The 273,195-nt window shown below is 31.7% G+C and overlaps 4 protein-coding genes and 5 long non-coding RNA genes across 11 annotated transcripts; 3 read left to right on the top strand and 6 right to left on the bottom strand.

Moving 5' to 3' along the window:
- Window positions 1-14,842: 14,842 nt before the first annotated feature.
- LOC147803480 (uncharacterized) lies at window positions 14,843-24,567 on the bottom strand. Of its 2 annotated transcripts, none has more exons than XR_015428858.1 (3): window positions 24,391-24,567; window positions 20,879-20,974; window positions 14,843-15,789 (listed from the first exon to the last, which is right to left on the bottom strand). It is a non-coding gene; the product is annotated as an uncharacterized LOC147803480 (long non-coding RNA). The 2 variants fall into 2 exon arrangements; XR_015428859.1 differs by lacking the exon at window positions 24,391-24,567 and adding an exon at window positions 23,993-24,151.
- Window positions 24,568-39,241: 14,674 nt separating this feature from the next.
- On the bottom strand, window positions 39,242-39,850 carry LOC147803479 (uncharacterized). Its single transcript, XM_087151338.1, has one exon. It carries the CDS (start codon window positions 39,848-39,850, stop codon window positions 39,242-39,244), a length of 609 nt encoding a protein of 202 aa, XP_087007464.1.
- A 42,833-nt stretch (window positions 39,851-82,683) lies between these two features.
- On the top strand, window positions 82,684-83,895 carry LOC147803478 (uncharacterized protein F54H12.2-like). Its single transcript, XM_087151337.1, has one exon. It carries the CDS (start codon window positions 82,684-82,686, stop codon window positions 83,893-83,895), a length of 1,212 nt encoding a protein of 403 aa, XP_087007463.1.
- A 10,195-nt stretch (window positions 83,896-94,090) lies between these two features.
- LOC139426775 (uncharacterized) lies at window positions 94,091-241,144 on the bottom strand. Of its 2 annotated transcripts, XR_015429112.1 has the most exons (4): window positions 241,014-241,081; window positions 103,782-103,896; window positions 101,640-101,731; window positions 94,091-94,211 (listed from the first exon to the last, which is right to left on the bottom strand). It is a non-coding gene; the product is annotated as an uncharacterized LOC139426775 (long non-coding RNA). The 2 variants fall into 2 exon arrangements; XR_011637986.2 differs by lacking the exons at window positions 94,091-94,211; window positions 101,640-101,731; window positions 103,782-103,896 and adding exons at window positions 229,183-229,372; window positions 232,491-232,606 and having other exon boundaries at window positions 241,014-241,144.
- On the top strand, window positions 145,054-145,728 carry LOC139426877 (uncharacterized). Its single transcript, XM_071186998.1, has one exon. The coding sequence runs from the start codon at window positions 145,054-145,056 to the stop codon at window positions 145,726-145,728; it is 675 nt and encodes a 224-aa protein (XP_071043099.1).
- LOC139426706 (uncharacterized) lies at window positions 147,991-159,971 on the bottom strand. Its single transcript, XR_011637926.1, has 3 exons — window positions 159,817-159,971; window positions 158,253-158,344; window positions 147,991-148,118 (listed from the first exon to the last, which is right to left on the bottom strand). It is a non-coding gene; the product is annotated as an uncharacterized LOC139426706 (long non-coding RNA).
- Window positions 165,479-166,321, top strand: LOC122271391 (uncharacterized). Its single transcript, XM_043052420.1, has one exon. The coding sequence runs from the start codon at window positions 165,479-165,481 to the stop codon at window positions 166,319-166,321; it is 843 nt and encodes a 280-aa protein (XP_042908354.1).
- On the bottom strand, window positions 183,896-194,482 carry LOC147803477 (uncharacterized). The gene is made up of 4 exons (XR_015428857.1): window positions 194,279-194,482; window positions 190,300-190,368; window positions 185,841-185,927; window positions 183,896-184,010 (listed from the first exon to the last, which is right to left on the bottom strand). It is a non-coding gene; the product is annotated as an uncharacterized LOC147803477 (long non-coding RNA).
- A 6,181-nt stretch (window positions 241,145-247,325) lies between the features above and the next one.
- Window positions 247,326-251,909, bottom strand: LOC107454394 (uncharacterized). The gene is made up of 3 exons (XR_001585443.4): window positions 251,791-251,909; window positions 250,748-250,864; window positions 247,326-247,454 (listed from the first exon to the last, which is right to left on the bottom strand). It is a non-coding gene; the product is annotated as an uncharacterized LOC107454394 (long non-coding RNA).
- Window positions 251,910-273,195: the final 21,286 nt, after the last annotated feature.

Genomic DNA, 273,195 nt, shown 5'->3' with positions numbered 1-273,195 from the left:
GGTCGTTGTCTTGCTGGGAGACAAAGTTGTTCCCAAGTCCCAATTTTCGAACCGATGGAAGTAGATTGTCTTGCAAAATCTTCAGGTATTCAAATCGATTCATTATGCCATCGATAAACACTAAATTGCCAACTCCAGCGGCCGCCATTGCTCCCCAAACCATAACACTGCCTCCACCGTGTTTCACAGTTGGAGTCAAATTCCCGGGATTCATTTCTGTGTTTTTTTTCCTCCAGATTTTTCTGCGGCCATCACTCCCGAACACATTGAACTTACTCTCGTCTGTAAAAACAACTGTTTTCCAAAAATTAAAATCTTGGTCAATATGTGCAGAAGCAAAATCAAGTTTCTTTTGTTTGTTAGTAGATGAAATGAACGGCTTTCGTCTAGAAACTCTAACATTGTAGCCGGCTGATCGAAGAATTTTACGAACAGTTTCTGGATGCACTTTCTTTCCACTAGCTGTTGCAATTTGATTCGCTAATTTTGGAGCACTAATTTTCGGATTTTTCTTCACTTTTCTTGCTATGGTTCTTGCATCACGATCATTAAGCTTCCTTACACGACCACATCGATATTTGTTAAGCACTTTTCCACGCATAACATAATTTCTGTAGATTGTTTGAACAGTTGACCGACTTTTTTTTTACAATTTCTGCATAAGATTTCTTTTCACATTTCATTTTTACTATCATATTTCGAAGTTCTAAAGATATTTCCTTTCCCTGACTCATTTTGTTGAAGTTATAATGTCAAAAAATCTCGGGAAATGAAGATTAGAATAGATAACGAAACATGTAACCTCAAACTAAGACAATCTTCCAAAATAACTTCGTATGCAAATTTTTTTCCGTCCGCATATCAGCTGTATGCAGACTTTCGCGACTTGATAATTACTATACAAATCACAAAATTACCTAGAAATTATTATTTCTGAATATTTTTATTATGGAAAGCAAATTTTTTAGAAAAAACTGAAGGAGTGATATGATTTTTAAAATTGAAATTTAATTGCTTTTTGAGAAACCTTTATTTTGATCAGTGTATGTAGATTTTTGTGACTGACTGTATTTAGTATATGAGATGGATGATAGAGTGAGGTGTACTGTCAAGATTCTTAAGTGCATCGATGCAACTTTTAGAATCAGGGAAAATCAGCCATATTTTGTTCAGTTGCCCAGAAATAAACCGAAGAGCGAGTAAAATAGCGTTGCATTCAGAAGAAAAAGCAGAATGCAGCTTCTCTGAAATTACCTCTGAGTCACACACAGGCCATGACTGGAATCTAAAATCGGCCCGGGCATTTTAGAGATATCGGCCCTCTACTTCACATAAACACCGCGTGCGTGGCTCCTAATGTATCATTTTAAAGCATTTTTTACTTATAAATTCTCATGAACGGAAGTTAATTTATCGAAGCAGGAAAGTAGATAAAAATTTCTTAATAATCCTTTATAGAATATATTTCAGTTTAAAATACATAGTTCTTATGAGGAAACATAAGTTGATAAAATCAAAAAGAAGGTGAAAGATGAAGAGTAAATATAAATATTTATTATGCTACACATACATGAATGATTTATATAAACACTTTTTTAAAAATAGATTTAATGCTTCTTCAAAAGTCATTAAATTAAATAATGACTAATTTCATTTTTACTATCATATAATAATTTAATTTAATGACTTTTGAAGAAGCTCACTATTCTCAGCCACTTTATCGATTATGTCATTGCTTTCTAATTTCATTAATAGACCTTTTTCTATTGCCAATACCATGAGAGCATTCAAATTATCCGAAGATAAAGTACTCCTCATTCGATTTTTAATTACTTTTAATGTGGAGAATGATCTTTCACAAACCACCTAACTTATTGACAATGTTAGTAAAAATTTTAATGCTAGACCAATTAAATTGTAAGAATTGTTCAATAAATTGAATCTCTGTAATATCTTGTAGCAACAAATAACACAATTTTCGCACGCACTGCGAGAATTACTTCTTCATAGACTTACTTCTTCTTCTGTTTCCAAAGTCGTTATTATCTTCATTTGAATGATCTTCTCTGATTATTTTATAATCTTCTAAGTCTGATTTTTTCAGTTTTAAAGAAATTACGTTAAGTTTCAGGAAAATTTTAAAGAAAGTACAAGTTAAAAATATGATTTTTATGTATTTTAATACAGAATTCTAACAAAATTGAAAAGACTTTTATATTTCTCTTGTATAAAATAACAGAAATTTATCTTTAGCAGTTTATAAGATTAAAAGTCCATTAAGAATAGCTGTTTCATAAAAATTCCTTAATTTTTCAATCAAAATATGAAAAAATATTGCATAAATAAATACAATATGTACTAGTCAATTTGCTATGCAAACAAATATCAACTTTATTACTATTTTTACTAGAAGACAATGAAGTGTATAGCGTATTCAAATAATATTCAAATAGGTATGCTCTGAGGTTAAACCAGTTTTTACTCTTAATGTTTTAGTACGATACAAATTTGACAGTAGACCCCCGTAACCCCTTCGTCACTATAGACCCCCTTTAAAAGTCCTTTGACCGGTTGGGGGTCGATACCGATCCTGTAGAAAACCCCTGGAACTTAATACCTATATAATATAAAAATAGGTACTTACCAAATGGAATTTAAAAAACACACAAAAACAAATAATACATTATATTAAAAGTCTAGTGAAGAGTCACACACTGTAGAAAATTCTACTGGATAAAATAAAAGCTTACGTTTGTGCAATACTGGAAAAAATAAAGAAAGAGAATCTTACACAGCACTAAAGACTCACATTCGGACATTTATTTATTTGATTTTATTATGTGTCAACAACGACATCTAACATTAATCTCCAGGAACTAATTTAATATTAAGTTATAAAATACAGGGTGATTCAGACCATGCGTGCCACCCATTTTTTTCGAGAATGGTGCAAGTAAATGATTTGAAATAAAAAATCTAATAACTAAATCGACCCCAAGGAATTCAATAGTGATATTGTTAATTCCCGCAAGTACCGGAATTTGAGCACAACTTTGATTTTTTTAAATAGTAGCCTATATCTTATCTGGCATCATTGGAGAGAGTTTTTGAAAAAAAAAACTTTTACTAAAAACATTTTTTAATATCTCTTACTATTTTCAAGATAATTACATTATCTTTGTAACATACATACTTATATTTTGGTCTGAAATTAAGCAATTGCGGAGAGGACAATTAAAGAGAGGAATTGAAAACGATCTACATAGCTTAAAAGATCCTTTTAAAAATAAAATAGTTAGATTATTATGAAATTTTCTATTTTTTTCTGATCTAACTACAATTTCTTAACTTTTTCATAATATTTGAACTGAAACGGCATATTAACAATTCAAATAAAAATATTTAGTTCAAAACGGTGTTCATTTTAAACTGAGTAAGCTCTAAACACCAAATATTTTTTTATTTAATTAAGTAAAATATTTATTTTAGTGTAAATTGTCAACTACTTTTCAGTTTTTTTTTGTTGAAAAAAGCGACTCTATTTCTTCCAATTCTCTCAAAAATGTTTTTTTTTTACATCACAATAAAGTTGCTTAATTCAATTAAATGCTGGAGAAAGTGGTGATGACATAGAAGATATTTTAGAAACACGTGAAGTTGGTTCTGATAGCAGTGAAACTGTTTATAATGACTCAGAACTTAATGATGATGCTAATAATTATGATTTGTATGTAGGAAGGGACAATAGTACTAAATATCTAGAACAGAAAACATATAAAACAGAGATGTATCTGATAGATACACCATGCCCGATGCCGTAAGTTTGAATACGCGCCCGACGGAATGTTAATTTTAAAAAGTCTTTTCTCCAAGAATTTTTTATTTCAGAAATGATATAAAAATTTAGTAATACTTAAAAGTAATTTTCATTTTTAAGGAAAACACTTAACACTTTTCGCTTAATGATGTTAGATTGTTTCATTTCTTATTGTTTTAGATCAGAGGTTTCCAACTGGCCCTCGAAGCCCTTTTTTGTGGCCCGCGAACTAAAATATATTAGTTTTCATAGCGGACAATTTTCGTAAAAAATCTGTAAGGGCTTAAAATACTTTTCTTCTTAAAAAAAAATAAAAAACCTAATTTTTTTGTCATCTGTGAAATTTAACATACCAACGGTTCAAAAAAATTTATTTTCAGGTTTTGCATCCAAGAAAATATTTATTCAAATACAAAAATAATCGTGTATGTTGCTTTCTTTTTTTATTTATTTATTTTTATTTTGTGAATATAATTTAGCATGTGAAACCACTCATTTTGAACGAAATTATTTACATTTGTAAATTTTAAAGTGCATAAAAGAGGGAATGAATATCATGTTTTGAATATCGCGTGAGCGGAAAAGAAAAAAAATTCATTTCAGATGCTCGAGAATTTTTTAGTTGTTGCTATAATTCCCAATAAGTCGAAAAAATGTTATTTTATCACAGAATTAAATTTGAAAGTAAAAAAAATCTTGTCACTAAGTTTCAGATTAAGAGAAGATTCAAAATGATACGTAACAAGCATTATTTGTAATGTTTGTTACTTTGTTTTTTTTATAATATTAAAAAAGCTTTTATGAAAATCTGGCAGCAATATTTAATGTTCCTTCAAACATAAAAGAGTCCTACCTAAAATTTTGATAAAGTTGTGGATCGTCATTTGACTGGTGTTTTTAATTGCGGCTCCCGGCCTCATGTAAGTTGGAAACCCCTGTTTTAGATAGATTTATGATCAAAACCGAATTTATTTCCTTTGGAAAAAAAATAAAACCCAACACAACTTTGGTCAGAAATAAAAATGTATTGAGATACCCCAAATAAATATTTATAGCACTCATTTTTTAAGTTTTCATATTTCGTGTTTTGTTTAATATTTTAATTATTATTATTTCGATAATAGTAATTTTCAGTTTACTTAATTCGAGATTTTAATTAAGAATAGAAAATATTACTGAAACAAAACAAGCACATAGAAATTTAAAATGTTCAAAGAGAAAACATTTATTGGATAGAATTTATTTCTCAATGAGATTTTACCGATTTCCATTTCAAGTTAAATCTCTTTTATATCTTTCGAATAAATAATGAGCTCTTTGACTCCCAGTCCGTAGCTCATTATTGTCCTCTTGAGGCAATTTTAATTACTCATTTTAAGCTAAGGCCACAAGCGAAACTAATCAAAATGAGCAAACTTTTAAAATAAAATCGGGAGTGTTTAAAAATTCAGAAAAAGAAACAACTTTGTAAGAAAGATCGAAATTGAAAAGCTGCACTTGGGCATAGTGATTACTTATAATAATTAACATTTCGAATAGATTTAGATTTTTTTCCTAACAGAAGCTGGCTTAAAATCGTAAGTGTTATTAGCCCAAAAATATTTTAATACTTTGAATAAAAGTAATACTAAGGAACATTTCCCCCTGAGTTTTATGTTGTATTATGCTTACGTAACTTAAATATTTTTGCGTCGCTTGTCGATATTGCAATCACCTTCTGTATAAAAGCTACAGTTTTAATGCAATTCAGTTATATATATTTTTAATAGGGATTTTTTTTAAAAACATAATTCACGTGAAAGTCTCTTGCTACTAGTATGAAAGGTGATCATACAACTACCTTTGCAAAATTAATCAATTAGGTTAAGGAAATGGGACACTATTTACGTCATTTCATAAAAGCTGAATTTTATATATGCTATTTGGGCAACTATTTTAAGATGTTTTCCAAGAAGCTGGACAGTTTGCTTGGGAAAACTAACTTGCCAAAAAAAATCACTCAGTTTCTATACTTGACAGTTTTGATTTTTTTCCCCACATCTTTCCAAACATCATTCAAGATCAACTGTATGAACAAGTGCTGCGGAAATATACCTATAGAAGAGTTATTAAGAGTATACCACTTTTTGGCGTGAAAATCAGCTTTACATAGCGGATATACAGTGGTGGCCAAAAGTGTGGACATTTTTTTAAAGTTTCATGTTTTTCAACTTTGTGTGCTTTGTAAAATATATTAATTTTCACCTAATTTCAAACGTTTATGTATAAAATTGAAGGTAATTTAATGTAGAATTTAGTAACAAAAACAGAATTTAAATATCTGTATTACAAAAAAAATTATGCTTATTTTAGTAGAACAAACAAACACAAATCGTTTTGAATAAGGACGTGTTTTGTAATAAAAGCGTACTAGCCAATCACAAACACTGTTCTGAGGACCAATCAAATGTCTGTAACTATAGTTTAGGTTATTTGGATGGTAAAAGAGTTATTGTTATGGAAATATTTTGTTGAATGATGCATGCAAGTACAATTAAATAGAGTATTGCTGTTTTTGAATATTTAAAGTCCTTTTTTTTAATTAAACTAATTTTAAACAATGTCATAAACAAGAAGAACTAATTGGACATCTACAAAAAGAAGCCGAACTGTCATATTGAGAGAAAATGGCCTCTCTTATGCTGAAATTGCAAGACAAGTTGGTGGTTCAGTGACTTGTTCTGGTGTACGAAAGTTCTGTTTACGTTATGAAAAAACGAAATCAGTGGAAAATAAAGCCAAATCAGACGGAAAAAAATGCACAAGTGCTACTGCAGATAGAAAAATTAAACGGCTATGCCTTCAAGACAGAAAAATTTCATCAGATGCCATTAGATGTGAAATGAATGGAGAGGGTATTGCAATAAGTTCAAGAACAATAAGATGGTTATCAGGATTTGGACTACAAGCTAGATTTTCAAGGAAAAAATCATATTTAAATCAAAAGCAACACGAAAAACGAGTTAAGCGAACAAAAGAACACATTAAATGGTCAGAAAATCAATGGAAGCAAGTAATCTGGAGCGATGAGAGTAAAATATCGCTCTTTGGTAGTGATGGTAGAAAATACGTGAGACGTAGAGTAGGTGAAGCACTTCATCCTGATTGCATTGAAACAACTACAAAAAACCCAACAAATGTCATGATTTGGGCATGTATGTCTGCAGATGGTGTGGGCCGAATTCAAGTGATTGATTGCATCCTGAATGCCAAAAAATGCATCGAAACTCCTGAAACCAAAATTGGGATCCTCCATCAGGGGATCTTTTCCCCAACAACGCACCTTTTATTTTTCAGCAGGATCCAGCTCCATGCCACAGAGTAAAAGTATGCAAAGCATGGTTTCAAAATAAAGGCATTGATATATTACCATGGCCAGGAAACAGCCCTGGTCTCAATCCAATTGAAAATTTGTGGCGAAGTTTGAAAATTCTTGTACAAAAAAACGTCCATCCAATAAAAGACAAATTACTGAAGCTATAATTGATTCCTGGCACCATGTGATTACGAAAGATGAACTCCAAACACTCGTTTACTCGATGAAAAGACGCCGTGAAGCTGTCTTAAAAAATAAGGGTTATCCTACTAAGTATTGATTGTGTAAGTAACACTTTACAAAAATGCTAAGATAGATCTTACTATTAGTTGCATAACTTTTTTTGTAATACAGATATTGCAATACTGTATTTATTATTAAGTTCTACATTAAATTACCTTCAATTTGATATATAAACGTTTGCATTTAAGTAAAAATTAATACATTCTATCAGCACACAAAGTTGAAAAACATGAAACTTTCATAAAATGTACACACTTTTGGCCACCACTGTAAGTCAAAGTTAAAAATTGCTACATAGTCATCAAGCAATTATTTCAAAATTGTTTTCACCACTAGAATCTTTCTTCTCTTTTTACTCCCTGGTAACTCTTACGAAACAATCCAGGTATAAATGAGGTATTTTTGAAAGGTATAAAGGAGGTTGTTATTTAAATACGTCGTTAGGTTGAAATGAATACCTCAAATATACCTTCAGAGGTACATATATACATCAACCTGAGATACATACATCATCTGAGTTGTTATCTTGAACAAAATAATTTATTTTGTGTTAACTTTTCATTTTAATTTAACAAACCTGCATATGTTCGTTAAATTTTAAAACACTGTTAATCGAGAGGAAAATCAAGAACTGTATGCTATCGACAATATTGTTAAAACAGCTGGAAATTTTAAAATCGTTCATCACATAATGAAGTGTTTCCCAAAGTGTACGCGTACCCCTAGGGGTACGGGTACGCGTTCTTATGTGAAATATCCTGCAACAAACGAAAATTTCAAAAAATTCTGAGAGTCATTCTGACTTTCTGAAAATTCTGACTTTTGAGACAACCTGTACACGATGACAAATACCTTAGTAATTTTTGCGAAAGATAAATTTTAACTTTTTTATAGTATCTTAGCGAAGTGCAATTTTCACTATTTAAATTTTTCCAGGTCATGACAATCAAGCTCATAGAAGTAAAAATAATATAATTTCAAATGGCTAAAAAAAGTCTTTATGCTTTCGTTTTTTTCTCATACAATCCATCATATCACATTAATGCCTGTCCATATATTTAGAGATAAATGTTTCAAATAATAATGGAATTTATTTTTTGCTGGTAAACATCTTCCATTCTTTTACCTGGAGCTGTCTTCTTCTATAAGAAGCATGACTTCAAACAATCTATAACGACAGCGGTGATGATAAATGGCGTTATTTAAAAAACCGTCGTCTGTAAAAATGGCTTCACTTTGCTTTAATCCTAAACGGCAGAATCCGGTTTGTTTTCAATATATTATAAGACTTTCACAACAACTTTTAAGGCATATATTCAATTCGTATAAAAAAATGTGGAAACGCTTCGATACCATATGAAAAAAAATTTTTTTTTTTTACCAGATGTACAGAATTCGGAAAATTTTACTTACATAGCTTTTTTTTTATATCTTAAAAGATCATGATCTTCTGTAGCGGCTTAAATAAACGGATGAATTAATAAGTTTTTTCCCTTTGTTTAAATTAAATTTTAAAGCATTTAACTAATACCACTCATTTTAGTCTATACAAATTGTGTATGGTTTGAAGTGGCGGAATTTCTAAAAGCCTTAATCATTGGTTTTGAAAATGTGCTAACAATGCTTTCATGTAAAATTTAACATTTCAATTAAATAAATTTCTGTTTTTATGGAACTATTATAGAGGCGTTTCAGTATTTTTCTTCATATCCCGTTTCCTGTAAATGTAGATAATTCGAAATTTTATTCACCCTATGCACATCGTTTTTACCGAAATAACTTCATTCAGCTTTTAATTATCATTATTTCAGATGTGCCTAATGCAACAAACTGTAAAAATATATAATGCGACATAAAACATTAGGTTTTGTCGACGACAATTTACAAAGAACTTCTAAAAAAAAAGGGAGCATTCTCAAAAGGAAAAATATAAATTTTTATTCAAAAAATTAATCAGTTAATTGAAATTTCCGTGTTTTTCAAAGATTTAAACATAATTTGAAAGCGAAATGACTCAAGTTGTTAGAATCTTTGCATTTATATATTGATCAATTTCATAAAAGAGAATAAAGCTATTTATACAAATAATAAAAGCTACAGATAATAACAGCCTTTGAAAACTCATACCACTGTTGTTTTTAAATTTTTTTCTCTCTGTTGGCGTTTATATCTACAGGGTGATTCAAAAAAGATGGGCAAAATTTTAGGAAGTGGTAGTACACACCCAAGCAAACAATTTTTATCAAAGAATGCATGGTCGAAAACAAAACGCAAAGGTGCTGGCGCATTTGGAAAGTTGTTTGATGCAAACGTGAAAGCTCCATTCCTGTTGCGAGTTACTGCGCTGCGTTACTTGTCGCCAAGCTTTCGGCCGCTGCAGGGAAAATTCATGATATGCCTGGTGTGTTTCAGAATGTTCGCCTATCTTTTCTTCGCCGTTGTACTGCGTGCATAGCCGCAGCCGGCCACTGTTTTGAACACTTATTGTAATCACATGCCGCTTTTATAGCTTAACTTCATCGTTCTTTGTGTGTTTGAGCCTCATATAAGAACATAAACTTTGACCCCCTCTAGCGGTTTTGCGTTTTGTTTTCGACCCTGCATTCTTTGATAAAAATTGTTTGCTTGGGTGTGTACTATCACTTCCTAAAATTTTGCCCATCTTTTTAGAATCACCCTGCATACATATATATATATATATATATATATATATATATATATATATATATATATATATATATATATATATATATAATGAAAGGAGTCTCGTATAGTCTAGGAATTTTAAACACTATCTAGATGACAAGGAAACTCCTAAAATCAAGTATTGGGAGAAATTTTGCCTTCGAGGATGACTTTTTGATAGAACTAACCCACATTTGCGTTAAATGGAGAGGAAAATCACGAAAACATCTCATGGTTAGCCTGACGGCTAGGGGACTCTAACCCATGATCCGTCTTCCACTGAGGATATTTTACTTCAGCACTGTGGTCAGGGCGAGCTGGGTCAATACCTCCTAGAAGAAAAAAGGCCTTAGCACGGGTTACCATCAAGAAATTTGATCCTTTAGTAGCCCAAACTTAATGACATCTTTCGTATTTTCCACCACTGCGCAACTTAGTAGCTCGAACGCAGTGACATCTTTCTTGATTTTCATCGACTGCGCAGTCCTATGTTCGTTACGTCGGACTACTAAATTGATCTGTGCTGAGACCTTCGTTCTTCTAGGAGGTGTTGGCTGGGTACGGAATTCAAATCATCCAGCCAACGCTGGGATCGAATCCGGGTCACCTCATTGGGAGACGAGTGCTCTATTCCCTGAAATGTATACTCTTTACTTGCCTTTCAAAAACTACTGATTGCACGCACAATGGTATTGGTGCAATTTTGTCTGAAAAATTTAAAAAATAATCTTAAATTAACGCACGCTTTATGTATCAATTTCGATTGGGTAATAGCTTTCTATTTTACATGTATTGAAAGATACTGCCGAAAAAAGTGAAATATCCGTCATTAGTTTATTTATAAAATTTAAATAAGTAGACTCAAACCCATATTTAAACATTCCCCCCCCCTCGACGGGTGAGTTCGGTCTGGACAGGAAGGCCCACTTAAGCTGGAACATTACTTTTGTAACAACCATAGGTTAGTAGTTGAACCATTGCGTTATTATATCATTTAAGTACCGATTAACATGCCCTTAATTATTGTATTAGGTGGACCGGAAAGTAATGTCGTTTCGGCGGATTAAATATTCGTTAGTCTTAAAAACCAATTCATTTTGGAAAGGTTGTTGTAGGTGAATACATTATTGATTTAAAAATAAAATCTTGACATCAAATGCACCGAAGCGGCATTACTTTCCGTTCCACCTAATACTTATAACATCAGACGCTTACATTTACGAACTTGTTTAGAACTGACATGGGCTAGAAATGTTAAAATTAAGGTGAATGAAAAATCATTTAAACAAATTCATACCTGCCAACTTTTGATCCGTTCCACTATGTTTTACCCCAATTATAGTGAAATAGAATTAAAATTTCAATTGTAAGCAAAAAAAATACGTTATATTTTAAAATGCTTCAGCTGACAACCATCATTGTAACTCAAATTAATCTATATGCTCAATTTTTTTAAGAATAGTGGTGATCAATATCATTTAAAAAAATAAGTTTATAAAAGAAAAAAAAATGGTATATATTTACTACCACTTTAAATATAAAATTTTTCAACAAATGCGTAAAAGTTTGCAGATATGCAAATTACACCAGCGTTTTTTTTTTTTTTTTGGAGGGGGGGGGGGTAATACTTGTCATACTTTACCTGATTATTCCAATCAAGAGGGTGCTTTCGAATCTTAAAAATTTGTTGTGAAAACAAATACAATTCTCAATCGCTTCAGGCATTCATGACAACCACTATTATGTTATTTTATTTAAAAAAATGTATCTGATGAAAAACCTTCGGAATTCTAAAAGCTGAAGTGTTATCTTAAAAAAATCCTACAATTATTGAATTTTGCTATGACTGTCTTGGTAATATTGATGTTATAAACGAAATAACGTAACACGAGAAATAAATGGGGAATACTTTTTCTTTAAAAAAGATAAAACAAAAATGTGAATCATTTTGCAAAAAAAGTGTGAATTTTATTCTTTTTTAGAATTAATGAAGATATAAAAAAAATAATAAAAAAAATCAATAAGTCAGGCCTTTGTAGTTATTTGTCGATATCGGAAAAAAAACCCGATGTCAAAAATTACAGTGTTGTCGGAAAAATAAAATATAAGTGGAAAGGGTTAATAAAATATAAACCAAGAAATAGAGAATGTTAAAGGATAGTAAATGACCTCATGAGTTAATACCCTTCAGAATATTTAAACTGATTTACCTTTTGTAGACTCCCCTAACTTAAATCGTTATTTATTTTACCTAATTATGGCAGTCAATTTTTATTCATTTGTTGTCGGTGCTCCTAACTTATACATGATGTACCGTAACGACCACCCCTAAAATTTATTTTTAGATTTCTAACCAAAAATGAAGTTAAGAAAAAGTATACACGTTAGTGAATGCAAATTTATTACTATTAAGAAAGTAAAAATGTCACTGTTACTTTTAAGGAACATTTTCTAAAAATTATATCTTAGCGCAAGAAATATTTCTAGCAATAAGAAAATATTTTAGCTAATTTGATTGAACTGTTTTAAAAATTAGAGATCAGAGATTGGACAAAAATTTCTCGAAAAAACTATTCTTCAAAATAGTATAGATTAAAACTTTTTAAATAAATGCATAACTGTTTGAGCAAAAATATTCGCTTACTTAGAGTAATATAAAGAATACATATACGCATCAATAATTAGATATATTGGAAAATATTAGTTTTAGAGAAAATAATAAAATGTTTTTTCTTAGACAACGGAAATTCTGTAGTATATATATAATTTTTAAATTTATGTGTGAGAAATCGCAAATCTGGAATGAAAGTCTTACATTTTTCAAAAAACTATTTTGAATCAAATTTTGTGCCTTTCACTTCACTAAATATTCATTTCACTTAAGTTCACAACGAACCTAAAGAACGCGAAATATTACTAGAAATTCTTTATTCATGGATATAACCAGAGTTTTGTGGCAACAAAAGCTTTCGTTTTTATAGGAAAGTATCGGACTTGGTTATTACTTGGTCGGATTTTTGTTACTTATTTTTGGGAAGGCAAGTATAATATAGTTTTAGTTGCAAGGAAGAAAGATATTTTATACATTTTGCAAACTTAGAAATATATTGGGTTTTCTGAAAGTCTTTTTTGAATTTTTTTTTAAAACAGATCAAGTAGTATAATAATTCTTATACTACATGAGATAAGAATTTTCTTTTTACACGAAATGGTAAAAATATGTTGAATGCTATTTGAAAAATCATTGGGAAGTCTAATTGATTTACAAGATTCGCCATCTAATTCGTATGTTGAAAAATGTAAAAAATTAAAATGTTTCGCAACTTTGCAGCGCATTAAATGCTGCGTCATTCGAATGAACTTGTAATTCTAAGGCTTTGTATCTACGAGGCGTTTTCGCAAAGTAATGACACAATGTTGCATACTTACTTGAAAAAGTTTTAATCTCTAAAATGTACATTACAAGATACTTACTGGTACAGACCTTAGTTGCTGGGTGCAAGGTCCGTGCTGTACGGCGAATGATCTAAAGTTTGGCATTTGAGACTTTTGAGTAGTGCTTTGGTTTGAAGCGTTTAGTGAGGACTAGCGTTGTCATGAAACAAACTCCACTTGTCAGCAATGCCCTGTATTTTGTATACCTTTCTTTTATATGTCTTTTGTATACCTTTTTCACGACCTTTTGCTGGAAGAAAACGCCTAACGGAACGCACTTTTACATCAGGTTGGATTCTGAATTGACGCAGACATTATAAAAACGCGTTGCTCAAACAAGCCTCATCATAACAAAGAATATAGAGGAAATAATACTCTTTGACCTTTGATGATTGACCTCTCGCGTAAAAAAGGAAACTCCCAAGGTTTCAGTCTTGTGTTGCCAACGGACTCATTGAAACATTTCCTTTGCTGCTATCGTTGAAGTATCTTTACCTTCCGAAAACGCTTCGTATTTAAATTTAAGCCATGCTTTCAAAGAGAGCTATTTTATGTTTTAAAAAATTACGATTTCCATGAAGGCAATAAAATATTTATGTTCAGTGTTTTGATTTAGAAGAGATTCTAAAATTTTATAAAGATGCTAATCGTAAACAATACTTAAAAATTCAATGACATACTGTACGATTTGGAAAAGTGAGGCTTAAAATAGTCCAAGTAATAGAGCTCAAAAAATGGTTTTAACCAGGAAAAAAATGTCGAGAGTTTTTAATTTTAATATATTTAAGTTCTTGAGGGTGCTGAACACGAATCCGCATTTTGCCACCAAACATTTTTTTACGGAATTTTATTTTTTTAAACATGAAAAATCTAGTTTTGCATATTATTTTTTATAGTTTAGATAAGAAATTTCTGATGGCATATTTGAAAACTTGAGAAAATTTCCCACCAATGTACAGAGTGATAAATCAAAGAATTAAAAGTAAAGGAATAATGACTATAGCATTGAAATGATTGCTTACAACCACTGTAAATTTTGCGTCGATAAAAAAACCTCACCCTAAAAGTTAAGATTGCGATCTTTTAATCTCTGCTAATAAAATAGTTTTTGCACGTTTAGTTTTTTAAACTATGGCAAACAAGGCTATTTGCATAGATAAAGTAATTTAAAAAAACTGATTGCATGATTCAATCCTTGGGTGTAAATTGATTTGAATATTCTATTCTATTAAAATACAACAAACTTAAAGTTCATCATTTTTGCATATCAATTCGTGACACTTCCAATTATCTATGAAATACAAAAATATTAAAGAAAGTTTTTATTTCCTATATGGTGCTTATAAATTCAAGTCTACAAGTTTTGTTTTTAAAATGATCTTGTATAGATATTCACTGCAGCATGAAGCATTGCATTTGTCCAAGAACTGGCAAATCTTGTCTTTGAACAGTTATGTCTTTGTTTGACTTCATGAACTGTAAAAATCTGGCATTCGAAAAAAGTACTACCCAGGAAAAAACTGCTAAAAATCCTCCTTATAGTAAGTGAGAATAAGTTGAGTGAGTTGGCGAGTCGAGTTTTGAGAGAAAGGATAAACAGAAGGCGAAACTTAAAAACTGCTGTCCAGGCAAACAAAGAATTGTTTTTGTGTATTTTTCACACTGAATCGTAACTGAGTTGATAAAATAGTTCAGAAAAAAAAGTTTAAATAAGTAAAAGTAAATAATGGTACTTTTTATACACAAAATTCCTTGATATGTTCGGACTATTGGTCCCATTACCTCATGTTAGTTTCGTTCAGTTCAATGTGACTAAATGCATAGGAAAAAGTGTATCATTTGTCCTGGGAGTGATGACAGATGAGTAAATAGGTACTGTTTGTTAAACCACTTTATGTTCGTAAAATCATTGTAACTTTTGAATTACTGGTTTTATATGATATTATTTGATTCAGCGTAAAAGAAAAATACGTTGGAACAATGATTTTTTTTGTCTAATTAGCAATATCTAAATTTCTCCCCCTATTCACCCTTTTTACTAGAAACCGATGCACGTGGTTCTGAAATTTTTTAACACTTACTATGAGGAAGATATTTTACAATTTGTGACTGGTTAGACAATTTTTTTTCCGGATGTCCGGGTTTTCATGCTTTTGAGCTATCTTTATTGTACTTTCTCACCAATAGGAAAAAAACCAGTTCATGAAATTCGTAAATTGCTGACCCATGTTAAGACCAGCTCCTATGTTTGAATCTGGAAAATAAAATTAAATACATTAGGTTTGGGAAAAACGTACAATTTAAAATCTTATGTGACGCCTATAATTACAAGCTTAAAATCTCAAGTCTCTGAACCTACTATTTGTAAAGGATATAAGGGACGACATTTATTAATACAACACCGTTAAAAGGATAGAAAATTATGAAACATCAATTAAGAAATGGCCATGCGTATAAAATTGCAATAAATATAAATCAGATAAACAAAAATCAATAAACATAAAAGACCTAGAAAAACTCCAAAATTAATATTAAACATTCAATGATGGCTCAAGATGTCAAGTGAAAGTACTGAATTAAAATCTCGAGATCTAATTACAAATAGTATTGAATAAATAAAAATCTTACAAATTACAAGTAAAATTTTTTAAACTATATTACTATTGTGGTGCGGATGTGCTGGGTATTGTAAAAATATTGATATAACAATTAATGGGAAAATAAAGCCGATCAAAAATGTATAGTGTTTACGGTACGCATTGTGTCGCAATATGCAACCCAGTAAAATTTAACAAAAAGCACAAAATCGAAAAGAAAAACAGGGATGAAAAAAAAGTTATTTACCTGAAGCAGAGATGAATTTACACAATAAAAAAATCTTCTAATACCTGGAGTTACCTTCTAGTAAATCTAGATGGACAAATCACTCAACACAGTGACTTTAAACCAAAAAGTTCTTTATTTATGAGGGTCCATAGAAAATTGTAAAAACAGTTTCAGACGCATCGTTATCGTGGATTATTGGGAGAAGTGGCTCAGGGAAAGTTAGCCGACATCAACGAAGTCACATTGTCGATCAGTATCTATTAATCTTTTAAAAGTCGTCTCGTCCATCATTTTGGCTTCAGATAACTGGACTATCACAGAAGCTAGGGCATCTTCGAAATCAAAACGACGGTTGAAGTACATCTCGGAATTCTCTCAGCTTACATGCAAAACAATGCTGTTTGAAAAATCGAAGATAACCATTCAAAATATTTCAGGTATGAAGTTTCATGTGAATGCCTATTGACTTAAAGTTTCTGATAAAATCAGAGAAAATTTTAAATTGCCCCAAAAATTCATAGCATCAATGAGTGAAGCCATAATGGGGACCCCATCACATAGTAATCTGCTGACAGCAACAAAGGCATGAGCATGAGTCATTGGGGCTTCATCCCAGATAATCAATTTGGTTTTAAGCAACCTTTCTGCCTCTTTACTCTTAGGTTTTACGTTGGAAGTAGCATTTAAAATGATAGGAATTTTAAAGACAGAATGTGCGGTTCTGCCACCACTCAAAAGAGTTGCAGCAATGCCTGTTGAAGCAACGGGTGTTGCCATGTCCCCTTTCCCTCGAATAGTATGCAAAAGAGTAGTGTAAAGAAACGTTTTGCCAGTTCCTGTAGATCCATCTAGAAAAAAACGCTTAGAGGAATCTTCATCATTACTGTAAGCAGCTGATAAGACTGTCTCAGAACTTCTCTCTGCTCGGTGTTAATTTTTTTAAACATATTTCTGCATTTTCTTGTTCTTGTAACGCATCATAGGATGATGGGCCAAACAGTGATAGTGAAACTGCAGGAAGTTTCACATTGTCCAAATTTAAATTGTATGATTGCAGCAATTTATCAATCTCTGATAAAGCATATTGTATGCCAGTACTCCCAGCATATATATGAAGAAAATCTTCAGAAAGAGCATCCTTGTGTGTTTCCCAAAGTTGAGGAATATCTTCAACTTCCCCGAATGCACATATTATGGCAAACAACATCCGCAACTGATTAGAAGATTGTGCTTCTGCAACCTCGCTTAATGTCTGGTTCCAATGTTCATCTCCTTCCAGAAGTCTTATCCTCCTACATGCTTCTTGAAAAGAAGTACACAGCATTCCGTCCGCAGTAAGGGTATCTTCAAAACCAACGATTCCTTTGCATCTGAGTAACAACATTCTTGAATAGAATCTTTCACTGTCCTGAACACTAACTACAGGCATTCTTCCAATCACCTGCTGTGATCCTCGCTGGCGCCTCTTCCATTTTATGATGGGGAAGTAGTGGGGGAGTAAATGTAGCTGTGAGCTGCATTATCCGTTTTATTTAATTAAAAAAAGCTGTCAAGGTTGTACACTTGATAACAGCTTGTTCAGCTGCTTGAGCTTCTTGCCCACTCATGAACACTATTTGCTGCTGGAGTGGTAAGTGAACTGCCAGACGCATGACTGTATGAGATCTCTCAGACATATTAAATTCACTTAAACGCCAAATTGCTTCAGGGGCACTTACATATCTACCATCTAAAAATGTTGTTATTTCATCATGGTCAAGTCTTCCGCTTTCAGTTGTGAGCCTGATAGAAGCAGCGTCATGACCTTTGTAGACATATTTGTAGAGGTACTTAACGCTTTTGACAGAAGCACATACTTCTACATTAATGTGTGCATTGAATTTCTTAGAAAGTCAGGGATTGTATGGGACAACCCATCTGTTGTCTATTTCATATTTTCCCACTTTGACAGGCTCTTTTTTGTCTACGCTGATATACAGGGTACCCGTTAACATTTTCTTCAGTACATTCATTGAATTTCTTAGGAAATTGCATTGAACACACCCCATCTCTCATGCACGGGGAATTAGGATTCAAAGGGCCACACGGCCCATGGATCATGCATTTTGTTAGCGTTGTTCAGTATTAGGATTTGGCAATTCAGCGCAAACAAATTTGTCAATATCATCTTTCGTGCGGATTTTCGATCTATCATCTAATGTCAACAATATATGAGCATGTGGTAAGCCCCGTTTCTGGAACTCTATCACATATATATAAGCTACAACAACACCAAACAGGTTTCGCTTTAAAATTTCATCTAAAAGTTCAGATAACTTCATTTTAAACACACGGACAACAACATCTGGTCTATCTTCTGACCTTTCCCCTACAGCATCACTTATTTCTGACCACTTGGGATTGCACGAAAATGTGAGAAATAGGCCAGGTCTACCAAACTTTCTCACAATTGACATGGCATCTTGGTAGTTTTGCTGCATTTGCCGAGGCTACCTTGAAATGAAGAAGAGAGAATAATCAATTTTCCAATTTGCTTTTGCTCATTTCTGGCCTAAGCTTGTAATGCATCCAGAAGGCCTTGTTACAATTCAATTCTCAAATTTTTTGGTTCTGCCTCAGATAATTAAGGCGAGAGCCTTCTGTTTTAACGTGAACATCTACAATGTATTGATGAAACAATTTTCCACTTGCATGCAACACGCTGAATCCATCACGCACAGCAAGGCGATATGCGTAGAACTGAAGCTAAGTCACTCGCGTTCTTCTAGACGTCTGCCTCTCTTCCACATGCTCTAAACTGCTGTTCCATCCGAATTCCCCTCTCGGAAATAGCAAAGGATGCACCATGGGATCAGCACACTGGTTAATAGGGGATATATTTTTGCAGCTACTTCCAGTTGGATAGATAATTATGTCCCGGTTTGCAGGGGGTTCCCCATCATCCCCAACAAAAAGAGCAGCAACCTCAGTTGTGGTTGTAGGTTTGTTATATCTCCACAGATCCAGGTTGCCATCCTCCATAAAAACCATCTTTACGGAACTGTTAGATTATTTTGAACAATTTGATGCATCTTGGTGAAAAAATCTGCAAAGGGATTTACTTGACGCAACATATCATCCAACTTTTTCATAACAATTTCTAAACACCCTTCATTTGTTCCCATTCTTCTCTCTGTAGCCTCGATCGAGTATATATATATATATAACTGTCCGTATCCAGAATTGTTTTCCCTGCCAGCATAAAGTGGCGACACCATATGGTAGATTTGGTCATGGATTCGAAAACAGTATGGCCCAGTTCCTGGAAGGGCCTTTATTTGGGCTCCCATAGAAGCAAGAGCAGTATTGTATTCCCTTATGTGAAATCGATAATTTTTTGAGTCTGATGAATTGCCGGTCAGATCTTGAAGTAGAACAGGAAGAGTGCCAAGATCTGGCAACTGTACTTTACCACCATGGCAACATTTCACATAACGTTTGCTAGAGTTTTCCTCCTTCTTCCAATACCGTGCAGAACAATATTGGCAAGTTTCAGTCATCGACTCGCAATCATGCTCCGTTAGTAACGCTATATCGCAAATGCCGATACCACGATCACGTGCTGCACGTGTCCGCCTCTATGCGATTGGCACGGCGATAGCTGGCTTCCTCGGGAGTTTCACTCTCTCTAAGAATTCTTCGACTATTGTTATTGCAATAATACTTCACAGCTCTTCTTAAATCCATCCTTAATTCTTAATCAGAAACACATCGTTAAAAGGCAGAATGCTTTGGTGTTTTCAAAACGTAAACAAAACAAAGCAAACGTTACCACCGGCGGAAAAGAAATACAGCCAAAATTTGGGAGCCACGTAAGAGAATTATATATATTAGATTTAATTTCTACTGCTTCTTCTCTGTTATGCCTGATTCGAAATTGAATTAATATAATCTTTGTGCTACGAGTATGTTTCATTTACAAACTAATTGTATTTTAAAAATTACCACCATTTTCGGTGTTGAGATAAATCAAAATTTTTTACTGGGGTTGACAAAATTTATATTCAACTCGAATTTTTTAAAGCAGAACCCGAAAGCCATATTTACGAAATGTTTTTATCTCAATAAATTGTTGATGTATTTATATGAGGAAGGATAAAAAGGGCGTGAGAGAAAGGTGTTCATCAAAGTAGTAGATCTGAAAATTTAAACTTGCTACCATTTTAGTTTTTGTTATTTTTGCACATTTTGTTTTGGATTTGTTGACTAGGATTCTAAAAATACACTAGTGCATTAAGGGCAGACTTTAAAGAACATCGTATTTGTTCTTATGACAAAATGATAAAGCTGGTTCATTACTTAGTTACTTTTACTCTCGGTCTTCTTTTTTTAAAAAATAACAATTACGGAGTATTTTCTAGTTTGAAATGCAGAATATATTTATTTCAATGTCACTGCTTATAATATTATAATGAGCATTAATTATATCAATATTATTTTTTTTTCACTATACGAAGCAAATTTTTTTGTATGCTTACCCATGTTACCTTTATTTGCCCTTTCATCATAATCTGGTTCTGGTTTGTCATAATATGGACCTTCAACATCACTTGTATCATAGTCTGCACCTACCTCTGAAAAAGAAACACGGTCATGTTTTTTTAAAGAGAATGATTTTAAAAAAATGACAAATACCAATCTTTGAGAAATTCAAAATGGGATTAAATTAAAATAATTTTTTTTGTTTATTACTACTAATAATAATAATTGAACTAACCTAATTCTTCACCAACGTTACAAGTTAAGGTATTTATTCAATTTAATATATATACAATTTAAAATTTGTAGAAAGAAGTTACGGCTTATTCCATTTTTCTTTTTAATAAATATAATAATAACAATTCAAGTTTATGAAAAATATATAGGAAATGGACATACTAATGATATTAAGGTATGAAAAGGAATTAAAGTTCAGATTGGGCACATATTTGTTGAGCAACTCCATCTATACTTTGACGAAGACCGTGCTATTTAAAAATAAGTTTAAATCAGCGCAATTGTTAGCTGATTTATTGTTGTAGGAATGTATAATATGGTGCCATATATGTATAATATTTTAATATGGTGTCAATCGGGATTTATAAGCAATTCGCAAAATAATAAGGTAAATGTTGAAAACACTGCAAATTTTAATGTATCATAATTAGGTGTGTGCTTATTTTGTAGTAAAATTATCGTGCAATTTTAATTACAAACACATTCAAAGTATAAAAGAAATATTTTTCAAGTAAAACATACAAGGAATAAGTTTAAATGTTTCAAAAAAAAATTCTGGTTTGAAATATAAACTTTTGCATTTAATGTGCTGCACTTAAATAACAAATTAAATTGGGAAAGGATAATAAGAATTTAATTGTGTGAATGAGTGGGATAGGTTTTCTTTTAATAAGGATTAAAGAGTAAATTAAGAAGTTTAAGCTTAGAATATGTTGGATATAAGCTAATTTGCAAACTTTCAAGTTCCACTTTCAATTATTAACTTGCAGACTTTCATTTATAAACTTTTATATTGTTGGATATAAGCTGTTAAGTGCAGCACTTAAACAACAAATTTAGGGGAGTAATTAGAATAGGTTTTCTATTAATTAGGGTTAGAGAGTATTTTGAGAAGTTTAAGCTTAGAAATATGTTAGCTATAAACTATCTTGCAGAATTTCAAGCTCAAATAGCTGATATATATGTGTGTCTATAGGTATTTAGCATAGTTTTATCTTTAGAATGTTTAATATTTTTGATCAGTGAAGATAAATAAAACAAACGATATGTCTTCCTGGTTTGCATCTCTAAACTTGCCTCCAGACTTGAAAGAGTTATCCGATCTTAACGCACGGTATGAGGTTTACGTTAAAATTCGTTTAAAAAGTAGTGACAAAACTATATCGTTTTCACTCTTTTTATCAAAGAAATATCCTATAACCACAAATATTAATGATTCCGAAGATTATAGAGTAATTTAGAAAGTTTAAGCTTAGAATATGTTGGATATAAGCTAACTTGCAGACTTTCAATTGCAAACTTTAACATTGTTGGATATAAGCAGCACTTTAACAACAAATTTAGGGGAGTTGGAATAGGTTTTCTAGCAATGAGGGTTATTAAATTATTTCTTTACCACTCTTTTTATCAAAGAAATATCCTATAACCACAAATATTAACCCCTTGGGCTCGGGTGATTCCTAAAAGCATTCGTAAAAAATCAGAATGTAAATAAATAAAAAACGGTAGCTTAAATGTATGCGTTGCTAATTTGACAGACTTACTTTGCTTTTACTTTAATTATTGTTAGTTTAATCATATATATATAATCAATGTTAGTTCAAAGTATAACTAAATAATTTTATTTTGAACTAAAGTAATGGTGTATTAAATAAATCAAACAATTATAACCCCGCCCACAAATAAACTGCTAAAGAACTACTTTTGTTACCAGTTTTATCTTTTTACCCTGATTGATACGGTTTTATGTTGGCACGTATATTCGGAGCGAAAGGGTTAATGATTCCAAAGATAAATGTTCAATGCTATTGTTCATGCCATCAGACATAAAAAGTATAAATAATTAAACTATCTGCCGTATAAATAATTAAATATTTTTAAAAGTGCAGAATCAAGTTTGCTTCAGATTTGATAAATTGTTGCGTTAATTTTTAATTGATTACAACCGCATTATATTTTTTTAGAAAATTGTTTCATAAGTTTCCAGCATGCAATGTGTTGAAGGGCCGTCCATAAATTATATCACAGGATTATTTTTAAAAAAAATTCATCCCCCTCCTCCATTTTATTACCACGTTTCACACTTCAACGCACTTCCTTAATGCCACTCTATATTATATGAACAAGTAGTTCAGAAACGAAACACTTAAATATCATATTTTATTTTTAAGCTTTATGTATTTTTATGACATTTCTAAAAAGCATAACAATAATAATAATTAGATTTTTTCTTGTCATATTGAAATTTATGAAACAAACAATGCAAAAATATTTATACTGCTGATTTTAAATATTTTTATTTTATCTGAAATGAGAGATGTATTCTTAATCACATATTCACAAATCCAACCCATTCCAAGCGTGACATCATTTATTAACGCGGCCCCTATTATAAATTATCCCATTAATAAGGTGGCATTAGTTGATTTTGTCAGTTATATTTAACCCTTTCGCGTCGACTGTCACAATTACGTGCCAGCATAAAACCGTATCAATCTTGGTAGAAAGATAAAACTGGTAACCAAAGTAGTTCTTTAGCAGTTTATTTGAGGGCGGGGTTATAATTGTTTGGTTTATTTAATTCACCATTACTTTAGTTCAAAATAAAATTATTTAGTTATACTTTGAACTAACATTGATTATATATATGATTAAACTAACAATAATTAAAGTAAAAGCAAAGTAAGTCTGTCAAATTAGCAACGTCTACATTTAAGCTACCGTTTTATTTATTTACATACTGATTTTGATTTTGTACGAATGCTTTTATGAATCACCCGTCCCCAAGGGGTTAAGGTAAAAAGAAAAGCAAATAATTAACTCCATTTTTTTAAAAAATTGGTAAATGAAAAAATTTAGTGATAATTGTTACTTACCAGTAAGAAAAGGAAACATAAAAACAAACGAAATATAAACAATTAAGAATAGATTGAAATTCATGTTGAAGAATGTACACGTGTACGTTTTTCTATCTTGAAAAAAGGAGTAGTATATACATATGACATAAGTAAAGAGTGATAGAGTAAAAAAAAAGAGAAAAGAAATGCTACGCGTAATAAGTATAATCACATATTATCACTATTTCACAAACTCAACCCATTCCAAGCGTGACATCATTTATTATCGCGGCCCCTAATATAAATTTTCCCATTAATAAGGTGGCGTGAATTGGTTTTGTCAGTTATATTTAAGGTAAAAAGAAAAGCAAATAATTAACTCCATTTTTTAAAAAAAAATTGGTCAATGAAAAAATTTAGTGATAATTATTACTTACCAGTGAGAAAAGGAAACATAAAAACAAACGAAATATAAACAATTAAGAGTAGAATGAAATTCATGTTGAAGAATGTACACGTGTACGTTTTTCTATCTTGAAAAAAGGAGTAGTATACACATATGACATAAGTAAATAGTAAAGAGTGATAGAGTAAAAAGAAAGAGAAAAGAAATGCTACGCGTAATAAGTATAGCGTCACGGTCTTTTTTTTTTTTTACAATTTATCCTTCTAAAGAAATAAGGTATAGCTTATCATGATCTTAAAGTTATTTCCAGATCACGTTTGGTTTTTTTTCCTTCAAAAAATTTTAGTAAAGGATGTTAAAAAAATTATTTTAAAAACATTTTTAGAGTTTTTAGAATCTATTACTAATCCGGGTAAAAATAAAACAGGGAGTAATAATATCTCCCATTTATCTGTTATTGAGAAGACATAAATTATACAAGGCTACCTGTATAATTAAAAATTTATTCAATACTATATTTTCTGATGTTTGAATCTGTATTATGTTAGAATTCTGTAGTAATGTTGTATTTTATTTTACTTTATTCATTAAACATTTACTCTGTAAAATGTTTTGGAACTTGTATAAATAGAATTTTTTTTTCGATTTCTTCCAACTTATGTTGTGCTAAGTTGAACCATATTAAAGTGCAAATTAATCTTAATATATAAAAACTATGAAATTGCCATGAAACACGGTTCTATTTAACACCCTATGATGGTTGCAGCTTATTTGAACAATAATATGGTTTAGGTGCCAATAAGGTTGAACGTATATGCAAAACTTATAGTGTAACTGAAATGTAAACAGAATTAAATTTAACACGTTACAGAATATTTAAGCAATAACATGGTTAAGGTGCCGATAAGATTGAACTTGATTAAGCAAAAACTATAGTGGAACTTAAATGGAAACATGGCTCAATTTTTCAAGTTATTGTGGTTACAGCATATTTGTACAATATTATAGTTTCAGGAGCTGATACGGTTCAATTGTTTTTTCTGAAAGTGATGAACATTAATAATCAGCTCATAATCGTGCCAGTAAAAAAGAAAGAAATATAATGCTTGTAAAATTAATAAATTATTCCTTTTCTTTATCTTCATAAAACAATCGGTAACGATAACACAATGAAATAAGTAAGAATAAAAAATTAAATAGTTGAAACAAATAACTTACTTAACTAAATTACCAGTAGATACAAACAGTTTTTGGATCATTTATCCTTTTGAACTGCTTATTCAGCTATATTTATTTTCTCATCTGTTATAAATCTAATTACTTGATGGGGGAAATATCGGCAATCATTTCTGTGTTAATTGAAGAAGAAATTATTTAATTATTAGCTTTAACAGGATTATCTATGAGAGAAAATACAGAAGTTGTGTACTTTATCTACTATTTTTTTAAAGGTTTTACTTCATCGTTAATTGCATATTGTATGAAATAAATACGATTAATTGATATCTAAACATAGAAAAAAGAACATTTTTTAATAAAATTATTTTTACTTTTAATCCTTTTGTTAAACAAGATTAATTTTTCTGAAAACTAAAACATAAACTTTTTTCTGACGTTTAAGAAAAGCGATATTTTTTTTAATTAACATACATTTTAATTATTTTTAGTTATTTAAAGTTTTATTTTTCTAAAGGGTTGTATTTAATTATCTCAAAAAAAAACTTTATATTTATTTTTTCAGAAATAAATATCAAGTAATTGCAAAAGAAGTGTGCTCGATTTAAGCAGATTTTTATTAAAAAATATTTATTTATCAATAATGTATTTTTTATCTATTTACTATTAATGTCTTTCAATTTAGAACTACTCATGGATTCATTGATTAAAAACTTTATTTGTTTCACAAATAATACGAATTGGAACAGTTGACATATTACCAGCGCTCAAAAATAGGCGCTCATTTTCAAGACTTGCCAGTATTTATTTAACTACTTATTATGTTACGAATTATGTATTAATTCCCGGTACTTAAGTTGCCTCGCAATTTGCTTTCAATTATAGAGCGAATAGACATTAATTAAAAAATTAATATTATTTTGACGTATATGACATATTAACTCGTTTTATTTCAGCTTTGAACTGACAGAAAAAGCAGCTTTACAAAAAAAGTATTGTGATATATGTATCCGAAAAATAAGATATTTTCTACCACTTTATTTCATTTTTTTTACCAATCAACTCTAGGGTGCCTAAATCATACATGAATTATGGGGGGTGAGGATCTTTTGATTCTCCTAGAGAAATGATGATTTTGAAACAGTAGTCATATCACAAGATTTGTTTTTAAAAATAGTAACTGTCCTATAAATAGGACACTGGGCGCTACCCGGGATTAAATTATTATCTGATCAGCCTCTAGATGCTTCATTATTATATCTATTTCTTTTTTACACTTATTCCTCTCTGAGTCATGATTGAATTCTCCCAATTTGGAGCAGCCTCTAGATGCTTCATTATTATATCTATTTCTTTTTCACATGTATCCCTCTCTGAATCATGATTGAATTCTCCCGATTTGCAGCAGCCTCTAGATGCTTCATTATTATATTTATTTCTTTTTCAGACTTATTCCTCTCTGAATCAGGATTGAATTTTCCCAATTTCGAGGCAATGTATCGATCAAACGCCTCATGTCCATGTGGCAGAGAATGTTTATTGTGTGCAGATGAGCTAATATTATTAAGAGTTTTGCAAGCTGTCATTAAAAGCTTCTCATCTGCACGTCTCACTTTTTGCTTTTTATTACTTTTTCTAAATGCTTGTAATGGGCTAAATTTTTTCTTTATTTAGCCGATCTGAGAATGATGCGTTGAAAAGTCAGTTCCAGTCCCATAAACTACATTAGTGTCAGGAAATGGGTTTGGAGTAGTGGATGCAGAGATTGCCAGTTGCCAATTTTTTGACGGCAGAAATAGTCATAGTTGAAGGAGGATCATCCGTATTATGATTTGGTGAAGGATGTGTATTAGAAATCTCTGAATATTGGCGATCTGAAAAAAATGACAATGAGTGCTCTTCTTGTACCATGCCCACTTCTTTCATAAGCTCACTGATGTTACCGTTCAAATCGTTTATTGCAGAAGTGACTTCATGCATTTTTTGCCTATAAACACAACAAAATGTTTACTTAATAATTACGTTAAGGACAGATAATGTATAACAGATCTTGAACACAAAAAATTATATAATAAAAAAAATCGAAATTCTTTTTGTTCAATTCATTAACTAATCATTAGTCAGTGGAATGAAAAATTTTATTTCTAAATTTTTATTAACTGCAAGAAATGTAAAAAAAATTAACTAATATTCTTTCATTTGTCATTAATTTGTTTTATTCGAAATAAAAAAAATCATGATATTTTTTGAAGTGACGAGAAATAATTTTAAATTTAATTTATAACTGTATGAAAATCATTGTTATGCACAAAAGTTAAAGCTGATTGCAGGCTCAACAAACCAGATACGGATTATTAAAATACAGAGCAAATATAAATTCTTAAAGAATGTTATTTAAGATCAGTCTACTATTCACAATATGCATAGACTACATACCATTCTATCATCTCAAGTAGTTTTGCTAATAAAACACTCTCCTTTTGAAATTCTAAACTTTTAAAATATATGCTCGGCAATGTATAACCCTCACAGCCACTCTTCAATTTGCCCAATTTTTGTAGATTTGCTTTGTAGATTGTCCTTACAGACCTGAATTTCTTCGTTAACGTGTCTAAAATGACACAGAAAAGATACAGTTAAAAACGAAAAATAATGAATCAAATAATTGTATTGAAGCTATTAAAAATCAAACCATATACTCAGAAAAATTATTAAACTATTAACATTACATGTCTATGAATATATCATAAGCAATTGTTTTTACTAAATAAATTTCTTACAAAAGAAATAGAAAACATTTTCCTTATTTACTTATATATTTTTTTTTAAATTATCAAACATGTTTATATAATCAGCAAAATATTTTTATCCAATCTGTAGCACGTGCTACAGAAGGTGGTACCACTTTCATAAATCTAAATGCGATCAAGTAGAGTCGTTAATATTATAAAAATTATGCTTATCAAAATTTATGGCAAAATTTGATTTTGAATATACAACAAATTTAAATTAGATTAGCAATTTATATAATAGTGTTTAAATGAAAAATTAAGTAAAACTTTAATTAAATCATATAAGCAACCAAATAGATAAAAAAAAATTGTATTATATTCTTAATTTAGGCAACAAATGTTTGTAAAAATATATCCCTCCAGATAAAACAGCAGTCAAATTTCTTTGCAGCACTAGACGTATGTTGCACCTACCTTATTTGTTTTGGGTGTTAGATGTCAAAAGAGGGAGAAATCATTTCTTTTAACATCCATCAATGAGAATAGAAAAGAAAGAAAAAAAAGTTTTCTCTTTTACCAGATCTGTATTTTATTCGATAATTTTCTTTAAAAATGGTAATAAAATGAATGTGGCGCTGGTAATTTATTATATTTATTAAAATCTGAAATAATAAAAAATGACCTGCATATGGTGTGATATCTACAGCACCCGATTATGTGTTAATGTTTCTGTTACCGGAATCAATAGAAATAAAAAAGGTTTTTATCCATTTTTTATTTCTTTTGACGGAGCAAATAAATTCAGCTATTTTTATTAGTTTGTTTATTTTATTATTTATTTATTCAAGTGAAAAAAAGAAACAGTTGAGTTTACTGTTTTATTTATTGGCGACATTATCGCTTGAGCTGACGAAATTGATAAGTGCTTAAAAATTATCTAAAAGAAGTAAAATAAAAACAAAGGTTTACATTTTACATGTAAGAAAGTTTCTTGATAATTATTTTGTAAGAAAGCTTCTGGTTAGAAGAAACTATTACCTATATTAAACTGGCTTTGAAATTTATTAGTTCTTAAAAAATATCTAATAATATGAGCCACAATTTAAAAAACCTTAAACTCAAAACAATTCCTTAATTTTTTAATTATACATACAAATTTGATAAAAAAATGATCTTAATTATAAAACGAACAGACAGCTGCACTATTTAAAGAATAAACTAAATTTTTGGTTTTAAAAAATCATCAATTTGGCGATAGCTTTTATCCTCTTGCTAATCATTAAAAATAATGAATATTTCTCGATATTTGCATTTCTTTGTGAGTAACATTTGGAGTATGAAAATAAGATACTAAAATATAAAAATATTCTTTTGAGTTTTATTTTCAAGCATTGAAAACAATTTCATCACAAACTCTATTCTTTTTCTCAAAATTATAACCTATTAACATTTTGCATCATTTTTATAATTAGCGCTGAGAGCTCTGGTAAAAAATGGAAAACTATAACCTATCAGTTTTCAATAACTGTTACAGTCTGACAATAGTTGCAAAAAAAGCATATTATTTGTCATCATTATTCCAAGAAATGACTAAATCTTCGTAGAACAAATTTTGGAACAGAAAATTTTGCCATTTTGTGATAATTTCGAACTATTTTGCTTTAATATAAATCTTAATTACAGCATTAACTTATATTTCTTTAAAAAATAAAATTTCCAGTAAACTATAAATGCATTAAAAATCTAAGATAAAGTGTTAACTGCACTTACCTCCATTAAAATAGCATGCATGTTGAGGGAACATCAATTGCATTTTATTTGAAATTTCATCGTATGATACCCTCTTCAAAGTTCGAATCTTGTAAAATGGTGATTTAATATTCCATAAATGATCTTTCAATTTTATTTCATTTATAAAAAAATCTGTCATATCATTATTCCATTCGAATTCTCTGTTAGTCGCCATATTTTGTTTACAAATGAAAATGAAATGAAACGTCATAAGCTGCAGTGGTTCAAGTGAGAAATTGCCTGAACAGTTGCTGATATTTCGGGCAACCGTGATTTCTATATCACATGAGGAGATTTCGAGCAATTTTTGGAGTAATTGCCTTTAGAGTTGCGGATAGAGTGGAGGTTACACTTACGGTTGCTCTTATTTTCTCTTGTGTGATAGGCGCATAAGACTTCTTACAATCAAAGTAACATAGTAGGCGAATGTTTCATTAGCTAATTGGAGTAGTGTTAGTTTTTTCAAAATAGGAATGATTTATGTAACAAATGTATAGTGGTAATTTCGGTAAATATATTTTTTCTTATAGGAAGTATAAAATAAAATGTTCTTACTAACAGTTTCTCATATTTTGTGATGGATAGGTAGCAACATGAAATCAACAGTGTGATAAAGGGAGAATAAATTCTCTTTTGAATATTTATGAAAGAGCATAGTTCTGAAGTTCTTCGCCAAACTTTTAGGGAATGAAACTGGTTTCAAATTATAGAACTACGGAGAGAATTATCTTACTTAATCAAAGCTCAACAAAAAACCTTTTTAAATCGTAATATTTATCTGTACTGATCACTTTCATTTCGGCGACAAACACTTTGACAGATCGTTTCATCAAAAGATCATTTCACTGTTTAGGCCGTTTTGTCTACAGGGTTGTTTTGAGGACGTGTGTAATTATGCGATACAGATAATATACGAGCTGTTTTTAGGGGAGAATTGTTCCATTTGCCTTCTTTTATGCATTTCATTTATTTTAACAAAGTGTCGGAATTTTTCAGTTTCAACCAAAAGCAAAATTCGCACACTATGCTATCAGAAAAGTAGCCTTTTTTTTTAAATTTGAAACCTACAATTACACCATCTACTCCATTTGCTGTACATCACGTTGCCAAAAGAGAAGGTGATATAGAACATCACTGTGTTGTGGCTTATACTCCAGATGCCTGACGAAGTCAGGCAAGGTGCAAAAGATCGTTGACCCTAAGAAAATCGAGGACCAGAAGGGATGATGAGTATATGTTCTCTCTGGAAAGTCCCAAACAGTCCAGAATGTGTTCGGGAGAAGCCCGCTCAGTTTGACTTTTGGAGCAGACCTCGTTGTATTTTATACGGATTTTATACCTGACTGTTGTATTTTATACGTGTGGCTGGGTGGCGCAGTTGGTTTGTCGTCGGCCTTCTGAGCCCAAGTCTGCGAGTTCGATCCCCGGCCCAGACACCGGATTTTCGGGATGCAGAAAATCCTCAGCGGCCATGTCGTATGATTATGCGGCATGTAAAAGATCCCTGGAGTGCCTTATTGGCTCTTGGCATTTCCGGCAAAATTAAATTCCAAGTGCACTTTAGCATCCAAATAGAGTCTCGGTGCTGCCATCTAGTGTGGCAGAAACTAGACGTCCAAATTAACATGACCAACGGTATCTCACCCATTGTGGTGGTCCTGAAAGAGTGGATACCACCTCTGGAGAACGCACTAGGTCTGCTCATCGGCAAGACCGATTGTGCAGTTCATTGGAAATATGTATTTTATACGTACTTATTTATAAGATTGTATGTTAACTTTTAATTTTGAAAAAAATATAATAGTAGGTTCACCTTGTGAAGGTAATAGCTACTGTGTAAGTTTCTTGATATAGATAAAGAATAAAGCGAGAAAAGAATAAGGAAGGGAAAAAAAGAAATGAATTAATGAAAAAGCGAATCTGCGTCACAAAGAGTTAAATACTAAAGAATCTTGAAAAAATTTTTAGAACTAAAAATTGTGATTGTGTTTCGACTTGTTAAATAAGTGGTTTGGGAGCGCAATGAGAAGACCGGTTCATATGCTATTACGAACTGCTAATTTTAAATTAAATTTAAATTGTAATAATGCATGTCTCAGGAATGCTCCAGTATTGTTTTCGGATTATCTCTGATGAAGATTACCAGACCGCTTTTAGTTACTTAATTAATCTTATTCTGAATTAAAGTTAATCTCGAATACGCATTTCCTGTTGTTCATTTTCTTAAATACGCAGAGCTGTGCCTGCTTCCTTGAATACGCATTTCCATCTGAGTCCATTTTCTTAAACACGCAAACAAGAGTTCATTGACGATATTTTATCAAATATTATGTGTCAGCCATGGTGGCTCAGGGGATGGAGTGTTCGCCTTCGAAAGAGGTAAACCGGGTTCTAATCACAGTAAAGGCTGGTCGATTCGAATTCTGCACCCAGCTCGCACTGACCACAGTGCTGACGCAAAATGTCCTTAGTAGTAGACGGATCATGAGTTACAGTTCCTTTGCCGTTAGGCTAACCGTGGGAGGTTTTCGTTGTTTTCCTCTCCATGTAACGCAAATGCGGCTTAGTTCCAGCAGAAAGTCCACAACGAAGCCAAATTTCTCCCAATACTGGATCCTGGGGTTCCCTTTTCTTCTGGATCGAGTTCAAAACTGCAAGGTTACGGAGTTGAACATTAGTAATCGTAAACCCCAAAAATTGGTCGGCAGTTTAACTACGGTTATAAAATAAAATTAAATATTATGTGTATCACATAGAAATACGTTTTCGATAACGCATAATGTGTAGATCCAGAGATGCCAAATTGCTACATTTGTAAAAAGTTATTTCCAACTGCAACGAAATTAATTTTTTTTACTAGTATTTTTCATTATAAGTAATTTTTACGCACCACTACATATCAAAAATTCAAAACATCGTATGAAATTCAACTTTATTTTTGTTATCTCGTAATGCCAAAAAGTGTTTTACAACTGCATGTAGTATTTAGGCCCCCGTGTCTTCGAGGGTCTATTGAACGTTATGCATAAAGAAAGAAATATCATTCATACATAAATTAAATTTATTAACTAAAAACAAGAACACAAACATCTGATCTGACGGCCGAGAATGAAAAGGTAAAGCTGAAAAAATGAAAAACCAAATTACAACTACAGTTGACAACCGAACGTTGCCAACGGTGTTATATAAACTTAAAGCTTTAAATAAAGTTAGGTGAGGCTAGATCTATAGTTAACCATAGTACTCCCCCTCCAGTGAGGTCCACGAACGTTACCAAAAATAAACTGCGCAAATGTCTATTGCGGGTAACGAACAGGTACTTGAACTTTTCTTCCTCTCATTGTAGTTTTAGTTAAAGATCGAGGAGAGTTTTCAAATTTAACCTTATGCTGTTTCGGTTTGGAAGGTGTAAGATTCGTTGATTGTTGTGAAGATTCCATTCTGTTCTTTAGAATCGATTTATATGGAGGATTTGTGGGGAGATTTTCAACTCTTGGATGCACATTGGACGTATTGTCTGTGAAACATGGTTTAAGTCTATCAATGGTTATTGTTGATTCTTTATTTCCGATTTTTAAGGTGAACACTTTGTCGTTGCGTTTCACAACTTTATGTGGGCCGTGATACGGTGGTTCGAGGCGTGCACGTTTTCAAGTCTTGATGCATAAAAATATTGTGCTGTCCGTGCCGTGGTACTTGAGTAGGAAGCAACGTCGACATGAACTCACGAAGTCTTTGTAGAAAAACCGGGACATTGCGGGATTCTTTGCCAGTACTAAAAGGTCGGAAAATATCTCCAGGCAATCGAAGTGTTGTGCCATAGAGCATCTCTGCACTTGAAAAGGTGAGGTCTTCTTTAATAGAAGTTCTCATTCCTAAAAACTGCTATTAAAGAAGCAGTCCTAAAAACTGCTTCCGCGACAGGGATCTGATGATACGCTCGAACAAAATCTAACTTTGAATAAATTTTTGAGTCATTTAGGCTATAAGCGAAATCATGAATGTGTGGGAGAGGGTATCTGTCTGGTATTGTAATAGAATTTAACCGTCTGTAATCACCGCATATTCTCCAAGTGCCGTTTGACTTCGGCACCATATGAATAGGATTTGCACATGGGCTACTTGAAGGCCTGCATAAGCCCGTTTTTAACATATAATCAAATTATTTTTTAGCGGCTGCAAGTTTATACGGTGGCAAACGTCTAGCCTTTGCAAACACCGGAGGACCTGTAGTTTGAATATGATGCTAAACATCATGAGTTGAAGTGTTGAAAGCTAAGTTACTCGTACATATGCGAGGGTACTGCAATAATAATTTTCGATAAACAGCATCTTCTGCAATAGTTGTTAAACCCAAAGAGAAAGTAGGAAATGTTTCCCCTTTAATACCAGTGTAAGTTAAGGAATAAATTTTTTTTTAAATCAACCAGCAATTTAAAATGGGTAAGAAAATCCGCTCCTAAAATTGGTTGAGTAACGTCAGCGACAAGAAATTTCCATTGAAATCGCCTGGAAATTCCAAAATCTAAAGTACATGTTGTCTGACCGTAAACTGCAATTTTTGAACCATTAGCAGCATAAATATCAAAAGATTTATTAGAAATCAATTTTTCCTGCAAATGTGTTTTTGGAATAACTGAAACAGAAGCCCCGGTGTCTATAAGAAACTGGCGGTTGGTGAGCCTGTCGTATACAAATTAAGCAACTTTGACTGGGACCGATAACTGCCGTCGCATGAACAGAGGGTCCAATTAGTTTTCCGAATTTTGAGCGTAATTGCAAGAAGGAATGCATTTGTTAGCTTTAGTACCGAATTTATAGTGATACCAGCATATAGGTCTCGCCACAGTGCGCTGCGTCGACCTTGAACGAGAACCTTGTCTACGAGTGCTAAATTAATTTTTATTCCGATAATGTTGTCTAGACAAACATGTAACGGTCTCGGAAAGTTTACGAATTTCACCCTTATGAAAAAATCGAGGTATAAATGAGGTATAAACGAGGTATATTTTAAAAGGTATAAAGGAGGTTGTTGTTTAAATACGTCGTAAAGGTTGAAAAGGGTGCAAATGAATACCTCAAAATCAACCTCAAATATACCTTAAATATACCTCCAGAGATATATATGTTTCAGCCTGAAGTATATTTTTTTACATTTGTGGAAGTATTTATTCAACAACCTAAGTTGTGTCATTTTACACTTCAGGTTATTATAAATCAACCTCAGGTGTATTTTGTTCGACTTCAGGTAATTATTTTTCAACCTCAGGTATCTAATTTTATGCTTGTAGAGTTAGATATTTTTCAACCTATGGTGTGTCATTTTACACTTCAGCTTATTATAAATCTACCTCAGGTGTATTTTGTTCGACTTCAGGTAATTGTTTTTCAACCTCAGGTATATAATTTTATGCTTGTAGAGGTATATATTTATCAACCTGCGGTGTGTCGTTTTACACTTCTGGTTGTTATAAATCAACCTCAAATGTATTTTGTTCTACCTCAGGTAATTATTCTTCAACTTCAGGTATATAATTTTATGCTGGTAGAGGTATATATTTTTCAACCTAAGGTGGGCCATTTTACACTTCTGGTTGTTATAAATCAACCTGAAGTGTATTTTCAACAATTGGAAAGGTTATTTTTAATTAGCGTCATGTGTTCCATGTTCTACCTTAAGTTATTATTTCGTAACCTCAAGTATATATTTTTGTATTTTTATAAGTATTAATTTATCAACCAAAGATGTTTTTTTAGCACTTACGAAGGTGAGGTGTTATACGGACCACCTAGTTTATTAATTTTTAGACTCACTATATAAAAAATAAAATATATATATATAAAGATATAATATATATTATATGAAGAATAATGTACATTAAATTTTTTTCACTAGCAGAGATCATTTATCAACCTGAAATTTTTAATATTAAACCTTCGGCAGTAATTGCTTCTTTTGTTAAGCTATAAAAGAAAGTTTCAAATGCATAATTCTTCTATAAGTTTAATAGATTGATTTAAATCATCTTAAAATAACACTTATCCAAATTCTACAGTTAGTAAAAATTATTTATGGGAACTCATACTCGTATATTTAGAAGATAGTTGTCTAAGGTGCTTGAATTTTTAAAGCTATAAAACTACAAATTTAAATAATTAGTCAGCTGAAATTCAAAATACTTTTATTTAAAACTAAAATTTCACTTTTTTTACAAACCAACAAAATTATTTTAAATACTGTTTCCGTCTACATGTTGAAACTTGTAATTATTGGAACCTAAAAGGAAAAAAAAATATAAATTAGTAAGAAAGTCATATTTACAATAATAGTGGCAGGTCTTAAAATATTAGAAAGTATTTTTTTTTATCATTTAAATTAACTGGATGAAATTAATTTTCCTTTTCAGATAAATATCTTCTGCCATTTCTATTCAATCCTCGTAGCTAAAAAGCATGACATGTATCACAGCCACAAAATAAAATACACTGAAGACAGTATTACCATTAACAACATTTACAGAAATTCAAATATACAGGGTGTTTATAAAGTCTCGGACCCATTTTGATGTTTAATAACTCATAAAATAATAATGATAGATTAAAATTAACAACATAATGGTTAGATAGACTCAAAAACTTTCATGAACCATGTCAATGAACTTCCACGTGTGCCCCCTTCGTCGCACGGAGAATATCAAGTCGATAGTCAATTTCACGCCAGGTAGCGACAAGCATGTCAGCATCCACAGAGGCTATTGCGGTTGTAATTCTGGCTTTTAGGCCATCAATGTTCGACACGATCCTCCTGTAAACATTGTCCTTTATAAATCCCCAAAGAAAAAAGTCAAGCGGCGTTATATCAGGTGATCTGGGTGGCCAAGGAATTGAATCTCCTCGCCCAATCCATCTTCCTGTAAAATGGTCATTCAAAGAACTACGAACGATGATACCCCAATGAGGTGGTGCACCATCTTGTTGCAAAAAGACATGTGGTTGAAGCTCTTCTAGTTGTGGAAATACGAAGTTTTCCAACATATCTAAGTATACGACTAATGAGATTGTCTTTTATGTCAAAAAGAAAGCTACCTCTTGTGAAATTGACTATCGACTTGATATTCTCCGTGCGACGAAGGGGTCACACGTGGAAGTTCATTGACAAGGGTCATGAAACTTTTTGAGTCTATCTAACCATTAATGTTGTTAATTTTAATCTATCTTTATTATTTTATGAGTTATTAAACATCAAAATGGGTCCGGGATTTTATAAACACCCTGTATAATTCCAATCTTATTATGCAATTTTAACACTTTTTATTTTTCTATACATCTGTAACATTATGGTTCTTGTAAGTTTAATAATTAGATTTCCTTCCCTTTCTTTCTTAAAAATCTTTAAACTCAATAAACCTAGTCTATACTTTTCAACTTTTTGTCAGACTTCATGAAACTAGCAGCTTTTTTTTAAATTTTTGACGCTGATTCTGAAAAGGACTTATGTTATTGTCAATCACATCAGAGTTTCTTAAAAAATAGTTACTTTAATATTTTTTAATCAATGTAATCAAGAATCTACAATCGTTTAATAAATTAAAATTTTAAAGTTATGTACCAATTTTTATTCTTTTTTTACACTCAATCGAATAGAACAAATTACAAGCTGATAAGGAGCATTTATTTTAAAGTTGCGAGTAATTTTATGTGAGGAAAATGTATAAGAGAGAATGATTTGAAATAATACTTTTAAAATAAGTTGAGTATAATATCTCCTATATAACTTATAATACCGAGCAGAATAAAACTAATAGTTAGTTGTTACAAACACTTGTTTAAATATAAATACACATCCAATAGGATGAAACTCAAAATAATGCATATTACTTTCAACAATAAATGTTTTTATTTGCAATTGATTTTATTCAATTCAGGATTAAAATTGCATACTATACTGACTTATTTCTAAAATATTTAAGATTTCCGACAAATATCCAAACGATAAGCATACAGCTATAGTAGAATTTCAAAGCAAAATTGCTATTTTAAAAATCTTTCAATTTTCAATGATTTATTTATGAGAGAAATTGTTAACATTTTTCTCAATTAATCAGCGTGCATACTGCTACGCTAAAACATATACATTTAAGCAAAATAAAAAGAATAGTTATATTTGACTGAACTACAAACAATAAAATATACTGTGCATAACCTGCTGTAACGATTCACCAGTAATGTTACCTAAAACAGTGACGAGAAATATTTCGGTTATTCTCTCTTATTGCTAAGCCTACAACGATAGCCTCTAAGAATAACTTCCAACTTAAATTATTTAAGATCAGGACGTGTCTTTAAAACAAAAATAATAAAATTTAAGTTTGAAAATCGAAGCATATTTGATTAAAAGTGATAAAACTAAATTAATAAATGTCAAGCACACTTACAGAATTTTGAATAGACTTTCGATTGTCAACACACACGCCATTTGCCGGCTCGCATGGAACTCTGGGAAGTGAGCTAGTTAATATGAAGTGTACTTTAAGCAACCTTAAAACAAGCTTAGGTATAAATAAAATGACTTCAACACCTCAATAAATACCTCACTCTCTTTAGTTGAAATAAGGTATATTTTTTTATACCTCATAAATACCTCAATATCGTTAGTAGAAAAAATGTGTATTTTTTATACCTCGTAATTACCTCACTCTCGTTAGTTGAAATAAGGTTGATTTTTTTATACCTCATAAATACCTCTTTTGTTACAAGTGTAAGAGAAACAACCTCGTATACCTTAAAAATCATCTTATCAGTCTGGATGATTTGAAGTGAATTTAAAACAACCTCAAAATAAGCTTAGGTATAAATAAAATGACTTCATATACCTCAATAAATACCTTTTTATCGTTAGTTGAAATAAGGTAAAAATTTTTATACCTCAAAAATACCTCTTTTGTTACTAGTGTAAGAAAATAAACCTGGTATACCTTAAAAATCTCCTTATCAGTCTGGTTGATTTGAAGTGAATTTTAAACAACCTCAAAACAAGCTGAAGTATATATAAATCAACCTCGTACACCTTAATTACAACCTTTACGAGGTATAATTTTTATTGCTGTTTTCTCTGCAACCTTAAATATACCTCAAAACAACCTTAATACCTCAAAAATACCTCAAATCAACCTTAAATATACCTTAAATTTTCATAAGGGCATCCTCCAATTTTTGAAAACGCGAATTGTCATCTGTCACATTTATAGAATTTACTGTCAATGAATTTTGAGTTACTTCCAAAATTTTATCGGCTTTTTCGGCTAGGAGAGATAAATTTTGCTCGCCTTTTTCCATGCAAACTGAGAGAATTTGTTGCACGGACACCGGTAAACGCTGAAGAAAAAGTGAACGTAAAATTTCTGAGCTTATAGAATTACCAGCGAGATCTTGCATGGAGCGTAATAAATGCGAAGGTCGTTTATCTCCCAATTCTAAGTCTTTAAGAAGCATTTTCAAACGAGCAGTTTCGGAATCTGCATAGTTTTCAATTATTCTATTTTTAATTGTTTCATATTTATTATCAGCAGGTGGCTGCCGAATAATATCCGAAATTAAGGTTAGAACGTCTCCATCTAGAGCAGACACAACGCAGTGATATTTTGTGTCGTTGGCGCTTATCCCAGATACGACAAACTGAGATTCCAATTGAATAAACCACACTTCTGAATTAGCGCGCCAAAACGGGGGTGCTTTAAAAGCGACGCGAGCAACATCTGCCACGCTTTCAGAAGCAGTAATTTCGTCAGGCATTTTGTTTATATGAGCGAGTCAGAGAGCAAAAAGTAAAAGGCATGCACAATAAATCACAAATTAAAATTTCTAAACGAAGTATATCAAACATAAGTTAATAAATGCATTTTGAGAAAGAATGCAAAATACAGTTGAAGAATACTTCATTTTAAGTTAAAATTATTGTAAGTGATAAAGTTGAAACTAATTAATTGTATTTCTTATACTCTAATTAAAAATTCATTGCTTTTTGCACATTGTAATTGAAATTTATAGTAAATTAAGATTAAAGTAACAAAGTTTACGAAATTGAAAAGTAGCTATTAAATGTCAAATATAATAACAGAATATTTTAAAAAGTTAAATTAACTTTATAGAATTATTAAAAAATTTACATTACTCTAAGCATTTATAAATTTAAATTTCATCTAATATTTGAAATAAATGACCATATTTACGTCTTAGAATAAGCTTACTAAACGCCAGTTGACACCACCATGAAAAAAACATTCTATTTGCAGACTGTACGTGTTCTATGTCCAATCGGGTCACCACTTTTAGGCCCCCGTGTCTTCGAGGGTCTATTGAACGTTATGCATAAAGAAAGAAATATCATTCATACATAAACTAAATTTATTAACTAAAAACAAAAACACAACCATCTGATCTGACGGCCGAGAATGAAAAGGTAAAGCTGAAAAAATGAAAAACCAAATTACAACTACAGTTGTCAACCGAACGTTGCCAACGGTGTTAAATAAACTTAAAGCTTTAAATAAAGTTAGGTGAGGCTAGATCTTTAGCTCACCATAGAGTATACTGCTTTACGAGTTCAGTATGATTTGAAACAGCGTGAAATTTCTTTCAGCTGTGTTTATTGGACTTTATTACAGTTGTTTATAACCTCAATTTTGATAAGAGTTTTTCTAGAACATTATTGTGTTAAATTTTCAAGTGTTAAAATGTACTGTTAAACTTCTAAAACAGTTATGTTGGCGTCTTATCTATGCTCCTCACATCGGTTGACGTTCTTGAGTCGTTTTTCAACTTAAAATGTTTTTTGACTTTAACAGAGAAAGTGAGCTTTTTATTTTAGATATTTATATATATTTTCATTACTTTATTGTAATTATATCAACAAATTTCATGATGAATTGATTAAGGGCTGATTATGGTCTCAGGAATCCAGATAATAAATTCACCTTTTTTTGCAAGTATGGCGTAATTATCCTTACTATACAAGTTTCATTTTTTTAAATTTTACCAGTTTGTAAAAAATTTAGCAGAAAGCGGATTTGTCTGCAACTCCGCATAAATGTATATATATTTATTTATGCAATCAATCAAAAAATTGTAAAGTGGTACCAAAACTATTTTGTATTCACATTTTAATCTATAACAACGGAATTATATTATTTGAAAAAATTTCCATTTACGATGCGTTAAAATAAAACTTTGTTTTTTAACTTCACATAAATTTCATTTAGTGGAATGCTTTTCAAATTTAATTATTTTAGAAAGAATCAGTCTTTAAAAAACTTAATATTTATCTCTTTAAAAATAAATTAATAATAAACTAATTATAAAAATTTTTAGGTACAGAACTTACCTCGAACTTTTGTTTCACAAAGTATTTTCCAGCAAATAAATTGAATTTCACAAGCAATGCTTTTCGATCGATTTCAGAATAAATAAAAGAAGAATCGAGACGAGGAAATTGGAAGAATCAACAAAGAATATTTGTGTTTCTCTTTCTAACGAAGTTTAAATCCACTTTATTAAGTCCGTTAGGTTCATTCATTATAGATTTGATGGGGCTTTACAGGAAAAAAAGGAGGTAAATCTTTATTTTAAAGAAAGATATTAAAACAGCGGTAAAATTTAGAAATAAAAAACATTTTATTTCTATAAGGAATAAAAATCGATCTATAATAAAATTTTGCTTATATTTCTCCTTATCATAACTTGCTTCACTTTGCGAAAAAAATGTTTTTAGTGGCAGTTATGTTTTAATTCTATCTAAAGCCGTGGTAAGTATATTTACTACCAACTTTAAACGTCCATACTTAATTATTTTATGTCCCACAGTGGACTGATCGTTAAGGCACGGTTCCCAGCAGATCACCGAAATCAGGCATCACTGGCTGCGGTCAGTGGGTGACCACTTGGATCGGTCTGCATAGGGACCGAGGGTAAGCAGTATTGGTCCTCGTTAAACTGTGCTACCGTAAAGTGCTCGACTTCGCGTGCAGGTCATCGGGTTACCGAAGCGGGGGTGCCATTCCCTCTGCAAAGTTTGAATAAAATTAAGAACCGTATGCAATCAGTTTTGCAAAATATTTAATGAGTTATATATAATTCGTTTTGCAGGATAATCGATTCAATTGTAAAATAAATGATAGAAGTAAGTTCCGTACTTTTATTATCACATCTAAACGATAAACATATTCATCAACTAGAAAAAAATGGGATTAAATTTAAATTTTATTAAATAAGTTAACTTAATTTGTTTCTTATATCAATTTCAAGTCAAAAAATATTTTAGTTTACCCTTACTAGAAACAAATGGCCTTTTGAATGATTAAAGTATGATTCTATGCACAGTAAATTTCGTATCTACTTATATTGTTTATCACCTATAGTTTTAAAATTCATATAACACATTTAAAGTAAGTTCGTAATTCAAAGTGGAGAGCCACTCTGTTCCATTTTGCTCGTGATTGGAAAAAATCAAACAGAATTATTCATATTTTGGTCCTTGACCTGTTCAGGATCGCGAACGCTATTACTTGCCCTTATGAAAAAATCGAGGTATAAATGAGGTATAAACGAGGTATATTTTAAAGGTGGAAAGGAGGTTGTTATTTAAATACGTCGTTGAGGTTAAAAAGGGTGCAAATGAATACCTCAAAACCAACCTCAAATATACCTTAAATATACTTCCAGAAGTATATATGTTTCAACTTGAGATGTTTAATTTTACATCTGGGGAGAGGTAGATATTTACGACTTTAAAGTGTTTCATTTTCAATCTTAGGTTATTACTTATCAGCCTGAAGTATATTTTTTTACACTTGTGGAAGTATTTATTCAACAACCTAAGGTGTGTCATTTTACACTTCAGGTTATTATAAATCAACCTCAGGTGTATTTTGTTCGACTTCAGGTAATTGTTTTTCAACCTCAGGTATATAATTCTATGCTTGTAGAGGTATATATTTATCAACCTGTGGTGTGTCGTTTTACACTTCTGGTAGTTATAAATCAGCCTCAAATGTATTTTGTTCTACCTCAGGTAATTATTTTTCAACCTCAGGCATATAATTTTATGCTTGTAGAGGTATATATTTTTCAACCTAAGGTGGGCCATTTTACACTTCTGGTTGTTATAAATCAACCTGAAGTGTATTTTCAACACTTGGAAAGGTTATTTTTTATTAGCGCCATGTGTTCCATGTTCTACCTTAAGTTATTATTTCGTAACCTCAAGTATATATTTTTCTATTTTTAGAAGTATTAATTTATCAGCAAAAGATGCGACATTTTACACTTCAGGCTTATGTAGCTCAACTTAAATCTGTTTTTTTTAGCACTTACGAAGGTGAGGTGTTATACGGACCACCTAGTTTGTTAATTTTTAGACTCACTATATAAAAAATATTATATATATAAAGATATTATTTATATTATATGAAGAATAATGTATATCATTATATTTTTTTCACTAGTAGAGATCATTTATCAACCTGAAATTTTTGATATTAGACCTTCGGCAATAATTGTTTCTTTTGTTTAGCTATAAAAGAAAGTTTTAAATGCATAATTCTTCTATAATTTTAATAGATTGATTTAAATCATCTTAAAATAACACTTATCCAAATTCTACAGTCAGTAAAAATTATTTATGGGAACTCATACTCGTATTTTTAGAAGATAGTTGTCTAAGGTGCTTGAATTTTTAAAGCTATAAAACTACAAATTTGAATAATTAGTCAGCTGAAATTCAAAGTACAACTTTTATTTAAAACTAAAATGTCATTTATTTGCAAACCAACAAAATTATTTTAATTACTGTTTCTGTCTACATGTTGAAACTTGTAATTATTGGAACCTAAAAGAAAAAAAAAATATGAATTAGTAAGAAAGTCATATTTACAATAATAGTGGCAGATTTTAAAATATTAGAAATTGTTTTTTTTATGATTTAAATTAACTGGATAAAATTAATTTTCTTTTTCAGATAAATAGTATTACTCTTCTGCCATTTCTATTCAATCCTCGTAGCTAAAAAGCATGATATGTATCACAGCCACATATACTGATTAAATACATTGAAGACAGTATTACCATTAACAACATTTACAGAAATTCAAATATACAGAGTGTTTATAAAGTCCCGGACCCATTTTGATGTTTAATAACTCATAAAATAATAAAGATAGATTAAAATTAATAACATAAATATTTAGATAGACTCAAGAAGTTTCATGACCCTTGTCAATGAACTCCCACGTGTGCCCCCTTTGTCGCATGGAGAATATCATGTCGATAGTCAATTTCACGCCAGGTAGCGGCAAGCATGTCGGCATCCACAGAAGGTATTGCGGTTGTAATTCTGGCTTTTAGGTCATCAATGTTCGACACGATCCTCCTGTAAACATTTTTCTTTATAAATCCCCAAAGAAAAAAGTCCAATGGCGTTATATCAAGTGATCTGGGTGGCCAAGGGATTGGACCTCCTCGCTCAATCCATCTTCCTGGAAAATGGTCATTCAAAGAACTACGAACGATGATAGCCCAATGAGGTGGTGCACCATCTTGTTGCAAAAAGACATGTGGCTGAAGCTGTTCTAGTTGTGGAAATACGAAATTTTCCAACATGTCTAAGTATACGACTGATGAGACCGTCTTTTCGGTAAAAAAGAAAGCTACCTGGCTTGAAATTGACTGTCGACTTGATATTCTCCGTGCGACGAAGGGGGCAAACGTGGAAGTTCATTGACAAGGGTCATGAAACTTTTTGAGTCTATCTAACCATTTATGTTATTAATTTTAATCAATCTTTATTATTTAATGAGTTATTAAACATCAAAATGGGTCCGGGACTTTATAAACACCCTGTATAATTCCAATCTTATTATGCAATTTAAACACTTTTTATTGTTCTATACATCTGTAACATTCTGGTACTTGTAAGTTTAATGATTAGATTTTTTTAAAAAAATCTTTAAACTCAATAAACCTAGTCTATATTTTTAAACTTTTAGTCAGACTTCATGAAACTAATAGCTTTTTTTAAAATTTTTGACGTTGATTCTGAAAAGGACTTACGTTATTGTCAATCACATCAGAGTTTCTTAAAAAATAGTTATTTTAATATTTTTTAATCTATGTAATCAAGAATCAACAATCGTTTAATAAATTAAAATTTTAAAGTTATGTACGAATTTTTATTCTCTTTTTACACTCAATCGAATAGAACAAATTACAAGCTGATAAGGAGCATTTATTTTAAAGTTGTGAGTAATTTTATGTGAGGAAAATGTCTAAGAGAGAATGATTTGAAATAATACTTTTAAAATAAGTTGAGTATAATATCCCCTATATAACTTATAATACCGAGAAGAATAAAACCAATAGTTAGTTGTTACAAACACTTGTTTAAATATAAATACCCATCCCATAGGATGAAATTCAAAACAATGCATATTACTTTCAACCATAAATGTTTTTATTTGCAATTGATTTTATTCAATTCAGGATCAAAATTGCATACTATACTGACTTATTTCTAAAAAATTTAAGATTTCCGAAATTCGCACATTTTTGAAGTAGTGAACCATAAACAGCTGCATGAAAATGCTCATAACCTTGAAACAAATTGTCATATAAACTTGAAATCGGATTTAATCTAATTCTGCTCAATATTCTAATAAGTAATAACAATCTGCTTAGTAAATAATTAACGTGGGTAAAATGCGAGAAAATAACATGTCGTGAAAATAGCAGTTTTGTGATCAAACATGAAGAAGTTAGCTAGTACAGTTACTAGTTTTCAATTATCAAATATCTAGCAAGCTATTGTTATCAACAATTACATAAATTCTGTAGTTTATTAGGAGAGATTACTTTTTCTTTTAGGTATAAATTCAGAACTATTTCCTAGGGGAAGGCTGAGCAGCTTGCTAGTCTCTTCTTCTGCGCCGCTGCGCATGTGCTATTTACAACCTAGGTCATCTCAGCAATATCAGGGAACTGTGGATAAGCTCTGTAAATATATATATATATATATACATACAGTGGCATACACAGAATTTTTTCAAGGGGGGTGTTCATAATTTTCTGAAACTACTAAAAGAAATTCGAGTATGTAATAAAGCACAATTATTTCCCTAATTTAGACAGCTAGACAATTTTTACTTTTTATTTAGACAGCATTGTTTAGTTAAATTTTGATTTGATTTTTTAAGTTTAAGAACATAATGAAATATCTTCTCGCATGTAATATCATCTGAAAAATGTCCAATGTCATATGGGTGGGAAGTAGCACTTTGAGGGCCACTTTCTCATTCATCAGAGTTTGTTATGCTAGAAGCGTTTTCTTCAACGGAAGTATGACATTTCTGTTCAACAGAAAAACTTTCATTGGTTCTAGATGCTGTCACCTAACTAATTTCAGGTCATGATTTTTTATCAAAATAATTCAAAATTGTTACATTCTAACGAACCAGCCCGTTACAGTATGACGTGAATTTGGTTTCAAAAGTACAACCCTTTTATAGTAAATGTTTTTTCAGTATTCTGAGAAATACCATGAAAAATAAAAGTAGGCATAAGGCAAATAAAAATATATAGTCTTAAAAAATAATAGCCCGCATAACTTCTACCAAAATTTTTATTTTTGCCATTTTGTCTGAGCTCAAGGGGGGAGTTTAAACCCCTAAACCCCTCCCTTGCGTACTCCCCTGTATATATATATATATATATATATATATATATATATATATATATATATATATATATATATATATATATAAACTTTGCAACAAATATCCAAACTATAAGCATACAGCTATAGTAGAATTTCAAAGCAAAATTGCTATTTTAAAATTCTTTCAATTTTCAATGACTTATTTATGAGAGAAATTATGAACATTTTTCTCAATTAATCAGCGTGCATACTGCTACGTTAAAACATATGCATTTAAGCAAAATAAAGAGAATAGTTCTATTTGAATAAATTACAAACAATAAAATATACTGTGCATAACCTGCTGTAACGATTCACCAGTAACGTTACCCTAAACAGCAACGAAAAATATTTCAGTTATTCTCTCTTATTGCTAAGCCTACAACGATAGCCTCTAAGAATATCCTCCAACTTAAATTATTTAAGATCAGGACGCGTGATTAAAACAAAAATAATGAAATTTAAGATTGAAAATTGAAACACATTTGATTAAAAGTGATAAAACTAAATTAATAAATGTCAAGCACACTTACCGAATTTCAAATAGACTTTCGATTGTCAACACACACGCCATTTACCGGTTCGCATGGAACTCTGGGAAGTGAGCTAGTTAATATGAAGTGTACTTTAAACAACCTTAAAACAAGCTTAGGTATAAAACAAATTACTTCATACACCTCAATAAATACCTCACTCTCTTTAGTTGAAATAAAGTATATTTTTTTATACCTCATAAATACCTCACTATCGTTAGTAGAAAAAGGGTATATTTTTTATGCCTCGTAAATACCTCACTCTCGTTAGTTGAAATAAGGTTGATTTTTTTATACCTCATAAATACCTCTTTTGTTACAAGGGTAAAAAAAAACAACCTCGTATACCTTAAAAATCACCTTATCAGTCTGGATGATTTGAAGTGAATTTAAAACAACCTTAAAATAAGCTTAGGTATAAATGAAATGACTTCATATACCTCAATAAATACCTCACTCTCGTTAGTTGAAATAAGGTAAAAAATTTTATACCTAAAAAATACCTCTTTTGATACAAGTGTAAGAAAATAAACCTGGTATACCTCAAAAATCACCTTATCAGTCTGGATGATTTGAAGTGAATTTTAAGCAACCTCAAAACAAGCTGAAGTATATGTAAATCAACCTCGTACACCTTAATTACAACCTTTACAAGGTATAATTTTTATTGCTGTTTTTTCTGCAACCTTAAATATACCTCAAAACAACCTTAATACCTCAAAAATACCTCAAATCAACTTTAAATATACCTTAAATTTTCGTAAGGGTGATCACACGATTTCCCCTTCACTGAATTTGGCATCATTTATAAGAACGCGAACACTCTTACTTGATCTCGCGATTTTCCCTTCACTCAATTTGGCATCATTTATAAGAACGCGAACACTCTTACTTGATCTCGCGATTTTCCCTTCACTAAATTTGGCATCATTTATAAGAAGAGTCTTTCTGACTCTAGCGGAACTGGAGAAACGTTACTTTCACTGTTCCATGGTTATGAACGGGTTCATTCTCTATCATTTTTAATAAATAATTTTGCCGAAATCGGTGCAGTTAGCATTCTAGCTTAAACTAACCCTTTGTTGTGTTTTTACATGCATGACTCCCTTTTTTCAAAAATCACTAAATATTAGATAATTTTGATTTCATTATTTTTATAATAGAAAATTTTTGAAATTATGCGAACTTGATATGACTGACAGATTAAAATCGTCTTCCACCATCTTTTTCCTCTGTTGCTTTTTGTTTTGTTTTGTTTTTCGTCTTTATTTATTTTCCATTTTTAAATTTCTGTTTTCCTTTTAAAAATCTGTTGTATTTATTTTCGCATTCACATTTTTTATGGGTGCCATTGTTTTGAGCATTGGATTACTTCAGAAATTTACCACTTATAAAATATTTAAAACTAATGTGTAGTTTTTTTATTAGCAAGCAGAGAGTTACATATCATTAAAGTTATTAATATAAATGAATAATTTAAATAATAATTAAAAGCTGAGTTGAGTTTCAAAAGTAATGATTATGTTTTCAGTTTTTAAAATTGTATAGATCGCTAAATTTTGCCAAAAAAGTGACGTAGTCATTATTATACGATAAATGTAAATATGTTATATTACTATTAAGAATATTTCATATTTTTTTATTCATATTGTTTCTAAAATATTGATAGATCTACATAAATAAAATAAGATTTATATATTTTTTAGTCGTGTATACACCACTAGAGGTTCATATAAAAACATTTATACGAATCTAATTTTTCATTTGCATGTCAATACTTAAATGGTTACTTAAAATCTAGATTTAATGATATTTCCTAAAATAGCAGATTTGTTCCAACTAAATGAAGTTTCCATAATAAATATTTCATAAAAGTTATGGCTTTGAACGTTAAACAATAATGTAAGTATAATTTTTCTTTTGCTTTCTTTACATACATCAAAATACAAATATGTATTCAATATATCAATATAAAAATACCTTATAATTGATATGATATTTGTCGACCATGATTTTCGCATACATTATCCACTGTACTCTAGAGACATATTTGGTTTAAAATTTTAAATAATGAAAAAAAAATCAGTTTTTAAGAACTTTATTTCAATATACGATTGTTCTAATTGATAATTTAGTTTTGTTGAACTACAATGTTCTTGGAAGACATGGTTAAATATTCAGGCCAAGCAGCTCGAAAAACTGTAAAATAAAAATGTTTTTTAAATATCCAATTTAAAAAAAGGTTAATTCATTTTATTATTACAAAGCAATTTGTATATATATATATATATATATATATATATATATATATATATATATATATATATATATATATAAGGTTGACTCCGCCTTCCATCTTTTCAGTGGGTCGATAAATGAGTACCAAGCATGGAACGGGAACTACACACTGGGGGTTCCGCATTCGGCTGACCACCTAACCGAAAACATCTGTTCTTGCACTCCAAAGCCCAAGGTCAAGAAAACTCAGATGGGCACAGTAGGCCTTGGCCCTCTATGTGCTTTCGTGCCACTGAGTTTAGTTTTGTTTATACACATATATAAAGCCTTTTTTTTTCCTTTTATTTTGTTCTAAGAGTCAAACTTTTTATAATCAACCGCTGGTATAAACATTTTAAATGTTGTTTTATTAACAATCATAACATAGCCTCACATATCTGTATTTTCAATAGAATATAAATTTAAATTTTCATTAAAAAAAACTTATGACATGTACTTTATTTCAAACTTGGGAAATCTGTACAATGCTAATATAAAATAACTGCTTCCGAAAGTCTCAGCAATAACTAAATTTTAAGAAAGTAATTTATTTTAATAGCAGATTATTATTTGCCGAAAAATAAATCATACAATTTATTAGAAAAAATAATAAGTGCGCTTTTTAGAGCAAAGAAGTGTAACTGGTAATATTAAAAATCTAAATTGAATTGATAATGTCGGTGAATGAAATGAGTATTCGGGAGATGTCGGTGATATGAACACCTCCCATCCTACATGACTTGGATCTATTATCATTTTAAAGACGACATGCTAAACATCCTTTTTTGAATAAAAATATGAGTAAAGTACTACTTTACTTTTTAGTGTTCAAAGAATTTTATTATTTTTTCTTAAAGTATTAAACTTATTTGAGATATTTTTCTTAATTTAATTCATTAACTTCAATACAATTATTTGTTAAATGAAAAATTATAATGGCTAGATACGAGTCAATAATATAAATAGTTAGGAAAAATGTAAAAAAGTCAAGCTAGGAATTAATTTTCCTAAATTTTAAAATTTATTCAACAATTGAATTATTATTTATTTCGACTCTTATTTAACCGTATTTTATTCAGTATGAAAAGTGCATTAAAAAAAATTTATTTCTCTGGTCATTGTTGTTAGATACTCAATACTTCATTGTCATTAGATACTCAAATTTGTAAAAGTCAAACATTGTCTTTTTTTGCATAATAGCATTATAAACATCTAGGCCAGTGATTCTCAACCACTGTGCAGCGGCACTTGTGTGTGCCGCCAAATATTGGAAATGATACAATAAAAATTATAATGCTTTTTTTACGAAGTTTAGTGTTATATATATAAAAAGTGTTATATATATATATATATATATATATATATATATATATATATATATATATATATATATATATATATATATATATATATATATATATATATATATATATATATATATATAAATAAGAAGAAGGAAGTGTTTAAATTGTTTTTGGCAATTATAAAAAAAATGTTGAAATTATAGTTAGGAAATTTAATGACTATTAAAATTATTAATTAACAGAGGAAAGCAAACTAAATATTAACTTTTAAACGGAAATAAAAACTTATCATTAAAGTAAGCTATGCAATAAATAGTTATAAAAACAAATTAACAAAGGATAACTAACAAAAAATAAGCTAACAATTAATAATTAGTAAAAATACTAGTTTACAGGAAATCACAAAATAATAAGAATTAATGTAAAAAAACCAACAGATGTAGGAAACAAGCTAACAATTAATAACTAGCAAAAAAATAAATAATTGTTACTAGCTAACAAAAAATTAGATATAATTAATCCCGTAATAAACGTGCTTTTGTAGTACATATTATTTTATTTCACATTCAAAATTATTATCACAAACTATTTAACACAGTGTATTATAGGTAAGTAAACAACTTTTAAACTAATTTTTTTTCATTTTGTGACGTCAAATTTCAAAATCTTTAAAAGTGTGCCGCCATAAAAAAAAAGCTTGAGAATCACTGATCCAGGCTATTGGTCTTATTGAAATTGAAATTTCTCATTCAACTCTGCGTAAAAAAAAAAAAAAAAAAAAAACATTGGAAACATCAGTTTAAGTGTCTAGACATATTTAAATTCTCAACCCATTTTTTCTCTTTTACCTCATTCTGCAAAAACCGACACCAAAGACGTGTAATTTTCTACCTCTTACTAAGAGGAGGGTATTTATTTAACAGTTTGTCACTCGGTAGAGCATTCTTTTCGTCTCAAATTCATGTGCTTTCTTTACAGTTAAGTAGAACAAAGTTAATCAGCTTTTTTTTCAATGTTATAGCCGTGTGGTAGAAAATAATCTTTAATATTTAAATTGCTTCATCTACAAAACGAAAGTTTGAATTTCGCTATAATTTCAGAAACAAAACATTGTTTGAAACTAGCTTCAAACTAACCTAATATTTGTTATAATCAAAATAGATCAAAACACGAATATTTTATACACTATTAGAAATGATACTAAACACTCTTATATAGAAATCGAATTTTTCCAAAAGTATTTCCTGGAATGCAAATGATTCTTTCAGATCAAAAAACTATTTATTCTACAATCCGTTTGAATTCAATACAAACTGTGAAAGTATAACCGTCCATCTTTTTCTTTTTGGATGCGTGCAAACTTTGGCGATTTTTATTCTACTTTTAGCGCCACAACTGATTTCATCCACCAGAACCGTTTGTATTCTTTAAAAAAAAACTTTCTTTTCGCAATTAAAGATTCACTGCAACAAACACACTATGTGGCACCCAATATATCGCACAAAACAACAGTCTGGATAACTTTATACGTTTTCTGAGTGAATCTTTAATTTCTCTTTCAGAACGCGAATTGGTAGGTTTGGTTGTTTAGCCGAAATTAATTTTCATTTCAACGCTACCACCAAACAGAAGCAATATTTTTTTAAGACATCATCTTTTGATTATCAGGCATTGATTGTATCGCAGAGCATCATCCTGAAAAATATTCATTTTTTAAGTTAGTTCTAATTCAATGCCCATTTCATAAAAGTCTTAAAAAGTGGCACGCTTATTATGCAACTATGTAAGAACAACTGTTGATTTGCAATAGAAAAATCCCAATATGTTTATAAACAACTTGCATACGATTACCTTGTTTATGAAAAATATTATTTGTGACAAACATGAAATATGAAAATATGGTTATGATACCTTGTTTAATGCATTGTTCATAAATTTTTCCAAATCCTCTTTGGTGTATTTTATCGTAGTATTGGTGTGTATATCTCCCCAAATACCTGCACCAGCACCATAACCAGCACCTCGATCACTACCTAGACGTAAACTTAGATCTACACCTCAATTTACTTCTAAAAAGAGAAATTTTAAATGTAATTACTGAAAACTAAAAATCTTACAAAATTACAAATATCGATTTAATCTTAAAAACTGAACAAATTACTAATGTGTTCTTGCGTTCTTTAGCTTTAACCATAATATCACAAAATATATCCTATATTCAACCCTGAATTTTCTAGCCGAATATATATATATATATATATATATATATATATATATATATATATATATATATATATATATATATATATATATATATATATATATATATATATATATATATATATGGGTCATTCTCACAAAAACTGTCATTTTTCAGTTCATAAAATCCCAAAAAAATAAAATGAATAAAAAGCTCTGAAACTTTTTATATTAATAGAAATATGTAATGGCATCATAAAGAAAATATATATCCTTTAAATTATACTTAATATTTAAATTAATTTCACTATTTGAAAAGTGAGGGAATGACACTAATAGTGAGGGAATGATATTTTATTTCAATACATGTTTTTCTCTTAGTTACAGCTGCCTCAAGTTTGAAAATGATAACATACTAGGTATATCTATTATTTATTATAATTTAGTTTTATATATTTAAGAGTTTTTACTGGTTTGGGAAATAAAATTGGCTGGCACGATTGTCACATGGAATGGGTGGTAGAATTTTTTTTTTTTTTATGTCTGTGTATTTATGTATGTCTTTTGGAAAGGGCCATTTTTATTTTCCTACATTTGTGGGAGCCATTACATCAATTGTTAAATTTTTCTAATGTAAGATCTTTACTTCTGTGGTATTTTAATTTTACATGTTACAAACAAACTTAATTAATGATTTACTGTTTTTTTCTCTTTGTATAAAATGCCTTAGATTCTATGTACTCAAATTTAAAAATATAAGATTGGTAGATTTTTATGTTAATCTTTAACATCTGTACTATGTACTTTAACAAGATTTATTAAAATATTTGAAGCTGGAAAATGTATTTATGTGTGAAAGTGATACCTTATTTTTCTTGATGAAGTTTGACAAAGTAAAATTTTATTTCATAAGGGCTAGAAAAAAATATCTTATGCAAAATATATATTTTTGAAAGTTCTTTATAGTTACTACTTTTTGATTTAAAAAAAAACTGTCTGGTTATTTTTTGCGCAAAGTTTTTAAATTTTGGACTCCTTGGATTTCTTCTTCTGATCTCTGTTTGAACCCTGCCTATTTTGTAAGTTCCCAAATTATAATGTTCGCACAAAATTGATGCATCACATGCAAAACACGAAAGAGAGCGAAAATTCAATATGTTATTCCTTGCACTGTATGCAACTTGGTGAACTTTCATTGTGCCAGTGAAACGTTTAATTTTTACCTCAATTAATTTATCACATTTTTTTATATCCTCAATTGCAACTTCAAATAAAGTTACTGAGCAATTTTCTTTTAATACAGAAACAAGTGTTTCGTAATTATGCACATCTTTTCCTTCTGCCACTCTCCGATCTGCTGTTCTTTTCATAACAGCTCCAATTCCGTCGGGAGCTCCTTTTCCATGTCCGGATTCATTATAGTTCCAAGTAAAGTTTAGAATACCAGGAGTAAGCTGTTTTATATGTTGGGATATCAGATGAAACATTTTTCTGTTTCTGTATTGAGCTGATGGCCCATCACTTAGCATATGAACATGTTTTACTTCACTTGTACTCATAATCCACTTAAAATTGGTTTGAGATGGGCCCATATTGCTGCTGCATCATGTCGAAGTGAGGGACTTATTGTAGCAAAAGAGTTGGAAACTACTTTATCACCTTCTTTTTTGTAATAAACTCCTGTATGTATAGTTACCTGTTGCCTACCACTTCCAAAATGCACCGACTGAATCTCTTCACTATATTTGCAACTATAATTTTCGCTAAAATCAATGTGTACTAGTATTGAATCTGTTGATAATTGTTTTTTCAGTTCATTCATAATTTTATACTGATGAACTATATTTGCAATATGGATCATATATTTTGGTAGTTGCCCTCTAGCTCTTTAATTAAATTGGATGTACTAACTTTATATTCAATCTTAATTGGTTTATTAGAAATCTTTTCTTGATTTTTAACAATATATTTATTTTTTTCTAATACCCACTTTTTGTACTTGATTACTACCTTATCATTAAACTCTGTATAAATTGTCATTTTATCTTTACAATTAGGACATTTTCTGAACAAACAATTTTCACAGCTGGAATCACAAGTTATTGCTTTTATTAAACATGCTGATGATTTATATTCAGCAATATTAATCTCATAAAGTTTTGAGATAATCATTTCCATATTAGCATGTACTATACATTTACATGTATCTCTATCGTTAATTGTTGGCTGTTTTACCCAAAATGGACGCATTCGACAAAAAGTAGGATAACTGATTCGACGATTTGGGTTTTCACTTAAATATTTTTTATGTAGATTTCTTAGTGTATCAAGAAGCACTCTCTTTTGCTTCTTTATCTTTTTTCTTGTGACGCATTCCTTTTTACCTGAGCACAATCTAGATACATCATCAGATTCAAAAAAGGCAACAAAGCTTTCTGAAGTTTCATAAGATATGTTATTTTTATTAAATTTTGATTTTACCGATTCTTTATGTTTTCTATATTTCAGAAATCGCTTTGAAAAGCATAATGCTCTGTACTTTTTCAGAATTTTTCCGCTTAAAAGTTTATGAAATAACTTTTTTTCTCTGTGAGTCTTTGCTAAAGTTTTAAAATTAGTTCTTACTTGCAAACATAGTGCTTCACTAAAAACCAACTGCTTGCGAACTGATGGTGATACCCTTTCCTTGCCCAGAAGTTTATTTACACGACTTCTTGGTGTCATTTTGTTTTGGTCTTGATTCTTAATTCTATGTAATTGCTTTTTGTAACGTTCAGCTCGAGTTTTTTGAACAGATACTTCATGTTCAAGTTCATTTATCTGTTTTTTCAAATTTGCTCTATTTCTTGCACGTAACTTTATATATCTAACTTTTATTGAACTAAGATTATTATGCTCAGAAATTCTTAATGTGTTTAGTTCGCTGGAAGGTCCCGGAGCATTATTATTCAAAGATGGCACATTTATACTGGATTCTGTTAGAGCTTGTTTTCTCAATCTGTAGTTGTTGGAGTTTTTCTTCCATTGTTTCCTTTTCACTCTTAAGTTACGACTAGTCATTTGTGAGGCAGGTTTCACTCGTTCTCTTTCCTTTTTTTTCAGGTATTTAATTCGTTCTTTCTGTTTTAAAATTAAAGAGGAATCTGAATTTGACTTCATTCGTTCTCTTCTTTTTCGATCATATTCTTTTTTCTTTAAACGAGCTTCTTCTTTCGTTAAGCTATCCATAGTTTAGCTATCTGGAAAATATAGATTCCAATATTTCTTAGATTGTTCTTAAAACAGGGATTCTGTATTTATTAAAATGCCTAAACTAATTAATTCAAGATCATAATTGTATTATAACTGCTGTCTTATTTCATGCTGTGTAGAATTCACGAATAAACTTAAATTTGGCATTTAAATAAAATTCATCAAATTATAAAATTATAATTGTAAGTTCTCCAACAAAAGTAACATATATTTATATAGCATATAATTTATAAGTTATAACATATAATTTTAATAGAAATTAATCAGGTTAATTAATTTTTTCATTCAAAACTATTTTTAGGAATATGATAATTTCATCAACATTATATTTTAAATAAAGTTAAATTAAGAATGGGCTAGACTTTAGAATTAGACTTAATACAATATATTCCGCAATTTTTAATTCTATTTTTATTAAAAAAAAAGAAAAACCAAGAACAAACAAAAGCAAAATTTAACAATATACTCATCTTGAATCATTCCCTCACTTTATACATTAGTGAGGGAATGACAAATTTAATAAAATTTCAAAATAACAGTTAGGCCTAATTGATTTCTGAAATCAATCATATACAATTATATTCATACAAGAAAGCAAAATATAATTATCCACTTTTTCGATGAATTTGTATTTTATTTTATTTTAAAAAACGACATGAGGGAATGACAAATGTAAAAAATTTTAACTGGTTTGATTCATTAAAATTTATTCTACAGCAAAGCTTCTTTAAGTTGAAAATGGAAACATACTGGAATTTTGTTCTATGATGCCAGTTGTTAACTGTTAAAGTTTTTATTAAAATATTTTTATTCTAAGAAGTTTGCAGACGATAAAAACATTCTTGTGAGGGAATGACGCGAAACGCTGGGGACAAAGTTTAAAATAGTGCTGTGGTAATATTTTTATCAGAAATTAAATTTAAAATTGATTTTCTGAATTCTATATTTCAATATTCTGAAATAAAAAACACGAATTTGTAAATTTATTTTTTTTACTTCAGAAAAAAACAATTTCTTTTTTTAAATCAGCAGTGGGGACAAGTGAGGGAATGACATATTGGTATATTTTAATTACCTAAAATAAATAAAAAATAAAAATTGATAATTTTATTTTTATTCCTTAGTTAGCCTGCATTCTGAAAGACACTTTCCCTGAATTTTTTTTTATCATAAGTTGTAAAACAAACATAAATTATACTGGGGACATGAAAATGACTGTTTTTGTGAGAATGACCCATATATATATATATATATATATATATATATATATATATATATATATATATATATATATACTAAGTGGCTTGTAAAGTGCTAATTAGCTAGAATTTGTCACGAAAATTTAAAATTATTTTTATTGTAATTTAATTTAATTTGAAACAAAATCATGCAAGTATTTTTCGAACAAAAATTAATAGATCTCACAAAATGAACGAATTGCACTAAAATTTAACTATTGAATCGAAAAGTTTTTATTCATGATATTGTTATAAACCGATCGAACAATTAATTAAGAAACAATTATTGTATTTTCCAATCATATGCAAAGTTCCTTTTTTGAAAGAAACAGTAAATATTCAAAATAAATTTAAAAAAAAACATATACAACGAATTACAAAGAAAAAAAAAGTTTTTTTTAACACTTTTAAATAAATTAAAGCTAATTTTTCTGCTCTCTTTCTCTGGCTTCTCTTGGCTATTGCTTAGGTTCGGCCCTGCACTGGCTCGGACACATGGCAAAAAACTGCGGCCACACAGAAACGTGCTCAAAATGCGACGAAGCAGGCCATCATGCAAAAACAAACCAAAGTGCGAGAATTGTCACGAGACGAATAAAAGGTACGGCTCCAACCCGAGAACCGACCATAGTGCCTTAAGCAGAAACTGCACGTCGCAGAAAAGAGCAATTCAGAGACTCAAGAAAACCATCGACTACAGGGGCTAGGGCAATGTTGCCATTTTTTGTCTCAATCTGCTGCGATTTTGATTTTTTGCTTTGTAGTACTTTGTTTTAATACTTTTGTGTGTTTTTGTAAATAAAGTAAAGGGTTTGAAACCTTCCAGACCTAAGACCCTCGATGGATCGCGGGGTGGCGGCGGTCTTCCTGCTGTCGACCCAATTTTGGCTTCGTCTGCGGAGGGTTTGGCACTGCCGCTCTTCAGGTTTTGGACCAGTTGGGCATCCTTTGCTCTCGATCATGACTATGGTGCTCCAATTCTTGCGTGACTCGGGGCCTTGCCCGGTGTCCGCATATTGCTTGGTCCTCGTGCCGAGCTGGATTTCAAGTCGACGACGAGGCATCTTACATTTGGCGTATGGGCATATTTGCCTGGGTCGCCGTAACTAAATTCCTTAGGTTCGGCCCTGCATACTATTATATATATATAATTTGTGAAAAAGTAAATAAAACAAGGACCACATTTTTTTTCAGCAAAAACGATTAAAGGAGCCATTTTTTAAAGCTTGACATAGTAAAAAAAAATTAGCATAAACATAGAAGCAGGTTAAAAATTAAGGAAAATGTATGATACATTTATTAACTCATTGGTTACATTCTTGCCGTTTCATGGAACTCACTGAACAAAAATATTGACTATATATTTTTTTAAAACTTAATTTTGTCCGAAACTGTATATGTTTTAATCAATGGTTTATTGAAAAAGTTAAATAATATGTTATTATAAAAAAAAATTCCACTGTGCTGAAGTTTAAAATTTAAGAATTTGCAATGAACATTAATCATTAGTAACTTTTTACCACACTGTTATACTCAATAAACAAAAGCATCCATTTTTTTCAAACCTTAGTACAGTGATTCTCAACCACTGTGCCGCGGCACTTTAGTGTGCTGCCAAATTCTTAAAATGTGCCGCCAAATATTAGAAATGGTACAATAAAAATTATAATGCTTTTTTTTTTATTATGAGAAAAGTTTAAATTAAAAAAAAGTGTCTATATATATACTTTTTATAATTTTTCCACGCTTTAACCGCGTGAACATCTTTGTCGGGTCTCTGACAATCTTAAAATAAGTTGGAAGTGCTTAAATTGTATATGACACACAATTTTAAAAAATGTTGTAAGAGCTAATCATTAAAGTAAGCTATGCAATTAATAAACAAATTAACAAAGGATAACTAAAAAAATAAATTAACAGAGGATAACTAACAAAAATTAAGCCAACAATTAACAGTTAGCAAAACGACTAGTTAAAAGAAATCACAAAAAAATAACAGTTAATAATTATAGAAAACAAGCTAACAATTAATAACTGTTACTAACTAATTAAAAATTGGTCGAAAGAAGTAATTAATCCCTTAATAAATGTGTTTTTGTAATACATAATATTTTATTTCACATTCAAAATTATTATCGCAAACTATTTAACATAGTGAAAAATAGGTAATTAAAAAACTTTTAATCTAGTTTTTTTCATTGTGTGCCGTCAAATTTCGAAATCGTTAAAAGTGTGGCGCAGCAAAGAAAAGGTTGAGAATCACTGCCTTAGTATCTTGCATCATCAGATATATCCGTCTTAACACGTTTTGATGAAGAAAATGATGAAGTAAAATCATAAGTTATATTGATAAATTTTTTTATTGTACTCTTTAGACATTAAAAAGAATTGATAAATTGCTCTATACTTACCATTAAGTAATGAAACAACAACAATAATAGTGACATAAGCGATACAGAGAATCTTATTTGCACGCATCCTGGCCTTCTGTATAGATCGGTGTTCTCTTCTTTCTTTAGTCTAAAACTATATAGAGGAATGAGGATAGATAAAAATCGTGTGATAGAAAAAATAGCGAGATTTACACACTAATGAACACCTGTTACTACTTAATGCATTTTTTCTATTATTTCGAGAATAACAATTCAGTGTGTTCTGAGCTTCGGATTAGACTATGTCTTATATATTTTTTTAAACATAAAAATAATCATAAAAACAAGTATTGTATATGAGCATATACAAAGCACCTTAAAGAACAAAACATTTATAATTAGAAACCATAAACAAATGCAATTATAAATTGGCATAATTTATTATAATGGCATAGTGAAAATAGTGACTTTAGTGATAGTAAAATTTGTATTTTAGTCCTTTCTAAAGTGGTAAGTATACTTACCACCAATTTAAAAAGTCCACAGTATATCATTTTACCACAATAGGGATTCCATTTGTTAAAAACTTTAATTCTGATAAAGAACGTTTTAATAAAATTGAGGACCATATGCCATTTCTAGAAAATGTTTAAAAAGTTATAAAATATTTCATTCCTTTTGCAGGTTGAAAAAAGTAAAACGATGGCGTTTAAAACATGGGCAAATGATTAAAATATTATGAATAGTCAATAAAACTTTACAAGTGTTGCATTGAGGAGGAGGCTCCCCAAACAGCAAATGTTGGTGGGTCAGCCGAGTGTGGCCGAATCAGAGACAGTTTAAATTTACATCTGCATGCCGCAGACTCAATACAGGATAAAGGTTAAAATCTGTTTTTACAGAGTGCAATTTGTTATAAATTTTAAGATCCCATTTTTGTTGCCATAAAGATGTGATGAACTGTCAAGCATAAGTTTTTGTGTCAGATAAAGGTACGAATAGAGTTAAAACAGAGGTAGCAGATCGTGCTGCCGAATGATCCAGGTCGTTCCCTGGAATACCGACGTGACTTGGTACCCAACAAAAAAAATATGAAATCTATTTTTGTGAAGGGTAATCAATAAGTGATTAATGAATCATAAAATCGGATGAGTATCATTGTTAAAATTTTCCAACTGCCTTAAAACACTCATACTGTCGGAGTATATGGAATACTTCCTGGTAGAGCGAGAATAGAAATCAGCCGCAATGACAAGAGGATGGCAACAGCTTCAGCAGTAAACACGGATCAAATATCTGGGATTTTGAAGCTATAGGTATCATCAGCGATGATGACACCACAGCATACATAACCCGCAGATTTTGATCCGTCAGTAAACACATGTACATACTCAGAATATTGGTGACGATGAGAAATTAATAGTTGTTGGTAGATGATGGGTGCAACGTTTGACATCAACTATACATCATAAAAGAAGAATAAAATTGATATGGCATAATGTTCCATGGAGGTATGAGAAAATGATATGCTGATTGCAATGGTGATTTTCAAATGTTAAAAGTTTGAATGAGTGAAAGCATGCGAGCATGAAATGGGTGGACATGAGAAGATCTAGCTGTATATAATCTCTCCAAGCTTGATGAAATTACATAATGCTTTAGTGGATGATATCTAGAGGACTTATACAAAAGTAATGGCTGAGAGATAACTTCATACGGTGTAAATCTAATGGAATTTTGATTGCATACAGCGTATAAACTTTCAACGGGGATGTAAGAAAAGCCCCGGAATAAATGCGAAGAGCTGAATTGTGTACTGTATCTAAGATATGTAGACTGGAGGTGGTTGCAGAGCCATAAACTGCACTCAAGTCGTGAAAGTATCAGCCCTTGAGATGCGTAGGAGGGCTAGGAGATGCGCTCCCCAAAATGTGTTACACAGTACACGCAAAATGTTCAGTTTTTCTTCGCATTGTTTACGCAATTGTCTGATTTGAGGTATGAGAGTTAGCTCATTGTCGAAAATGACACCTAAGAATTTCGTGTTAGGCTCGACTGGTAGTCGAATATCATGAATGGAGATTTCAGGGTCATTTTGAAGCGGGTTTACGACAGAAAAAGATGCAAGAGTGTGACCATTGTAATCACACAAGTCCAAAATCTTGTTCACTGCCAATTGCAGTTACCGCTCAATGACTCTCATGTCGGATGCTGAACACGAGATATGCAGATAATCAACATAGAGAGAGCCAGAGACAGTTGGGGGCAATAAGTTAAGATCATGTGGCATAAGTTTAAGATCAGAAAATGTAGATCCAAGTTTAACTCGAAAATAGCGCCTTTGCAAGAAATGTTTGATGAATATTGGCAAATAACCCCAGAGTCCAAAGTCAAAAAGTTTCTTGAGAGTTCCATAACGCTACGTCCGATCATATGCTTTCTCAATATCAAAGAAGACAGAGACAAGATGATTCCGCTGGACTAAGGCATTACGAATTCTATATTCCAGTTCATTATTACTGTCTACAGTTAACCGGCCCTTACGGAAGCCGCTTTGAAAATCTGGAATCCCTTATGAAAATTTAAGGTATATTTAAGGTTGATTTGAGGTATTTTTGAGGTATTAAGGTTGTTTTGAGGTATATTTAAGGTTGCAGAGAAAACAGCAATAAAAATTATACCTCGCAAAGGTTGTAATTAAGGTGTACGAGGTTGATTTATATATACTTCAGCTTGTTTTGAGGTTTTTTAAAATTCACTTCAAATCAACCAGACTGATAAGGAGATTTTTAAGGTATACCAGGTTTATTTTCTTACACTTGTAACAAAAGAGGTATTTTTGAGGTATAAAAATTTTTACCTTATTTCAACTAACGATAAAAAGGTATTTATTGAGGTATATGAAGTCATTTTATTTATACCTAAGCTTATTTTGAGGTTGTTTTAAATTCACTTCAAATCATCCAGACTGATAAGATGATTTTTAAGGTATACGAGGTTGTTTCTCTTACACTTGTAACAAAAGAGGTATTTATGAGGTATAAAAAAATCAACCTTATTTCAACTAACGAGAGTGAGGTAATTACGAGGTATAAAAAATATACCTTTTTTCTACTAACGATATTGAGGTATTTATGAGGTATAAAAAAATATACCTTATTTCAACTAAAGAGAGTGAGGTATTTATTGAGGTGTTGAAGTCATTTTATTTATACCTAAGCTTGTTTTAAGGTTGCTTAAAGTACACTTCATATTAACTAACTCACTTCCCAGAGTTCCATGCGAGCCGGCAAATGGCGTGTGTGTTGACAATCGAAAGTCTATTCGAAATTCGGTAAGTGTGCTTGACATTTATTAATTTAGTTTTATCACTTTTAATCAAATGTGCTTCAATTTTGAAACTTAAATTTTATTATTTTTGTTTTAACGACGCGTCCTGATCTTAAATAATTTAAGTTGGAGGATATTCTTAGAGGCTATCGTTGTAGGCTTAGCAATAAGAGAGAATAATCGAAATATTTCTCGTCACTGTTTTGGGTAACATTACTGGTGAATCGTTACAGCAGGTTATGCACAGTATATTTTATTGTTTGTAGTTCAGTCAAATAGAACTATTCTTTTTATTTTGCTTAAATGTATATGTTTTAACGTAGATACTCTCTGTGATTCTGATGTGATTGACAATAACATAAGTCCTTTTCAGAATCAACGTCAAAAATTTAAAAAAAAGCTGCTAGTTTCATGAAGTCTGACAAAAAGTTGAAAAATATAGACTAGGATTATTGAGTTTAAAGATTTTTAAAAAAGAAAGGGATGGAAATCTAATTATTAAACTTAAAAGTACCATAATGTTACAGATGTATAGAAAAATAAAAAGTGTTAAAATTGCATAATGAGATTGGAATTATACAGGGTGTTTATAAAGTCCCGGACCCATTTTGATGTTTAATAACTCATAAAACAATAAAGATAGATTAAAATTAATAACATTAATGGTTAGATAGACTCAAAAAGTTTCATGACCCTTGTCAATGAACTTCCACGTGTGCCCCCCTTCGTCGCACGGAGAATATCAAGTAAATAGTCAATTTCACGAGAGGTAGCTTTCTTTTTTACAGAAAAGACAATCTCACCAGTCGTATACTTAGACATGTTGGAAAACTTCGTATTTCCACAACTAGAAGAGCTTCAGCCACATGTCTTTTTGCAACAAGATGGTGCACCACCTCATTGGGGTATCATCGTTCGTAGTTTTTTGAGTGACCATTTTACAGGAAGATGGATTGGGCGAGGAGGTCCAATTCCTTGGCCACCCAGATCACCTGATATAACGCCGCTGGACTTTTTTCTTTGGGGATTTATAAAGGACAATGTTTACAGGAGGATCGTGTCGAACATTGATGGCCTAAAAACCAAAATTACAACCGCAATAGCCTCTGTGGATGCCGACATGCTTGCCGCTACCTGGCGTGAAATCGACTATCGACTTGATATTCTCCGTGCGACGAAGGGGGCACACGTGGAAGCTCATTGACAAGGTTCATGAAAGTTTTTGAGTCTATCTAACCATTTATGTTATTAAATTTAATCTATCTTTATTATTTTATGAGTTATTAAACATCAAAATGGGTCCGAGACTTTATAAACACCCTGTATATTTGAATTTCTGTAAATGTTGTTAATGGTAATACTGTCTTCAGTGTATTTTATTTTGTGGCTGTGATACATGTCATGCTTTTTACCTATGAGGATTGAATAGAAATGGCAGAAGATATTTATCTGAAAAGGAAAATTAATTTTATCCAGTTAATTTAAATGATAAAAAAATACTTTCTAATATTTTAAGACCTGCCACTATTATTGTAAATATGACTTTCTTACTAATTTATATTTTTTTTCCTTTTAGGTTCCAATAATTACAAGTTTCAACATGTAGACGGAAACAGTATTTAAAATAATTTTGTTGGTTTGTAAAAAAAGTGAAATTTTAGTTTTAAATAAAAGTCCTTTGAATTTCAGCTGACTAATTATTTAAATTTGTAGTTTTATAGCTTTAAAAATTCAAGCACCTTTGACAACTATCTTCTAAAAATACGAGTATGAGTTCCCATAAATAATTTTTACTAACTGTAGAATTTGGATAAGTGTTATTTTAAGATGATTTAAATCAATCTATTAAAATTATAGAAGAATTATGCATTTGAAACTTTCTTTTATAGCTTAACAAAAGAAGCAATTACTGCCGAAGGTTTAATATTAAAAATTTCAGGTTGATAAATGATCTCTACTAGTGAAAAAAATGTAATGTACATTATTCTTCATATAATATATATAATATCTTTATATATATATTATATTTTTTATATAGTGAGTCTAAAAATTAATAAACTAGGTGGTCCGTATAACACCTCACCTTCGTAAGTGCTAAAAAAAACGTCTTTGGTTGATAAATTAATACTTCTAAAAATACAAAAATATATACTTGAGGTTACGAAATAATAACTTAAGTTAGAACATGGAACACAAGGCGCTAATTAAAAATAACCTTTCCAATTGTTGAAAATACACTTCAGGTTGATTTATAACAACCAGAAGTGTAAAATGGCCCACCTTAGGTTGAAAAATATATACCTCTACAAGCATAAAATTATATACCTGAGGTTGAAGAATAATTACCTGAGGTAGAACAAAATACATTTGAGGTTGATTTTTAACAACCAGAAGTGTAAAACGACACACCACAGGTTGATAAATATATACCTCTACAAGCATAAAATTATATACCTGAGGTTGAAAAACAATTACCTGATGTCGAACAAAATACACCTGAGGTAGATTTATAATAAGCTGAAGTGTAAAATGACACACCTTAGGTTGTTGAATAAATACTTCCACAAGTGTAAAAAAATATACTTCAGGCTGAAACATATATACATCTGGAGGTATATTTAAGGTATATTTGAGGTTGATTTTGAGGTATTCATTTGCACCCTTTTCAACCTTTACGACATATTTAAACAACAACCTCCTTTATACCTTTAAAATATACCTCGTTTATACCTCATTTATACCTCGATTTTTTCATAAGGGATGACATTCTTTTTTCTCGACGCTATACACAAGTCGAGAGTTAACCATTCGCTTAAACGTTTTGCCAAGGCAGCGTGTCAACGCTATCGGGCGATAATTAACTGGATCGTTAGCGTCTTTACCTAGTTTCAAAATAGGTATCACAATTGCTTCACGCCAGCTAGATGGGTACGTTTGTTCCGTCCATATTCTGTTGAATAGAACAAGGAAATTTGACAAAGACGTCCGATCTAAGTGGCAGAGCATGTGATATGTAATACCATCGATACCAGGGCTTGTGTTTTTACTACGATATAGAGCTCTTTGTAATTCGGTAAAACTAAAATCACTGTTATATTGGAGGAAGTGACGTAAATCAAAGTTTATATTATTCCTTGCGACGTTTTGCTTATGTTGAAATGCTGGGCTGTAACTAACTCTCTGGACAAGAGACAGCAGCAAATGCATCACCAAGTATAGTACAAACGTGTGAAGGAGAGGAGTAAATGGTATCGTTTTCTTAAATATCTGAAGTTGAAATTCGCGATATACCCCGTTAGCTCGCTTTACTCTCTACCAGATGTTATGGACGAGACATAATGAAACCAAGATTCTCTTTGACTTTTGAATCTGATCTCATCTGATCTTGATTCATTGGAGATTAGTATTGCAGATTTAACTAGGAAATTTGATACATTTATCACAAGAGGTAGATCTCAAAATAAATCTGGGAGAGGTCGAGATCGTAGCCGTTCGAGATCCTAATCTTCTCGTTATAAACTATGTCGGTACCATTATAAATTTGGAAACAAGGCACATCACTGACTGGAATCTCCATAACTACCAATTGTTTTTAACGGATACAATTATTATATTGAATTGCTTCTTCGCCGAGAAATTATTAATTACAGTGAATTGCTTACTGTTGCAAATAGATTAACTCCTCCCGAATATTATCTAATATTGAAATAGTTCTACCAGTATTTTCTCTTTTCCGTCTCGCTAATAGGCCTGATCACTGTGTTAAGCCTTGAAAATGAGGGGCCGGTCGATTAAAGAAGCCAACGACTACGGCCAACTAAACTGCCGCCTCTTTCTTTTTGCCAAGTCAAGCAAAAGGTGCTATCTTATTGACACCAGGGCTGACGTGTCTTGCATGCCATTCTACGTGGCCTAGAATTCTGTTTCACCTATCTGGATGACATACTAATTGTATCGCGCTCTAAAGAGCAACATCTCAGAACAGTTTTTGAGAGATTGCAACAATTTTGAATTAACATTAAATCTCAATAAATGCAATTTTGCTAAGCCTGAGGTGAATTTTTGTGGCCGTACTATTTCTCTAAAAGGAATTCGCCCGATAAAAGAAAAAGTCAAAGTCATTGATGATTTCAACAAACCCAAAACAGCAAACAACTTAGAAGATTTTTGGGAATTATAAATTTTTATAGAAGATTTACTCCTTAAGCAGCTCAACACCAGCTATGCTTATATGATTATTTAAAAAACAACAAAAAGAATGATAATCGAATTATCGAATGGTCAGACGAAGCTTCAAATGCTTTTTACGACATCCAAAGAATTGTTAAAATCTGCAGCAATTTTGTCTCACTCAGTGTCATCTGCTAAACTTGCTCTTATGGTAGATGCTTCCGATATAGCGATAGGTGGAGTGGTGCAACTACTCGTTAATAATGATTGCCAACAGCTAGATTTCTTTTCTGTTCGACTAACACCAACACAAAAGAATTATAGTACCTAGGATCGGGAATTGCTAGCTGCATATAGTCTATTAAGCCTTTCCGATATTTGTTGGAGGGTCGAGAATTTACGTTATTCACTGATCACAAGCCGCTGGTATACGCTTGCCGATCAAACTTATAGAAAGCATCACCCCGACAATAAAGGCATTTGGAGTACATTAGCCAATTTACATTAGAAATTCAGCACATTTCAGGAAAAGATAACATGGTTGCTGACGCTCTATTAAGGCTGGAAGAAATATGAATTACTTCTGAAATTGACTTTGTATCCTTAACCAAAGCTCAAGAAATTGATGATGGGTTAAAAGATTTAAAGACGTCTCAAAACTCTTCTTTGAAATTTGAGCTGGTTCCTATTTTTGGCTCTGATCATTCATTATATTGCGATTCTACCACAAAAAAAGGCCATTTATACCAATAAACTTTAGAAAATTAGTATTCGAAAGTGTTCACAATCTCTCACATCCTGGAATTAAAGCGACTGTTCGATTAGTTACATAAAAATTTATTTGACCATCAATAAACAAAGACATTCGCGAATGGACCAAAAGTTGTTTCAAATGCCAGAAATCCAAAATTTCTAAGCATAATCACACTCTATTACAAGAATATCCTATAGTTGGCCAACGGTTTCAAAAAATAATCTAGACCTGATTGGACCTTTGCCATCATCCGAAGGATTTCGTTTTTTCCTTACGATAATTGATCGCTACAGCGAAGGACAGAAGCCCCTCCTTTACCTGATATTCAAGCAGAAGCAGTTTCTGATGCTTTATTGAAAATTGAACGGGTACTCTTGTATCGGGAAAATATAAAATTACCGTATGTTTTTTTCGAAAAATCAAACATCGAACAGCAATCAAAATTCATTCAAAATTTAAAAAGCACCATTGAAAAATTAAAACCCGTTATATTTTATCATTCAAAGCAGAAACCATTTGTGTGCAAAGATTTAAAAACTTGCTCACACGCATTTGTCCGTACTGACAGTGTTCGACATGCAACAACGATATCGTGAACCATATAAAGTTTTAAATAAGAGAACGGACAAAATTTTCACAATTAAAATGAAACGAAAAGAAATTAACATATCTATAGATAGAATGAAGCCCTATTTTTCATACATTTCTACAAAAGCTGAAAAAAACTTCAGAAATACCTATACTGGTTGAAAAGAATTCCGGGCCTATTTCATCGTCTACAAGTTCTGAAACTGCAACAGAGCAAGGCAATGGAAACAAAAGAGTGAAGCTTGTTATTCCACCTCAAGTGACTAAATCTGGACGCACATTGCGCATTTCAGCACGTTACAGAGGTTCTTCATCTTTCGAGTAACTCACTATGGGGGAGTACTGTGGTGCGCAAGGGCAATAAAATAACACGCATCAAAATTTAATTTTATAAAAAAGGTAAACAGTGCGTTCCTTATTATAAGACCACTTATTATAATTACGATCTTGACGTTCCATAGATTGGGATATAAAACTATTGATGGATGTATATATTTTATATGAACTTGTAAATAACTGTATATATTAAATGTTGCGGTGTCTCCAATTTACTTCGTTTTTATTTATCCAAAATCGCATACGTTAGGAAGACTGAACACCTTCCCTTACATACTTTCTTCTGCCGCTTGGAGAATTACAGATGTTACATTATTAACAGCAGTACCTATAGTATTGCGAGTTATCATATCCTCCGTAATCTTAGCAAGCATGGTAAATAGAGGTCAGTTAACGCGATTAAATATGAAAGTTGATGGTCGTGAACTCATGTTCGTCTGTAAGTTTCTGCGTCATGTAAGTTTCTTCATCTTTATTAAGCAAACAGAGATTATGGCCATGGACAATAATATTGAACTGGAATCCAGAATTCGTGATGCCTTTGTTCAGCGGAATCATCTTGTCTCTGTCTTCTTTGATATTGAGAAAGCATATGATCGGACGTTGTGTTATGGCATTTCTTGCAAAGGCGCTATTTTCGAGTTAAAATTGGATCTACATTTTCAGATCTTAAACTTATGCCGCAGGATCTTAACTTATTGCCACCAACTGTCTCTGGCTCTCTCTATGTTGATTATCTGCATATCTCGTGTTCAGCATCCGACATGAGAGTCATTGAGCGGTAACTGCAATTGGCAGTGAACAAGATTTTTGACTTGTGTGATTACAATGGTCACGCTCTTTCGCCATCTAAAAGTTGTTGCATCTTTTTCTGTCGTAAACCCATTTCATAATGACCCTGAAATCTCCATTCATGATATTCGATTACCAGTCGTGCCTAACACGAAATTCTTAGGTGTCATTTTCGACAATAAGCTAACTCTCATACCTCAAATCAGGCAATTGCGTAAACGATGCGAAGAAAAACTGAACATTTTGCGTGTACTGTGTAACATATTTTGGAGAGTGCATCTCCTAGCCCTCCTACGCATCTCAAGGGCTGATACTTTCACGACTTGAGTGCAGTTTATGGCTCTGCAACCACCTCCAGTCTACGTATCTTAGATACAGTACACCATTCAGCTCTTCGCATTTGTTCCGGGGCTTTTCTTACATCCCCCGTTGAAAGTTTATACGTTGTCTGCAATCAAAATTCCATTAGATTTACACCGTATGAAGTTATCTCTCAGCCATTACTTTCGTATAAGTCCTCTAGATATCATCCACTAAAGCATTATGTAATTTCATCAAGCTTGGAGAGATTATATGCAGCTAGATCTTCTCATGTCCACCCATTTCATGCTCGCATGCTTTCACTCATTCAAACTTTTAAAGTTTGCAAATCGCAATCAGCAGATCATTTTCCCATACCTCCATGGAACATTATGCCATATCAATTTTATTCCCCTTTTATGATGTATAATAAGTCAAACGTTGCACCCATCATCTACCAACAACTATTCATTTCTCATCGTCACCAATATTCCGAGTATGTACATGTGTTTACTGACGGATCAAAATCTGCGGGTTATGTATGCTGTGGTGTCATCATCGCTGATGATACCTATGGCTACAAAATCCCAGGTATTTGATCCGTGTTTACTGCTGAAGTTGTTGCCACCCTCTTGTCATTGCGGCTGATTTCTATTCTCGCTCTTCCAGGAAGTATTGCACATACTCCGACAGTATGAGTGTTTTAAGGCAGTTGGAAAATTTTAATAGTGATACTCATCCGATTTTATGTTTCATTAATCATTTGTTTATTACCCTACACAAAAATAGATTTCATATTTTATTTTGTTGGGTACCAAGTCCAGTATTCCAGGGAACGACCTGGATGATACGGCAGCACGATCGGCTACCTCTGTTTTAAAGTCTGTTTCTGTTTTTTAAGTTTCTGTACCTTTATCTGACAGAAAAACTTATATTTGACAGTTATACGTCTATTTCACTGTATTCAATTTTTTAAATTCCATGTGATATTATTAAAATTTTTTTTATATACATTTACCTCAGATGTATCTTAAAACCGTTTGTTTGGCGTAGCATGTCCTTCTGTGGACTTTGTGCCATTAAACCGTACATTCAATCAATCAATCAAATATTAGGCGAATAATGTGTGCAAAACTCATATTAAAAGCACGGAATGTAATGACATTTATTTATAAAATAAGTTTAATAATTGCTTCAACCTGCAAAAGGAATAAAATATTTTATAACTTTTTAAACATTTTCTAGAAATGGCATATGGTCCTCAATTTTATTAAACCGTTATTTATCAGTATCCTAAACGGCAGAATCCGGCTTGTTTTCAATATATTATAAGAATTTCACAACAATTTTTAAGGCATATATTCAATTCGTTTAAAAAAATATGAACGATTGTGTTTCTAACGAAGTTTAAATCCACTTTATTAAGTCCGTTAGATTCATACATTATAGATTTGATGGGGCTTTACAAGAAAAAAAGGAGGTAAATCTTTATTTTAAAGAAGGATATTAAAACAGCTGTAAAATTTAGAAATAAAATTAAACATTTTATTTCTATAAGGAATAAAAATCGATCTATAATAAAATTTTGCTTATATTTCTCCTTATCATAACTTGCTTCACTTTGCGAAAAAAATTTTTTTAGTGGCAGTTATGTTTTAATTCTAAAGCTGTGGTAAGTATATTTACTACCAACTTTAAACGTCCATACTTAATTATTTTATGTCCCACAGTGGACTGATCGTTAAAACACGGTTCCCAGCAGATCACCGAAATCAAGCATCACTGGCTGCGGTCAGTGGGTGACCACTTGGATCGGTCTGCATAGGGACCGAGGGTAAGCAGTATTCGTCCTCGTTAAACTGTTCTACCGTAAAGTGCTCGACTTCGCGTGCAGGTCATCGGGTTATCGAAGCGGGGGTGCCATCCCCTCTGCAAAGTTTGAATAAAATTGAGAACCGTATGCCAACAGTTTTGCAAAATATTTAATGAGTTATATATAATTCGTTTTGCAGGATAATCGATTCAATTGTAAAATAAATGATAGAAGTAAGTTCCGTACTTTTATTATCACATCTAAACGATAAACATATTCATCAACTAGAAAAAAATGGGATTAAATTTAAATTTTATTAAATAAGTTAACTTAATTTGTTTCTTACATCAATTTCAAGTCAAAAAATATTTTAGTTTACCCTTACTAGAAACAAATGGCCTTTTGAATGATTAAAGTATGATTCTATGCACAGTAAATTTCGTATCTACTTATATTGTTTATCACCTATAGTTTTAAAATTCATATAACACATTTAAAGTAAGTTCGTAATTCAAAGTGGAGAGCCACTCTGTTCCATTTTGCTCGTGATTGGAAAAAATCAAACAGAATTATTCATATTTTGGTCCTTGACCTGTTCAGGATCGCGAACACTATTACTTGATCACACGATTTTCCCTTCACTGAATTTGGCATCATTTATAAGAACGCGAACACTCTTACTTGATCTCGCGATTTTCCCTTCACTCAATTTGGCATCATTTATAAGAACGCGAACACTCTTACTTGATCTCGCGATTTTCCCTTCACTCAATTTGGCATCATTTATAAGAACGCGAACACTCTTACTTGATCTCGCGATTTTCCCTTCACTCAATTTGGCATCATTTATAAGAACGCGAACACTCTTACTTGATCTCGCAATATTCCCTTCACTGAATTTGGCATCATTTATACGAACGCGAACACTTTTACTTGATCTCGCGATTTTCTCTTCACTGAATTTGGCATCATTTATAAGAAGAGTCTTTCTGACTCTAGCGGAACTGGAGAAACGTTACTTTCACTGTTCCATGGTTATGAACGAGTTCATTCTCTATCATTTTTAATAAATAATTTTGCCGAAATCGGTGCAAATCGATTCATTCTAGCTTAAACTAACCCTTTGTTGTGTTTTTACATGCATGACTCCCTTTTTTCAAAAATCACTAAATATTAGATAATTTTGATTTCATTATTTTTATAATAGAAAATTTTTGAAATTATGCGAACTTGATATGACTGACAGATTAAAATCGTCTTCCACCATCTTTTTCCTCTGTTGCTTTTTGTTTTGTTTTGTTTTTCGTCTTTATTTATTTTCCATTTTCAAATTTCTGTTTTCCTTTTAAAAATCTGTTGTATTTATTTTCGCATTCAAATTTTTTATGGGTGCCATTGTTTTGAGCGTTGGATTACTTTAGAAATTCACCACTTATAAAATATTTAAAACTAATGTGTAGTTTTTTTTATTAGCAAGCAGAGAGTTATTATACATATCATTAAAGTTATTAATACAAATGAATATTTTAAATAATAATTAAAAGTTGAGTTGAGTTTCAAAAGTAATGATTATGTTTTCAATTTTTAAAATTATATAGATCGCTAATTTTTGCCAAAAAAGTGACGTAGTCATTATTATACGATAAATGTAAATATGTTATATTACTATTAAGAATATTTCATATTTTTTGATTCATATTGTTTCTAAAATATTGATAGATCTACATAAATAAAATAAGATTTATTTATTTTTTAGTCGTGTATACACCACTAGAGGTTCATATAAAAACATTTATACAAATCTAATATTTCATTTGCATGTCAATACTTAAATGGTTACTTTAAATCTAGATTTAATGATATTTCCTAAAATAAGCAGATTTGTTCCAACTAAATGAAGTTTCCATAATAAATATTTCATTAAAGTTATGGCTTTGAACGGTAAACAATAATGTAAGTATAATTTTTCTTTTGCTTTCTTTACATACATCAAAATACAGATATGTATTCAATATATCAATTAAAAAAAATACCTGATATTTGATATGATATTTGTCGACCATGGTTTTTGCACACATTATCCACTGTACTCTAGAGACATAATTAGTAAGAAATCAAGTTTGAAATTTTAAATAATGAAAAAAAAATCAGCTTTTAAGAACTTTATTTCAATATACAATTGCTCTAATTGATAATTTAGTTTTGTTGAGCTACAATGCTCTTGGAAGACATGGTTAAATATTCAGATGCAGTTAAATATTCAGTTAAATAAATTAATGCTGAAATTTATAACATTTGTAGAATAAATATACATTTTACGAAGAACGTTGACATCAGAACACCGACGGTTGTTTACAAATTCAAATCAAAAATATTCGCCGATTGGCTGAATGCGTACACAGGTTACAATGCTTCAGAATATCGCCAATGGCTCGTTTGATCAGATTCGGAGTTTTTCGTAAAAATAGCTACCCTGAGTGGTTTTCCTCTGGGCCTAACTCTACTACGTCATCATCGCCTATAGTAACCCGTTGTGGGGCTTGATTCCTTTCTAGAAGCTATTGCCTGCGGTGACCAAACCAACCAAACAGAACAAGCCATCTGCTCAAAAACCCAACTTTAACTTTAGAAGACTTATTTGACTGTCCTCCAATGGCAGTACTTTTACTTTCGTTACTTCTACCGCCAGTGCAAGTAAAAAGTACGTACTTTTACTTGTACTTCGTTACTTTTTAAATTTAGTACTTTTACTTTCGTTACTTTTTTAGGGAAAAAGTAACGAAAGTATGTATTTGTAACGGAAATGTCGAATGAAATCGTTACTTTTTTATAAAACTCGGTAAGCTTTCTAAAAGAAAATAAAAAATAATTAAATTTAAAAAAAAAATGCTTATGTTTTTTTTTAATTTATGAAATTAATGTGCAATATATATGCATTCACAGCTAACTTCGTGTTTAAATACCTTGACCTTTAAAAATTGTCATTCCTGAAAGGGAAAAGACGGCTCTTTTGATCTTTTTTTGACTGCAACTATCACTGTGAGTGGAGTGTTCTCCAGAATTGTGCGTCCAGAACAGTCATTATTCATCTTCTGAAAATTGCCTGTGATAAAGGATGACATGGATAGCAAAGGTTTTGAATACCGGTGGTTTTCATCTCAAGAAAAAGTTTCAGAATAGTAAAAAGTGCTCTTTGAAATTCTGTAAACTAAGTATAATGAATGTATTCGATTTTAAGAAAAATAATTCATCCGACCTTCAAATGTGTGAAGGCTTTAATTATTCTAACAATTGTAAATCTAGGACTTAAATTTTCAATAGAATTTATTTATATATCTTTAGTTAAATTTAATATCTATTATATATAATTCTCTTACGTGGCTCCCAAATTTTGGCTGTATTTCTTTTCCGCCGGTGGCAACGTTTGCTTAACTTTGAAAACACCAAAGCATTCTGCCTTTTAATGATGTGTTTCTGATCTAATATATATAATTCTCTTACGTGGCTCCCAAATTTCGGCTGAAGTACTTTGTACAACTAAATAAGATTCTTTTCACAACACTTAAATATTTACTTTATTTTCTTCATATATCAGTCGGCAAAGAATTCTGTTAGGTTAAAAAACATTTCGCTAAAAAAATAACGAATTCTAACAGAAATAAAAATAAACAACTTAAAAAATAAAAATGCTGATGCCAGCCATAGAATTTTTTAAAAGTTAACTTAATAAATCAAAATGACATAGAAGCGCAACTAGATCAAAATTATGATACCTGAGTGCTTGACGTAATAAATCCTTTAATTCTATAAGTGTTGTATCGCCAAATGCAATTAACAATTGTGTTTTTAAAGAAATTCTATAAAAAGTTTTAAATAAACAACCTACTTCTACAACTGCTTCTTGAAGAACTTTGCTCATTGATTAAAAATATTGTTTTAATTTTACAGTACTAACTTTACTTCTACTTTCCTTATTGCTATGACCCTCTTTCATTACATTTTACAACTTAATGCTAAATTTGAGGATTTTAAGTTGTTTTGTGGTTGATTACTGACATTTAGAAATGTGTACACAAAAAAAAATAATATTTAGAGGTTAAGAGTTACCTCAGAAAAATTTGAATTGTTGACATTGAACTTAACAATGGAAACAATCGTTTTTGTGAAAAATTGAATTGTATTGTTGACATCAAAACTAAAAATATTGTGTTTAAACTTAACAATACTACCTTAATTTATACTTTAGAATTGCCTCTGAGAAATTTGAATTGTTAGCAATGACTTAAACAAAAAGTTTTATTTTAACTGACAAATACTATATTATAATTTCAACTTTTTCTATGACTATACTCATTTTCTTACTCTTTTCTTTGTTTTTTATACATTTTATTTTTTTGTGATAAAATAAAAAACTTATAGTTGTTCTGCTTCTGAACACTGATGAAAACACAAAATGATGGGCTTTATCAACAATCAAAAATATATACATTTATTTTACAAATTCCATATTATTAAGGTGGCGCCCTTCAGAGAATTAAAAATACAAAATTATCTTCATCAAAGCCGATGCTTTACATCCGGCGTTCAGTGGCAAACTACTATTTCATATTGTTTTACAACACATGGCTTTAGCCCTCTGGTGGGAAAGACTTTAAAACAAAACTTACAACAGTTACTTTTCTCAACAACTGAAATTTAGAATAGTGTGATTAAGAAAAATATGTGAACTGTTTGCAATTTCAAATTAATATTGAAATGTACAGGTTTAGAATTTTCTACAGTGAAAAGTTTTCGGAACTTCAGTATTCAAAAAAGTATACAAAAACTAGACGTTAAGAACGTATCCAATGAGCGAGCATTGGATTGCGAAGCAATCCGAAATGAACTGTGAAAGCAGTTCCGGGGGTTGGTGAGCGCCAGCGAGCAGGGGGCGAAGCCTCCTAGTATTTTATAAATATTTTAATAAAATGACGGCATATTAAGTGAAAAATGTTTTAACTAACAGGGTTTAATTTTTAATCATCTTATAACTACAAACATTCAGTAATGAAATCTCTTAGTACCATCTTTTAAACTTTTCGATTCTTGGTCAGAAATTTTATCTTATTACCTATGTTTAATAGAAGAGTCAAATAACGGTTTTACTCTCCTTAATATTGCTATTCTGTCTCCTAATTATTTTGAGCTCCAAAAGGTAAAGAATTTACTAACAAGAGACAAATTTTCTCGGCGAAACTAAATTTTTTTGTTACACAGAGATAAAAAAAACTACGAAAATTTTTATGTTTAACCCGACAGTAAAAAAGGTTTTACCAGACTGGTCGGAAATATAACTTATTTAATTAACAAGTAAGAAACACGATTTCCATTGAAAATTTAGTTTTAAGTTACGTCAATAATAAGCCAATAATATTCATATGAACAAAAATGTTAATGTTATTCTCTAAACGTATACCTAAACTTTTCAAATATTCATATAAACAAAAATGTTAATGTTATTCTCTAAACGTATACCTAAACTTTTCAATGTAAACGTAAATCAACTTATACAGAAAAAGTAATTAAATGCTTGCAATGATTATTTTTTTTTGAGTTATGTAAAAATAAAAAGATATTTGTACTACTTTTAAGATAAAAACCATTCTCCAATTTTTGTTATCACATTTGGTTTATTAAAAAAATTGTCTTCATTTTAATACTTCATTTTATTTACTTGAAAATCAATGTTTGATGGTATTTAAATTAATAATAGTATAAAAAAAATTATTAGGATGCTATTCGTAAGAAAATATATGGTGATCTTTTATTCACTTTTGAATTGTATTGTTGCAGAGGAAACGTCCAACTCATATCGAAGAATTTGAGAAATGTGCGGAAAATCATAAAAAACGGAAACCTGTTGCAGGAAGATCGGAATCTGAACCGTCTCCTAAACATCGCCAATCCACTTTGTTCTCAACAATAAAACAGCCTACAATATCCCAGGAGAGAGTTGATATTCTTATTGTGGATTTGATAACGGAAAATCACCTTCCGTTTACCTTTGTTGAAAGCGATTCTTTTAAAAATCTTATTAAAGCGTTTGACACCACAAAAAAAAGTGATGAGTCGCAAAATTGCAATTTTTTCGCCTGAAAGATTGCTATATCAAAACGAAATCTGGCTTAAAACAAGTATTAGCAACTGTTGCAACTACTGCCGATTGCTGGACAGTTTTGAGGAGGTAATTAGCTTTGAATAATAATTTAGACTATAATTTTACGTCGGAATATAATTTTACGTCGGAATTAAAGGGTAGGAATGATCCAACAACCAAAGGGGTAACTACCCTTGATGCAGTTTTTGCAAGAAATATTGAAAAAATAGAACTCAAACATTTCGTATCTTACTTTAGTTATCATAATCCCATTGTAATTGTTATAGATTTGGATATTTCTTCACTCGAAAATGATAATTAAAAGATGTGATCAATTGTGAATTTTAAGCAATGTTAATAAAGTTTGTCTTAAAGATGATTTCACTAAAAATCAATTTCTACCCCTTCCTATTTTCATTTCCACATTATGAAGTTTCACTTCTTCCGCGCGGAGGGACTCCACGCACTATTTTTATTTTTTTCGATCGTATTTAGGAGTGACAGTGCACTAGATTGATACCGAATTGCTAGTCAGGAAAAGTGGAATGTTGACACTGAAAAGAATTAAAGGGTCCCACACATATGATGTTTTAGCTGGAGCACTAGATGAGACATTTAGAGAATATGAAATCCGGGATAAAATCTCCGTCTGTGTAACAGACAATGGAAGTAATTTTGTCAAGGCTTTCAAGTAAGATTACTATATCTTTCTTGTTGATTTATGACTTAGTTATCTTGAAAATTGTATGTAAATTTTCCAAAACATATTCGCAGAATATTTGGTGATCAAGATTTTGACCAGCTAAATCTTGATGAAGATGAGTATAGTTTTGAAGACAGTTCTACAGTTTCATTGGAAGAGATTTTTTTCAAATTCTCCTCTTCAGTCAAATATTGTATTGCCTCATCATTTTAGATGTGTTGCTCATACAGTGAATCTAATTGCAAAGGTATGCCTATTTTCTTTAAACTTTATTTGTTAAGTGTATATATAATAGTAAACTAAGTGTATTTAAAAATTAATTATTCAGAGCATTATAAGTAAAAATGTACCCTGTATAATTTCATAAATAATGCAATATAAGTAGTATATGGGGCACTATAGAACCGGAAGTGACGTCATCAAGGGAGCGTCATGAGGTGCTTATTTCTACCTCACCGGAAGTATAATCGTTTTTGTCGGTGGCAACACCCGACAGGATGTGCTTATTTCTGCCCGCCTCATAACCGGAAGTTGTAATATATTGTGTGGTGGCAACTTTTCTTTTTAGTTTCGGTTTCTGTTTTTGTGATAATTTTAACTATTTTCGTGATTATTATTTTTTTGCTTATTTCTGCCCTCATGAATATTCATATTTAGTTTTGGTTTTCATTTTATTATTACATTTTAGCTGTGGCAACGATTATTTTTAGTTTAAATTTACTTTTCTGTTTAAAAGTTATATTAAAAGATTAATTAAAGGTTATATCTAATCACTAATTAGTCATGACGTTTAATTACTCAGGTCTCGTGGTGCCATCTATCGATCTTTTCCGATGATATTTAAGGAATTAGAAACTTCAAAATAACACGAGTTGATATCCTCCGATATTGCAAGTCCACGCAGCCCCCAGCATGTCGACCCACGCCCGAAAACAAGTTGTACTAGTAAGATACCAACTGAAAAGGGGAAGCATAAAGGGATGAAGCGAAGTGGCCAGGATTGAGGGGGTTGCTGGAACCCGGTTCGATCTTCAGTTGCTTTGACTTGTTCATAAGTGTTGTTGTGTGGAGTTGAGTTTTGTGAAATTATTCGTGTACAATTGTTAAAGATTTTCGTTTCTCATAGTTTTATTTAATATTGTTAGTTTTAAACAGAATTTATTATATTGTTAACTCTCAGTAGAATTTATTATATCGTTAGTATTACTGGTTCCAATGTATGTTATGAAGTAGTGAGGTCATCTTTTATTACATAATAAATAGTGGCGCCATCTATTTGGGAATGTTAGAAATAAAATAACTTTAAATCTATTTTAATATTTAAATCTGTTTTCTGATTTATTAAATATAATTAAGAGTTAATATAGAAGAGAAAAAATTCTTGCTGTAATACAATTCGGAAAACTATTTTATACTTATATTGGCATTACTATTTAATTTTATTAAAATTATTGCATACCATTATTTTTAACAATGTTTATGAGTGTTAATTTTAACTGTTAGAAATAAATTGTTATTAGAGAAAAAAAAATCTGATAATTTCTAAAAAATTTTGAAATAGATTATGAATCGTTTACTTTCATCAGTTTATAGGAAACCTGAACAACCAGGTAGTTTTGGAGGTGTTGATGCAATTTATCATGCTGTAAAAGGTAAAGTGGCAAAAAGTAAAATTAAAAAATGGCTGGAAACTAAAGATGAACAATTTCAAATTGATTTAGTAAACATGCAATCTTTAGCAAAATTTAATAATGGATATAAATATTTGTTAACGTGCATCGATTGTTTCTCGAAATTTGCATGGGCTGTTCCCTTGAAAGATAAATCAGCGAAAAATGTATTGCCAGCTTTAAAAAATATTTTTAGAGAAAGAAAACCTGAGAAACTGCAATCAGATAAAGGAACAGAATTTACTAATAAACTTATACTGCAATACCTTAAAAAGATAGGAGTTCATTTTTTCACGACAAATAATGAAACTAAAGCAAGTATAGTTGAAAGATTTAATCGCACTTTAAAAACTAAAATGTGGAAATATTTTACAGAATTTAACACGAAAAAATATATTGATGTCATTTCTAAATTAATCCATAGTTATAATCATACAAAGCATAGAAGTATAAAAATGGAACCAGCCTCAGTGAATATTGACAATCAAAAACAAGTTTGGAATAATTTATATAGTGACATGATGGTGAATGAAAAGCCAAAAGATATTGTTTTTCAAGTAGATGACACTGTTCGAATCAGTAAATCAAAACTTACATTTGAGAAAGGATATGAAAATAATTGGACACGAGAATTATTTGTCATAGATAAAATTGTTCATCGAAATCCTATAGTGTATAAATTGAAAGATTTAATGAATGAAGCAATAGAAGGTACTTTTTATACAGAAGAATTACAAAAAGTAGTCAACTCGGGTTATTATCCTGTAGAAAAAGTTATCAAAAAGAGAAAGAAAGGAGGAAGCACAGAATATTTTGTTAAATTTTTAGGCTATCCTGAAAAGTTTAATACCTGGGTGAGTGATATTCAAAAAGTATAAATAGTGAAACTTAACCTCTGAAGTTTCATTCTCGAAAATGTCTTTCTACGTGACGTTACCTTCTGATAGTTCCATGCAGTTTTTTCCTAACAACAAAATCTCTCATTTTAAGACGCAGTTACCGATACCAGTTAATCTAAAAGGTGAATGGGAAGTAGGCCTATCCGAAATCATCTATCCCCATTCTTGGTTGAACGTAAATGAAAGTAACAATTATTTTCAATACAAGATAAGTAATGGTAATATAGTATCGACTGTAAAGCAAACAATTGATGTGGGGTGTTATCAATGTTCGATATTGTATCAGCTATACAGCTTGCTTTACCTAAAAATCCTAGTCGGTTTACAATAAATTACAATAAAGCTACGAAACGAGTAAAAATTAATGCCGTTCAAGGCTGCAGCCTTCATTTAGAAAAGTTAGGTGAATTGTTAGGATTCCAACGTGATACTGTCATTACGGGTAACAGGAAAAGCGAATTTATGGCTGACGCGTGGTCTAATTTTTCCGTTTTTTACGTCTACTCAGATATAATTTCACCACAAATTGTCGGAGATACACAAGCTCCTTTACTGCGGATCGTTCGAATAAAAGGATATGATGGTGAAACAATCAGTCAGTATTATGATAGACCTCAATACTTACCTTTAACGAGACACTCTTTTCAAACTATTCAAATGGAGCTCAGATTGAATTCAGGTGATTTCGTGCCTTTTGAAAGTGGTAAAGTGATTACAGTTTTACATTTCCGCATGAGACAAATACTATAAATAGTACGATGCGTTTTTGAAACATTCATTTGAAGAGAAGACGTCAAGATGAGTGTACCGTACGTTTGTTGTGCTGAAAATTTCGAAGAACATTATACGAGTCAAATTGGCTCGGGTTTGCCCTATTATAAAGGTATTAATTTCCAAAAGGGCTATGGACTTGGCGGTATATTTCGTCGATTATTTAGAGCAGCACTGCCCTTTTTAGTAAGAGGTGGTAAAACTATTGGAGAAGAGGTTTTAAAAACAGGAACTCGAGTAGCATCTGATGTATTATCTGGAGAAAACTTTGAGGAAGCCGTCAAAACAAGAACTAAAGAAAGTGGAAAAAATCTAGCACAAAAAGCTATTGATAAAGTGCAGTCTATGGTCGGGAAAGGAAACTATAAAAGGAAGCGTAAGAAGCAAAAAAGATTCATTTCATCCAAAGACGCAAAATGAGTGGACGTGATATTTTTGATCCATAAAATGGCATTTTTGTTGAAAGATTCTCCTGAGTGCGTGAAATCGGAATTGGAACTTTTTACTTTACTTGGAACTCAAACAGTTATTCAAGATGGTCAATGGATACAATTTCATCCTCTTTCCAACGTTTTTGATAATGCTCCCGTAGAGTTTCACGTTTCTGGAAGTGTAGAAGATTACTTAGATCTCAGTCAAACACAATTGTATGTGAAAGCGAAAATAGTAAAAGCGAACAATACAGCTATCACTAAAGATGATGTTATAGGACCTGTGAATTTATTTCTACATTCACTATTTTCTCAAGTAGATGTATCCTTAAACGATCGTATAGTTTCCAATTCAAGTAATACCTATCCCTATAGGGCCTATATTGAAACTCTCCTAAACCATGGATATGATAGCAAAACATCTCAATTAACTGCTGAATTATTTTATAAAGATTCTGAGGATGGTTTAAACAAAAGAACTGCTTTTTTCAAAGAAAGCGCAACAGTAGATATGATTGGCTGCATTCATTCAGATTTATTTCATCAAGATCGTCTTTTACTCAATTTAGTGGATTTGAAAATAAAACTAATACGAAGCAAGCCAGAATTTTGTCTACAAGGATCTGAAGGATTTAAAGTAGTATTGGATCATGTCTCTTTATTCATTCGAAAAGTTCGTGTGAACCCCGGAGTGCTTCTTGGTCATGCTAAAGCACTCGAGAAAACCAGTGCAAAATACCCCATTAATCGAGTCCTATGCAAAGCGTATTCGATTCCTAAAGGGAGCATGTCTTTTTTTCAAGATAACTTATTTTCGGGTCAAATGCCGAAAAAAGTTATTATTGGTTGTGTAGATAATGAAGCTTTTCATGGAACATTGACAAAATCTCCTTTTGATTTTAAACATTTCAATTTAAATTTTATTGGAGTGTATGTAGATGGACAGCCCGTCCCCCACAATCCATTGGAACTCAACTTTTCACAAAATCAATACATTCGTGCCTATCAATCTCTATTTTATGGAACGGAACGAATGGGTCAAGATAGAGGAATATTTATTTCCAGAGAAGACTACAAGAACGGAAATACATTATTTGGATTTAATCTCTCCCCATATCTATGTGCAGGAGAACATTTAAATCTGATTACGCATAGCAATTTGCGATTAGAACTGAAATTTACCAACTCACTAGAAAACAATATGCGTTATCGTTTTTGCCGAATTTGAAAATTTGATTGAAATTAACAAGTCAAGAAATATTTTATTCGATTTCGGAAATTGAAGAATGGATGAATTGCAACTATTCAACATTTTATCGCAAGATAAGATAACATCACCTTACTTTCAAGGCGTATATTCAAGAGATACGCTTCCGGATCTCCAAGAAAACACATGTGCTATCACGAATTCAGATGACTCATCACAGCCTGGGACTCACTGGCTAGCGTTATTTGTGAATGATCAAAGACAGTTAGAATTTTATGACTCATATGGGAAGCCTCCCGGATTTTACAACATGAATACCGCTTCCTACACGGACGTACTATGGAATTCCAAAGTGTTTCAATCACCTACATCCAATGTATGTGGATAATATTGTATTTACTTTTTACTCAAACGCTGTCAAGGCTATTCTATGTATCATATTTCAAATCAATAATATGTAAACGATTTTCAGATGTATCAATTTGTAAAGAAAAAATATGGTGTAAGATTTGTGTTTAGAAAGTAAAAAAAAGAATGAAACTAAATCTAGTGTCTTTCATGTCATTATTATAAAATTTTGTCATTATTATTAAAAATATCATTATTATTAAATATCGTTATGTAGAAAATATTGTAACATTTTTATTTCTTTTTAACAAAATGTTCAGAAAATATTTCTATTATTAAGAGAAACTTTTTAATATTTTTAGAAAATTTTTTATTTTTCATAAAAAATGTTTTAAGAAAATATTTATGTTTTTGCAAAAAAAATTTCTCTTTTAAGAAAATATTTTTTTGTTTTCGTAAACTATCTGAAAGTTTTTTAAAAATATTTCAAACTTTTTAACAAAATTTTTATAGTTTTTCAGAAAATATTTTTATTTTTATAAAAAATTTCTCTCTTTTAAGAAAATATTTATGCTTTTGCAAAAAATTTTCTCTTTTAAGAAAATATATTTTTATTTTTATAAAAAATTTCTCTCTTTTAAGAAAATATTTATGCTTTTGCAAAAAATTTTTTCTTTTAAGAAAATATATTTTTGTTTTCGTAAAAAATCCACTAGTTTTGTAAAAATATTTCAAACTTTTTAACAAAATTTTTCCAGTTTTCAGAAAATATTTTTATTATTGAGGGAAATTTTCTATTTCGGAAAATATTTTTATTTTTATAAAAAATTTCTCTCTTTTAAGAAAATATTTATGCTTTTGCAAAAAATTTTCTCTTTTAAGAAAATATTTTTTTATTTTTATAAAAAATTTCACTCTTTTAAGAAAATATTTATGCTTTTGCAAAAAATTTTCTCTTTTAAGAAAATATATTTTTATTTTTATAAAAAATTTCTCTCTTTTAAGAAAATATTTATGCTTTTGCAAAAAATTTTCTCTTCTAAGAAAATATATTTTTGTTTTCGTAAAAACTCCACTAGTTTTGTAAAAATATTTCAAACTTTTTAACAAAATTTTTCCAGTTTTCAGAAAATATTTTTATTATTGAGGGAAATTTTCTAATATTTCGGAAAATATTTTCATTTTTTATTTAAAAAATTCTATCTTTTAAGAAAATATTTATGTTTCTGCAAAAAAAAAATTCTAGTTTTTCAGAAAATTCTATATATTTTTCTGAAACTTATTATATTAATTATTAAAGGGTGTAATTTTTTCTTGATAATATAAACTTTCTCACCTGTGAAAATGATCAATAAAGACAAAATATATTTTAATAAAATAAATAACATTTTATTCAAAGTTTCACTCAAGCACTTCTGCGGGCATACATCATAGGTTTCTTAACAATTTTATTTTTACTATACAATTTTTTATTTACATCTAAATGGGCTGGTAATCGAACATCATTTAATGTTTTTAAAAATACATTTCTCCCCACTGGAGCTGATTTTCTATTTCGCAAAAAGTCATTTATAAGATTTACTATATTACTTCCAGGAACAGCTTTATCTTCATGAATAATTTCACCTTTAGTGTTACAAAGGAGAGATTCATTATTTTTTAAGAATTGATACATATCTTTAGCTTTTTCTTGAAATCGAACTGGAACAACAGTTAGAATTTTCCCTTCCAAGTCTTCAGTTTCTTTTTTGACGTTTGAAGTGATCTCTTCTGCAGACTCTACTAGAGGATCGTCTATGTTCGGAATTTCATGCTGATCGGTTTGAGGTTCTGGTTTACTCGGTCTCAAAATTGAAAAGTGGGTATACTTCTGCAATATTTGTAAATACAGAGTTGCTTTCTCGTCATCTGCTAAGTCCTTTTTCTTAGAATATTTTTCATTTGTCGATCCAATTGTGATAAGTGTTCCGCTACTTGTACTCTATACTCCGGAACCAACACAAATTTCTTACTGTACTCCATGAATTAAAGAGCTAATGACAGATATAGCTGCAGGTAATAACAATGATAAAAACCCTTCTCCTTTCTGTACAAGAATTTTTTTCTTTTTATACAATGGCAATTTCTTCTTAGAAAGTTTTCTTAAACTTTCTTTATGAGGAGCTAATTTATTTTTCTGAGATTTCGTGAGTGGTATATTACCACACAATACATTCAATACACACTCACACAAAGTTTTTATTTCACTTTTTGAACACTTTTTTATAAGAGGCTTGCAATGTTTAGTTTTAGAGATCAATTTCATGAGCTCTAATGTTCGCTCATTACATACGGACATCTTACCTTCAAATGATTTGAATTCCGAGTGCTTGTCCTATTTATAGGTCTTGTAGAAATACTCAAAATGCTTTCGCCTTAACGAGAGCACAATGTTTAAAATCTGTTGAATGTACAGTGTACGAAGAAAAAGTTGGTGTCAGTTCATCTACTTTAGGACAGCCAAAATCTTCTAAATTGTAACACACTCTGACAGTTAGAAATTCTAAAAAATGCCGTTTCTCGAGTCCTTTGACATAGATATGTGAATACATGTCACACAAAAAAGTCAACATAGTATGAAATTTAATGTGAGGTAATTCTCCTTGGTTCTAATCTATTTGATGAATATTTTTAATTATCCAAGAATACTCTATTTTCTGCTGTGTTGGAAGTTCTTCGAACGGGAACGGTGGTTGGAATGTACATACTCCGGTAATGGGTTTACCTTTCACGGCATGAAAAGCAAGTTCTTTGACAATGTAGGTCCCAGATGAATATTGAAAACCTTCAAAATCAATGACTATAGCTGACATAAAATTTTCTTGAAATTCAGAGTTTAAATGAAGTTATCGAGGTTGGTACACATAATAAGTATCTCCAGGAAACATTCCAGTACGCATGCGTAAAGATTCTTCAGTATCACACTTTAAATCTGTGAGTAAATAGCCATAAGGTTTTGATGTAGCATCTGCATAACATTCTTGAAAAAATTTAACTTTTCGAGGGTACAATTGACGTCCTAAATGTGTAATTTGCGACTGCTCTCTTCGATTTTTAAATAATACAAGATAATGAGCATTTAAGGATATTTCTCTCATTTCCTTTCCTTTATGAAAAATGTTTTGAACCACAAAAATAATGCTAAGAGATTTATGGTGGGAAAATTTTGTAAATAATTTCGTCAATTGAGGATCATTTCCCAATTCACTCATGAGATCATCAATCACAATTAATGCATCTGAATATTGCTCAAATCGGATGGAAGTCCTTCGTGAAAAACAACATTAGGCATCTCATCATATAATTTTTGATAAACGCCATAACACCATACTACGTGTTTTGGGAAAGGCTGTATCATTTGGTTTTCAATCAATTTTTTTATGAAATAACTTTTACCACTACCTGTTGGACCTGCGAGGACAGCTTTAAAAGGATGTTTGAACTTCAAAAGATCCATGATGAATGAAAAACTTTACTCTCGTCACCTCTATTTATCGTTATCTCTTATCACCACATGATGAGTTCGGTCCTCAGAATTAATTATATTTAAATTAAATAATGAAACAGATTTTAATATTAAAATAGATTTAATGTTATTTTATTTCTAACATTCCCACATAGATGGCTCCACTAGAGTAAAAGCATGATATCATTTACTTATTATGTAATAAAAGATGACTTCATTACTTCAAAACATGCGTCAGAATAACAAGCTTCATAAGTATTGCCACCCTTAACAAGTAAAATAATATTAATAAGTGTTGCCACCCTCAGAAACTAATAAAAGAAAATATTATTTAAAACGAAACTAAATTAAAAACAGAAACCGAAATTAAAAAGAAAAGTTGCCACCACACAATATATTACAACTTCCGGTTATGAGGCCGGCAGAAATAAGCACATCCTGGCAGGTGTTGCCACCGACAAAAAAGATAACACTTCCGGTGAGGCAGAAATAAGCACCTCATGACGCTCCATTGATGACGTCACTTCCGGTTCTATAGTGCCCCATATACCACTAATATAGTGAAACATACGATTGTTTCCAATTATTTTGCAAAATGAATAAAAATATTAATTAGCAAGTTATTTTCATTTATTTTCGAGTTTTATGCATTCATTTAATACATTTTAAATAAAAAATGTTGGATTTTGTTATTACGTTTTTCAATTTTCTTTTTGAACTCACTAATAATAAATTTTTGTCTTAATACATTTTTTACTAAATACATTTTTACCTGGTACATTTTTTACTAAAATTATGTTTATGCCCGACCTTGTCAAACAACGCCCAGTCAAATCTCTAAGAACTTCAGAACTATTTGTGCTATTGAAAACTATTATAATTACTATTTTAACTCTTGAAAACTCGAAGATATTAATTTAGCCACTGATACTAAAATTCGTTTACAAATTTTAATTATTCCGTTAGGCAGAAATGTTCGGAAAATGATTTTCTCGCATGACTTCAGCATTAGCCATTGTTACAAATAAAACTGTAGACTGTTCTGTTTCAACTTATACTGCACATTCAATTATTTTTTACTAGCTCAAAGATCACAAAGCTATCTGAAACCCCGTGTTTGCTTTGTTTATGTTTGAGCTTTTGAAACGCGTTTCTATAGAGTAAAACAATTTTAAATCAATGGTAATTTAAATAAATAAAAATAATAAACTAAAATCAATAGATAAAATTTCTTTTTCGTGCAAATCCATAAAAAGTTTGATATTAAAATTATATTATACGATTATATTATAAAATTATATTATAATATTCTTCCGAATTTAAAAATAAATTAATGTCCGTAACTTTCAAAATTAAAAATAATTAAATAAATGACAACAATTTTTCAAAACATTAAAGAACATAAAAATATTATTCAATAAAATTTTAGGTTACTTTGAATTTTCGATTTCCTAGAAATGTACTTTTAAATCGTTACTTTTTTTGTTTAGTACTTGTACTTTTTACTCGTTACTTTTTAAAATAAGAACTTTTTACTTTTTACTCGTTACTTTTTTTAAAAATACTTGTACTTTTACTCATTACTTTTTAAAAGTAACGTTGCCATAATGATGACTGATTAAGATGCATTTTCTGTTTGCATAGATCTGTGTGAGCGAGATGTTATTTCCTCAAGTTGTATTTTAATAAACTCTTTATTTGCCGGCATTGCTTCTGTGTTCTTCAACAAAACAACAATTTATAAGAAGAATCTTTCTGACTCTAGCGGACCTGGTGAAACGTTACTTTCACTGTTCGATGTTAATGACCGGGTTCATTCTCTATCATATTTAAAAAATAATTTTTGCCGAAATCGGGACAGTTAGCATTCTAGCTTAACTAACCCTTTGTGTTGCCCTTTTACATGTTTGACCCACTTTTTAAAAATCACTAAAAATTAGATATTTTTAATTTTTATTATTTTTATAATCGGAAATTTTTGAATTTATGTGAACTGGATATGAGTGATAGAATAAAACCGTCGTCCACCATCTTGTTCCTTGGCTGCTGCTTTCTAATTTGTTTTGCATCTTTATTTACTTTCCGTTTATTTTCAAATTTTTGTTTTCGTTTTCAAAATCTGTTGTCTTTTTCGCATTCACATTTTTTGTGTCTAGAGCAGGGGTCGCCAAACTTTTTTGATCATCGTCCCCTATATAATTTTTCGAAATCTCCATCGACCCCCATAAAAGTAATTTTCTAATTAAAATAAAACTCTATTAGATGCTGCGTTTGTACATTTATTTTATGATTTTAAACATTTATTAAAGTAATAGTATATTGTGTAACAATAGTTTTATGAAAAATATATTAATGTTGAAGTTTAAATACCTTAATATTTATTAAATAATAAGTAATTATAAATAAGTAGAAATAATAAGTAAAGTAACTACAGATTTATTGTTTCTTAATTAATGAGATGGGTGTGCCTGGTGTTTTTTTTTTTTTTTTTTTTTGCAAGGTTCGCTATATTGGGTTAAAAATTGGTCAATTTTAATCCTCTCAAAACTCCACAATTAATTTATTTTTGTACTTGGTTAATATTGAATTTACATGACTGAATCCGGCTTTGACCATACTAGAACTTGAAAATGCTAGCATGAATGGATGAGCTATTTCGTAAAGTTACATATTTCTGCATTATATTTATATTTGTCCAAAATTTGTCTATTGTTAAATTTTTAAAAAACGCCTTCGCTTCAAGATCCTAAAATAATTCAGCAAGCTCATCTTGCAGGTAGATGTCCATATTTTAAATTTGAGCAGAAAATGGCTTAATAATCCAATCAGGGATGTCAATGTTTTCCAAATCAACAAAGCGCAGTTTAAAATCATCGCTCAATTTTTGAAGATAACCTGTATATATTTCCAAGTCTTCTTCTTTTATTTCTGACTGTCGCAGATTTGAAAAATACTGATAATCCTTACGTAGCAATGAAGATCTAAATAAATTTAATTTTACTTGGAAGCCTAACAGCATTGTTTGAACTTCTATAATTGTTACATCTTTTCCTTTCAGCTTTGTTTGGACATCATTAAATTTTCCAAATAAGTCTGCTAAATAAAAAATACGGTTCTTATTGTTTTGGAGTTCATCACTCAGAACAGGGTTTATTTCCCTGAGAAATTCGGTCGTAGAGTCAAATAACTCTATGAGTCTTTGTAAGCATACACATCTAGACCACCATATAACTTCTGTGTGCAGAAGTACACTGGTTATCATAAATTAAGGAAAAATCACAAAAATAGCGATAACTCTTTCAAAAGTAAGCCAAACCGTGCAAAGTTTGCATATGTTGTCCACTAAGAGTAGCTGAGTAAAATTGCAATATGCAAATTAGTGGCGCTGCACTCGGCTTACGTCATCTGCCTGGAGCATAAAAGTCCAAGTTTGAGAGAAAGCACACAAATTTTACTGTGATTGCGACATTGAAAATCTGAGATAGCCAATTCGTAATAATGACCTCTAGGCATCATTTGCCTGAAGAACTACGATGGAGAGCCATCGGGAGACTAGAGGCAGGGCAGAGTCAATCAGAAGTGGCCAGATGGCTAAATGTGAGTCCATCTGTGGTTCATAGACTTTGGAGGCAATTTCAAACCACAGATTCGGCATCTAGGAGGTTCAGTCAAGGACGGCCAACTGTTACGACCAGTGCCGATGACCGATATTTGACATTAAGTGCACGCAGGAATAGAACCGCTACTCCGACACATCTTAGATCCTCTCTTGCTGCAGCCACCGGAAGGTTGGTGTCAACGTCAACTGTGCGCAGAAGGCTCCACGAAGGTGGTCTGTATGCGAGACGACCAGCCATTTGCGTGCCGCTCACGTCACGCCATAGGAGAGACCGTTTGCAGTGGGCCCGACAACATGTCCACTGGACGTCAGATCAATGGAGGCCTGTTCTCTTTACGGATGAGTCCAGGTTTAGTCTAGAAAGTGACAGTAGACGTTATTTGATATGGAGAGAACCTGGGACCCGTTATCATCCATCAAACATCCGTGAAAGAGATGCATACGGAAGAGGCAGTGTCTGTGTTTGGGGAGGCATATCCTTAGGAGGGCGCACATACCTCCATGTCTTTCCAAGGGGAACCGTGAATGCTCAGGTTTATCGAGACAACATCCTTGATGCTTATGTGCGCCCATATGCCGGGGCAATTGGTGATTGCTTCCTGTTACAGGACGATAATGCAAGACCACACAGAGCTCGCATTGTTGATGATTATCTTCAACAGGAAACAATTACTCGCATGGAGTGGCCAGCTCGATCCCCGGACTTGAATCCTATCGAGCACGTTTGGGATGCTCTAGGGAGGCGTGTATCTGCCATCAATCCGCCCCCTCAGACCCTTGCCACGCTTGCAACTGCTTTACAAGAGCAATGGCTCTCACTTCCTATTGAACTGATAGACCGCATAATTGAAAGTATCACACATCGCTGTTTGTGCTGTATTGCTTCTAGAGGCAATCATATTCCATATTAAAGGTACTTTTTCTATTGCAAACCGATACTTCCAATTTGTTTATTTTATACATGTGCTAATTTCTATACTACTATTAATGTCTGATAATTTCTTTTTATGTTGTTTAATACCTTACTATGTGTTGTATATTGTGGGTAAGTTTCATAAAATTCCATGTGTAATTTCTTGAGTTATCGCGATTTTTGTGAATTTTCCTTAATTTATGATAACCAGTGTAATTGGTTCAATAACTCGTTGTTTTCTTCACAAAGTTTGGAAAATAATCTTGATTTAAGAGGTTGGGCTTTAATTTGATTGATACACTTAGTACAAACCTCAAAGCTTTATGTAACTCTGGACTCAGATATTTTTCTACTAAGTTGTTTCTATGCAACACACAATGAATAGTACGTATACCGGGCACTTTTTCTTTGAGAAATATAGCAAAACCCCTACCATAGCAGGTGCCCCGCCTGTGGCTATCGCTATTATATTTTCAAGTGGAATATCATAATATAGTTAAATATTCTTGAAAACTAAAAATTGTCTCTCCTTTTCTATCAGTTTCAAGATATTTAGCAAATAAAAATTCATCAATGACTTGTCCTTTCATTTTACTGAAATATCTAACGTGCACCATAAGAATAGCAGAAACGCCAAAAACAGATTCATCAAGTTGAATACAGAACTTGCAATTTTTTTAGCTCTGAAACTACCGTATTTTCTACTTCTTCAGTCATTTCGTCAATACGCCGTTTTACAGAATTTGCACTTAATGTCAATGATTTTAAAACATTAACGGAGTCTTTTTTCATTACATTCTCAATGACGTCTTTAATTGCAGGTATAGCAATGCCTTCAGCGATTGCATGTGGTTTTCCCCCTCTTTGCTATATTAGGCGAAATCTTGTACGAAGCTATTGATCCTCCTTCAGTTTCAACTTCTGTAGACTGCTTCATAAAACTTCTTATAGTTGGTTGACATGTGAATTTTTCTTTAAGTTTTTTGAAAAATTCAAGTTCTTTATTTTTTTTTTTATCTGAGAGAACCCTATGAAGATGATCTTTCAATTTTGACGGTTTCATGTAGTCAATTCCAAAAGTTTTTTTTGCATAGAAGACACATAGGAATCGTTTAATTTGTTTGTTATAAATGATGTCTGATATTAAGTCAATTCTAAAAAAATTCACACATTATACCTACTCAATTAGGTATGTATGATTTGCGTATTAAGAATTGTTTTTTCTTCGACCCCCAATCGACCCTTCCGATTCGGATCGACCCCCATTCGACCCCCTGGCTCAGATCGACAACCGCTTTTGTTAAATAGATCCCTGGGGGTCTATATAGACCACTTGGCGACCTCTGGTCTAGAGTATGGGCACCTTTGTTTTGAGCGCTTGATTACTTAAGAAATTTTCCGTTTGTAAAATATTTAAAACTAATGAAGTATTTTCATTTGCAAACAAGATCGCTGGTTCAAAACTAAAACGACACATCTGCAAGCGTAATACGTTTGCAGATGTGTCGTTTTAGTTTTGAACCAGCGATATAGTATTTAGGTAACAAACATAAATTAATGCATTAAATAAGAAGTGAAAGTTGAATTGAGTTTCAAAAATTAGGATTATGTTTTCAATTTATGTAGATGACTAATCTCTGTCAATATAGAGTCATAATCATTATATAGAATACATCAAAATATAGATATGTATCCAATATATCAATTAATAAAGTACCTGATATTTGATATGATATTCGCCAACCATGATTTATGCACACATTATCCACTTTATTCTAGAAACATAATTGATCAGAAATCATGTTTGAAATTTTGAATAGTCAACGAGAAATCAGTTTTTAAGAGAACTTTATTTCAATATACCATTGCTCTTATTGATCATTTAGTTTTGCTGGATTACGATATTCTTGGAAGACATGGTTAAATATTCAGCCAAAGAAAAACTCCAAGAACTGTAAAATAAAAATGTATATTAATTATCTAATTTAAAAGAAGGTTAAATTTATTTTATTTGGCATAACAATTTGAGATATATATATATATATATATATATATATATATATATATATATATATATATATATATATATATATATATATATATATATATATATATATAGATATATATATATATAAATACAAGAAAACACTAAGAAAGTTAAGAAAAACAATAACTTTCATTTATTGCGCTTAAGCTGCAAGTAAACAGCACTCATTAGATAAGTTCAAAATGAAGAATAAAACAAAGAAAAATTATAGACATATGAAAAGAAGGGGGGTGGGAAATAATAAGTAAAAAATAACAAACAACATTTTATTTAAAAAAAAAATTAAATGTTAATTAAAAAACCGGAAAAAAAGCCGGAAAAAAAAAGATATAATCTTTTCTTCAGCCCACACGATTATATCCGCAAAACAGAGTGCTTTCTGATATTGTATCAATAAAGCCAAAGCAAAATATATTAATACAATAGTGTGAGGAGCACTCAAAAATTTTTTTTATAAAATAACTACAAATAAAATAGATCATAAAAAGTAAAAATAACATGTAAAAACAGATAATAAAATAAAATAAAAAGAAAAAACATTAAAAAGAGGGGACTATAAAGCGAGTAGCAAAATCATAACAACTTACAAGGACGGATATTTTTCAAGAATGATTTAAAAATGTTTTCGCGGAAAGATTGCCAGATTACAAAATATGAAAACAAAATATGAAAACAAAAGCGCAAATCTAGTGTAACATGAGGGTTTTAAAGTGTCGTTCTTACTGCACTGCTGAAGTGATTAGTTATTATGAGTTTCGATTTGTTAGTTACCAAGGATGGGCCAAAATGGATGTGTGCAAGGTAATATTATACTGGATAATTTTAAAAATTGATCATAGATAGTTTTAGAAGATAGATGTTTATTTAAGAAAAAATATAAAATAGAAAAGAGAAACATAAATTGCCTGCTTTGCAAATAATTTTAGCCTCGGATTTGCACGATATGGATTAGCACATAGAAAAATTATTTAAATTATCAAAGAAAAAATTTTAATAGATAATTTTAACACGGATTTTTCTTTATTAATTTATACAATTTTCCATGTGCAACTCCATTTCGGGCAAATCCGTGGCTAAAATTATCTACTAAAATTTTTTCTCTGTTAATTTTTCCATGTGCAAATCCATTTCGGGCAAATCCGTGGTTTGATATATTTACTATAAATTTTTTTACTAAATAATTTCCCTTGTTAATCTATACAGTTTTTCCATGTGCAAATCCATTTCGGGCAAATCCGTGGTTAAAATTATCTGCAAAAAATTTTTTCTTTGTTAATTTTTCCATGTGCAAATCCATATCGGGCAAATCCGTGTTAAAATTATCTATTAAAATTTTTTCTTTGATAATTTAAATAATTTTTCTATGTACTAATCCATATCGTGCAAATCCGCGGCTAAAATTATTTGCAAAGCAGGCAATTTATGTTTCTCTTTTCTATTTTATATTTTTTCTTAAATAAACATCTATCTTCTAAAACTGTCTATGATCAATTTTTAAAATTGTCCAGTATAATATTACCTTGCACACATCCATTTTGGCCCATCCTTGGTAACTAACAAATCGAAACTCATAATAACTAATCACTTCAGCAGTGCAGTAAGAACGACACTTTAAAACCCTCATGTTACACTAGATTTGCGCTTTTGTTTTCATATTTTGTAATCTGGCAATCTTTCTGCGAAAACATTTTTAAATCATTCTTGAAAAATATTCGTCCTTGTAAGTATGATTTTGCTACTCGCTTTATAGTCCCCTCTTTTTAATGTTTTTTTCTTTTTATTTTATTTTATTATCTGTTTTTACTTGTTATTTTTACTTTTTATGATCTATTTTATTTGTAGTTATTTTATAAAAATTTTTTTGAGTGCTCCTCACACTATTGTATTAATATATTTTGCTTTGGCTTTATTGATACAATATCAGAAAGCACTCTGCTTTGCGGATATAATCGTGTGGGCTGAAGAAAAGATTATATCTTTTTTTTCCGGCTTTTTTTCCGGTTTTTTAATTAACATTTAATTTTTTTTTTTTAAATAAAATGTTGTTTGTTATTTTTTACTTATTATTTCCCACCCCCCTTCTTTTCATATGTCTATAATTTTTCTTTGTTTTATTCTTCATTTTGAACTTATATATATATATATATATATATATATATATATATATATATATATATATATATATATATATATATATATATATATATATATATATATATATATATATATATATATATATACACTGCTGGACAATTGCTAAGGACGGATCACAAATTGCAATGTAGCATAACATTAAGCGAGACATGAGACCTAGTAGGATAAAGTATAGTTGCCACACTGTTCAGATATTAGAATAAAGAACATTCATTGTTCTGGAAAGTACAAAAGCTATGAAACATCTGAAAGAAAAAAAATGTTCATTTGATGCTGCGTACGGAATAATGGAACAATGCATTTAAGTGTCAGCAGGCAACTTGAAGAAAGGTGTCAGTACGGAATATGTCCACCGTGGAGTGTGATGCAACATTCTACAGGTCGTATCATACTTCGCACAACATTATCCAGCAGCTGTTGAGGCAATTTATCCCATTCCTCTGTCAGTGCACGGATGAGGGTGTTCTTGTTTGTCGGAGGATAGTTTCAACCAGCAAATTGCCTCCCCAAAGCATCTCAAACATTTTCAATGTGGTTTAGATCTAGAGAACGTGATGGCCATACGAGGCGTTGAATACCCTCACTGTCTAAACAATTCTGAACAGCGAGTGTTCGATGACATGTTGCGTTGTCGCCCATAAAAACAAATTTATCACCGACAGCACCACGGAAAAGACGAACATGAGGAAGTAGAACTTCCTCAAAGTATCGTTGGCCCGTCATAGTCCCATTCGCAACCACATGTAGGCGCGTGCGGCCATTGATCATGATTCTGGCCCACACCATGACCCTGCATGTCGGATATCGATCCCTTTCCTGAATATTTTCTGGACGATAACCAGTACCACTCTCGCGCCAGATCAGTTGGCGTCTACAATCCGATGACAGACTGAACCTACTCTCATCTGAGAAGAGTACGCATGCCCAGTCCTGTTCAGTCCAATTGTGATGCTCACGACACCATTGCAAACGTGCAGTACGGTGCTGTCTGGTCAATGGGACGCACACAACAGGTCTGCGGGTGTATAGTCCTCCTCCCCTCAAACGTCTGGCAACAGTTTTTCGGGAGATCTGCTTTCCTGTGGTAGCAAGAAACTGATTTGCCACCTGCTGAGCTGTGGTGCGCCTGTTCCTTTTTACTGATAGGACGATGTATCTGTCTTCAGCAGGCGTCTTACTTCTAACACGACCTCCCCCTTGCCGCTTACTACACATTCCAGTAGCTTTAAAAGATTTCCACAGCCGTTAGACAACACCGTCAGCGATGTCGAACTCCCTGGCAACGTCTCTTATTTTTCGCCCTTCTTCGATCTTTCCAATAATTCGGCCACGCTTAAAGTCATCTAAGTAATATCGGGAAGACATGCCGAAAATTTCAAGTTCGTCAACTAAATCTTTCCTGTAAAAATTTGACTTGAAACAACAACTCTCCACAACGCGTCAAAACCTTTAAAGCTCTTATCAGCGCTATCACGTGATGAACAAACGTGGACAAAAAAATTTACATACGCATACCCCTTCTTACTATATCCCGCACTTATTCTAATTTTCCACATTTTGCTTCCCTTCATTTTGTGGTTGCTATGGATGATAGTGTTATCCGTCCTTAGCAATTGTCCAGCAGTGTATATATATATATATATATATATATATATATATATATATATATATATATATATATATATATATATATATATATATATATATGGTATTCATTGAGCGCATACAATTATATTTGGAAGAACAAGTGTTAAAATTTTCAGGATATTTGGATGTATGGATCCTAAGGAATCAGTACTGAGAGTAGCCTCTCTTGGCAGCAATAACAGCATGCATTCTCCTGGGCATCGAGTCGAAAAGATATTGGATAGCATATACGGGTACAACATACCACGCAGCTTCATTATTATGCTATAATTCATCGACCGTACTGACTGACGAGTGGTGGTCCCGCTAGTCGTTCGGGAACCATTGATTAGATGTTTTCAATTGCTGAGAGATCAGGAGAACGTGCTGGTTAGGGCAACAGGCGAACATATTCTTTGTCCAGGAAGGTCTGGACGGTGCGGGCGACATGCGGTCGTGCTTTGTCCTGCTTAAACGTAGCGTTATGGAGGCTTTAAGCAGTGCAACTGGTCCTAACACATCAGAAATGTAATGGCTGCTGCTCAAAGTGCCAGCAATGAAACAAGAGGTGATCGAGAGGGGTATCCATTGGCACCCCATACCTTTACTCCAGGTGATGGGCTAGTATGACGATATAGACTTACTTTTTCAAAAGTTTGTTTATTACATAGATCTGGGGAAATATGTACTAGATATTATCACTGTAGAAATGCCCCAAATAAAATTAAAAATATTTATATACATAAGCATGAATTTTTTTTTTTATTTTTAAAATTTTTGATTTATAAAATTTCTATTTTTAGCAATGAATTCAAAAATGAATTGGTTATATCTTTAAAAAATTTTAGTTTTAAATTTCTTATTTATTTTATTATTTTGTATTATTTTATTTTTTTAAATATCTTTGAAAAAATTGTCTTTAACAAATAAGTTGATATGAGAGAAATACGCGCGAAAGTCCTTCACTACAATAATTTTTTGAATTAAGTATTATTTATTATCTCTTTGCTTAATTTTTACGTTATTCATTTAAAAAGTTTTCCATTAAAATCATTTTCCCATCAAACTACCAGTATAAAAACAATTGTTTATACTATCAAGTGTAAAGATACTAAAAAAAAAAAAAAACTCTTTTTTTACTAATATTGGTTTTTACTGCAGCTGGTATGAGAAATCTAACTATCATTATTTTATTATTAACAATCATTGCATTGCTTTATATTTCTATATTTTCAAATATGAACTTTAATTTTCGCTAATAAAAACTTTAAAAAAAGAAAATATTAACTTAACTATTTAATAAAACCCATTCATAATTATTGCTATTTGTATTCTTTGTAATATTTTTTTTTTAATGGCGGGCGTTGGAATGTATTGTCCCATTGGCCTTTTAGTGCCAGAACTGCTACTCTCTTCTCGTTACCCAGTGGGCACCTGCGGCGAAGCCTCGGCGGTGGAGCTGCGTCGCCCACGTCACACAACCACAAACCTGTTTATAGGGCGGGTCACATTCACACAAAGGAGAAAGGACATAGAACACAGAGAAAAAGAAACATCCATGCCCTGAGCGGGATTCGAACCCGCAACCATCGGCTCCGCGGGTCAGGCACGCTAACCACTCGGCCACCTAGTCGGTGGTTAATATACCTGATATAAAAAGCAATATTAGCGCGAACTGTTTATTGCTACAATATTGTATTATTAACGCAGAAAAATAATGAAATAGTAAATTATATATGTACAATAATTATGTATGTAAATTTTATATGTACAGAAAAAAATTTCATGTACATCCATAACCTGGGGAATATAGTGTTTTCAAAGATACTAACGCTAAACTGTTCGAAATTCCATTGTTAGTTTACCTTTGACTTTTAAATAATAAATTTTTTTTCAATTTACTAAACGAAACTTTTAAGCATTTCTATTCAATTAATTTTTTTAAAAAAAGTTATTTTTTAATCAAATAAAGACTAAAGATGACTTGTACTTTATCTTAAACTTGGAAAATCTGCGCAATTCTAATACATATAAAAAAACAAATAAATAAATAATACTTTATTTTTATAGATAGCAAAGTTATCAGATGCGCTAATTATTAAAAGTCAAACAGTGTCTCTTTTGTGGATAAAACAATTATATTTTCTAAACTATTAGTCTTCTTTTCTTGAATGGTATTATACGTTTCTGCGTAAAAATAAATAAATAATAATAAAAAACATCGTAAGCATTAGCTTAGGTGTCTAGACGGCAATATTTAAGTTCTGATCCCTTTTGTCCACCTTTACCTCATTCTGCCAAAACCGACACACAAAGTCGTGTAACATTTTACCTCTTACTAAGAGGAGGGTATTTATTTTACTGTTTGTCTCTGTGTAGAGCATTCCTATGGTCTCAAATTCTGGCAAATTTATGTGTTTTCTTTACTGTTAATTAAAGCATCTTTAGACCATAATCATTTATGTTATGAAACCAATCAGCTATTTTCAATATTATATCCGTGTGGTTAGAAAATACCCTCTAATATTTAAATAGTTTCATCGATAAAATGAGTTTAAAGTATGAGTTTCGATATAATTTCCGAGACAAAATATTGTTTATAACACTCATCAAACAAGGCTAAGATTTGTTATAATTCAAATAGATCAAAACGCGAATATTTTGCTTAAATTTCAATCGAAGCTTAGAAGCCATACTAGAATCGTACATGCAATACAAAGGCTCATGTGTACAAAATGAATTTTTTCGAAAACAGAGCCTGAAATGCAGATAATTCTTTCAAAACAAACAAATGTTTACAATCCATATGAATTCAATATGAAATATTGAAAGTATAGCTGTGCATTTTCTTTTTTTAAGATTTATGTAGGCTTTGACAGTTTTTATTCTTCTCTTTTTACGACAAAACTGATTTTCTCCTCCAGAACCTTTTGTATTCTTTAAAAAAAACTTTTCTTGCCTCAGTTAAATATTTACTGCCACAGATGTGTAACCCTATAGATTCAACAATTCTATTGTCTGGACAGGGTAAGACGTGTTCTGAGTGAGGTATAAATTCCCTCTCACAACGCGAATGGGTAGGAATTTATTTACACGCTACCTAAACCGAAGCACTATTTTCAACAAAAGTATATGGGTCTGAAAGCGCGCAGCCGCAACCAACAAGTTTACTTTTAGGACATCATTTTATTGGCAGGCAATGATTGCATTGCAAAGTATTGTCTTGTAAAATATTCACTTTCCTAGTTAGTTCAAATTCAAGGCTTATTTCATAAAAGCCTTAAAAAAAGGCATGCTTATTATGCAACTATTTATGCAAATTTTATTTTTGATTATTTTTTAATAAATGCCACGGATGTGGTCTAGCCGGGCTGGTTGCTCGGGAGGGCACATGTGCTGGTCGACGGGTCATTTTCTCCGTGTGCCCAAATGAGGGCGGGCAGGAGTATCTTTCCCCCTTATTATGCAACTATGTAAGAGCGTCGGTATATTATTACCTTTTTTATGAAAAATACAATACGAGTCACAAAATATAAGAAATATGGCATGATACCTTTTTTATGAATTTTTCAAAATCCTCTTTGTATTTTATTGTAAAATTGGAATGTATATCACCCCAAATACCATAACCTCCTCCATTTACTTCTAAAAAGAGGAATTTTATATGTAAGCACTGAATCTTACAATATCACAAATATCGATCTAATCTTAAAAATAGGCAAGAATTGTGAAACAAAAATTATAAAATCGATATAAAACAATAGTTTTTGCACTATTCTTTGACATGAATAAAGCTAATAAACAACGTAAATAGAGGACAATTGAAAGAAAAGTGGACTTACTGTACACTGGTGGACAAAATTAAGAGATGGAAGACATTTTCCCAAATATCTCAAAAAATACTGAATATAAATAAATTAAATTTGGTATGGATATAGCTTATTCCAAGATAATAAAGTATGCAAAACAAAAATGAAAGTGCCATTCACTTTCAAGACCTATTGCCAATAAATCCAATGTAGTCTGAACTTAAGGATGAAAGATGACAATAAAAGTGAGGCTTGTACAGTGTGTGTTGCCTCTAGTGTGGTCACTCCTGACAGACAGACAGTATGCACAACGAGTATGCATGCTGTTAATAAGGGAGTTAAAGATGACTTGTGGAAGACCCTCCCATTCTTCCACCAGAGCAATTTTTAACTCCAGAATGGTTCTGGGGGGAGGTTGGCTCATCGCAATAAATCTCCCAAGAGCATCCCATGCATGTTCAATAGGATTCAGGTCAGGGGATTTGGCTGGCCAATCCCTTCGTTGAATATCCTCGCTTTCTAGATACTCATCAACCATGAGAGCCCTATGTGGTCGCGCATTGTCGTCCATAAAAATGAACTCAGGGCCAACAGCGCCCCTAAAAAGACGCACATAGGGCTCTAGGACCTCCTGCCTGTACCTCTGGGCATTCTCCGGAACCATTGTGGAACCAACACATGGAGCGGTGTGCGGGTATCTTGCATGTGCGAAAATGCTTTCCATCTCTTATTTTTGTCCACCAGTGTAGTTGCAATTATACCTACGAGAACTTTCCTCAGTGTCGGTCGAAACACGTTCTGCGTTTCTACACTGTTCTGAGGAAGGTTCTTGTTTACTGAACAAACACTGCAGTACGACTTATTTCGTTAGATTACTAGCGTGTACTTACGTTCTTTAGCTTTATCCTTAATATGACAATATATATCCTATATTCAACTCTGAATTTACTAGTCGGATATATATATATATATATATATATATATATATATATATATATATATATATATATATATATATATATATATATATATATATATATATATATATATATATATGCAAATACGAGTGGTGACTTGTAAAGGGTTCATTGGCAGGAGTTTGTCAAGAAAAACTATATGGTAATTTTAGTAAAATTGTATTTTAATTTGAGTGGAAACAAAATCATACAAGTATTTTTTAAAAAAAATTAATAAATCTGACAAAATGAACTACAATTTAACTATTAAATCGAGAAGATTTCATTTTTGCTATTGTTATTAATCGAATGATATTAAGAAACAATTATTATATTTTTCGATTAAATGCAAAGTTTCTTTTTCAAAGGAAACCATAAATATTAAAAATAAAAAATTAAGAAAAACATACGCAACGGGTTATAAAAAAAATTTTTTTTTTAAATTCTTTTAAAAAAATCAAAGCTAATTTTTTCACTATCTTTCTCTGGTTTCTCTAGGCTATATATTATACCTAAATATTTAAGAAAAAGTAAATAAAAAAACAAGGACTATATTTTTTTCGACCAGAACGATTGGGGGGGGGGGCTGTTTTTACAAAATATGAACAATACATTTAACTAGAGCTTAATATTGTACGAAACTGGATATGTATTATTGAACATAGTTAAAAGCTAAATTCCCCTGTGCAGAAGTTAAAAATGTAAGTATTTACAATAAACATTAATCACTAGTAACTTTTTACCTCACTGTTATTCTCAATAAACAAAAATATCTATTTTTTTTAACCTTATTATCGTGCATCATCGGATATATCCGTCGTAACGTTTTGAAGAAAAAAAGGTTCAAGTTAAATCATAAGTTATATTAATAAATTTTTTGATTGTACTCTTCAGAAATTAAAAGGAATTGATAAATTGTTCTATACTTACCAGTGAGTAATGAAATAATACCAATAATACTGACATAGGCAATACAGAGAATCTTATTTACAGCCATCCTGGCGTTCTGTATGGATCGGTATTCTCTTCTTTCTTTAGTCTAAAACTAAATTGAGAAATGAGAATAGATGAAAAGCGTGTAATCGTTAAAAACAGAAAGATTTACATACTAATTGTAAGAGATCAATAAAAATTATATTTTGGTGCGTATAAAGTAAAGTAACGTTGTTTATGTATGTTTATTAATAGATTGCAATATTTGGTATATGTACTAATAATTGGACATAGTCATGATTAAAAATAGTTAGATGATTGATATAATAATTAAATTAAGGCCGAAATATATGAAAGGTAATTAAAATAAATTAAGGGGGAATGTGATCGTTAAGGAAAGTGGTAGTACAATGCTAATGTGGGATAACAATAACCCAATAGGTTCAAAGGGTCACAAAGTGTGAGGTTTGAACAAATTGGATGATTTGGTATCACCGAATTTGGAAAAAGGGCGAAACTAAAATAAATTAAATATTAAAGATAAATACGATAAAGTCATGCTATATCCAAACAATATATATGATTTAATACAGTAAGCTGATGTCTCCAATAAGAAACTAATAAATCACACTTATGCATGCCCATAACAATAAAAAAAGGTACTCACCACATACAGAAGGAAAAAAGGCGATAAACAATAGCTATAAAGGTAAAGCTAAAAATCACACAAAACTTTCTGTTCAACTAAACATTTATTTTTTGTAAAACTACTTATTTTGATTATTGCGTAACAAACAAGCAATATGATTCCAACAAATTTTGTGGCACAGACAAAAATATATCTTTTAAAAGGAAATGGGTGACAAGAGAATTTAGCAAGACTAAAGGCGTCATGCATAAAGTTAAATATAAAAGTACGAGTAATTTAACCGCTAAAATAAATATGAGAAGAAAGCTTAAATTTGAGAGGGCTTTTAATGTTAAAGAAAAATTAAAGGTATAAAATTTTGATTTTAAATTTACAGAATTTGATTATAGATATGGATTTAATTTAAGATAAAGGTTAAGAAAAAATGTAAAAAGAAATCCCTCGATACGGACCAAAGTCCGCATCTCGGAGAACAAGAAAAAGTTAACCTGCCCGAAGGCTCCAGAAAAAGAGAATGTAATTTAAAAAGCCTTAAAAATTCCTTAACTGGGGTAGACCAGAAAAACTACGACCAATTAAAATTAAAGAGGCGGAGAGTTTGAAATTTAAAGGAAAGGGATTGGCTAGTTAGCCCCCCTAAAATTAAAAGAAGAAAAAGAAAGGCGTGAATAGAGGGGTTGGTTGACTTTCCCCACAGGAAGTGCGATGACCGCAACGACCATGAGAAAGGTCAACAAGAAAGTTAAAAATAAAATTGCCAAATTGAAAAAAGGAATAACGTTTAACGAAAAATTGAAGGCTTAAATAAAATTAGATAATTAAATTGTCACATTGCATTAAGTGTAAATGTGACAATACCCGGACAGACCGGAAATTTTTATAAAATTTTCGAAGTCGTAAGAAAATTTTAATTCAAACAAAAATAAGTAAAAATCAAAATTTTCCTCAATACAAAAAAATGTTCCAAAAAGTTAAAAAAAAAAAAATTGCCTAAAATTCAAAATAACGAAAAAATAAAAATTTTTTTAATAAAAAATAGATACCATAAAATAAAATTCAAAACTTAGCATAAAAGGTAAAAGTAGAAAAAGATAAAATTAGAAAAAGAGTCACCCATTTCTGTACACAGCTCTGAATTTCTGTACATAGCTAACAACAATTGTTACAGGCAGAAAATCTCTTATGTTCTCTTTCGCGAACGCTGGAAAGAAAAACACAGAAACAGCAGTAATAGTTCGTACAAACACAAAAAATTAAGATCAACACTAATAACAAGTGAATATATGGTGAGCAAATATTGTTAAGGGCAACAAATTGGAAACATCAGTAAAAGTTTTAAAAAAATTTTATACATGAATTTCAAACATATTGTGACGCAACTAAAGCGGTGAAGAAAATAAAAACGAATAAGGCCAAATAAAACAAAAAGTATGTAAATACAATTACTAATAAATGTCAATTAATATGACATAACAGGAATAATAACATTAAATTGGAATCAAAAGTAAAATTCGATTGCATTTAGCCATAAATAAATACATTGTCAATTAGTAATTTCAACAAAAATATGAAATTTTGAATGGAAAAGTCGCAAAGAGTGCACTATGTTTGAGATGATTATTATACATCAAATTCATTTATCATAAAATATGTGAACCAAAAAAATACGCTAAACAGAATTAATGTAAACCATACACACTAATAAAAATAAAAAAGACATTGTAATAAAAGGATTGGAGAAAAAAATTGTTCATAAATAAGCAATGTAAATTTTAAATTGCTGACACAAAACTAAGTACTTAAAATGAATAAAATAAATTAAGAGTTATTCTTATATTCATGAATATAAGGTTTAACAAATAATGTTCAAAGAACATCTTATTTAAGAAACATCTCATTTACTGATAAAAAAAATTGATCGCAATTAATTAAATTGCAAGTTGAGAATGACAAGTATTGTACATTAAAGACTCAAAGTTTATTGTGTGATTGATAAGTCTATTTTTTCCAAAAAAAATGACTCAGCTTGAAAATGGAAGATGAGAGAAATATCTTTCACTTTTTTGAGGAAGTGGGGGGGGGGGATTTTCTTGACACAGTTTTATTGAAGTCAACAAGCAGGGTTCTGATGGTCATTCCTTGAGGTTGCCCCACAGAAGGACAGTCTTATCTGGTCATTTGATCCTTTTCTCCACAGGACTCTCCCTTCAACCTTGGACATTGTGGGGAAGGGTTCCCTTCTGCAGGTGTTTTCCCCAATTAACGAAATTGATGAAACAGGAATCGACCAGGGGTTTTACAACATCCTGTCGTGGAAGAGGCCATAAAAATCTGTCTAAGCACTCCAGAGAAAGTAAGTAGTAAAATTCATGTGTGTGCGAATTCAAGTTGGACATCCCCTGCAGCGCTTTCTCCTTCATCCCATAACCTTATCGTAAGGGACAGTGTCCTTGAACATTCATCCATGAGACCAAAAACGGTAGTTGAAAGTGAGGGTTCAAAAGTTATTCATTAGAGGGGAGATTCTTCTTCTTGAAATTCTCAGAGCATGGAATGATGAGGAATACAAATAGGAAAATGTCTATTTTCACACAAATGTGCTTAATAAGAAAAACCTTTGTATCATGATCAGGAATTGCGATACAATAAAATATCAGTACAATTACAAATTTGAGATATTTGAAGAAATATCTATTTGATAAATAGCACTTAAGATATACACTATAAACACAAAATTATTGCAACTTATGTTAAAACTATATTATTGAGCATAATCGAACGAATGAAGAAAATTATAAAATGTCCAGTCACTTAAATTCAATACAACATAAGATTAAAAAAAATTAGAAATTGATTTGAAAGTATACTAAAAAAATTAAAAATAAAGACAGAGTGTATGGTTACGTACATTAAATATTATTCATAGTGATCACATTTACAAAGAGTTCGCAAAATTCATGATAAACACAGTAAAAAAAAATGATTGGTAGTGACATTAATTTATTAAATTTGAAATTATTATTATTATATAAATTTGATGATGCATTTAAAGATTTAGTTTACACAATTTATATATTAATTGAGTCAGAAAATGTATACAAAGAATCTTGGTATAATTATAATTTTTTTTTTTTTTTTTAGTTTAACATGTGACCTATTGTATATTTATTCGTTTGTACAAATAGTCATTAAATAATTAAAGCATCGTTAATTATAAAAGATTTTGTAAATAACGTACTATTATAACAACAATCTTAAAAAATATTATGGTAACAAACAAAATTGTTTTACGAAAGAAAATATTCATATAATTAAAAAAAATTTTTTTTAAATACACTTGACAAATGAAGGAATGTTCTTAAACAAAGCAAAAAAATAGTTGTTTTACCTCAAAAGGTACTTAATTATTATTTTAAAATAATGAAGGTAAATTATAAAAGTCATTTACCTTATTAAATATTAATGTATATATTCAAATTATTTAACCAGGAATCAACAAGTTACGCAGATGACTTTTCCCATAGAGCATCAACACAATTTAATTTATTTAATAATTCACCTGAATCATTATTTTTTTTTTTTATATATATCATCTGGTTTTTTTTTAACCAGGAAATCATAATTTATCATCTGGTTTCTTTGACCAGGAATAACCTTCTGATTCATTTTTGATCAGGAATATAAAATAATAATAAACTTCTGGTTCTATTTTGACCAGGGAAAATCAAAAAAAATTCTGGCTTAATTTACCAGCAAAAAAGTAAGAAGAAAATTCCTGAATATAACCTAAATTAACAGTGGACCAGGGTTTGAACCTGGGCTTTTGCAATGACGCAATGTACTTCATTTATACTATCGTATTAACCAAAGTTAAACATCAGGAAGAACCTCTTAAAAAAAATATCATTCCCAAAAATCGTTGAGCTCAGGTATTACCCAGAGCAATCAGGACATATTTTATCCCAATTATATTAATAAAGTAATCCCAAATAATAATTGAGGCATCTGTATTACCAGACACGATTCAGGAAATTCACTATCCCAAATATTTTTTTTTTGTAATAATTCAAATAAACACTAAATTATCAGATACACCATTAGGGAAAAGGAAACAAAACCAATCAAATAAGCCTGCCAAATCTTATATCAAAACATAAATTCACAAAAGTTGATAACATTAAATAATAAAAATTGGGAAAGACGAAAAAAAACTTTTTTTTTATTTTGTTTGTTTGTAAGAAAGAAAATTGACCAAAAGAATAGTTTAGCCAGTAGATAGTAGAACCAAAATAACCTAATCAGGAAATTATTTAATTCTTAATATACATAAGATCACGTATAAATACAATTATGGTAAGTATATTTATTTATAATTATTTCTTTTTTTTATTTTTTTATTCATAAATATAAAGCAAATTAGCGTTTAGATAGGAAAACAAATAGAGTAGTTTGAAGAAAAAAAAAACTTTGAATTATTTTTAAAAAAAATCCAAATGATGGGTAAAGTAGCAATTTTGAAAACTTACTGAAGTCGGCTTTTCAGTTTTGTATGGCCAGCATACAACAAAATTTATAAAAATTAGGACTCAGTCCATCAATACAGAAACCTTGATTAATTTAGTTCAAAATTAAATATATTTTATGTAGAATAATAGAACAAAATACACAACTTATTAGATTGTGTAAAAAATTATAATCAAAGCACCTTGTTTTGTAAAATTAGCACTATTAAATAATATACATTACAGTTGATAGGAGCTAAAATATATATAAATACAAAATAAATCACTTTTGTAATATTATATTAATATGCCTATTTAAAATGTTAGATACACAGTTAGATATAGTTCAATAAACACTTTGAGAATATTTTATGACATTCTTATAAATATATATATCAATTTTATCACTACCAAATCAAATAGCAAAACACATAGAGAAAAATTCAAATAAGAACAAATGTATTGTTTCATTTAATTCATTACACCATAATAAAACCTAGGACCTCACAACAAAAAATATACGGCACCATTTTGTAAGAGTTTAATAATAAATTATTATTTGGTGCGTATAAAGTAAAGTAACGTTGTTTATGTATGTTTATTAATAGATTGCAATATTTGGTATATGTACTAATAATTGGACATAGTCATGATTAAAAATAGTTAGATGATTGATATAATAATTAAATTAAGGCCGAAATATATGAAAGGTAATTAAAATAAATTAAGGGGGAATGTGATCGTTAAGGAAAGTGGTAGTACAATGCTAATGTGGGATAACAATAACCCAATAGATTCAAAGGGTCACAAAGTGTGAGGTTTGAACAAATTGGATGATTTGGTATCACCGAATTTGGAAAAAGGGCGAAACTAAAATAAATTAAATATTAAAGATAAATACGATAAAGTCATGCTATATCCAAACAATATATATGATTTAATACAGTAAGCTGATGTCTCCAATAAGAAACTAATAAATCACACTTATGCATGCCCATAACAATAAAAAAAGGTACTCACCACATACAGAAGGAAAAAAGGCGATAAACAATAGCTATAAAGGTAAAGCTAAAAATCACACAAAACTTTCTGTTCAACTAAACATTTATTTTTTGTAAAACTACTTATTTTGATTATTGCGTAACAAACAAGCAATATGATTCCAACAAATTTTGTGGCACAGACAAAAATATATCTTTTAAAAGGAAATGGGTGACAAGAGAATTTAGCAAGACTAAAGGCGTCATGCATAAAGTTAAATATAAAAGTACGAGTAATTTAACCGCTAAAATAAATATGAGAAGAAAGCTTAAATTTGAGAGGGCTTTTAATGTTAAAGAAAAATTAAAGGTATAAAATTTTGATTTTAAATTTACAGAATTTGATTATAGATATGGATTTAATTTAAGATAAAGGTTAAGAAAAAATGTAAAAAGAAATCCCTCGATACGGACCAAAGTCCGCATCTCGGAGAACAAGAAAAAGTTAACCTGCCCGAAGGCTCCAGAAAAAGAGAATGTAATTTAAAAAGCCTTAAAAATTCCTTAACTGGGGTAGACCAGAAAAACTACGACCAATTAAAATTAAAGAGGCGGAGAGTTTGAAATTTAAAGGAAAGGGATTGGCTAGTTAGCCCCCCTAAAATTAAAAGAAGAAAAAGAAAGGCGTGAATAGAGGGGTTGGTTGACTTTCCCCACAGGAAGTGCGATGACCGCAACGACCATGAGAAAGGTCAACAAGAAAGTTAAAAATAAAATTGCCAAATTGAAAAAAGGAATAACGTTTAACGAAAAATTGAAGGCTTAAATAAAATTAGATAATTAAATTGTCACATTACATTAAGTGTAAATGTGACAATACCCGGACAGACCGGAAATTTTTATAAAATTTTCGAAGTCGTAAGAAAATTTTAATTCAAACAAAAATAAGTAAAAATCAAAATTTTCCTCAATACAAAAAAATGTTCCAAAAAGTTAAAAAAAAAAAAATTGCCTAAAATTCAAAATAACGAAAAAATAAAAATTTTTTTAATAAAAAATAGATACCATAAAATAAAATTCAAAACTTAGCATAAAAGGTAAAAGTAGAAAAAGATAAAATTAGAAAAAGAGTCACCCATTTCTGTACACAGCTCTGAATTTCTGTACATAGCTAACAACAATTGTTACAGGCAGAAAATCTCTTATGTTCTCTTTCGCGAACGCTGGAAAGAAAAACACAGAAACAGCAGTAATAGTTCGTACAAACACAAAAAATTAAGATCAACACTAATAACAAGTGAATATATGGTGAGCAAATATTGTTAAGGGCAACAAATTGGAAACATCAGTAAAAGTTTTAAAAAAATTTTATACATGAATTTCAAACATATTGTGACGCAACTAAAGCGGTGAAGAAAATAAAAACGAATAAGGCCAAATAAAACAAAAAGTATGTAAATACAATTACTAATAAATGTCAATTAATATGACATAACAGGAATAATAACATTAAATTGGAATCAAAAGTAAAATTCGATTGCATTTAGCCATAAATAAATACATTGTCAATTAGTAATTTCAACAAAAATATGAAATTTTGAATGGAAAAGTCGCAAAGAGTGCACTATGTTTGAGATGATTATTATACATCAAATTCATTTATCATAAAATATGTGAACCAAAAAAATACGCTAAACAGAATTAATGTAAACCATACACACTAATAAAAATAAAAAAGACATTGTAATAAAAGGATTGGAGAAAAAAATTGTTCATAAATAAGCAATGTAAATTTTAAATTGCTGACACAAAACTAAGTACTTAAAATGAATAAAATAAATTAAGAGTTATTCTTATATTCATGAATATAAGGTTTAACAAATAATGTTCAAAGAACATCTTATTTAAGAAACATCTCATTTACTGATAAAAAAAATTGATCGCAATTAATTAAATTGCAAGTTGAGAATGACAAGTATTGTACATTAAAGACTCAAAGTTTATTGTGTGATTGATAAGTCTATTTTTTCCAAAAAAAATGACTCAGCTTGAAAATGGAAGATGAGAGAAATATCTTTCACTTTTTTGAGGAAGTGGGGGGGGGGATTTTCTTGACACAGTTTTATTGAAGTCAACAAGCAGGGTTCTGATGGTCATTCCTTGAGGTTGCCCCACAGAAGGACAGTCTTATCTGGTCATTTGATCCTTTTCTCCACAGGACTCTCCCTTCAACCTTGGACATTGTGGGGAAGGGTTCCCTTCTGCAGGTGTTTTCCCCAATTAACGAAATTGATGAAACAGGAATCGACCAGGGGTTTTACAACATCCTGTCGTGGAAGAGGCCATAAAAATCTGTCTAAGCACTCCAGAGAAAGTAAGTAGTAAAATTCATGTGTGTGCGAATTCAAGTTGGACATCCCCTGCAGCGCTTTCTCCTTCATCCCATAACCTTATCGTAAGGGACAGTGTCCTTGAACATTCATCCATGAGACCAAAAACGGTAGTTGAAAGTGAGGGTTCAAAAGTTATTCATTAGAGGGGAGATTCTTCTTCTTGAAATTCTCAGAGCATGGAATGATGAGGAATACAAATAGGAAAATGTCTATTTTCACACAAATGTGCTTAATAAGAAAAACCTTTGTATCATGATCAGGAATTGCGATACAATAAAATATCAGTACAATTACAAATTTGAGATATTTGAAGAAATATCTATTTGATAAATAGCACTTAAGATATACACTATAAACACAAAATTATTGCAACTTATGTTAAAACTATATTATTGAGCATAATCGAACGAATGAAGAAAATTATAAAATGTCCAGTCACTTAAATTCAATACAACATAAGATTAAAAAAAATTAGAAATTGATTTGAAAGTATACTAAAAAAATTAAAAATAAAGACAGAGTGTATGGTTACGTACATTAAATATTATTCATAGTGATCACATTTACAAAGAGTTCGCAAAATTCATGATAAACACAGTAAAAAAAAATGATTGGTAGTGACATTAATTTATTAAATTTGAAATTATTATTATTATATAAATTTGATGATGCATTTAAAGATTTAGTTTACACAATTTATATATTAATTGAGTCAGAAAATGTATACAAAGAATCTTGGTATAATTATAATTTTTTTTTTTTTTTTTAGTTTAACATGTGACCTATTGTATATTTATTCGTTTGTACAAATAGTCATTAAATAATTAAAGCATCGTTAATTATAAAAGATTTTGTAAATAACGTACTATTATAACAACAATCTTAAAAAATATTATGGTAACAAACAAAATTGTTTTACGAAAGAAAATATTCATATAATTAAAAAAAATTTTTTTTAAATACACTTGACAAATGAAGGAATGTTCTTAAACAAAGCAAAAAAATAGTTGTTTTACCTCAAAAGGTACTTAATTATTATTTTAAAATAATGAAGGTAAATTATAAAAGTCATTTACCTTATTAAATATTAATGTATATATTCAAATTATTTAACCAGGAATCAACAAGTTACGCAGATGACTTTTCCCATAGAGCATCAACACAATTTAATTTATTTAATAATTCACCTGAATCATTATTTTTTTTTTTTATATATATCATCTGGTTTTTTTTTAACCAGGAAATCATAATTTATCATCTGGTTTCTTTGACCAGGAATAACCTTCTGATTCATTTTTGATCAGGAATATAAAATAATAATAAACTTCTGGTTCTATTTTGACCAGGGAAAATCAAAAAAAATTCTGGCTTAATTTACCAGCAAAAAAGTAAGAAGAAAATTCCTGAATATAACCTAAATTAACAGTGGACCAGGGTTTGAACCTGGGCTTTTGCAATGACGCAATGTACTTCATTTATACTATCGTATTAACCAAAGTTAAACATCAGGAAGAACCTCTTAAAAAAAATATCATTCCCAAAAATCGTTGAGCTCAGGTATTACCCAGAGCAATCAGGACATATTTTATCCCAATTATATTAATAAAGTAATCCCAAATAATAATTGAGGCATCTGTATTACCAGACACGATTCAGGAAATTCACTATCCCAAATATTTTTTTTTTGTAATAATTCAAATAAACACTAAATTATCAGATACACCATTAGGGAAAAGGAAACAAAACCAATCAAATAAGCCTGCCAAATCTTATATCAAAACATAAATTCACAAAAGTTGATAACATTAAATAATAAAAATTGGGAAAGACGAAAAAAAACTTTTTTTTTATTTTGTTTGTTTGTAAGAAAGAAAATTGACCAAAAGAATAGTTTAGCCAGTAGATAGTAGAACCAAAATAACCTAATCAGGAAATTATTTAATTCTTAATATACATAAGATCACGTATAAATACAATTATGGTAAGTATATTTATTTATAATTATTTCTTTTTTTTATTTTTTTATTCATAAATATAAAGCAAATTAGCGTTTAGATAGGAAAACAAATAGAGTAGTTTGAAGAAAAAAAAAACTTTGAATTATTTTTAAAAAAAATCCAAATGATGGGTAAAGTAGCAATTTTGAAAACTTACTGAAGTCGGCTTTTCAGTTTTGTATGGCCAGCATACAACAAAATTTATAAAAATTAGGACTCAGTCCATCAATACAGAAACCTTGATTAATTTAGTTCAAAATTAAATATATTTTATGTAGAATAATAGAACAAAATACACAACTTATTAGATTGTGTAAAAAATTATAATCAAAGCACCTTGTTTTGTAAAATTAGCACTATTAAATAATATACATTACAGTTGATAGGAGCTAAAATATATATAAATACAAAATAAATCACTTTTGTAATATTATATTAATATGCCTATTTAAAATGTTAGATACACAGTTAGATATAGTTCAATAAACACTTTGAGAATATTTTATGACATTCTTATAAATATATATATCAATTTTATCACTACCAAATCAAATAGCAAAACACATAGAGAAAAATTCAAATAAGAACAAATGTATTGTTTCATTTAATTCATTACACCATAATAAAACCTAGGACCTCACAACAAAAAATATACGGCACCATTTTGTAAGAGTTTAATAATAAATTATTATTTGGTGCGTATAAAGTAAAGTAACGTTGTTTATGTATGTTTATTAATAGATTGCAATATTTGGTATATGTACTAATAATTGGACATAGTCATGATTAAAAATAGTTAGATGATTGATATAATAATTAAATTAAGGCCGAAATATATGAAAGGTAATTAAAATAAATTAAGGGGGAATGTGATCGTTAAGGAAAGTGGTAGTACAATGCTAATGTGGGATAACAATAACCCAATAGATTCAAAGGGTCACAAAGTGTGAGGTTTGAACAAATTGGATGATTTGGTATCACCGAATTTGGAAAAAGGGCGAAACTAAAATAAATTAAATATTAAAGATAAATACGATAAAGTCATGCTATATCCAAACAATATATATGATTTAATACAGTAAGCTGATGTCTCCAATAAGAAACTAATAAATCACACTTATGCATGCCCATAACAATAAAAAAAGGTACTCACCACATACAGAAGGAAAAAAGGCGATAAACAATAGCTATAAAGGTAAAGCTAAAAATCACACAAAACTTTCTGTTCAACTAAACATTTATTTTTTGTAAAACTACTTATTTTGATTATTGCGTAACAAACAAGCAATATGATTCCAACAAATTTTGTGGCACAGACAAAAATATATCTTTTAAAAGGAAATGGGTGACAAGAGAATTTAGCAAGACTAAAGGCGTCATGCATAAAGTTAAATATAAAAGTACGAGTAATTTAACCGCTAAAATAAATATGAGAAGAAAGCTTAAATTTGAGAGGGCTTTTAATGTTAAAGAAAAATTAAAGGTATAAAATTTTGATTTTAAATTTACAGAATTTGATTATAGATATGGATTTAATTTAAGATAAAGGTTAAGAAAAAATGTAAAAAGAAATCCCTCGATACGGACCAAAGTCCGCATCTCGGAGAACAAGAAAAAGTTAACCTGCCCGAAGGCTCCAGAAAAAGAGAATGTAATTTAAAAAGCCTTAAAAATTCCTTAACTGGGGTAGACCAGAAAAACTACGACCAATTAAAATTAAAGAGGCGGAGAGTTTGAAATTTAAAGGAAAGGGATTGGCTAGTTAGCCCCCCTAAAATTAAAAGAAGAAAAAGAAAGGCGTGAATAGAGGGGTTGGTTGACTTTCCCCACAGGAAGTGCGATGACCGCAACGACCATGAGAAAGGTCAACAAGAAAGTTAAAAATAAAATTGCCAAATTGAAAAAAGGAATAACGTTTAACGAAAAATTGAAGGCTTAAATAAAATTAGATAATTAAATTGTCACATTACATTAAGTGTAAATGTGACACTAATGAACACCTGTTACTACTTAAAGCACTTTTTCTATTTCACCTGCACACGACATGAGAGTCATCGAGCAGCAAATGCAGTTAGCAGTGAACAAGATTTTAAACTGGTGCGGGTGCAACCCAGGGCAAAAGAGAATAGAAGGGCTGGTTCACTCCTTTGAAGAAACTCTCGCCGCGCCAATCCTCCGATTTTCTCTAGTGACGTCACTTTGGCGCAAAGCTCGCACTTTTACTTCAAGAACGGAGCGTTCGGCCTTGCTAGCTCTAACTAATATTGGAGCACTTTTTTTGTGTGACATATTCTAAGACATTTGTTATTTTCTATAATGACTTTCCTCAGTTTTTGCAGTGAATTTACGAAAATTTAAAACTATTATCGAAATGCCAGTTAGCGCGATTGCAACTTGCAAAAATTCTGATAAAAAAACGAAAGGAAAAACGTGTTCCCTAAAGTAAATGAACAACTATGTAAAGAATGGATTCCGAAATGACACAGTTAATATAAAACAGCAATACGTTTATTCTATCGTTAAGAACTTTTATAAAAATTCATTATCTAAATAGAAACCGCCTCGTTACTTCAAAAAGAAAGACAGGTGAAAAAAATTAAAAAATAGATAAAGTCAAAGAAATTTAAAATGTAGATAAAAAGTATAAATAACATATATAGCATATAGTTGAAATTCTCCTAATTTCATAACATATTTTTAATGTAGTTATTCTAAATATTTATGATTTCTTTAAAAATTATATTCTCTTAAATTTAAATATCTATGAATTATATCATCGTAAATTTAAATATCTATAAACAATTGTAAAATTTCTAATGTCATTATGTACCTAAATTATTATTTTGTTTCAGTAGTTAGCGTATAAGATTGATGTTTCTTAATGATTAAGTATGAACAAATTGCTTTTAACGGCATATTTAAAAACTAGGGATTCTAAATTTAGCTCAACTTATTGTTATAACAGAATATGTAGATAAAAAAATGCCAATATATGCTTTAATTTTTCTTAATAATTTAAGTTAAAACGGAACTTTTTAAAATAAAGTATCTATAGTGTCATTTTCGCTAACTAGTAAAATATTTTTATAAGCTTAAAATGGTATTTTTTTAATATTATGGCCAAGAAAGTTTTTTTGAACTATGTTTATGAACGGAAATAAAGTGTTAATTACGTAAAGTTTAAAAACTAAGAACCAGAAAATGTCTAACTTATTTTTACAAAGAGAAAGATGCAAAGTTATCATAATATCTTTTCTTGCGATCTCCGAGATCTGTGGACACAGTGATTTCATGAGGAGGGAAATCGTAGCTTCAGCTCTAAGAGCGGAGTGAACTAGCCCTTCTATTCTCTTTAGCCCTGGTGCAACCACAACGGTCACACCCTTTCACCTACTAAAATATCATGCATTCATTTTTTGTCGTAAACGCACCCTTCATAATGATCCCGGTATCACCATTCGTAGATATCACCATACTACAGGTCAAAACCTGAATGTGGAAATTGCAAGCTGGCAAACTCTAAGTATGGATTAAAACTCAATATCGGTCACAGTGCAACCAGTGAAAAATGCAAGAGATATCTGTGGGAGAGAGATTTGATAATAAAAAGAATAAATTATGATTAATAAGTTAAACAGTATTAATATCTCTCATATAAATCTTGCTCATACCAAAATCGCAAATATTCAACACTCCATAGACTTCATACAAAACCAAGTTATGATTGGATCAATTAACGAACCATACTATGATAATGAGAATAGAATAACTGATTTTCAAAATGACATCAAAATAATCGCAGCAGATAGCAAACCAAGATGTGCTGTCCTAATTAGAAGACAAGGGGCAGTGCCTTTTCCAGCACTAGTGAGTAGAGATATGGTGATTATTGAGGTCACTTATAGTAATTTGTACTTTTATTTTGTTTCTATATACATTCCTCCCTCTGCCGATCTATCGACTCCCCTGGATCAACTGCAATACTTTATTCTTCGGCATCAAAATAGTATTTTTATTATTAATGGCGATTTCAATGCCAAAAGTACCCTTTGGGGTAATGTAAACGATCAACGAGGTCAACAAATGATTGATTTTATCTTTTTAATGGATTTGGATATTGTTAACAATCCTGACTCTCTACCCACCTTTTCATCCGTTATTGGCGAAAGTTGGATTGATTTGACACTAATCACACAAAATGTCAAGATTGATAATTGGAGAGTCATGGATCAGGACACGTTGAGCGATCATAGACTTATTCTTATGGAAATAAACGAAGCGTTTCAACCGAAACTGAGTACGTGTCGTATTAATTATTCAGACATTGACTTATTTAACTTTTCAATTTAAACTAAGAAATTGATTGATAGTTGTAGAAATAGATTGGAGGAGGTTGATACTTGTTCGAAAATGGATTCTTATATTGAAGATGTAATGACTGCAATGATAAAGATTTGTGGTAAATCTAGAAAACAGGTTGGTAAATCTTTTATTAAGAGCCCGAAATGGTGGTCTTTAGACCTCTCAATTTAACGTAAGAAACTGAGAGCGAAAAGAAGGCTTTTCCAAAAAGAGACCGATCCCACCATTAGAAAACTAAAGCAAATTGACTTTAAAAGGGAAAAGTTGTTGTACACAAAAAGTATAAGAGAACAAAAGAGGTTGACACTTCGCAATTACTTGGAGAAATTAACCAACCAGAACTGTTTTGGGCCTGACTACAGAATTGCAAAGGGGGCAACTTCTTTAACGGCATTCTTACAAAGACAGATGCGACCGGATGGCACCTTAACAGAAAGTAACCTGGTCACGTCACTGCCAAACACTATAAGCTGCCATTTGGAACAGCCTTTTTCGGACACGGAAATTGAACAGGTGGTAGTGAATTTGAAGTCAAATAAATCTCCGGGCATCGACGGCATACCGTCAGAAATATGGAGAACCGTTCATCGCCTCGAACCAGTGTGGTTCAAAAACGTTTTTAACAAATGCCTCCAACTCGAGTACTTCCCCGTGAGATGGAAAAGAGCAAAGCTAATCCTTTTACCAAAGCCTGGCAAGGATTTGGCTCTTCCTGATGCCTATAGGCCATTATCCCTTCTGCCCACATGGGGTAAGATACTCGATAAGCTTCTTACAAATAGATTGAAATTTTTTCTTGAATATAACAACCTTCTACAAAACGATCAACATGGATTTAGGACCAGAAGATCGACTATCACGGCACTTAAATCAGTCCTAAACATCATAGAACAGGCCAAAGCTAGAAAAAGCATCATACACTTGGTGTCTCTCTTGACATCAAGGGGGCGTTCGATGGCGTCCTGTGGAACGGAATTGTGGCAGAAATTATTGAGTTGAATTGTACCAAAACACTTACAAAGATGATCAAGAGTTTTCTTGATCAAAGATTTGTTACATTTCAGCTCAGTGACCAAAACGTTGACAAGACAGTATGTAGGGGTGTGCCGCAGGGTTCGTGCCGCAGGGTAGCAAACAAAATACTTCGTAAAATTAAAGCGGACAACGAGTCTGTCATCGCATTTGCTGATGAATTCTTTTTAATGGTTACTGGCACAATACTTAATAGACTGGGCCCTTGGGCCGCAGAAGTTCTAAAAGACTATCAGTCTTGGGCTAAACATTTTGGACTTTCTTTCAGTAATCAAAAAACCAAAGCTATAGTCTTTCCAAAAGCAAATAAATATACCAGGAAACCAACCGTCAAGCTCTGCGATGTTAACATTCCCGTTGAAGTTAATATTAATTACCTTGGATTCCTTTTAAACACACAGCTCTCCTGGTTGCGACATTTGGAAAAAAGTTTTGATAAAATTACTGTTTTTCAAGCTAAACTCAACCGACTATCTGGCGTTGACTGGGGAATCGACCCAAGAACAAGGAAATATATGTTCTAAACATCCATCTTAAAAATTATCACTTATGGTTCCGAAATCTGGTACAATAATAATGTCAGAACTTTAAATAAAATTAAAACGATCGAACGTATACCACTTTTGAGTCTTACAAAAGCCTATAGAACCACTTCTACAGCGGTCCTTCAGGTCTTAGCTGGTACGATACCATTAGATTTAACAATCCAAACAGAGGCAAAACTAGCAGAAATCTATTTACATGACGATTTTATAAATTTAAAACAAGAACATCCAGCTGATTATATTTCTATTCCATTTAATTACATTTTACCAAGTGATGAAACAATACAAATTTATACATACGGGTCTCGCTTGATTTATGAAGTCGATTTCAGAGTCGGTTGTGCCTTCGTCGTATATTTAAATGGTAACTATTTCGATCATTACTGCTTTAGGTTGAGCGATCAATCAACTGTATTTAAAGCCGAGCTCTGGGCGATTCTACAGTCTATTTACTGGATAAATAATAACAACATTAATTTAATTGTGCATATATATTCTGATTCCCTTTCAGGTTTGCAGTCCCTAAATAATATTAAAGAATATGACTATTTGACAAAAATGATTAAAGATAACTATAGACAAAATGTTAAATTTCACTGGATTAAAGCTCATGTTGGGCACAGGGGTAACGAGGAGGCTGATAATTTAGCAAAAATAGCTTGTTCTAAAAACGAAATAGATTTAATTGATTATCCTTCAAAATCTTCAGTTAGACACGAATTATATAAACAAAATTTGATCACTTGGCAAGAGCGATGGGAAAACCCTGAAAACCAAGCTCGTCACACATTCGAACTAATTCCCAAAGTTAATCCTAATTGTATTTATTCTAACTTTTACGTAAATCAATTTTTGACAAATCACGGAACTCAGGGTACTTACCAAGGTAGATTTCATAAAAAATCTGCGTTGTGTAAATCATGTTTAATTAACGATGATCTTAATCACATCCTTTTTGTTTGCCCAAACTTTTCAACTATTAGAAAAAATTTCTTTCCAAAAAATCTTTCGTTTGAAAATCTTAAAAAACACTGGACTGCTCCCAAAATTAAAAGCGGAATTGAACAAATTATTAAAGAACACTTTATAAATAATACCCCTGTCCTTTAATGCTTTCTTTTCTTAATTGTAAATCAATATCAGAGGGGTTGACATGTTTTCTCTGGATATACAGGGTAACAAAAAAGTATAGGGATCACTTTTGTGGTTATCTACCACTAAAGTTTTAAAACCTTTTTACATATATAGAATACTGATCTAAAGCTCTGCTATTAGACTTTCAATTGCAATGCTATTTCATAAAATCACAAAAATACCTTTGAAGAAATTCGACAAAAAGCTAATTGGTCAAGTAAAAGCATTTTTAGAACTTCGATGGAGCCACAGGATTATACAAACCCATTTTAAAAATAAAAGTATTGCGATTTCACTCAGCCATATCAGTCGCATCAAGAATTCAAGACTCGGATTGATGCAAAATAATGCAAAACCAAAAAGAAGTGGTCGCCCAAGCAAATTGAAGAAATCAGATTTGCAGAAGCTTGATAAGATGGCATCAAAACCGGATCCACCAACACAGGCAAGCATGGCTAAAGCTCTTAACGTGAGTCAGCAAGTTGTAAGCTATCAATTCAGGGTTTCCGCTACGGTAGCTTTTTTCGCAAAATGCGAAAAGACCCCTCAAAAATGCTAAAATTCAACAAAGCATTTTCGCATTTTTGCTAAAGGATTTTACTAAATTCCATTAAAAAAAAAAGCTTCCGCGAAAAACCATGACGCTAACATCCATGAAAAAAACTTGATCAAACAAGAAGGAGAAAAAATCTAAATATCTTTCGCAAGAAGAACCATGACGCTAGCGTTCACGAAATAAACGTGATCAAACGAGATGAAGCATAGCGATCAACAAAAATGGCTAGAATATATGATATATATATTTGTTAATGATTAATATTTAGGGCCCTGAAAGTGCATTTAACTTTCAAGAAGCATTTGTAAAATGGGCAAACATGAAAGAAGGGAAGATTGTTAATTATAAACCAAAATGTTTTGATAAATAATGAATGTGTTTTTTTTTTGTTATAGGTATTCTTTTTGATATACTTGTACATTAAGCTATTCTTTGTCAGATAACTTACAGTACTTGTTTGATATAAAGTAATTTTATAAGCCTAATGGCATTTTAGCATTTTGCTAAAACTTTTTTTCAGATTTTAGCTTTTTTGCTAATGAATTTTTAGACTCAGCTTAAACCCTGTATCAATTAAAACAAAAGTTGAAGAAAAAAATGCCATAAAAAACCTAAATGTCATCATTTAAAAGAGAGATCGGTGCAGATTAGGAGGCAACGTTCATGGCCCCTCTACAAGCTTCTCCGTAAGGACAGATGGCGAAAGTTCATCACAACTGATGAAGCTTGGATCTATCTATCAGATACCAATGATAAATCTAAAGTTAAATATCTTAGCCGTGGGCAGAACTGGCAAGACTTGACAACATCAACCACGGTGCCTCATCCCAAAGGCGTAATGGTTTGGATCGGCTTATCCACCCATGGTGTGACCAAACCTCGGTTTGTGAAACCTGGAGCCAAAATAAATTCTGAGTATAACATACAGAAGATATTAAAACCCTTTCTTAATTATGATTACTGCAGATTGTACCCTAATGGTGATGCTGTGTTCCATCAGGACTCTGCCCCATCGCATGCATCTAAGGTCATCCAGAAATTCCTAACAGATCAGCAAGTGCAATTCCTGAGACCAGAAAAATGGATTCCAAACAGTCCTGATGCTTCACCATGAGACTATTTCCTATGGGGACATCTGAAAAACAAACTGAATAAGCGAAGAATTTCTACATTGAGAAGCCTTCAAACAGCTATTAGAGAAGAGGTGAAGAAAATCCCCCAGGAAATATATTTGCGGGCTTTAAAATCATGATCGAAGCGTTGTAGACAAATCTATTATGCCGGAGGTCGACATATTGAGAAGCATCGCTGAATTTATGTAATAAATTTTGGAAATAAAAACATTCAAAAATGATCCCTATATTTTTTTGTTACCCTGTACTTTCGTAGGCTGTAGCCTTATGACATGGACTAACTACTTACAAACTTTCTAAATTGCATTTTTATGTAGCGAAGATCTTCTTTCCATCTGTTTTAGATCGCATATACCCCTGTAGACTGTAAATTTTTGATTGTTTGTCTTTAATGTACACTGATATCTTTAAAATTTTGTTATGTGGATCATCTTTTCATCTGTAACTTCACGTTGTTACTGTATATCATTTTCATCAGGTCGGTTAGAATACTATATATTCACACTTGTTCTTTCGATTCGTACTGGGATGTATGTACAGCTGTTTAACAAGACTTACTGTAGTAGAGATCATCTATGCATCTGTTAATATTTTCACGCAGACATCACTTTCACTTTTCAGTTTCATTGTTATATAACTCATAATTTTAATTCATATACATGCTGTGTACATATATACTTGTGTAGCTGTTCTTACATATTCAAAAGTTGTGTGGTTTATTTGCACACCACCTTTATAAAGGTTTTGTTATTCAAGGCACTCCTTCGACTAACTACTTACGAACTTTCTAAATTGTATTATTATGTAGTGAAGTAATTCTTTTCATCTGTTTTAGATCGCACTTACCCTTGCAAACTGTTAATATGTGATTGTTTGTTTTTATTGTTTCCCGGATGTCTTTTTTGTTTCCCGGTTTGTCTTGACTGTTAGAATCTAATTGTTTGTCTTTATTGATACCCGGATGCCCTCTTTGGGGGCGGGGCGGGGTTTAGCAATAAATCACCATTCGTAACATTGCTATACCAGTTGTGCCACACACAAAGTTTTTAGGCGTCATTTTCGATACCAAATTGACTTTCATTCCTCATATTAAACAATTGCGAAAACGAAATTAAATGTGCTGTCAAATACGTTTTGGGGAGTAGATCGCATAGCCTTACTGCGGATCCATCAAGCTCTGATATTATCGCGGCTTGATTATGCATGCACAGTTTACGGCTCGGCTGCGGCTTCTGACCTACGTCACTTAGATACGGTACACCATGCTGCCTTACGCATTTGTTCTGGAGCATTTCGTACATCTCCAGTTGAAAGGTTTATATGTTATTCGCCATCAATTTCTATTAGATTTACGTCGCATACAACTGTCTCTGACCTACTATTACCGTATCATGTCATGTAAATCACATCCTCTGCGCCGTGATGTGATATCACCAGATTTAGAGCGATTGTACGTAAATAGACCTTCACACTTTCGTCCATTTTATTTGCGAACTTATTTCTCAATCAGTTGATCACTTTCTCATATCGCCGTGGCTCATCTCACCATATCAATTTATTTCTCCATTTACGTCATACAATAAAACCAATGTTGCACCCTGCATTTTCCAACAACTCTTCATTGAGCATCGTAACCAATATTCTGAATACATACCAATTTTTACAGACGGATGAAAATCTGCTGGATATGTTGGCTGTGGTGTCCTCATTGCTGATCAAACCTATAGCTATAAAATCCCAGATATTTGCTCCGTCTTCACTGCTGAAGACACTACTTTTGCCACCCTTTTGGCTGATTTCCAAGCGTTCTACACGGAGGTATTGCATTTACTCCGATAGTATGAGCGTTCTGCGCCAGTTAGATAATCTTCGCAGTGAAAATCATCCAATTCTAGGTTTTATTATTCATTTCTTGATCAGTCTTCACAGAAATGGGTTTCTTGTAATGTTTTGTTGGGTGCCGAGTCACGTTGGCATACCAGGAAACGACCTAGCTGATTCTTGTGCACGGTCTGCCACTGATCTCTTGACATTATCTGTGCCTTTCACGGATGTTAAGCTGCATGTTCGGAAATTTATAACATCTTTGTGGCAGCAAAGGTGACCTCTCCAAACTCTCAATAAACTACGTAGTGTTAAAACCAATTTGAACCATTTGCCTGTGCTGCACTTACGTAGTGCAGACGTTAAACTTACTCGACTGCGAATCGATCACACCCGGTTAATACATCTTCATTTATTGTTCGGAGAACCTCCCCCTGAATGCAGTACTTGTAACGCTCCTCTCCCAATTCATCATATTTTAATAACGTGTCCAAGATTTAATCAACATCGCTTAAAATTTCTTGGGAGTTCTATTTTATGCATACAAGATTTTTTGGATGATATTCACCATCCTAACATTTTTGCGTTTTTACGTGCCATTGGTATTTTTAACTGTATATAAAAGTTTTAACACATCTACTGTTTTATACACTTTTGCAAATATCCCCCCTTATCACCTTGGTGCATTTTACGCATTTCGTGCGTTTTATACTCTACTCATACCTTTTATCTGATTTCATTTAGATTATTTATCTTGTCTTATTCACTCACTTGTACTATTTTATCATTACATTGTGTTACAATTAAATTTACACTGCAATTACAAATTGTAATTGTGTTAGAATTAAATTTTGTATTCACTTAGGCGTTTAAACGTTTTTACCGTATTGTTTGGCCCAGCATGTCCTCATCTGGACCACTAAACCCTACATTCAATCAATCAACAACTCTTCACTTCTCATCGTCACCAATATTCAGAGTGTGTGCCTGTGTTTACTGACGGATCAAAATCTGCGGGATATACTGCAGAAGCTGTTGCCATCCTCTTGTCATTGCGGCTAATTTATACGCGCTCTACAAGAAAATATTGCATATAATAATCAGTATCAGTGTTTTGCGACAATTAGCAAATTTTAAAAGTTATACTCATCCGATTTTATGTTTCATTAATCATTTGTTGATTACCCTACACAAAAATAGATTTCATATTTTATTTTGTTGGGTACTAAGTCTCGTCGGTATTCCAAGGAACGACCCTGATGATTCGGCATCACAATCTGCTACCTCTGTTTTAACTCTATCCGTACCTTTCTTTGACACAAAAACTTATATTTGACAGTTCATCACATATTCATGGCAACAACAATGGGATCTCAAAATTTATAACAAATTGCACTCAGATAACGGATATTAACCGTTATCCTGTATTGCGTCTGCAACAAGAGCCCTCTCCCCAATGGACAATTGCAGCATCTCTTAAATTTTCCAAATTATAGTCATTACTTCTTAAGATTGATTTCCTGATTACGAAAATATAATTTTTAACTCTGACAAATAAATATTTATTTAATTATTAATATTTTAATTTGAGTAATATATAATATATTATATATTTGAGTAATATATAATAATTATAATATAATATTTTTTTTCGAACGAACCAAGATTTCATTTCGCCTGAAATCAAAGGCATAAAGGCTCAAAGGTATAAATTTGTTTATTTATAAACTGTAGCTGTAAATAAGGGCGTCGGCAAGGAGGTGCACTTGCACTACCCTGGATTTTCTTTAAGCAATTAAAAATAAATAGAAAAGCAATTTAGTTATAAAATTTTATGTAAAAAATTGATTAATCAAACAAGAATTGCAATCATACAGAATAGTTTTAATCTTTTTTTTTGTGGGGATGGTAGTTTGTTAGAGGGTTGCACCCCCCTATATTTTATTCTACCGGCGCCCCTGGCTGTAAATAATTTTGTGTGTGAAAATGGAATGGCGATTTGTTATAACACATATAGGTACACGTTAAAATATAGCAAGGATTTAAGTATACTAAAAACATCTTTCCACTTTCATAAAAGTATAAAACTAAACGCTATTCTTACACACTAAATTATTATTACTCACAAAAACAAATAATTATACTTACTCACAAAATTATTATTATAAACGTTATACTTACTCTTTTATTAAAATTATTTTATTAAAAATTAATTTTAATAAAATGTATTTTATAAAAATAAATAAGCTATTATTTTTATTAAAAATTATTGTTTTATCAAAAATTAATATTTAATAAAATAAAATTAAAGAAAATTAGATTCTAATTTATAAAAAAAATTAAAGAAATAGTCAGAGGCAAGCTAGTTATAGAATATTTTTACCCTTTCTACTGTCAAACATAAATACACATCTTCAATTTTAGTATATTTTACTTTAACTACACCTGCTAATGTTTTTTTATCGAATTTTTTTATTAAATTTAAAAATAAGTTTTGATTCATAATATTTTTTAAAGTGTTAAATCCAAGGTGTAAATAATAACATGAACCATTTTGAAAGATACTGGTACATTTTATGAATGATGTATTAAAAATCAAAAAGATTTTTATTACATTATATTTTAAAGCGTCTAGTTATGCAGATAGTGTGCATATTGAAGGATTTAAAAAAATATAATAGTTTTTATCCCTATTCTGTAAAAAAAAGAAAAAATTAATGTATACTAAATTTTATATTAAATAACTATTTCATAATTTAAGGTTTCCAGAAACTTTTGGAATTTTTACGGAAAAGAAAGATATGAAATAGCGATTAACACAAACTAATATTACATGGACATAGGAAAGCTATAAAAAACTTCTTCTTCTTTATCGACACTATGGCCTTGGGGAGGCCAGGTCTGTCTCAATTGGTTGTTTAGTCTAATAAGATTCTGTTTTTCAGTTTTTAAATCATCTTTTTCACATATATATATATATATATATATTTTAACTTCAGATCAGCAAGACAAACATATGGGGATAATGCTAGAGGCTATGGGCATTTTTCAGAAAATTCAGGATTTTTATTCTCATCACGCTTCATTAGATGGCACCATCTTTTCCTTATCTCAGCTTTTCTTGGCACATCAAAAAATATCTTTTCAGGAGCTGTGGAAGTTGTGTTAGTGCACATAGGCACTATACAGTACTTATATTTACTTGATGAAGACATCAAACAGCAATACACTTCGATTTTAAAATATATTTTTAAAAAAACAAACGACGTTCAACTAGGCACGTAAACAAGCGTTAAATCACCAAGGAGAAAAAGTGTAAACAAACGCGAGTCAGGCTCGAATGGCGTCACTTTCTTAAAAGTCACGTGACTTCCTTTTTAAACTGAAAACGAAAGTACACGATTTTTAATTGCTCTTAATTAAAAAAGTAGCATTTTTTGGGAGGTAAAAAGATGTTTTTCAGGACTTTTCCATCATTCTGAATTCATTAAGAACATAAAAAAAATTGACTGCAATTGTCCATTCAACACTTGTAAAGTTTTACTCACTGTTTATAATTTTTTAATCATTTGCCCGTGTTTTAACCGTCATCATCTTACCTTTTTCGGTAGTTCTATTTTAACCCTTTAATGGGCCCTTTATTTCTAGTAAAGGTAAATTAAAGTATATTTGGAATTGAAATTGTTTTAAGAACAGTAATTGATATAAAAAAAAACTCATTTAGTTTATAAAAATGCCATTTTTTTGGTGGTAAAAATATTTAACATGACCTATTAGGAACTTACTGACTTTTACTTTTCTTTATTTTTAAAATAAATTCCTTAAATGTTACAAACTTCAAAAGGAATTATGTATTTTATAACTTTTATCCGTTTTTTAAAAGTGACAAATGGTTACCAATTTTATTCAAACTCACTTCAAGAAAGCTGAAGTTATTGAAAAATGGGAACCTAAATTAAAAGTGGTAAAACATGGTGGTAAGTATACTTATCACGGCCTTGAAAAGGGTTAACTCAGCAGGCTTTGTTAGGCGAGTCCCATCATCCTAACATTTATACTGTATATAACTGTTTTATCATATTTACAATTTTATCTGATTTTATTCAGCTTTCAATGCAACTGTTTTATGATGTTTTACTTTATTTACATTTTATCTGGTTTCTATTCCATTCATATACGCCTATTTCATTGCATTCAGTTATATAAATTCCGTGTGATTTTTAGTAAGAAAAATTTGTAGCATACATTTAACTAAGATTTACTTTAAAACCGTTTGTTTGGTGCAGCATGTCCTTCTGTGGTTTTTGTGCCATTAAACCCTACATTGAATTCAATTCAATCATATAACACTCCATTGGCTTGTGATTGTCAAAAATCAAACTATACATTCCACTTCTAGTTCTTAACCCGTTCAGGATCGCGATCACGCGATTTTCACTTCACTACTTTCTGTACCATATATGAGAAGTCTTACTGACTCTTGCGAACCAGGAGAAGCGTTTCTTTCTCTATTCGCCGGTTCTAAACTAATTAATTCTCTATCATTTAAAAAAAAAATAGTTTTACTAAAATCGCAGCAGTCAGCATTCTAGCCTAAACAGACCCTTTGTGTTATGTTTTTTCATTCATGATCTTTATTTATTTTCCTTTTTTTTTAATTTTCAAATTTCTGTTGTCTTTTTTCAAATCCGCTTTCTTTTTCGCATTCACATTTTTTCTGTTTAGAGTATGTCTTTATTTTGAGTGCTTGATTAGTGCATTTTCCACTTAAATATTTCAAACTAAAGAAGTTTTTCATTAGCAGAGAAGTATATGTCATTAAAAGGATTAACATTAAATGAATGCATTAAATAATAAATAAGAGTTGAGCTGAGTTTCAAAAATTATAAATATGATTGCAATTTTTAACGTTATGTCGATCACTAATCTTTGGCAATATTGAGAACTATTCGTTATATTACGATAAATGTAAATATGTTGTATTAAAATTAAGAATATTTCAAATTTTTCGATTCATATTCTTTTTTCAAAATTGTTAATAGATCTACAATAAGTTGTATGTATTTTTTAATCATGTATACGCCTCTAGGGGTTTGTATAAACACGTTTAGATGAACCTAGTATTTCATTTGAATGTCAATACTTCGGAAAAGTTTTTTAAAATTTTGATATACTCATATTTCCCCAAAATTATAAGCAGATTTGATTTAATAAAGTTATGGCTTGGAACAGTAAACAATGATATAAATAATTTTTTTTCCTTCTTTCTTTCTGTATAATCTAGAAACATATCTGATGAAAAACAAGTTTGAAATCTAATACAATAAAAGAGAAATCAGCTTTTTAAAACTTTATTTAAATATATAATTGCTCTTATTGATCATTTCGTTTTGTTGAACCACAATAATCTTGGAAGACATGGCTAAATATTCAGCGAGGGAAAAACCCAGAAAACTGTAAAATAAAAATGTATTTTAATTATTCAATGTAAAAGAAAATTAATTTTATTTCACATAGCAATATATATATATATATATATATATATATATATATATATATATATATATATATATATATATATATATATATATATATATATATATGATAATGTATTTAAGAAACAAGATCTTTACAGTAAAAAAGTAACTTAATTTTAATTGTGTTAATAGGAGACATGAATATGCTTTTCAAAATCACTTTTCATAATTTAATAATCACTTTTGATTTTTCTTTCTTTAATTAATAGGTAATGGTTGAAATTTTATAAATCACGGGAGTAGTTTTGACATCTGGGGGTTAGGTTTTTTGAATACATATAAGTTCTCACAAATGTTATGGAATGATCGTGTTATGTTTCACAGGTTCGGTTCATATCGCCGACGCTACTTCCTTGACACGATCATTTCCCTGACAGCTCATATCACCGACAGTACATTTTGCCTACACTTTCCGCTCATCGACAGCTCATTTGCCGACAAGATAGATAAAATTTTATTTAATATTTTTTGCCAAACTTCCTTTTTTAGTTATTCAAATAAATAGTCAGGTAAACTTTTCAAAAGTAATGTCCATTGTTTCGCATTAATCATAAATATGTTATTAAATAACGCACTTATTTGAAGTTTGGTTATTGCTTGGACGTCGAGAAACAATTATTAAATATTATAACTGTAGAGATGTCCCAAAAGAATTAAAAAATTTGAGTACATGAGAAATTTAATTTCAATTTAATTCTTGATTTTCTAAAAATTCTAATTTTAGCAATGAATTTAAAAACATCTAATTAAAGCAGTCTTTCCCAAAGTGGTCCATATGGACCCCCAAGAGTTCGTGGTACCATTCAGGGAGTCTATGAAAAATAAAAACTGATTTAGGGGTCCCTGAACAACGTCAGGGGATCCGCGTGAGGTTTAGTATAAAATAATAAAATTGTGATTGGTTATCGTTATTATGGAAATTAAGATAAATAAAATAGCAGTGATTTTTACGTCCTAAGTAAACTATAAATAAAGGTGGCTGCTTATAATTATTAACAGTGGTTTGTTACAAATTAAACAGTTGATTTACAAATTTTCTTATATCATTTGTTCCCTTTTTAAGAGATAACAGTATGAATGAGAGGATGAAAGGCTGAAAATACAGAGTTGAATATTTGAAGTACGTCTTTATTTCTTGACCAGGAAATAGTACTTTACCTATGTGTCTTCGATGTGATAAAACTATAACAATTGATTCAATGAAACATTACAAGCTTAACGAACAATTGATAAAAATCCATAGTGACAAAAAGGATAAAGATTCAATCATTTTTCAAATAGTCAAAGAAAAATATCTGAAAACACTGTCACTGCAACAACTTATAATGACAACATCAAAGCGAGGTGACGACGGATTGCATGTTTTTTATAGTTTCGCATGCTTCATGGTTGCAAAGTCCGGAAAGTCTCACACTATTGAAGAACTTATTTTACTAGCTGTAAGTGAGATAATATTCACCGGGTTGCACAAACCAGCTTTTAACATTGCAAACACAATTCCAAGGAGTAATAATAATGTACACAGAAGGATTGACAAAATATCTCAGTACGTAGAAAATTCTTTATGTGAGTACTTAAAAATATCTGAATTTTCTATACAGCTTGACGAGTCCACTTATCCAGGAAACGAAGCTTTTACTTTTAACTTATGTAAGATTTGTAAGAGAATAAAAAATTTACCAAAAATTGTTATTTGCTAAATGCTTGGAAAGCGATACGAAAGGGGAAACGTTATTGACTGAATTAAAAGCTATACCCTTGACTAATATCATTTCTGTAGCTACTGACGGTGCTCCAGCAATGGTCGGAAGATGCCGAGGTTTTCTGGCTAACTTAAAACAAGCTGCAGCGAATGTATTTTCAGTACATTTGCCAAACTTAACGAAGCTAATTTGAAACTACAAGATGAACAATTAAATTTGATCGAAACTAAAATCGTAAAACTACTGCGTTTGTTGCAAAACTTGGGAAGAGGATATTGTTCTCTCAGTTTCAGAGCCGTTGATCCTCATCACAAAAAAAAGTATTAGAAATTAGTGCTCACAAACATTGAGCCGGACATAAATACACTCTTAAAATCTCATCACGTTCATCCTAGTCATAAATTTTTTATATTTTATTTTAGACAAAGGATATAATTTCAATAAATAAGTTCGTCAACAAAATGTTTTTTTTTATTTGTAATTTTTATACCGCACATACATGCAGTATTTCACTTGAGGGTCGTGGGCAAGTTTTGACTATAAAAAGGGGTCCATGGGTCACTAACTACACGGATAACATTAATTTTGAATGATAAATTATTTTAGTTAATATTTTTTGTATTTCAGCTCAAACTTTTAATAATCTACAGCTGATATGAATATTTTAATTCAATTTACTTTATTAACATTCACAACACAGCTTTAAATTTCTAAATTTCCAATAGAATAAGAATTTTAATTTTTGATTAAAAAAAAATTTTTTTTAAAGTAATTATTTACTAAAACCCATTCATAATTATTGCTATTTGTGTTTTTGTTGTATACCTTATATGAAAACAATTATTAGAGCGAACTTTTTATTGCTTCGAATATTGTATATCATACTACAAACGAATTTCTCCCCAACTTTTTCCATGTAGTTTTTCTTGAAAATATGATATTAATGACGGAATTATAAATGGCTAAGACAATAAACAAAAACCATTAAAACTTTTTAGTTAAAACCTTTGTCTTTTTAATAATGAATCGAATATTGCATATCATACTATAAACGAATTTCCCTCCAACTTTTTCCATGTATTTTTTCTTGAAAATATGATATTAATGACGGAATTATAAATGGCTAAGACAATAACCATAAACCTTTAGAACTTTTTAGTTAAAACCTTGTTCTTTTTAATAATGAATTGAATATTGCATATCATACTATAAACGAATTTCCCTCCAACTTTTTCTATGTATTTTTTCTTGAAAATATGATATTAATGACGGAATTATAAATGGCTAAGACAATAACCATAAACCTTTAGAACCTTTTAGTTAAAACCTTGTTCTTTTTAATAATGAATCGAATATTGCATATCATACTACAAACGAAACCTTTGTCTTTTTAAAAAAAAATTTTTTTAAATGTTTTTAAATAAAACTTTAAGTCAATACTTTTGAATTTTTTTCTAAAAAGTATTTTTATAAATCAATAAGAATTTAAAGTTCACATACACTTCATTTCAAACTTGTGAAATCTCTTTATTGCTAATACTTCATAATAGCTTCTCCACGTCTCTGCAACAACCAAATTTTAAGAAAGTAATTGATTTAATAGCTAATTTTATTTATCGTTATCGCTAAGTAAAGGACACAAAAAATATAAAAAATAAAAAACGCTCTTCAGCGAAAATAACTTTAACAATTAATTAAAGAAAAAACCCTAAAATTAATTGATAATGTCGGTGAATGACATAAGTGGTCGGTAAAATGAGCTGTCGTAGAAGTGATCATGTCGGCGATGTTACGCGTAGAAGAAATGATCGTCGGCAATATTAAAGCTTCCCGATTTGATTTTGCAACGACGACACTCTGATTAAGCTTTCTTTAATAAAAAAGTGAGTTAATTATTAACACATCATTTAATGGTGCAGTTATTCATAAAATTATATCTATTTTAAAATATTAGATTTATTTACGATTTGTTTCTTTATTTTATTTATTAAATTCGATAAATATTTGTTGAGTGGTAATGTATAGTGGCTAAATACGAGTCGACAAGTTAAGGGGGGACCCCAAACTGAGATGGTAAAATAGTAACGTTTTTCTTGAATTTTTTTTTAAGTTATAGAGACAATTCAGAGACTCCTTGTTTATTTTTATGTTATTTAGCTACAATTTAAGTCTTTTTTTAAAAATTTTTCTTTTACAAAATAATAAAAAATAAGTTGGTGGCAGTTCAGTGTGTGGCTGGTCATCAAAAAGTAGCACCTTACTGGCCTCTTGGATTTAGAAGTCTTGAAAACGATTTTGTTTAGATTTTCTGAAACATAAAGACATTATCTAAAAAGTAGCATAGCGGTTTTTTGATATTCACAAAATTACCAAAATGGTCCCCAACTTAAAAAAAAAGTTAAGTTTTTCATTAAAAAATATTCATTAAAATACTAATATAAAATCGAAATATGAAAAAAAATCCTATGCTACTTTCTAAAGAATATATTTTTACGTAATTTAAAATAACGAACAGCTTATTTCGTTGAGAAAAACGTTAGGCCAGGTGAAAAAACAGCGTTTTGAGAAAAACGCGTTTAAAATTTTGACTTATGGTAGGGGAAAACGTTTAATTTCATCTATATAATGGTCGATAAATGAAATGCCTACAATAAGTTTCTATATACAGTCAACAGAATGGATGAGACACAAAAAGAATGTCGCCCCTCCTAATCCGGCCGAACGGGCCTACCAGCTTAGCGACGACTCTCTATTTTCCGATATAACTTCCAAACGAAGTTAAGTACCGAGAAATCGTTTTAGACAGACATTAGAAAGGGTACAAAGATTCAAAAAATGCAATAAATTTTTTTTCGAATTTCATAAATGAAAACTTATTCATCGTTTGAGTTTAGAATATACACTGACTCGTGTTTGATCGTATAACAGTGTGAAAAATACATTAAAAAAATAATACTTTATTTTTCTGGATAACATTGCCATCAGATGCTCTGATTAGTAAATGTCAAACAGTGTCTTCTTTGTACATTAAAACTTATAAACTATTCGTCTTTTTGTCTTGAACTGTCTCATTCGATTCTACAAAAAAAAGGAAGACATCGGAAAGATTAGCTCAAGTAAGTTATAATCCCAGCTGTTTTTCTTTGCCTCATTCTGCAAAAAACGACATGTAAAGTTGCATAATCTTTTACCTCTTACTTAGAGGTGGGTATTTATTTAACAGTTTGTCACTCTGCAGAGCATTTTTGTATCTCGAATTCTGACATCTTTACTGGCAATTAAAGCATCTTAATAACACAAAAACCATAATTATTTCTGCAATTAGAGCCTTTTTTCAATGTTATATTCATGTGGCAGGAAGATAGCCTTTAATATCGTTAAATGTTATTAAATTGTTAAATGTATAAATCTAAATATGTGAAATTAGATATAATTTCAGAAACAAAATATTGTTAAAAACTCACTTCAGACAACGCTAAGATTGTTATAATTTTATTTTATATTATAACAGTCGACCCAATTTTATGGGTTTACGACATTGTTACAATTGAAAAAAAATCAAAACATGAATATTTTATTTAAAGTACAATCGAACTTTGGAAGTCATACGAGAAACGTACTTGTAATACAAAAAGCTCATGTATACAAAATGAATTTTTACGAAAATAGTGCCTGAAATGCAGATGATTCTTTCAAAACAAAAAACTATTTACAATCCATATGAATTCGATATAAAATATAGAGACTATAGCTTTGCATTTTCTTTTTTTAAGATGCGTGCAAGCTTTTAACGTCAGGACTGAATTTCTTCTCCAGAACCTTTTGTATTTTTTTAAAAAAAACTTTTCTTGTCACAGTTAAATATTTGCTGCAACAGACACACTATGTGACACCCAATTGATTGAACAATTCCTCAGTCTGGACAGGATGAGACGCGTTCTGAGTGAGGTATAAATTCTCTCCCATAGGTTAAGTTAGTGGTTAAGCCGAAACTAATTTTTATTTCAACGCTACCAACAAACCGAAAAACTATTTTCCGTAAAAAATACATCAGCCAATATATTTGCAACCGCAGCCATCAAGTTTACTTTAAGGACATCAATTTTTGATTTCCAGTTATTGATTGTATTAGAAAGTGCCGTCTTTTAAAATATTCACTTTTAACTTAGTTCTAATTTAGAGCCCATTATTTCATAAAAGCCCTAAAAAGTGACTCGCTTATTATGCAACTATGTAAAAACTACTGTTGATTTGTAATAGAAAAATCCCAGTTTATAAACAAATTGTATACTTTGTATATGAAAAATATAATTTATGAAATATGAAAATATGGTTATGATACCTTGTTTCTGATATTGCTTATGATTTATTCCAAATCCTCTTTCGTGTAGTTTATCATAGTATGTGTTGGTATATCACCCGAGAAACCATATCCTGTACCTCCATTTACTTCTAAAAAGAGGAATTTTAAATGTAAGTACTGAGAACTAAAAATCGTACAATATTACAAATATCGATTTAATGTTAAAAATAGGCAAAAATTATTATATTTTAAAACAATATTTTTTATACGATTATTTGCTACGAATAAAACTAAACATGAATAGATGGCGATTAGTTGAAAAAAATAGACTTACTATACTTTCGGTAATACGTACGAGAACATTCCTCAGTGTTCGTTGAAACACAAACTAGCAACAATTTTTGCTTTTCGACACTTTTCTGAGTAAGGATCTTGATTACTGAACAAAAACTACAGTACGACTATTTTTGCCCGATTATTAATGTGTACTTACGTTTTTTAGCTTAATACATAATATCGCAAAATATATACAACGCTGAATTTTCTAGCCGAATATTTATATACACTACTGCCCATTAAAATTGCTACACCAAGAAGGCATGCAAGTAACAGAATGATATTTATTGGGCAAACACATTATAGTTGGAAGTGCTTAAATTTTCAGGATATTTGGATGTATAGATCCTGAGGAATCAGTACTCAGAGCAGCCTCCCCTGTCAGAAATAACAGCAGTTATTCTCCTGGGCATCGAGTCGTACATAGATTGGATATCATGGACTGGTACAGCATTCCATGCAGCTTCAGCATTATGCCAAAATTCTTCGACCGTAGTGACTGACGAGTCGTTTGGCAACCATTAACCAGACGTTTTCAGCTGGTGAGAGATCAGGAGAATGTGCTGGCAGGGCAACAGGAGAAAATGTTCTGTGTCAAGGAAGGTCATGATAGTGCGGGCAACATGCGGTCGCGCATTGTCCTGCTGAAACGTAGCAATATGGTGGGCCCGAAGATAAGGTTCGCTTAATTCAGGTAATATGTGCATATTGAAATAAAATAAATTAACTATGTATTAGAACGCAAAAGTAATGGAGTAAAGATATATATCTAGAAGAATCATAAAAAATCATCATACTATCATTAACGACAATGCTTAATTTTTTTAATGTTAGTAATATGTTAATTGATATAAAATAAATTTACGAACTACAAACAAAAATAATGGGGACTATATACTTATTCATTTTAGGGAGCCTTAAAAAAAATCACGATATTATTAATGACACTAATGCTTAATTACTTATGATAATATGAATTAATTGAAATGAAACAAAACAAGCTATGTGCTAAAAAGCGAATTTAAAGGAAAAAAGGTTAATAGGAAATTCGCTTAGGAAAACCGTAGAAAATCGCCATTTACGGATGACTCTTACTTATTGTGCACTACTGACGTTAATATGTTCTACTGGTATTAATGTAATTAGTGCAGTTTTGATAATAACAATTCTAGAACTGGTTTTTCGTAAATTCAGAAATTATTTTTTTTCAGCGGTAGCAGAGATCGTACATTAATATTTTAATGGATTAGAATATAAAGAATTTTGTTTCTTTACTACTTATAAATATTTGAATAGTAAATTAAAGGTCAGATAGAGAAATGCCCACACTCCAAAAATCTTATTAAGTTCAAAATAAGAATTCTATTTATTTATTTTTAAAAATAGGCTTTTGTTGGCTGTCACTGATAAATGTATTTTTCACAAAAGTTAAATGTTGAAGGTATAAATTATCATAAATAGTAATAAAGGTATAAATTATCATATTGATATATTTGGTTATTATTAAGACAGCACCAATACATAGTAGTACATACTGATAATTTGGAAATAAGCGTTTTACGGTCCTCGAAAGGGATACTTACTTGATAGTCTAATAGCATCATGCGAAGTGATACTACATGCATTTTATCTTTGTTCTAATGGGATAAACTACAAAAAACAGGCTTTGCTTATTTCAATACCGCAAAGCCACCAAAAAGGGCAACAAATAATATTAAATAAAATTTTTTAATTATTTTAAGTATATTAAGTGAAAAACTTAGTGGAAGAAACAGGTTAGTGACATTTTCAGAACAAAAAAAAAATTTGCATCTTAACTATTTTATTCCCAATTTACTAGAAAGTGGGACAAATATTTCTTTGTTTTTATTTATTTACCACGACCTAATTTGAAATGAAAATCATACAAGGATACTGAAAATTGATGTAATTAGTTATGTTAAAATTTAAGTGAAAGCAAAAACAGTCCATACCAAATACATTAAATATACCCGTATTTATTCAACCATTTTTTTAATCTCATTAATTCAGATTTATTAATTCCCCTAATAATATCACTTATCTGGTTTTTCCAATTTCTTTAATTGTGTCGGTATATAATTTTCAGCTTGACTTCCAGACTTCGTAGTGTTTCTCAATACTGATTTTTTTATTTATTTTTAAATATTCCCGTGCGAAAGACGGGTATTTAGCTAGTACTCAATAAATATAAAAAAATATTTATTTTTTTAAACCTTAGCATCGTATGTCACTCCTAACGTTTTATTGAAAAAAAGTTGAAGGCAAAATCATAAGTTATATTTAAAAAATTGCATGATTTTACCATTCAGATATTAAAACAATGTGATCAATTGCTCTATACTTACCAGTGAGTAATCAAATAATAACAAGAATAGTGATATAAGCGATACAGAGAATCTTATTCAGACTCATCTTGGCATGCGGTATAGATACACTTCTCCTTTCTTTAATCTAAAACTTAATTGAGGAATGAGAACAGTTAAAAATCGTGAAATAGTCTAAAACAGAAAGATTTATACGCAAATGAACACCTGTTAATACTTAATAGATTTTTTTCGATTACTGCGTGAAACAAATTCCGTGTGTTCTGAGCTTCGGATTATGCTGAACTACAGCAAAAGGCATTTAAAAAAAAGGTATTGTATCTAAGCATTAAAAATAACTTGCATTTCTATAAAAAAAGTTCATATTTCTGCAATAAAGAAACTAAATATAAAGAATAAAATAAAACGTTAATAGTTACAAATGATGCAAAAACAATGATAAATCGGCATAATTAATTATAATTGAAAAATGAATAAACTACACTGGTGACAAAATTAAGAAATGTCAAGCATTTTCGCGCATGCAAGATACCCGCACACCGCTCCATGTGTTTGACAATAGTTCCGTGAATGCCCAGAGGTACAGGCAGGAGGTCCTAGAGCCCTATGTGCGTCTTTTCAGGGGCGCTGTTGGCCCTGAGTTCATTTTTTTGGACGACAATGAGCGTCCACATAGGGCTCTCATGGTTGATGAGCATCTGGAAAGCGAGGATATTCAACGAATGGATTGGCCAGCCAAATCCCCTGACCTGAATCCTATTGAACATGCTTGGGATGCTCTTGGGAGAGCTATTGCGATGGGCCAACCTCCCCCCAGAACCATTCTGGAGTTAAAAATTACTCTGGTGGAAGAATGGGAGGGTCTTCCACAAGTCATCCTTAACTCCCTTATTAACAGCATGCATACTCGTTGTGCATGCTGTCTGTCAGGGGTGACCATACACCATACTAGTGGCAACACACACTGTACAAGCCTCACTTTTATTGTCATCTTTCATCCTTAAGTTCAGACTACATTGGATTTATTGGCAATAGGTCTTGCCAGTGAATGGCACTTTCATTTTTATTTTGCATACTTTATTATCATGGAATAAGCTATATCCATACCAAATTTCATTTATTTATATTCAGTATTTTTTGAGATATTTGGAAAAATGTCTTCCATTTCTTAATTTTGTCCACCAGTGTATTTTACAGTTTTCTTTTTGCCTTGGTATTAATATTTAGTTACGCTACGTTTCGTTTTTCTTCCCCCAGTCAAGAGACAAGAAAGTACGTCTAAGTGAAGAAATTGCGTTCGGGTGATCTTTTAGTTGAGGTCTCCGAAAAAAACAAGTTGTATATTATCCATTTGCACAAACATCTGCTCATTTACAGTATCTGTCTCCCCTCATAAAACACTCAACACTTAACGAGGTGAAATATCAGAACTCCTCGATGATGCAGAGGAAACTATCGCAGAAGACTTAAAAGAACAACATGTAACTGCCATCCGTAGGATTAAGATAAGTAGAGATGGTAAACTTGTCCAAACGAAACATCTAATCCTTACTTTTGACATACCGAAACTACCATCTTCTGTAAAACTTGCCTGGCATAACTGCCCCTTACGACCATATGTGCCAAACCCATTACGGTGCTTTCAGTGCCAAAGGTTTGGACACTCTAAAACATCCTGTCGTAGCAAGACTATTTGTACTCATTGCTCTGGTTTTTACCATAGTGACATCCTGTGAGCTCAAAGCTCTTTGCATTAACTGCAAGGGTGTGCATGCAGCATACTCCAGGAGTTGTCCAAAATGGTTGCAAGAGAAAGAAATACAAAGTGTCAAAGTATTGAAAAACGAAGCTCGGTGAATAGTTTTTAAGCCTACTAATTTTTCACTTAGCTCTATCAGTACGCAAACGGACCCTTTACCTTTATCTTCCATGCAACCATATCTACCTCCTCATGCAACCATATCTCAAACAGATTTAAACCATTTGATAGTTCAGTTACCTTCGTCTTTTATTTTTCTCGGAGATTTCAATGGTCACAGTGAATAATGGGGCAGTTCCGCCTCTAACGAACAAGGCCGTAAAATTGAACAACTCATCCACGATCATAATCTCCGTTTGCTTAATAAAGGCGAAGAAACCTACTTCCACATACCTTCACGAATCTTTCATTCCATTGGTTTAGCATTTTGTTCACTAAATCTCGTACCTTTAAACTTTTCAGTGATCGACGATCTTCATAACGGTGATCATTTTCCTCTCATTATATCATATTCTGCCTCTGTTCCCGTGAGTTCACGACCATCAACTTTCATCGAGCTAACTGGCCTCTATCTACCCAGGGCTAAAGAGAATAGAAGGGCTGGTTCACTCCTTTGAAGTAGCTCTCGCCGCGCCAATCCTCCGATTTTTTCTAGTGACGCCTGTATTAAATTTAGACCGGATGATACAAACAATATTAAAAATGTAATTACGATGAGATACTTAGGGGTGACCCTCGATCCAGGTCTGACATGGATTCCACACTTAAACGATATTAGAGACAGAATTACAGGTTTTAATCAGGGAATTAGGAGAGTCGCCAGAGCTACATGGGGTCTCAGACCACAATTGTTGAAACGCATATATCTCCAGGCAAGTGAAAGAATTATACTTTACGCCGCCAGTGTCTGGTACAGAAATACTAGGAGAATTAACGAAAAATTAAACAGTATCCAGCGAATACCACTCTTAACCATCACGAAGGCCTATGCTACAACGAGCACAGAGGCAATCCAGATACTGGCGGGTGTTATGCCAATTGGTTTGAAAATCGTGGAGGACATCTTTTGCAAAAGGGTGAGGTGGGGCTGGAGACTCGAGGACATAAATTATACTCTACCAATTGATCTTGATCATAACATAGATTTCGAGAAACCAGCCCTAGGGCATCCTTCAGATTACATTGCTTTGCCCTGGGGATATAGCAGCCCTAAAGATCAGGGAGTGGAGATCTACACTGATGGCTCTCGGATGGAGGCAGATTGTCCGAATAAATTCAGGGCTTCACACGCAATGATAGTCAAGAACAACGGTATCACGATTTTCAAAGCCTCCACCAGAGTCACTGATAACACCAACACATTTATTGCAGAGCTTTTGGCAATCAAGTCTGCCCTGATATGGCTACGTCAACATGATATTACACATGCAACGATTTTTTCAGACTCACTATCATCCCTCCAGGCCCTGGCTGATCCAGAACCCAGTTCCAAACTCATAGAAGAGATCAAAAAAATTTGGAATAAGAACACTATTTTGAACTGGGTAAAAGCACATGTGGGGATCCAAGGCAATGAGGAGGCAGACAGGGCAGCAAAGGAAGCCATTGGTTCTGACAGTGTGGATCTCCAGATTCTGAAGACCCCCAAACAAGCTAAAACCGAAATCAAACAATATTTAATGGCAAGGTGAGAAACCAATTGGGAAAATTCTGAGAAAGGCAGGCATACATTTAAATTCATTAAGACCCCGTCAACTACAAGGTTGCAAACTAATTTCTATTTTAACCAATTTCTGACGGGGCACGGAGTGTTCGGAGTACACCAAAACAAATTTTTTAATAAATCAGATACTTGCTCAAACTGTAACCAAAGACAAACCATAGAGCATCTTTTATATAATTGTGATCGGTACCGAACACTCCGAAAAAATTATTTCTTCCAAAAAACAGACCAACAAATTTTTGCAGACAAGGTCTGTAGAGAAATTATCAAGATTATCATTAAAACTACTCTTGAGGAACAAATGGAATTAATAAACAAAATTGACAATAACTAAAATTTTAACCTGCTTAATCTAACCACCTTGCCAAAACCTTTTTTTTTTTTTTGGACCACATTGCCATTTTAGTGCTTTAATTTGACTTTTAACTTGACTTTGCATTTTATACATGCTTTAGGTTTGTTTACAACCTTTGGATTTTAATACATTTGGTATTTTACATTGCGATTGTATTTTATACACGGTTTTTAGATTGTTATACACCCCTTTTAACTCTTCCCTTTTGGTATCCATTGGTATTTATCCTCTGTTTTTTGTACTTTAATTGAATTTACTCTGCTTTACTTGTTGTTCTTCATTTTAACTACCTGTTACTACTTCACCCTCACTATTTTGGTTCCACCAGCAGGATTCAAGCTGGCTTGATTGGCTGGATCCTTTCAATGCCCTGTTGGCAAGTGTATACATCAGTGATTTTGTCTCAGTTTTAACTTTTCAATTTTAGCACTATATTCATTTATGTCATTTTATCCTTTCACCTTTTGGCGGTTTTATGAGTTGTATTTACGGCTGTTTTTGGTGAATTGTTAGATTTTTTGTCTTGTATTGAGGGGTCCACCAGCTCTGGCTCACAGCTCACTCAGTTTTTACTGGTTGTCTCAGGGTTCATAATTTTTGTATTTTAAATATATATAATTTTTGTATTTTATTTATATAAGGGTTAATAAGTGTTGTATTTTATATATTCATATAATTTTTGTATTTTATTTATATAAGGGTCTGTTGACCTTATAAATGATCCATTGTATTTGGCGTATGGGCCTATTGGCCTAGGCCGCTGTATATATAATAAATTCTCTTTAGCCCTGCTATTTACCCAGCTTGCTCAGATTACGGAGGATATGATAACACATAATACTGTAAGTGCTGCTGTTAATAATATAACATCTGTTATTCTCCAAGCGGCAGAAGAAAGCATACCAAAGTCGTCAAATTCGCTTCCTCGCCAACGCAAGCCGTGGTGGAATGAGGAATGCGCAGTTGCCTGCAAAGAAACTCCAGAGAAACATCTTCCTCCGTTATCCTAACACTGTTAACCTTTAGGCGTTTAAACGGGCAAAAGCTATAACACAAAAGAACAGACGCAAAAGTAAAAAAGAATCTTGGTCCCATTCTCGTCCATATCATCATCTACATCTCCCAGACAAGTCTGGTAGAGAGTAAATCGAGCTAACGGCATATATCGCGAATTTCCAATTCCAGTATTTGAGAAAAACGGTACCATTTATGCTTCTCCTAACGACGTTTGTAATATGCTTGGTGATGCATTTGCTACTATCTCTTGTTCAGAGAGTTACGGCCCAGCATTTCCCCACCATAAGCAAAACGTCGAAAGGAATAATATAAACTTTGATTCACGCCGCTTCTGGCAATATAAAAGTGATTTTAGTTTTACCGAACTACAGAAAACACCATATCGAAGTAAAAACACGAGCCCTGGTCTCGACGGTATCACGTATCACATGCTCCGCCACTTAGATCGGACGTCTTTGTCAAATGTTCTTGTTCTCTTTAACAGAATATGAACGGAACAAGTGTATCCATCTAGCTGGCGTGAAGTAATTGTGATACCTATTTTAAAACCAGGTAAAAACGCTAATGATCCAGTTAATTATCGCTCGATAACGTTGACCAGCTGCATTGGTAAAACGTGTGAGCGGATGGTTAGCTCTCGAATAGTTCATCACATCGAAACCAAGCGTGTCATACCAGAGCTTCTAAGTGGCTTCCGTAAGGGCCAATCAACAGTAGACAATATTGTCGAATTGGAATCCAGAATTCGTAATGCCTTTGTCCGGTGGCATCACCTTGTCTCTGTCTTCTTTGACATTGAGAAAGCATATGATCGGACTTGGCGTAATGGAATTCTCAAGACACTTTTTGACATTGGACTCCGCGGTCGTTTGCCTATTTTCATCAGAAATCTATTGCTGAGGCGCTATTTCCGTCTGAAACTTGGATCTACATTTTCTGATCTTTACATCCAGGCGGAAGGCGTCCCACAAGGTAATGTTTCAAGTGTCACATTATTCATCCTACATATTTCAATTGTTTTAAACATATTGCCACCTACTGTCTCTATGTTGACGATCTGCACATCCCTCGTTCAGGATCCAACATGAGAGTCATCGAGTGGCAACTGCAATTAGCTGTGAACAAGATTTCAGACTGGTGTGATCAGAATGGTCACACTTTTTCGCCATCTAAAAGTTGCTGTATCCATGTCTGTCGTAAACCCGCGCTTCATAATGACCCTGACATCTCCGATCAAAACATTAATGTACCAGTCGTGCCACACACGAAATTTTTAGTAGTAATTTTCGACAATAAACTGACTTTCATACCTCATATCAGGCTATTACGTAAACAATGCGAACAGAAACTGAACATTTTGCGTGTACTGTGTAATACATTTTGGGGGGCTGATCGCCTAGCCCTGCTACGCATATATCAAGCGCTGATACTTTCACGATTTGACAATGCATGTGCTGTTTATGGCTCTGCAACCTCCTCCAATCTACGTATCTTAGATACGGTACACCATTCAACTCTTCGCATTTGTTCAGAAGCTTTTCGTACATCCGCCGTTGAAAGTTTATACGTTGTCTGCAATCAAGTACCATTAGATTTACATCGCATGAAGCTATCTCTCAGTTATTACTTTCATATCCTGTCCTCTAGATATCATCTACTAAAGAATTATGTTATTTCATCAAGCTTGGAGAGATTATATGCAGATAGATCTTCTTACATCCGTCCATTTCATGCTCGCATGCGTTCACTTAAACTTTGACATTTCCGAATCACCATCGCAATGAATGGGATCATTTTCTCATACCTCCATGGAACTTCAAACCATATCAATTTTATTCCCCTTTTATGATGTATAGATAATGTTGAGTCCCGCAGTGGACTGATCGTTAAGACACGGTTCCCAGCAGATCACCGAAGTCAAGCATCACTGGCTACGGTCAGTGTGCGGGTGGGTGACCACTTGGATCAGCCTGCGTAGGGACCGAGGGTGTGCGGTATTGGTCCTCGTTAAACTGTTCTACCGTAAAGTGCTTGACTTCGCGTGCAGGTCGTCGGGCTACCGAAGCGAGGGTGCCATCCCCTCTGCAGAGGATCAAAATTGTGATGGCATGTCTTCGGATCATCCTCAGGGATGCTTCCCAGACCGTCGCCAATAGCCCATTGTGCAGCTCTAGCGCGACGTAAATGAACAACAGCAACAACAGATAATGTTGATCCCATCATTTATCAACAATTCTTCACTTCTCATCGTCACCAATATTCAGAGTATGTACCTTTGCTTACTGACGGATCAAACTCTGCGGGATATGTAGGCTGTGGTGTCATCATCAATGATGATGCCTATAGCTACGTCATCCCAGATATTTGTACCGTCTTTACTGCTGACGCTGCTGCCATCCTCGACTTGTCTGATTAGGTTGCAAGATCTGCTACCTCTGTTTTAATTCTATCTGCACCTTTCTCGGACACAAAAACTTATCTTCGACAAGTTCATCACATCTCTATGGCAACAGCAATGGGATCTTAAAATTTATAACAAATTGCCCGCAGTAAAAACAGATTTTAACCTTTATCCTGTATTTCGCCGATGTTAAGTTAAACCGTCTCCGAATCGACCACTCTCGGCTTACCCACTTACATTCGCTATTTGGAGAACCTCCTCCCCAATACAGCACTTGTAAAGTTTTACTCACTGTTCATCATATTTTAATCATTTGCCCTTGTTTTAACCGTCATCGTCTTACCTTTTTCAGTTGTTCCATTTGAACTCTGCTTGATTTGTTAGGTAACTACCATCATCCTAACATTTTTTATTTTCTTCGCGCGATTGGTCTTTTATACTGTGTACAACTGTTTTATCCTATTCACAATTTTATCAGATTTTATTAAGCTTTAAATGCTTTATGATGTTTTACTGAATGTACATTTTATCTGGTTTCTATTCTATTCATATACGTCTATTTCATTGCATTCAGTTATATAAATTCCGTGGGATTTTTAGTAAGAAAAATTTGTAGCACACATTTAACTAAGATTTACTTTAAAACCGTTTGTTTGGCGCAGCATGTCCTTCTGTGGTTTTTGTGCCATTATACCTTATATTCAATTCAATTATATAACACTTCATCTAGTTCTATTTAGCTTATGATTGGCTGAAATCAAACTATACATACCACTTCTGGTCTTTAATCCGATTAACGAATTCTGTACCATATTTAAGAAGAGTCTTACTGACTCTAGCGAACTCTTTCTCTGTTCGCCGGTTCTGAACAGGTTAATTCTCTATCATTTTAAAAAATAATTTTATCAAAATCGCGGCAATTAGCATTCTAGCTTAAACAGACCCGTTGTGTCATGTTTTTACATTCATGATCTTTATTTAATTTCTGCTGTCTTTTTTCAAATCAGCTTTGTTTTTCGCGTTCACATATTTTGTGTCTAGAGTATGAGTGTCTTTGTTTTGAGTGCTGGATTGATTTTGATATTTTCCTCTTAAATATTTAGAAATAAATATTTTTCATATATTCAGATTAATATTTTTTTCAAACTTATAAATAGATCTACAATGAGATTTATATATTTTTTAATATTGCATACGCCTATAAAGTTTCATATAAACACATTTAGATGAACCTAGTATTTCATTTGAATGTGAAGGCTTGGGACAAGTTTTTTTTAAATTTTGATATTATCATATTTCTCTAAAATTATAAGCAGATTTGTTCCACCTAAATGAAGTTTTCATAATAAGTATTTGATTTAATAAAGTTATGGCTTAGAACAGTAAACAATGGTGTAAATAAATTGTTTTCATTCTTTCTTTGAACATATTTGTGAATCAAAATGTGAAATTGTGCATCAAAAATAGATATGTATCCAATACATCAATCAAAAAAATACCCAATATTTATATTAATGTGATATTTTCCGACCATGATTTTTGCACACATTTATCAACTGTATAATCGATAACATATCTGATGGAAAATCAAGTTTGAAATCTAATATAATAAAAGAGAAAGCAGATTTTTAAAACTTTATTTTAATACATAATTGGTCTAATAGATCATTTCGTTTTGTTGAACCACAATAATCGTGGAAGACATGGCGAAATATTCAGGAAAATAAATACCCAAAAAACTGGAAAATCTGTAAAATAAAAATGTATCTTAATTATTTAATCTAAAAGAAAAGTAATTTTATTTCACCTAACAATTTGAAGTATATATATATATATATATATATATATATATATATATATATATATATATATATATATATATATATATATATATATATGATAAAACATTTTATTGACGATAAGAAATTTAAGAAACAAGATTTTTACAGTAAGAAAGCATCTTAATTTGAATTTTAATTCTGACATAATATTTTTTTGTTGATAATTTTTAATTGTGTTAATAGGAAACATGATGAATAAATACGCTTTTAACATGTTTTAATAATCACTTTTGATTTTTCTTTCTTTAAGCCATAGGTAATGGCTGAAATTTTATAAATCACGAGAGTAGTTTTGACATCTAAGAGTTGAGTTTTCTAAATACATGTAAGTTCTCACAAATGTTATTGAATGATTGGGTTATGCTTCACAGATTCGATTTATATCGCCGACGCTACTTCGCTGACACGATCATTTCCCCGACAGTACATTTCGCCTACACGTTCAGCTCACCGACAGCACATTTCGCTTACACGCTCAGCTCACCGACAGCTTATTTGCTGACATGATCACTCAGCCGACAAGATAGATTAAATTTTATTAAATATTTTTTGCCAAACTTACTTTGTTAATTATTCAAAAAAATACTCTAAGAAACTTTTCAAAATTAATTAAAATTTAATGTCCACTGTTTTGCATTAATCGTAAGTTTGGTTATTGCTTAGACCTGGAGAAACAATTATTGAATATTGTCACTAGAGATGTCCCATGTTGGAAGTGAAGTATAAAAAAAAATTCAAAATACTTCACGAGAGCAATAATATATATATATATATATATATATATATATATATATATATATATATATATATATATATATATATATATATATATATATATATAATCTTGTCAAAACCGAAACGCCAAGTCACGCAAACTTTTATCTCTTACTAAGAAGATGGTATTTATTTAACAGTTTGTCACTGGTAAAGAATTTTCTAAGCCTCAAATTCTGAAAATTTTTGTGTCTTCCTTACTGTTAATAAGAACATCTATATTACAAAAAAACCATAACTATTTCTACATAAATATCATTAAAAACTCGCTTCAAGCAAGAGTCAGGTTGCTATAATTTAAATAAATTAAAACGCGAATATTTTATTTCCTTTGAAGCCGTGCTAGAAAGTTATTTGTAATACAATACACTCATGTATCCTAAATTAATTTTTACCATAAGTAGTGTATGAGATACAGATAATTCTTTCAGAACAAATTATCATTAAAAACTCGCTTCAAGCAAGGCTCAGGTTGTTATAATTTAAATAAATTAAAACGCGAATATTTTATTTCCTTTGAAGCCGTACTAGAAAGTTATTTGTAATACAATACACTCATGTATCCTAAATTAATTTTTACCATAAGTAGTGTATGAGATACAGATAATTCTTTCAGAACAAATTATCATTAAAAACTCGCTTCAAGCAAGGCTCAGGTTGTTATAATTTAAATAAATTAAAACGCGAATATTTTATTTCCTTTGAAGCCGTACTAGAAAGTTATTTGTAATACAATACACTCATGTATCCTAAATTAATTTTTACCATAAGTAGTGTATGAGATACAGATAATTCTTTCAGAACAAATTATCATTAAAAACTCGCTTCAAGCAAGGCTCAGGTTGTTATAATTTAAATAAATTAAAACGCGAATATTTCATTTCCTTTGAAGCCGTACTAGAAAGCTTTTTGTAATACAATACACTCATGTATCCAAAATTAATTGTTACCATAAGTAGTGTATCAGATACAGATAATTCTTTCAGAACAAAAAACTTTTTACAATCCATATGAATTCAATAAAAAATGCTGAAAATAAAGCTGAGTGCTTAGGAAGTGTTGGGAATTTTTATTCAACTTTTTAAGGCAAGAAATATAAATGGCGATCATGTTACTGCTTACGGGGCAGCAGACGCTTCTCAATCTGCAGTACGGGATGAAGACGAAAAAAGATGTTGTCCATAGGACCTTTGATCACATTTAAAATTATTTTCTGTCCATGACACGACACCAACCAACCAACCAAGCCAAAAATTGATTTTTACCTACAGAACCTTTAGTAGCTTTAAAAAAAAAAAATCTTGTCATAGTCAAATTTTGCTGCCGCAGATAACTTTACGTAACACCCATCAGACTAAACCAGCAGTTTCCATTTTTTTTCTCTTTTGGATAAAGAAAGTTGAAGGTAATTGTGAACGTTATAATCTATAAAATACTAAATTAATAATATTTAATTAGAGGAAGGAAGGTTTCTCACCGTTTTATAATTAATAACCTTAGTTTAGGTATTTTGCACTCCTTGCGCTATATCTAGTTCGGTTATGAATTTGTTTCATATATATAGGGGAGAGTGGGGTCAATTGTAACATTTTTTACTTAACTATTTTTAACTAACAAAAAATCCAATATATTATTAGTATTAATTGACAGACGAGTAAAGTAGACTATCCTCTACTAGAAAAAAAATAAATACCTTATTTTAAATGTTATTATATTAGTTATTAACAATTTTTTACAGTCGTACACTTGTCCCCACTTACGGGGTCAATTGTAACAGTTCATAAATTCAAGTAAAACATAGTTAATTATACATATTATCATAGTTGGGATATATTTTTTTATTGATCAAAATAGTAGTGATATTTTATGAGTAAAAATAGTAATGAGCAGAGACCCAAAGGCTTAAACTTCTAACTTTAAGGGGTTAAAAATTTTAATTTATGCTGTGAAAGGTTACAAATAAAATAATGCACATGCAACATAATATAAATGATGTAGTAGGAAACTATTGGTGGTTCTTAAAGAGTTAAGTAATGGTTTGTAAACATAAGATTATTTACTTTCAGCTGTTACAATCGTCCCTTTACTTAATGTTACAATCGTCCCCAAGACGCCATTTCAGCTTCATTTGTCCCCCCAGGGGCACACTCTTGAGTGACGGGCGTGGCGCACCCGGGGCCCCCACCTGGACCTGAGCATTTTTCGATATCTCTCCTGCGACGGTCCTGTTTTGAGTTTGTGACTTTCATTATTTATTACATTAACCTAGTGAGCAATTATTTGAGCTTTTATATTTTTGATTATTTTTGTTGCGTTTATATATACATATGTATATTTATTAATTATGTTTCACTTCTTCATTTGTATTATATTTATTTATAAAAAATTTTCACTCTTGTCGTGGTTGCCAAATTGACTGGTAAAGGGCTTTTCGTCTTGGTTTCGGTTTTATATCAAACTCTGATGGGAAGAAAACCACCCGCGTGTTTGCCGTGCGCGGAGACCCGTGTCCCTGGAAAGGGGGATCCTGGTAGTTGAGGGGCATCTTGGTACCCCAACACACTACTTTGGCCCCTGCTTCAGGTAAACGGGAGGTGCATAGTGGCCCGTATGCATCAATCGGCATGTCACAAACGTCATCTGATGGCTAGGGTCAAGCCCGGGGTCACTTTCTGAGCACCTCGTTAAGGGTGGAGGCTGCTTCAGGGGTGACTTTCGGGCGTATAGCTATTGGCCAGCATCGGTGTTAAGTAACAGATTTTTTACTGTCACTTACATCCCCTAAGTTGGACTCCGTGGTGGGTGGTGCAGTTGATAGTGGAAGTTGATTATTTTTTTCTATGGCTGAAAATGAACAGATGGTGTTCAGTTCCGCACACCGAAACAAAAGCGGGACAATTTTCTCACCTAGTTTCAATCTTGCTAAATGCACAAATTACGACCCCACTACAGCAAAATTTCTGATCTTAAGCTCCACAGAAAAGAAACTTTCGTCTATATCACCATTTTTAGTTCAAAAAACACTTGAAGCAAATATTGGTAATTCTAAAAATGTAAAACAGATGCCATCAGGAGACTTGTTAATCGAAACAAATTCCGACAAACAAACGGCTTCACTTTTGAAATTATCTGAACTCGGAAACGTTAAAATCTCAGTAACCCCTCACAACACTCTAAATATATCTAAAGGCGTGATCTCTGATAAGACGTTACAATCACTCCCAATTTCTGAAATAATCGAAGGTCTCTCCAGTCAAGGAGTTATAGATGCACGGCACATAACCATAAAAAAAGGTCCAGAAATAGTTACCACTCAACACATAATCTTAACATTCAACACTTCTATACTACCTGATGATATTAAAGCAGGGTACCGAAACTGTAAAGTTCGCCCATACATTCTCAATCCACTCCGCTGCTTCAAATGTCAAAAATTCGGCCATTCTGCGAACAACTGCAGAGGAAAAGAGACTTGCTCTCGCTGCAGTGAAACCGGTCACACTTTTAAAACCTGTAATCAGCCAGAAAAATGTACTAACTGTTCCGAATCTCACTCTGCAAATTCTCGTCAATGCCCTAGATGGAAACAAGAAAAACAAATACTAAATATAAAAGTAATGCAAAACTTGTCATATTTTGAGGCCAAAAGCAAATTTTTAAACTCACAACCTAGACTTAATGTTTCATAGGCTTCAGTGGTCAAAACTCCAAAAGCAACTAAATCCATTGGTATACAGACTGAAAATAATGAATCTGAGCTTCGGAATACAAAACGTACCATATCAACAACCCCTTCTCTGACAACAACCCCTTCTCAGACAACCAATGCGTTAAAATCAAAATCTGCACAACCTTCACAGCAATCCAAAGTCGCAATCCCGTCAACTTCTGATCAGTTATTATCTCAAAATACTAGTAAAAACAGTCAATACCTGAAAATAACCCCACAAATTGGTCAATGTTCTTCACAAAAAATTAACTCAATCCCCATTGCTAAGTAAACCCAAATACATATCTAAAAGCAGACAAAATCGTTTCAATAAAAACCGGAAAAAATTATCAAATAACCAACAGGATCAGTTTTCATCAGATACAATGGTTACAGACGACGAAAATTGCTCAGATGCTTCTCAAATGCAAATAGAAAAAGGGATGGAAACTCCAGAAAACCTTAAACCAAAAAACATAAAAATTAAAAATGGCCGATAGACTTATATCTTAATTGTCGCGGGTTTTATGTTAATTTGCCAGATATCAAAAATATTATTGAAAAACATAACCCCGTTTGTTTCGCACTTCAGGAAACATTTTTGAAACATAACCACAAAGCCAATATACAAAAATATTCGCACCTGAGAAATGACTTTATTAATGGAAATAAAGCATGCGGAGGTGTATCTCTCTTGATTTCAAAAAGTTATCCATTTTCGGCAGTTCCATTAACAACTACCTTGCAAGCAGTAGCAGCACAAGTTACATTTCAATCAAAGCTCATCACAATATGCAGCCTGTACCTTCCACCAAATCAAACAATATCGCAATCAGATCTTAACAACCTAATAGCAGAATTACCAGAACCGTTTATAATCACAGGTGATCTAAATGGACATAGCACAACTTGGGGCAGTGATACTACAAATTCTCGTGGGAATCAAATTGATACATTAATAGAGGACCACCAACTCTGTTTACTAAATACGGATGAAAAAACACATTTCCACTTTCCATCTCGTACATTCCATACCATTGATTTGACACTGTGTTCACCACGTATTTATACCCTGTTGCAATTTTTTGTTTGGAATGACCTTTATCATAGCGACCATTTTCCTCTCATCATCAATATTTTTAAACCTGGGAATACTAATACAGTACATTTTCCTAGACTGCTAACACATTTAGCAAATTGGTCACTTTTTCAAGAGTCGCTAATATTCAATGAAGAAATGGTTGATAATGGTAATATTGAAGAAGCTGCACAACATATTACAAGTACTCTCATAAACGCATCTGAAAATTCCATCCCACGTACATCAACTAATTTACCTAAATACCCAAAACCATGGTGGAACGAAGAATGCAGACAAACTCATAAAGCTCAAAGACGAGCCTGGAGAATATTCCGTCGATACCCAACTGTTGAAAATTTAATCCTGTTTAAAAAATCCCGTGCACTTGCAAGGAAAACTAGAAGGCAAAGCCAAAGAGAATCTTGGATTAAATATATAAGTACCATAAATAACAATACGAAAGCAAAAGAAATTTGGGCAAAAATAAAAAAAATATCTGGTCATTACAACTCCTTACCTATTACGCATCTTGAAGTAAATGGAAATAAAATAACAGAAATTAAAGAAATAGCAAATACCCTAGCCGAAAACTTTTCCCAGCCTCTAGTACAGAAAATTACTCTCAAACTTTCCAAAAATACAAAACTCAAACTGAAAAAAATGTACTTAGACCCTCTGTTGAACCTCACAATGATTACAATTCTCCTCTAACAATAACTGAATTAAAATCTGCTATTAATAAATGTGAAGAAACATCTCCAGGGCCTGACAAAATTCACAATAGTATGTTTAAACACCTCTCTGACACCCATTTGGAAATAATTTTAAAACTGTTTAATAGAGTTTGGCTGAATAGACAATTCCCATCAATATGGAGAAAATCATATATAGTTGCCATTCCTAAACCAGGTAAGGACCCTATACATCCTACCAATTACCGACCAATCGCTCTCACCAGTTGTCTTTGCAAACTTCTAGAGAGAATAATAAACGCAAGATTAATATATTTATTTGAATCTCGTTGTATTTTATCTAAGAGACAAAGCGGATTTCGCAAGTGTAATTCAACTGTTGACAATCGAATGCTCTCAGAAACTGATATACGTGAAGCGTTTTTAAAAAGGCAACATCTTGTGACGCTATTTTTTGATATTGAGAAAGCGTATGATCGAACGTGGAGATACGGCATTTTAAGGGACCTTTTAAATTATGACATTAATGGAAATATGTTTTATTTTATTCAAAACTTTTTAACAGACAGGACATTTCAAGTTAGAATGAATAACACTTTATCTGACACTTTTAATCAAGAGGAAGGTGTTCCTCAAGGTAGTGTCATTAGTGTAACCTTATTTCTTATAAAAATAAACGATATTTTAACCCCATTACCATCTACAGTGGACGGCAGGTTATTCGTTGATGATCTGCGGATATCTTGTAAAGCATCTCATATGCACACTATCGAAAGATAATTGCAGCTCGCTATTAATAAATTATCCCAATGGACTGAGTTAAATGGTTTTAATTTTTCTACAACTAAGACAACGAGTATACACTTCTGTCGACAAAGAGGGCTCCACCCCGATCCTGAACTGTATCTCAAAAACTTCCGCATTCCCGTTTTAAGCGAAACAAAATTTCTTGGTTTGGTCTTAGACTCTAAACTCACTTTTGCATCTCATATTAAACACTTAAGAAAAACCTGTGGACTGAAATTAAATTTACTTAAAGTTTTGACAAACACCTCTTGGGGTGCAGATACAGATGCCATGCTCAAAATTTATAGGTGTATCATTCGATCTAAACTCGACTATGGTTGCGTTGTCTACGGATCAGCTAGAAAATCTGTTCTTAAATATCTTGACACTATCCATAATTCCGGCATACGTATAGCAACAGGAGCATTTCGCACATCACCCATAAAAAGTCTAAACGTTTTATATCATGAACCAACTCTTGCTGAACGACGCAATAAGTTAACATTGAGATACTATTTTCATGTCAAAAGCCATCATATACATTCCATGTTTTCAAATGTTACAACTCCATTTTATGAAAGATTATTTAGTAACAGACCCTCTGCAATACCGACTTTTGGCTTACTCTTTATCTGACCTAAACCTAGAAGACTTTAATATTTTTCCTGCGAGCGAATTAAGACCTCCTTGGGACGTCATTTCTCTCCAAACTATTGACATTTTTAACAATCTGACAAAAGCACAAACTGCTGCTGACATTTACTTACAGCTTTTTAATTCACACCAAGAACAATAGTATAGTAATTTTAATTCCATTTTTACAGATGGCTCTAAAGGCCTTGACCATGTTGCAAGCGCTGTTGTTACCCCTATCTCCACAATATCTGAAAAATTACATTCAAAATGCTCCGTATTTACACCTGAATGCCATGCGGTTTATCTGGCTCTTCAATTTATTTCTTCTCAAAGGTTGAAAAAATGGATAATATATTCAGATTCAAAAAGTGTCATAGTTGCCTTACAAAATAAAGAACTGAATACACATTCTATTATAAATAATATTTTAAACCTATACAGCAATTTACTCCTTGAAGAATATGCCATAATTTTCTGTTGGGTGCCAGGCCATGCTGGCATTTCTGGTAATGAAGCAGCAGATAAAGTGGCTAAGTCAACGAACAATGTAACAAACAACCCCCTTACCTACACAGATATCAAAAATGCAATTGACAATGAACAGTATTTACACTGGCAAAATGATTGGGAAAATGAAATAAATAATAAATTGCATGACATTAAACCTTCTATTAAAACTTATAAAAGTCTAAACATTAGTCGAAAGCAGGAAGTAATATTAAATCGCTTGCGCATTGGCCACTCTCGATTAACCCATAAACATCTTTTATTAAACGAAACTGCACCCGAATGTTCTCATTGTAGAGAACAGCTCACTATTAAACATATTTTAACAAAGTGTAACGAATTTAAAACACTGAGACAACGCCACTTTGGTTGCTTTAATCCAACATTGACTTTATTAATTGGAGATAAACCCCACAATAACATTTTTAATTATCTAAGGGACATTGGTTTTTACAAATCAATTTAGCTTTAACTTATAGCAGAATGTTTCTTATAAAACAAGTTGTAGGTGCGGTATGGCCAAAAATGGCTTTTGCGCCAATAATACTTAACTAACTAACTAATCAGCTTCATTTTTTGAAAACAATGCTAGTTAATTAACAAAACTAATCTTTTTTTTAAAATGTTAATTAAGGTGTCCACTTACATATTCGGTTAATAATTTTTATTTGTTTAAACAAAATTACTTTGTTACAATATAATATTCTAATACCAAAAAAAGTACTTCCGTAGCGTGAAAATATCTTTTGTGATATAACTCTTTCAAAAGTACATAAAAATGGTTGCCAGCAGGAGTGTACATGTAGATTTATTAAATACACATTGTGCGCCACCTAGGAACCAAATTTAGAACCCGACACTCGAAATTTTTGCTCTGTTATAATCGCATCCTGTTACAATTGACCCCACTCTCCCCTACATAAGCTGAAAAGGGTTAAAATAGGCCGAAGTATGGTTTACTTTTAAATGAAAACTTGAAAGAGCTGCTGCAAACGTTTAAAATGGTTATTATGGAAACACGTTTCTTTCTTAAAGAATTTCGTTATTTTAATTTGAAAAGTGTGATAGGAAATATTAATGGAATATTTTATAAATGCTTGTTTTTTTCATAATTTGTTCTATTTATTGTTATTAAAAATTCCATACTTTTCTTTAATAAATGTCATTTCTCTTTCATTAGCATTTCATTTGAAATAATTTCACAGGCACAACCGTAACATTAAATAAATTATAAATTGGATCTAAATATATTTTATTTAATAGCCGTCTTTGAGTAGCCCAACCAAATTTTGAATTTACGGCTCCCAATGTTCAACTACATTGCCTTGTAATTTTGAACCCAATCCATAAGACAAGGAAACTTCTGGATCAAGTATTGGGTGAAGTTTGATGGAACTAATCCGCATTTGCGTTACATGGTGGGGAAAACCACGAAGACATCCCACGGTTAGCCTGACGGCAAGAAGACTCTAACCTATAATCCGTCTACTACTGAGCATATTTTATGTCAACGCTGTGTTCGGTGAAAGCCGGATGCCGAATTCGCATCGACCAGCCATTGCTGGGATTCGAACCCGGTTCACCTCATTGGAAGGCGAACACTCTATCCCCTTAGCCACCACGGCTCATTTATTGCATAATAATGCTATCCTGGGGTTTTAAACCCAAGTACACTGCACGGCAGTTTGCAGCATTACCTCGGAACTCACATATCACAGCTATGTTATCGGATCTAAATATATTTTGTTTTATAACCCATTTCACAAAAGCTTAGAGACTGAAAAGTGGCATGGTTATTATGTAAGAATGTTTGTAAATGAAAAATTGCAGCTTAGAAACAAGTTGTATATTATTACCTTTTTTAAAAAATTTTCAAAATCCTCTTCTGTGTACCTTATCGTAAAATTGGAATTTATAGTTCCAAAAAAACCTGCACCTCCATTCACTTCTAAAAAAAGAGGAATTTTAAATTTAAGTACTAAAAACTAAAAATTTCACAAAATGATACATTTCTTATAAATAGACAGAAATTATGAATTTATTTTGAAAAGCAATATTAAAAAATATTTTTTCAATTTCGAAAACGATTCTTCGATAAAAAATAAAGCTGAACAACATGAAGAGAGCACAAAAAAATGGACTTCCTAGTTTCGGTTATACCAACGAGAACCTTCCTCAATGTCGGTCGAAGCACAAAATAAAAGCACGTTTGTTTTCGACACTGAGGAAGGTTCTTGCTTACGAAACCAAAATACCAAAACGGCTTTTTCCAGGGCTCAAAAAACCGCCCTTCCGAAAAAATTCTCAAAAATTCTCCACGGACAACGAATTTCTCGAATCCGACGTCCGCGCGGACGGCCATTTTCCCGTTAATGTTCGTGATACATTTTCAATTTTTGTTATCTTACAAGAGTCTAGCGCCAAATTTTAAATGGAGCAAAATGATTAAAAAAAATGCTACTATGTCACAGATGTTTCTATTTTTTTATTTTTAATTAATTGAAAAATGATAGAAAAAATGCTACCATGTCACAGATGTTTCTACTTTTTTTATTTTTAATTAATTGAAAAATGATAGAAAAAATGCTACCATGTCACAGATGTTTCTATTTTTTCATTTTTGATTAATTGAAAAATGATAGATAAAATGCTACCATGTCACAGATGTTTCGATTTTTTTATTTTTAATTAATTGAAAAAATTGTTTGAAAAGTGATAAAAAAATGCTACAGTGTTACAGATGTTTCTATTTTTTTATTTTTGGGGGAAAGGAGGAAATAAAATTAAAAAAATTTTTTTTTTAATTTTTGGAGCAAAACTAAGATTATGAGACCAGAGTCGACTGAATTAAAGCAAAATGGCGTAACCAGAGGAGCATGGTTAAAAATGTTGGAAAATTTGCGATAAACTTATTAATTTATTCGTTACGTTCTTACCACTTTATAGTATTCAGTGTACAAAATATCGACAGATACACATTTTAAAACTAAATATAGTACTGCACTGGATATATTTTATTCAATAATTAATTGAAAAAAGTATTTTTTCTCCGTTGCCCACCCGATTGACATACGTCATCCAGGTATCAGTATTACTGAAAAAAAGTTGAATAATTACGCTAAACAATAAAATAAAAAATGATTCCATTTAAAACTTAAAAGTGTAAAAATTTGCAATTAACATAGCTCATTAATAACATTTTTATCATATTCCTACAACAAATATATCTATTTTTAAAAAATTAAAAAAAATTATTGTGCAAATGGATACGTATTATCGTGCAATTGGATACGTCAATCGTACGTTGTCAATCTCACGAAAAAAAAGTTCACAGCAAAATCATTATAATTCATATTTTAAAATTCTTTTTATTGCATTATTCAGAAATTAAAACGGTGTGATAATTTGATTTATACTTACCAGTGAGTAATGAAATGATAACAATAATAGTGATATAAGCGATACCGAGAATCTTATTCGCACCCATCCTGGCGTTCTGTATGGACCTGTGTCTCCTTTTTTTCAACCAGAAACTTAATTGTGGAATGAGAATAGATAAATCGTTTGATGGATAAAAACAAAAAGAGATTTACACTCAAATGAGCAGCTGTTATTACATTTATTTTTTCCAAATTGTTCGAGAAAAAAACTTCAACCCGCTCTGAGTTTGAGATTATGCTATGTCAAAAAAGCTAAACAAACTTTCTTAATCTTGTCTAAAATAGCATTTAATCATAACATATTTTCATGAAAATTTTTTGAAGTTCAAAGCATACATTCATTATAAAGAATCACTAAATTACATTCATTACAAAGAATTATTAAATTACATTCATTAACCCTATGTCGCAGATGGGAAAATGGTGACCTTTTTATATGTTTTTTTCCAGCCACTCTTTAATGCAAGCAAAATATATTTTGGTATTTTTTAATTAGAATAATTAGTCTAATAGTTACTAAAAAATTTTTGGATTATCGAAATTATATTTGTATTAAAATATAAAACCTAAAAAAAATAGTTTGAAAAAAAATAATTCCTTTAAAAAAATTACCTATAATAAAATCAATTATTGATTTATTATAAATACAATTTTGGATTTTTAAACCAAAATTGTAAATTCAAGAAATTTCAAAGATGAATAACTGTTTCCTTTAGATATAAATAAGTTCAAATTTGAAAAATTATTGTTTGGAAGATTTTATCTTTAAAGCAGAAAAAGGCCGTGGTGTTTCATGCTGTATTTCATAATCATAAATATGCTAACTATAATATTTTTTCACTTATTTTGACCAAATTTATATGCAAAATGATGAAAACAGGTATGAAATATATGTTTCATAAAAATTCTCTGTTAATAATACTGACATCTTATTTATGTAGATTATAAAAATAGTTGCTCAATTTTAAAAAAGTTTTAATTAAATTAAATTGAATTAATTGGCAATTAAATTTTTTAAAGAAAGTTGGAAACATTTTAAATTCTGAAAATATATTTAGACATTGCTATTTTTCCCCTTTTTGTGAAACAACAAACATGTTTTTCTTTTTTTAGCATAAAATGGGCTACTAATTTCTGTTAAAAGTACAGATTTGTAATTGCCACAATTAATTTATTTTTTCATTAACTCCAAATCACCTTTTTTTTTACTTTTTCGGGGATAAATGTGTAATTCACTTCCAAAAGTAATATTGTGTATAATATAAAGTTTTCGATGCTTATTAAAATATAAATTGCCTTACCCCTTCCCTCTCGTTCTCTTTAAAATCACGGAGTGAGCCTTAGTCTCCTATTTCTTATGCCCGTGATATTTCCGAACTGGAGCGTTTAAAAGTAATGCACCAAAAAGTTTTAAATATATCCATTTCTCGTGCCCGGAATTTTTTTTATTTCTTATTTTACACACTAGATGTCAGCACCAGACTATCTTTAATGTAACATTTTAACGGCAGGCACTGAACTTATGGTTCTTTGTCATGGAAAGTGCCGAAAGTTTTGCACACTTTGCGTTGCCTGATGAACACCTTGTGACCAAATACAGAGGCGAGCAACATTACCCACGCCACACTGCCACAGATACTCGTTCATAGGGAGGGCTACACCACACACAACAAAGGACAATACTTAGCGAGAAACATTAACGATGAGAGAGAATCAAACCCGAAGCTATTGGCTTCGCAGTCAGGCTAACCGCCCGACTACCTCGATAACCGTTCGACTAATTCGCTAACCTAGCCGCCATTATTTTTAATGTTATTGGAGATAATTAGTTTATATTAAACTAGATGGGTAAATGCTATCCAAATGTATGTATTTGTGATATGAATACATGTAGCTTGGGTTCTGTGATAAAATATTTATTAATGGTGGATACATTATGGAGTCAGTTACATGGACATAAGGATTGCATATGGAGTTTTAAATTTCAAGGTTAAAAAAATTCCAAAAATCAAAAATGAATACTATTATACATACACCTATTTTAATATACGTAGTGGCATCCTTATTATTATCTTCCATTCCGTAGTTTATGTTAGTTACGTTGAACTACTAACTTCAACGAACTACTGCCTTCTCTTTTCCACTACAGAAGACTACAGCGAGAAAACGTGGAGAGGGGGCGCTATCAGAAGTAGCGTTGTATGTTCTGAAAATGGTCAGTTTCAACTGGTTTAATATTGATGGTACTATGCTTCAAGTATTGGTAAATGGTAAGCAACATTGCATATTTCAAGTCATACAATCAATGTGGCGGGTATTTTAGCATTTGTAAGAAGTGGTTTTATATCTGTTGAAGTATCAGCAGCCTACAACTCAACTCTGCAATAGTTGTATATTTTGATTAGATATGTTGTAATTCGAATTTTCATTAGGCTTCCAAAATCATTGTGAATATTGTAATTAAAGCGTTTTCCTTTTATAAAATTCCATAGTATTTATTTCGAATCTTTTAAGAAGTGGCGTCCGTGACAGGACACAAGTAAAAAGTACACATATATAGCACAAGTAAAAAGTATGATCCATACCTTTTGCACCTCTTCCAAAAGACAGAATAAAGGTTGCGGCAGTATTTGAAGTTTCCGGAATCGTTTTAGCAGGTCCGCTGTATTTAAGCTCTGGCGAAAAGATATGGATCGTACTTTTTACTTGTGCCATATATAGGGCTGTTCATATGGAATTAGTCAATTCTTTGTCCACGGAAGCTTTTATAATGGCTCTAAGAATATTTTTCGCTAGGGGAGGTAGAGTAAATATAATTTACACCGACAACGGAACCAACTTTGTTGGTACAAGCAATGCCCTGACAAATTTGGATTGGGGCAAAATCATATCGTTTTCCACAATCCAGAAAATTAAATGGAATTTTAACCCACCAACAGCCGCCTGGTGGGGTGGATGGTGGGAGCGCATGATCCGCATGCTAAAAGAAATGTTACGAAGAAATTTAGGCAGGAAATGCGTAGATTGCGAAGAATTGGAAACTATTATCTGTGACTGCGAAGCCACAATAAACTCGAGACCATTGACATATATTGAAGACAATTCTGATGGTCTTCGACCTTTAACGCTATACTTGTGAAGTACCAGCGAAGAAAATGCCAAGAAAAACCTATGACGTTGAACCAGAAATAAAAAAGGAAGAGCTAGAAACTAAACTGAAAGAGCAGAATTATTAAGTAGAAGAGAATTCAAAATTAGAAGTATTGTTTCCAATAAAGGGCAAAAAAGGTACCCATTGGGTGATCAACCTCGACCCAAAAACCTTTCAGAGATTTACAAGAAAATTCACCATCAAGCTTGGTTGCAAATTCTGAAGCTCAAAGAATACCTCAGGGCACTCATGTGCTACAAGTGCAATAGATTTGGCCAAAGAATGTCGAAATGACGAAACCTGCGCGAACTTCGACAAGCCAGGACACAAATTGAATGAATGCAAAGATAAAAGCAGCTGTGCAAACTGCACAACAGCGAACGAGATATACGGATTGAGACTGAATACGAACCATTCAGCTAATAGAACGAGTTGTCCGGCTAACCAAAGAGAGCTGGACAGGCTAAGGAAGAGGATCCACTACTAGGATCTGCACTAAACTCTAACCAAATTTTACATTTTGCTACCCCACTAGCTTTGTAAGCCGATTATGGCGTCCCAATGTGAACTCAAATTGAGAATTTTTGTAACACTTTTCAACCGTTGTTTGTTATTATTTTTGCCTCTAAGTGTAGGTCCTTTGTCTGTTCTGGTTTTTAATAAAGTAAAGCATCACTTTGGTTCTTTCCAGTCAGAGGATGCCTCGAGGGGTCGTGACGTGGCTGCTGTCTCTCGGTGCCACGCTTCTAGTGAGTCGTCTGCAGCTGAGTATGGCACCGCCGCACCGACTCGGGTTCGTCCCATTCGGCCTCCTCTGACCATCGAGGATTTGTGTTGCTCTTAGTCGTGCGTGACTCGGGGCCATGGACCCTCGGTGTCCATGCACCGCCGGTTCCGCCGTCTGAATTGAGGGTTGCCGTAATTGATGAGTCCACAGTTTTACCTGGATGTCCCAAAATGGGGCGGGTCAGGGCTAAGCCTAGCTTTGACCTTTAACGCCAGCGTGTTTTTTGCAAAGTATTCCTAGCAGTGAAACAACTGGTTTAGACGAAATTGATAGTAAAAGCATAAACAAAAGATTACGTTTTGTACAAAAACTACGGCAGGGTCTAAGAATGAGATGTCGCAATGAATATATAGCCATGTTGGTACAAAAAGGTCACAGTCGCGAAGAAGTTTTGAATATTGAAGATGTGGTTCTTAATATAAATTCGAAAAGCATAAACTGGCCTTTAGGAATCATAGTTTAAGTTCTCTCTGGTGCAGATGGACATTCAAGGGTTGCCAAAGTAAGAACAGCTGAAGGAGAGAAATTGAGACCATTTCAGAAATTATATTCCTTGGAAATTAGTAGTTCTGAAAGGCTACCATTCGTTGTTCAGGAAAGAGAAGACATATTTAGACCTCTGCAACCTGAAGCTGTTAATAACCCCGATTCTAGTGAAGATGATGAATTTCTCACCAAATTAGTAACAGATTTCGTCGCTAGAATTGGTCGACGTGTTAAAATTTCCAATAGACTAAACTTATAAAATGTTGCCATCACCTGAATTGCAAGGTGGGAAGTTGTTGAAGTATCAGCAGCTTACAACTCAACTCTACAATAGTTGTATATTTTGATTAGATATGTTGTAATTCGAATTTTCATTAGGCTTCCAAAGTTTTTTTAAATATCGTAACTAAAGCTTTTTCCTTTTATAAAACTCCATAGTATTTATTTCGAATCTTTTAACAATATCAGTAGAACACTTTTCCCCCTCATTTTTTGTTTATTTCATTTTTGCCAGTCTAGGTGGAGATGGAATTGCCTTACTCCTTATAAATGTGTTTGGATTACGACTTTTTTAATCTTTTATAATCTCTTGGGGAAAAGCGAGTCATGAAAGTGTTCTTACGTAATCAGAATTGATGCTTGTTCAATTGCAACAATCGTAGTGGAGCTGATATTTCAACAGAAAACTGATTAAATATATATTCCTTAAAATCATTATCTATCTCTATCTTTAAAATCATTTTTCAAATATTTTAAAGTATTTTTATAATATTTTCACAAAATGTTGCTGCAACGTAAATAGTTATTGCCATAAATTTATTGTTACAGATAATCTTATGTCATGAAAAGTTATGGTGTTAGTGCTTTAAATAAAAAGATAAATTGCATAAACTGTAAATATTTATAATTTAATGAACAAAATGAATGTTTTTATAAATCTTAAAACTCGTATTCTGTTAGACGTAGAGATGACACTCAAACGTCTTTAGTCTCATAACTAAACTCTGCAACAGTACGCAATAGTTTTATTTCACTAATTTCCTTAGGCACTATTTACTGGGGAAGAAATTTTATATTTACACTGATCATTCTCCTATTGCGAATACCTTGAAGAGGAAGGATTCTTTTAGCAGAATAGCACAGTGGTCCATTTCTTTGTCCCAATTTCAATTTGAGGTGAAATATATATCTGGGAAAATTAAATGTATTGCAGACTTTATGAGTAGAAATGTTAAATGCACAGAGAACTTGGAGGCAAAAATTTTGCTTAATGAAATAGAGTGTGGAAAACTCAAATACTCTTTAGAGCTGAGCTGGGCTGATTTGAACGCAAAATCCACGGCCTGGGGACCTAGGTCGGATCCAAGGGGCGAGGCATTATTGAATTTTTTTGACCAACATAATTTAGACGTACTGAATGATCCTGATGGACCGCCTACCTACAACTCTGTCCTCGGACAGAGTTGGATAGACCTATTTGTCAGCAATATCGAAGAGCTTAAACACTATAGGGTCCACGACAAAATATCATGCTCGGACCACGAGTTGATCACCGTCGATATTATTGAGAGTGACTACAGGCTCAGGGCTGGTAACACCAATATCAGATATGAACGATTGGACTGGATTGCCCTGAGGGTTAGGTTGAGGGATATTATAAGTACCTACAATCTTGAACCTGTCAACGCGGTCGAACAATTAGACACCAGTATTATTGACATTACTAAGGATATTGTAGCGGCTTGTAGGGCTAGCGTGCTGAGACAGAATATCAAGAGGGGACAGCACTGTTCTTGGTGGCATCCTGGACTTAGTCAAAAGCTCAGAGAAGTTAGGGCCCTTAGGAGGCGGTATCAAAAGACCACTGATGAACAGGAACGTGCGTCTTTTAAGATCAGGTTCAAACAACAACTTGCGGTCTATAAAAAGGAAATTAGGAAGGCCAAAGCGCTGGACTTGAGAAAATTCCTAGACAGGGTCAATGAGGATGGGGCGTTTTCAGCCCCATACAAAATCGCTAAGGGCGATAACTTGAGACCTACCAGCCACTGTCCAAGATAGCGGCGATCTCACCTCCAACTTCGAGGAGACTGTCTCTGTCATCATGCCGCACCACTTCCCGGATAATACTGATACACAATGTGAACCACTGATTAGGAGTCACAACGAGCCACCTTTTACAAAGCCCGAACTGGAGGCAGTTATTGGGGATTTGAAATGTAATACAGCACCGGGCCCTGATGGACTCCCAAATTAGATTTTTAGAGATATTTTTAACTTTAATAGTGTCTGGCTGTTAGCCATTTTTAATATTTGCTTTGCTCTTAACCATTTCCCAGTGCCTTGGAAATGTGCCAGAGTCACCCTGATTCCTAAAACTGACAGAGACAGGAAGCTGCCTGCTTCATATAGACCGATTTCCCTGCTCTCGGTCTGGGGTAAAATTCTTGACAAATTACTAACTAAGAGACTTTCATTCATTCTTGAAAATAATTATTTACTGAGTACCAATCAATTTGGATTCCGGACCGGGAGAGGGACAGAGGATGCTCTCCTTGAGGTTGTTAAATTTGTTGAGGAAGCAAGGCAGGATGGTAAACATAGTGTCGGGGTGGCTCTGGACATAGACAATGCATTTAATAATGCTAACTGGTTCACTTTAAAAACCGAAATTAATAAACTAGATCTCCCAGATAATCTTGTTAAAATGATCTTTAGCTTTCTTGGCACGAGAGAAGTCATTTTTAATGATGAAGAGGGTAATTGTATTTTTAGACGAAACATTTTTACAGGAGTTCCGCAGGGCTCATCCCTTGGACCGGTGCTGTGGCTTATTTACATCAACTCTGTTTTTGACTATTTTAACCGCATTAATTTCAATGACTTTCATGATGTAAATTTGAATGATTGTTGCATTATTGCTTTTGCTGACGATCTTTTACTTTTATTGAGACACCCAATTCTTTATCGGTTTGACCAACTGGCCACCCACTGTCTTGCTGAACTTTCAGCCTGGGCAGAGAACAATAGACTCAAATTTAGCAACAATAAAACTAACTACATTACTTTTTCTAAGAATAAAAAGAAAATTGGTAGATTACCTAATATTAAGATGAGTCCTAATCACACAAAATCTGTCAAACAAGTACAACTCCTCAAATACCTAGGTATATTACTCGACCCGGGCTTGACCTGGATTCCCCATCTTAACCAGGTCAGAGAGAGGGTGGCCAACTTTAACAACATGATTAAAAGGGTGGCCAGGGCAACTTGGGGCCTCAAACCAAACATACTCAAAACGATCTACCTGCGGGCTACAGAACGCATTATTTTATACGCCGCCAGTGTCTGGTATCGCAATACTGTTAAAATTAATGATAAACTAAATTCTATTCAGAGATCCTCACTTATTGTAATTACTAAAGCTTATGCTACTACTAGTTCTGAAGCCCTCCAGATACTGGCGGGGGTGAAACCGATCCATCTCAAAATTTTGGACGATATTTGCGTCAAAAGATTAAAGTGGCAGTGGAGACTTGATGATTTTGATTCTGATATTCAGACAATGCTCCAAACTGCACACCTTGAGAGTCCCCCAACCAGGCTTCATCCATCAGCCTTTCTTTCTGTACCCTATGGTAGATCACTCCCATCTAATAAAGGCCTCGAAAGTTTTACTGATGGGTCGAGGATGGAGGTTGCCGACCCCACATCCAATAAGATAGATCATAGGACAGGTTCTGGAGTGATAGTTAGGATAGATGGCAAACTTGTCGAGGCGGCCTCCATCAGACTCACAAACAATTCCATTGTATATGTTGCAGAGCTTGTGGCAATCAATAAGGCATTTTCATGGCTTTCTAGTGTTGGTTATCCAGATGCAATAATTTACTCCGATTCGCTTTCCTCGTTGCAAGCATTATATAATCCGAAACTGATTTTAAAACTGGTGAAGGACACGTAACTACTCTGGAAGAATAACATTAAGTGTAACTGGGTAAAAGCCCATATTGGCATTCAAGGCAACGAGGAGGCGGATCGAGCAGCAAAAGATGCCACTAGCCTCTGCAAAATCTCAATAGAGGTCCCTAGTTCCGCCGCTCAAATTAAAACTCTGGTCAAGTCACATAACATGATACGCTGGAAGCAAAAGTGGCAGAGTTCTGGGAAAGGAAGGCAGACACACAAATTTTTTAAAGATCCGAAACTAAATAGACTGCAGGCAAGTTTTTATTTTAACCAATTTTTAACGGGTCATGGAGTGTTCGGAGAACACCAAAATAGATCTTTTAACAAAAACATCCAATGTAACTACTGTGGTGATCATCAAACTATAGATCACTTAATTCTAAATTGTATTCATTTCCGGACACTTCGTGACAATCATTTTAATAATTTTAACCAACATCAGTGCTTCGCTAACTTGACCTGCAGAAAAATCATTAAGATCATTATTAAACAAACACTAGAGGATGTTCTTGGGGATAACCCATAAGATCCCGGAACCTGCACACTCCACCCTGGGTGTCTCATTTCTAAAAATTTTTATTCTCATGTATTTTTTGCTCTTACCTAGCTGTTTTTATCTGCTACTATTTTAATGTTTACTATCGTATTTTATATTAACATTTTTACTGTATTTTACTATCTACTTTTTATTTATTGGAGGATTGTTACTGTTGTATTTTAGCCTTTTGTTGCAATCCTGATGTATTTTTAGCCTTTGTATTCTTAATGTTTTATCCTGTACCTTTTATCACATCTCTTTTTAACTCATTTGAATCTTTTAAATTGTATTGCTTTTTCCCCTTTTGGGTATACATTCTATGTTTTGACACTGTCAACTTTTACTTTTATACTTGTCATTGCCTTTGACCTTTTATCTGATGCTTTTACTTTTAACTGCCTGTATTGTTTATGTTTTGAGTTGTTGTTGTCCACTCTTGGACCTGAGTTCAAACAGTCCTGGCCTATGTGCTGCTTTGTGCAGCCAACTAATTGCTGAAATACGTAAGGGTTTGTATAATAATATAAGGGTCCGTTGACCTCTAGACTTAATATTTTCTTAATTTATTAGGATCCTTTGACCTTATTACAATTCGGTGGTTCCCCTTTTTTGTGTTTTAAATGTTTAATTATCATTATCCTTTGTGGCATATTTTGAACAACTTGTAGTGTATCCCTTGCTGAAATCAAATTATCGGGCTGTTGCCGTGTAACTTATAATAAACTGATCTGAATTTTAACAAATGCCACGGTGGGGCTTCGCCGGGTTCCCCGACCGGCACTGATTGAGCCTGCACCCCCTCTTCTGGGTGGGCCTGCCGCGGCGACGGTACAGATTTTTAACGCATACCCTGAATTAACAGGGTGGGTCATTATATATATTACATACTCTTTAGAGCAATTAATTGAGGAACAAAGAAAAGATGCATTTTGTAAGGAGGTTGTAGAAGCTTTAAAGGTAAAGAAAACCGTTTATTCCAAATTTCATTTTTTCATTAGAAACCACATATTAATGTGTACAAAAAGCCCAATTTCTGAATTAGAAAAAATTGTCATACCTCAAAATGTAGTTATGGATGTTTTAAGTTTCTACCATGAATCACCTTAGGTCTGCCACCCTAAGCAAAACTTTGAAAAAGATTAAGAAAGAACATTTTTGGCCTGAAATGTCTTCTTAATAAATTTTGTTAAGTCATGTAATAGTTTCCTAGAAAGAAAAGCACATCAACCAAAACGCCTAGCCCCGTTACAAAGGATGCCCTTGCCTAACGGCCCTTTTCAAAGGATAGCTTGTGATATTGTTGGACCCCTTCCATCGACACTGAGTGGCAAAAGATATCTAGTGACAATGGTAGATCGTTTTACTAAATGGTTGGAGGCTATTCTTGTGGTACCAATTAACAGTGGGGATATAGAAAAGGTGCTTTTAAATTTTATTTGTCGCCTTAGCTCCCCTAAAACTTTAACTAATGACAGAGGCTCAAATTTAATGAGCGAAGGAATGACTCAGGTTTATAATTCGCTATATTGAAAAAATTAACATAATTCCTTATCGACCACAGAGTAATGGTGCTATTGAAATAACTCATAAGACGATAGCTATTTTTTTTATGTCATACAGTGAATTCTACCCATGATGATTGGGATCTCCAACTTCCATTTGCCTTGCTCGCGTATCGTACTTCTTTCTATACATGAGTCAACCAATCTAATCCAATTACTCGAGCCTTTCTCACCTATGGGAGAGACTTTTTGTTACCCTTAGAATTCTTTAAACAACCGAGACCATTTTCATAGGCTGACCAGGAAGATTATGCTAAAGATTTCCTTGACAAATTGGATAATACTTGTGTACAGCACGGGATAACTTGGAAAAATCTGCAGGCAGCTAGAGAAAGTAGGAGGGAAAAACAAGCGAAGGGCTATAATTTTAATGTCAATGATATAGTGTATTGGTATAATCCAGTTTTGAAGAAGAACAAGTGTAAGAAATTTGCTAAGTTTAATGACAGTCCCTTCAGAGTAATTGAGGTCATATCCCCTGTCACTTTGAAAATTCAACATATCAAAATGGTTGGCTATGCGAGAACAGTTCATATAGAGAATGTAACTAAAGCTGAGCAGAGATTTGAAATTTTGCAAACTAATAATAGTGAGACAGATAACTCAATCAGTGACAGTATCGATAATGCCAAAGTAGAGACGTCTGCTCCAAAAAATCTACATTATGAGACAGGTCGTTTCATACCTTTTCCTCAGCCTCCTTACAACTTAAGACCACGAATTCATGGACGGGTCATAAGAAATTATTTTTTATAAGAGGGAGGTTAAACTTAATTTTTGTTTCAAATTGTTTGGTGCATATTTAAGTGCCGTATTAGATTTTCTCCAAGATGAGGAAAATATTTTATACCTGAATGTGTAAACATTTATTTACATCGGCTGGAATGCAATAAGTCGGTGGAGACGGATTTCTTTTGCAGATGGACCTCAATCCTTATATGTACTTACGTGTAGATTTTTGTTCTCCACTGGCATTTTGTGATTATGTATGTAACTAATCAAAGACGGAGTTTTTCCCATTTTTTTAAATGTTCTTTTGGTAATGTGAATTGTGACTATTAACTGCTGAAAATTTTGTGAAAATAGAAGGTTGATAACATTGCTTTATAATTATTTCCTTGACCCCCTGTGGTCCACTTGAAAATATCTTGTTAAGAGTAGAGGTAATTAGTAATGTTCTTAAAATTAATTGTAGTTTGAACTTCTTGGGAGCCTCTTTTCTGCTTCCTCACAAGGTGCACATTGTTAGGGACAGATTTGATTTTAGGTATAAAAATCTAAAAGTAGATTTAAGGCCGCTTGGAGCTTTTAGTAGGATTTTTTTTGTGAGCAGCTTAGGGAAGGAAATTTTATTTATTTATTTTTTGCTTTGGCACCAGTAATTTAGTTTTCTTTGTTTCCTGATAACATTTCAGGTCATTTGAACAAAATTTGCTTTAGTGTTTCAAAAATTAAAAGTATCTTTTAATTTTTTTGGTGAAGCGATGGTATTGTTATAAATAAACTTTTATTAATAAAAAAATTTTTTTTTGATAAATATTTCTATAGATGGGTTTACTTTTCCAGCGGAAATAGTTCACTTATTTCCTCAATTGATGGCTGCTGGTCAGCTCGGCTTATTATTGAATTCTTGTGATTTTTAATGGTGTATATCATATTCGTAATTTGTCTCCAGGTTGCACCACTATTATAAGTTTTAAATTTATCTCCCAATAGTGATATTTATCTTAAATTTTAATTGTCTTTTTAAATGAAATTTTTGGATGAATTTTGTGTATTTAAGTTAATCTATATTTAATTAGTATTGTTTTATGACTTTTATAAAGTATTATTCGTGACTGTTTTTATCGTTGGTCTATTTTGTGAAGTTCACTGGTGTCGCGCTACTGCTCGTGGGATGAAAATGGGTCAGTCTGAGATTCATTCGCTTTGCTGACACGAGGATAAAAGGTGGTGGAGAGTGGCTGAGAGAGTTGATGAAGGAAAGTGGTGAGCGAAGTTGGCCGTAACCTCAAAGTTGTTTATTTGCTTTAGTATGAGTGTAATTCCAGGGCAATAATCACAATTGAAAAAAAGCATTCTGGAAGAGGAGTATTGCAAACCATTCTTGATAAATACTCTTTGTATGTTTTAAATGGTAATTCTTCATAGCGAGTTAAATGCTGTAATTTGCAACCACCTAGCATAAGTTTTACATTTTCATTAATCAAACAGACGCAGACACAATGGGTTCAGCTCGCACCAGCCAGCACAAAATTTTTCGGACGCAAATCACAGAACTTGGAGAATCCAACTCCAACATAGGAATTTTTATCTTTAAACCCTTGAAAAATTTCTTTAAGATTTCCTAAAACCAGACGCTTTTGTTTTTGTATTTTTAATCCAAATTCAATCATTGTGACAAAATCTTTTCTTCCAGTCAAACAACGACTCACTTCATCACTGTTGTAATATGCAATGATATTAGCAATTGTGCTGTCAGTAAGAAATTTTCCAGCGGTAGGATTTGGACTTGCTAAAATACCCTGGTCTTCTACAAGCAGTTTAGATTTCCGAGCCCTATAAAATGTTGCATTAAATTCTTCCTGAACTTTACGAATACTCCAGGTTTTAGGTAATATTGTTAACAATTGGTGCTTGAGTTTGTTTCTTGAAATTTTTCTTTCAGTTGCGAAATCATACTAGATTCATCAGACATTGTTGCAGAATTCATGCGTTTCCGATTACTATAATTATCTTTTCAAACTTCTCCAATTTTCTTAATTTTTTTCACTATATTGCCCAAAACCTAATCTTTTTGTTTTTACAGGAGATTTACCTAAAGCGCGTAATGTATTTTTCAAACTTCCCAATTCTGTGTCCTTATCGTTCCATATTTCCTTCTGAATATTCTCTTCTGAATCACTTTCGCTGAACAACCTATGGTTTTTTTCTGTTTCATTTATAACTGAGAAATCTGGCAATTTCGAAAGAGATATTCGACAAGAAGAACATATTTTTTATTGCAATTATTTTAATTATAAAAATTCCGAAAATGCTTTGAGAAATTCATAAAAACGAGAAGGTAAAAAAAAGGATGTTTTCATAATTGCATATTAAAAATATTTATTATTTGTATATTGATTAGAAATTGTGGTGATAATGTTAAATTAGTCTTTAGCAGCAGAAAATTGTGTGTCAGATCTGTTGATTTGTGACAAAATATGTGTATTATATTATTAAATATTAAACTCAAATTATTTCTGTCAAGAAAAGAAAGTAATATTTGCCGTGTGCATTGTACAGCATAACATTTTAAATTATACAGTGATTCACTTGTGTTAATTCTTTATACCCTTTCTATTGAGACTCCAGGCTACAAATTTGTTAATGTGTAGAAGAACGTAGCAGCAAAAAAAAAAAAATTTTCCCGTAATTTTTTGAGAGCACATGTTTCAAGATATTTCAGGCCAAAGGTCAAATCAGGTCACTTTGAAAGTTTGACCTAGCCTGAGAAGGTCATCTAAGGTATCAAATGAAAGCTCTATTTTTTAGTTTTGCAATGGATTTTGGATTTTTTCCGGTATAATTAAAAAAACAAGTTGCAGCCATGTACATGTGTGCAATTTTGTCGATTTTTATGAAAACTTTATTTTTTCAAATGTCCATAATTTGGACATTCAAATTAAAAATTTGTAGAATTGCTCACTTTACAATGAGTGTTTATTCCACAAAATTTCATTAAAATCGGAGTGGGCTCGGTCCAAAAGTGATTGATTTGACGTGGAATGACTCATGTATAAATTTAAACTTGTACTTAATCCAAACTTAATGTAGCAACGGTCTATTTTAAATTAATCTTCAAATCACGATCCTTCTCGAAAAAGAAGATTTTAGACAGTAAGCTTCAATATTAAGTTCGGAATGAGGTATTTAACAAAGAGCAGCTCTGATGAAAGATAAAGTTAATCTATATATTTAGTTTTATCTCGCTATGTATTTAGTGGTGAAAAACTTAAGGAATTTCAGCTGTTAAAAGACTTAAAATTGCTCTTGATTTTCCTGTTGAGTTACAGATTTTTGAATTCTAACAAAAATACATAGTTATGTTTGCTAAAATAAAATGAATAATTCACAGAAATTAAGTATTATGCTATTATATGGTCAATAAATTATATTTTATGAGTCTCGGTGTGTTTGTTTTATACAGGGTGTCTCAGTTAAGCGTTTCAGAACTTCTAAGAGGGGTAGGGGGCATCCTGACGACTCGAAATCATATAGCAATGTGGGGTCGAAAATGCTTTCCTGAAGCGGTGACGTACACAGAAGCAACATAAAGAAAAGAGACCGTAAGTGAAAAATCACTATAATAATACATTGAAAAAATTATATGGTACATGGGCCAAATTAAGTGTTCGAAGTTTCTGCCACCGGCTTCAATGTACACCTCACATCTCCGGAGCATGGACATTCGAACATTCTGCAATACTCCAGGCATATCTCGCAGGCAGCTACTGCGATTCTTGCAACTACCATTATCAACAGGGGAGTCATAAACCAGTGTTTTCATATGACTCCAGAAATCAAGACATGATAGGTCGGGTGACCGAGGAGGCCATATAATTTTTTCAATGTATTATTATAGCGATTTTTCACTTACGGTCTCTTTTCTTTATGGTGCTTCTGTGTACGTCACCGCTTCAGGAAAGCATTTCCGACCCTACATTGCTATATGATTTCGAGTCGTCAGGATGCCCCCTACTCCTCTTAGAAGTTCTGAAACGCTTAACTGAGACACCCTGTATTTCCAAGCAGAATAGAGACGCATGCAATTAAATATTAATCTACCTTATTTATGATACTAAATTATATACGTAAAATGCTATAAAAATTATTTAAAACATTTAAAAAAAATCACTATTTTTAGCAAGAAAAAAAATTTACAAATGCGCAATGTTAATTCAAAATATTTATTAATGGAGCTGCTTTTTCTATTTAACTAAATGCGGAACTCAATCTTATTTAGCATTTATTAAAACAATTAATAAAATTTTAGAAGGAAAGAAAAAACCAATGCTTTTCAAAAAACTACTTTGGGATCTATTTTTATAATAAAAAGGTCAATTATCAGTTTAGTATAATGTAAAAGAAATTAAAAAAATAATTAACACTATTTTTTTAAAAACCTTATTTAAATTTTATGTCGAAAAGCAATTCCCCGTAATTTGTGATGCAATTTTAGGTTTTATGATAAGTATCGAAAAATAATTCCACAAGCTTATGGTACATTTTTAGATCGTATGATGCATGCAAAATAATAATTTCCGTGAATTTTTTAGATCTAATGACGCATTTAAAATCGTATGCTTTGCCTTTGAACTACAGTGAAATTTCCGAGGTAAGAGTAAATATTTTTGCTAGTGGCTTATGTATTAATATTTTTATTGACTAGAATTAAAGCAGCTTGTCCTGAAAGCGTATGCAAGATAAAATTAGTGAGTCTCTTTTGCAGCTACTATTGAGTGGCGTAAATTTCACTCTTTTTTTTTGTTAAATGCCCTCTGTTTTTTAGCTCTTTTATTTTTCGAACCACTCTTACGTACGCTTTTGGATTGTATATACAGTTACATTAAATGGCAGCACTCCCTAAGATGCGCATCAAACGGATTTAAAAAGAGTAGAGCAGAGCAGATTGCATGCACATTAAGTTGATATCAAATACGCATTCCATCGTTTCATAATACACGATTCTAGTAAAGCACGAGCGGTACCTGAGCGGAAATGGGATACCTGCAAGTGACGTAGTGTGGGTAACTCAACCCTGATTGGTTGTTGAATCGTGGCATTTGTTTACGCTATCAACTGTTCTTTCCATTCTATTTCGAGTAAGCCAAGCCCATCAAGAATTAATTCTCTTAAGTGACATATTCTAATCTCTTTCACAAAGATCTCAATTCTTTCACTGAATATTTCTTACTTAACACAAAGAGCCATGTGTAACATAAACTACTTATGCATCAATAATTATATTTTAACAAATTCAATGTGCGATGCGGCGTTTTATTTAATTAACTTCACATTAATTAACATTAGAACTTGTGGGGAGTGACTTAATTCGACTTTAACAAGCCATCTTGTTTATAAACTATCAGGAGGTCATAGGTCACATGTCTGGGTATCAATGATCTTTTTGAAGTGCAAGTACCCATTTAAGATGGGGGGGGGGAAATGGTAGCAATTGCATTTCATTTATTGCTGGTTTTCGGAAGGGGTTTCTCATCTTTTTACTACCCTTAATTATAAACTATTTATCATACCCCGGTAAGAAACTGTCTTGTAATTGTATTACAACGGCTAAAAAATTGATATTTTAATTTCCCGAAAACAAGCAATAATGAAATGATTATATTACCAAATGTTTTTAAAAATATTAATATTCAATCTTTGATTTCATTCGGTGACTTATTTCCCTAAACTGCGGAAATTTTATAGTAGTTGGTAGGTACTTTATTTGCATCTCACTAGAGCTGCACAATTGGCTATTGGCGACAGTCTGGGAAACATCCCTGAGAATGATCCGAAGACATGCAATACCAATTTTGATCCTCTGACGAGGTGATGGCTCTACTGTTTTGGTAGCCCGACGACCCGTCGTCAAGCACTTTACGGTAGAGCAGCTTAACCGTACAAACTCGGTTCCTGCACAGGATGATCAAAGTTTTCACCCACCTGCTTACTGACCCAGTCAGTGATGCTTGATCTCTGTGTTCTAGTGAGAACCGTGTCTTCACGATCAGTCCAACACCTCCTAGAAAAGAGTAGGCCTCTGACCGGGTTACCATAAATATCCTTTAGTAGTCCAAACGTAATGACATATGTCGTATTTTCAACCACTGCGCAGCTTAGTACCCCGAACGTAATGACATCTTTCTTATTTTTCATCAACTGCGCAGTTAACTTCGTCACATCGGACTACTAAATTGATCCGTGCTGAGGCTTTCATACTTCTAGGAGGTGTTGATCAGTCCACTGAGAGAGTTATGTAGACTTGGAAAGTATGCTTAAGTAGTTGGAAAGTTCTTTTTCTTTTTAGGCATAAATTTGAGGCAATTTATATGTTTTTTTTTAAAAATTATCAATTATTTTTCACTTTTCTCAAAGACAGTTCAGTTGATAATTATTGACCTTTTATTTTCATAACACATTCAAAAGTAATTTTTGAAAAAGTCTGAAAGTTTTAATTTTAAATCGTAATATATTGCAATATGAATCTTAATATTTTATTAATTGTTTTTAACTTAAACATTTTGAATAAAACCGATATATTATGCATTTACATAAATGGAAAATGTAGTTTCATAAGAACTATTTGGAATCGATTTTATGCTTTATATTTTTGTTAACTTTTCTGTCATTAAAGATAGGACAGGGAAACTACAAGAGGAAGTTAATCTTGCTCAAATGTTTTTATTTAATGGAAATGTATTTTTATTTTATTTAAAATAGATGTCATTTTACATATAAGTACTTTTACATACATGTATTTTTGTGTATAAATGTAGTTTTTAAAATGATTTTACTGTTGAATAAAGTGTTTTTTTATTGTTGTAAAACTTTATTATAACATTAAATTACATGCATGTCTAATCTGTTTGAATATAAAACAAACATTGTGGAACTCAAAATATATTTTATAGAGCATGTAATAATCTAAAATGTTAAATTTATCATGTTAATTCCTTATTTTCATTGAGCAAATCTAAGTATTTTTTTTTATCAAATTTTACAACTCTATTAAATAAGAGGAAGAGATGCCAATGCAAACTTATCTAACTCTTAAAATGTTTCCTAACAAAATGTACAGCAAGTCAAAAATAAGGATTAACCTTCATTTCATTATGATAACAGGTGAAAAAAATGAAAAATTAATCTTAAGGATTAACTTCTTATCTTTCAACATAAATATTTAATTTAATGTCTCATTTTATTCTTTACCTCGTTATTCATATTTTATTCTCATTTCTCCTTTTGTAGTAAAATGATCGTGATTGAAAGATAAATTTTAAGTTATCACTGCCTCGCTTCAATAAGCTCGGAATATGTACATAATTTAAAAATGTAAAAAGATGTTCAGTACTAGTATATAAATCACACAACTTTTAATCTGAGTTTTATGATGTACACATCGAATTTGCTGAATTATGGAAAGCTGAAAGGCAAATTGAATTCTTTAAGATGAGACTTCAATTGCTTCAAATTCGTTTGTTATTTCTCTTTTCTTTCTGGTAAGTGAAAAGGAATTATTATATCAAGTTCTGAGTGTCATCTTGTTTCGTTTTCTAGAGTTAGAACATTTTTGGTGTTAGTTATGATTCCTAGCTTAGTTGATTTGCTTCATTTTTGTAGAAAAACAGGTATTCGTCCAAAACTCGAAATTTATATGCACAATACTCCTATTCTAGTTGTCAATGTAACGAAATTCCTTGGCCTAATTTTAGACTCCTTTTAAATCCCATGTGAAATATCTGAGGCAAGCTTGTGAAGAAAAAAAAAAGATAAATTTACTTTTAAGCTTTATCAAATACTAATTGGGGAGCAGACACAAATTTAATGCTATAACTTTACAGATGTATAATTCGCTCTATAAAAACTTGATTATGGCTCAATTGTATATGGCTCTGCTAGAAGATTGTTCTGAGATATCTGGATACCATACATCACTAGGGCTTACGTATATCGACTCCCATTAAGAGTCTCTAAATTTTACGTAATGAACCATCTCTCACAATGCGGCGGAGCGAATTGGCACTGAACTATTATTTCCATCTTAAATATCACCCACACCATCTTTTGTATTTTAACATGACATAATTACACATTTTAATAAACGACCATTGATAATCCCAACTTTCGGGGTGAGAATGAAACATTTTTTATCTACTTTAGACTTAGAAGATTTTAACTTATTGCCTGCGTTTAATAGAACTTCTCCTTGGAACACTACATTTCCCTATGTAATTGAAATTTTTCACACACAATGCAAAAAAAAAAAAAAATCATATTTTAAAGACGACACCCTTTTGCCTGTGAATATCCGATTTTATCTGATTTAATCGGTGACAAACAGCATAAAATATATTTTTTCTTCTCTTCACGATATCAGGTTTTATTTTAGAATTTAAACCTTTCAAATACAGACCATTCTACTTTTTACCAATTTCAACGACACCAAATTTAATTTAGTTAAAATTTTAACCGAGTTGCATTAATCTTAACCTAGTTATTTTAACCTCAACCTGGTTTTAGGCATGGTATAGCCAAGACATGGCTTTTGCATAAAAAATCTACATCACTCACTCCAAAAACACCAACATTGGCGCACTTTGGATATCGCCAGTAGTTTGTCAACAATCGATTACGAGTTGGAGTGAATTGGTTGTCTTGCATATTATCATACACCTTGATAAGCAAGAGTTTGCCATTAAAATACGTGTGTTTGCTTTTAGTTGTGTAATAACTTAATTTATATTTTAATTTTTGAACTTTTGTGAACTTCATTAAATAAGTTTATACTGTATAATTTTTATCCGCTTAGATTTTGTTAAGCATAGTTATAATTTGTCTTTAATACTCTGTCTGTGCGGCGTAAATGTTTCATTTACAACTAATTTTAAGAATAAATGTATATAAGTATTTGAAATTAATGATTCTTTCTTTGCATCGATGCGTAAAAGTAACTATCCGACTCTGGTAAGTATCTTATCAGACTGTAATAATAAATTATAGTTTTACTGTATTACACAAACGGTGGTGGCTTTGAACCAAGTAGTGTAAAGAAAATCCTTATTGGTTCTTAGCGTAGTGAAGCATCTGGATCCACGAATTGTGTATAGCATTTTATTAAAATACTTTACTGTAAAGTAGTAGCCATCATTTTTGCCTTCATATATATACATATCAGAGATGCCAACTTGCTCCGAATAGCGGATAAATATTTTCGAATGGTAGTATTTTAATGTATGATTCTTGTTTTAGTAAATTCGATTTATAAGGTTTTTATTTACCACTACTTCTAAGTAATTCAAAGGTTTATGTGGTAAACCACTTAGTTTTATTTAAGCCGTAGACCAGCAACCACATGGCCTGCTAGCCTCAACGAAACCAAACAAAATGACAAATACTACACGGCCCAGATCCAAAAGCAAGACAAGACAATAGTTAAGCCATGTTGAGCCCTTTAAAAATTGCAAAATCAACCGAAAGTCTACAAATTAGTACTTTACTGTTTTTTAAAATATTTCTTTGAATCCGGAGCAGTTGGCATCTCTGATATATATTTACAGTTTACAAGACAAACTCTACTAATCAAATTGATATTGTGACAATAAAAATAGGATCATAAAAAAATTGGTATCTTTTTGAGATCTCTATAAAACGAAATACTAGCGGCCCAAAATTTATTATTTTACTCTGGGCTTATGCACTTAGAGCAAACGTAATTTAAATATGAAAAATACATTAAAATTAATTTTCTTCTACCACCTATTTTAATTAATAAATCTTATATGTATTTTAAGAATTTATTTATTATATATCAATCTACTGTCATTTTGGGGAATGTATTCCACTGATCACAGAATGTATTCCACTGATACATCTACATATAAGGGCATATCGTCGCTTTGATACTAGAAACTAAACCGTGGTAACTAAAAAAAGCAAGTTTCTCAGGAGAGCGATTTCTAACTTTTCAGGAACTTCCACCGCAGGTTGACTCAAAGCTATGGGGACTATTACAAACAAACATTAAAAAAAAACCTGTTTCTTTACATTTTTCAATGAACCTGGCCAGATTCTTGTAGCATTTCTAATTTTGTGGTAATTTCGAAATAAGTTTAAGGTACTTTGAGTTGCAACACTTTTTTCTCTAAAACTTTTTTTGAAAGTGGAGAGTTATTTCAAAATACAACGATGTTCTTCAAAATATCCTCCCGAATATTACATATTTCATTTCGACATACAACAGTGTAGGAAAAAAATCGCTCTCCTGAAAAACTTGGTTTTTTGAGTTACCACGGTTTAGTTTCAAAGCGACGTTCCAAGGCTTTGTTGCAGCAGACACACTGCTACACTATTCCCTAAAACCAAGATGGCGAATCGCGCCAATGCGATAACGATTTATCTGCTCTCTAAATTTTTTTTATGGAACTATGAAGATAACACGTTGTTTCTCTAAAAGGGTGATTTTTTTTTACACAAAATGACCCAAATATCTCATTTTTCGATTTTTTTGAGTTACTACGGTTTTGTTTCAAAGCGACGTTATATCAACTACCCGGATTCCCCAAACATCTTTGAATGCCCAATTTTTACTGCAAATGTCTTAAAACTTGTTATGCTACCACTTCAGGCGATCCTTCATAGCTCCGAGGTGCCAGAGCTGGCGGCTGCAGTCAACCACTCCTTTAACACGTTCACGCCCTCGGTGACCCACCGGTGTGTTGGATGCTGGATATTGGGGCTATCTCGGCGTTTGGCGCGAAGCGCCACTAACCGATTCATCGATTCTGTTTTGTCGTATTCTAGGAGGTCCTAAATATCTTTAGAGTTGTAGTATGTTGTAACGACAAATCAAGTCCTTAAAGAAGTAAATCTTTAGTTTGGAAGTGAAAATCATCTTTGGAATGGGGAGATCCCCTTGAGTAGAGTTTTATGATAAAGTTAATAGTATTTTGATAGTATGCAGTCTGAGCATAAAAAGGCGGTAATTGGGCTGAAATTCGAATTATCCCGGATTATGTCAATATCGAACAACTTATTGAAATCTGATGTGCATGTTTTTGCGTCGCTATAAAATTTTGTGGTCAATTTAGCTATAAAGCAATTAATATCATCAATGTTTAAGTCTTTTCTGAGTAATCTATTGCTAATCGCCCTTGGGGCGCCAGTCATTGTGCGTAAAAATTTACCTTCAGTTGTAGATAGCTTCTTTTTTAGGTTGTTGCTTATGGTAGTGAGGGCTGGGCAAGCATATGTAAGAATTGGTCGAATCGCTTGTATATAGATAGTTCTTTTATTTCCTAGATCAAGCTTTGAATTCTTATGCAGGAGGACTTTGAGCGCAAAAAACGCTCCTCTGGCTCTTTTGATTATGTCGTTTAAGTGTGTACTCCAGCTCAAATTATATGAGATCGTGACGCCGAGGTATTTAACCCCACCGGTGTGTCACGCTAGATTGTCTCATCTTGGCAGAACACCGGAGTAAAAACTGGTAACAATAAATTTCATTTTTTAGTTTTTTTTCCGGGAATAATAAAAATCCATAACTACTAATTGTTTTTAACGGATGCAATTTTTATATTGAATTGTTTCTTCGCCGTGATAAATTTCCTTACAGTGAATTGTTATTGTTGAGAATAGATTAACTCCTCCCGAATATTATCTAATATTGAAATAGTTCTTCTACCAGTATTTTCACTTTTCCCGGCGTGAACGTGTTAATGACATCTAGAGAACAACCCTCATCTATGGACACGACAACAACAACAGAGAAATGAACACTATGAATAACGTTTGTTTTAATGATCGAATTTCCGCTATCTAAAGTGTTAGTCTCAATGACTCAGGGGGAGGAGTAACCTCAAATTTGCTAATTAATTCGTGCAAACTATTAATTAAGTTACAATATCAAACAGAAAAACGTTCTTAGCTTATATATTTAGATTTCTCATCCTCGAAATATGGCGGGTAGTTTAGTTGCAATCTGAAAATTGTGAACCTTATAGTTTAGTCAGCACAAGAGTTATTATTAAACATGAATCACTGTATCTACAAAAACAGATATTAACGAGGCACGTAGTTGTTTGTGACAGATGCATCCGTCGACGATATGGCGTGGAATATACTGAGATACATATGTTGCAATTACTCTGGTAGAGAATTCACACATTAATCTTTTAAAAACAGAGATATTTGTTTAAAAAAAACTGAAGAATATTAAATTTAGCTTTTCCTTAGCAAGATTGATGAAATGCACATTTTGATTTATAAAAGTATTATTTTTAACAATGCATTTTATTTTGAGTTTTTTAGCCACTATTTTTTATTTATTTATTTTTAGTCTTTAAAAGTAATATGAAAAATTGCGATTTGATACTAGGCATGATTTTTTTAAAGCTTTTTCAAGATGGTGGGCAAAAAGAACGCACTTTGCAGGCTCGCAATTTTCTAGCAGGTCTTCTTTAAAATCTAAAATATATCCATTTTCTAGCTAGGAGTATAATTGTTATAGTGTTATAAAAAGGCTAATATTGTAATATTTTCAATTACGCATTTACATTTTGTAAGAAGTTAATTCAATCATTGTCAATCGGAGCTGTTAAGACCAACTTCAGAAGTCCAAGAATAATAGTTCACTAATAATTGAATTTTTTAACTGAATGATCAAAACTAAATTTTTAGTTTTATCACTTATAAAAAACTTCCATCTTATTTTATTTCCAAGTAAGTAACCTTTTATCAATTTTATACTCAAAGAACACAATTATTTAAGAACCAAGTTACATAACACAAAAAATTATGAAAAAATATGTTTTCAGAGTTTTATTTGGATGCATAATGTTTCACATTATAGATATCGTCTATTAAGCCAAACTAATATTGAAACAGAGAGTTGAATATTCATTCAGTTCGTTTCAAGAATCTGAAAAAAATAGAGAAGTTTATCAGAAATCCATAAATTAAGTTTTTAAAATAATATTTTTGTCATAAGCATTTGTAGATCATTACACACATCTAATTTTTTTAAATTTTATATCGGTCTTTGAACAGCCGACCCAATTTTGGGTTTACGACTACTAATGTTCAACTCCGTAACCTTGTAATTGAACCAATCCAGAAGACAGGAAACTCCTGGATCAGTAGCTCCAGAGGTACTGATTTGTTATGGGAACATGGAGGACTTTGCGACTCGACAGATTTAATGTGCATCAGTCACCATTTAATACATGGGGGGTCTTTGGCCGGCAAGGATCAAACCCACGAACTATTGGCCATGGGCCCATTGCCCTACTAACCAGGCTATCCCAGCCCTTACTCATCTAATTTATATTAGGCAAGCATTAGTTCTTTTAAAGCAGCAGTTGCCAATCATTTATTCCACTGGGACCACCAAGCAGGAAATATTTAATTTCGTGGACCACTACCACATTTTTTTAAAGAGAAAAGTTCCCCAACTGATTGCAGAAGATTTTTAAATGTCTCCCCCCAAAATTGTGTTATATAAAATTTTATTTTCAAAATTAATGTTTTTTTTAAAACAATATATATTAGAAAACATAAAAGAAGAAGCCCGACCTGGTCTGAACGCTATGAATAGTTTTTCTAAAACTAAGTTATAATCATTTGTTACTCTAAAACTAACCAGTCATCACTAAGTATCGCTAAATATGACCAGTAATCAATGGTATCTCTAAAATTTTACCCCTTGTCAACTGTTTTTAAACTTAGCATAAACAGTTCCTCTAAAATAACTGCTACGATAGTTAATCGAAATCTGTACAAAACTGTTAGGAAGGTCTGTAACATCATGAAGTAAGTATGAGCTGAGTTTTTGAAAATAATACGAATTGATATTTTGTTATTAGTTAGAAATTAGCTATTTTTCCTTTACTTAACTGATGTAACTTGCAGTTTTTATACTTTGTCCATTATTAGAGGTACAACCCTACCTGTAACACTACTAAATTTATGAAATTAAGTAATTTGAATGATCATAAATTTTAATATATTTTTTGGGAAATATTATAATGAAATTACTTAAACCACCTTATAGCTCTATTTTATATCAATATTAAATGTTAAGAAATTAACTGAGAATTATTAATAGAATCTTCCATGAAAAAAAAATTTTTTTTGAAGCACTCAAAATTTTTAGAGGCACAATGCAATATGCCGAATACACGTCAAAATCGAAATTTGTGATGATCTTAAAAATAAATATAATCTTGCAATTCAATTTACTAAAATAGACTTGATTTCAAAAATAATTGCATAAAAAAAGCTCCGCTATTAATCAAGCTTTTAATTCGCGTTGCCCTTAACAAAATTTAAACGTTAAAAAAGTAAACAAAGTCAATAAAATTATGAAAAAAATAAATACATAAAAGATATATACTAATATATATATATAAATATATATATATATATATATATATATATATATATATATATATATATATATATATATATATATATTAAATAGATTTTAAAACTATATTTTATGTAAATTTATAAAGCATTTTTTAAATAGTTCCTATAACGGCCCCAGTATGCACGAATATGTTAATTGATGTCAGGATTTCGTTATTCTAATCTCTCGAAACATTAATATTTTATCTAGATATTATATTTTAAGGAAACCAAGTGTTTCAATAAAGCAAGAGCCTATAATCTAATTACTGTAGTGTTGTAAGGCAAAACTAAAAATATTTAAAAAAAAAAACGTGTCATTATTAAAAATGTATATTATTACCTCGTTCAGTTAGAGGTGGCACAAACTTAAACCTGTAATCCTTTACTGAGTTATAATAAACTTTTCCGTTAAAATCTGTTGTTGTTTCTGAAAATAGAAATTATTTTATTTTTTGACACTGAAAAACTTAGGAATGATGCTATAAATAAGCCGATAAAAATATACATACGCATTCTTAATGTATATTTTTAAATTCCTTGTCAAAATTAAAGCAAAAAAAAAACTACATAAATAGGATTACAAACAACATTCAAAGAGTGTAAAAAGCGAAGTCGGGATGGAAGTTTAATACTAATTACTTCCATAGAAAGTGAGGTTAAAATCATCAAAACCAAGTGGAATTACTAGGCGATTGTCAGCAGGGCCTTAAGCAAAATTAAACACGCAACAATTGAACTTTAAAAGGAAATGTAATCCTATTTCCGAATGGTGAATTTGGCTCCTTAATTAACTAAATTCATTTCGGAGATCAATACGGAGCAGTTGTGATGAATTGTCATTGAACGTTAGTTAAGTGGCTAACTTTTGATTTTAAATCATTGTACTATATTGATGCATAAAATTGGTCGTCAATTATCTGCCATACAAAATGCGCTTTTATTTAGATTTAATATTCGTTTTCAAAAAGATAAAATTTTGACAGTTTCTATATTTTATTTCCGTCGTTGAGTACTGGACCCAATTTTGGGTTTACGACTACTTGTGTTCAACTAAGTAGCCTTGTGATTTTGAACCCAATCCAGAAGACAATGGAACGCTTAGATCAAGTATTGGGAGAAATTTGCCTTCTTGGAGGACTTTTTGATGGAACAAACCTGGGTTTGCGTTGCATTGAGAGGAAAACACGAGAACCTATTAAGGTTAGGCTGACGGCAAGGGGACTCTAACCCATGATCCGTCTTCCACTGAGGATATTTTAATTCAGCACTGTGGTCGGTACAAGCCGAATGCGGAATTCGTATCAATCAGACGTCTCCGGGATTCAAACCCGGTTCACCTCACTAGAAAACGAACGTTAAAGTAGGATGTGTAACACTTAAATCTGCATTCAAGCAGATTTTATCCTACTCTGGGTTCCCGCGGCCCATTGAAAATTTTATATAGTGGTGGTCAGCTAATTCATTGGTAAACTGATTTACTATGCTTTTGAAGAGAAATCAACTGAGAGTACATTAGCAAGCCTCTTAATTAAATCAAACATTTATATTGAAATATGAATCATCTTTATCAAGACTATTAATGCTTTTTTCTTTTTAACAGTTCAATTACAATAGCCAGTAAAAGTATAATTTATCATTGTTTTTAATTATTTGCATCATTGAACAACTGTGGCTATTTGTTGTTTTACCTTTGCTTTAATTCAGTTCATAGATTCTCAACAAAATTTTGGCCTGGAGAGTTTTTTGGACATTCTATAAAAACAGTCTTTTCTTTTTCAGCTAAGTATTTTTTTTTTGTATTGAAACATCGTGTTTAACTCTACCCTCATTCTTTCTGTCTTTTTTTCTTCTTCCACTAGACACTATTCAGCACAAATATGCTGTCGTTCGGAAAACACTCTCCAGAGTCTGTAAATTGTAGCATTTATTTTTGTTTCCATTTATACATACCTAAAGAAAAATGCGTCATTATGTTTCTACAGCAAACCCAAAAATTGCTGCTGCCTTCAATGGGATACTTGCAATCGACGTCACGCGTGGGTCAGCCACACTTTAAAGATCCGCTCGATCAGACGGGTCTGGTTCGATCTTAGTTTCATGCCTACCTAATTGTGCTCTTTCTTGAAATGATCTTCCGAACCAGAATATATATATATATATATATATATATATATATATATATATATATATATATATATATATATATATATATATATATATATATATATATATATACAGTGGTGGCCAAAAGTGTGAACACTTTTTGAAAGTTTCATGTTTTTCAACTTTGTGTGCTTGTAGAATATATTAATTTTCTCTTAAATACAAACGTTTAGATATCAAATTGAAGGTAATTTAATGTAGAATTTAATAATGAATACAGTATTACAATATATGTATTACTAAAAAGGTTATGCAACAAATAGTCAGATCTATCTTAGATTTGCATTTTTTAAAGTGATACTTACAAAATCAATACTTAGTAGGATGACCCTTATTTTTTAAGACAGCTTCACAGCGTCTTTTCATCGAGTGAGCGAGTGTTTGGAGTTCATCTTTCGTAATCACACGGTGCCAAGAATCAATTATATCTTCAATAAGTTGTCTTTTATTGGATGGACGTTTTTTTCGTACAAGAATTTTCAAGCATCGCCACAAATTTTCAATTGGATTGAGATCAGGGCTGTTTCCTGGTCATGGTAATATATCTATGCCTTTATTATGAAAGCATGCTTTGCATACTTTTGCTGTGTGGCATGGAGCTGAATCCTACTGAAAAATAAATGGTGCGTTGTTGGAGAAGAGATCCCTGATGGAAGGAATCAATTTTGGTTTCAGGGCAGTTTCGATGTATTTTTTGGCATTCAGGATGCCATCAATCACTTGAATTCAGCCCACACCATCGGCAGATATACATGCCAAAATCATGACATTTGTTGGATTTTTTGTAGTTGCTTCAATGCAATCAGGATGAAGCGCTTCGCCTACTCTACGTCTCACGTATTTTCTACCATCACTTCCAAAGAGCGATATTTTACTCTCATCACTCCAGATTACTTGCTTCCATTGATTTTCTGACCATTTAATGTGTTCTTTTGCCGACTTAACTCGTTTTTCGCGTTGCTTTTGATTTAAATATGGTTTTTTTCTTGAAATTCTAGCTTGTAGTCCAAATCCTGATAACCTTCTTCTTATTGTTTTTGAACTTACTGCAATACCAGCTACATTCATTTCACATCTAATGGCATCTGATGACATTTTCCTATCTTGAAGGCATAGCCATTTAATTTTTCTATCAGTAGTAGCACTTGTGTATTTTTTTCGGCCTGATTTGGCATCTTGAATGCCAAAAAATAAATCGAAACTGTCCTGAAACCAAAACTGATACCTTCCATCAGAGATCTCTTCCCCAACAACGCACCATTTATTTTTAAGCAGGATTCAGCTCCATGCCACACAGCAAAAGTATGCAAAGCATGCTTTCAAAATAAAGGCATAGATATATTACCATGGCCAGGAAACAGCCCTGATCTCAATCCAATTGAAAATTTGTGGCGACGTTCGAAAATTCTTGTACGAAAAAAACGTCCATCCAATAAAAGACGACTAAATGAAACTATAATTGATTCTTGGCACCATGTGATTACGAAAGATGAACTCCAAACACTCGTTCACTCGATGAAAAGACGCTGTGAAGCTGTCTTAAAAATTAAGGGTTATCCTACTAAGTATTGATTGTGTAAGTATCACTTTAAAAAAATACAAATCTAAAATAGATCGTACTATTAATTGCATAACTTTTTTTGTAATACAGATATTGTAATACTGTATTTATTATTGAATTCTACATTAAATTACCTTCAATTTGACATATAAATGTTTATATTTAAGTGAAAATTAATATATTCTACAAGCACACTAAGTTGAAAAACATGAAACTTTCAAAAAGTGTCCACAATTTTGGCCACCACTGTATATATATATATACATACATATCTTCTCGAGTGGCTGGGTGGCGCAGTTGGTTTGTCGTCGGCCTTCTGAGCCCAAGTTTGCGGGTTCGATCCCTGGCCCAAACACCGGATTTTCGGGATGCAGAAAATCCTCAGCGGCCATGTCGTATGCGGCATCTAAACTATCCCTGGAGTGCCATATTGACTCTTGGCATTTCCGGCAAAATTTAATTCCTGGTGCACTTTAGCATCCAAATAAGAGTCTCTTAGCTGCCATCTAGTGTGGCAGAAACTAGACGTCCAAATTAGCATGGCCAACGGTATCTCACCCATTGTGGTGGTCCTGAAAGAGTGGATACCACTTCTGGAGAACGCACTAGGCCTTCTCATGTGTGCGCACTTGTGCAGCTCATTGCAGAAACATATATATATATATATATATATATATATATATATATATATATATATATATATATATATATATATATATATTCTCGAAATAAATCTAATTAAATTTTTCATTTAGGGTCCATCTGAGATATTGAGCGTCATAACAAAAGAATCTCCATGCATCAGCAAAAATCGTTAAAGTTGGTAGCGCTGATTCAATCAGTTTTGAATCTTGCTGACTATCAGAAATTTCTTCTTCAGTACTTTTGTGTTAGGTACCACCTGATAAAGTTACTTCGCAGATTTTTCTTAATTTCAAATAACACCAATATGTTTGTTCTTAAAAACAATCAAACTGTGACTATGTTTCAAGCCTTATAAAAGAAAGTTATACAGAGAAATACTGACATATTTTAAGAGAAAAAAAATTATGTAAAAAGCAATATATATGCTTACTTGAACAGACTTCCAACGTAAAATATGGCCCTATTCTGTGATTCTTACAACCATCCGCTGTTCCATAGCCTGTATTAGGAAGAAAAAACTCCAAGTTATTGTATTATTTAATGAAATATGAATTTACACAATCAAACAAATAATAATCTTATTATTTTATTGATATAAAAATTTTGTTTCAAAATTATGAAAAAGTTATTTACCATGTTTTAACCTGACTGTAACGTTTTGTAACCTAACTGTAACTTGGTACCAAACTTTCTTTAAAGTAATTTTTTTATTAAAATGCTGAATCAAGCGGAAATAAAGTTCTATCAATCAATCAATATGCTAGTAATCAAATACAGGCAATTGATAGATTTTCAGCATTCGAAAGTTTTTAATGGGAAATTTTCACGTAAAGTTAGTAGACGACACTTATCAGCATGTCTTGTGTGATTTATAGAATGAATAAATAAATGAAATCGCCATTTTTATTTTCCTAAATTTTTTCCACTTAATCTCTCTTCATTCCAAATTTTAAGAACAAGAAAGAAATAATTCTGAAAAAAATTTTTCGATTTCAAAATCTATGTTTTCAGTAATATATATTTAAAAAAATGTGCTGATGATATTAGTTATTAATCTAAATTAAAACTAAAAATCAAATTACTTATGATATAATGATCAACTTTTTGTGCACGAAAGTAAAATCTCAACATTTTGAAAAGGTAAACCTTAGCTATGCTTATTAACGAACAGACAGTATTTTAAGTTTCATTTTGAAAGTAGGACACATTACTTGGAATGCCATGGACTGTAAGAAGTGGCGACGAATAAATAGCAAATATTTATTAAATGTAATTTAAATTAGGAACTTTTTCTATCATATTTCTTTCAGTTAACAATTGAAAGTCAATGCAAAGATAATCTTAGTACTGCTATGGAACTGGGACACCAGGGCCGCGAAGTGTCCCCTATCCCATCCACCATGAATTTGTTTTATCACTGTAAGGTCAGCTGTTCGTGTGGTTACTGGATAAGTAGCTTGAAATAATTGGAAATAATACAGAGCTTGTTCAAAACTTTTAGTTTGCTGACTGTAGATGAACATGAGGTTCATTCATTTTGCTCAAAGAAATAATATAGGTATAAGTACAGAAGCAACTTGCTCAACATTTTAGTTTTTTGTTTGCTTATGAGGGTAAAGTATCAGCATGAGGAAACGCCTTGTATTCTTTTTGCAGGTTGAACAGTCATAGTTGTTGAAATTTTGTTTTTTGTAGAATTAGAGTTGAAATTTGAATTGAGATGTGGTAGTTTCCATTGAATAATAAATTGAGTTTCTAACGCTTCTTATATTTTCAGTTATCCTTGGTGTCCTTGCATAATCCTATTCACTGACTTTCCCATGATGAATTTGAAAGAATTGAAGTCATCACATTTCGGAAAATATGCCCTAGTTGAAAGAGGGTGATATATCTATATTTGTTAGAAAAAAATATGAAAACACTTAATCTCGATGTAAACATTCTTTTAGCAACAAATATTTAGGAAGATTTTTCATGGCAAAACTATTCGTACTATTTTAAAGATCATGCTTCAAACTTTTAGAAATGTTGCTCATGGACTACAATAGTGACACAACTAAAAAAACACGCGTTTTTAACTAAAAACAGTTGTAAATATGAAAATAGAATTTTTTTTCAGGAGCAATGCTAGCACAACTCATAATTCAAGTAGAAGATAATCTTCGTTTAAGCAAACTAAAGCATTTTGCTTAGCAATGAAAACTTTAAAGCCACTTTTCTCAAACCTTGATTTTTTAAGCTGTGCTGCTATTGCAGCCCATGAGCAATGTTATCTTTTCTACGTACGTAAAATTTGATTCGACCTGATGAGGAATGCAGTTTAACCCTTTTGAAGGCCGTGGTAAGTATACTTACCACCACGTTTTACCACTTTTAATTTAGGTTTCCATTTTTCAATAACTTCATCTTTCTTGAAGTGAGTTTGAATAAAATTGGTAACCATTTGTCACTTTTAAAAAACGTATAAAAGTTATAAAATACATAATTCCTTTTGAAGTTTGTAGCATTTAAGGAATTTATTTTATAAATAAAGAAAAATAAAAGTCAATAAGTTCCTAATAGGTCATGCGGCGATGCCTTGCTCCTACATTTTCACCTTTTACCTAATAAATATATTTACCACCAAAAAAATGGCATTTTTATAAACTAAATGAGTTTTTCTTTTTTATACATCAATTACTGTTCTTAAAACAATTCCAATTCCAAAAATACTTTAATTTACCTATACTAGAAATAAAGGGCCCGTTAAAGGGTTAAAAGTTTTTTTAGGTGTAATACCAGCAATTCGGTAAATTAATATTAAGCATTGTAATATTTATCAAAGAATGATTTTAAAATTATGGTGGCATTAAAAAAGGATAAAAAGCTTTCAATTTGCTACGTTCATTTCGGTCCATGCAAATTCTGCATGGATAAAATTGATACTATTTTTAACAGCTTCCAGCTTGATCTTTCAAATTGTGCCACCAGCTTTCCCTTGTAAAATCACCCAAAACATTTGCTGTTAAAAGAAAGATTGTTTAAATGGACTTGAAGTGTTTCCATATTTTTATTCAACCTCTACACGTTACATGCAGAGTTGTCTTTCAGTGAGATATCTTTTTTATGAGTAACGAAACAGAATATTTAATTTGGGGAGAAGCAAAATGTCTTTTTTCTTCGAAACTGACTTATAATCAAATTCGGTAATGACGCAGTATGATTTAGACGAAATGACATTTGTATACAACCTCATTAATTTAGCTTATGCAATATTAAAAACATCTGAATAGGAATTTAAATATTTTCCTCAGAAACTCTTCCTAACGAAAACAGGCGTTGCGTGGCTGCAATGTAATAAGTTTATCACTATAGGGTAAATAATAAACTCAATGAACATTGGACTTCCAGAAATAATTCTATATTTTAAAAATAATTCAATTAAAATAATTAATATAATGACGCTAAACTTTTTACGTAACGTTTTGAAACCATTTTTTAAGTAACATTATTCAGAATTCATAAAAAGGCTTAGCACTTTTGAAGTAATATCGTCGGAAATGAAAAAGAACATTAAACTAAATATTGTTTACTATATGGAAATGGACGTCTCACGTTTGGACGTTCGAAAATATGTTAAAATAGCGTTACACTTATACTATTTCCGTTATGGAATAGCAAACGGGACTTAATTTTTCCGTCGTTATGATAGAAGTTTTGCTCCAAAGGTCGTACTAAAGAGCGTTAACTGTATTTAAATATCGTGGTAGCCGATAGCATTTTAAATCAATATATTAACACAACAAGCGTTAAAACAAAGTTTCTTTCATTTTAAATTAAAATTGAATATATTAGAAAATTCTGGAGAAGTTCATAACAATAAATATTTGTTTTTCGTTACAGCTTTTAGATTAGCTAAAGTACTTAAATTTCAACCAGTGCTTTCTGCTGAATTACTTTACAAGTTTCAATCCTTTACTGACCTCCAACATGCGAAGCATATCACCAAAACTAATTTATTTCTAATCGAATTTTTTATTACTTTCCAAGGTAAACGGATACAAAACTAAACTGAAAAATTAATAAAATGAAAGTTTATAAAAACGAAGTTTTTAAGTGGATTTTAGATGGGAAAATAAATAGGTTTTTTGGAGAACCCAAATAGGAAAATGAGGGCCGCTTCGCTTTTGGAACAAACTATCACCACCTAAATTCCCTTGCATTTTTTGAAAATGATGTGCCTGGTCTGACAAAATTAAAATCGTTTTTTTTCTCCAATTAAGTCCACTTGAAAAAAATTTTTTTTTTTAAAATTTGTATCATTATTATTATTTTTTTTAAATTTTCGAAGAATGAATAGAATTATCAAAAATTTTAATTTTGTCATAATAAACGTGTCCATACTCTGAATTAAATTTATTTTTACTTACCTGCTTGCAAAAGGAGAATTAAAAAAACTGTAATGTAACTCAAGCACAGAAATTTGGTGTTCATTTTGAAGTGCGAAAGCTTGCCTGCCTCTAAATTAATATAACGGTTAGAATGAAGTGTATATAAATCACATAGGATTCAATAACAAAATGATTTACATGTTAATGTGTACACCTGCTACAATATTATCGGGCGCTTATTCTTATAGATCTTGATCTTAAGTATTATCTTCAGATCACGATTTTCTTTGGTGGAAATTATCCTTTATCACATCTGCTTACGGTTTTTAACCGTAGGTTTACTCAAATTATTGAAGCGGTGAGCTAAATTCAAAATGAAATGTATGATAAATGTTTAAAAATTCGATGATTCATTTAAAATATATGACCGACATTTCACCCCTTCTCGGTTGGATTTCTGGAATTTCCAACCAAAAAAAAAAAAAAAGAATTTTTTTATTGCTGACGACAATTTAGTTGCTTGGCCTATTGCTGGTAAAATCAAAAATTCTAACTACTCTGGATTGGACAAAATATTTTTAAAAACGGTAGTAAACTACAAACTGCAATTTTCAGTTAATTTTTCCAATATTTTAAGAGGCTTTAGTGTAACAAAATGGCGTATTACATAAGTCTTCGAATTATTTGGAAGTAGTGTTGAGTAAAAAACTGTAAATTGAAATTATTAAACCAAGAATCGTCCATTAAAAACTACCACCTGAAAATATTTATTCCATGTCCGGAGCAAGTTGGCATCTCTGGGTGAAATATGTGATATCCCGTCCACTACTCTACAATTTTCCCTGCAATGCTCCCAAGTTTTATCTTAAAAAAATACACAGTGATAACACATTTATTAACACAATTGCTTTAAGTTGTTTAAAATAAATATCTGCATGAAATAATTATTAAAATTATGTATTAAGTAATCGAAATATATTTCGGAAAATAACTTTCCAACGTTGCTTTAATAATATTTTAACCAAAGTAATTTTCTAACCTTATACATCTTTTATTTTGACGTGCAACGGTAACGCTAATAACAGAGAAATTATAGAAAGTATTAAATGATTTTGATTTTAATTCAAGATGGGACATCTCACTACGAAAATTGTGAAGAAAATGGAACTAGTTGCGCCATCTCTCAACAATATTCGGAATTATAAAAATAATAGCTGGATTTAAGGAGACGTGTAAGTAGCGACAAATTCAATTTCAATGATGCCATTTTTTTCCGTCGTTGCATGGCATGCGACGCCGTCCATACGGACGCAGAAATTCTGAAATGATATTTGACGCCGACAGAGAAGGGGTTAAATAAATCAATCCAAAAATAAAAAGCTAAAACATTCTAAAGCATTCTTTGCATTCACTTTCATAGCTGCTGCCAACTGGTAATTAAATATTTGATAATTCAAATTTAAAGTAATTGAATTTGAGGGTTGCTTAAATTCACGGAAATGGACAAATGTGCCTTTTTTTCATATTTAGGACCAACGATAAACAATTTCGTTACGTAAAACTAAACTGAAATAGATTATCAATACAAAATTTAGCTGCAATGTATTCAGGAAGTGGGAATAAAATATTGGTTAACCGTTGTGAAGACGTGACTAAATTTTTTACAATACTAAGTAACCTTTAGAAATCAATTTTAAAACTTTGCACATCGAAAATTTATTTTAAAAAAAACAACATATTTTTTATAGCTATTCTACAAAATAGCTTTCACTAATAATTTGGTTTACAATGTTTGCAAATAATTTTAGTTCAATAAAAGGATTTTTTTTTTAATATGGCAAAATTATAAACGTCATAATTAACAAACTCATTTTACAGCTTCGCAACGAATTTAATTTTTTTTTCAAAATGCAACCAAAGCCATTCCTTTAAATGGTATTTAAACTTAGCAATGTTTTCAGAATTGGCAATTGAATATAGAATATTTTTAATGAAAACGGATTATTTCTCATTTCTTTAAAACTGTAGCAGCTCCAGTGTTTATAATTATTGTCTTTGTTTTTACAAAGTTTATCTTTGTAGATTGGCAACGCTGGTTTTAAAAGAAAGGAAAAAATAGAAGTTTTTTTTTGTTTTGTGATTCTATTTTGTGTTCTCTAATTATAAACTGGTGACCCGGATAATCTACGGATCAATAAATAGTCATAACAGAGAAAACATGGATACCGAAAAATCTGAATCGAATCTTGTTGATAATAAATTTGAAGCGAGCAAAGTAAGCATTAAAATAAGTTTTGGGAAGAAAAACCGGAAATTTGGTTCTTTCAAGTTGAGGCAATTCCCAATAGCCAAAATTACACAAGATTTAACTAAATTTAATTGCCTTGTCACTCAATTATAACCCAAAGTTGTAGAAAATATATAGGATATCATACAAAGTGAACGAAATGATAAATATGTAGCTGCAAAAGAAAAGCTGTTAAACACTTTTAGAGTAAGTGAAGAAAGACGCATTACCAAATTACTTACAAGAATTTCTCTTGGGGACATGAAACCAAGCCAGTTGGAGCGTAAAATGAAATCGCTTGGCGGAACAAATATATCCGATAAAGCTTTGCGTACACTATGTGGCTAGGAAAATTGCCAGAATTCATTAAAATATTTTGGTTGTGAAGAATGAAAACTTAGATAACTTGTCAATAATGGCTGATAAAATGTTTGAAATGAACTCAACAACTGAAATTTATTCAGCTAGCACAGAAAATTCTATGATGGATATTCTACTTGCCAAAATTTCTAATATGGAAAAAACAATTTCGGAGCTAAATATCCAAAGACAGTCTAGAGATCCATTTCGACATTTTGGATATAATCAAAACAAAAGCAGAAGTCATTCGAGAAAAAAAAATATAATCCAAAGGGATCGCTCTGTTACTACCATTCCAAATTTGGCGATAAATGCTACCCCAGTAAATGTAGAAGCCCATGTAGTTGAAAAGCATGGGAAATCTTCGACCAGCAGTATAGTTCGTTCACCAGAAGTTGAGACTTGGCTCCACCTCCTGGGACGCAGAGTTCATTTCAGCGCGGGAGTTAGAAGAGAAACATCTCCGTTGTTGAAATTGAGACAACCCTTAATTTGCGCCAAACACAAAAAGTGAATTCTTTTTCAGTCACTTACTTTGCTTTATCATCTGTTATTATACCTTTTGTTACACTTGCTAATTAAATATATTTTAAATTTAAAAACTGCTGTTCTCCCAGCGAAATGTCTCATAAAGGACAAACTATTCACTCAAAAGAAAGAAATATCATAAAAAAATGGTGCAAAATATCATCAAATTTATGAAATATTTATTGTTTAAAAAATGCACATAAAGTTTGCGAAAAAAATATTTTTGCCAAACGATCGCCAAATAGCAACATTGTTCAGGATTGCTCACAACCTTCTCCCAAAAATAGCGAAATAGTATCGTCGTATACCACGTGATGAAGGCGGAGCCAAGTGCCAACTCCTGGTGAACGAGCTATAGTTGTAACGGCAGGTTCTGCTGCGGATGAATTAAAAGATTGCCGTAATTAGCGATTATTTGTTACAGATAAAACAATAGGTTTACGCTTTCTTGTGGACAGTGGTACTGATTTGACGCTCATTCCGAACCATAAAATAAGTAATTCCTTTAAATTATTTGCTGCAAATGGAACTATAATACCAACCTTCGGTTTCAAAATTTTAACTCTAGATTTAGGTCTACGTCGGTCATTCCAATTTCCTTTTACAATTGATAAGTTGATCGAGCTTTTTAAGCCAAATTTAAATTAGTTATTGATATGCATAATAGAAAATTAATAGATGGTATTACAAATTTATCAATTCGAAGCAAAGTTTTATGCATAAGCACAACTGTTAAAACTTCCAAATGCAAATTTGTTAACACAATATTCAAATTTAACAAAACCAAATTTATTAATTTCTAACTTAAGCCATAATATAAAGCACTATATAGCTACAAGAGGCCCTCCAGTTTTTTCTAAAGCTCGTCAATTAGATACAAATAAGCTAAAACTAGCAAAACAAGATTCAAATATATGTTAGATAACAACATAATTAGACCTTCTAAATCTCCTTGATCCAGTCCACTTCAATTAGTCTCAAAAAAGATGGAAGTTTACGACCGTGAGGGGACTAAACCCTCAAAAGATTCTCGACGGGTATCGTATTCCAAGAATAGCTGGAATCGTCTATACAGGTATCGTATTCCAAGAATAGCTACAAGAGGCCCTCCAGTTTTTTCTAAAGCTCGTCAATTAGATACAAATAAGCTAAAACTTGCAAAACCAGATTCAAATATATGTTAGATAACAACATAATTAGACCTTCTAAATCTCCTTGATCCAGTCCACTTCAATTAGTCTTCAAAAAAGATGGAAGTTTACGACCGTGAGGGGACTAAACCCTCAAAAGATTCTCGACAGGTATCGTATTCCAAGAATAGCTACAAGAGGTACTCCAGTTTTTTTAAAGCTCGTCAATTAGATACAAATAAGCTAAAACTAGCAAAACAAGATTCAAATATATGTTAGATAACAACATAATTAGACCTTCTAAATCTCCTTGATCCAGTCCACTTCAATTAGTCTTCAAAAAAGATGGAAGTTTACGACCGTGAGGGGACTATACCCTCAAAAGATTCTCGACAGGTATCGTATTCCAAGAATAGAGGACTTTCATCATATATTAAAACATAAAAAAATATTCTCAAAAATTGATCCATTTAAAGCTTATTTTCATATTCCTATAGCCGAAGAAGACAAAGAAAAAACAGCTATTACAACCCCATTTGGATTGTACAAGTTTAACGTAATGAGTTTTGGATTAAAGAATGGCCCATCTACGTTTCATTAATGAAGTGTTTTTTGGATTGGATTTTGTTTTCGCGTATTAAGATGACATTTCAATAGCTTCCTCATCAGAGAAGGAACATATAAATTATCTAAAAATTAGTCTTTACTCAGTTAGAGAAATATGACCTTCGTATAAACATTGGAAAATCATTATGGGAGAGAAAGAAGTAAAATTTTTAGGATACCTGATTACTCCCGAGGGTTCAAAACCTCTTCCGGAAAAAGTAGATGTCATCTTGAATTATAGATTACCGGAAACTATTGCCGAACTACATACTTTTCTTGGATTAATTAAGTTCTATCGGAGATATATAAAAGATGCTGCAAAGAATCAAGCATTACTCCATAAGTATCTCAAAGGTTCAAAGAAAAAGGATAAAAGTAAATTTCTATGGAGTGATGAAGCTAAGGAAAAATTTGAGCAATGCAAAAAAGATCTAGCTAATGCTACACTATTAAGTTTACCTAATCCTGACTCACCATTAACTCTTTTCTGCGATTCTTCAGATTTCGCATTGGATCAGTGTAGCAACAATTTGAGAGAGACAGTTGGAAACACTTAGCCTTCATCTCTAGAAAATTAACAAATCCTCAGAAAGGGTAAAGTACCTATGAGTGAGAACTGTTGGCAATGTACCTTTCGATCAAGCATATTCTAGAAGGAAGACATTTTACAATCTTTACAGATCACAAACCAACGTTTGCCTTCCACAAAAAAAAATGAAAAAGCCTCACTCAGACAGTTACGTCCTGTGCAACATATCTCGAAATTTTCAACACCTATGCGTAACATTAGCGGTAAAGAAAATATTGTTGCAGATTCATTATCCTGAATAGAATCTATATCTGAATATCCCAAACGCTATACGCCCAAATCAATAATGAAGATCTTATCGAACTACGATCGAAACCATCTTTAAACTTCAAACAATATCCTTTGGACTCAGGTAAATTACTTTGGTGTGATATTTCAACAACAAAAATTCGTCCATTTATACCTCAAACATATACAAATATTCCAAAAAATTCACGGCCTTGCTCACCCTGGTGTAAAAGCTACAGTTAAACTAGTAAATTCAAAATTTATATGGATGAACATACGAAAAGGCATTACCCTATGGGCAAAGTCTTGTATCCAGTGTCAAATAAACAAAATTTAAAGACATACACGGGCACAATTTGCGAATTACGAAGTGGTAGATAATAGGTTCAGCCTTATTCATATTGACATCATAGGACCGTTCCCTACTTCCGAAGGAAAAACATACTGTCTTACCTGCATTGATCTGTTCACGTGTTGGATAGAGGTTATTCCTTTGTCAAATAAAACTGAAACAATTGCTCGAAAATTTTATAAGCACTGGATTTCCCGATTTGGAATGCCTTACAGTGTAATCACAGATCAGGGTAGTCAGTTTAAATCTGATCTTTTTAAAGATGCCGGTGTAATTCGTAGATTTAATGTAGGCTCAACAACATATCACCCACAATGTAATGGGGTAATTGAACGGATCCACAGAACACTAAAGGCTGCAATTAGAGCACACAATTCCATTAAGTGGACACAAACTCTATCAACAGTGTTGTTAAATTTATGGTCGGCTTTACATGGTGATACAAATTACACCATTGCACAAATGGTTTACGTACAACCTATGAGGTTACCTGGAGAATTTTTTAAAAAACCAAAAATTAATTTGGATACTGACAATTTTGCTAAAAATTTACAGAAACAAATCGAACTATTAAAACTGCTAGAAACTCGTCGACAATCTTCACAAAAGGTTTTTGTACATAAAGACTTACATAATTGTACATACGTCTTCATACGCATTGATAGAGTTAAAAAATCACTAAAACCTCCTTATAATGTTCCCCTATCCAGTTGTAAAAAGATATGACAAGTATTTTACATTCTCAATTAAAATCAAAGAAATTAACGTATCTATAGACAGATTAAAATCAGCATATTTGCTGAAGACTGAAGATGATATTCAGGATTACAAAAAATCGGATAGTGCACAAACATTGCCTAAGGAAAAATTAACCGAACACATAGAAACTGAAAAGCAATCATATTTATTGTATAATAAAGTTCAAAAAAAGACTACACGCTTTGGTAGGCACGTAAAATTTCCAGCACGTTTTAAAGATTGATTCATATGCTATTCAATATTGTTATTTTATATTAATTTCATTTGTATATATTGTATATGTAATATTCTCATCATATCGTAACTATACTGTTATTGGGGAAGGAGTGATGTATCAGATAATTAATTTACTATGCTTTCATTTACATAAATATAATAGTTATAATCCGATGTTACAAAAAAATCACGTCACCTGATGAAATAAAAAGGTTAGACTGTAAATTAAGGTGCCCCTTGAATTACCGCCAAGTTGTTCTCCGGAATGAGCGATGGTGTTTTATTTATGGCAACCCGCACATAAACTTCTAAGTAAGATAAATCATTTTTTTTAAACCTGCATATCATATAACTCGCCTTTTCATTTTATGTCATTTCATGGTTTCTTGATACAAAAGCACTTTATTTAGATTAGAATATTTTTGTTTTCGGCATCATTTAATTTGGCAGGGCATTTTACGTAGACAAAACACAATTTGTTCAAATACAAAAATTTTAATTTTCACCAAGGGGCACCTCTAAATATATTTTTACCATAAAAAACTTCAAGTTATCGCTTTTAATCTCAAAATTTTAGTTTTTATTAACAAACAAAATTTAATAATACCAGAAAATACAATTGTAGAAAGTGTGAATTTATATATTTGAAAGGATATCAAATGATATTAACTTATGGATGAAAATACAAATGAAATACTAAGGATGAAAATACAAATGAAATTTGTATTTTCCCGGGAAAAAACTGGATCATACCTTGTGATTTATGAATCTAATGTGAAAGCACTAATGGAATCATTATTTTCTATTCATATAATGACACAAAATTTTGGATAATTATCTCTTTTAAGAGAGTCCTCCTGTAAAATGTTGACATTTAGTTTCCTATCTTCTAGAAACTAACTCGTTTATAGAGTGCCCTAATTTATTGAATAAAGCTTTGGTTACATAAAACTCATCTTTGACGAGCAAGAATTAAACGAAGTATGGTAATTTTTAAAAATTATGTTATTGAAGATATCGAAAAATCTCGTCACGATCCAATCGTGATCTGAAGATATTATTAAGATGAGTATATTCTAAAAGTATTCTTTCTTCCAACGGTGCATTAAGAGAAAAGTGGGAGGGAAACATGATTACAAGCTTTATTAAAAATGACAGTCACTTTGATTTCAACCTTGATATGATTTATATAAATCCCTCATGGGCTGCAATGGTGGCACAACTCAAAAAACACGCATTTTGGACTAAGAACAGGTGTAAATATAAAAATACACATTCTTTTCAGCAGCAATACTAGCTGAACTCATAATTCAACTTGAAGGTAATCTTCGTTTAAGCAAACTAAAACATTTCTTATGCATTTTGATTAGCAATGAAAACTTTAAACCCCTTTTTTTCCCCAATGCCCACATACAGCTCAAAAATGGAAATTTAACTTTAATGCACCATCAAACAGAACAACATCTCCTTCTCCTAAAAAAAACTTCTAAAATTGACAACTCAGAAAAAACCTCACCTTTCCCCAAGCAGCTCATATCAACAAAAATACCCAAGTAAAAAACCTGGCATATCTCGGAAGAAGAAAGATCCTAAGTACAATCAGTACGTCAACCAATCCACTTCTGGTGCTCCAAAGAAAATGGATCTTGACGTAGAATTGCCCTTTCACCCTTCCGACGATGAATTCATATTTGACTGATCTTTTTACTTGGCGTTAAATTACAAGAATATCAATTCATTCCATAATGTCTATTAATTTTATATCCTGGAATTGTCGTGGAATAAGAAATAAACTTTCAGATGTCAAGGATATTATTCATAAATATCAGCCTGCATGTTTCGCTCTGCAGGAAACTCATTTAACGTCATGTCATAATTTTAAATTTCGTAATTACTCTTGCACCCGACATGATTTTGATGATGGAAGTCATCCTCATGGCGGCGTTGCAATTTTAACCTGCAATGCATTACCATCTACTCATTATTTATTATCAACTGCATTACAAGCAACTGTTGTCCAAATTCACATTAATGTACTCCTCACTGTTTGTTCAATTTATATACCTCCTAATACACCTGTTTCTTAAACAGAACTAAATTCATTGATTATACAATTACCTTCACCTTTTATTTTGCTCGGGGATTTTAATGGCCATAGTGAATTGTGGGGTAGCTCCGTCTCCAATGATCGGGGACGTAAAATAGAGCAACTTATACAGGACCATAATCTATGTTTGTTAAACCAAGGCGAAGAGACTTACTTTCATATGCCGACCCATACCTTTCACTCCATCGATTTAGCATTATGTTCACCAGATCTCTTGCCTTTCATAAACTTTTCTGTGAGTTCACAATAGTGATCATTTTCCACTCATAATTTCATATTCTAATAATGTTCCCATGAGTCCTAAACCATCAGTTTTCATACATCATCGCGCTAATTGGCACTTATTTACTCAACTTGCTCAGATTACTGATGCTACGGTAACAGGTAACAACGTAAATGCCGCAGTGAATACTGTAACTTCTGTAATTATAAAGACTGCAGAAGAGAGTATTCCAAAGTCTTCAACTGCTCCTCCTCGTAAGCCTTGGTGAAATTCAGAGTGTTCTACCGTTTACAAGGAACAGAAACGACTTTGGAGCCTCTTCCGTCGTTCACCTTCCACATCAAATCTTGTAGCATTTAAAAGAGCTAAAGCGTTTGCTCGTAAGGTCCGACACCGTAACCAAAGAGAATCATGGAAACGCTATATCTCATCTATATCATCAATGACATATCCCAAACAAGTTTGGTCGAGAGTAAAAAAGGCAAACGGCATATACCGCGAATTTCATTTCCCTATATTAGAAAAGAACGATACAGTCTACTCTGCTCCCATTGATGTATGTAACATGCTTGGTGAGACATTCGCCGCTATCTCTAGTACAGAGAGTTACAGCCCGGTTTTCCAAAACCATAAACGCAACGCTGAACGTCATAATATCAATTTTCACACTCGTCGATCATCTTCATACAATAGCAATTTTACATTTCTGGAACTACAAAAGGCCTTATCAACAGCTGCGAACACAAGCCCTGGTCTCGATGGGATAACTTACCAAATGCTCCCCCATTTGGATATTACGTCTTTGGGTAACGTCCTGGTTCTATTTAATAGACTATGGATGGAACAGACTTATCCATCATGTTGGCGTGAGGCAATTGTCATCCCCATATTGAAACCAGGCAAGGATCCTAAGGACCCGAAAAGCTATCGCCCTATAGCTTAAACAAGCTGTCTGGGAAAGACCTTTGAGAGCGTGGTTAATACCCGCTTAGTATATTTCCTAGAAAAGAACCATCATATACCTGAGTTCCAGAGTGGTTTTCGAAAAGGAAGGTCTACTACTGATAACCTTATTGCTTTAGAGTCACGAATTCGTAAAGCTTCTGTCCGACGTAACCATTTTGTCTCTATCTTCTTTGATATTGAGAAGGCTTACGATCGGACATGGCGATACGGAATTCTTAAGACACTCTACGATATGGGATTTCGGGGTAATTTACCCATCTTCCTGAAGAACTTTCTGATGAAACGGTATTTTAGGGAAAAATTGGGTTCTACGTTTTCAGACCTCTTCGTTCAGGCCGAAGGCGTTCCTCAAGGCAGTGTTTTAAGTGTCATTCTTTTTATTACTCATGTTTCACTCATTTTGAACATACTACCACCTGATGTATTTGGCTCACTTTATGTGGACGATCTAAATGTTTCAAGTTCTGACTCTGATATGCGCGTTATTGAGCGTCAACTTCAGCTGGCCGTAAATAAGATTTCAAAATGGTGCGAACAAAATGGTCACACACTTTCACCCACAAAAAGTTCTTGCATACATTTTTGTCGATTGCGCAGATTACACAATGATCCTGTTATTTCTAATCATAACGTTAATATACCTATTGTGTCGGAGACAAAATATTTAGGCGTAATTCTTGACAGCAAACTCACTTTCCTGCCCCATATTCGTTATCTTAGAAAACGTTGTGAAAAAACTTTAAATGTCCTACGTGTTCTCTCAAATACTTTCTGGGGTGCGGATCGCATCGCCCTAATTAGAATCTACAAAGCGTTGATATTATTACGCATTGATTATGCTTGTGCAGTCTATGGCACTGCAACTGCGTCAAATTTGAAGCTGTTAGATACAGTGCATCATACTGCAATGCGAATCTGTAGCGGCGCATTTCGAACGTCCCCAGTCGAAAGTTTATATAGTATATGTAATTTATCATCTCTCTATTTTCGACGTATGCAGCTCTGTCTTACATTTTACTTTCGTGTTATGTCATCTAAATCTCATACTCTTCGACAGGAGGTTATTCCACTAAGCTTACGACGATTATATGATGCGCGACCCTCATACACCCCTCCTTTTAATGCTCGTATGCGTACAGTCATTCAGACATTTAATTTTTGCGAATCATCAACTCAATCAACCGATCACTTTCTTAACAAACCTTGGAATATTCCGTCATATCACTTTTATTCTCCATTTGCTTCATACAGAAAATCCTGTATATCTCTTAGCGTGTATATTCAGCTATTCATCTCTCATCGTCATGAGTATTCTCAGTATGTTTCTGTTTTTACGGATGGGTCAAAATCTCCAGGGCATGTTGGATGTGGAATCATTATAGCTGATCGAACATACAGTTATATCATACCTGCCATATGTTCTGTATTTACTGCTGAAACTGTGGGCATTCTCATAGCTCTACGACTTATCTCATCACTGACCGCACGAAAGTGTTGCATTTACTCTGACAGCCAAGGTGTTTTATGTCAGCTGAATAATCATGTAAACAACGAAGCTCACCCCATTTTATGTATCATTAAACATCTGTTTGTTAGTCTTCACAAAAGTGGTTTTAACATTTTATTTTGTTAGATTACCAGCCATGTTCGTATTTCAGGTAATGACATGGCTGACTCTGCTGCCCGATCTGCTGCAACTCCATTAACACTACTTTACAAATTGAAAATAAACTGCACACAATTAAATCCACGCTAGAACCTTGGCCTGTGTTGCAATTGCGCGGAGCAGATGTCAAGCTCACCCGCCTACTTATAGGGCATACTCGGCTGACTCATCTTCACTTGCTGTTCGGAGACCGCCTCCTCGATGCGATACTTGTAACGTTTCACTTTCAATTCATCATATTTTAATCGCTTGCCCATGTTTTAACCAACAACGCCTTATCTTCTTTGGAAGCACGATTTTATATATAAAAGACTTGTTAGATAAAAATCACCATCCTAACATCTTTGCATTTTTACGCGCTATTGGAATTTTAAGTTGTATATAATTGTTTTATATTATTTAGTGTTTTAGTAAATTTACCGTTTTATTGATTTGCATTTGATTAGTAAATTTACCGTTTTATTGACATGCAGTTTTATTGATTTTAATGTATGTAACTTTACAACATTGTTTTAGAATTTTCACTATCTTATCTGATTTTATACGTGTGCTTTACTTAACCTCTTAATCTGTTTTTAAAACCGTGTGTTTGGCGCAGTATGTCGTTTTTTGGACCTTGTGCCACTAAACCCCACATTCAATCAATTCCCCAATGCCCACCTGTGTTAACATCCGTCAATTCAGGCATATACAGGGAGATTTTGTTGACCTCTCTTACAGGGGCACCATATTAGGTGGGCCAACGTCGCTCCCACAGTAAGGACAGATAGTACAGAGAAGGAATGAACATCCATGCCTTGCCCGGGATTCGAACCCAGAACCTTTCTGATGCAAGGACAGTTCCCTGCCCTCTACACAGGCCGGTCGGCACTTTAAACCCACTTATCTCAAAACATGATTTTTTGAGTTGTGCCACTATTGCAGCCCATGAGCGATATGGTTCTTTTTAATTTTAAGATCATATGGCCAGGGGTGAAAGCGATACGGAAAAGAGTAAAGGCTGGTAGTAAAACCAATTCAGTTATAGCTAGTTTTCGGGAGGAGTTTACTTATTCTTTTTTTAAACTATTCAACAATGTCTATTTTATCTTGGAGACCTAGTCCTAGTGTTTCGATTTTATTGGGCACCTGGGCCGCGAAGCGGCCCCTATCCCATTCATCTGGAATTTTAAAACAGTTTTGGTTGAGCAATGAGGTAAGCAGGCAATGGAGTTGCTATTATGAATGTTTCAAGCTCTTTGCTTGAATAACTAAAAAGGAATCAAAAATAAATTGAGCAGCTTGCTCTAAACTGTGTTTGTTTGATTTTGGAGTTGTTCAGAATTGTATCAGCATGAGTAAACGTTATTTTCAGAAAGGTTGATGATTTTATCTTGGAAAAGAAGCAGATTAATATATATGTTAAAATCATAAAAAAAAATCTTGATAGTTACAGATATTTTATTTTTCTCGAAAAAAATGCTATAATAAAATGTCTTTCGTACCAGTTTTTCCTCTTTTCCGTCTTGCTATATAAGGGCCCTCAGTCATGCATATGACATGTGCATACTAGGCATCAAGATGAATTCTCTTAGTACTCTCTTTAGTGCTCATATCACAATTATTTGTATTCTATCTCTACTCCTGGTCATTAGAATTTTATAATTTTTGCACTGTACAAACAAATTTAAAATGTGGATTTTTTCTTATTTTTTTATCTTATTGCTTTATGTTACATTTTATTTTGTTACATAAAAACTATAAGACTTAGAAACTCTAAATTACGAAGGTGAGAAGAAAATGTACTAGGTGTGTAGAAAGTTCGAAGGAATAAAAAATTTTACACTTCAAATATCAGTTTGAGATTTATTAATTGTTAAACTTGTAATAAGTATAATTTTGTAGAAAATATATTTAAAACACAAAAAGGATAAGATACCTAAAAATATCAAATGATAGTTTTCTCTTAATGGCGTTTCTTGTAACCATCTGTTCATTAGTTAATAACCTACTAACATCTTTCTTAACCAATTAATTTTATAAATAAAAGAAATTAATAATGCAGTTCCTATCCAACTAATTTATCAATTGTTGTTTTTAGTTGTTATCTGTTTGTATTGTCCCCTATAGTGTTGCCCTTTCCTTCTCTTTTCCTTTCAGTTATTTTAATTAACTCTTAATCAACTAATTGTAATAACAATCATTGCTTCAATAGGCCTCAGTGACCAGATAATCCGCGTGACTCATTATTAGTTTCCGCAGTTATCTCACAATGCCGCAAAGTGCTTTACAACGCCCAGTTATGTACACTGGTCTTACGAGATCAGTATGATCAGTGAAGTTTCTCCCAGCTATGTTTATCGGACTTTATTACAGTTGTTTATAACCTCAACTTTAATAAAACTATTTTAGATTTTTATTGTATTCAATTTTTAAGTGTTAAAAGGTACTCTTAAACATCTAAAACAGCTATGTGGGCGTCACATGTATGTTCGGCACATCTGTTGACGTTCTTGAGTTGTTTCTCAACTTAAAACTTTATAAACTGTTTTTTGATTTGAACAGAGCAAGTGAGCTTTTTATTTTAGATATTTACGTATATATATTCATAACTTCATAATGTTTTAACCCTTTCTAAGGCCGTGGGAAGTATACTTACCACCAATTTTAAACATCTATAGTAAACTATCTTACCACTTATGATGATGTAGTAGGTTTGTATAAAATTAAAGATCATGTGCCAGTTTTAAAAAATATGTATAATTTCTTTTGCAGGTTGAAGAATTTATGAAATTTATTTTATAAGTGAAAGTAAATGAAAGTCATTAAATTTATTACTTTGATATATCATCTGTAGGGAATCTACCACTACAAAATTACAATTATAATTCACTAGTATATAATACGTGTTAACTCGATTCTATGAGGGGGTACCTTTTCATAGATGAATTTTGACATTGTCGGTAACTTCTCGCCCTACATTGGTGATCTTCGGACTTGATGTTCACATGCCTACCTTGGCAGTAACGCACTCCCACTTCGATGGATGAACCACATTGAACAATTGACTTTCTACTTGTGACTGCGACATCAACCACCTCCTCGCACTGTTGCTACTCAGTCTCGTCTCGATCACATACAACGTTGGCTTGCATACACTCGACTGTTAACAGAAACACAGGAGCGACTACGACCGTGAAATTAATACACCTCTCACATTCAACACTCAAAAAGTACGGTGTTCTTAATACAGCTCTCCCGGCATCTCATAAAAACAGCAATGAATCAACTAGTGGTATCCGTTCATCGAATTCTATCAAAGATATAATTCTGGTCGGGGAGTACTGTTGGGAATCTACCACTACAAAATTACAATTCACTAGCATATAAGACGTGTTAACTCGATTCTATGAGGGGTAAGGTTGACATTGTTGATAACTACTCGCCCCACACATCTAATAGGTGGCCGTAAGCATTCGTATCCCAAAAAATAGAATTAAAATTTAGAACGATGTTTTTACTCCAGTTGGCCTGGTGAAGTGCTTCTTTTTTCGTTCGCTGGTCCTGAATGGGTTAATTCTCTTGTCATTTTAAAGGAGAATTTGCAAAACTCCGGCCAATTAGCATTCTTTCTTAAACTTACTTGTTGTGTTCAGTTTTTACAAGAAAGACCCACTTATGAAAAAATCACTAAAAATTAGAAAATTTTTATCATTTTTTCAAAACTCAACGTTTCTGCCTGATTGTCTTCCATTTTATCTGGACTTCTAGGACGATTAATTTTCTTCTTTTTGCGTTTTCTTTCAGGAGAGCGAGAGTTATTGTGGCTGGTTAATGAGTTGCCTGACATTACGTTCTGAAGTTTGGTGTCGTCATTAATTGCGCTTTAGTAAATTTGTTTGGAGAATGTTTCGATCATTATTTTTTGCATTGTTTGAGTTATGTGCTGAACTTGCTCTTTTATTACTTTAGCAATATTTGTGGTTAGGGTGGTTGCTAGTTCTTGGATTGCAGATTGAAATTCCTTTTTGGTTACGAATTTAGATGAGGGGTCGGATCCGGTGATTTGAGCGTAGGTGTTTTTTGTTTTTGAGTGGTAAAGGCGTCTGGCCTCTGCTATTGTAATATGGTTTTCTGCCTTCATTTTACAAATTTTTAATTCCTGTTGGTAATAAGAACATATTGTGTCTGTGCTTGGGTGAACTTCACCACAACGGGCACATTGTGCTCCTGCAGTGCATTTACGAGCGTCCACATCGTGTTGGATGGTCGAAGTGCTTGCATTTAAGGCACGCACGAGGTCTGTCTATGAATAATTCAATATTGTATATTTCGCACCAGGTTCTTATTTCTGCAGATATATTGTGGCCAAGAATAGTGACGAGGACAGTTGTTGTTGGAGATCTGTTCAGGTCTCTTCTAGTAAATCTAATTAATTCAAGGACATGTAGGTTTAAGTTAGCTGTAATTTCGGTAGCCAAAGATTCCAGGGATATTTCCGGTTCAATTCCTTTAAGCAAAATTTGGTACATAGGTGTTCATTTAGGATCTTTGTTTTTACAGGTATACCAAGGATTTCAGTTAATGAGATTGCATTTATTGCCGTGTCCAGTACGTTAGTACATAAAAGAAGTTGGTTTCGGCGTGTCAAATTTAAGTATTCTATTGGACCTTTAAGTTTGAAGTCAACCTTTTATTAGAGTTCAGCTGATTTTGATTTTGGTATGCTGGATTGACTATTTGTTGGTTTGACATATATAGTGTAACTTTTTACTCCATTTTACGTGTGCAAATTTCAGTTTCTTAACATTTGGTATTTCTGGAGAATATGAACTTAAGTTTCGGTTATCTATGGTTAGTTATTGAGCCCCTATGGTTCAAGTTTAACAAAACGTCATCCGTTCCTACAGCTAAGCAAAAACGTTTGACTTATGTAAATAAAGATAAAAACGACTTACTTGTCGGCATTGAAAAAAAATTAAAATAAAATATATCAATCCAGGGCAGGAAAAAACTGTGCGGAATACTTTTGCGTAGACTTCAAAGTAAAAGTTAGCTCAGTAAAGCGCTTCCAAATGTTTCTAGCACAGGAGCAAAACCGTGAGCTATTTAGATATAGTTGTTTACCTTTTGATGTCCGTGCCACGGGAATATGAGAAAGTTAAAGTTGCTTTAGAAAATCAACCGAATGAAAGTCTGTCCTTGGAATTTGTCTCTCAAAGACTGATATACGCTGAGTCTTTGTTGTTTGATTTCAAGGGTAAAAAGGATAAGTTTCTATCGGAAAATGTGGCTTTTTTCATGAAATCACCTGAAAATTCAAATTAACGCTCTGACTTATTTTCTTTATTTTGCAAGCGTAAAGAACACACAGCCAAATATTGTCACAAAAAGTTGACCTGTTTTAATTGTGGAAAAACAGGTCATATGAAGAGAGACTGTAAAAATCCTAAACACAATGAAACTAGCTCATCGGCAGCGTTTTCTTTTGTCATAGGCGATGTCAGTTGTGATAAGTTCATCATTGATTCGGAAACAACATCACACATGTGTTCGCATAAGGAATGTTTCTCGCCTCTCAAATCAATGTCAGGAACAGTAAAATGCACGTCGAAATCGTTCACCCTCATTATCGAAGGAATTAGTAAAATTAAAGGTAAAATTTCGACTGGAGTTGAAATAACTCTTAAAAATGTTCTCTTTGTCAACTAAATTGTGAACTCATTTATGTGCGAAATATTGAAGCAGCAGGCTTCAGTCTTATATTTAAACATGAAAAAGTGTTTATTGAAACTTCTGGAAAAAGCATCTCTTTTGGATATCGTGATGAAAGTGAATAGTACCCTCTAAAAACTGTACCTCTTAAATAAAAGGCACAAGCTAAATGTACCCTTTATTTTCTCGCGTTAGAGGCACATAACTAATGTGCCTTTAAAAATGAGAGGCACCACAAGAAATGAAAGGCACCAAAGCAAACGCGAGTCAATGCGCGGTACGAAAGGATTTTACCGGTTCCCTGTGCCTCTCAAATGGGCTTCCCTTTTTTTTCTTCGGTACGATGTAACGGAGAAGAAGAGCATGCGCACATCAATGAAATATTTTATGACGAAATACAAATAATAAAAGCAGACGATAAAATTAGAACACCAAAAAGTTGTTGATTTTTTAGAATTAGTTTTGTGTGGAATTTGAGTTTTCATATTACCCGTTACGGGTTTATCTAGTTTGTTTTATGATATTTTATCTATCCCGTTACGGGTGAGTTTTCATATATCCCGCTACGGGTACTTTTTCTAGTTTCCTTTATAAGATTTAACTATCCCGTTACGGGTACTTTATATTTATTATTATATTTGTTGTGGTGTGAAATAAATGTTTTTATAAAAAAACTGAACAGTTGTTTAATATAGCTTGATACGCTACAGCTATGTATTAATTGGTGGCAGCGGTGGGATCCGTTCCAGAAATGTTTTATTAAGTTTTTGAAAGAATTGGTGACAAATATTATTAAGGATTTCCTACTATAGAAAAAATTAGTGAATGAGATGTTTAAAATTTATGCCAAGAAGTGTGGAACTCGACGATACTTCGAACTCTTTGAATAGAAAGCGAAGAGATTTAGTGTGAATTTCGATCTTTGGTTTTCGTGTGCTTTACAGCTTATTCCTGCTGAAAGGTCAGAAATTTATGATGATAATTATTATTACTTCAAAGAAAATCTCATTGCCAATTTTCAGTATGATCCGCAAGCTATTCCGTGTAATAACGATCGCCAGAAAGAACATTTTAATGAGAAATGGAATTCGCCAAGTATTGTGAAGAAATTTAGATCTGAGCGTGAATGTTTCTATTGTAGTGAAATAGGACATTTTAAGAAATACTGTAGACATCGAAATTCGGATTATAGAAAAGAGAATTATATCCGATTGTTGTAATCAAGTTTAAGCACGAAAGTAATTTTTATTTTAATAATATTTATAAAACAAATGCATGTTTAATGATTGGGGCAAAAATGCAATAAAAAAAAATTCTGAAACAAGCTTTCCAAAAAAATTGCAGAAGGCTTTTCATATATTCTGAGCTCAAATAAAATCATCGATTAAATAATATTAAGTACAGTTAGTTCTAAAAAAATTGAAAGCTAATGTTCCCAAAATGGGAATGATGGCGCCTAACGGGTTAATATGTTTCGCCAAAATCTGGATTTTAAAAGAATTCATTTCAATGGAAAGAAATCTTTTTTTTACACTTGTTAAGTCATTTGTTTAAGCATATTTCATGTTATAAAATATCCAAGTTGTCAAAATCTACATCTATCATTTTAAAATATTCTATGTTTTTCCAAATTTGTGCAACTGTATACATCATATTGCAACTGTTATTAAATTATGTAAAATTGTTCTTTATGTGTGAAAATAAAATATATTAGATTTCATGATATTTAGTGTTTAATTTTTGATCCTTATAAAACTATTTCATAAAATCTCTAAATATTTAAAAAAATATCTAAATTTATTTTGAGGATGCTTTTTGGAAAAGAAAAAAATCCATGAATTATATTGACTTGGCTTAAAAGAAATAAATATTATCTTTTTGTACCTATATCTGATTAGAAAAGCATCATTGTAGTTGATGAAGTATCATTAAAGCTACATAATTAAAGAAATGGTATGAATTTACATATTTTATAATTGGGTATAATATGAAAAAAACACAACTACTTCGATTTAGTAGGAACAACATATGACGCAATGCTAAACGAATGGAATTTAGTTGTTGTTTATTTAGTTATTGTTATTAGTAGTTGCTGTTATTTGTTTTAGTTGTTGTTGTTTATTTAGTTGTATTTAGTTTCAATAACTTTTCTTTATAATGCGATAAAATCTGGATAGCAGCTATTTAAACGATCGAACACTTCGTTTGTTTATTTGTGGCTTGAAGTTAGGCTCGCAGAAAATGCCGTTCATGGGTTAAATTTAGTAGGAACAACACAACCTGTGACGTAGGCTATATTATACCCAATTGTCTATGAAAAAGCCTTAGATGGAATCCCTTGAAATGATCACTTTCAAGTGACCAATATTCAAAGAATTGAGAAATATTTTTCATTAAGAATTATTATAATTAATATCTCGGTAATAGTGTAAACCAAACAGAAAGTCCCTTTTTATATAAAGTGCTAGCAAATTACAAATAGGTAAAAAAAATGTGTTCAAATCTGGTAAATAACAAGTTTTGGTACCACTAAATGCTTGTTTCAATGAGCGGTACATAGAAGCAAAATCTAAGGTTCAATGTACCTTCCAAGTTAAGAGGTACATCTGATTTTGCCTCTGAAATTAGAGGTACATTGTGCCTTTCATTTTTAAAGGTGCGTTGTGCCCTTAAAATTCAGAGGCACAAATGATTCAAATGTGCCTCTGAAATCAGAGGTACAGTTTTTAGAGTGTAGGGACCCGACGGTTTTTAAAAAATTCAGTAGTAGTAACAAATTCCTATTAATATTAAAAGATGTTTCTTAAGTTCTCACACATGTATTGAATGATTGGGATACGTTTCACAGGGTTTGGTTTGCAATGAATCAAAAATTTTTTAATTTAGTTTAAAATTGACAAGTTTTCCATAATTAAGAAAAAAAGTTGTTTTTTTTTAAAAGGATTGCTCTGACAAATGTTTTTTAAGGGCAAAGCCGTGCGAAATACAATATTACTAATTATTTTTTTGACCTACAGTATTACTAATAGTTGTTTTGAACCAAATATTACATATTTTTTCGTTTTTACTTTAATCGTTTAAAAGTTTTTCATAACAATCACTTTTCGTATACCCCCAGTTTAAATTATGATATCTAGGGCTACGGAGAAACTAAAATAATGTTTTTTTATTGGTTATATTACAACGAAAATCGAAACTAACTACACCAATAACAGTAATTTATAAAAATATATAGATTTAGTAAATATTTAAAGCATTATTTTATACTAAGACTTTTTAATAATCTAAGTGTAAACATTTTAACCGTTATCTTATTAACAATCATCACATAGCCTCACATATCTATATTTTCAAAAGAAAATTTCTTTTCATTTACTAAAACCTATTCATAATTATTACTATTTAAGTTTTTTGTCATATACCTGATGTAAAAAAAATAATAGGGTGGATTTTTTCTTAACATTGCATTTTATGTTATAAAACCATTTTTTTCCGAAAGGTGGTTTACGAACTAATGTATTGTGAAGTGTATAAAATGATTCTAGGAAATATGAGATTAATGACGGAATATTAAATAAATAAAATATGCAGATAAAGAAATTGTTAATTTATATTATAACTATATAAAAAAGATAAAAGCACTTTTTAGGAAAAAGAAATTTTACTATTAATATGAAAAATAGAAATTGAATTGATCATGTCGGTGTATGAAATGAGTATTCGGTGATATGAGCTATCTGTGAAGTTATGGTGCCTGTGATATATGAACGCGTCTCATCCTACATAAGTTGGATCTAATAGTTTTTTCAACGATGACACTTTAAACAAACTTTCTTGAATAAAAATATGAGTAAATTACTACTTAACTTATTAAAGTATTTATTGCAAGTATTATATCACTTTTTCTTTTAATATTCAATTTATTTGTGATTTTTTTTCTTCAGTTTAATTTATTCAATTCGATAATTATTTGTTAAGTGAAAAATTGTAATGTCTAAATACGAGTCAATAATGTAAATAGTTAGGAAAAATGTAAAAAAGTACAGACTAAGAATTAATTTTCCTATATGTTAAAAATTAATCAACTTTTGAATTAATATTTATATTGACACTCGTTTAACTGTATACTATTCAGTATGAAAAGTACATAAAAAAATACTTTATTTCTGGCTAACATTGCCATTAGATACTCAAATTTATAAAAATCAAACAGTGGCGTCTTTGTAAATTATAACATTATATCATTAAGCAGTGTCCCCCAAGCTTTTTATCATCGTGGGCCTTGCAACTGTTACAGATGTGTGTATTAAGGTAAAATGCATTTCTTCTGTCTTCAATTCATTACAAATTAAAGTGACGTCAACATTGCTTTCGTCATTCCTATAAATAAATGTGAATTCAGAACTGTAATAGTTATAGAGTATTCTTCTTCGTTATAGAATAGTATATATTTCTGTATGCATATAATTGGGAAAACAACAATGAAAAATTATCCAAATTACTTGAAATAGTGCCATTTGTGCTGATTCTTAATTAATTTTTATCGTTTTCTTGGTAAGTATTTTTTAGTTTTGAAAGAATAATTTCAACTAGAATTCAGCTATTCTGTTTTTAGCTACATATTCAAATTCATATCAAGATCTTACAATTTTAAAATTTTGCTGTGTAGTATGTTATCTAAAAGTTATGAAGGGATTATCTATGCATGTATTATTTGAAAATAAAATTTTCAGACGAAGAACACTTCATTTGGAATTCTACGGCTTTATAAAACAAGTGAGTGTTATGATTTTTATAATAAAAAATTTGCTTGTAAATATTTTTTTTTCTTATTTGATGATAGTTCTCTGCAGAAAGGTTTTTTACGTCTGATTAAGAACTATAAGAATAATAAAAAAAGAAACAATATGAAAGTTTTTATTTCAATGTGAAGAATTCTTAGAATTGTTTTTTATCCTAAGAATTCTTTATTTTCCGTTTTTTAGTTTATAATTTTTTGATAAAAAGTGTTGTCAAGAAACTTTTTTTGAAGAATTAAATGATATAACATTATGTATTTATGTATACTTTTTATATATTCTAATGTTTGAAGTAATATGATTCAGAAAAGTATGGAATAAAAATTCGATACTTACGTATTAATGCCACCGCCACTACAGATTTGGCGGTTTTTAAGTGCCGCCAATCTACACTTAAAATTTTTGCAACAAATCATAAAATAAAACATTTTATTTAAAAACAAAGTAGTCAATTGGATTTCGGTGGAAAATGGCCGATATAGAGTTTAGCATATGTTCAAAACAATTATATCGCCATATGAACTCTGATGAATAAGATTCCAAATGAAATAACATTTCCAAAACGTAGGTTTACCAAGATAAAGTTTCATGTCGTGGGAATTGGTACATTTTCGTTTTTTCGGTAAAATATTTTGCTCCTGAAAAAATAGAATTGCATCTTGTTTTGTTTTTGGCAAATCCCAAAGACGAATTTTCGTAGCACTAAAAAAATGGCGTCAAAAAGGAATTGTTTTTTTGTTTTTGTTTCGTCAGAATTCTTTATTTTACGTTTTTTAGTTTCTAAATAACAATTTTTATTGAAACTTGAAATTTTTTGATAAAAATTGTGGTCAAGAAACTTTTTTTACAAAATTAAATCTCATAAAATTATGAGGCTTATGTATACTTTTTGTTCATTTTAATTTTTGAAGTGATATGATTCTTAAAACTATGGAATGTAAAGTTTAAATAGGCCTTTCATGTTGTATCATTAAATTCAGTAAAATTATTTCTCGGTCATTAGGTTTTAACTCTTATAAGAATATACATATTTTTTTCTGTTTATGTACAAATATTTTTCCGATGTGTTTTGTATGTTGCTTCTCTAAAAAAAAGAGATACCACTTTGTTTTCGTTTGCATAAGAAAGGATATCAAACATTTTTCTTTTTTAAATTTAATAAGCCACGATAAAGAAGGAACGTTACAATGTTACACGCTACATTAAAGACGTCTCCAGTGTAAATGAATGACTATTCATATCGAAATCGCAGGTTTTAGTCTCGTACAACAACGCCCCCTATAGTTCGTTGCGATCGCGAATTGTTTTTCCATAAATATTTTTTTTTGTTTATTTTGATACACATATAATGTAATAGGGTAGTATTTTTTATTTTCAAATTTTGTGGATATTCCACCGATGAGTAAAACTTAAAAAAAAGAGCTAAGTTTCTGTAAAAAATGGAAATAATCCTCTAAGACGTATCGGACGCTTGTGCACGAATTAAATTTAGGCTATGTGCTAGGCATGATAAAAAATTGCGGCGAGACAATTCTCTTTTTACTTTTCTTGTAAATCTGAGTACTTGCCTGCCATATTTGGTGCTTATCTTATGTCTTAAATTAACACTGCCGTAGGAAAGCTTAGAACCGTTGTAAGTGGTTAAACTCTAATTGGCAAGCAAACATTTTGAAGTTTTGGCAATTTCCCCCTCCGCCATTTTTAGGGGTGATAAATCAAAATTTGTAAACGAGTAAAGTGTGTTTCTCTCTAAAAAGCGCGACTTTGGTCAAGATCATGTATTACTATGTAATTCGCCACGTATACTATTAATTTTTATACACATTTTAAAACTCTCTGCTTTCAAAAGAAAGTATTTTTTGAACCTAGTGGCTGGTGCGGAATAGCCATGTCTGGCTTTTCGGCCAATAAACTTTAATCAACCAACACATTTTATAACATTTTTTCGAGATATTGCCATAACAAAATTTAATAACAATAATTTAAAAGTCAAGAGGGTGATCATTTTTATTTTATTATATTACCGTCGTTGAACAGCCGACCCAATTTTATGGGTTTACTACTAATGTTCAACTCCGTAGCCTTGTAATTTTGAACCCAATCCAAAAGACAAGGGAACTCCTAGAACGAGTATTGGGAGAGATTTACTTTCGTGGAGGACTTTTCGATGGAGCTAACCCGCATTTGCGTTACATGGAGAAGACCACGAGAACCAGCCACTGTTAGCCTGACGGCTAGGGGACTCTAGCCCATGATCCGTCTACCACTCAGGGTATTTCACATCAGTACTGTAGTCGGTGCAAGCCGGATGCGGAATTCGAACCCGATTCGCTTCATTAGAACAGAGATGCCAACTGCTCCGGACACGCCAAAATAATTATAACGGTAAATGACTACAAAGCAAGTATTGCAATTATTTGACTATTTCTGCTTGCTTTTCAAAAGCTATAGCCTGACGTCCATACTATGAAGTGGTGAATTATATAAGCCTTTGAATTATTCAGAAATAGTGGTGAATAAAAATCTACTAAATTGATTTTATTAAACCAAGAATCACAATTGATAAATTACCAACTTAAAATATATAATTGCTCTCTGGAGCAAGTTGGAATTTCTGTTAGAAGGCGAACACTCTATCCCCTGAGTCATCGTGGCTCAGGGTGATCATTTCGTGTTTCTCGTCAAACAGTGTTGTAACCTTACTATGGTACTACTTTTACCCCTTTAGAGCCATAATCACATATATGCACGATCGCACGGTTCTCTTTTAACGGAGAGCCTCTCTCACCCAAGCGGTCCATGATCACAAGGAGGTAATCTCAATACAGTACTCGCGTATTAGTACATATACATATTCTTTATTACGTATAAACTTGGAGTTTGCGGGTCCGAGGAAACGCTTCTCTTTACGTAATAGTGAAGACAAGATTAAAATAAAAGATGATAATAAAATCCACTGCAAACATTTTTAGCTCATGATTGTTTAGCTTTCATTTTTTTCACAACGTTGGACATAATATACTCTGTACTTATCAGCTAGTTATGAAGGAATAACAAGCAGAGAATTTCAGTAATCCTCACGGCGTGTTGCATGGATAGATTTTTTTCTTTACTCGACTTGAAACTAAGATTAAATAGTGACAGAAGACTTATATATTAACGAACATGTGTTAAAATGTCGTCTAATTTCAAATTCTTTACACAAATCGTATGATCCATCTGAATTGTGTGATTTATTTTTAACTCGCACAAAGAATTAATAAAATAAAGTAAATATATTAAATATTACTTAACTGAAACATATATGTATAAAATTTATACTGAAGGTTTTTTTTTGGTTGTTTAATTTTATGAAATAATTAAAATAAAAAATAGTTTTTTCTTTCTTAGGTATTAAAACAACCACCTCTGGCGTTTTGAATGCGTGCAATTTCAAGTATTACAATATTTAATTTTTCATATTTAAATCATGCCGTTATCAAAAATTCAAATGATGTACCACAAAAAAATGTACTAAATCTCAACACATCTGTTGTAAGTAGATACTTTCTGCCTAGTACATTATGGTGTATATTATGAGATTAAAAAGGGATTTATTGCTGAGTAGCTCCACGTATCTGATGCATAAAAAATGCGAACTAGCTGAATGGTTTATTTGAACACTGCAAAAACAAATTTGATCACTATTGTTAGAATTGAATGTAGGGTTTAATGGCACAAGGTCCACAAAAGGACATGCTGCGCCAAACAATCGGTTTCAAAACGAATCAAAGGTAAAAAGCTTCCTGCTATTTTTTCTTACTAGAACTTTACGCAACGTAACAAGAGTATTCGAAAGTGAATAAAATCAGCTAAAATGTAAACACTATAAAACAAGATGAAACTGGATCAGAATGTGAATAAAATCAGATAAAAGTGTAAATCGGATAAAGAAATTATCTAGAGTATAAAATACCAATTGTGCGTAGAAACGCAAAAATGTTAGGATGATGGATGTCTCCTAACAAATCCTCCAGAGCTAAAATAGAACTACCAAAAAAGGTAAGACGATAAAAGTTACAACATGGGCAAATAGTTAAAATATGAATAGAGAGTAAAAAATTACAAGAATTGAACTGGGGAGGCGGTTCTCCAAACAGTAAATGTAGATGTGTCAAACGAGTGTGGCTGATTCGAAGACGGGTTAGCTTAACGTCTGCGTGACGTAGACCTGATGCAGGTAAAGGGTAAATATCTGGTTAAACTGAGTGCAATTTGTTATTGATTTTAAGATCTCACTGTTGTTGCCAGAGACATGTAATAGACTACCGAATGTGATGTTTTATGTTTGAGAAAGGTATGAATATAGCTAAAACAGTGGTGGCAGAGCATGCAGCCAAATCAGCCAAGTCGTTCACTGGTATACCGACATGACTCGGTACCCAGCAGAATAAAATATTGAAATCGTTATTGTGGAGAATAATCAACAAATGATTAATGAAACATAAAATTGGGTGAGTATCACTAGGAAAATTTTCTGACTGACTCAAAACACTCATACTGTTTGAGTATATGCAATACTTCCTTGTAGAGCGCGTCGAAATCAGCGCCGTAATGTCAAGAGGATGGCAACAGTAGAGACGGAGCAAACATCTGGGATTTTGTAGCTATAGGACACCACAAGAGACATATCCCTCAGATTTTGATCCGTCAGTAAACGCAGGCATATACTCAGAATACTGGTGACGATGGGAAGTGAAGAGTTGCTGATAAATGCAGGGTGCAACATTCGATTTATTGTACATCATAAAATGTGAATAAAACTGATAGGGTGAGATGGTCCACGGAGGTATGAGAAGATGATCCACTGATTGCGATGGTAATTCACAAATGTCAAAAGTTTGGATGAATGTACGAAAGCGAGCATGAAATGGTTGGTTGTGAGAAGATCTAGCTTCATATAGTCTTTCCAAGCTTAATGAAGTAACGCCACTCTTTAAAGGATGTGAGTTACTAGACAGGAGTAGAGCCCCTGAATTAGACAGGCCGACTTATCATTTATTTTTGGAGCAAAGAGCTAACATAAGCACATAACATAACTAATACTAACATAACGTTAACCTCTACGAAATCCACTTTGAAAAGCAGAGAAAATAAATTAGTCGAGAATTAAACATACGCTCTAAAATCTTGCTGAAACAACTAGTTAGTGCTATGGGGCGATAGTTGATAGATTCTGACGGATCCTTACCTGGCTTTAATATCGGTATATCTTCATCTCAACTAGTTGGATAAGTTTGTTCGGTCCATATTCTGTTGAAAAGCAAGAGAACATTGAGAAGAGATGCAGAATTCAAATGGCGTAGCATCCGATAAGATATCCCATCGAGGCCTGGGCTCGTGTTTGGAGCTCTAGCCAGCGCTCGTTGTAGTTCTTGAAGCATGAAAACTCTGTTATATTGTAACCGTCGGCGAGATTCACAATTTAGTGAGCTGCGTTCGGCCATTTTCTTGTGAAGCTGGCCATTTGTTTGTTCTTGAAAAGCTGGGCTATAGCTATCGATGCTAGATACGGCAGCGATTGTTTTACTCAAGATGTTACTCACATCTACAGGATCAAGTGTACGTGGTTCCGTTTCTAAAAAATACCAGAAGATGGATTTTACGGTATATACCATTCGCTGTCTTGACCCTCGATCAGACTTGTCTGGGAGATGTTGTAGATGTGATAGATGAAACATAGTGTGAACAAGAGTCTTTCTGACTTTGGCGCCGAACCTTGCGAGCAAGTGCTCTAGCTCGTTTGAAAGCCACAAGGTTATCAGTACTTGGATAACAACGGAAATAGTTCCATTGTTTCTGCTGCTCTTTGTGAGTCTTAGAGCATTCTGTATTCCACCAAGTCTTCCGATGACGTGGAATAGAATTGGATGTTTTAGGAATACTAGCATCTGTTGCATTGATTATTATTGATGTTAATGTGTCAACAACAGTTTCAATATTCTCATCGGACACCATATCGTTCGTTATTTTAGCAAGTTGTGTGAAAATTTTCCAATCCGCTCGGTGATATATTAAGGCAGATAGTCTGGGAGTAATATAAAAATTAGATGAGTATGTAACAATGATAGGAAAATGATCACTGTTATGAAGATCATCATCGACTGAAAATTGTTTGAAAGGTAAAAGTGAAGGTGAAAATAAAGCCAGATTAATGCAGTGAAAACTCTGAGTTTCAGCATGAAAATAAGTGTCCTCACTTTGGTTCAGTAGACAAAGATCATGATCCACGAGGAGTGTTTCGACTTGATGGCCTCGAGCATTTGTGCCAGGATTTCCCCACAGTACGTTATGACCATTAAAATCTCTTAAGTAAAATGAAAGGCTTGGGCAACTGATTCATCAAAATGTTTAAATCATATTGGGTTACTAGATCGTTCGGATCTAAATATGCAGAGCAGATTGCAATGGAGATATTAATATGAATTTGAACGGCTACGACCTGTAATGAAGTTGACAGGAAATGTGTCGAAATTAAACGCGCAACACCACCATTAGCTCGATTACCAAATACGGAATCACTGCGACTGCAGACATAGTTACGTAAGTTCAAATTGTCTGATGTAATTAAATGTGTCTCTTGAAGAGCAAAACATGAAGGATGGTATTTAAAAACAATATATCTGATGTCAGAGATCTTATTAGTTAAGCTACGACAATTCCATGCGATAATGGAAATTGTCATTATCTTGTTATTTTTCGGAGGAGGAGATTTAGATACTGGTCCAGAGAAATTGAATTGAAGTTTTTGTTTGGTCTGTTGTGAGGTAGTTATTGGTAAGGTATCGGTTTGTGTACTTACAGAGCAATATGAGATCTTAGCTGAAGCGGAATAGGATTCACCCGGACGTGGAGTACGAGCGATAACTATTCTACGGGCTTCATCAAAACTTAAATTCTGCAAGACTTTAGCTGATTGTATCTCTTTCTCTTGGGACCATTTGGGACAGCTCCTGGAACAGGCTGCATGAGCACCCTTGCAGTTAATTCATAGGGGTGGTAACTCGAAAGAATTTTCTTCATGGTCGGAACAAGAACAACAGGTTTACCTCGACAAGATATTTTCGAGTGCCCAAACCTTTGACATTGGAAGCATCGCAAAAGGTTTGGGACATAAGGTCGAACCGGGCAGTTATGCCAAGCAAGCTTAAGTGAAGATGGTAAATTAGGCATGTTGAAAGTAAGAATAAAGTGTTTCGTAGAGATGAGTTTTCCATGTCTGCGAATCCTTATTCTACTGACAGCGGTGACATATTGATCTTTCAGTTCATCTGTGAGCATTTCCTCTGAATCATTGATGAACTCCGTCTCTGATATAACACCTCGACAGGTGTTTAGTGATTTATGATGTGTAACATCGACTGCAAATGAGCACATGGTTGTACAAGTTTCTAACAAGGTCGTTTGCTGTTCCGATATGATTTGTATCAACAGGAGTTTTTTCTACAGAGGCTACCTCTCCTAAAAAGGAAATTAGGGCCTTGTGAATCTAGAAGGGAGAGTCTTGTAAATGAAGTATTTGTTACTTCAGGATTCGTTAATTTGATGATGTAGTATCGAGCGTAATCATATGGTAAGGGAGCTGTTCCGCTATTTTTACTATGTGCGGAACTGAACACCTTACTATTTTCAGCCATAGAAAATTTCAACCACTTCAACTATCAGCGGTACCACCCACCCCGGAGTACAACTAAGAGGATGCAAATAATAGATTGGTTCTGACTTTAATCCGCTACTTAAACACCGATGCTGACTGATTGTCATACTCCCACGAATCACCTCTGAAGCAGCATCCACCCTTAACGAGGTGCCCAGTAAGTAACCGCAGGCTTGACCCTGGTTAACAGAAGATGTTCCTGGCAAGCAAGCCGTTTGATGCACACAGGCCAATATACACCTCCCGTTTACCTGAAGCACGGGCCAAAGCAGTATATTGGGGTAGCAAGATGCACCTCAACTGCCAGGATCCCCTTTTCCAGGGACACGGGTCTCCACGCACGGCAAACACGTGAGTGGTCTCTTCCCATCTGGATCCGATACAACAAGGTGGTAATTGAACACAGATGAAAAGCCCTTACCAGTAAATTCGGCAACCACCACAAGGAGGAAGAGAAAGGAGAAAAGGGAGAGGAAGGGAGGACAGATCACTATTGTGCCCCGGGGGCGTGATACCCTATCTTTACCTAAAGAAGATAAACCCTCTGAGGGGCTATTGTTAGAATTAAACTGAGAACTTATCAGCAACTAACGTTATAAAATCGCTAAGCGACCATGGCTCAGTTGTTAAGGCACTGAACTGTCTTTGCGAAAAACTGTGGTTCGAACCCTAGAAGCAGGCAGCTTCAGATCGATGGGTACAAGCTTCTCTGGGAAGTATAGGTGGCACTGTGAGCAGTGCTCACCACATTATCACAATCATGTCGCTGATCACAAAATTGTGCAGCCTTAATCTCCCTGACGCCCCTAGCGTAAATTGGGCTGTTGCAAAAATGCTTTTAACGTTGTGAAGGTTACAAACGTGCGAATTTTAAGAGAAAATATAGAAATTTTTCTTCACGTTGGCAATAACAGTTTTACTTAATTTCTTCCCTTCGGTAAAAAAAGACTACACTATATAAACCATGGTGTAATTCGATATTGAACAACTCCAAAAATGGTGTAAAGGAAAACTGTATTTCAAGTTTACACCAAAAATAACTTTCATATACAATAATAAATACATCTAATGTGTCTAGAGATACATCAAACTCATGAACATTCACAGAATGCATATATTATATTGGCTTCCAAAAACAACCCCCCAGGGGCACATTCTTGTGTGACAGGTTAGGCGCATCCGGGGCCTTGAGCTGAACCTTAGAATTCTTCAATTTCTCTCTTGCGACGGTCCTGTTTTGAGTTTCAGTCCTTTTACCAAATATTCGCATTTTATCTCGGAGTTTTCAGGCTGCGTGATCTTTGGCCCCTTGCTTCACTCTAGACGAGAGGAAGGAGTTCGGGTCACCCTCTCTTTAAATCGATTGGTAGGGCTTGCTTATCCCCTGTTAGGGACCACGTTCTGCATCAGGAGAGTGCTCCTGACCTCTGATAGCTTTGGCGGATCCATGCCTCTCTGGTATAGCACTATACCTGGAGCTACCCTGAATAGAGAACCGAGGCTGAACTATTATGAGCCGAAGCCGGTGTTTCTGTTCTCCTTGTTGAGCTCGATGTTGGGCAAGGGAGTAACCAGCAGAACGTCTTCATGCGCTATGAAGGCGTCCAAAGATTCCACACACAGTTTTAAAAAACCTGCACCTAAATTTGACTTATCAAATTATCTAACTGTGACCCAACTTAAACAAGATTTCTAGTGCTTAATTCGACTGAGAAGAAATTATATACGTTATCTCCATTTCTAGTTCAAAAATCTTTTTAGTCACAAATTGGTAATCCAAAAAAATGTCACCGTCATGTGACTTGTGGTTTGTTTAACATAATTAATTTCACTTCAGTCTTTCGAAGTGAATTAATCGCGATTGAACAGGGCATCGATGCTATAATCAACGAGAGTGACTTTGGAGATCTTTGGATCCTGTCGGACAGTCACAGCTCCCTTCAGCACCTACACAACTGGACTAAAGTTGGAGACAAAACAAGCATCTCCATCCTTCTTAAACTTCAACTTATTTCAAAGCACCACGACGTTCATCTTCAATGGATACCATCCCATGTTGACATCTTTGGCAATGAGCAAGCGGATCGCTTGGCCAAGGAGGGCTGTATTCATTTTACATCTTCGTCATCAACTCTTACCTACTCAGAGTATCAATCCAAAATCAAAAGCCATCTATCAAAAAAGTGGAGGATCCCCCCCCCCTCTCATCATTGGTATGCGGCCAAGGAACCGGGCTCTTCACTTGTTCATATAGGTGATAGAGCATCTCAAACAGCTATTTCCAGATTGGCAAGTGGACACACGAATAGTCTCTCGTACTTTAAAGGAAGAAAGTCTTATGCAGTCTGCTCCGAATGTGAAGCCCAGCAGGCCTCAGCCGAACATATCCTTGACTGCTTGGGCCTTTCCCAGGAGGACTTATATGCTTCTCCACTTCTTGTCATCAACTTTTTGAGGACCAACAACCTACTGGATCTTGTCTGTCTTCGTCAGACAATTAGAGGATAAGAAACAACAACAACAATTTGAACTAACATCTATCATTACATTACACAAACTTGGAAACTTTAATATAACAGTAACACCTTATAACACTCTGAATATATCTAAAAGCGTAATAACAGACAAAACTCTCCAATTCCTCATACCTTCAGGGATGCATGGAGACCCGTATCCCTGGAAAAGGAGATCCTGGCAGTTGAGGGGCATCCTGGTACCCCAATACATTGCTTTGGCCCGTGCTTCAGGTAAACGGGAGGTGCATATTGGCCTGTATGCATCAACCGGCTGGTCACGAACGTCATCAAGTCCAGGGTCACTTACTGGGCTCCTCGTTAACGGTGGAGGCTGCTTCAAGGGTGACTCGAAGACGTATAGCTATTGGTTAGCATCGGTGTTAAGTGACAAATTATTGTTACTTGCATCCTCTTAGTATGACTCCATGGTGGGTGATGCAGCTGGCAGTAGGAGTGTTTTTATTTACCCACGTATCTCCATTTCTGATACACAAGGCTCTTCTTTCCATTCTGGGAGAAGTTGCTTCAGTAAAGAAGCTACGCTCTGGTGACCTCTTAGTTGAAGTCTCTTCTGCAAAACAGGCAACTATTTTATCAACATGCACCACCGAGTGTTCATTTTTAATATAACAGTCACACCTCGTAGATCACTAAATACCTCTCGTGGCGTCATACCAGTAATAGAATTCATGAATGATACAGAAGACATGATATTAGATAACCTTCAATCTCAAAACTTTGCATCTGTTTGAAGGATTACGATTCGCAGGGATGGTAGAAAAGTCCCTACGAAGCACCTTATCCTCACTTTTAAATTGCCAACTGCAATTAAAATATCTTGGATTAACTGCCTGGTTCGACCTTATATCTTAAATCCTTTGCGTTTGCTATCTATGTCAAAGATTCGGGCATTCTAAAACATTTTGCCGAGGTCGACCGGTGTATGCCCGTTGCTCTAGTAATGACCATGAAGACACTTCCTGCGAGCTGTCACCTTTTTGCATCAATTGTAAGGGTGATCACGCAGCTTGCGCCAGAAGCTGTCCGAAATGGTCACTAGAAAAGTAAATCCGATCAATTGCAGTATTACAAAACCTAACATCTAACGAAGCCCGCAGAATAGTTACGGCCCGCACCCCCGTCCGGGTGTGTCCCATTCAGCGGCAGCTAAAACTTCATATTGCACAGTGAGTACACAAACAGATTCTTCAATATCATTTACCTCACAGCAAACAAAGCAGAAACCACAATTTAATATCACGGGACCATCCTGTATCCAAATCTCCACTTCCAAAAACATGTCGATTGATATCCCCAGAAAAGCCTCAACCTGCCTTAAAGCAGCGTCCGAATGTAAAGTTAGCACGCAGCCAAACACCAGGTATTCCTAAAACGAATAAACGACATCACCTTCGCCGATGGAAATGATATAGCTAAATGCTCACAAAAATGTTATTAACAGGTCCACTAGGAAACCATTGATCACAGACTTCAATTGGACTAGAGATGTTACCTGTTGATGGATCAAAGTATGATTCCGGCACAGTAAATTTCATGTAGACTTATTTTGCCTGTTTTAGTTCAATAATTCATGTAACACTCCAATTTTATACCTGCTATTTCTTAATTGGCAAAGTTTTTCAACTTTTGGTCCTTTACCTTACCAGGATTGTGATCACACATTCATAATCACTCAATTTTCACTTCACGGCGCCTGGTGTCACAGATGAGAAGAGTCTTTTTGTTTCCAGAGGCCTGGTGAAGTGTTTCTTTTTTCGTTCCCTGGTCGTGAATGGGTTAATTCTTTTATAATTTTAAAAGAGAATTTAGCTGAGCTCCGGCAAATTAGCATTTTTTCTTAAACTAACTTGTTACGTTGAGTTTTTACAAGTATGACCCACTTATTTAAAAATCACAAAAACTAGCTAGTTCATATAACTTTTTCAAACCCCAAAATTTTGAAATTAAGTGAATTTGATATGATTGATCGAATATAGCTGTCGTCTACTGTCATTTTTTCTTGCCTACTGTGTGGTCATACTTGTTTTGCTTTACATCTTTATTTATTTTATATTTTCATTTTCAACTTTCTGCTTAAAAATCTGTTTAGTTTTCCTCATTCACATTTGCTGTGTTCAAAGTATGGGCGCTGTAAAAGAAAAAAATACTCGATATTTTTATTTATATTAATATATTTGCTTACACTGATCTATGCACACATTCTTAACTTTATATTCTAGAAACATAACTGACAGGAAATCAAAATTGAAATATATTTTAATGTACAGGAAATTGGCTTTTTATAGCTTTACTTCAATTTATAACTGCACACATTTATAATTTCGTTTGTTGATCCATAATAATCTTGAAACCCCATGGTTAAATTTTCAGAAAGAGAAAAATTCAAAAATCTGTAAAATAAAAATTTATTTTTAAAATCCAATTTAAGAAAAGGTTATAACTAATTTTAATATATATATATATATATATATATATATATATATATATATATATATATATATATATATATATATATATATATATATATATATATATATATATATAAATATATACATATATATATATATATATATATATATATATATATATATATATACATATATATACATATATATATATATATATATATATATATATATATATATATATATATATATATATATATATATATATATATATATATATACAACAAAATATACGAATACAAAAAAAACCCGAAGAAAATTAAGACAATAAGTACGCTCAATTTGCGCTTTTGTTTTCATATTTTACAATCTGGCAATCTTGTTACGAAAATATTTTTTTAATTATTCTTGAAAAATTTCCCGTTCATGTAAGTTTATTTGAATTCGGTACTCGCTTTATAGATGAAAGTTATGTTTTATTCTGTTTTTTATTTTATTTTATTTTCTGTTTTTACATGTTATTCTTACTTATTGTGTTCTATTTCATTTGTTGTAATTTTTGTAAAAAATTTTTTGAGTGCTCCTCACACTATTGTATTAATATATTTTGCTTTGGTTATATTGATACAATATCAGAAAGCACTCTTTTTTACGGATATAATTGTGTGGGCTGATGAAAAGATTATATCTTTTATTTTCCGGATTTTTTATAAAAATTTCATCCTTTTTTTCCCCAGTTGTTTGCTATATTATATTTATTTATTTTTCTCCCCCCCCCTTTTCTTTTCATATATCTGTAATTTTCCTTTGTTTTATCTTCATTATATATATATATATATATATTAATAAGAAAAATATTTATATAGGAACATATATATTAATTTAAAAAAAATCTGAAAAATTGAGACCTCTTGTTATTGGTAAATTCCAAAAATTCACGTTGCTTTAAAAACGTAAAATCTTTACCAGTGGATTACGACGCTAACAAAAAAGCGTGGATGACCGTCACCATTTGGGAGGAAACAATACGGCGTTTAGACAGGCAGTTTGTGAAGAAGAAGCAAAAAGTTGTTTTCATAGCAGACAATTGCACAGCTCATACCAACATCCCACAGTTAGCCTCGATTGAGCTTCTTTTCTTGCCTCCCAATGTGACCAGCGTTCTCCAGCCATTGGATCAAGGAGTTATTCAAAACCTAAAAGTGAACTGTCGTAAGCTCCTCCTGAAGGACTTAATCCCTGCCATCGACCAAAAAAAGAAGTTTCACGCACGTTACTGTCTTGGATGCCATTTTCTATGTGCACAAAAGTTGGAACATGGTGTCCACCACATGCATAGCGAATTGTTTTCGTCATGCTGGTTTTGTGAGCTCTCTGAATATCGTGGATGAAGAAGAAAACGATGTTCCTCTATCTGTTTTGATAGAATATTTGAAAAATCGTGGCCATGCCATTGAAGGGGAGGCTGAATATGGTTTGGTTGATGAGGAAATTACCACCACTTCTGAAGCTACAATTTCTGAAATTGTTTCACAAATTGTGAACAGTGAGGATCATATGGGTAATCTATATTATATAAAACGCTATTACGTACGTATGTATCAATCAAACCGATTATATTTCTTTTCTCGCGTTGGCAACAGTTTTCATTTTTAATTGATAGGATTCGGCGCGCAAGAGCACGTAGTGAGCATCATATGGCTAATCTATATTATATAAAACGCTAATACGTTTTAATTGATAGGCTTCGGCGCGCAAGAGCACGTAGTGAGCATCATATGGCTAATCGGGTGAATTCTCGCTGAATTATCAAAAAAATTCTCACAAAATTATCTTCATCGAAGCCGATGCTTTACATCCAGTGTTCAGTACTATTTTATATTGTTTTACAACACATGGTTTTAGCCCTCTGGAGGGAAAGACTTTAAAAGAAAACTTGCAACAGTTACTTTTCTCAACAACTGAAATTTGGAATAGTGTGATTAAGAAAAATATGTGAACTGTTTGCAATTTCAAATTAATATTGAAATGTACAGGTTTAGAATTTTCTACTGTGAAAAGTTTTCGGAGCTTCAGTGTTCAAAAAAGTATACAAAAGCTAGACGTTAAGAACGTATTCAATGAACGAGCAAAGCGAGCATCGGATTGCGAAGCAATCCGAAATGAACTGCGAAAGCAGTTCGGGGGGTTGGCGAGCACCAGCGAGAAGGGGGCGAAGCCTCCTAGTATTATATAAAACGCTAATACGTACGTATGTATGTATCAATAAAACCGATATTTCTTTTCTCGCGCTGGCACCAGTTTTCATTTTTAATTGATTGGAAAGCAGTTCCGGGGGTTGGCGAGCGTCGGCGAGCAGGGGGCGAAGCCACCTAGTTGAAATATAAAACACTGTTACATGCAAAACAAATTTTTCCTAAAGTAGTGCCTGAAATGCATACCATTCTTTCAGAATAAAAGAACATTTATTGTACAATACATATAAATTCAATACAAAATATTGAAAACATAACTGTGCATCTTTTTCACGATGTGAGTAAGCTTTGGCGATTTTTATTCTAATTTTAGCGCCAGAACTCATTTTCTCCTCCAGAAACGTTTGTATTCTTTAAAAAAAACCTTTCTTGTCACAGTTAAAGATTTACTGCATGAGACGCACTTTGCGATACATAATAAATTTAACAATGTCTGGACACTATTATTTGTTTTCTGAGTAAGGTTTAATTTCTCTCATAACACAAATTTGTAGGGGTGGTACTTAAGCCGAAACTAATTTTTATTTCAGCGCAACCACCAAATCGAAGCACTACTTTCAAAAGATATATCAGCCAGCAGTCGCGCAACCGCAACCACCTTCTTAGCTTTTAGGACATCATCTCTTGATTGCCAAAAGTATTGACTGAATCACAAAACATCGTCTTGTAAAATATTCACTTTCCAAGTTAGTTCGAAATCAAGGCCAATTTCATAAGAGCCATAAAAAATGCCATGCTTTTTATGTAAGAACGACCGTTGATTTGCAATAGAAAAATTCCAGTTTATAAACAACTTGTATAATATTACATTTCTTATTTAAAAAAATATGAAAATATGGTTATGTTACCTTCTTTATAAAATTATTTATGAAATTTTCAAAATCCTCTTTTGTGTACTTTATGGTAAAATTGGAATGTATATCACCCCAAATACCTTGACCTGCACCTGCACCACCGTTTACTTCTAAAAAAGAGAAATTTTAATTTAAGTAGGGTAAACCAACCAGTGAAGGAACACTACCCAGTGAAGGAACATTTCATATATATTCATTAAAAATAAGAATTTGAAAGTTTTTCTTTAGATTGATTGGTAACAATAGCTTACTGCCAAACAATAGGAAGTCATCTAGCAATATTTTGGATTACCTGGTCAAATAGATTTCTCTGAAAAAATTTTTGAATTTGTTATTATCTCTGCAACACCTTGTTTCGTTGAAAAAATTATAAGGTGAGTGTTTGTACTTATATGTTTGAAGTGGAATTAATTGCATGTAGTAGTCTTATTTTTCTCACTGTGAAAAAGAGAATTCAAAATATAGTTATTGAAGTTACGTTTTATTTTTTTTAAAGCACCATAGCATAATCAAGTACTGAGATAAGGGGGTGTTTATTCACTGGATCACCAAACGATGAAAAACCAGTGAAGGAACAAGTGTTCCTTTACTGGGTTTTTCGCCCAGTTAATGAAAATAAAAGAAATTTTTTAATTTTCTTGTACTTTTAGTCATATTATACATCAAAATTCTGTTTAAAAGACAAAAAACAACTTCCAACCAGTGAAGGAACAGGCATGTTCCTTCACTGGATCACCAAACGATGAAAAACCAGTGAAGGAACAAATGTTTCTTTACTGGGTTCATTTCTCAGTTAATGAAAATAAAAGAAATTTCGTAATTTTCTTGTACTTTTAGTCATATTATACATCAAAATTCTGTTTAAAAGACAAAAACCAGCTTCTAACCAGTGAAGAAACAGGCATATTCCTACACTGGGAATACTTCCAGTGAATGAACAGTAATGTGTGATATATGATTTTACATGACTCTAGGATAAGTAATTCTGCTATATAGAGGACAACCGAAATTTTGTTAAAAATTGTATGAATAATTCCTGAAATAATTTCAGTTCAAAATGTTAATTTAATAGCTTAATTTATGAAAAAATTATAATTTATATTTATTAACGGGGTGTGTAGTTACATCAAATGTTAGGCAACTTAATAAACTATGTTTACAAATCGAAAACTAATTAAATATAATCATAAAAATAGAACATTTTTTCGCTGGCTTTTTCACCAAGAACTCCTAATAAGCTATCATTATAGGATAGCAACGTGATTATATAATTTATAGAAACTACTTTACAATGTTAGAATTTAGAAGTAAGTTCCTCAACAAAAAACAAAGTTAAACAGAAACGATACTCAATTTCTTCAGAAGCTTGAGAGGGAAATCCCTCAAGATATGTTGTAAATTTTTAACACAGCATTGACGGAAGAGTCTAATATCGAAAATGTCCAAGAGCCTGTACTTTTTCCAATATGGAAGAAGCACGTATTAAAAGAAGACCACTTGGTTAAGTCAAACTTAGGAACTGAAGCTAGTATTGATAATGAATGCATATTAGATATCGAATTTGAAATGAGTCCTCATGCTGATTCTCTTAGTTGAAAAAAGAAATGATTCTGTAAGTAAAATCAGTACTTCTAAAGATCCTCTAGATATAAGTCAACAAAAGATGGATTTGCCTCAAACTTCAAGACACCTTTCCCCCGTCTATTTTCGAGAAAGGCATTCTAGAAATGTTGCTGAAAAATCAGAAGAAGTTTAGAAGAGCCATTTACATTGGCCAAATATTGATGATAAAAAGAAAGGTCAAATAAGAAGAAAAGCGAATAAATTACCTTTTGCACTAACTTCAGAGAAATGGCAAAAATTTCAAGAGGCTGAAAGATCTAAAAAACATTAAAACAAGAGAACATGGAAAAGAAAAAGAAAGAAAAAATACTTAAAAAAGAAAAAAAGCTTCAAGAAATAAGAGGAAAAAGAGTAAACAAAAAGATGATAAAATAATAATGATAATAAACAGCATCGGATGACACAATGATTTGGATTTGACTGTCAAATTATAAGAAAGAACGATTTTTTTTAATTTATTTTGTATTTAACATCACTTTAATTTCTAGTTCATGATTACAGAAAAAAGTTAGCATTTTACAAGTACTTGTATCTCATAATTTCACAAATAGTCTTGTTTTTAGTCGGACCTCTATTTAACAAAATCACTTAATACCAATAATAAGCTCGTTATATGGAAAATTCGTTAAATAGAAAATCACCTCTTAAAATACTTAAACAACACAAAACAGGTTTTAAATTCTTAAACACTAGACATAATTAAAATAGCAATTGATACACTTTTATCTTGTAAACTAGTATCTACTATTTATCATATAAATCTCAACCATAAAAGAAATCTGCATGGAAAGCAAGAATAGAGCAAAACATTATCCAGTGTTACACTATCATGCTATATACATTTTCAACTAAAAAAAGTCTAAATTTATGTATAAAAATAAAGTTGCATTTATTATAAAAGTAATTTTAAACATACATTACCACTTGCGTTAAGTTAAATTGCTACGGATGAAATCCGTTAATTTGAAGTGAGTTTTTCGTTTGAAGTGCAAACAAAAAGGGAAAGGGAATTTACTGCTTTCTCTAAGATAATTTTTAGACAAAACAGTAATACATTTCATAAAGCAGTGGCTTCGAAAATTAATTTAATGTCATTTCCCCCATAAATTGCTTTAACAAGTTTAAAATGTTAAGAAATATTTTGGAAAATAGGGATCTAGGGAATAGGGAAAATTGGATCTCAATGAAAAGTTCGTTAAATAGAAAATTCACTTCGCTATATGGAAGTTATTTTACAAAAAAATTTCCAAAATGCTCTTGGTTCCTCGAAACAATTCGTAAAATAGGGAAATTCGTAGAATGGAAGTTCGTTAAATAGATGTCCGACTGTATTTGTATGGCTAAAAAATTCATAAAGAGCATTAAAAAATAACCAAAATTAAGTGTTCCTTCACTGGGCAATTTTGTGTTCCTTCACTGGTAAGAGCTGTTCCTTCACTGGGTCTTCTTACTACTTGTTATTTGAACCTCCAAAACTTTAAAACAATATTATGTAAGTTCTCTGCAATTTTTTTGCATAATTTGCAATTAGTAACAAATATGTTGACACTGTCATTTAACTGAAATTACGAATTTTGAAATTAATATGATTTTTTAAAAGGCAAGCGAAGCTTAAGTGTTCCTTCACTGGTTAGTTTACCCTACTGAAAACTAAACATCTTGCAAAATATCTATCTAATCTTCAAAATAAGTAAGAATTATAAAACAGAAATTATAAAACAATATTCTTTGTATCATTCTTCGACATTAATAAGGGTAACCAACGCAAGTAGAGGACAATTAATTGAAAAATATGGACTTATTATAGTTTAGGTACTACGTACAAGAACTTTCCTCAGTGTCAGTCGAATGTTCCGTCTTCACTGTTGAAGATTTTGCCATCCTTTTGGTTGTGCGACTGATTTCATCACACTCTAAACGAAATTTTTTTTATACTAAAGTAGTATGAGTGTATTGAAGCAGTTAGAAAATTTTCGCAGCAATACTCATCCAATTTTATGCTTCATATCACATCTGTTAATCATCCTTAACAAGAAAGAATTTGGCATTTTGTTCTGTTAGGTACCGAGTCATGCCGGTACACCAGAAAATTAATTGGCTGATTCTGCAGCAAGATCTGCCACTATACTGCCTTAAAAATTTCTGTACCGTTCTCAGATATTAAATTACATATTCGGCAGATTATCGTATCCCTTTGGCAACAGCATTGGGATCTTCAAACTCAAAATAAACTATATAATATAAAATCTGATCTCAATCCTTTACCCGTATTGCCTCAACGTACTGCAGATGTAAAGCTTACTCGTCTCAGAATCGGCCACGCTCGACTCAACCATCTTCATCTGTTGTTTGGAGAGCCTCCTCCCAAATACGACACTTGTTACGTTTTACTTACGCTTCATCACATTTTAACTATTTGTCCCTATTTCAACCAACATCGTATTATCTTTTTCAATAGCATTAAGTTATGTATGAGAGATTTGTTAGATGAAATTCATTATCCTAACATTTTCGCACTTCTGCGAGCTATTAATATTTTATATTGTATATAATTGGTTTTATCTGATTTTATTCAGTCTTATCTATTATCCATTCACCATTTTACCTTATATAAATACGCCTTTTATTAGATTTTATTGACTTTTAAATATTTTCGCCTCGTTATTGACGCTTTATTACCTTTAAAAAAATGAAATTGTACTAATAAGCATTTTACATTTTAAGCTGCATTAACGTTCTGTTTGGCACAACATATCCTCTTTTGGATCTTGTGCCATTAAACTCTACATTCAATCAATCAATCAGTGTTGGTCGAAACACAAGATCAAAATGCGGTTTGTGTTTCAAAACTGTTTTATGTTCAAGATTCGCGTTTATGGAACGAAAACCACAATACGCCTATTTTTTTTCAATATCCAATATGTTTAGCTTTATCCTTACTATCACAATTTATCCTATTTGCCGCCAAAATTTTTACGGTGCCAAGGCAATTAAATGTTCTTTTCCCTTCCATGCAGTTTATGTACGCTAATAACGAAAAGTGACTTGTAGAGAGCCACTGGTCTGGAATTTATCAAAAATAAAATTAAATAAATTTTATAGCGCGAGTAATTTAACTAGAAACAGCAAACAAGTTATTTGTAAACAAAAAATAATAAATCTCACCAAATGAACGATATGCACTAAAATTTAACTATTAAATCGAATTTTTTTGTGTTTCGTGTAATTTATTTGTATTTATGCTATTGGTATTATCCGATTGATTTTAAAAAACAAGTATTGTATTTTCCGATTGCATGCAACACTAGTTTTGAAGGCTCAAGCTATTAATTGTTTTTAAGAGTAAATGCAATAATATAGAAATAACTAAATAATCTATAACAGCTAATAAGACTAACATTAATTTAAACTTAACGAAATTATAATACTTGCCGTAAAAAAGAGTACATTAAAAAATCTGATACATACCTCTGTTATTGTACATCTGTCCAGTTGAAAAGAAACGTTTCTCTTTAGCTGCTGCGACTTACCATATCTTCGTGGTGAATTTTTTAATTATTAAGCATTTTTTTTTTTACCAATTTCATTATTTTTGGTTCGATAGAAATGTCTCAATACTGTTCTGATACTTTTTGATACTGTTCTGATGAAAGCTCTTGTTTAATGAACATAAACTACAGTTCCACAATTTTTGTCCGATCACTATTGTGTACTTTGTAGGCAAAGTTTCTTTTTCGCAGTATTCAAAGAAAACATAAGCAGCAACGGGTTAAAAAAAATTTAAACATATATATATATGTATATACCAAAGAGCCATTGCATTATGACCTCCCTGCTAATAACATGTAGGACCACCTTTAGCCTTCAAAACTGCTAGCACCGCCGTGGCATTGATTCCACAAGGCGCTGATAGGTAGTCTGAGGTATCTGGTACCAATCGCTCACCAACTGGTCCTGCAATTCCCTCACATTGCGAGGGGGTAGCGTGGCAGCACGAATTTGGTTTTCCAATTATGACCACAAAGGCTCTATTGGATTACGGTCGGGTAAATTTGGGGGCCAAGACATGACTTGAAAGTCACTGGAATGTTCCTCGAACCAATCCATGACGATTCGATCCTTATGACATGGTGCATTATCCTTCCTGGTGGTAAACACCATCCCCCTCGGGAAAAACTGTTGCCATGAATGGGTGAACCTGGTCAGCAATTATGTTCAAGTAGCTTTCAGACGTCAGGTATTGTTCTATGAGGATTATGGGTCCTAATGTGCCCCACGAAAACATTGTTCCTGGGCGAGCCTATATATATATATATATATATATATATATATATATATATATATATATATATATATATATATATATATATATATACACGCAGAATGCAATAAGACCAAGAGCTTAGATGTTGCTTAGTTACAAAGTACATAGACGACACTGTTTGACTTTGACAAATTTGAGTATCTAATGGCAATGCTATCTATCTATATATATATATATATATATACAGTGGAACCCCGATTTTACGTTGTCCGTTTCGTACGTTATCCGGCTTCTTACGTCATTTTCTGCTGATCCGTGAAAATTGCCTATACCGATAATGTTAAAAAATCCCGGACTTTGCGTTGCCCCTTTAATGAAAATCCCGCTTGATGCGTTTTTCTACAAACGGATCAAAAATTTTTTTTTATTCTATTCAAAATGGTTTTACTCATTTTACCGTGCTAGCATACCAAATGAGATTTTCAGTCGGTTTTGTTTGAAAGCTATAGCATTTTTTCTCATTTTCGAAACCCCAGTCATCGTGTTCTTTTCTCGAAAGAAGATGGCGAAACGAAAATGCTTTTCTCTTGCCGAAAAGGCTGAAATCGTCGAAAAAGCTAAAGAATTTCATGGCACTAAAGTTGAACTTGCTAAATCTTTGGGTATAGCTTATTCAACTTTGAAAATGATTTTAAAGCAAGAAGCTTCAGTAGAACTAAACGCTGAAAAACTCGGAAAAATTGTCAAGAAGAGAAAAACCTTAAAAACATCTCCGTATGATGAGTTAGAAAAAGTTTTAATGAATTGGTTCAAGGAAGACAGAGCAACAAAGATTCCTATAAATGGATCCATCCTGAGAGAAAAGGAGCTTGAAATTACTGAAAGGCTTAAACTCCAAGGCTTCAGTGCATCAAATGGCTGGATCGATCGATTAAAAAAAAAGAGCAATTTATGCTTCAAATCCGATATCCGATAGAATTCGAATCCGATAGTGACAACTGTGCAACAGTGGAAAGAAGAAACTCTGCCAAATTTATTAAAGGGCTATAATCCAAGTGACATATTTAATGACGAAACGGGATTGTTTTTCAATCTATTGCCAAAGAAGACATTGACAATTAAAGGTGAAAATTGCCATGGAGGAAAGCTTTCAAAAATGCGCTTGACTGTTTTGCTCTGTGCAAATGCCGATGGAAGCCAAAAGTTAACGTCTCTTGTGATCGGTAGAAGAGAGAAACCACGGTGTTTCAAATATATCAAAAGTTTTCCTACCGATTACGATTCAAACAAAAAAGCATGGATGACGCAAGCATTATTTAAAAATTTTCTTCGAAAACTGGATAAGAAAATGAGTTTTCAAAAGCGCAACATAATTTTATTCCTAGACCAATGCACTGCTCATTTAAACCTTAAATTGAAAAACGTGCGAATAGAGTTTTTTCCAGTTAACTGTACGAGCAAACTTCAACCACTGGATTTAGGAACTATACGATCATTTAAAGAGAGTTACCGGAAGCAACTGGTTAGAAAATCTCTAATGTTTCTCTAATGTGACTTTCAGGATGCTTCTAAGGCAAAAATTTATGTTCTTGAGGCTCTTTATTTGATATCTTCAGCTTGGGACAGTGTCGACCGAAAGTGCATTATCAATGGATTCAATAAAGCAGGATTTTCAATATCGGAGGAGGAGAGCGCTGTTGTTTTGGAAGAAGAAGAAGGTAGCGTGTCTGAAGTTGAGGATCTTCCGGAAGTAGATGATGCTTACATCGACTGCGACAAAGACATCATTACTTCAGAAATCCCTTCCATAAGTGATTTAATGCCTGATTCCGACGATAGAGCTGATGACGATGAAGTTGAAATAACAGAAGACGTGCCAACAGCTGATCAAGCGATACAAAGCATAAAAACTCTAAAACAATTCTTACTTGTAAATGTAAATCCAGAAGCAAATTTGTAAAAAATTGTTAGTATTGAATGAGCTGTATACGAAATTGTAGCTAAGAACGAAAAGCAAGTAAATATTACTCATTTTTTCCATTAATTTAACTGGTAGGTGTCAATTTTTAAAAATATGCATAGATTTTTCTTAACCCCGATTTTACGTTATTCCGCTTCGAGCGTTTTTTATCGCTAGTCCGACAGAAAACGTAAAATCGGGGTTTCACTGTATGTATATATATATATATATATATATATATATATATATATATATATATATATATATATATATATATTGAAGTCTCAAAACATGTTTTGACTCAGTATAAAAAAACTGTAAAACTAGGGAAGTAAGGTAAAAGTTACGAATAATTTACAAAAAATGTATAACCTCATTGGTAACATTCCAGTTCAATTACATTCTTGCCGCTTCATAGAACGAAAATATGAACAATACATTTTTAAAAACTTAATATCGTACGAAACTGGGTATGTTTTATTCAATGGCTTATGTATTCTGGGTATGTTTTATTCTATTTTTTAACCTTACCATCGTGCATCTTCGGATATGTCCGTTTTAACATTTTATCGAGAAAAAGCTTAAAATAAAATCATAAGTTATGCTAATAAATTTTTTAAATTGTACTTTTCAGAAATTAAAACACTGTGATGAATAGATCTATACTTACCAGTGAGTAATGAAATAATAACAATAATAATGATAAAAGTGATACAGAGAATCTTATTCACACCCATCTTGGCTATCTGTATGGATCTGTGTTTCTTCTTTCGTCAATCTAAAACTAAATCAAGGAATGAGAATGGATGATAATCGTGTACTAGACAAAAACTGAAAGATTTACACACTAATGAACACCTGTTGCGACTTAATAAATTTTTTTTCTATTACTTCGAGAAAAGATATTCAATGTGATTTCAGATTATACAATAATTTATGTTTGCTTTTTATTCCAAAAATAGGCATTAAATACAAGTATTGTACATAAGCAAAGCAACTTAGGAAATAAAACATTTACAATTAAAAACCATACGCAAAAACTATTATAAATTGATGTAAGTAATTATAATTGCTTAATGATGTTTTTAGTGGTACTAAAATTTACATCCTTTCTAATGCAGTGGTAAGTATACTTACCACCATTTTTAAAAGTCCATTGTAAATTATTTTACCACTTTAAATAGGGATTCAATTTGTTAAAAACTTCCATTCTGATGAAGAACCTTTTAAAAAAATTGAAAATCATATGCCAGTTTTCGAAAATGTTTAAAAAAATTATAATATATTTAATTCTTTTTGCAGGTTGAAGCAATTATGAAATTTATTTTATAAATAAATGTCATTAAATTCTGTACTTTTATTAACACATCTAATGGGTAAACATATTAAACAACAAGATTTTTTTTTAAAAAAAATTGCGTTAAATTTAAATTGTTTAAAATATTACAGTTGATTTTTTTCTTATATCAACTTTAAATATATTTCAATGTACCCTATACTAGAAATAAATGTCCTCTGGTATGGTTAAAGTATGATTCTAAGCACAGTAAATTTTGCATAGACTTATTTTGCTTATCACTTATAGTCTAAAAATTTATATAAAACTTTCAGAGTTCGTTTATAACTCATTAGTAGAGTTAGCTTTGTTTCATTTTGCTCGTGATTGACAAAAATCAAACAAAATTATTCATATTTTGGTCCTTAAACTGTTTAGGATAGCGAACACGCTTACTTGATCTCGCGATTTCCCTTTCACTGCCTTCGTTATCATATATATGAAACGCATGATCATGAACACGCTTACTTAATCTCGCGATCTGCCTTTGTTATTATTTATACGAAGAGTCTTTCTGACTCTAGCGGACCTGGAGAAACGTTTCTGGCGCTTATTCTGAATGTGTTAATTCTTTATCATTTAAAAAAAATAATTATGCCGAAATCAGGACTGATATATTAAACTGACCCATTGTATTATGTTTTTACATGCATGACTTCTTTTAAAAAAATTACTAAATATTTGATGTTTTCGATTTTATTATTTTTATAATCGAAAATGTTTGAAATTATGTGAAGTTGATATGACAGAATACAGCCGTCGGCCACCCTCTGTTTCTTTGACTGCTGCTCATTCATTTCCCAATTACTGTTTTAAGATCTCCAAACCTCCATTCGCATCACATTTTTGTGTCTGGAGTGTGGGTGCCTTAGTTTTGCGCGTTTGATTACTTTAGAAATTTTCCACTTATAAAATATTTCAAACTAATGCAGTTTCTTCATTAGCAAACACAGAGATATATATCATTAAAGTGATTAACATAAATTAGTGCATTAAATAATAAGTAAAAGTTGAGTTCCAAAAATTATGATTATGTTTTTAATTATTTAGATCTCTAATCTCTGCAAATATAAACTCATTCACTATATCATGATAAATGTAAATATTTTATATTTAAATTGAATTAAAATAATATTTCATATTTATTCAATTTTTTTATTCATATTTTTTTTAAAAATTATTAGCATATCTACATGTTTACACATAATAAAATAAAGAATGTTTGTGTGTTTGTCTGTATACCGATTGCGGATAAACGGAAATCTCTAAAAATACGATATTCAACTTGAAGCAAACTTTTTACGAAGCCTGATTTTTTATTTTTAAATTCAGAGACATTTAAGAAATGACATTTTCTTATTGGCTTATTGGCGAAAATTAAAAAAAGAAGAAAAATAGCAGTGGTTAAAATTTAAAAAAAAATTACATTTTTCTTGAAGTATCAGCCATTTAACGTTAAAAATTCAGCAGATTCGATATCGTAACTCAGAGTAAAAATTGAGTGATTTATATACTAATACGGAATATCTATTAACATTAATTTTACGTCTTATAATTATACTTAATCCGACATTAATGTTTTTTTCCTAATGGCAGGCACTGAACTTTCACGTCCTTAACCTGGGAAGATGCCGGAAATGTTGCTCATTTAACGCTACCCAGTGGGACACTACCCACGCTACACAGCCACTGATACCCGTTCATAAAGTGGGCCACATTCATACGTCAGAGGACAACACATAGATAGAAGCATCCATGCCTAGAGCGGGATTCGAATCCGCAGCCAATGACTTCTCACTCTGGCAGGCAAACCACTGGGCCACCTGGCTGTCTCCGATATTTATATTATCCGAAAAATTGCACTCAACTTCTTCAGTTTTTACATCTGAATCATGTGCAATATTTTCAGCCCTTCATTTTATCTATTTTCGAAATTTGAGAAAATGAATTATATAATACCAACTCCCAAACTAGTATTAATGCTTTATGAAACAGATACAGCTAACCTCATTCTATAGTTAATATGATGATACAGTTACGTAATAATTTAGGGTATGAAATAATTTTCCAGTGGATCCCAGAGCACACTTTAATTTCTGGCAATGAAACTGCTGACCGAGCAGCAAACTCTTCATGCAATTTAACCTGTATACCTCAGACATTCTCAGATATCAAGAACACTATAGAAAATAAGTTCTTTCACATTGACAAAATGAATAGGATACTGAAGCAAATAACAAGTTGTTTTGCATGAAATCATTAATGAGACGCCTCTTTCATATAAATATGAAATAATCCTAAACAGACTGCGCATTGGTCACACGCACGTAATGAACAGACATGTTCTATTAAATGAACCTGTACCAACATGCTCAATTTGCAAGGAACCTTTAACAGTTATACGTTTTCTCACACAAGCAAAAAATTCGTATTTCAAATAGGACGCCACTTTGGCTGCGAATATCAAATTTTATCAGATTTAATCGGTCACAAACCACAGATTAGATTTTATTCTATGATTTAAACCTTTCAAATACAAACCACTCTACTTTTTGCCGATTCCAAAGACACCAAATTCAATTTAGTTCAAATTTTAACCGAGTTATATTAATCTTAACCTAATGATCTTAACATCAACCTAGTTTTAGGCGCAGTGCAGCCAAAACATGGTCTTTGCGCTATAAATCTACATTCACTCACTCCAAAAGCATTAATACTGGAGCTTTTGGATATCGCCAGTAGTTTGTTAAAGATCGATTACGAATTGTATTGAGTTTGTTATCTTCCATACTACCATAAACTTTGAGAAGCAAGAATTTACCTTTAAAATACGTGTGTTTGCTTTTAGTTGTATAATAAGATAGTTTGTATTTTAATTTTTAAATCTTTGTGAACTGTACTAAATAAGTTTATACTGTATAATTTCTATCCGCTTCGATTTTGTTCAGCATAGTTATAATTTATCTTTAATATTCGGTTGCTCGGTTTAATATTCAATTGCGCTACTCATGGAGTAATAGCTGTTTTAGATACTTTTGAACAAATTTAATTTTCCTTGCACTGCTGGACAAGACAACAATAACAACAACATCACATTTAATTCATATAACACTCCAATTTATTCCAGCAAAAATATTCAACTTTTGGTCCTTTATCCTACCAGGATCGTGATCACACATCAAGCAATTTTCTCTTCACGGCTCCGGATGTCACAGATGAGACGAGTCTTTTTGACTCCTGCGAGCCTGGAGAAATGCTTCTTTTCTCGTTCCCTGCTCCTGAATGGGTTAATTCTCTTATCATTTTAAACGAGAATTTAGCTGAACTCAGGCCAGTTAGCATTCTTTCTTAAACTAACTTGTTGCGTTGAGTTTTTAGAAGCATGACCCACTTATTTAAAAATTAGCAAATTTATGTCTTTTTTTTAAAAATCCCAATTTTTTTGAAATTATGTGAATTTGATATGATTGATCAAATACAGCCGTTGTCCACTGTCATTTTTCCTGCCCTACTAAGGTCTTACTTGTTTTACATCTTTATTTATTTTATATTTTCCTTTTCAACTTTCTGCTTTCAAATCTGTTTTGTTTCCTCCGTTCACATTTGCTGTGTATAGAGTATGTATAGAGTTCCCTTCGTTTTCAGCAATTGATTTCGTTCTACATTTTCCGGTTAAATAAATATTTGAAACTAATGAAATTATTCCATTAGCAAACAGTATATATTATTAAAATGGTTAATAGTTTATTTATTATAGAATGCATTAAATAATAAGAAAAAATGAGTTCATTTTTAAAAATAATAATGTTTTCAACTTTGAAAATTATGTAATATCAGGTTGAGTAAAAAGTTTTCCGCCAAAGGGAAATACCTCCGTGCCAGCAGCAGCCATTGCCGTGGTGGTTAACTTTTTTTGAAACGGGCTTTAGTATTTTAAAGCAGAAAATTGGAACTACACAACTGTGTAATTTGTTTGTCAAAACTTTATCATCTTGTGCACCAAAATTTTTTTTAAAATGGAGCTATCACGTTAACAGATCAGACCCATTATGTACTATGAGTTCCGAAATAAACTAAGTGTAACTGAATGCCACAAGAAAATGTGTAAAAGTTTAAATTTCAATACTGTTTCTTATGAGGATACAGTAAAAATTTGGTTTCGAAATTTTAATACTGGGAATTTCAACATTGAAGATGAACCACGTTCTGGCCGCCCTATTGAGGTTGATTGTGACCAGTTAAAGCAAATTATTGTTCAAGACAGAAATTTTTCAACACGAACTATTGCGTTAGAGCTTGACATTTGCCAAAAAACAATAGCAAATACTCTCAAACGCATAAATCTAACAGTTAAGTTTAACCGTTGAATGACTCGCGAATTGACTGCTGAAGACAAGAGCAAGAGAAAAGCGACCTGTTTGGTTCTGCTCAGAGATCAAAGAAAAGAGGACGTTCTGAACAGAATTGTGACCTGTGATGAAAAATGGGTATACTACAACAATACTAGCCGTAGAGGAGGGTGGTCAGCATCCGGGGAATCAGGAAGTTCGGTTGCAAGACGAACGCTAACTAACAAGAAGGTCCTTCTGCGTATCTGGTGGGATTGTCGTGGAATTATCTACAAGGAGTACCTTAAAAGCGGGTAGGCTATCAACAGTAAAATATACAGCAATATGCTAATCAAAGTTAGCGATGAGATTCGCGAAAAACGAGAAAACGAGCTCAGAAGGAAGGTGATTCTCTTTCATCAAGATAACGCTTGGCCACATGTTAGTGCAATGACCGGCATGACGCTCCACACGTTAGAGTGGGATTTGATGCAACATCCACCATACAGCACAGACATGGCGCCTTCGGATTATTATCTGTTTTCAAATCCGCAGCTGCATCTTGATGTCACAATCTTCCGTTCAAATGACGAGGTCATAAATGAGGTCGATTTCTTTCTCTACTCGCGCACCCCCCAGTTCTTCACAGAAGGGAATGAAAAGTTGCCAAAACGTTGGCAGACTATTGTTGATTTGAATGGAGATAACTATTCTCATTAGCTTTGCTGATTTTGTATGTGTTTGTCATTTTTCAGGATTTTTTTTTTGGCGGAAAACTTTTTACTCAACCCGATATATTCATATCTGTCAACATTGAATACTTAAATCAGTTAATTTTATATTTTTACGAAATTCTTAATAGGTCTACAATAATAAAATATGATTTTTATATATTTGTTAATCATGTATACGCCAATAGAGGATTACACAATTTTAAGAACCAAATATTTTGTTCAAATTAAAACACTTAGGATATTGATCTGGGGGATCTTAGGATTTAAGAACTTGATATAATGATATATTATAAGAAGATTTGGCTTCGACTAAATGAAGTTTCATTAATAGGTATTTCCTTTATTAATATTATAGTTCAGAACAGTACAGAATAATGTAAATATTATTTTTTTGTCAAATTTCTTTGAAACTAATTATGATATATATCTCAAAATCTTGATATATATATCCAATATAACAATTTAAAAAAATACTCGATATTTTGATATTTGATTTAATATTTTTGCTAACACTGTTTTTTGCTCACATTCTTGACTTTATTTTCTAGAAACTTAACTGACAGGTAATCAAAATTGAAATCTAATTTAACGGACTGGAAATCTATAGCTTTATTTCAATTTATAATTATACACATATATAATTTCGTTATGTTGAACCATAATAATCTTGAAACCACATGGTTAAATATTGTGCCGGAGAAAAATTCCAAAATCTGAAAAATAAAAATTTATTTTAGAAATTCAGTATAAAAAAAGGTTAAAAGTAATTTTAATATACATGATAATAAGAAATATTTATATATGAATATATATATTAATATAAAAAATAAGAAAGATTGTTTTGACGGTTGAAAATTACCTTAATTTGCATTTCAATAGAGACATAACAGCTTAGTGATTATTAGGGCCCCTATGGTTCTTGGAAAATTCAGTAGTGGTAAAAAAATTCTCATTAATACTAAAAGGTGTTTCTTTAGTTCTCACACAGGTATTGAATGTTTCACAGGTTTAGGTTTGCAATAAATTAAAAAATGTTTAAATTAGTTTAAAATTGACAATTTTTCTCTATTTAAGAAAAAAAATTCGGAGCTATTGAAAATAATTGCTCTGACAAATGTTTTTAAGGGCAATGCCCGCGAAACAAAGTATTACTAATGAATATTTTGACCCAAACATTATTTATTATTTTTCATTTCATTTTTACTTTAATCATTAAAGAGTTTTCCATTACAATCACTTTTCTTAAAATCCCAGTTTAAATTATGATATGTAAGGCTACGCAGAAACTAAAATAATGTTTTTTTCTATTGGTTATATTATAACGAATATCGAATCTTAACTACTCTATTAACAGTAATTTAGAATAATATACGGATTTAGTAAATATTTAGAGCATTATTTTATACTATGACTCAAATTTTTTTTATGATCTTGGTATAAACATTTTAAACGTTATCTTATTAACAATCATAATATAGCCTCACATACCTATATTTTCGTTAGAATATAAATTTAAATTTTCAATTAAAAAAATAATTTTTCATTCAATTACTAAAACCTATTCATAATTATTACTATTTATGTTTTTGCTTTTGTTATATACCTTATGTAAAAATCGATAATAGCGTGAATTTTTTCTTGGTGCTTAACATTGCATATCATGTTATAAACCCATTTTTTCCGTAAGTTGGTTTGTGAAATAATGTATTGTGAGGTGCATAAATGGATTCTAGAAAATATGATATTAATGACGGAATATTAAATAGCTAAAATATGTAAATAACAAAACAGTTAAATTGGATTATAAGTTCATAAAAAGATAAAAGCGCTTTTCAGAGAAAAGAAATTTAACTATTAATATTAAAAATCTAAATTGAATTGATAATGTCGGTGAATGACATGAGTATTCGGCGATATGAACGCTTATCATCCTACATGAGTTGGATCTATTAGATTTTTCAAAGACGACATACTAAACAAGCTTTTTCGAATAAAAATATGAGTAAATTATCACTTAACTTATTAAAGTATTTTTTTTAAAATTTTTTCCAATGAGCTGCACAATCGGTCTTGCCGGTGCGCAGACCTAGTGCGTTCTAAAGAGGTGGTATCCACTCTTTCAGGACCACCACAATGGGTGAGATGCCGTTGGTCATGTTAATTTGGACGTCTAGTTTCTGTCACACTACATGGCAGCACCGAGACTCTATTTGGATGCTAAAGTGCACTATGAATTTAAATTTGCTGGAAAAGCCAAGAGCCAATAAGGCACTCCAGGGATCTTTTACATGCCGCATAATCATATGGCATGGCCGCTGAGAACTTCCTGCATTCCGAAGATTCGGTGTCTGGGCCGGGGATCGAACCCGGCGACTTGGGCTCAGAAGGACGACGCATTGTATTACGCAAGTATTTATTGTAAAAATTGTTTATATTTCTTAAAAATCATCCCTGATCCTGAAAATAAATTTCGTTCCTGATCCTGACACCTTCTGAGGCAGCCTTGCGGAAGAAGCACAAGAGTTCCGGCAGCTAGCAGTCGATATTCCCCGTATTCTTCTGCGATGATTCCACTCTCCCTTCGTGGACGTTTGACGCAAGAATGTTGACTGCAGTACTTCTGCGACGTCGTTCACTGATCAATGTTTTAAGTACAGAACATCGGGATGAAATAATTTCCCGATCCAGTCAACGTGAAAACACCGGGTACGGTGGCAGTAGTAAATTGTTTTGCTTTGACCAAAGAACGTGATGATTGCATCGACCTGGTGGTCATTTGCGTTTGAACCCATTTGGTTGAAGCATGTTTCGCAAGTACGGGTCTGGCGAAGCTAAACTCTACTGTCGACCGATAGGTTCCTTCGGGTTTAATTAGTAGCGAAGTCTGGTGGCTTCCACTCTTTCATTTGATCTTTTTTGCATCATGGCAAAGTGCTATTTTTCTCCTCAACTCATTTTGGACTTCTCTAATTTTGTAGCCAGTTTTCCACGTATGTATCCTCTATTTCAAGATGAATGGTAAAAAGGTCATTATTGACCCAGCCAGACCAGAACCTCAAAAAATTCAACTTAATTGGGGTTTCTTTCTTTTTTTAAATTTAATTTATTAAATTCTATAATTACTTGTTAAATGAAAAGTTAATTCAGGCAGTAATAATTGTCTCCTATGTGAACTGAAGAAAAATATAATTTCTGGCTTTATTTTTTTCAATTGGTAATTTTACTTTTTACTAAATGTTAAGTATCGATGTAATCATTTATATAATAATAAACAAGTGCACAATTTTATGTCAACGCATTGTTATTTATTATCTTAAATTGTCAGGAATTAATTATTAAACGATTGCACACGTGTAAAATTTACTCGCGTGGAAATTCAGCTTTTTTGCCTTTTGGCCAATCTTATCCCTAGCATGCGTGTAAGCTTTGGCGATTTTTATTCTACTTTTAGAGCCAGAACTGATTTTATCCTCCAGAACTATTTGTATTCTTTTAAATAAAAACCTTCTTGTCACAGTTAGAGATTTACTCCAACAGACGCACTATGTGACACCCAATAAATTACACAATGCTACCGTCTTGACACCATTATACGTTTTCTCAGTGAGGTTTAGTTTCTCTCTCATAAAGCGAATTGGTAGGGGTGGTTGTTAAGCTTTTATTTTAATGCTACCACCACTCTAGAGCACTATTTTCCTCAAAAAAATACATTAGTCTTCAGGCGCGCAACCGCAACTAAGTTTGCTTTAAGGACATCATCTTTTCTTTGCCAGGCATTGATTGTATTACAAAGCGTCGTCATGTAAAATATTCACTTTCCTAATAAGTTCGAATTCAAGGCCCAGTTCGTAAAAGCCTTAAAAAGAGGTACGCTTATTATACAACTATGTAAGAACGACTGTTTATTTGCAATAAGAAAAATCCAGTTTATGAGCGACTTGTATATTATTACCTTGTTTCTGAAAAAAAGTAGTTTATGAAAAACATGAAAATATGGTTAGGATACCTTGTTAATTATATTTTTTATGATTTTTTCAAAATCCTCTTCAGTGCATTTTATCATTGGCATGTATATCATCCCAAATACCAGAACCTCTACCTGCACCTACACCACCATTTACTTCTAAAAAGAGGATATTTAAATGTTAGCACTGTAAACTTAAAATCTTACAAAATTATAAAAGTAGGCAAAAATTATAAAACAAAATTTTTTAAATCATTATGTTTGAACAGTATTCTTTGTATTATTCTTCGCTATGAATAAAACTAAACTGCGTGATTTGAAGGCAATTAGTTGGGAAAAATGGGCATCCTGCAGTTTTTGGGAAATACGTGCGAGAACTTGCCTCAGTGTTGGTCGAAACTCAAATGCATTTTGCGTTTCGACACTGTTTTGAGGAAGGTTCTTGCTCACTGAACAAAAACTACAGTACGACTATTTTTGTGCGATTACTAATGTGTTCTTACGTATAAAACACTTTACGTAAAAAAAAAACAAGAGCTAAATTTCTTTCGAATAAAATGATTAGGGGGCCATTTTTAAAAGTTGGACCCAGTGAAAACAAATTTGCATAACCAGAGAAGCAGGATAAAAACTAAGGATAATTTGCGATAAATTTATTTACTCATTGGTTACATTCTTGTCTTTTTGTGGAACTCACTGAGCAAAATATATTAACAATATATTTTTTTAAAACTTAATTTCGTACGAAACTGGATAGGTTTTATTCAATGCTTTATTGACAAAAAAATTTAAAAACTTAATAATACGTTATTATGAACAAAAATTTTTTCACTGAGCAGAAGTTAAAAGTGCAAATATTTACAATAAACTATACTCATAAGTAACAGTTATACCGCTTTGTTATACTCAATAGACAAAAATATCTATTTTTTTAAAAACTTTAGTGTCGTTCATCATTGGATATGTCCGTCTTAACATTTTGATGAAAAAAAGTTGGAAGTAAAATCATAAGTTATATTAATAAATGTTTTGATTACTACTATACAGAAATTAAAACTATATCATATATATTGCTCTACACTTACCAGTCAGTAATGAAATAATCACAAGAATAGTGATATAAGCGATACGGAGAATCTTATTTACTCCCATCCTAGCGTTCTGTATGGATCTGTGTTTCTTCTTTCTTCTATCTAAAACTAAATTGAGGAATGAGAACAGGTAAAAATCGTGTAAAGGGAAAAAAACAGAAAGATTTGCACACTAATGAACACCTGTTACTGCTTAATGCATTTTTTTTTATTACTTCGAGAAAAGAATATGAGTATGTTCCGAGCTTCGGATTATACTAAGTTTTATATTTGTTTTTAAACATAAAAACAAGTATGGTATGTGAGCATAAACAAAGCACCTTAAAGAACAAAACATTTATAATTAAAAAAACCATAAACAGAAACAATTATAAATTGGAATAATTAATTATAATTGCGTAGTGAAAGTATTGTTTTTGCGGTAGTAAAATATATATTTTTACCCTTTCTAAGGCAGTGGTAATTATACTTCAAAACAATTTTAAAAGTCCATTGAAAATTATTTTACTACTCTATGAAGGTCCTCCATTTGTTAAAAACTTCATTTCCAATAAAGAACATTTTTATAAAATTGAGAACCATATGCCAATTCTAGAAAATGTTTAAAAAGTTATAAAATATTTAATTGATTTTGAAGATTGAAGCAATTATTAAATTTTCCTTTTTAAAATCTGTTGTGTTTTTCGCATTCATATATTTTTTTGTGCCTAGAGTGTGGGTTTTTTCGGATTTGAATCCTTGATTACTTTAGAAATTTTCCGCTTCTAAAATCTTTAAAACTAAAGAAGTCTTTTCATTAGCAAATAAAAGGTATATATTATTTAAGTAGCCAACATCAATGAATGCATTGAATAATGGATAAAAGTTGAATTGAGTTTCAAAAAATTATGATTATGTTTTCAATTTTTGAAATTACGTAGATCGCTTATTTGCCAATATAGAGACATAATCATTATATTACGAGAAATGTTTTTCAGTAATTATTTTTTTTTGTAAATTATTAATAGATCCACATAAATAAAATAAGATTTATATATTTTTTTAATCGTGTATACGCTTCTAGAGTTATATATAAACACATTTATATGAATCCTATATTTCATTTGAATGTCAATACTTAGCACGTTCGCTGCCGATCACGTGAGGATGTGATGATAGTTATTGCCCCACTGTTGATGAGAGGTTTTCCTAGAAACCGATTTACTTTTTATAACACACACACACACACACATATATATATATATATATATATATATATATATATATATATATATATATATATATATATATATATTATATATATATATATATATATATATTATATATATATATATATATATATATATATATATATATATATATATATATATATATATATATATATATATATATATATATAATAATAATAATATATATATATATATATATATATATATATATATAATAATAATAATAATATATATATATATATATATATATATATATATATATATAATAATAATATATATATATATATTATATATATAATAATATATTATATATATATATATATATATAATAATAATATATATATATATATATTATATATATAATAATATATTATATATATATATATATATATAATAATAATATATATATATATATATATATATATATATATATATATATATATAATAATAATATATATATATATATATATATATATATATATATATATATATATATATATGTGTGTGTGTGTATATATATTTTTTGAGTGCTCCTCACACTATTGTATTAATATATTTTGCTTTGGCTTTATTGATACAATATCAGAAAGCACTCTGTTTTGCGGATATAATCGTGTGGGCTGAAGAAAAGATTATATCTTTTTTTTTCCGGCTTTTTTTCCGGTTTTTTAATTAACAATTCACTTTTTTTTTTTTTTTTTTTTTTAAATAAAATATTGCTTGTTTTTTTTTTATTTTTTTATTTTTTTTTTTTTTTATTTCCCACCCCCTTTTTTCATATGTCTATAATTTTTCTTTGTTTTATTCTTCATTTTGAACTTATATATATATATATATATATATATATATATATATATATATAAATTTCAAGTGTTACAAAACTTTTACTTAACCAACAGCTACGAAATTTCCGTAATAAATAGCTGAAAATATTTTTCCAGCGTTAACCCTTTGTGTTTTATAGACTTAAAAAATGGAGCAGTGTGGAAATTTTTCATATTTTTCAATAAACATATTAACACGTTCGTTGCCGATCACGCTATATAGCGCGACGATTTTCTTCCCTGCAGTTTGGGTCGACAGAAGAGATTAAATTGTAGAAGGTTTCAACTGTTTTTGCAAAAAAAAAATTTTTTTTATCAAGTAAATAAAGCATTCTTAATTGAATTGAACTTACTGCTAACTTTAAAAATCAAAATTGTTGCTAAAATAATCTATCTATATATATATTTCTCTTACACGGCGAAAAAAAAGCCTCATTACAACTCCCCGAATGGCAACGGCAGAAAATCGACCAATGTGTGCCGCTTAAAATGTCACATGCCAAATCTAGCCGAGGTGGTTCAACATATAGCGCTTTTAAAAACGGGAACTGAAATAACAATGCAGCTGCGTCAATTTTATACTAGCCTAATTTAGGCTAGGCAGAAGTGAGTAGTCTTTGTCGATAGATCTCTATTTTAGTATTTTGTCGAAAACGCTTTTTTTTCACGAATTTATATATTACGAATTTATTTGACGATTTTTGATTTGCATAACGAATTTATTTGTTTTATTGTTATTAGTTATTCATTGAAAAATGAGTCTCAGTCGTGCTGTTACGCTTTAAGATTTTATACTATAGCACATTTCTAATAGGTTTAACGAATTACATGTCATTTATTTGAATTCAAATTTATTTTAATTACTTAGTATTTACTAAAAAGATGTAATTTTTTTAAAAAAAAAGTTTTTATATGGATTTGAATGATTTTTTTGAATTCTTAGAATTTTGTGCAGTGCAATGTACCTAAATTAGTAGCGAGTGAAGCGAGCTTTGTTTGCGAAGCAAACAATATAAGACTGTTTAGCTATTTTGGGGGGTTGGCAAGCGTTAGCGAGCAGGGGGCGCAGGCCCACTAGTTAAATTTAAAGTTGAACTTTTCGTTATTGATTAATCACTTGTATTCGGCTAACAGTGTTCGTGATATAGTCAGATTCAAGTAACTCTATGCTGTATTATAGCACCATTGAATATTGTATAATTTTGAATTTAGAGTTCTATCATGCTCGTTTGGAAAAATAGGAGATTATAGGTTTCATAATTAAAGTTTGAATAAATATATTTAACAAAGCATTTACTATGAAAGATAGAGTAATCGATATACAGTTTTGGCTCCCTATATATTTAGTCATGAAAAATGTTAAAATTTCAGCTGTTATAACAATGCTCGCGATAGAATAAAATTGTTCTTGATTTTCCGTTTCATTAACATAGTTTGAATTTAAATAAAAATATTTATGCTTGCCAAAATAAAAAAAGAATTGACAGAAATTAAATAGTATTTTGTTACTTATGAGTTCTGCATTTTTTATTTTATTAAAGACATCCCTGTATTTAAATATTATTATTATCCACCCATTTTTTAAAAAATTATATTACATGATAATCTATAAAGTATTAAAAAATTAAATAAAGTTTGCTAATTTTTAGAAATAAAAAAATTCTTAAAAACAAATTCCAGGCAGACATAAAATAAAATAATTTAAAGTACAGTGTTGATTCCATAAATTAAATATTTTTCATTTATAAAGCTGCTTTTTCTGTTTGTCTGTACAAAACTTGATTTAGCATTAATTGAAAAATGAATTAAATATTACAATGTTTTATTTGAACTTATTTGCAAACACTTATAAGTTGGTATATTAAAATTAAAATAGCTTGATATTATGAGTAAACTCATGTTGAAAAACAGCAACATAAAATGAATAAAATATTAAGAAAACTATTTACAAATATTTATAAGTGAAAATTAAACATAGAACAACATTAAATCAGAAAGGAATTGAATAAAATTAATCAAATAAAATTCATCAAATAATTAACATCAAAGCTAAATTAAAGTTAATAGAATGATAAAAAAAAAATGTCGTTAAGTAATAGTTGTTTGCTTAGCACTCCAGCAAGAGAAGAATTATGCAACTTCGACTTAACTACCTCTTTCTTTCACTGTTAAATATTTTCCTTCTCGCACCGTTTATTGAACTACAATTAAAGTTACTAGTTGAGTTGAGTTTTTACAAGCATGACCCACTTATTTAAAAATCTTCAAATATTTGCTAGTTCATATAATTTTTTTAAACCCCAAAATTTTGAAATTATGTGAATTTTATATGATTGATCGAATATAGCTGTCGTCTACTGTCATTTTTCCTTGCCTACTGTGTGGTCTTACTTGTTTTGCTTTACATCTTTATTTATTTTATATTTTCATTTTCAACTTTCTGTTTAAAAATCTGTTTTGTTTTCCTAATTCACATTTGCTGTGTCTAAAGTATGGGGGTTGTAAAAAAATACTCGATATTTTCATTTATTATTAATATATTTCCTGACACTGATTTTTGCACGCATTCTTACCTTTATATTCTAGAAACATAACTGACAGGAAATCAAAATTGAAATCTAATTTAATAAACAGGAAATCGGCTTTTATAGCTTTATTTCAATTTGTAACTGCACACATATAATTTCCTTTGTTGAACCATAATAATCTTGAAACTGTATGGTTAAATATTCAAAAAGAGAAGAATTCCAAAATCTGTAAAGTAAAAATGTATTTTAGAAATCCAATTCAAAAAAATTTTAAAATTAATTTTAATATGTATGTATAAATGTACATAAATAATTATATATTAATAAGAAAATTAAGAAAGATTGTTTTTACGGATGAAAAGTGCCTTAATTTGCATTTAAAATGCGACGTAAGAGCTTAGTGATTATTAACATCCCGACTGTTCTTAGAAAATTCAGTAGTGGTAAAAAGTTCCCATTAATACTAAAAAGTGTTTCTTCAGTTTTTACACATGTATTGAATGATTGGGGTATGTTTCACAGGGTTTGGTTTGCAATGAATTAAAAAATGTTTAATTTAGTTTTAAATTTACAAATTTTCTTTCTTTAGAAAATTTTTTTTGGTGTTCTTGAAAAGAATTGATCAGACAGATGGTTTTTTCTTCTGCCCGCGAAATGCAGAATTACTAATAGTTGTTTTGGCCCAAATATTATTTATTATTTTTTATTTCATTTTTACTTTAATCATTTAAAATATTTCCATTGCAATCACTTTTCGCCAACCCCCAGTTTAAATTATGATGTCTAAGACTACGCAGAAACAAAAATGTTTTTTTTAATCTGTTATACAATAAGGAATTAAGGATCTAACTTCTCCAATAGCAGTAATTTAGAATAATATATGGATTTAGTACATATTTAAAGCATTATTTTGTACTAAGACTCAAACTTTTTATAATCTACAGCTGGTATAAGCATTTTAAATTTTATCTTATTAATAGTCATAACATAGACTCACATATGTATATTTTCAATGTAATTTAAATTTTCAATAAAAAAATTTAAAACATAAAATTTCATACTCATTTACTAAAACCTATGCATAATTTATATTTTTGTAATATACCTGATGCAAAAAATCAATAATAGCGAGAACTTTTTCTTGGTGCTTAACATTGCAGATCATGTTATAACCCATTTTTACCAAAGGTGGTTTATAACAGTGATGAGTATAAAAGGATTCTAGAAAATATAAGATTAATAGCGGAATATTAAATAACTAAACTATTTAAATAACGAAATAGTTAAATTGTATTATAACTATAAATAAACAAGGATTGCAAAATCTGCCTCAATTGATGTTTGTCGTCGGATTGGTTTTCAAATCCTGCCTATGTACTACATGTTTCAAGACGTCACAAAATACTTTTCCTTCCTCAGAATTCATATTGATATTAAAATCACCGCCAATCCAGTAACTATACGTTAATAATAAAAAGAATATAAAAATACTTTAAACTACACTGGTGGACAAAATTAAGTAATGGAAGACATTTTCCCAAATATCTCAAAAAATACTGAATATAAATAAATGAAATTTGGTATGGATATAGCTTATTCCATGATAATAAAGTATGCAAAACAAAAATGAAAGTACCGTTCACTGGCAAGACTTATTGCCAATAAATCCAATGCAGTCTGAACGTAAGGAAAAAAGATGACAATAAAAGTGCGGCTTGTATAGTATGTCTTGCCTCTAGTATGGTGTATGGTCATCCCTGATAGACAGCATGCACAACGAGTATGCATGCTGTTAATAAGGGAGTTAATGAAGACTTGTGAAGACCCACCCATTCTTCCCCCAGAGCAATTTTTAACTCCAGAATGGTTCTGGAGGGAGTTTGGCGCATCGCAATAGCTCTCCCAAGAGCATCCCAAGCATGTTGAATGGGATTCAGGTCAGGAGATTTGACTGACCAATGCATTCGTTGAACATCCTCGCTTTCCAGATACTCATCAATCATGAGAGCCCTATGTGGTCGCGCATTGTCGTCCATAAAAATGAACTCAGGGCCAACAGCGCCCCTGAAAAGACGCACATAGGGCTCTAGGACCTCCTGCCTGTACCTCTGGGCATTCACGGAACCACTGTTAAACACATGGAGCGGTGTGAGGGTATCTTGCATAATCCCTGCCCAAACCATGAGTACTCCACCAGTATAATGGTCCCTTTCAATAATGTTGCTGGGATGGTATCGGGTTCCAGGTTCCCTCCATATCAATAACCGTCCAGAATCAGGTTGTAGATTGAATGTGAACTCATCAGTGAAGAGAACATTAGCCTATTGAAGCTGTGCCCAATTCTGATGTTGTCTTAATTTTGTCCACCAGTGTATTATTATGTACATACATTATAAATGCATGCCAATGAAAATAAAAACGGCAGCGTTCGCCATAGCAACGTATGCAATGACGACGCATGCGCACTGTTTACTATTACTCTTGAACACAGTTGAAAAGTGTGCAAATACACACACACACACACACACACACACATATATATATATATATATATATATATATATATATATATATATATATATATATATATATATATATATATATATATGTCGGAAACATTACTTCAAGTGTCTAGAGAGCAATATTTCAAATTCTCACACCATTTGTTCTCCTTTACCTCATTTTGCCAAAACCAACACGTTAAGTCGTGTAACTTTTCCCCTCTTACTATGAGGAGGGTATTTATTTTGCAGTTTGTCACTGTGTCGAACATTCTTTTGGTCTCAAATTCTGACAAATTTTTGTGTTTTCTTTACTGTTGATTAGAGCATCTTTATAACATGAAAAACGTAATCATTTATGCAATAGTAAGTCAAAAAAATTTTTTTCAATGTTATACCCGTGTGGTAGGAAAATAACCCTGAATATTTAAACTGTTTCATCTAGAAAACGAAAGTTCAAATTTCGATATAATTTCAGAAACAAAATATTGTTTAAAACTAACTTCAAACTAGGCTAATATTTGTTATAATTTAAATACATCAAAACACGAATATTTTATTTAGAGTACAATTGTACCGTGGAAGCCATACTCGAAACGTAATTGAAATACAAAAGTGCAGACGATTATAATGGAGAGGGATAAAATACAGACGATTCTTTCAGAAATATTTATTGTACAATCCATATAAATTCCATAACAAATATTAAAAGTAAAACTGTGCATAATTTTTTTTACGATGTGAGTAAGCTTCGGCGATTTTTATTCCAATTTAGCGCCAGTTCTCCTCCAGAACCGTTTGTATTATTTTAAAAAAAAAACTTTCTTCTCACAATTAAAGATTTACTGAAACAGACACACTATGCGACACCCAATAAATTTAAAAATTCTACCGTCTGGACACATAACGCGAATTCTCTCTCATAACGCTAATTCGTTGGGGTGGTGTTTAAGCCGAAACTAATTTTTATTTCAGCGCTACCACCAAACCGAAGCACTATTTTCATCTTTTGATTCCAGGCATTGATTGAATCACACATCTTTTCATTGCCAGGCATTGATTGAATCACAAAGCATCGTCTTGTAAAGTATTCACTTTCCTAGTTAGTTAGAATTCAAGGCCCATTTCATAAGAGCCATAAAAAATGGCACGCTTTTTATGTAACTATGTAAAAACAACTGTTGATTTGAAATAGAAAAATTCCAGTTTATAAACATCTTGTATAATATTACATTTCTTATAAAAAAAATATGAAAATATTGTTATGTTACCTTCTATATAAAATTATTTATGAAGTTTTCAAAATCCTCTTTTGTGCAGTTTATCGTAAAATTGGAATGTATATCTCCCCTAATACCTCCTGCACCTGCACCACCGTTTACTTCTAAAAATGAGAAATTTTAATTGTAAGTACTGAAAATTAAAAATCTCGCAAAATATCAAATATCTATCTAATCTTTAAAATAAGTAAGAATTATGAAACAGAAATTATAAAATCATTATAAAACAATATTCTTTGTACCATTCTTCGATATGTATGAATCTAAAAAACGCAAATAGAGGACAATTAATTGAAAAATATGAATTTACTAGTTTAGGTAATACTTCCTAGAACTTTCCACAGTGTCGGTCGAAACACAAAATCAAAATCCGTTTTGTGTTTCAAAACTGCTTTGTGTTCAAGATTCGCGTTTATAGAACAAAAACTACAATAAGCCTATTTTTGTTCAATATCCAATATGTTTAGCTTTATCCTTACTATAACAATTTATCCTATTTTCATCGCCAAAATTTTTACGGTGCCTTAAGGCAATTAAATGTTCTTTTTCCTTCCATACAGTTTAGATACGCTAATAACGAAAAGTGACTTGTAGAGGGCTACTGGTCTGAAATTTATCAAAAACAAAACTAAATAAATTTTATAGTGCGAGTAATTTAACTAGAAACAGCAAACAAGTTATTTTTAAACAAAAAATAATAAATCTCGCAAAATGAACGAATTGCACTAAAATTTAACTATTAAATTCAGTTTTTTATATTTCATGTAATTTATTTGTATTTATGCTATTCTTATTATCCGATTGATTTTAAGAAACAAGTATTGTATTTTCCGATTGCATGCAACACTAATAATGAAGGTTCAAGCTATTAATTGTTTTTAAGAGTAAATGCAATGACATGGAAATAACTAAATAATCCATAACAACTAATTACATTAATATTTATAAGGAAATTATAAAACTTGTCGTGAAAAAGAGTACATTAAAAAATCTGATACATACCTCTGTTATACATCTGTCCAGTTGAAAATAAAGATGTGACAGACGTTTCTCTTAAGCTGCTGCGACTTACCATATCTTCGTGGTGAATTTTTTAATTATTAAGCATTTTTTTTTCTTCTTTACCAATTTCATTATTTTTGGTTCGATAGAAATGTCTCAAAAGATGTTTTGCTTTCTGATACTGTTCTGAGTAAGGCTCTTGCTTAATGAACAAAAACTGCAGTACCACAATTTTTGTGCAATCACTATTGTGTACTTTGTAGGCAAAGTTTCTCTTTCGCAGTATTCAAAGAAAACATAAGCAGCAACGGGTTAGAATTTTTTTTTTACACTTTTAAATAAATCTAATTCTTTAATAATCTAAAATAGCTAATTATTTCTCTGGCGTCTTTAGGGTGCTGTCTATATTCCACCCTGCATGCTACTTTATATATATATATATATATATATATATATATATATATATATATAAATATAGTGAGCAGGGGGCGGAGCCCTCCAGTATATATATACATGTAACATAAAAAGGTTCTATTAGGGGCCGTTCAAAAAGTACGTACATCTCGAAGGGGGGGAGGGATTTGCTATTTTGTATGGTTTTGTACGATGGGGAGGGGGGAAGTATTATATAAAGTGCGTACATTATAAGTATACACCAAATTTAAATTTGACTTTGATGAATAAATTATTTTAAATAAATATTTAATTTTATTTAAAACATAATTATTTTAATTTTTATGAAAAAGGGGGTAGACTAATAAAATGTACGTACTCTAAGGGGGGGGGAGTAAGACCTTATGTACGATAATGGACGAAGGGGGGGGGAGGGTGCTAAAATTTCTCCATTTTTGTGTACGTACTTTTTGAACGGCCCCTTCAACTTTTTATGTTATCTTAATTATTATTCTAACCTCTCGGCAACGACGTTATATATATATATATATAATATATATATATATATATATATTTGGCCCAAGTATGCATAAATTTAAATGTATGCATAAATTTTTCCCTGTAATCTTCGTGAGAATCAATCAACCTAGTTCATAAACCAATAGTAATCCCTAGGATTTCCCTTTTCCCCTCAAATATTACAAAATAGAGGGAAATTCTTTTGCTACTTTCCCTAGGATAAAACTTAAGCACACAGTTTTTGGAGTGCGAATTTGAGCTCCGCCTTTGATAGAAAATGTCATGAATATACTATGTGAAGCTAATAAAATATTTTTTGCCTTCCAACTGCTATCTGCTTGGCCTAACAACACTCACCATGACTGCTACCCTTTCATGTATATAGGTAAAAATTAAGAATAATTTATAGAAAATGTACAAACTCATTGGTAACATTTCAATTCAATTACATTCATGCCGCTTCATAGAACGAAAATATGAACAATACATTTTTTAAAAGTTAATATTGTACGAAACTGGGTATGTTTTATTCAATGCCTTATGTATTCTAGGTATGTTTTATTCTATTTTTTTAACCTTAGCATCGTGCATCAAAGACATTGTATTTTATCATCAAAGACATAGTATTGTACTTATGTAGATGAATTCTACCAATGTTCTTATTGGCTTTTAAAAAAGTATATTAGCTATTTAGATTGTACATGGTGAAAAAATCAAAACATTAGCTAAATAAGAAACATATTAGCAAAATAAATTATCAAATATTGTTTCACTAATATTCTGCATTTTAAAGCGTGAAAATTTAATGCATAAATAAACGCGAAATATAAAAAAATTCAATGCATTCAATACAAACACTTAAACGTTTTTTAGACGTTTAGGTAGCTCCCAGTAGAAAAATATCAATTCAACAGCGGCCTTTTAAAGCATTCTCACTTCAACTAATTAAATAATTCCTAATTGAGTTTAACTTAAATATTGTCATGTTTTTAGTGCATGAATCTGAATTGAACAACCTGATAATGCTCACTTTGGTTATTGCTATCTGGTTGCTCACTACGTGGTCTTTCGTCCGAATCCAATCAATTAAAAATGAAAACTGTTGCCAGCGCGAGAAAAGAAATATCATCGGTTTTATTGATACATACATACATACGTATTAGCGTTTTATGTAATAAGATAGATACGGAATATCTGTTAACATTAATTTTACGTTTTAAACTTATACTTAATCCGACATTAATGTATAGCAAGACGATATTGATTTTATTTTGAATTTAGCTTCCTATCATTTTTAAAGTTTGAATAAAGATATTTAACAAAGCATTTTCAATGAAAGATTGAGTAATCGATGTAAAGTTTTGGCTCACTATACATTTCACCTGTTATGACAATGCTCGCGGTAGAATAAAATAGTCTTTGATTTTCCTCTAGATTAACATAATTAAAGTTTAGTAAAAATTATGTTTGCAAAAATTATGTTTAGTAAATTTATGTTTGCCGATATAAAAAAGAATTGGTACGAGTTAAACAATATTTTATTAAATAATTTATGAATTCTGCATTTTTTGTTTTATTTCCAAGCAGATAAGACAAATACATCAATTTATTTAAATATCATTATTTTCACCCATTTTTTAAATTAGATAACACGATAATCTATAAAGCATTAAAAATTTAAATAAAGTTTGCTAATTCTTAGAAATAAAAAAAATTCCTGGCAGACAGGAAATTAAATAATTTAAAATCCATAGTTGATTCCATAAATTGAATATTTATCATTTATAAAGCTGTTTTTCTGTTTGTCTAAATACAAAACTCAACTCATTAATTAAACAATTAATTAAATATTACAATATTTTATTTTAATCTATCTTCAAACACTAATAAGTTGGTATATTAAAATTAAAATAGCTTGACACTATGAGTAGACACATGTTGAAAAACAGCAACATAAAATAGAAAATGAATAAATTAAATTAAATATTAACAAAACTATTTACAAATATTTATAATTGAAAATTAAATATAGAACATTAAATCAGAAAGGAATTAAGTAAAATTAATAAAATAAAAGTCATCAAATAATTAAAATCAAAGCTAAATTAAAGTTAATAGAATGATTAAAAAAAAAATGTTATGAAGTCATAGTTGTTTGCTTAGCACTCCTGCAAGAGAAGAAATATGCAACTTCGACTAACTACCTCTTACTTTCGCTGTTAAGTTAAATATTTTCCTTCTCGCACTCTTTATTGAACTACAATTAAAGTTAATTTCAACAATTAAATTGAAAATAGGAAAGAAAAATGTAAGTTCTCAAGAACAGCTATTTTGTAAAAATTTCCACCTGAGAAAAGTTCTCCTTTCCACCATAAAAAGTCTTAAAACGCTTTCTGGAGGAGAAGAAAAAGAAATAAGAAAAATCTTCAATAAGCATTGTTGTTTCTTTCTTAAAAAGACAAATAGTTATCATTTAAAAGAAGAGTTTCAAAAGCGCTACTTTTTAAAGTTCAAAACAATTTGCATCCGACTGACTAAATGACCAAAAACATATTCTCCGAAGGGGAAAACTAAAGTATACGCAATTGTCTTAAGTAAAGTACAATTGTCTTAACAGACGAAGGGGCTCTTTTTCTATGTATTGACGATTTTTTTAATTCTTTTTAACCTTCTTTTATTCGGCAGTGCGTCAAATATTTTTCTTGCTATTTTAAGGCTAATTTTAATTAAAGTTTTCTATTAACTTGAAAGAATAATTCTTAAAAAAATGATCTGAAAAAAAGCTAATTATATTAAAAAATTCCTCACTGCATGGAGAGATATTTTTCAGGAATTACACATTTTAAATATTAGTAAAATGAATTTTTAGTGTAACTATACTTTTCGCGAATCTATTAAAATAAACTGGCGCAGGAAAGCTTAGAACCGTTTTAAGTGGTTAAACTATAAAAGGCAAGCATGCATTTTAACATTTTTCCAATTACCCCCTTCACCTTTTTGGGGGGAAAATCAATCAAAATTTGAAGTAAAGGTATGTTTCTCCCAAAAAAGTGCGACTTTAGTCAAGCTAATTGTATAATTTGTATTTCGCCACATATATTTGTAATTTTTTTACAAATTTTAAAAACTCTTTCGCGATAATCCCGTAACAAAATGAACCCTACCAACATTTTAAAGGTTATGAGGGCGATCATTTCTTTTTTCCCCGTCTAACAGTGTTGTAACCTCACTATAGTACTACTTTAACCCCTTCAGGACCATGATCACCTATACCAGTGTTTCCTTATGACCTTTGTGTACCCTTCTAAATTTTTCGTAAAGCTGCATACCACTAATAAAAAAATTAATGTATTTTTTACCATAAAAAATTACACAAAACTTAAAGATCCCAACTGGCTGTTGACACCACTAACTGTTAACTCTGCAAAAAATAGGCAATAGAAAAATACTTAATCGTAAATTTTCATGGCTAGCTTTGTTTTTAAATAACATTTTTTGAAATTTTCGTTTGTTGCAAGATTTTTTGCAAAAGAACGCGTACCACACTTTGGGAAATACATACTCTTTATTACGTATGAACTTGAAGTTTGCGGGTCCGAGGAAACGCTTCTCTTTAGAAGTCTCATGCTAACATTTTTAGCATATAATCATTTTGTTTTCACAGTGTGTACTCTGTACTTACCAGTGAGTTGAGAAAGAATATGAAGAATAGTAATGCAAAGAATTTCAGTAATCATCCTGGCGTGCTGCGTGGATATATTTTTTCTACTTAGAACTAAGATTAAATAGTGACAGAAGACTTATATAACAACGAACATCTGTTAAAATATCGTCCAATTTCAGATTCTTTACCCAAATCGTATTTGTCTCGAATGATCTATCTGAATCGTATGGTTTATTTTTAACTCACACAAATTATTAATAAAATATATTAAATATTATTTAACTGAAACATATATGCATGAAATTTATATTGAAGCTTTTTTTGGTTGTTTAATTTTATAAAATAATTAAAATAAAATTTTATTTTTTTCTTTCTGAGGTATTTAAACAACCACCTCTGGAGTTTTGAATGCGGAAAATTTCAAGTATCACAATATTTAATTTTTCATACTTATTTTGTCAAAAATCATGCCGTTATCAAAAATGTCCCAAAAAGAGATGTGCTAAATCTCAACACATCTGTTTTAAGTAGATGCTTTCTACATAAAACATTATGGTGTATGTTATGAGAATAAAAAAGGATTTATTGCTCAGTAGCTCTACGTATCTGATGCATAAAAAATGCGAACCAGCTGTATGGTTCATTTGAATGGTAGAGAAACAAATGTTATCACTATTGTTGGAATTAAATTGTGAACTTATCAGCAACTAACATTGTAAAACCACTAAGCAGCAATGGCTCAGTGGTTAAGGCCCTGAACTGTAATTGTGAAAAACTAGGGTTCGATCCCTAGAGGCAGCTTCAGATCGATGAGTGCAAACTTGTATGGAAAGTAAAGGCAGCTCTGTGCCAGAACAGACCACATTGTCTCAATCATGTCGTTGGACACGAAATTGTGGAGCCTTAACCTCCATGACGCCCCTGGCGCACATCGGGCTGTTGCAAAAATGCTTTTAACGTTGTGAGGTGTTTACGATTACAGGCGTGCCAATTTTAAGAAAATTTAGAAATTTATCATCACATGGGCAGTATTTACTCAACTTCTTCCATTCGGTAAATAAAGACTGAACTGTATGAACTATGGTTTAATATCTCTTCGAATTCGATGTTGAACTACCCTAAAAGTGGTGTGTAAGAATGCTCTATTTCAAGTTTACACCAAAAAAAACTTTCGTGTACAATATTAAAAGTCTAAGTAAATTTAAACATCTCATGTGTCTAGATATACATTTATTTTTATTAGTTTCGCTTCTAAAAACACCAATATTGATGAACTTTGGATATCGCCAGTAGTTTGTGAACGATAGTTTACGAGTTGAAGTGAGTTTGTTGTCTTCCATACACCTTGAGAAGCAAGAATTTACCACTAAAATGTGTTTGTTTTCAGTTGTGTAATAATTTAATTTATATTTTAATTTTTAAATCTTTGTGAACTGTATTAAATAAGTTTATACTGTATAATTTCTATCCACTTCGATTTTGTTCAACATAGTTATAATTTGTCTTTAATATTCTGTCTGTGTTGCGCATATGTTTTATTTACAACTAGTTTTATTTTAAGAATAAATGTTTATAGGTATTTCGAAATTAATGATTCTTTCTTTACACTGTAGTATAAAAGTAACTGACCTACTCTTATGCGTATTTTATCTTTCTGTAATTATAAATTTTAGTGATAGTTTATAACAAAAATGGTGGCGGCTATTTTGAATAAAGTGTATGAATTTGTGTATGAAGTTTTGAATAAAGTGTAAAATAAAGTGTTGAATAAACTGTAGAGTAAAGAAAATCCTTGGTTCTTAATGTAGTGAAGCGCCTAGATCCAAGAATTGTGTATTGCGTTTTATAACAATACTTCGGTGTAAAGTAGTAGCCGCCATTTTTTCCTTGACTCAAGGGTCTATCCCGGGCCAAATTTACTACCGTTTAGCTGTACCTTCACAAATTCAACTTTAGAAAAAACGGTACTTTCTTAAAATACTTTTTCGTGAAATTTTATTTTTGTATTCCGTAAGAAACGGTAAAACCATATATATATATATATATATATATATATATATATATATATATATATATATATATATATATATATATATATATATATATATATATATATATATATATATATATATATATATAATAGGATAAACTCCGCTAATCAATTTGATACTGACCATAATAGGATCATTAAAAAGGGATCTTTTTTGAGGAACGTAATATTTCAGAAAAGCTTAACTCCATAAAACGGCACACTCGCTGTCCGGAATTTATTATTTTTATCTGGGCTTATGCACTGAGACATGCAAACGTAATTTAAATATAAAAAATACATTGTTATTTCTCACTCACCCCGTATTTTAATTAATAAATCTTATATTTATTTTAAGATCTTTTATTAATTAATTATATATTTTTTAATTTTACATTTTCACCATAAAATAAAGAATATGCACCTAACATCTTTGGGAACGTATCCCATGGCAACTGCAAATACAATAAAGACATCATCCTCGCCGATGCAAATGCTGTAGTTATTAACAAGTCCACCAGGAAATCACTGTTCACAGACTTCGATTGTCCTAGATATGTTACATCTACATTAACCAGACTAATGACAGAACGTATGAGGACATGAAAATCCATCCCGATAGTACAAGATCATACATCAACTGCAAGAACTGCGAGGATTCCCCCAACTAACATCAAAACATATCCTTGAATGCCCAGTTTTTATTGCAAAAGTCTTAAATCTCGTTATGCTGCCATTTCAGAAAAACCTTTATAGCTAAGAGGTGCCAGAGCTGGCGGCTGCAGTCAACCACTCCTTTAATGGCATCTAGAGAGCAACCCTCATCTATGGACAAGACAACAACAACAGAGAAATAAACACAATAAATAACGTTTGTTTCAATGATCGAATTTCCACGAGTGTTTATCTTAACGGCTCAAGGGGAGGATTTTGCCAAAAAAATTCTCAAATTTGCCAAAAAATTCGTTCTAACTATACATTATTTTACAAAATTACTCGAAAAGACGTACTACAGATTTGGATTTCTCACCCTCGAAATATGGCAGGTAGCCGCAACCTGAAAATTGTTTTCCTAATATTTTAGTCAGGAGATAGGATGAAAGTTATCGTTTTACAAAAAATAAATCTAAGTAAAAAAAAAACTTTTTTATTTATTATTTAATTTAATAGTGGACAAAAAATTTTGAAATATGATGCATACATTTTTTTGTCATTAATCTACGTATTTTTCTTTCAATAAACCTGAAGTTTCAATTAATTTAAGATGAAGCCGAAAATTAGTACTGATACAATTTCCGGGAATGTTTTCATCTCATTCATTAAGTTTGGGCTCCAAAAGCGTCTTTAAATTGCACTGAATTAAATATTAATACATTTAGTCTATTGTTAATAAATTAACAGTTCATTATCAATGAATCTACATCTCGCATTTTTATAAATTGTAGATTCATGTGTCGACGATATGGCGTGGAATATACTGAGATATGTTGCAATTACTCTGGTAGAGAATTCGCTCATTAATCTTTAAAAAACATAGATATTTGTAAAAAAAACTGAAGAAGACTATTAAATTTACCTTTTCTCTAGCAAGATTAATGAAATGCACCTCGTGCTTGTATTTAAATCCACATTTTGATTTATAAAAGTATGATTTTTTAACAATGCATTTACTTTGAGTTTTTTAGCCGCTACTTTTTATTTATTTAGTTTTTTAAACTAATATAAAACATCTTTTTTACCTTAAAATTATAATTTGATACTAGACACGAATTCTTAAAGTTTTTTCAAACTGACGGGTTTAAAACACGGGCTTTGAATGTTCGCTTTTTCCTAGCATGTCAAATTGAAGAAACATCCTACCTCATCTTTGAGATCCTATTTCATCTTAAAATCTATTTAATATCCATTTTCTCTCTTGAAATGTAATTGTTATAGTGTTCAAAAAATAATACTGATATTGTAATATTTTTACTTACGTAAATACATTTTTGTAGCTGGAAAATGATTCAATCTTTGTCAATCGTAATTTAATCCTTCATCGGAGCTGTTAAGAGCAACTTGGAAAATCGGAGAATAATAGTTCAGAAAATAAGCAGTTTTTTTTTTTGGTATAAAAGGTAAACTAAATTTTTAATTTGATCTCTTAGAAAAAAAATTCCACCTGATTTTATTTCTAAATAAGTAATCTCTTATCAATTTTTATACGTCATAAAATTATGAGAAAATATGTTTTCAGAGATTTATTTCGATTCATTATGTTTCACATTATCGATATCGTCTATTAGTCTATTAAGCCACACTAATCTTGAAACAGAAAAGTTTATTAGAAATCCGTAAATTCAGTTTTTAAAATAATAATTTTGTCATAAGCATTTGTAAATTATTAAACACATCTAATTTATATTAGGCAAGCATTAGTTCACTAGAGCAGCGGTCGCCAATCTTTTGTACCACATTTTTTTAACAGGAAAGTTCCCCAATTGATTGGAGAAGATTTTTAAATGTCTCCAACCAAAACAAAATTGGCGTGTTTTAGCTATATATTGGCATGTTTTCAATCAAACACATTTTATATTTTCAATTAAATATTTTATTTAACTTGGCAACCAAAGGTAAGAGAGAACAATAAAATGATTATAGTATTTGAATAAAACTTACTTAATAATAGCAATAAGCTTTGGAAAGTCCACCCTCCCCTAGAAAAGGATATACGCAAAAGAAATCAAACACCACCCCCCTCGGGGGAGAAAATAACAATAATAATTAAATTCCTTTATATTATAGTAATTAATAATAACAATAAAAGGAACAATATTCAACCAGAGTGACTTCACATTAGTCGGAAGGGAAGGCAGTACATTTGTTTAACAAAGCAAAAACCGTTAGCAATTTTTTCGCGTACTTGCAGAATTCTTCATCAGACAAACAATGTGGTCCACGGACCATCGCTTGGCGACCGCTGCACAAGAAAATCCACACAGCTTCAATGCCAAGAAATCCTGAATTTATTTTAGAAAAACACTGAAGGATCTTGAACTTTAACTTTTCGAATTTTGGATGCTTTTAATGGATTATTGGAGAAAAATGTGTTTTATAAAATTTTCTTTACAAAATTAACGGTTTTCTAAAACAATATATATTTAAAAAATATATAAGAGAAGACCGGCTTGGTCTGAATGTTATGAATAGTTCTTCTATTCTATCTATTTCACAGAGGAAAGCAAAAGCAGCTTGTCCTCAGCCTAACACTGACCCGTTATCAACGGTATCTCTAAAATTGAACCGTTATCAACCGTTTTAAAACCTAGCATAAACAGTTCCTCTAAAATAACTGTTACGAATAGTTAATCAAAATCTGCATAAACCTGTTAGGAAAGTCTGGGACGTCATAAAGTAGGTATGAGCTGACTTTCTGAAAACAAAACGAATTGCTATTCAATTTTTTTTTCTTTACTTAACTGTTGCAACTTGCTATTTTTATACTTAGTACTTAGTCTATTATTAAAGGTACAACCACACGGCTAATTTTCTAAATTTATGAAATTAAATATTTTGAATATTTATTAAATCTTTTGGGAAAAATTAAAATGAAATAATTTGAACCGCCTTAAAAAGATCTTTTTTATAAAAATATTAAATGTCAAAAAATTCATTGTTAAAATTAAATTAATTATTTATGAAATCTTTCCTGAAATAAAAATGCTTTTTTGAAAGATATTAAAAAAGTCACGCTAAGGCAAAATACCGAATTCGCATCATAATCTAAAATTGTGATAATCTTAATATAATATATTCTTGCAATTAAATTTAAATAGACAGATTTAAAAAATAATTGCATAAAAAAAGTTTCGTTATTAATCAAGCTCTTAATTCGTGTTGCCCTTAACAAAATTTAAGCATTTAAAAAGTAAAAGTCAATACAATTTTTAAAAAAATAAATAAATAAATAAAAGATAATTATTTATGTCAAATAGATTTTAAAACTATATTTTACATGAATTTATAAAGCATTTTTTAAACGGTTCCTATAACGGCGCACTATGCACGAATATGTTAATTGATGTCAGGATTTAGTTATTCTAATCTCTCGAAATATTAATATTTTATCTTGATATTATATTTTAAGGGAACCAAGCGTTTCAATAGAGCAAGAGCCTATAATCTAATTACTGTAGTGTTGTAGGGCAAAACTAAAAATATTTATTAATGTAAAAAATTTGTCATTATTAAAAATGTATATTATTACCTCAATTAGTTAGAGGTGGAATAAACTCATACCAAAAGTCAATAATTGAGTTAAATTTTCTGTCAGCATCTACTGAATTTTCTGAAAATAGAAAATATTTAAATTTTTGACGTTCAAAAACTTAGAAATGATTCAATAAATATGCAGGGTGTGCTTTTAATAATCTTCCTTAATGTTTATTTTTAGATTCCTTGTCAAAATTAAAGCAAAGAAAAACTACATAAATAGGATCACAAAAAATATTCAAAGAGTGTAAAAAGCGAAATCGGGATCGAAATATGATACTAATCACTTCCAAAGAAAGCTAGGTTAAAATCATCAAAACCGAATGGAATTAGTAGGCGATTGTTAGCAGAGCCTTAAGCAATATTAAACACGCAACAATTGAACTTTAAAAGGAAATTTAATCCTATCTTCGAATGGTATATTCGGCTCCTTAATTAAATGAATTCATTTCGAAGATCAATACGGAGCTAGTAACTTCTTGTGGAGAATCTTACACATTGAACAATAGCAATAGTTAAGTAGTTAACTTTTGATTTTAAATCATTGTACTATAATGATGCAGAAAATTGGTCGTCAAATATCTGCCATGCAAAATGCGCCTTTATTTAGATTTAATATCCCTTTTCTAAAAGATAAATTTTTGAAACTCTATATTTATTTATTTTTATATTTTCTATCCGTCGTGGAAAACCCGACCCAATTTTGTGTTTACGACCACTAATGTTCAATTCCTTCGCATTGTAATTTTGAACCCAATCCAGAAGACAAGAGAATTCCTGGATTGAATATTGGGAGAAATTTGCCTTCGTGGAGGACTTTCTGATGGAGCTAACCCGCATTTGCGTTACATGGAGAGGGAGACCATGAGAACCTCCCACGGTTAACCTGACGGCAAGGGGACTTTAAACCATGATCCGTCTACCACTGAGGATATTTCACATCAGCACTGTGGTCGGTGCATTCGTATCGACTAATATTCTCGTATTTCAAAGTAGGATGTGTAACATTTAAATCTGCATGCAAGCAGATTTTATCCTACCCTGGTTTCCCGCGGCCGGTTGAAAAATTTAATAGTGATGGTCAGTTAATTTAGTGGTAAGTACTATGCTTACCACTAAATGAATGGCTAGGGCCACAATGAATGGCTAGGGGAGTTCTTACTTTAGACAAACTATATA

This window comes from Parasteatoda tepidariorum, chromosome 9, assembly GCF_982258835.1.
Source record: "Parasteatoda tepidariorum strain Cologne lab strain chromosome 9, Ptep-v5.0, whole genome shotgun sequence".
Lineage (NCBI taxonomy): Eukaryota > Metazoa > Arthropoda > Arachnida > Araneae > Theridiidae > Parasteatoda > Parasteatoda tepidariorum.
This window is presented reverse-complemented; position numbering and strand designations above follow the sequence as displayed.

Bases quoted from the DNA above. Each gene is read 5' to 3' on its own strand.
- LOC147803478 (XM_087151337.1), top strand. From the start codon at position 82,684: ATGGCATTTTTGTTGAAAGATTCTCCTGAGTGCGTGAAATCGGAATTG.
- LOC122271391 (XM_043052420.1), top strand. From the start codon at position 165,479: ATGAGTAGAAATGTTAAATGCACAGAGAACTTGGAGGCAAAAATTTTG.
- LOC139426877 (XM_071186998.1), top strand. From the start codon at position 145,054: ATGAGAGTCATCGAGTGGCAACTGCAATTAGCTGTGAACAAGATTTCA.
- LOC147803479 (XM_087151338.1), bottom strand. From the start codon at position 39,850: ATGCCTGACGAAATTACTGCTTCTGAAAGCGTGGCAGATGTTGCTCGC.